General features: G+C 27.4%; 48 protein-coding genes, 2 non-coding genes and 1 pseudogene across 65 annotated transcripts; 24 read left to right on the forward strand and 27 right to left on the reverse strand.

The window, feature by feature from the left end:
* The first annotated feature begins 639 nt into the window (after positions 1-639).
* LOC128962344 (uncharacterized) lies at positions 640-2,738 on the forward strand. The gene is made up of 3 exons (XM_054308719.1): positions 640-940; positions 2,107-2,265; positions 2,323-2,738. Exons 1-3 carry the CDS (start codon positions 880-882, stop codon positions 2,556-2,558), a joined length of 456 nt encoding a protein of 151 aa, XP_054164694.1. The 5' UTR covers positions 640-879; the 3' UTR covers positions 2,559-2,738.
* A 2,157-nt stretch (positions 2,739-4,895) lies between these two features.
* LOC128962190 (ankyrin repeat domain-containing protein SOWAHA-like) lies at positions 4,896-8,359 on the forward strand. Its single transcript, XM_054308543.1, has 8 exons — positions 4,896-5,373; positions 5,457-5,518; positions 5,587-6,105; positions 6,754-7,309; positions 7,368-7,487; positions 7,859-7,906; positions 7,974-8,110; positions 8,178-8,359. The coding sequence occupies exons 1-8, from the start codon at positions 5,247-5,249 to the stop codon at positions 8,283-8,285; spliced, it is 1,677 nt and encodes a 558-aa protein (XP_054164518.1). The 5' UTR covers positions 4,896-5,246; the 3' UTR covers positions 8,286-8,359.
* Positions 8,360-11,837: 3,478 nt separating this feature from the next.
* LOC128962657 (guanine nucleotide-binding protein G(s) subunit alpha) lies at positions 11,838-18,256 on the reverse strand. The gene is made up of 10 exons (XM_054309053.1): positions 17,865-18,256; positions 17,559-17,631; positions 15,852-15,906; positions 15,652-15,771; positions 14,334-14,431; positions 14,139-14,267; positions 13,875-14,054; positions 13,057-13,187; positions 12,923-12,990; positions 11,838-12,854 (listed from the first exon to the last, which is right to left on the reverse strand). Exons 1-10 carry the CDS (start codon positions 18,004-18,006, stop codon positions 12,708-12,710), a joined length of 1,143 nt encoding a protein of 380 aa, XP_054165028.1. The 5' UTR covers positions 18,007-18,256; the 3' UTR covers positions 11,838-12,707.
* A 2,863-nt stretch (positions 18,257-21,119) lies between these two features.
* Positions 21,120-22,375, forward strand: LOC128962681 (neuralized-like protein 2). The gene is made up of 2 exons (XM_054309077.1): positions 21,120-22,096; positions 22,206-22,375. Exons 1-2 carry the CDS (start codon positions 21,196-21,198, stop codon positions 22,373-22,375), a joined length of 1,071 nt encoding a protein of 356 aa, XP_054165052.1. The 5' UTR covers positions 21,120-21,195.
* On the reverse strand, positions 22,265-27,311 carry LOC128962678 (splicing factor 3B subunit 3-like). 2 transcript variants are annotated; one of them, XM_054309074.1, is made up of 7 exons: positions 27,151-27,311; positions 26,508-26,848; positions 26,207-26,300; positions 24,671-26,139; positions 22,768-24,492; positions 22,623-22,710; positions 22,265-22,330 (listed from the first exon to the last, which is right to left on the reverse strand). In XM_054309074.1, exons 2-6 carry the CDS (start codon positions 26,808-26,810, stop codon positions 22,666-22,668), a joined length of 3,636 nt encoding a protein of 1,211 aa, XP_054165049.1. In that variant the 5' UTR covers positions 26,811-26,848; positions 27,151-27,311; the 3' UTR covers positions 22,265-22,330; positions 22,623-22,665. The 2 variants fall into 2 exon arrangements, with proteins under 2 accessions (XP_054165049.1, XP_054165050.1); XM_054309075.1 differs by lacking the exons at positions 26,508-26,848; positions 27,151-27,311 and having other exon boundaries at positions 24,671-26,061; positions 26,121-26,139; positions 26,207-26,252.
* Positions 26,942-27,015, reverse strand: LOC128963030 (small nucleolar RNA SNORD61). The gene has a single exon (XR_008484652.1). It is a non-coding gene; the product is annotated as a small nucleolar RNA SNORD61 (small nucleolar RNA).
* LOC128962680 (conserved oligomeric Golgi complex subunit 4-like) lies at positions 27,306-29,866 on the forward strand. The gene is made up of 2 exons (XM_054309076.1): positions 27,306-29,475; positions 29,556-29,866. The coding sequence occupies exons 1-2, from the start codon at positions 27,433-27,435 to the stop codon at positions 29,829-29,831; spliced, it is 2,319 nt and encodes a 772-aa protein (XP_054165051.1). The 5' UTR covers positions 27,306-27,432; the 3' UTR covers positions 29,832-29,866.
* Positions 29,867-29,979: 113 nt separating this feature from the next.
* LOC128962496 (UPF0598 protein CG30010-like) lies at positions 29,980-31,640 on the reverse strand. Its single transcript, XM_054308870.1, has 3 exons — positions 31,427-31,640; positions 30,660-30,819; positions 29,980-30,317 (listed from the first exon to the last, which is right to left on the reverse strand). Exons 1-3 carry the CDS (start codon positions 31,586-31,588, stop codon positions 29,980-29,982), a joined length of 660 nt encoding a protein of 219 aa, XP_054164845.1. The 5' UTR covers positions 31,589-31,640.
* A 1,759-nt stretch (positions 31,641-33,399) lies between these two features.
* Positions 33,400-44,744, forward strand: LOC128963000 (katanin p80 WD40 repeat-containing subunit B1-like). 2 transcript variants are annotated; one of them, XM_054309457.1, is made up of 13 exons: positions 33,400-33,924; positions 36,100-36,217; positions 36,285-36,427; positions 36,500-36,583; positions 36,667-36,915; positions 36,990-37,198; positions 37,352-37,411; positions 38,127-38,248; positions 38,389-38,457; positions 38,533-39,439; positions 39,508-39,582; positions 42,657-42,773; positions 44,447-44,744. In XM_054309457.1, the coding sequence occupies exons 1-13, from the start codon at positions 33,781-33,783 to the stop codon at positions 44,577-44,579; spliced, it is 2,430 nt and encodes an 809-aa protein (XP_054165432.1). In that variant the 5' UTR covers positions 33,400-33,780; the 3' UTR covers positions 44,580-44,744. The 2 variants fall into 2 exon arrangements, with proteins under 2 accessions (XP_054165432.1, XP_054165433.1); XM_054309458.1 differs by lacking the exon at positions 38,389-38,457.
* Positions 44,745-57,581: 12,837 nt separating this feature from the next.
* Positions 57,582-65,038, forward strand: LOC128962112 (protein big brother-like). The gene is made up of 5 exons (XM_054308453.1): positions 57,582-57,740; positions 57,810-57,896; positions 58,877-58,972; positions 61,777-62,013; positions 64,933-65,038. The coding sequence occupies exons 1-5, from the start codon at positions 57,606-57,608 to the stop codon at positions 64,990-64,992; spliced, it is 615 nt and encodes a 204-aa protein (XP_054164428.1). The 5' UTR covers positions 57,582-57,605; the 3' UTR covers positions 64,993-65,038.
* A 10,336-nt stretch (positions 65,039-75,374) lies between these two features.
* LOC128962109 (AKT-interacting protein homolog B-like) lies at positions 75,375-76,449 on the reverse strand. Its single transcript, XM_054308450.1, has 4 exons — positions 76,312-76,449; positions 76,171-76,235; positions 76,007-76,107; positions 75,375-75,940 (listed from the first exon to the last, which is right to left on the reverse strand). The coding sequence occupies exons 1-4, from the start codon at positions 76,431-76,433 to the stop codon at positions 75,473-75,475; spliced, it is 756 nt and encodes a 251-aa protein (XP_054164425.1). The 5' UTR covers positions 76,434-76,449; the 3' UTR covers positions 75,375-75,472.
* Positions 76,450-76,963: 514 nt separating this feature from the next.
* Positions 76,964-77,733, forward strand: LOC128962497 (E3 ubiquitin-protein ligase rnf146-like). The gene is made up of 2 exons (XM_054308871.1): positions 76,964-77,482; positions 77,558-77,733. The coding sequence occupies exons 1-2, from the start codon at positions 76,972-76,974 to the stop codon at positions 77,731-77,733; spliced, it is 687 nt and encodes a 228-aa protein (XP_054164846.1). The 5' UTR covers positions 76,964-76,971.
* A 220-nt stretch (positions 77,734-77,953) lies between these two features.
* Positions 77,954-81,677, reverse strand: LOC128962097 (E3 ubiquitin-protein ligase MARCHF6-like). 2 transcript variants are annotated; one of them, XM_054308434.1, is made up of 10 exons: positions 81,403-81,677; positions 81,145-81,241; positions 80,997-81,070; positions 80,775-80,918; positions 80,347-80,702; positions 80,182-80,289; positions 79,389-80,113; positions 78,601-79,316; positions 78,499-78,539; positions 77,954-78,359 (listed from the first exon to the last, which is right to left on the reverse strand). In XM_054308434.1, the coding sequence occupies exons 1-10, from the start codon at positions 81,422-81,424 to the stop codon at positions 78,012-78,014; spliced, it is 2,631 nt and encodes an 876-aa protein (XP_054164409.1). In that variant the 5' UTR covers positions 81,425-81,677; the 3' UTR covers positions 77,954-78,011. The 2 variants fall into 2 exon arrangements, with proteins under 2 accessions (XP_054164409.1, XP_054164408.1); XM_054308433.1 differs by having other exon boundaries at positions 77,955-78,359; positions 80,182-80,702; positions 81,403-81,676.
* Positions 81,678-82,332: 655 nt separating this feature from the next.
* LOC128962098 (nuclear pore complex protein Nup93-like) lies at positions 82,333-85,449 on the reverse strand. Its single transcript, XM_054308436.1, has 5 exons — positions 83,144-85,449; positions 82,944-83,061; positions 82,712-82,866; positions 82,578-82,641; positions 82,333-82,512 (listed from the first exon to the last, which is right to left on the reverse strand). Exons 1-5 carry the CDS (start codon positions 85,327-85,329, stop codon positions 82,393-82,395), a joined length of 2,643 nt encoding a protein of 880 aa, XP_054164411.1. The 5' UTR covers positions 85,330-85,449; the 3' UTR covers positions 82,333-82,392.
* Positions 85,450-85,674: 225 nt separating this feature from the next.
* LOC128962103 (SHC SH2 domain-binding protein 1-like) lies at positions 85,675-87,636 on the forward strand. The gene is made up of 2 exons (XM_054308442.1): positions 85,675-86,834; positions 86,891-87,636. Exons 1-2 carry the CDS (start codon positions 85,863-85,865, stop codon positions 87,515-87,517), a joined length of 1,599 nt encoding a protein of 532 aa, XP_054164417.1. The 5' UTR covers positions 85,675-85,862; the 3' UTR covers positions 87,518-87,636.
* Positions 87,637-87,771: 135 nt separating this feature from the next.
* LOC128962106 (synaptic vesicle membrane protein VAT-1 homolog-like) lies at positions 87,772-91,614 on the reverse strand. Of its 2 annotated transcripts, none has more exons than XM_054308446.1 (8): positions 91,249-91,614; positions 91,102-91,180; positions 90,358-90,485; positions 90,080-90,303; positions 89,868-90,007; positions 89,711-89,814; positions 89,448-89,503; positions 87,772-89,204 (listed from the first exon to the last, which is right to left on the reverse strand). In XM_054308446.1, exons 1-8 carry the CDS (start codon positions 91,397-91,399, stop codon positions 88,761-88,763), a joined length of 1,326 nt encoding a protein of 441 aa, XP_054164421.1. In that variant the 5' UTR covers positions 91,400-91,614; the 3' UTR covers positions 87,772-88,760. The 2 variants fall into 2 exon arrangements, with proteins under 2 accessions (XP_054164421.1, XP_054164420.1); XM_054308445.1 differs by lacking the exon at positions 89,448-89,503 and adding an exon at positions 89,546-89,601 and having other exon boundaries at positions 87,775-89,204; positions 91,249-91,590.
* Positions 91,615-91,800: 186 nt separating this feature from the next.
* LOC128962107 (protein FRA10AC1 homolog) lies at positions 91,801-92,947 on the forward strand. Its single transcript, XM_054308448.1, has one exon. The coding sequence runs from the start codon at positions 91,998-92,000 to the stop codon at positions 92,904-92,906; it is 909 nt and encodes a 302-aa protein (XP_054164423.1). The 5' UTR covers positions 91,801-91,997; the 3' UTR covers positions 92,907-92,947.
* Positions 92,948-94,563: 1,616 nt separating this feature from the next.
* LOC128962102 (uncharacterized) lies at positions 94,564-98,028 on the reverse strand. The gene is made up of 5 exons (XM_054308441.1): positions 97,973-98,028; positions 97,408-97,808; positions 95,418-96,229; positions 95,191-95,360; positions 94,564-95,119 (listed from the first exon to the last, which is right to left on the reverse strand). The coding sequence occupies exons 2-5, from the start codon at positions 97,734-97,736 to the stop codon at positions 94,694-94,696; spliced, it is 1,737 nt and encodes a 578-aa protein (XP_054164416.1). The 5' UTR covers positions 97,737-97,808; positions 97,973-98,028; the 3' UTR covers positions 94,564-94,693.
* Positions 98,029-100,390: 2,362 nt separating this feature from the next.
* On the reverse strand, positions 100,391-105,261 carry LOC128962113 (bifunctional arginine demethylase and lysyl-hydroxylase JMJD6-like; the record flags this gene model as incomplete). Its single annotated transcript, XM_054308454.1, has 5 exons — positions 100,391-100,476; positions 101,247-101,376; positions 102,188-102,323; positions 103,763-104,008; positions 105,044-105,261. Coding segments are annotated over 5 exons (816 nt in total), but the record flags the coding sequence as incomplete, so codon positions are not given.
* On the forward strand, positions 103,984-115,330 carry LOC128962095 (CD109 antigen-like). 4 transcript variants are annotated; one of them, XM_054308430.1, is made up of 12 exons: positions 103,984-103,998; positions 104,769-104,807; positions 107,873-108,124; positions 108,231-108,666; positions 108,739-110,200; positions 112,021-112,092; positions 112,250-112,400; positions 112,584-113,285; positions 113,351-114,484; positions 114,550-114,712; positions 114,780-114,923; positions 115,007-115,330. In XM_054308430.1, the coding sequence occupies exons 3-12, from the start codon at positions 108,048-108,050 to the stop codon at positions 115,205-115,207; spliced, it is 4,542 nt and encodes a 1,513-aa protein (XP_054164405.1). In that variant the 5' UTR covers positions 103,984-103,998; positions 104,769-104,807; positions 107,873-108,047; the 3' UTR covers positions 115,208-115,330. The 4 variants fall into 4 exon arrangements, with proteins under 4 accessions (XP_054164405.1, XP_054164404.1, XP_054164406.1 ...); XM_054308429.1 differs by lacking the exon at positions 103,984-103,998 and having other exon boundaries at positions 104,582-104,807; XM_054308431.1 differs by lacking the exons at positions 103,984-103,998; positions 104,769-104,807; positions 112,021-112,092; positions 112,250-112,400 and adding an exon at positions 110,871-111,057 and having other exon boundaries at positions 107,705-108,124.
* A 325-nt stretch (positions 115,331-115,655) lies between these two features.
* LOC128962100 (low-density lipoprotein receptor-related protein 12-like) lies at positions 115,656-119,534 on the forward strand. The gene is made up of 4 exons (XM_054308439.1): positions 115,656-115,975; positions 116,031-116,340; positions 116,408-117,361; positions 118,573-119,534. The coding sequence occupies exons 1-4, from the start codon at positions 115,870-115,872 to the stop codon at positions 119,384-119,386; spliced, it is 2,184 nt and encodes a 727-aa protein (XP_054164414.1). The 5' UTR covers positions 115,656-115,869; the 3' UTR covers positions 119,387-119,534.
* A 249-nt stretch (positions 119,535-119,783) lies between these two features.
* Positions 119,784-121,037, reverse strand: LOC128962110 (dual specificity protein phosphatase 3-like). Its single transcript, XM_054308451.1, has 2 exons — positions 120,565-121,037; positions 119,784-120,218 (listed from the first exon to the last, which is right to left on the reverse strand). Exons 1-2 carry the CDS (start codon positions 120,810-120,812, stop codon positions 119,804-119,806), a joined length of 663 nt encoding a protein of 220 aa, XP_054164426.1. The 5' UTR covers positions 120,813-121,037; the 3' UTR covers positions 119,784-119,803.
* Positions 121,038-122,308: 1,271 nt separating this feature from the next.
* On the forward strand, positions 122,309-124,244 carry LOC128962105 (phosphatidylinositol glycan anchor biosynthesis class U protein-like). Its single transcript, XM_054308444.1, has 6 exons — positions 122,309-122,704; positions 122,772-123,468; positions 123,526-123,669; positions 123,742-123,866; positions 123,930-124,072; positions 124,131-124,244. The coding sequence occupies exons 1-6, from the start codon at positions 122,569-122,571 to the stop codon at positions 124,242-124,244; spliced, it is 1,359 nt and encodes a 452-aa protein (XP_054164419.1). The 5' UTR covers positions 122,309-122,568.
* LOC128962099 (ribosome biogenesis protein bop1-A-like) lies at positions 124,215-127,233 on the reverse strand. Of its 2 annotated transcripts, XM_054308438.1 has the most exons (6): positions 127,168-127,233; positions 126,616-126,859; positions 126,335-126,550; positions 124,921-126,276; positions 124,686-124,863; positions 124,215-124,628 (listed from the first exon to the last, which is right to left on the reverse strand). In XM_054308438.1, the coding sequence occupies exons 2-6, from the start codon at positions 126,847-126,849 to the stop codon at positions 124,282-124,284; spliced, it is 2,331 nt and encodes a 776-aa protein (XP_054164413.1). In that variant the 5' UTR covers positions 126,850-126,859; positions 127,168-127,233; the 3' UTR covers positions 124,215-124,281. The 2 variants fall into 2 exon arrangements, with proteins under 2 accessions (XP_054164413.1, XP_054164412.1); XM_054308437.1 differs by lacking the exon at positions 127,168-127,233 and having other exon boundaries at positions 126,616-127,010.
* A 635-nt stretch (positions 127,234-127,868) lies between these two features.
* On the forward strand, positions 127,869-129,385 carry LOC128962108 (docking protein 6-like). Its single transcript, XM_054308449.1, has 3 exons — positions 127,869-128,670; positions 128,748-129,017; positions 129,088-129,385. The coding sequence occupies exons 1-3, from the start codon at positions 128,382-128,384 to the stop codon at positions 129,312-129,314; spliced, it is 786 nt and encodes a 261-aa protein (XP_054164424.1). The 5' UTR covers positions 127,869-128,381; the 3' UTR covers positions 129,315-129,385.
* A 727-nt stretch (positions 129,386-130,112) lies between these two features.
* On the reverse strand, positions 130,113-132,676 carry LOC128962111 (E3 ubiquitin-protein ligase znrf2-like). Its single transcript, XM_054308452.1, has 4 exons — positions 131,863-132,676; positions 130,429-130,524; positions 130,258-130,363; positions 130,113-130,198 (listed from the first exon to the last, which is right to left on the reverse strand). Exons 1-4 carry the CDS (start codon positions 132,242-132,244, stop codon positions 130,141-130,143), a joined length of 642 nt encoding a protein of 213 aa, XP_054164427.1. The 5' UTR covers positions 132,245-132,676; the 3' UTR covers positions 130,113-130,140.
* Positions 132,677-134,617: 1,941 nt separating this feature from the next.
* LOC128962101 (kelch-like protein 13) lies at positions 134,618-137,706 on the reverse strand. Its single transcript, XM_054308440.1, has 6 exons — positions 137,308-137,706; positions 137,164-137,237; positions 136,478-137,089; positions 135,727-135,831; positions 135,603-135,630; positions 134,618-135,538 (listed from the first exon to the last, which is right to left on the reverse strand). Exons 1-6 carry the CDS (start codon positions 137,514-137,516, stop codon positions 134,707-134,709), a joined length of 1,860 nt encoding a protein of 619 aa, XP_054164415.1. The 5' UTR covers positions 137,517-137,706; the 3' UTR covers positions 134,618-134,706.
* Positions 137,707-138,431: 725 nt separating this feature from the next.
* Positions 138,432-143,655, forward strand: LOC128962094 (protein ELYS-like). Its single transcript, XM_054308428.1, has 6 exons — positions 138,432-138,697; positions 138,758-142,067; positions 142,137-142,903; positions 142,984-143,148; positions 143,213-143,471; positions 143,540-143,655. The coding sequence occupies exons 1-6, from the start codon at positions 138,559-138,561 to the stop codon at positions 143,616-143,618; spliced, it is 4,719 nt and encodes a 1,572-aa protein (XP_054164403.1). The 5' UTR covers positions 138,432-138,558; the 3' UTR covers positions 143,619-143,655.
* A 2,507-nt stretch (positions 143,656-146,162) lies between these two features.
* Positions 146,163-148,758, forward strand: LOC128962425 (uncharacterized). Of its 2 annotated transcripts, none has more exons than XM_054308800.1 (6): positions 146,163-146,465; positions 146,523-146,720; positions 146,800-146,844; positions 147,272-147,394; positions 147,477-147,629; positions 148,524-148,758. In XM_054308800.1, exons 2-6 carry the CDS (start codon positions 146,556-146,558, stop codon positions 148,638-148,640), a joined length of 603 nt encoding a protein of 200 aa, XP_054164775.1. In that variant the 5' UTR covers positions 146,163-146,465; positions 146,523-146,555; the 3' UTR covers positions 148,641-148,758. The 2 variants fall into 2 exon arrangements, with proteins under 2 accessions (XP_054164775.1, XP_054164774.1); XM_054308799.1 differs by having other exon boundaries at positions 146,543-146,720.
* A 4,854-nt stretch (positions 148,759-153,612) lies between these two features.
* On the reverse strand, positions 153,613-154,872 carry LOC128962065 (probable methyltransferase-like protein 15 homolog). The gene has a single exon (XM_054308393.1). It carries the CDS (start codon positions 154,822-154,824, stop codon positions 153,613-153,615), a length of 1,212 nt encoding a protein of 403 aa, XP_054164368.1. The 5' UTR covers positions 154,825-154,872.
* On the forward strand, positions 154,853-155,922 carry LOC128962066 (iron-sulfur protein NUBPL-like; the record flags this gene model as incomplete). The annotated part of the gene is made up of 4 exons (XM_054308394.1): positions 154,853-154,951; positions 155,017-155,148; positions 155,209-155,299; positions 155,366-155,922. Coding segments are annotated over exons 1-4 (828 nt in total), but the record flags the coding sequence as incomplete, so codon positions are not given.
* Positions 155,923-156,613: 691 nt separating this feature from the next.
* Positions 156,614-159,230, reverse strand: LOC128962179 (putative uncharacterized protein DDB_G0277255). The gene is made up of 2 exons (XM_054308531.1): positions 158,964-159,230; positions 156,614-158,830 (listed from the first exon to the last, which is right to left on the reverse strand). The coding sequence occupies exon 2, from the start codon at positions 158,772-158,774 to the stop codon at positions 156,786-156,788; it is 1,989 nt and encodes a 662-aa protein (XP_054164506.1). The 5' UTR covers positions 158,775-158,830; positions 158,964-159,230; the 3' UTR covers positions 156,614-156,785.
* A 1,385-nt stretch (positions 159,231-160,615) lies between these two features.
* LOC128962208 (E3 ubiquitin-protein ligase MYLIP-like) lies at positions 160,616-168,118 on the forward strand. The gene is made up of 6 exons (XM_054308563.1): positions 160,616-161,139; positions 161,216-161,262; positions 162,331-162,524; positions 164,124-164,699; positions 167,238-167,703; positions 167,774-168,118. Exons 1-6 carry the CDS (start codon positions 161,085-161,087, stop codon positions 167,984-167,986), a joined length of 1,551 nt encoding a protein of 516 aa, XP_054164538.1. The 5' UTR covers positions 160,616-161,084; the 3' UTR covers positions 167,987-168,118.
* Positions 168,119-168,409: 291 nt separating this feature from the next.
* LOC128962664 (Y+L amino acid transporter 2-like) lies at positions 168,410-173,483 on the reverse strand. The gene is made up of 11 exons (XM_054309058.1): positions 172,775-173,483; positions 171,236-171,361; positions 170,473-170,581; positions 170,349-170,393; positions 170,151-170,274; positions 169,864-169,967; positions 169,735-169,800; positions 169,485-169,618; positions 169,254-169,403; positions 169,096-169,158; positions 168,410-168,578 (listed from the first exon to the last, which is right to left on the reverse strand). The coding sequence occupies exons 1-11, from the start codon at positions 173,250-173,252 to the stop codon at positions 168,511-168,513; spliced, it is 1,467 nt and encodes a 488-aa protein (XP_054165033.1). The 5' UTR covers positions 173,253-173,483; the 3' UTR covers positions 168,410-168,510.
* A 1,819-nt stretch (positions 173,484-175,302) lies between these two features.
* Positions 175,303-175,374, forward strand: Trnae-uuc (transfer RNA glutamic acid (anticodon UUC)). Its single transcript has one exon. It is a non-coding gene; the product is annotated as a tRNA-Glu (tRNA).
* Positions 175,375-175,595: 221 nt separating this feature from the next.
* Positions 175,596-176,715, reverse strand: LOC128962665 (cytochrome c oxidase subunit 4 isoform 1, mitochondrial-like). Its single transcript, XM_054309060.1, has 3 exons — positions 176,281-176,715; positions 176,084-176,215; positions 175,596-176,016 (listed from the first exon to the last, which is right to left on the reverse strand). The coding sequence occupies exons 1-3, from the start codon at positions 176,567-176,569 to the stop codon at positions 175,880-175,882; spliced, it is 558 nt and encodes a 185-aa protein (XP_054165035.1). The 5' UTR covers positions 176,570-176,715; the 3' UTR covers positions 175,596-175,879.
* A 28-nt stretch (positions 176,716-176,743) lies between these two features.
* LOC128962666 (protein SYS1 homolog) lies at positions 176,744-177,720 on the forward strand. The gene is made up of 4 exons (XM_054309061.1): positions 176,744-176,926; positions 177,058-177,221; positions 177,291-177,358; positions 177,432-177,720. The coding sequence occupies exons 1-4, from the start codon at positions 176,920-176,922 to the stop codon at positions 177,670-177,672; spliced, it is 480 nt and encodes a 159-aa protein (XP_054165036.1). The 5' UTR covers positions 176,744-176,919; the 3' UTR covers positions 177,673-177,720.
* A 733-nt stretch (positions 177,721-178,453) lies between these two features.
* LOC128962663 (trifunctional nucleotide phosphoesterase protein YfkN-like) lies at positions 178,454-181,525 on the reverse strand. Its single transcript, XM_054309057.1, has 6 exons — positions 181,063-181,525; positions 180,909-180,995; positions 180,707-180,846; positions 180,479-180,604; positions 179,228-180,397; positions 178,454-178,731 (listed from the first exon to the last, which is right to left on the reverse strand). Exons 1-6 carry the CDS (start codon positions 181,322-181,324, stop codon positions 178,624-178,626), a joined length of 1,893 nt encoding a protein of 630 aa, XP_054165032.1. The 5' UTR covers positions 181,325-181,525; the 3' UTR covers positions 178,454-178,623.
* A 4,907-nt stretch (positions 181,526-186,432) lies between these two features.
* Positions 186,433-187,189, reverse strand: LOC128962504 (uncharacterized). The gene is made up of 3 exons (XM_054308877.1): positions 187,044-187,189; positions 186,730-186,951; positions 186,433-186,629 (listed from the first exon to the last, which is right to left on the reverse strand). Exons 1-3 carry the CDS (start codon positions 187,159-187,161, stop codon positions 186,433-186,435), a joined length of 537 nt encoding a protein of 178 aa, XP_054164852.1. The 5' UTR covers positions 187,162-187,189.
* Positions 187,190-187,693: 504 nt separating this feature from the next.
* Positions 187,694-188,229, reverse strand: LOC128962505 (xaa-Pro dipeptidase-like). Its single transcript, XM_054308878.1, has 3 exons — positions 188,176-188,229; positions 187,887-188,052; positions 187,694-187,828 (listed from the first exon to the last, which is right to left on the reverse strand). Exons 1-3 carry the CDS (start codon positions 188,187-188,189, stop codon positions 187,694-187,696), a joined length of 315 nt encoding a protein of 104 aa, XP_054164853.1. The 5' UTR covers positions 188,190-188,229.
* Positions 188,230-188,814: 585 nt separating this feature from the next.
* Positions 188,815-190,825, reverse strand: LOC128962659 (xaa-Pro dipeptidase-like). Its single transcript, XM_054309054.1, has 5 exons — positions 190,663-190,825; positions 190,356-190,524; positions 190,080-190,286; positions 189,052-190,005; positions 188,815-188,985 (listed from the first exon to the last, which is right to left on the reverse strand). The coding sequence occupies exons 1-5, from the start codon at positions 190,674-190,676 to the stop codon at positions 188,839-188,841; spliced, it is 1,491 nt and encodes a 496-aa protein (XP_054165029.1). The 5' UTR covers positions 190,677-190,825; the 3' UTR covers positions 188,815-188,838.
* A 1,419-nt stretch (positions 190,826-192,244) lies between these two features.
* On the reverse strand, positions 192,245-194,150 carry LOC128962981 (dnaJ homolog subfamily A member 2-like). Its single transcript, XM_054309435.1, has 5 exons — positions 193,859-194,150; positions 193,716-193,781; positions 193,447-193,648; positions 193,257-193,386; positions 192,245-193,190 (listed from the first exon to the last, which is right to left on the reverse strand). Exons 1-5 carry the CDS (start codon positions 193,925-193,927, stop codon positions 192,386-192,388), a joined length of 1,272 nt encoding a protein of 423 aa, XP_054165410.1. The 5' UTR covers positions 193,928-194,150; the 3' UTR covers positions 192,245-192,385.
* Positions 194,151-196,901: 2,751 nt separating this feature from the next.
* On the forward strand, positions 196,902-205,487 carry LOC128962289 (zinc finger protein Xfin-like). Of its 2 annotated transcripts, none has more exons than XM_054308655.1 (9): positions 196,902-197,006; positions 198,497-198,762; positions 198,836-198,896; positions 198,975-200,279; positions 200,346-200,982; positions 201,210-202,827; positions 202,890-203,730; positions 203,793-203,889; positions 203,961-205,487. In XM_054308655.1, exons 2-9 carry the CDS (start codon positions 198,619-198,621, stop codon positions 205,408-205,410), a joined length of 6,153 nt encoding a protein of 2,050 aa, XP_054164630.1. In that variant the 5' UTR covers positions 196,902-197,006; positions 198,497-198,618; the 3' UTR covers positions 205,411-205,487. The 2 variants fall into 2 exon arrangements, with proteins under 2 accessions (XP_054164630.1, XP_054164631.1); XM_054308656.1 differs by lacking the exon at positions 196,902-197,006 and adding an exon at positions 198,397-198,437.
* A 909-nt stretch (positions 205,488-206,396) lies between these two features.
* LOC128962506 (queuosine salvage protein-like) lies at positions 206,397-207,873 on the forward strand. The gene is made up of 5 exons (XM_054308880.1): positions 206,397-206,510; positions 206,583-206,945; positions 207,205-207,328; positions 207,403-207,517; positions 207,585-207,873. Exons 1-5 carry the CDS (start codon positions 206,397-206,399, stop codon positions 207,871-207,873), a joined length of 1,005 nt encoding a protein of 334 aa, XP_054164855.1.
* A 407-nt stretch (positions 207,874-208,280) lies between these two features.
* Positions 208,281-211,042, reverse strand: LOC128962290 (heat shock factor protein-like). Of its 3 annotated transcripts, none has more exons than XM_054308658.1 (7): positions 210,826-211,042; positions 210,240-210,348; positions 210,038-210,162; positions 209,082-209,917; positions 208,865-209,015; positions 208,492-208,651; positions 208,281-208,424 (listed from the first exon to the last, which is right to left on the reverse strand). In XM_054308658.1, the coding sequence occupies exons 1-7, from the start codon at positions 210,925-210,927 to the stop codon at positions 208,318-208,320; spliced, it is 1,590 nt and encodes a 529-aa protein (XP_054164633.1). In that variant the 5' UTR covers positions 210,928-211,042; the 3' UTR covers positions 208,281-208,317. The 3 variants fall into 3 exon arrangements, with proteins under 3 accessions (XP_054164633.1, XP_054164634.1, XP_054164632.1); XM_054308659.1 differs by having other exon boundaries at positions 208,916-209,015; positions 210,023-210,162; XM_054308657.1 differs by having other exon boundaries at positions 210,023-210,162.
* A 3,881-nt stretch (positions 211,043-214,923) lies between these two features.
* LOC128962293 (NEDD8-activating enzyme E1 catalytic subunit-like) lies at positions 214,924-215,867 on the reverse strand (annotated as a pseudogene).
* A 5,848-nt stretch (positions 215,868-221,715) lies between these two features.
* Positions 221,716-223,016, forward strand: LOC128962508 (uncharacterized). Its single transcript, XM_054308882.1, has 2 exons — positions 221,716-221,769; positions 221,826-223,016. The coding sequence occupies exon 2, from the start codon at positions 222,012-222,014 to the stop codon at positions 223,014-223,016; it is 1,005 nt and encodes a 334-aa protein (XP_054164857.1). The 5' UTR covers positions 221,716-221,769; positions 221,826-222,011.
* Positions 223,017-223,791: 775 nt separating this feature from the next.
* Positions 223,792-225,796, reverse strand: LOC128962295 (proteolipid protein 2-like). 4 transcript variants are annotated; one of them, XM_054308666.1, is made up of 5 exons: positions 225,581-225,796; positions 225,179-225,329; positions 224,938-225,108; positions 224,727-224,816; positions 223,792-224,186 (listed from the first exon to the last, which is right to left on the reverse strand). In XM_054308666.1, the coding sequence occupies exons 2-5, from the start codon at positions 225,308-225,310 to the stop codon at positions 224,061-224,063; spliced, it is 519 nt and encodes a 172-aa protein (XP_054164641.1). In that variant the 5' UTR covers positions 225,311-225,329; positions 225,581-225,796; the 3' UTR covers positions 223,792-224,060. The 4 variants fall into 4 exon arrangements, with proteins under 4 accessions (XP_054164641.1, XP_054164637.1, XP_054164638.1 ...); XM_054308662.1 differs by having other exon boundaries at positions 225,179-225,336; XM_054308663.1 differs by lacking the exon at positions 225,581-225,796 and adding an exon at positions 225,423-225,507 and having other exon boundaries at positions 225,179-225,336.
* An 803-nt stretch (positions 225,797-226,599) lies between these two features.
* On the forward strand, positions 226,600-228,494 carry LOC128962509 (sodium-coupled neutral amino acid transporter 7-like). Its single transcript, XM_054308883.1, has 5 exons — positions 226,600-227,057; positions 227,147-227,345; positions 227,414-227,549; positions 227,625-227,775; positions 227,847-228,494. Exons 1-5 carry the CDS (start codon positions 226,782-226,784, stop codon positions 228,492-228,494), a joined length of 1,410 nt encoding a protein of 469 aa, XP_054164858.1. The 5' UTR covers positions 226,600-226,781.
* A 276-nt stretch (positions 228,495-228,770) lies between these two features.
* Positions 228,771-230,600, reverse strand: LOC128962291 (regulation of nuclear pre-mRNA domain-containing protein 1B-like). Its single transcript, XM_054308660.1, has 3 exons — positions 230,123-230,600; positions 229,910-230,039; positions 228,771-229,837 (listed from the first exon to the last, which is right to left on the reverse strand). Exons 1-3 carry the CDS (start codon positions 230,271-230,273, stop codon positions 228,817-228,819), a joined length of 1,302 nt encoding a protein of 433 aa, XP_054164635.1. The 5' UTR covers positions 230,274-230,600; the 3' UTR covers positions 228,771-228,816.
* A 34-nt stretch (positions 230,601-230,634) lies between these two features.
* Positions 230,635-231,826, forward strand: LOC128962294 (cleavage and polyadenylation specificity factor subunit 5-like). Its single transcript, XM_054308661.1, has 3 exons — positions 230,635-230,941; positions 231,011-231,275; positions 231,359-231,826. Exons 1-3 carry the CDS (start codon positions 230,814-230,816, stop codon positions 231,659-231,661), a joined length of 696 nt encoding a protein of 231 aa, XP_054164636.1. The 5' UTR covers positions 230,635-230,813; the 3' UTR covers positions 231,662-231,826.
* The last annotated feature ends 9,270 nt before the right edge of the window (positions 231,827-241,096 follow it).

Consider the following 241,096-nt stretch of genomic DNA (forward strand, 5'->3'; position numbering starts at 1 on the left):
TTTATAATTTGTATATTTAATTCAATAAAAATATTAATAACGATGCATTTTAATATTATTGTATACACTATAATCACAAAAAAAATATTTTTAAACTTTTTAGTTACACACAGATATTACTTTAACATACTGTATAAAACTATAAGATATTAAAGACAATATTTGTGGGTTATGTGAATATAAGACATACTATTTCATACATATTATGGAAAAGTTTAGTAATGATCTTCGATATAATGTATTTTAAAACAAAATTACTGTACAATATATATACAGTATATTTGGATAGATTTACGTTGAAATAAAAATTAAATACAGGTATTATTAATAATAATATATTAGTAAATTGTAGTGAATTGGGTCATCACTGAAACCCACAGTTGTGTGCAATACCTTATAGAGTGTATTAATACTGTATATAATGTCAATAAATAGTTTGCATAAAATCCAATACAATTGTCATATTATATAATATTAAATATATTTAATATATACTCTCTTATGGATAATAAGCTATGTTATAATAAAACGGTAAAAGTGATGAACATTTGTCAGAGAAAGTCATAGATATAAGGCATGCGTACAAACATAGTGTGTGTTCTCAATACTTCTCAATAAAATATACACTTTATTACTGTATATGACATCACATTGAGCTCAGTGTCACTAATGTATTGACTGTATGTTCAATGTATGCATTTGTCCGACATTGCAGTTAAGGCTAACCCATAGACCCATTGACTGCTATATTCACAACACAATAGACTCATTGGTTCTAAATTGCATTCAATTATATTAATCATATAATTACTAATTAATAGTTTTGATTAATAAAAAACGTTAATTGAAATTAGTTTTAATAACAAAACAGTGCAAACAATGTATACTACAAACAACATTGCATTGACTTTAATGGCACTATCAGTGTGTTTACCATTTGGTAAGTGTTTTTCATCCAATTGTCATCACATTTGATACAAACAATCACTAGTTATAGTTGTCCATCACTTTCATTACTTTTATATCATTCAAGTTATCTAACATTTTCAACAATAATTGATTTCAATATAACTTAACTATTACTTACTTATAATGCTTTTTTAAAATTCAAAGTTAGACTTAATTATTCAAACAATAATTACATTTTAAAACGAAAGATTTATTTATTAAATCTTTCATAAGTTATATTTAAATAAATATATTTTTAAATTTATACAATTTTATCAAATATTAAGATAAATTCAATGATATTTTATTTATATATTTATAATTTTTTTATATTGAATGAATAATTAATGAAAAGCACAAAAAATCAATAATTAATAGCAATTTGCATGAAATGACTGACAAAAACAGGTTTTGCCTTTCAATAGTTTAATCATTGAATTTAGTGTTTGATTACCAATGAATTCACACATAACTGGCTTTAAATAGCATTCATATTAATTATAATCAAAATTAAAGCCATAATAATTAACAATATGTTTATATTAAATCCAAAAATATTATAAGTGTTTCCATATTTGGTTTTTTTTGTAGTAATATTGTTAATGGAAATAATAAAAATATTTTCAAATTTTTAACCAATTATAATAATTTTAGATTTAAATTACAAATAAGTAATTTAAGATATAAGTTATAAATTTATAATACAAATTGATTTTTAAAATTTAACATTTAATAAAATAGAAAATTGTTTATTATAACTAAAATTGTGTAAATTGATAAGTTAGTCAAAATAATTATCTGATTTTAATGTTAATTTACTAACATATAATAGACTGAATACAGTATTTTAAAATTATTTTATTTGTATTCAATTCATGGTGTATTTTGTAAAAAAATATTTTTTTTCAAATAATTTAAAAGTAGTAATTTTATGATATTAAACTATTTTATTAAAGATTTATAATTTTTTAAGCAAATATCTTAACAGTAAAAAGCAATAAAATATTGCATTAAATTAGTTAATAAAAAACATTATTATAATTATTATGAGGAAATTTAATATTGCATTAGATTTGTGGCCAATATTTTTTGGTTACGACATATTATTACTAAATTTTTGATAAAATTTTCTAATGGAAAAAATAATGTGTTTAATAGCCTATTCATTAAACTGTTGGGATTGTAATTCCCTGATTAACGCCAATTGTAACGATCCATTCAAAGAGGATGACTTTGCAATGGCTGATTGCAATCAAAAATTTTTGCCCCATTTTCCTAATCAACCGGGAACTATATGCAGAAAAATTGTTCAAAAAGGTATTATTATTATTAAATAAAATTAAAAGTTAATAAAATTATTGATTGATAATATAGTGAATGATGAATACCGTACAATCCGTGGCTGTGGATATCTCAATGATTTGGGTCAAGAGATCAAACCGGGAACAGTATTGCCCAATGATTGTATCAAAAGAGCCGGTACTTTCTCGGTGTTAGTTCAGTACTGTTCCTGTAATGGCAAAGATGGATGTAATCACTCGACTCACCTAATTGTCAGCTCTATTACTCTCATAATACCAATTGCTTTAATATTATCTTATATATTATAAGATTATGTTTTTTCAAATTTACCGGTTTTTCTTTACATTCCAATTAGTTTTTTTAATTGCATTTATTTTCAGATATTATATTCTCTAAAAAATATGTTTTCCGGCAAATTTCGACCCAAAAGTATGAAATTTATTTTAAAAATTTCTTATGTTTTCACCAAATCCTACAATAAGAGCACATAATGTGATAAAATGCTTAAAATTTCATACGGCATTTGTATCATTTATTTATCCATAAATGATAGTGTGATTATTTTAAATAACTCATTGAATGCTCACAACTATAAAATTATTATTAATTTGATTATTTTTTTTATTATGACTTTGTTGATTTTTATATTTTGAGTTTATTTTTTTATTTTGTTATAAATATTGATAATATATAAGTAATAAGTATTGAATATATAAATGTACGTTTTTGTCACCAATTTAACAAATATTGATTTTGTTAGACTTCTAGTCCAATGTGCTAATAATAGGTATAAAAAGTTTGAGTACATTTTTGTGGCAAAACTTCCAAATATTATATATTTAGATAGCATTTAACTCACTAAATAACATCAATTTAAAGTATTATTTTAGAAATTATACATTGAGATTAATATGGTTTTGTATAATATTTACTAAATAATAATTAATTATATATAATTTTCAGACAATTTTAATTTCATAAACAAATAAACATATAAATTGGCCACAAATTGTTTTATGCAGCAAACCATGTGAAAACAATATAATTTGAAGGCCACTCAACGTTTAGGTATGGGATATGAAAAAGTGTTTAAATAATATTAATACAAATTATTTATAGACTAAATATATTCGTCCAATCATTATATTTCTAATAATATAATAATAATAGTTGTCTGAATATATATATATATATTTTCAAATGACTTGTAAAAAAATTATTGTAAAATTTCAAGTGCAAACATATTGTCCCTTATTTTGTAAAAGTATACTACTATCAAATAATTTATCATAGTTTAGCTAATAAAAAATAATTTTAAACACAAATGAAAACTATGTTTTGAGAATCTATTTTAAAAAAGAGGGCTGTTTTGCATTTAAAATTATAAATACATCAAATAAATTATATCCATATACACCATTAATTATTTAGTATTCAATATAACAATATATATATTTAGTAAAAACTATTTATTTCAAATGTCTTCTTTACAATACATTAGAACTTTTATGATTGTATCACTTATACACGTATTTTAACATTTAAACCAAACGTTTGAATCATATTTTTTTCTTCAATAATAATAATTGTAGTCATTTTGCAAATAAACATCAAATAAAATGTATTTTTTATTTTTGAGTTTATTTAAACATTATGCTTATTTTAATTGATTATAAAATTAATAAATAAAATTATTTAATTTCTTATCTGCTTACTGCTTATTAAAATATCAAAATATTAAAATTAAGTAGAAATACCACAGTTTAGATGGTAATAGTTAATTATAATAATTCTACTATTATAACAAAACTTATTTTTAACTAACTTTATTTAAATTAAAATATCGTATTTTTATATTTATTTTGAATTTTTTAGATAATTATTTGTAGTTTTCAATAATATTTGAAGTTTTTTTTCATTTATCTCAAGTTAATGCTACTGTATATCGTCGAAAGGTTTGTTAAGTTAATATTAAATGTCTTTACAGTTACTTATTTCATATAATAAAAAACAAAAATGTTAACTGAATTTAAATAAATCGCCCCATAATTAATCATATGGTTAATCTTTGATAAATTTTGTGATAATATTCATAATAATGATTAATATAAGAAATTATAAAAGTTGACTCAAATATGTTTTATTTTTTATTTTTAACGTAAAAGTTAGCGCATTATTTTTTAAAATTTATGTAAACTAAAATATTTCAAACTTATAATTTCATATTTTTAAAACAATTTCTATTGTATTGTATTATTTAAAAAATACGTTGTTTTAATGATAAAGATCCATTAATTAAAAATATATTACATTTATAGCTTAACTGTACAATACAATAATAAATGTAATAAATTTCCGAAAATAAATTATTTTTTAAAAAGTTTTGAAAAAATTATTAATAATCTCTAAACTAAATAATTTATAATAATATAAACATTATTACTCTTAATTGGATGGCTTTTGGGATTTGAAATATACAAACATTTATTATAATAATAGCAAAATATTTACAATAATTATTAGTTTAGTTGAAAATACTGTATTGTTTTACTAAACAAACTATTTGGTGATTGATTCATACAAATTGTTTCAATGATATAAACAGGTATTTGGATTGAAATTATGATAAAATCACATACAGTTGTGTAGAGTTATAGCGCCCACTGTTAGCACTGTTGGCAATGAATGGCAAATGTGTGACAATTGAGTCAAACGGTTGTCAAACACTTGTATTAATATTAATGAAAACAATTGATTGAATCAAATGTTTTGATTGTTTGTATTGATTATCAATTGTTTACTATATTTCAGTGATGTTTGTATTGTTCTGTCATTTAATGATTCAATTGATAACTTAAGTCAATATCATATTAACTAATTGTTGACCACCGATGACGACAACTCATCATTAATTGATTAGACAAACATCACAACACTTCCATTGAAACTCGTATTTGGGATCAAATTAATGAGTGATTCAATTGTCACCAAACATAATGAGTCTCGACTTAGGCTTTACTTTGGATGACATTAAGTATTATCTTCTATCCAATGATGGCGTCGTTGAGTACCACGAGTTAGTCAAAGCTTTCAGACATCATCTGTCCAAACAAAATACACAAAGTAATTGATTTAACCATTGATTGACCAGAAATAACAAAAACATATGACTATTATATTAATCGGTAATTGTTTTTGCATTGCAGTTGAGGCCCGAAAAGCGTTTGCAGATTATGTCAATCAGTTGGCCGTCGTATCGAACAAACAGGTATTTCCATCACTTTTGGCATTTAATTGACAAAACTATTTGAATTACAATCAAAACTTGATTTACAGGACAACAAGTATTTAGTATTGAGACCACAGTTTAGAAATAATTTACAAGAAAATGTTTACCAATCGAGGATATCTTCACAGTCACCACAAACACAATTACAACCACTATCACAAACACACCCACTATCACATCCACAACCATTATTACATCAACAGCAACCAACTCTTCAACGACATGAATCAATTAACAGTATTGGTCTTCCGGTTTCTATGAGAGAACCACCAATTGGTATACCAGTAGTTGAGAGCCGACGGCCACAGCCGCCTAAGCAACTAAACATTCCACAAAAGATGCCATTAATGGTCACTCAGCCGAAAGCAAGAGTTGACCAAACTATGAATAACCGTCCAATTGTTACTGCTGTCCGTCAAATGAGTTTTAGTTATCCGAGTGATAGTTGCGAAACACCGCCACAGCCTCCGCCCCGCAGACGCAACAGTGCTGCGAGTAGTGGTAAGGCTAAGACACCAATTGAAGAACGACTCAAACATTTTGATGACGAAAGAAATGGTGATAAGGTTTGCTTTTTTTGTCATATCATTACAATTAGCACATAATTATGTCATTACTTTAGTCCCACTTTTTATTATTATTAATATAATATATTATTATTTATAACAAAACATGATATCACAGCTAAAATATGTGTCAATTAATTTGAATGTGAGATACAGTTACAGTTAATGCATATATAGTTTAATTACTGAGAGGACCGACCAATTTTGGTGACAGTGAAGGCTAATTGTGTTGTTATTAATGAGTTGTTTTTCACTATTTTGCCTCTCATTCAATATGCTCTCAAGTGTTACGACAATCAAATAACATCTGTTTTCAAAAACAATTGGCATTTAATTAAATAAAAAAGTGTTATTTAAATGCAAACTATAATTGAAACCTAATTTAATGACTTTCTAGTAGTTGTAAAATCTCCACCCATTGTGTATTTTGAATCAAATTTATAGTGAGTTACAATACAATTCATACATACAATCATAGGATCTCATTATAAAATCATAACTTTCACTGTTTATTGTATTTGTCATTCACAGTGAATATAAACTGATTTCCTTCCCGTTTATATAGTGTTTTGTATATATAATTATTGCATAAAGTGTTTAAATTAATGTAGATTTCCTCTAAGCGCTGTCTATTTCTATTGTATTTAGTATTTAGGAGAGACCACCGCTGACTCTCCCTCCCATCAAATAGAGAAGCTAAAAGAGATCCATGAGCTATCCATTCAAACACCCGGTCGGGTCAAAGAGCGCGCCCAAAAAATTGACAAAATGGCATCACTTACTGAATTAAAACCTCCAATGCCAGTCCAACCCAATATTAACAACAATGTCGCCAACACAAGACCAAAGTCTCGCACCGGAACTGCTAAAAGTGATAAAGACAGCGAAGAGACTGATTCGGGTTCAATGCAAACGTTAGATCCGTTGCGCAAGAAATGGATTATTTCTGCCTCTAATTGTGATTACAATTCACTTGTTTTGTGTCTTAAAGAAGAGCCAAAACTCAGTGGTTATAGAGATTTTACAAATGGTTACACAGCCTTACACTGGGCCTCAAAGTTCGCCAAACCTGATATCGTTAAACTCATTGCTGGCTCTTATGGTGTCAATCCTAACATGAAGTCTCACGGAGGCTATACTCCACTTCATTTGGCAGCTATTAATCAAAACGAAGATATTATGGAACTTCTCATCAAAACTTATAGTATATTATAATTTGTGACAAATCTTAAAATCTTATAATTAATTTACTGATACAATAGATGCCGATTCCTCTATACGTGATAACAGCGGCAAACGTCCCGCACAGTACTTGAAGCATAAAAAGACGAGTAATACCAATGGTGTTGGGAAGCCATCAAACGGAGTGATAACCAGTCAACGTAAGACTGATCTCAATAATGGAAGAAATACTTTCTCTCAAATATTATTAACCACTGATTCTTGTGATTTCAATAACTTTGGGCCAAATCTAAGGCAAAAGGTTTCTCATCACTCAATGATTTTAAAAACTAAAAACAAACGCAAACAAAAAATTGGTCTCTTATTTAATGAACACTAAATTTCCAAACATTCCGTACTTATAACACTCCTTACAAAACATTTGACTATATTTATTGTATATATTTATATATTTGTTAACTTTTCTAAATCACTAATAAATTAATTTAATTTAATGCAAATTTTGATTTATGTTTAATTATATTTTAATTTATTTTGATTTTATTTGGTTTAATTTTATTTGTAAATATAGCGAATAATTTTGGCCCAAACCTAACCGCTATTCCCAAATCCATAGCAGGTTGTGATGCGTTTGATTTATTTTTTTATTAATCAAATAAATTGTTATTAAATGTTGTTATTTATAGCCCGAATTGCATCCGAGTCTTCGTCATCAACAACTAATTTTATACGAATCGGGAGTTTGAAAGCGGCCTCAAAAGTCAAGAAAATTACGGGAATCGGTCCTAAAAGTTGGGGATCTGTTGAAAGCATACCCGAAAATGTAAGTTTAGTTAATATTACTAAATAATAACTTTTACTTATATATTATTCAAATCATTTTTTCACAGAATAATGTAAACAAAAAATCAAAGAGAAATAAGAAAAACTCTAAAAGATTGTCAACACCTGAACGTCATAAGGACTCCGACTCTGACAGCACTTATGGATTTCAATGACCGCCCTTTTGTTGTCTTATTTATTACATTTAGTGTTAATTTGTTAAGTATTTTAATGAATTGGATCTTCAATAGAATGATACATTTTTTAATAATAAATTTTATAATATAATTATTTGAATTTTTTAAAGTATTTATCATTCAATTGAATATTCAATGAAACGCACAAAAGACTGATTAATGTATTTTCAAATTACGTTAAATGAATGTGTAATTTCTGTTATTTGTGTCAATTTCTCATATTTTAAATGCAATATTTCATCGAAATATAAATTATTTTGTATAAAGTTTTTATTTATGATCTCTTTTAAAAAGTTATATTTTATATATGTTTTATTTGATACTAATTATATTTTAATGTTTTTAAGTTTTTATTTAAATACTGTATAAAACAGTGCACTGAAAGATTTGAAACAATCATTCCTTTATATGCAATATTCAAATGTTTTATACTGTATTTTGAAACTAGTATTTTGTTGAAACTATTTTTAAATAAATATTTACTTTATATTAAATATTACTTATTTAATGTTATTTAATTTTAAATAATAATATTTAAACAAACTCAATAAATATTGATAAAAATTCACTAATATTGTATTTGATTGATTAATTAAATATTTATGATTCTAGCAAAATGTTTAATAAAATATTAAATTCTCGAAATATTTTTTTTAATAATTTTGATTTAGTTTTTTATAATTATTATATTTTTGCAAATATTGTAATAATACACTTAAAATGCAGACTGCAATCCAATAAATATATTCTATTAATTAAAAATCTAATTTCAAATTAATCAACCAATTGATTGATTGCATCAATAAGTTATTTAATGATATTTTGATATTAAACGTAAATAAATTATAAATATATGACAATACTGTGAATAATACTAAATATATATTACTGTAATAATTTATGATAAATCGTAGATATTATATAATAAAATTATTGTAATTATTAAATTGAAAAATTATTTGAATTAACCATTTGTAGCAATCTGTAAATGTCTAGCAAAATAAACATTACAATGTGATAATATCATTGTCAATGTTATTGAATTATTTTCAAGTATTCATAAGTATCAGACATATCCAATAATATTAGACTCAAATATTTTATTACTTTTTTATATTTTTAAAAATATAGTTTTTTATAAAACAAATAAAATTTTAATGAAATATTTTCATATAGAATCAAAGTCTGTCACAATATACAGTATATACAGTATATTATAATTTTTATATAAATATATTTTTAATGGTATTTATAGTAATACTTCAATATTTGTGAGACGTTTTGAGTGTTTGTTACTATTTTTCTATAAGATTTCATTTATTCAATGCTTAGTTTAAAATCGATTCTCTATTTTTAGCTCACAATACTATATACATATTATATATACCGTATTTAATATATAAATAAATTACTGTATATAATATGTAACGAAATATTCGTATAAATATATGATACGGTGTTAGACAGCAATATTCAAAATCCATTCACAAAAATAAATGCTAAATAAGTGTTTCAAAAATCATTAAATACTTGTTATATAATTTAATTTTCTTACTTACATTTTATATGATAATAAGTTTATACCAATACTTATTACAGTAAATTATATATTATTATTAATATTTATATTTAAAAAATCCCAAAAAAGTATTGATCATTTCATTTAATTTTAATTCATTCAAAAACAGATTCAAATAAATATTAATATAATTATAACGTTTATAAAATCAATAATTCTATAAATATATTTTTTAAATTAAAAACTATTTTGTTTATTATAATTATAAATTATAGACTTAAAAATTAAATAATTTATAACAAATTATATTTCATTAAATAATTACTGTTTTAAAAATAATATTTTTTGATTTAACAAAAACAAGTTAAATAAATAAAATATTTTTTAATGAATTAATATACTGTAAAATCTAACAATTTATAAAAACTTAAAACATCAAAATTAATAATAATAAATGTTTAATTATTTTTACTTAAAAAGACTCAAATTTAAAACAAATAATTTGATTAACTAATTATTTATCGTTTTTTAAAAACTACTTATATTTTTAATATATAAATTTTTTAGTCAAATATCAACATTCAATTAAAACCTATTTGTATAATATATTTATAATAATATGTGTATATCGAGTGTTTGACCAGAAATGTATTCAAAATAATGGTTCAAATATGAGATATAATAACATATGAAAAAATTCGCACAAAACAATTGCTGAAATTATTAAAACATAATTAATTTTAACTAATTATTACAATTATTACAATTTATTTAATGGATAGTCGGTCTGTTGCATTGATTTTCTTGTCTTACATTTATTTATCAATTTTATACATATATTTTTTATTTAATTAAAAAACATTAAATGATTTTAACATAAACACAATTTAAATCAATTGGTTTTTTCGGTAATGACTTCTATTCAAGTTTATAATTAAATATATATTTATATTCAACACACAAAAAAATTTAAAAAAGCAAAAGTAGTAAATAAAAGTAAAAATAATTTATAATATTTTAAACAATAACTCGAAGACAATAATCATTGGGAAGAATAAGCTTAACTTGACTTCAAAATGATTTTCGTTTTTAATTGAATTATTTCACTGCTTTAACGACAAGATCGGCGTCCAAACGGTTTAACCGATAGTTTTTTGACTGGTTTTTGGGTTTAGCTCTGGTTTTTAATTTAGTTGAGAGAAGTGGTGATTAAGTTAATTTTGTAGTACAATAATCAATGTTTGTACTGAACTGTTAAACAAATTTTGTTGATTTTTGAGTCCATGTTTTAGTTGAAAAAAATTACATAAAGTAATAAAAATTAAAATAATAGCTGTTTGATTATTATTATTATTATTAACAGAATTTAATTCGTTATTTATACAAAACAACAGCAGATAAATTATAACACTTTGAATTAACTGCAAAATTAAATTATCAGATATTAATAGCTAGAAAAAAAACGAACCAAATATAATATAAAAACATTTTTAAGTCATTGTTTTTTGTCAATATTTTTAATGTAAAAAATTACGGATTAAAAAACATTAAAACATTATTAGACTTGTTTTTATTGAGATTTGGATTATCGGTAATAACAACTGTTAATTGATGAATGATTGAGATATAAATGAAATAAATGAAAAATAACTGCCATTTAACCAATTATTTGTGTAATCACTTATTAACTAATATATATAATATAATATAATTCATATATAAATCACAACAAATAATTGTAGCAAAACATATTTTAGTAATTTATAATTACTAATCATTATATAATTGTTTTGTATATTAAATAATTTTATTACTCGTTTTCTTGAGTCGAACTCATTTAGTCAATGAATCGGTTATTCATTTTTAATAAAATTAAAGAATATTCTTGAAGTCTGTAATTTTGTAATCAATTTTTTTAAAAATAAGTAATTTTTAAAAATATGAGTTTTTGGGTTATCTATTGTATGTACTAATCATTTATAAAATACAAATATTTATTATTATTATTATTACTATAGGGCTTTGTTATTATTATTATTATTGTTATTAATAACAAATTCAAATATTAAAGGGTTGACTAAACAACAATTTGAAAAATGAGTTTACAAACAATCAAATTAAAATCAATTGGATGTGCGCTTTCATCAAATTCGACACAAAAATGCTGTTATTTTTTTAAACAAATATTTACTTCAAATCTTTGTTTTGTTTTCATAATTCAAAATCATTTCTTATATCTTCATATAAATTCAATTATGAGCACGACTTACAAGAATTTTTTTTGCTTAAAACAATTATATATCATATCATTAAAATGGGTTGCATTTGATTAATGGACTCAAAATTCTTGATTATAGGCAGAGAGTGGTTGGCAGACGATGGCTGAAGAGATGATGACTGACAATGATTCACATGACAGTTGATGACACTCATGATTTAGATGATTCTGATGCATGTCTTACATGTATTGGTGGTGTGTATGTGACCTCCGATGACCTGCAATTTGATGCGTCAAAAGATGTGATGAATTCAGTGATTGAAGTCTTTTTTGTTTGAATAATATATATTATCAACAAATAGTCAATTTTTCTAAAAAAGTCATCTCTTGAGGCATCTATTTAGTTGTATATTCATGTCATTAATTTGCTGTTGTTTTGGCTCTAATGCTAGTCTTCAGAGTTAACATTTCGGTATAATAACCAAAAGCTGAGGATTAAACTCAAGACAAACCCCAAACCGTTGCGTTTCTTGTCTTTAAACAGTTATTGTAATAATTGTTAAATTGAGAGTCATTTTGCAGATGCAATGTTTGGGTGAGAAAATAAATTGATTGAAACACTAATTAAAAACCTAATTGTGTTAACGTCTGGTTTGCACCGGAATCACAATAACTCGTATTGTCTTAAATGCATTCTTTGAATAATATCTCGACAGTCGTTAAACACTCGTCTGATATTTTCTGTGTCGACCGCACACGTGAAGTGAGGATAACAATAGTGTTTGCCGTCACCACTGGCTGTACTGATGCGCTAAATAATACAATAATGCAATACATTGTTAATTGCAATCAATCGACCAATTAATATCAAAGTCATACCAGGAACTCATCTCTAATAAAATACTTGGCTTTAACAAAGTCTGGATCCTCTCCCGGATCAAAGACAGCTGTAATAAATGATAATTAGATATCAATACATAATTGTTATGCAATAATGATTGTTGTGTCCATACCATCGGGTGGTGTCTGGTAGTGAGCGAATTCACAAAAATAGTCCTCTATTTTAGACTTTCCTGCCTTTACTTTTTCGGCTAATAAGTCTTGTTTATTGAGAAATAAAATAACTGATATCGTCCTTAACCACCTGTCATGTCATCAATAAATAAATTATCAATTAATCATTGAATTTCAATTTATTTTCATTAAAATATGTATTAATATGCAATCAAAAAAAGTGCATTGAATATTAAATTTAAGTCTAAAGTAGTGCAAAAAATGTTTGGCACCACACCTTTAATGATAGTCTCAATTAAACTGTTTTATTTCAATATTTACATAAATGCTCAACAAATTAATCTAAATCTTATTCAAAATAATGCAAACACCAAATTATAAATATTATTGATAGTATTCAATAGTATTATAACAACAATCAAATTATTACTCTATTTTTAAACATATGTTTTATAAATAAAATTCCTAAATTTGATATTATATGATATGTTATGATTATAATTTATTTTAATGCATAATTATATCACAACTAAGTTATCTTATTTATAGACCAATTACTTGTGTTTAATCGGGTTATTATGTAACTCTATAATTCACATTAAATGTTATAATTATGTTGTTAAATATTCATATAAATTTATCTTTATTTTACAAGATTAACTAATGATAAGTTTGCCAAAAAAATAACTGATCATAGATACTGTATATTCAGTATATAATAATTTTTTTTAAATAAAATTAATTGATTTGATAAAATAAGGAATGAAGTTAATTAAAATTTAATTATAAAAAATAATAATTAATAAAAAACAGTTACCTATTATTCCATATACTTTTAAAGAGATCGAGTGATTCCCGCAATCGGTTTTGATTGGGGTCTTCCCTGAGCACCATATTATAGCTGCTACAGGCGGTCACAAATATAATGGCAGTCACATCATTGAAACATTGGATCCATTTTCGTCGCTCATCACGTTGTCCACCGACATCAAACATACTATCCATTTAATAAAACATTAGTATAACAATTAAAAATTTTTAAAAAATTACAATTAATAGATGCAAACAAATGTATACTAACTGGAAGTTGACTTTTTCCACTTGAAATTTGGTTTCAAATATTCCTGAGGTTAAGACACGACATCTCAAGATATCCTGTTCTGAAGGCGTATAGTCAGCCATTTTGACGATATGGACCCGATCTAAAAAACTGGTTTATCGTTTAAAATTAATTTAATAAATGATTGTAACAAATGATTGTTTTAAAATTGCTTACTATTTGGCGCAATCTATTAGCTGATACTCATTGGATCTCTCAAATGCCAGTAAAACCCCCCTATCCTTCCAAAGCACTTCCGTGTGTTCGTAAAATTCCTTAAGAAAGACAACACATAAATATATCAAAAATAAAATGTATTATTTATTTAATCTTAAAATTTTTATTAAATATATACATAAAACAATGTATTAAATTTTAATTCATTAATGAATTTATTGATTCTCTAAATGTTGTGCCAAAAATGTCTGATTCTATGCTATTCTTAAATTGATTTATGAATGCAATAGTTTTGTGAACATTTATAAGCACTGGTAGGTAAGTTTGGGCTGAGCGCCAGTTCCACTGCTACTGACGACCCAAAACTTGCTTAATAGATGAAACAAAAAAAGTTTTAAAATCAAAATATAGAAACAAAAAATAATCAGTACTTAAAAATAAACTCTAAACTAATTATAAATATACTATATATATATATATAATTATTATAACTAAAATTGCAATGAATATGAAAAACGTGAAAATGAATCAAAACAAACAATAAGTACAAACTGTAATAAACTTTTTAAAACTCTATTATTGCATATATTTAACAAAACATGTAAACATAAATCAATTAATATATTAATTAAATTGAATTGAATAGTAAATGTTTTTTTTTGTCTAATGTTATTAACTTAGTTTTTTGTTTGGTTTATCAGTAGTGCTAATTTATTAATTTATTTATAGAGTAAACAAATGTTTGCAAAAATAAAAACGTTTACGAGTTTAAAGATATCTATCAATCAATTCAATGCCACATTTCATTGCAATAAATTTAATATTAAAAAAATTATTCCTATAATTTATATAAAATTTATAATCTTTGATATCGTGATCAACGTTTAAAAAATACTTTAATACATCCAATTTTCGTATACGTTATATTTATAAGCCATAAAATACCTTTAAAATTAAGTTACTCTTCAAAAAAAATGTATAAAATGCTAATATAAATATTTATATAGTTTTTGAAGGTAATAGAGAGTGAGTTGAGATCATATTAAATAGAAATCAATTTATAATTTATTAATTTATTTATGACAACAAACCGCAAACCGTGAAGGAATTATATTTAATGTTTGAATAAATTTTTTATACTCTTATAGTTGTTATGAGTTTTATTTAATGAGACTTAAAATTAAAAATAATGAACAACTGAATGGCATTTAAATGCAAGAATAGTAAATGAAATTAAAAATAGAAAATATGATATATCAGTAAAAGATAATTATATGATATAACAATAAATATTAAAATAAAACATAAGATAACATACGGTCGGGTAATCAAAATCAGGATTACTGGCCACGTCTTGAATGTAATCTACTCTCCACTGGTTGTCGGGGTTTTCCAATTGAACCGGAGGTACCAAAGTGCTCATTGCACCCGTTATTGTCTATATTTTTTAATTTATAATAATATACATACAGTATGTTGGGCTCAGTTAGTATAAGTGATAACAATACAAATTCATACCAGAATTGCATCCCTAATATTTTTCTTGATGTCCTCAATCTTTTGTCTCTTTTCGCTGTTTCAATATATTAATAATAATATATTTATATTATAGTAAAGTATTATTGTTATTATTATCATAATAAATATATTACTTTTAAGTGTTTATTATCTATAAATTCTATTTATATATAATAGCTATATATAATTGTAGGTTAATAAATAGATAAATAAACATAATAAAATTTAAAAAATAATAAATAATAATTGTATAAACTAAGCGTAAATGTTATTGTATATTACTGTATATAAAATAAATGTTATAAAAAGTATACATATTTACAGTTGTATCGGTTAAAGTCAAATAAATCACTCAATTTTTATGAGCCATATCTGAATGCTATGTAATTAAGAGTAAATTCGATAAAACAATACAAATAATCCCTTTTATCTAAACATTTGATCTAACGTTAAGCTAATTTTACTATTGAATTGAATTAATACAAAGTTCAAGCCTTAGATATAGTTTATATGTTAAGTCGAGTTTTAACGAAAATTTTTAACAGTATATATAAGAATCCGGTTATTAGTTATCAAAATAAATATTTATTAAAATGCTATGAAATATATAATAAATTATCTAAAAGTTTATGCCGTTGTCGTCTCAAGAATTTATATGTAAATCTCTAAACAAACATTTACTGTAAATGATAATCAAATAATTGTATTACAAACTAACTGATAGAGTACTGTATAACTAACTAGCTCTAGATAAACAACAAATTTAACAATTCACTAAAATTAACCACTTATATATTATTATTATATAAATAATAATTTTAACTTTAATTATTGTATCAAATCAATGATTTTAATAGGTTTTACTTTGTTATAAAAAGTATTAATTATGTTTCAAGTAAATTATATTTGCTTTTTAAATGATATACTTTTATGTGTAACTAAAAAGAGTTATGAATAATGGGATAATAACTTATATTATATTATAAATATTTATAATAATTATACAAAAAGTACTGTATATTTATGAACTTTAAGTAAAGTTCTCTCTCTCTCTCTCTCTCTCTCTCTCTCAATATTTCTAAGATTATGACCGACTTTTATGGTTGAAAATTATGGACTGCATTTAGTTCTCAAATTTTATATTATATGTAACAACAAAAAAATCACTACTTTTTATGCTAACACTTCAAAAATAGAGTCAAAATGAGTTTCAAATTAAATAAATAATTAATTATAGAGAAAACTGCGCTGTAATAAGTCAGTCATTTGGCTTATCATATGCTATAAAACACTTTATATACAATTTATATATTATATACTGTACTATGTGTTAGATATATACGGTATATAATATATATATATTTATTTATATAGAAATATACGGTTTATACTGGCAATTACCTTAAATAATTTATATTTAACATATATATTACACTAATTTCAATACAATTAACTTATTTTAGTCATTGCATAATATACAGCAGTAAATTGAAAAATATGATATTAATTTAATTAACGGTAGGTAAACCAACCAACTTATTACAAATATGATTAACTAATTTTGAGATTTATTAATTAATAAAAATAATAATAATAAGTCAAGAAATAGATAGATATTGTGAGATAAATAAAATTTTATAAAAAGACTAAATAAATAAATAAAAAGTTAATATTTAATTTTAAAAAATTATAGTTTGATTGACTTACTCTTCACTAAATCCATTGACGTGTAAAATCCTCATTTGTTTGACAATCGTACTCTTCCCGGACTCACCCGCACCTGATTTGGTCATAAATTTACACATTATTACTAAATAAATACATTATTTAACCAAAAAAATGTATAAAAAATAAAACAATTTTTTTTAAAAAAAAGTGATTAAATCAGTGACAAAATAAGACAAAAATGTCAACGTCTTAAATAAAAAAACTAATAATTAATGACATTAAAAATGAGTGGTTATATTAATGGCATTAATTATTTGTGTTGTTTGTGTCGGCAAAGACACCCACCGAGCAGTAGTAGTCGATGAGTGGCTCTATATATTTGTTTGTCTTTCTGGATCTGCTTTTCGATGCGTTTATTGGCTTCTTTGCGTTTCTTGTCCTCCTCTGCATCGTTCTTAGAGTTGGATCCGCCGAAACATCCCATCATTACATTCGCCAATAGAGATGGTCTGCGGTTCGCTTCACTCTCTTCTGATTCCAGCTTTGATTTGACTGATGTCTCAATTCTTTCCACTTTTGATTACTTTTGATTAAATTACTATTACTATTGATTTACACAACACTTTATTATTATTATTATTTATTACTTATTATTATTTTTGTAATAATTATTTAACTATTTTTTTTATTTATTATAAGAGATAAAAATATGTTAAATAAAACACAAAGTAATTAAAAGAGTTGATTATTTAAAAAAAATCAATAATTAATTGCAATAATAATCATATAAATAATAATTTTAATAATAATGTATTGAAAATCATTTGCCAATTGAATCAATATTTATATTTAAATAATAATAATAACAACAAATGGTTGTATCAATTGAACAATTTGGTGATCAAGTGGTGACATAAAAATTGATTAATTTGATGAATTGGTGATGAAATACATAAAGGAGACAATCGGTACACATGTATTGAGACAGTTAGTGGTGATGTCTTGTATTAACTGATTGATCATCAAAATCAAAACATGTGTCTCACAGTCGGTGCCAATCAGATCAAGTGCTGGTGCTGTCGTTGATGGTATGCGATGCTCACTATCTGTGATGCAGTTGATCTTAAGTGATCATCAGTGTTGTCCATGTCATAGGCATTGCATGTGTGGATCAATTGATGCATAATTGTTGGCCACAAACAGCTTATGGCAATCAATTTAGTGAACATCTCTTTGACGAGATGTGCATCACTGCAGTGTTTGGTGTCTTGCGATGCATACTATCATCAAAACTATCAATTCATACAAATGATGTCAAAGTGTTGATTGAGTCACTTGTTTTGGATCAGTCAGTGGTCCACAGAATCATAACACACATCCAAACCAATGGCACCAATGGTTCGCCATTACTAACACTCATACCTACAGTCAATACATTGACTCCAATGTATGTCCAATATATCCAATACATACACACATACAACACATACAACACATACTCAACAGTACTTTATATTATTCAATACAATATCACTCTCTCTCTCTCTTTCTCTCTCTCTCTCTCTCTCTCTCTCTCTCACACACATAACACACACATATTCACTGCTTATCCAATACATGATTACATAGACTACTGTATCTCTCACACACTCTGTCACTCCTCACCCACGCATCACAACGACATCTATCAACACAACTGCATCACCACTACTACATCACTTACATCACCATCACTTCAGTCAATACTGTGCTCTAGAGATGACTGTCCATATGAATAGCCGATGGCATCACCTTATCATACATTCATATAAATATAATGACAAACTTATTATTATAGACTACTATATTACGAATAGACATTTTTCAATTAAATTACATTAATTTTGTTAACTAAAAAAATAAACTATTTATTAGAAATATTAGATATTTAGTTATGATATATTATATTAAATTTTAAAAATCAAATACACTTTTTTGTTATTGAAATTTTGTTATTATTATATTTACCATATTATCCATAAATTATATTTATATATAAAAATAGATATTTAAGTTTTTCAATAATAAATAAAAAAGAAATTCTCAATTCAATTGATTATATATTTAGTCATTCAATTTGTAGATATATCGCCATATATTGGTTTGCATTTAATTTTAATACTGTATATTATATATACATTAATATACTGTATGTATACCTATTTATTATAGGTATTTATTTGAAAATATAAATTAGATATTCATTGCATGAATTTTGATGCACAATTGAAATTGCAATTGCAATGACAATTTCAATTTTACATTTTCATTTGCATATTTCAATTTTAAATAATTTTGCATTTTTACTATTATTTTATTTTATTTTATTATAATATGTATTTAATATAAGACAAAATATTCTTCTAAGAAATGTTAGTTTATTTTAGTACTTTATAATTATTATTTTTTATATTGTATATAACAGATAAAATTTTATATTTGTTTTAAGTATAATTGTTTTGATAAAAGTGCAACTGATATTAAGTACAATGTTATTAAATTATAATTTTTTCATTATTTTATATCATTTGTAAATTTGTATTATTAACTATACAAAATTGTTTATAGCTTTATTTGTTATAAAACAATTATTAATTTAAAACTCATAAAAGTCAATTACAAAATATTAAAATAATTTAGAATTTTAAAATATTATTAAACAAATTTAAAGTCGATAATAATAAATAGTTTTATGGTTTTATTAATTTTAATAAAAACAATTAAAAAGACATTTTTTGTCTAAATGTAAATATATGTAATTTTTGATTAATAAAAAAATAGTTTTAATACTTTAATAGTGACAAAATAATTATAACTTTAACATAAATTATTGAATAAATACTACACTTATGTTTACTAAATGATATACTATAGTTAACAATTGTGAACAGTATTTAATTGACCGAACGGTAAATTTTGCAGATATTATCCCGGGATTGGGTCAGTTATACGGGTCATATAAAACAAATAAATTATATATTAATAATTTAAAAATCATATAACGTGTAAATTGCTTAAACTATTTAATTATTAGACATATTTTATTCTTATTACAGTATTATTACTACATAATGTAATAATCTATAAAAATTTTAATCAAAATGAATAAACAATGAGATAACATAATATAAATAATTATAAATGATTTTTATTATATCTCTATATTACTGACTGTAAACTTATAAGAAATTTACTATTTTCATAAAAATGATATATTAGTGTATAAAAATATTCTGTAATATATTAATAAACAAAAAAAATAATATTAATATAAAGTTTGTGTATGTGTTGTAAAAGTGTAGACATTTATAATTTATTAAATATTAAATTTTAAAAATATTGTTCACATATTGAACAAAACTATTGCAATTATTTTGCAAATAATAATATTATATTAGTTAGAGTACAGAAAAAAAACAATAAAAAGTTTACATTCAATAAGTTGTCTGTCAATGGACTTTAAGTAACGCTATTTATGATAGCATTAACTGAATGAGTGATTGTTTACTATTAATATTACATTAATATTCATATTATTATATAATTTGATTGTTTGTTAAATACAATAGTATTTAGTGTCAGTGTTATAGTGACGGACAATCAGATGTGAGTGTTGTTGTTGTTGTTGTTGTGTGTGATGTCTATGTCTTTGCCATTGACTCGGTTCCACTCATATCACGGGCAGAACATAATCTTATTGGACGACTCAGTCGTGGCCTACCGTAAGGCCAGTTTCGCTCACGGAATTGCTTTCAGCGAAAAGCCATTACTTCCCAATGAGATCTTCTTGATTGAGATCGAGAGGAATGAGAGTGGATGGTCGGGACACATGCGGTTAGGTCTAACCCAATTGGATCCGTCGTCACACTTTCAACTTCCGCAATACGCGTTGCCTGATCTCCAAAATCACGGCCACTCGTGGGTCTTCGCCATTCCTAATAACTCGGAGATTACCGACACTATGAGTGATCATCGGATTGAGTACAATGAGACAGATGACACACAACAGACAAATCATAATCACCGAAATGGCCAAAGAAGACAAAGACATCGTAGCACACAAAGACGCAGACATTCAGAGACATCAATCTTAGGAAATGGCGAACAAATCCGTACGAGTCGTGGCATTATTCCTCGATATCTGTTACGACCGGCCATCAGAAGTAATATGACAACAGATAGTATGGATGAATCACCATTTGAGCGATCATTTGTCAATCAAGCAAATGGTGACCAATTTGTTTACGACTCACTGATGCCCTCGACATCAACTATTTCTCCCAGTAATTCTCAGTCAAGTCTTGTCAATCATATATACTATCACAACGTCAACGGCGAAGACTCGAGCAGTTTAGACACCAACTCTAGTGACGACTCGACAGCCAATATGGCATACCTGCCAACCGATGTCGGCAGTAAAGTGGGTGTCATGTATGCCGTGACCGGTGATCGGGCGGAAATGCATTTCATTTTTAATGGTGAAGATCACGGTATTTATGCCAAAGATATACCATATAGAAAGGGTCCACTGTTTGCAGGTTTATATTTTTATATTACTTTTGATTTTATTTACATATGATTTGTTTCGTTTATAAAAAAATTATACAAATTTTAAAAATGATTAATAAATATATTTCAATGAATTAGTTGTAGACATATACGGAACGACAAAACAGGTGCGAATCGTTCAGCTGTACGGCATATCGTCATTGAAGAGCGCCTGTCGTAATGCAATACTGGCCACAATCCGGTCACCAAAAGTTATTCCTTTCCTACCGTTGCCAACAAAATTAAAAAATTACTTAATGTATCAATAAATCAGTCATTAATTGTAGATTTATTTATTGATATCAAATTAAAAGTCAAATCAAGGTTTAGCTTTGATTAAAAATATATATATATATAGGAACGGAAAATATATGACAAATACTGTATATATATATATATATTTTGTTACAATGTTTTTGTTTAACAAATTCTAAATTATTATTTATTAACCTTTTATTATGTGATCGACAGTAAAGCTAATTCATTTATAAATTTAAAGTTATAAAAAATACTTACATTTTTGTACATTAATGTGTTATATAATCAATAAACATATGAATTAAAAGGCGTATTGAGTTCTAATGTCCTCTAATTTCTTTGATACCTAAAAACGGACATTTGATTAGTTTGTATAAAAAATATATCAATATATGAACCAAACCTCAGCTGGAATTCTATCCATATCTTCGGCAATACTCTTTTGTTTCGGTGCATCGATTGAATTAAATTGTTCGCAGAGATCGCCATCGATGACATTTTTGACCGGATAATAGTATGATCTGAATGAGAGGTGATCCCTTCCACATAACGGTCCGTTTTCAGAGCGCATATGCATTTCTAAATGTGTGAAAAAATCATGATCTTCGTGTGATGTAAACGGCACTAAAACACCAATAGTGCCCGAAATAGTAGTATAAATCAGCGCTTCCGATAAGCCCGGAATCAGAGTTGCCCTTTGCATCGATAAAATTATTTCTCCGACATGAAAGTTACACAATATATCAGCCTTTTGGGAGGCACCTCCTAACCATCCTCTGTCCCATAATGACTTGACACCAGTTGGATCTTCATCCACCTCATCGTTAATACCTTGCGGTAAACGTATGACTACAACATTGCCAAACTTATCGGCACCGGCGAGTGTGTCGTAGTCTAATACACACATAGATGTAACCCAACGAGGAATCGAGTCATCAGCGAAAACAATTAATTGATTTTCGGATCGTTTATATCTTACAAAATAATAGCTTTCCTGTACGTCTCCAACATATAAACGACTTCCCATCGCACTGATAACAACAATCATATTATTTATAGTCTTATTCTCACATTTTCTCAATAATTTCTTTTTTCCCAAATCATAGATTCTCAACAATTTTCCCACTCCTATGACAACTCTTCCTTGAAAAGGGCAGATAGCATGTGGTACGTCTTCAACAGGTGTTATGTGAGCCAATTCAAGACGTTTACCTTCATCTACGAGCCTATAGGTATGAATAGTACCTCCATTACATTCACGAGGATTTAAATGAAGATCTTTGGCGACACCGACTAATATGAATGGCACGTCTCCCTGTCCAATGAATCGACACAATGCAATGCTAAAAGCGGCTTCATTTTGTTCCAACTCTATTTTATGAAGTGTTTGTCCACTAATGGGATCAAGTATTCGTATAATAGACGCCCAATGTCCCAGACCAGGCTTCGGGGCTCCGAACATACTTTCTGGTAGATCTTCACTGAGAAAAGCAGCTGCCATTTCAGCCGCCTGTTCCTGTTCATCATCACCTGCCGCTTCTACCATTTCCTCTGCCATCTCTTGTTTTCGGATTCGTTTATTTTTCTGTGAATAAGCGTTGTGTTCAGTTTCAATGATTATCAAATAACCGCTTTCAGGATGTATTGCAAATTTTCTAGGAGTGTATTCAAGAGGAATGGTTTGTTGATTGAAAACTGCTCCCAACTTCTCGAGCGCCAAAATTCTCAATGTATTACCTGAGATGGCAACTATGCCTTCAGGACATTGTTCTGATGAGAAACCAGAAGCGTATTCCAACATTTCATAAGACAATGGCGTTAAATGGAATCGATTTTGATGGTAATAACAGAGCCACGAACGACTCGACATTGCCAGAAGTGCTTCACTTCCTTGCATTTGTACCCGAAATAGTTTGATTGGTCGCGTTCCCAGATATCGAGTTCGGGTATCAGATAAGTCTCCCGTAACCTCATCGAGAACTGTCCTCAAATGCACACCATTTTGAAGACCAACATTAAGATACAGACGGCCTGTTGCTTTGCCATCAGTTTTAGCTCCCATTTCGACAATACATAATGACTCAGGAGTTGCGGGTAATGCTTGCATTGATAAAGGAGACAAACATTCCTATAAAAATTATTATTTAAATTATCTGTATTAGCAATAAATAATAATAAATAAATAAAAATAAAATTTTAAAAAATCAGACAAAAAAATAAGTTCAGCATTAATTCAGTTGAAACACGGTTAAAGTCATCATAAGTTAAATTTTTAAAAATGGTAAACATTTTACTGTAAAACTTACCGTTGGATCTAATGATATAATTCTGACTGTATTATCCGACAAACCAACCGCCAAAAATCTGGATCTCTGTTCTCCAGACGGAACTTCACCCAAAGCCATACAAATGACATCACAATTCATGTCTTTTCTATCGGTATATTCATTCAATTGTCCGCTAATATCCATTTCAAAGTAGACAATTTCACCGCCAGTTAAAGCAATGACAACTTGTCTATGATTTATCGCACATCTCGTGATATGCTTTTTGCCGGGAGTTCGCCATTCATTGACTCTCTTATCAGCTCTAATGTGACGAATGCCGTCGGGATATATCTGGACGAGTGCGTCGTCACCGATCTGTGCGCACGAAAGCGTTGGTGTAGTTCCTAAAAATCCTGAATCTGTTATTTCTTCAACAGTTTCTCCAATTGACAGCACAAGTGTTGCATTAATAAATGAGACGACAATATAAGAATCAAAGTCATCGTCGGCTCGCTTTTTGACTGTCCAGACAGCGTTCGGAATACCGGGTAGTTCTGAAACAGCCATTTCTGACACTTCCAATCCGTGTCTCAATACCCGTAATGTCGATCTCGGACCTCTACCACAAGCAGCTAAAACTTGAGGAGTGTCTTCATTGGCCACATCAGCAATCTGACAGTGCATTATTGGTGACAAAGATTCTGTTTCGTCGACTAATACTAAATTTTTTAGCGGACGGGGAGAAAAAAAGAATGTCTCGCCTTCACCTAAAGGCATAGAACTACTGAACTCTGGTTCGTCGTCATCATCACCTAAATGTGCGATTTGGTAGAGATAATGATTGCCAAACTCTGAACCAACAAAAAGAAATCCAGTCTTTAATACACAAAGACTGGCAGAAACAGGAACGGTATCAAAGTATTTAAGTTTAATTTCAGTCACCATATCTTCATCGGTTTCGAGTGTTATTTTGAAAACATCTCCCTGTTCTGTCTGAACCAAAAAGAAAAACATTGACTTAGTCTTGTGAGTGGCAGAGCAGACAAATATCATTCCCCTTTCGGGATCATCTAAATCGTTACGACGACGAGGTATAGGACATCTTATATCCGGTTGATCTCCAAAATTCTTATACGTCACGTAATTCTCGGAACAGATAAGAACGCCAGACGGACCTTCAGTACCTCCGGGAACTGTAATTAGAAAGTTTGCGTGTTCTTCAAGAGGTTCACTGTATTTACGAACCACATGATTGAGACCCAAATCCAACTCATAGAAAGTTAACGTCTGTTGCGTCAGTTGTGCCGCTTCGCCGGTAGGATCGCTATCTGCTTCTTCGTAATCCATCTCAAGACAGGCAAACATAGGGTTCTCAAAGCCCACATCAATGCCAACCGAATGAAAAACAAATGTATTTGATTTGTGTGCCTCTAGTGGTGAGGATATAGTCAGTCGTGCGCTGGCGTCTCGATTAAGAATATATACTAACTTTTGCTTCTCTACGGAACCTATAGTTTAAGACAATAAATCCGTCATTAATAAACTCAAACTTAAATATAATTAAAAAAAACTTACTAATCATAACAGCCCTTCCTTTTGGATCAGTAGCCAAGTATTGTCCGGGAACTATACGTCGACAACCACTCTTACCAAACGTTTCCTGATGGACCTGTTTATCATCAATGATATATATAATACATAAAAATTAATATATAATTTATCGGTAATATAAATAAACCTAAATATCACTATAACTTCATATCATTAAATCAGATAAATTGAGGTAAAGAAAGTGTTGTCCTCACTGTCATTCAGTGGACAGACGAGTTTATCATCATTTTCTGAAGTTAACAACTTAACAATATCTTATACACACCTTATCGAAGACATTTTTATTTGGCAAATACTCCAAAATAACAATACGTCCTGAATCTGATCCAATTACAAGATAATCTTTGGAGCCACCGGTCAAACGAAAGGCAAGCATTGATCGGATTATACCAAACACTTCAACCGACAATAAGATGTGAATTTTGCCGGTATTGACATCGGGTCGGATCAGTTCCAACACCTTTCCTCTGGCGACAGCTATTTCCTGTTGTTTAGTTCCGGCAAAACTTCCGTGAACTGCACAGACAATGCCTGACGACCGCTGAAGTGTTAGATTATATAAATACATATTTTTTAGTCAATTAGACTAAAGTCCGACAATTAGATCTGTTTGAAGATATCATAAAATATCATTAGATTTCAAGACAATGCAATCTCTTTATTCAATTAATGTATTAATTGTTGTTTAATTGGTTTAACACAATCAGTACTTCTTAGAGGACATTCATTCATCAATAAATCAACTTATGATGAGAACAAATAATCATCACTTTGTGATCAAATCATGTCTTTAATATACATTCAAATCAATTACCAAATGGCGACCAAAAGCCGCCAATCAATCAATGGTTTAGTAATTTAAAGACAAATTAATTAAAATATTTACTACAAGACAATAATACGCTTACCATTTGATTTTAGTCACCAATTGGTGATTATATTATTAACTTAATGATCAAAATTGAAGACATAAGTGAAAGATAATGAAGAGATTGAGTACTAAAAAGCAAAGACAGGACACGACATGTGCTTTACTTTGACTTCACTTTCATATCTAAAGTCAGTCTATTGTAGTGATTGTAGAGATGGGTCTCAACACTAATCACGTCATATATTATGTGGTCATTGATGAAGACGTGTATCAAATAAATATATCATATGTTTGTTTGGGTATCACTTGACTGTCATAAATGGATCAATTGGTTGATATCCGCACTCTGTCCACACTCGACGATGTCATCAAAGCATACGACCGATTGTGTGCTGAAGAGACTGATGTCAATAAACAGATCAATGATTTGCTGTCAGACGACAAACAGTTGGAGTCATCGATGGCTCGACTTCGCAAAGATATGCCAAATATGTCTTTGATTGAGAGCGACGCCAAACAGTTGTCATCACTCATACAATTTACGTCATCGTTGGCCGATAGTGTCTCGTATAAAGTGCGACGACTGGATTTGGCCAAAACACGAGTGACTCAATGTCTTCAGCGCATTGAAGACATATTGGATCTTAAGTTTTGTACGGATGGCATACAGAAAGCTTTGTCCACCGAAAACTACGAACAGGCGGCCGCACACATACATCGGTTCTTGTCTATGGATGAATCGATTCTTAGAAAGTCTGCCGAAACTCAAGAACTGTCCGCAAGTTCGCTGACTAACAATGAAATGAATGCCTCTTCAATGGATGAAGCATTTCAACGATTACATGAAGCAGAGGTCAAACTGAAGAATATTGTGATGAAGAGGTTTGACGAAGCCGTTAGTGATGATGACGTGGCTTCAGTCGAGCGCTTCTTTAAAATATTTCCACTTTTGAATCAACACTCTGAAGGTCTTAAAAAGTTTTCCAACTATTTGTGTACTAAAGTCAATGAAAAATGTCTGAACAAAAACAATTCAAATCAATCTTCAGCCACACATTCAGACAAATTAACGCAATTATATGAATGCATTGCTAAGACTATAGACATTCACCAACCGCTGGTTGAGACCTATTACGGACCGGGAAAGTTGGTCACAGTTGTAGATATCTTACAAAAAGAATGCGATCGCGTCAGCAAAAGAATTATTGATGATTTTAAGGTTAAGAAAAATTTACCACAAGTTATCACTTTAGTGACCAAATCATTGAAAGCCAGTTCTAGTTATCAAACGTCAACTAAAGTGGATCCCAGAGATTTGGATCAACTGTTGTCTGATATTATAATACTTAATAATAGAAGCGAAATGTATTTGCGATTTATAACAAAGCGGTCCAAAAGTGATATTGAAGTAGCTTTTCCTGAGACAAGTGTCAAACCTGATGACCAAAATGAAAGGCGGGAACGACTTCAGCAAATGGATTCAATCTTAAGAAACTGTGATTTAAGTCATTCAATACATGAATTGAATGGTATTTATGTTTTGATAGAAGAATATTTCATTAGAGAGTCGACTCTTAAAGCTATTCAATTGGATTGCGTGGAAACGTCCGGTGCTCTCACTTCTAGTATGTTAGACGATGTCTTCTTTATTATCAAGAAGTGTATTAAGAGAGCTCTATCGGGTGGAAGTGTTGATGTTGTTTGTGCTGTTATTAACCATTCTGTTTCAATATTGGAAACATCTTTTTGCGATTCTATGAATGAGAGGTTAAGGTATGGATACCCGAGCACTATATCTGGTGCCGCAGCAGCACTTGACTTGAGTCAGGCCTATAATGCACTTCAGGCCGGAAGATATCTACAAACGTCCAGTGATGTGGAGAACGCAAAGACATTGTTCTTGAGCTCATTAAATAATTTGGACACCGCTTGTGAATACGTCAAAACACTTAAGACTACGATTTCAGAAGACGTCAAGAAATCGACAATCGCTGAGAAACATCAAAACGAAAAGCTTGAGAGCTGTTTATCAGATATGGTAGCTCTAAGCGGACGATTCAATTCAATTATAACATCCGGTTTGGGACAACTGTGTTCATCAGTGTTGAAACCAAGAATTAAGATATGGATCGACGCTTTCATCTCTTATAATCATATTCTCAGTGAAGAAGAGTTGATTGGTTTTGAGACAACAGATGGTTTGCGACCTTTTATGCAAACATTTATTATAAGTCTCAACACTTTTGTTAAATCATTTAAAGATAGTTTGACTCAAAACAATAGCGACACTCTTCTCAGTCTTTTCTCTACAGAATTGATTCAAAGATTGAGTGATGCGGTTCTCAAATGTTCTTATAATAAGGTATTTACAAATGAAAAATCATTAATTATATTACTATCAATAAATTGTTTACTTAATACTGATAATTGATTTGTTAACAGTTGGGAGGCTTTCAATTTGATCGTGAATTGCGGGCAATAATAAACTATTTGACCGGTGCCACCACGTGGTCAATACGCGATAAATTTTCAAAACTTAAACACATTTCTATAATTTTAAATTTGGAAAATGTCGAAGAAATCAATGAATATTTAAATCCGAGTTCAAGTGATTCTGGTTTATCAACTCCTTGGAGGTTAACTCCAAACGAAGTCAAACAAGCGCTTAGATTAAGACATGACTTTAATTCATTAGATATTAAAAAGTTAAACCTATAAACAACTTATTTTTGAATTTATATATATATAAATTACATAATATTATATTATAATTATAAAAGTTATTAATATAAAAACGATGATTTATCAAATTATAACGATATTATACAAATAAAAGTATAATATTTATGAGTATTGTTGTATCATATTATTTAAATTTAGATTTTAATTCATTGGTTAACTCATATGTCTTTTCCTTCCATACGAAATGTGTCGGAGATTTGCTATTATCATTGAATTGGAAATGTTTGCTAATTCCAAGAGCAAGAGCTGACCTAATCAGACCAATTCCTCCTAATTTATCCATTGATTTGTGATATATGCGACCTTCAGTTTCATTCACATCAATACCAAAATCGATTTTCATGTAAAGAGTTTGTGGTTCAAAGGGAACCGTTAAGAGGTCATCGGTATAACCATAAGATAAAACATCGATGTCATCCTTTGTAATTATATGCGTAAAAACTATTGGCAAATCATCGCAACCTATATTAAATTAAATAGTGATTACAAACAAAAAATACATATATTTTATTATTAGTAACAAATAATATAATATTTTAGTAATTTCATTGATTTTTATTTGGGTTCACGTGTTGGTTTCATTTAAAATAGTATAGTAATATAAACTACTATTGTATGTATTGTTATATTATTAAAAAAAATTATATCATTTTAGACAAAAACAGGACATCAAATCAATATAAAAAAATGTAACTCAAGTTAAACCTTTAGATATTATATCTTTAGTTTTTGAAAGCTTAATGACACAAAAACATTAAAATACAGTTAATCTATAAATATTTAGTAAAAAATTAAAATCCATACGAATATAATTGGTTTCTCTGCCGCACAACGAGACATAAGGAAAGTCATGTTCATACTGTCCCGTCTTATTGATGGCTATCCTCTTAAAGAAAAATTGCAAAAATTGTTTGTCTTTGAAACAAGACGTGAAGTTTTTCATACGAGAGTCGTCTAAAAACAGCTTTTAATGAGAAAAAATTATATAATTTTTTATGTTTAATGGGTATACAATTGAAATAATAATTTTTATATAAAAAAAGATCATTAACTATTTTTATTAGACAAATAAAAGTATATTAGAAAAATTCCTCTAAAAATAATATATTTAAAAAATTTTAATAAAAAACAATATAAGAAATAATTTAAAAGATTTGGTTCAAACACTCATATTTAGCACAAAATAGTATAACATCTTTCATATGATTCGATTCAATGATTTTAACATTCAATTCAATTCAATATCAATAATAATAGCTCTTTAAGATTATCATTATTGTTATTATTATAACTTATATTATAAGATATTTTAAATTCAATATAATTTATCAATAAAATTGATTTGAAAAAATTATATAGTTATAAAGCTATTTTTACTTTAAAATTAGGCAAATAAAAATAAGATAAATTTTATATATTACTATATATATAAATGAAATATAAGGAATAGTAAATATGTATAAATATGCTAATAATAATAATATATTTAAATATTATTATAAAATTATAAAATTGTAATATAATTGGTGTATATATTTATATCCAATAAATAATATAATTAACTTCAATACCATTCCGTTGTGATCAATATAATAGAAGTATTGTCTCGTTTTGTTGAACTCCTGTCCCTGAATATAGTCGACTCCACATGACTTACAGGCAATACTTAATAATTGATTTAATGATAACTTTCTTTGAATCAACAAATTTCCCAAATTTGATACCAATTTCATTGTTTGTTTAGTTTTTTCAGTCAATTAAAATTTATATTTAAACTAAAAATTTACAAATATTTGCAATAAAAACACTTTATTTTCTCTATCACTAACTTTAGGTCAATAATATGAAAATAATTATTTTAAATGTCTAGTAATGTAAGTTTTAGGGCTAATAACAAGTTGTAAAAAATGTGTAAATTTTTTTGTGGTGTATTTCAAATTAAAATAAATTATAATTTCACATAAATTAAACTTCAATGTTATACCAATAAAAAAAACTTTAATGTATACTAATAATAATAATAATAATAATAATAATAATAATACACTATTATTACTATTAGTTATTGTGTTTTTTATAATTCAAATTATTCACAGATAATTTAAATCAAGTGTATCGTTGAAATCAATTTATGAAAATATCTCACAAAACAATTTTAAAGTGAAAATAAGTGAAATAAAAAAATAAGTTTAGTTTTGTTCTCAATATACAGTATTTGATAAAATTATTTACAGTTTCACTGTTATTATGGTTTATAATGATTGCAATGAATTAACAATTAAAACAAAAGTAGTGAACAAATGATAGTTAATTGGAGTGAAAACAAGTGATTATATTATATGAAAAATCAATTACATATACATTAAGTGAAAGACAGTTAACACTGTTTACTAATTGTTGTCAAATGTGTTGTCATTTCAATATTCAAAACATACAAAGTATTGCACTTTAATATTGTTATACAGTTTCTCATTACTGTATAATATAACCAAAACTTTAAGTCAACACAAGTCATGCAAATCAGCTGTTATTATGCAATCAGTCTATGATGTGATTGACATAAACTATGTCTATTACAATGCAATCTAATGGTCAATACATTTACAGTACTGTACAGTAGGGCTGTTAGATTCCGGCAAAATATATAAATGAACATTGATTTATTATATACAGTATTAAATAATATTATGCATACAAAATTTTATATATATACAAAAAATAATTATTACATTATTTATTATTATTATTATACAGTGTACAGTAGTATACAAATGTACTGTAAATTTATATATGTAGACAAACATATTAATAACTTTATGTCAAACAAAATCATAATAACATATCGGTTGACAAATATGAATGAATTTATTATTAGAAATAAAACAAATAAGAATTAGATTACATATTTTTGTTTGTTTTCAAAAGTTTAAAAAAGATTTCTATATGACATAAAATTTTAATAATTTATACAATTTTAATAACAAATAATTCAAATAATTACAAAAGCCCCAAAATTATAACATTAAATAATATAAATTTATAAATGTATATAATATGAATATATTAGTAAAAATTGATGGTCAATGACAATACCAATGAGTCATTGATTTAGTAGGGGATTAACTTTTGTAACTTAATTGACAACTTGTGGTAAATGTTTTTTTTTGTTTAAAATCAAAGATAAGATGTTTTTTAAAGATTGTTGTCAACTACTGCACAACTATTACCAAACTTTATATATTAATACAATATATGTTTATTAATATATATTAACAATTAGAAATAAATTGATATCAATTAGTTTGAATGATTTGACAGTATTTATAAAAATTGTTTTATTAGATGAATAAAACTGTATGCCATTAATGGATAGTATGGTATGTTTTGTGGATTATCTGGTTGTTTGGTATATCTAATAAAATATACAAACTTTTCAAAGTTAAACAAAGTTTTGACATCATTTATGTTTCGACCCACGACTACAATACTGTATAATAATTTATGTTTAGTTTAATAAAGTATTGTATAATAATTTGATAGTTAAGGTACAGGTATTAGAAATAGTCAGGTATTGCAGTGCATAGACTCTATGACTTAGACTATAATAATGTTATAGCAATGACTATGTGGTCATACAGTATATGTTATCATAGTTACTATAAACTCAAAATCAATCAGTTGTAAGCCAGCAATGGTTTGATGACATTGTTGTTCAACGAAACTAAACTAAAAAAACAATTGTCATTTCAAACCACTAAACAATCAATAATTGATTAATTCATTTAACTATTAAATTTTCATACATAATGTGAATATGATATTTAAAAAAGTGTCAAATGTGCTAAAAAATTAAATGATATATAAAATGTTTAAATAATTATTTGAAACAATAATAATAAATAATTGTAACAACAAATAGAGTTGAATGAATAAAGTGGAAGAGTTTGTGGCCCACGGGGCGAGTGTCGGGTGTCTGGCATTGGGACAAAAGTCGGGTCGGGTTATGGTTACGGGTGGTCACGACAAAAAGGTCAACCTATGGGCTATTGGCAAACATAACTGTATTATGGTTTGTATAAAATTTATATCCATTGTCTTATTGTTCACTACAGTATATACTGTATATATATACACACAGTTAGTTAGTTAGTAGTTATACATTGATAATAACTTTTCAATAACAAGTTATTTAGCATTTATTTTTTGTTTAAATCATGTTGTAGTTTATAATAATAATATTAAATGATCAAGTTAATAAATTCCCATAATTTACCTATTATAACATGACTAGTTTGTAGTTATTTTTAGTTTTGTTGTTGTTATTTATTATTAACATTCAATATTAGTATATTATTATTATTATATTAATGATTAGCCCATTAATCGTGAATTTGAAACAACTGTTTATTATTTATAAAGTTATTGTAATTTTTGGGTCAATCATTTATATTTGATATAATCTTTAATAAAATATGCGATATTACTTATATATGATGCATATAAGTGTATGTCTAATGAGGCCGATATCCATACATGGATTACAAGTGCAATGTATATAATGTGAAAGCAACTACAATAAGCTATGCTGTCATTGATTTTTTTGTTGTATCTAAAGTATTAACCTTTAATATCAGCCCACAATCATATTGTAATGAAATTCATAGTCCCTGTCCTTCATGTAATGTTTTTGAAGCGTTGGTTACATAATGCAAATGTGTTTCTCGTTTTAGCACATATTTAATGATTTTTAGTTTTAGTTATAGTAGTGTTAAGTGATTGACAGAAAAAGCGATTGAATTTAAGATTTATTTTTTTGTTAAAATTATGGTTTTTTAAGAGAGACATAAAAATATGATTAAATTTTCGCTTCAATTGATAGGTAATACTTGATTTTCCTCGTCAACGCTCACGAATCACATTAATATCATTGACTTTTATTTATAAATATATGATATTATTTAATTCAGTATTCAATGAGTTTTAAATTGATGTTATAATGTCAGTATAATATCAGAAAAGTATATACAGTATTATCAGTTATATAGAAATAAATATATATTTATTGATAATGTAATTGTTTGGATATTTATATAGAAAAGTAGTTATTCCGGGATCTATGGGTCAAACAGTCATTTCAATATTTATTTGTATATCATTATACTGTTAAATACTGACAGCACTTTACCAGTACTTTAGACCTAACCTATAGGTCGATGACTTTTAATTTCTCTTTTATTGATTTTATATAACTATAGCCATAAAGATTGCTACACACGTTATCGTTATAAAAGCTTATATATTGTCATTGCGTTTGAAAAGCATAAAAACAATATAAATTTATCGCTGATTAATGTTCACACCACATGTTTCATTACATTTAGATAATATAAATTATATTTGTTATATTTTAATTCCTTATTTATATATATATATCTGAAATAATATTATAGGAAATGATGTTTAATTTTTCTTATTATTTATCTCTCTTGAAACGCAATGCAATACTTAATAGTCTATTAATTTTATTCTCACGACTAATATAAGCAAATGTATAGATAATAAATATAAGTTAATACTGTATGCATAATATATTGCATAAATGTAAATAAAGATCATCTTATTATAAGTAATTATGTATATAAGCAAAACATAAAAAATAGTGTAACACAATCTAAAACATTAATTATAGCATAATTTCAAATGTAATGTGTGTTTGTTGTGTATCAAGCATCAAATGTAAATAATTTTCATTAAAACCTCTAAAATAATAATAATATAATAATTTCCTAAACATTATTATTATTAAAAAATGTTTTCTGGTCTTAATTAACACAAATACACTGTTTTTTTTTTTTTTTTTGTAAAATTGAGTACAAATAAAAACATACACTTTTTAGGCATTTTTAATGAATATTACAGAGTTATCTATTGAATAACTGGTTTTACAACAATCAAACTGCTCATAGATTTTGCTAAAAATAATTTACTCCTTTTATTATAAAATATAAATAATTAATATATGATAATCTATTTATAAGATTTTTTTGTATTTTGATTGTTTATCTTTTTTTTTATTTATTCTTTGAATTAACTTATTTTAGTAGTTTTCAAATGAATCATAATTTAAAAATAGCATTTAATTTTTAAATGATATAACTTAAAGTCAATTATGTAAATGAAATAATAAGATTATAAATGACATGATATGATGAAATGATATGATAATGTATGCACTGGTATGTAGAGCTTGACCGGTCACACAACAGCCGTCGAATGCGCCAAATTCAGCCAAAATGAAGACCTGGTTTGTGCCGGATCTGCTTCGGGAGCACTCAAAGTATGGGACTTAGAAGCGGCCAAATGTATGAATAAAAATTGATATAATTATTACAAACGCTATAATTAATTATTTTGAACTTAACTGACCAGTGCTCAGGACATTAACTGGACATAAGACAAACATCCGATGTCTTGATTTTCATCCATACGGCGATTTTGTTGCTTCCGGATCTTTTGACACTAATATTAAGTTATGGGATATACGGAAAAAGGGTTGTATGTATACCTATAAGGTATGCCATTTAAATGATTGCTCATTGATATATATGTCAAATTTTAATTGATATAATTATATTAATTTGTAGGGTCACTCTAAGGATGTTCATTGCCTTAAGTTTAGTCCCGATGGTCGATGGTTAGCATCGGGTGGTGATGAAGGTTCAGTCAAGGTTAGCACCAAAATGGGTTATTTTTATAAATTTCTTAACTCTATGTTAATTGGTTTGTTTTGTTGTTTTCTTGTATATTAAAGTTATGGGATTTACCAGCCGGCAAAATGCTAGCAGAGCTCAAGGAACATACCAGTGCCGTAACTGATGTAGCTTTTCACCCAAATGAATTTTTGTTGGCCAGTTCAAGTGCCGACGGGACAGTCAAGTTTTGGGATTTGGAGAGCTTTCAACAGGTGTCGAGTACAGTGAATAACTCCGGACCCATCAGACAAATCATCTTTCATTCCGACGGAAAAGCCATTTTCAGTGCTGCCAGAGATGTGCTAAAAGTCAGTATCCATTGTTTATTGAAATGTCTTATCTCATTGTAATTGGCATTTGTTATGATGTATTGTTTGCTCAGGTATACGGTTGGGAACCGGCGCGAACTTTTGACACAGTATTCATGGGTTGGGGAAAAATTAGCGACATTTCCGTTTGTGACAATCAATTGATTGCCGGCGGCTTTTCGCTGACCAATGTCTCAATATATGTGGTAGACTTGAAAAAAGTGAAACCGTTTGGAAATGCCATTCATTCCAAACAAATGTATTCACGAGAAAGTGTTTCCAGGTTTGTCTGTTTCAACCGATTTTTATATTTGTTTTATTTTCTAACAATTTATTGCTATTAATGATTATTTAATTTGTTTGTTATGCTTTTATTTGACATTAGTTGTAAAAATAGTGTTTATTTTTATGTTTACTGTTTGTTAACCCCATGCAGACAAAGCACACGGAGGAACTTTGTTTTGGGCCAAACCAGTGCCTCTCATTTACAGCTCGAGTATGTCTTATATAGTTTTATAATTTAAATAATAATAAGTGTTTGTATTTTTTTGTTTCATTTAATTTTCTGTATTGTATTAACCGATTCCCCTCTATTTACTTATTTTAAAAACAAACCAACAATAGTTTTACACAAAATAATAAATTGAGGCCAAGTTTCATAAATTTTATTTATTATATAATAATAATAAATTTATATTTTTCCATTAATTTTATGTAAAATATGATACTTTATTTTAGTATGTTTTAGTTTATTATATTAATATTTATATAACAGACTGTAAAACAAAACAAAAATCAAATAACTTGAAAATTTAAATGAGGAATATTTTTATATATTTATAGTAATTTATTTATATACTATCGTATACTGCATATACTGTATTATAATTAACATTTTAATACATGTATAAATACATTTACCGTAAAATAATATTTATATATATATAAACTGATAAAACTAAGAAATAATAGAAAGAAATAAAATTTTGTTTTGTTTTTTATTTATTATATTTTCATATATTTTACTTTAAATTAAAAAAGAGTTTCTTTTATAATATGCTAAATCGTGTGATAAAACTTTGCTCTCATTTTTTTCGTACTTATTGTTAAAATTTTAATTAACAGATTTTTAACTTTTTAATTTCATTATTTAAGTTAATGAATAGATAGTGTTGTAAAATAAAATGTTATTAATTTTGTGTAAATATTAGGTCACTTGAGTCGAACCGCAGCGATGAAGCCGAGACGGGAACGTCGGATGGGGACGAGTCGTCACTCGCAGAGATCATGAGTTTAGGAGATTATAAAGAGATATTTAAATCAAGACGAGAGCGTACGTCTATTTTAATTATTTAATCGCATTTAATTTGCTTTTTTAAAATTAAAAATTCATTATTTCATTTTAATTGCACTCAATTATATTTTTTTTGTTTATCTTTTTAAATGCTTGTTTTAAATTGAACTGATAAACAGTATGCCGAACCCCTCCCACAATGTTTAAACATATATCACAGGATTTTTATCCCGCCCTCATAGACAAGGGTAGGATTTATTATGCAATGCAAACTACAAGATCTTAGTTATAATATTAACGATATTTATATATATTTATTATAGATTTTCAACGAAAACACAGCGATCCTAATCTAACAATAAGCAGTTTATCTCCATTTGGGACCCAATTGTCAAAACCGTTGAGTCGCTCAACACAACCGTTAGTCAGCAACGGCCGATCTTTAACCGAATTAGCATTCATTCCAACGGTTGCTCCAGAAATGGCCACAAATACACTTAAGTCAACGTTTCGAGATACTCTTCCGTCGATTCCTCATCAGTTGCAACCATTACGAGTGACACCCACTCAAAACAACTTGAATAACTTCGTAAAGTCGACATCTGCCACATCATTGAATCATTTATCTTATAACCCAATTATTTACCCGATTAACAACACTAATAATAATATTAATAATAACAATTCATTTAATGCCAATCATAACAATCATCGTATCACAAATCTGGTACATCCGCGACCATCAGAAACAGTGTCCATTGTTCGACCAGTTATTAATGATAATTGTAAGCCTAATCATACACCGATAATCACTCCAATAGTATCACCGATTGCTAATACAAATGGAGTGCATAACCAGCAAAAGGCAGCCATCGTTTTTCCTGAAACACGATCTCCTCCGTCACCATTGGATGCTCCGGTAGAAATGATACCCGAAACTCGCGATCATCCAGCTGGTCTTGATTTGGATGAGTTTCTACCAAAGCATCTTCAAGACACTATGCGGTTAGGTATTCAACCGCAACCTGAGATGACTGAGCCGGAGGCGATGTCGGCTATAAGAAGAGGACATAAGTCAATAGTCACTGTATTATCTCATCGACGCAAGAACTTGTGTATAATACTAGCCATGTGGTCGGCCAAGAATTCCCTCAATGCCTTAGAACAAGCCATTCATATGGAGGATCAGTCTGTGATAGTCGATATACTCAATGTCATCATTTTGAAACCGTTAGATATTTTATTAGATTTGATTACCGGTACCACTAATTTCAATATTAATAAAAATTGTTTTACAGAGCCGTTTGGACACTAGACATGTGTCAGATATTATTGCCTTGTATTCAGGATTTGCTTCAAAGCAAATATGAAAGGTTTGTTTTAATAACTTTAAATTGTAATAAGTATTTAATTGATAATATGGTAATTGTTTTAAAAATAAATAATAAATTTAATAATAAATTAACAAATTTAAAACTTTTAGTGGCATTTGTATTACAATGGCATCCAATAGATGTCTCTTATGAGTACTTATTTGAAAATACTGTATATTAAATAATAAACTGATATTTATTATAAAGAGAAAAGTTTTTTAAAACTAGATTATCGTAATTGCCATCAATTATCAAAACATTTTTCATTCACATATTCATTGTTACTTTAAATATAAAGTAATTAATGACATTGTTTTTTATTTTAAAAAAGATCTCACAATTTAAATAATTGTCATTAATTATTAAAATATAGCGGAATTGCATAATCATTGCTCACATGGCTTACATAAAATAATTCTTTATATTTTTAAAATTATTTATTTCGCAATTATTATTATTGTTATATTTTTAGGTCTATTACAAAAAAAACCTACATTTATCAAAAATATTTAAAAGTGTTTTGTACAGTATAGACTATGAAAAATATAATATAGTTAGATTAGTAGTTATATTGATAATTTGTTAAACTAAAATCCAATTAGTATATTTTAGTTAGTAATATATTATAGCAATTTTAAAATTACTTGTTGATTTTTTAAAAACTTTTATTTAGATTATAGGCATAATATATAATTTTTTTTGCATATAAAAAATTATAGATATGTTTATTGAAGCGAAATGAATATGCTATTTGAAACTGTGTGTGTATTACTGTGTAATATGTAGTATTGCTTATATAAATGTTAGATTGAGATCTTTTACCTGTCTGTTTAAACTATATCAATCTCCTCCCAGACTATAAAAGCATAAATAAAATGATAATATAAATATAACAATAATATTTTGAGTACAATATCGATAATAAATGGGCAAAAATAGGAGAGAAATGGTGTGACTTATATATAGATATAGAGAGCTATCGCGACTCCAGTCATAGTATTTTCCGTTCAATTATATGCTGTGTAATAGACCTCCCAGTTATGTATTGAATGAGATGTAGTGAACCATAACAAAGAGCTCACTGGCAATGGGCTAACTATAGTCAGCAACAAAATAATGTTAAAACTATCCATAAATCTTCACCATTTGATAGTTAAATAGTCTCTCGCATCTGATTTTTGGCACTCAGTTTTGCATAAGTTTTCAAAAGGTATGAAAAAAACTTTTGGCGAAACTCTGTGTAACACAACTATACGTTTCTCACGCATATTGGGTCCAAACAATGGCCAAACATGTCTTTGCTTATGTAGTTCAATGTTGGTGTGCATACGGGCGCAAACAGTACATACATATTACATCAATATTCTTAAAAATAGCTGAATTCTTATGAATTTTTACCACTAGTTTAGCATTTTTGTTCATATATATGATATCTTATATTTTGATCATCAAAATATAGCCCAAACTAATGTTGAATGCATTTGTTTTTTCTTAAGTGTTGTATATATGTGTGTTGTGTGTGTGTATGTATGTATGAGCCGTTCATATTTAATGCCAGGTTAGGGCCTGTGGATGGGTATGTGATGGTAGAGCACTTAGATTAAGAAAATTGCGGCAATTATTTGAAACAAATTATGGGTTGAGGCAAACGGTAATAAATCAGTCGACAGTATCTCTTGCGGGTGTGTTATGTATGCATACATTCATATGTATGTATACAACAAAATATGTATTGCTTTTAATTTGTTGTTTGATATCATATATAATAAATGACAACAATTTATCAATAGTATTAGTTTTGTTTGTTATCATTTATTGTTGAATGCCATACATTAACTCATGAATGGGTTGTAAGGGTTTAACAAACTTTGATAAACTTAATATTAAACTTATTTGTGGTTTCATTAAATTACATTAAATTCCTTGATTCTCATCTCTCAATCCATTAAATCATTGTTTTATTAAATGGTTTTTATTTTAAATTGTTGTTAAAACTTATTTTTCTTTTCAGATATAAGTTATTATTTGAAGCAATAATTTTGGGAATAATTTTATAGCCCGACTATTAATAGTGTGTATACACTGCTATTAATATAATAGTATTATATAATATTTGAATGGCTGTTCCCAGTAATGTTAGGTTCCATATAATTACCGGCACTTAGAGTTGCAATGCCTGATGACAGTCGAGTCCTTATTATATAAATATGTAGTGAATATGAACGCCATATGGAATTTAATAGAGAGTCGACTATCGACTTCAACTCCCGGTGCACTCAATACTCTCTCAGTTCTCTCCTCAGCCCTAATATGAGTGTCTGTACGGCATTTGATATGCGAGACACTCGCACTTTTGCCTCACATTTGATTTTATAAACTAATAATAGTGCAAAACGTTTTTTATCGCAAAATTAGGGATTTTTAAAAAAAAAGTTTTGAACAATAATGCAAACAATTATTATTAGTGCAAAACATTTAGCTATCAAATGATAAATAGATCTCATAGTAGGCGGTCTTAAGACAATCGCCGCTCAAATATTTCCGGAGGTATTGAAACACTTGTTCACTAAAACAACATTTTCATTCACTCCACCCCTCATTTGACTAAACTTAATGATAATTTAAGTCTCACTTATGATGTAACGTTTAAAAGTTAAGATTATTTAAGAGATATACAATTAAAATAATTCATTATATTTTATAATATTATAGCCTTTCAATATCAGTCACTATTAGAGTATGTTTCACTAGATATACAGTATATCAATATAAATTTACAGTATATTTAATATATAATATTTCTATACAATATTTTGTTGTTGTTAAAAGTTTTATTTTAAAAGTAAATTTATATATTTATATACAATAATATATGTATATACTATGTTCTACTGGTTGCCAATTTGGTTATCCACTACATATGCCACTAAAAGTTATGCCTAACAGTGTTTAAAAGTTAGTAAATTGTTGGTTCAAATAAGCCCTTAAGTTTGATAATAGCTGTAAATATATTGTATGTGTTTATAATAAATAATTATTGTTTGTCTCAAACTATAAAATGATTGTTTTTATAGTTATATGTCTGTGGGATGCGCTGCCCTTAAATTAATACTAAAACAATTTGCGCCGACTATCAAAACCAACATAACAGCGCCGCCAGGAATTGGTGTCGATATATCCAGAGAGGAGAGGTATTTCTTATATTAATCTTTATTTTATGAGTTATATCAAAACAAATGTCTTTTTAACATTTGATTGCAATATTTAATGAGTTTTAATTCAAACATTAGTGGTCTTTGTTGAGCTATTAGCAGACATTTATAGCCACTTAAGCTACCTGTGCTCATAATAAGTGTTCAACTGTTCCTCGTTTAGTGTTTTGATAGATATTCACAAAACTCGTTATGAATCACATACTTAATAACTGATAGTAGTTTCCAATTACATGAAACTTATTATTAAATAAAATGAATTTCAATTATTATTAGTATTTTTTATATTATTATTGCTTTAGCTTCTGATGCCTTTTCAGATGATGTTGTGATCAAAATCTTTTTAAATATATTCACTTAGTGTTTACCACAAGATTTATACCAATAAATTAAGGGTTTAAGACATATAACATAACCATTTGAATTAAGAATAGTATGTCTTATGCTTAAAGAATCGTGTTTTTTGCTTATCTTTTATTTATGGGACTAAATGTAGAAAACCGGCAGTCAGTCAAAAGGGTGCAAACACTCTAACCATAACTTTAATATATAATCATATATTTTATTGCAAATTCCTCACAAAGTCATTCAAGTGATTCATAACATTTTAATTTCTATCCATACTTTAGCTTTCAATTCAACTAATATTTTATTTTTCTTTATAAATATGTTTATTACCCGCTATTGTATATTCTCGTCTCATAGGTTAGTGTTCAACAGTTTTTATTATTATATTTAAACACAATTTATAGTTTGCTATCTTTTAATCGTTGAACTTCACTATAATATCAGTTATTGTAAGCAAAATAAGTGTTTCCTTAGATTGACATATAAATCATATTTCTTTGATTACTATTTATTGTCTAAAACTATATATTTTGTCTGTTTGACTGTTGACCACAATGTTTAATCTTAACCACTAATTAGTTTGTAAATTGTAATTATTATCAGTTAGACAAACACTTTGGCGCCAAATCATTGCTTTTATATTATTGTTATGATGTCTGCAAATGGAAAGTGATTTTCTTTTAGACATAACTTGAATCAAACAAATAGATAATTGCTTTAATGACTGTTTTTCAATAATATTAACCCTTAACTGCATATTGTTTTCAACCGTTAATGACATATAAAAATAAATTTTAGAAATTATGTTTTAGTTTTATACGCAAACATATGATAACATTAAAAAATGTTATTTATCATTTAATTCACTGCCAATTGTTAACAACAATTCAGTTTATTTTACTAATATTTAAAAAAAAAAGTTTTTTTGTGGTTTTTAAGCTTAACTATGTTAGGAATGCTATGAAAATGTGATCAAAACTTCTATTTTCAAATAACTAACGATTTTTGGATAACAAATAGTTTTTCTTTTATTGTTTGCTGAAAAAAATAGTCAAAACATTTTTGTTCACTAAATTCACTTTCATTTTATATTTTGTTTGTATTTTATTTATATACTGAAATAGAGGTGACAGTTATGGGCCACACGTGCATAACTGTGCGACAAATATTTCATTTTTAAGATAATTATTAATATAAGAAATTTTATAGTTGTTGTCCAAAAATATTTTTATAACAATATTGATACTAATATTATTATTTATGACATTTTTTGTCTGTATTTTTTCTTTTAAAAACATTTTTAGGTACAATAAATGTATGAGTTGTTACAATCACTTGTTATCGGTGCGGGCATTCATATTGAAGCGTCAGACACTGCAGGGGAAGTTGGGTCGATGTTTTAGGGAACTACATATTCTTATGCAAAATCTTGAATAACATCATTTATCGACCGATTTCTATGACTGTTATGGAAAAATTATGATTAAAACATTTTTATAAATATTATTAGTGATAATTATAATCAAACATTTAATGATAAAATATGATGCGCTCTATAGGTTTATATTTATATCCGTCCGTATCGTAAAATATTATTAATGAATAATTAATACTTACTTCCAATGGATTATGCATTGAATGTGGATATATAGTGCTTGTGATAATTGCACAACAATTTACAATTTGATAAAATTGTGAAAATTTGTAATTAATTGTCAAGTACTTAATGGCCTTTTACTGCCATTTAGTGCCATTTATTGCCATTAATATATAGTGATCATTGGTTTTTCATACAATTATATGTTTTAAACATTCATTTAATCTAATCATTAGAATTATATTTTACTAATTTATGAATTCATAATTATTTTTATTTTAATATACTATTTTATGTTTTAGGACTAAACTATTTTATGAAAATAAATACAATGTATAATTGAGTCATTTGTATAATGTATTTCAATATATATATATCATTTTGTTACATAATTTTATTGATCTTATAAAACGATGGATTTTAATTAATTTAACATTTAAATAATTTAATATGAAATATATAAATTATAATTGTTATATCTAAAATAATAAAGTGAATTTAAGTGAATACCAGTATCAAAACCAAAGTACATATGAAATAATTAATTGTTCATTAATTACTGAATTTAAAAATTTATACGAATTTATAAATATTTATATACATTACTGAATTATTATTATTATTATTATTATTATATAAAATGAATAAATATATGAGATTTTAATGTAATGTTAATAAATTATGTAAGAAAATGATATTAATAATTATATTTGTTTATTAGTGATTATATCTAACTAATATTATAATAATATATTATTTTAAACTTTATTTATTAACTATTAAAATGAAATTTATTTCTGTTTTATAAATGATATACAATAATACTTTTATGATCTATTAAATTTATATATTTTCAATTAAACGTGTTTTATTTATGTTTAATAATAAAAGAATATTGATTATATTGATATAGAAAATCTCATAAATTAATGAAATAAAATATTTATAAATAAGAAAAATAAAAAAAAATATGAGTAAACAAAATGAAAAAAGTCATAAAATAAACCCATTTTTATATTTTATTTATTACAGCTTTAATAGAGTACATTGTATTTTATATTGTTAGCAATTAGTTGTATACAAAATCACATCAATTTTATGATAATATGATAAAGCATTTATAATTAATCAAATTTTTTAGTTTTGCACCAAATAAGAGATTTCATAAATCAATAATATATTTGAGTTCAAAACAGTAGTTTGTAATCAGCTTTAAGGAAAGGCAACGTTAATGTTAATTGATTTTAATCTTTAATGTAATCAATACATAACATTATAAAAGTGATAATTTTTGTTGTTATTTATATTAGTTGTTATGAATGTATAGATATATAGATATGACTACACCTGGCATTAGTCGAAAGCAACAACAGGTTAGTTGACTGTTAAAGGATGCCATTCATTATATTTGGTAACAATAGTCTGAAAGGTAATCATTTATCGGATTATTTGCTAATAATGAGCAACTATTTAGCCTAACTTATAGCTGAATTTGTTAGTGAAAGTAACAATTGGATTATTGCTTGAAATACAGTAACTATTATTTAATGATAAAGCACTCGATAATCGTGTAGCCATTGAATTGATGGTAATGTCAGGTAATGTAAGCAAATATTTGTACCCAATGTGTCACAAACCCATAGATACTCATTGATAGCAATTGTCACGCCTTCCCAAACAGTACCACAAACACTACATTCGGGTCCCATAATAAATAGCAATCCCTGTGTAACAAACCCTTACCTGAGTTTAAGGTGACCTCTCACTCACTAACTTATAGCCACCTGTTATGCCATTTGTATGACTTCAGTATAGTATAACTATTGCATACATTGAGTCCATAAGTGTTTATTGAGACGTTAAATGCTGTGACAAATTGCTTGCAAATGTATGTCCCGATAACGAGATCCCTGACTCAAGACCTGACACTCATACCTAACTGAACCAACATTTTCTATAATATAAGTCATATCAATCTTATAATATATTAGATATCCATCTACTGTTTATTCACAACTTTTATATATTATTTATATTTCTTTTATTATATTATATTATATTTATATTTTCTTTTTATATATAATCAACGAATTGTTGTCATAAAAATTCTTTAAATATTTATGAGTTGAGAGACAAGACATTCAACAGAATATTGGCATAAAATTTGTTTATATTTAGTGTATCAATAAATATATAGTGTATATAACATTAAATTAAAAAAGAAAATTTTCAAACACTCTCTTTCTTTTCTTTTTCACTTATTTTAAGCATATATTGCGAAGAGTATTATAAAATAAAAAACAAGTTGTAACCAATTACGAGGGACAGGACTTACACATAACTACCTGAGCGTCTCAATACTATTAGGAAAATAGTATATAATTCACATATAATTTCTGTGATTTTCTATAATTTACAAATTATGAACACATGATATATACATTTGTAACGTATTTATTATTTACAGTAAAAGCGGGTCTAAGTTATGATCAATGATTGCTATGATTTCAATGACCAGAAGCTCATGATAGCTGCTGAGCCTTAATTTAGGAAAAAACTACATATGCTATATATATAAGGGAATGACAGATAAATTACTTGTTTATACAATAATTTTATTTTATTATATTTTGCTTTTACAATAAAATAAAATAAAGATATAAAATTTTATTTAAAAAATAAAATCTAAAAGTGTGTGTAAGCTTTAATATGATATGGGAATCAAAGAAACGGCAAAAATTGCCGCCAATTTCATAGCAAACGCTCAATCTATGATTTAATTTGCAATTTGATTGAGTCGTCAAAAGTCAATCACAAGACATATAACATCATATGATTCAACGTTTTTATATATATATATTTTTTTGTATTATTATTATTTCAATTTTGTTTTGCTTTTCATAATGCAAATAATTGAGTGAAGCAACACATCTCAATCTATTATGTATAATAACAAACATACAAATTATAAAGTTGTGTCTCCATTCATGGGAATACTCCTAATTATGTTAAATAGTTTTTCAATTCAAATATTTTTTTCTTTAGACTACCAGTGCTATAGTTTTGTAAAGTTATATATACTGTATATAAATGTAGAGCAAAATGAAAAAAGTAAATTTCATATTAAATTTATTCCGAAACACGACTGAATAAACACAATATATTATGTTTTATATTATGTTTATATATTTCCATTGATTTCAAACTTTTCTCTCACAATGTATTGTTAACTTGTTTTTACTAATATTTCAAATAAATTAGTAAAATGGCAAATATATATACAGTATATATCGTGTATATATATAGAGCCGACACGTGTCCACAGACCCGCAGTTGTCTATTATTATACAATATTTGCTGACTGAAGAAATAAATTTCAAATATCTATATATTAATTGTCATTACTTTACAATAGTTATTCAATAGATATTAACAATCTTTATTTTTTTTGCAAAGTATTTTAACTAAATAATGATAATAATAAATCCAATAATGTATTACTTGATGTATCAATAATGGTTAAGAAACATCCCTTAAATACTAAAAAACATTTTAAAATATTTATATCAATATATAAATTAAAAAAATTACATATTTTTCACACAAACTCTTATAGATTTATTATATCCATAAGAGTTTATGCGAAGAAAATATAATTTCAAATTGAAATCTTTCACTAAGTGTTGGTCTTTTACAGCCATTTGAGTGAACAAAACATGCATTTAGTAGTTATTGGTAGTCATTGTTTGGCCATTCAATCCTGTTTTGAGTGTTATTTGAAACCAAACTCTGTTTTCAATAGTTTAATGCTTTGGATCCGATATATAATAAAGATATACCGGCTCTCACTTGTATGGCTTTGAGTGCCATTTGAGACCAAATAGTGAATCCTTGAAGTTTTAAAAGATTTCAATTACTATTATACACTATTCATTGTTCATCAAATCAGTTGTCAATTAATTCATAAATCCATAACATTTTTTATATAATAAAAAATATTAGTAATATTCTAACGTTTATAAACTGTATGTCAACAGTATTTTGTATATCATATAATAAATGCGATAAAAGTTGTTATTTAACGTTTAAATTCAATTTATTACAGTAATGACAACTCGGTTGACAACATTTATTGCTTTAGTTAGACAACAAAAATCAGTTTTAAAACCAATTTAAAGTATAAAAATAATATTTAGGATTTGTTTGGCAACAAAGTTTTCAAAAACATTATTCATACATACATATCATCAAATATATGTATGTTTTTCAATATCAAACATAAATTTATATACTGTATACCATGATTTCATATCATAGTTTCAATAGCAAAACATGCAAATGTATTGAATATAAGAATTTGGTAAAACAAATGCTTTTTGAAACGATTAAAATCTTTATAGCCATTAGTCTGTTATATTCACATCCTTTCCATACCAGTGCTCGACATTAGGATCTAAATAAAAATCTGAAGAGATATTTGCAAGTTTTCCTAAACTTGAGATCCGATACTTTTATTGCTTTGACTCAAATACAGTATTTCTATTCACTAAATAGTTTTCACTGTTTAGCAAAAAAAAGATTTTCACTGCTTTTAAACCAAACACTTGTTTTTATAGATTACCAGAAAATGATTTCCAAGGAGTAGGAGTACTGTTAGTATAATTCTAGACCTGACTTAGTTTGCTGTTACTTAAATCTACCGTTTTATGTGTGGTGTGTCCAACAAACTGAACAATTTGCTAATTTTAAAATAGCTAACACACGGCTATTATATTATATGACTGTCCCTTTTTTTTTTGACAAACTCTTAATAAAACAACAACAATAACAACACACTATATATATTATCGTTGTATAGTTAGTTGACTTTAAACTTCACAATAATTTTAATAGGTTTGCCATTAGTTTATTTTATTAAAAACAAAATTAATTTAATAATACGGTTTAAACACAAAATTATTTTATTTTTGTATTTTTCAGAAATTATAAATACATGAAAACAAAAGATGATTTTTTATGAAAACATAAAAAACTTGATTTGTTTATAACACTAATTAAATTTTGCTTATTTTGAAATATTTTCTCAAAATCTAAATCATTATAAATGTGAATAAATTAATAAAAGTTATAATTAAGACTATTTTAATGATATAATAATTGATTAGATTATCTAATAATTATCACAAATGTCCTATTATTTCAAAATGTGCCGAATATACGGTATAAAACAAAACACAAATATTTTACAGCTTCTGGTTATCCAAAAACTTGAGTTTTTAATGCAAAAAAACGCTAATTAATTATTGATTTGCTAAAAAATTTGTATAAAATTTGAATTATCATTTATTTTGCTGTGCCTTTCTTTTTATAATTTGGGATTAAATCTTATTATGATTTTATATCGATTATTAATTTTGAAAATGTGTTTTAATATCGCCGATGTTATTCAAGCATCACAGTAAACATTGAACACAAAATTTGATTTATGAAATAAATATTGAATATAATAATCAATTTTGAAACCCAAAAATAAAACTTTAGTAAACCTCTAAAAATGTTTTTAAAACATACCAAAGAAGGGCTGATAAATGTTTGGATATTTGAAGTGAAGTCTGAATTTTAAAATGTTTTCAGAGTATACTAAAAAAATCATAATTTATTAGATGTTATGAAAATTTTTGTTAAACTCTAAGCATATTCTTTATTGAATATACCGTACAATATATGTATATATATATTACTATTATACCGTATAGTGTATATGCAATATATATGCTGCAAATCCTTATGGCTTTTTACAATAAATCGGATTAACTATTGGATTCAAAAACTAAATCTATAACTATATGAGAGAAATATAATGCAAAATATATATGAATTGAAATTTTTTTCAATTCTCTACACTCTATTGGTTGACAACAAAAAAGAGAGTCACAAACGGATTCGTTATTATTATTATTATGATATTATTATCCGATTTGAATGGCAAACAATTGAATAACAAAACAAATGATAGAAATCAAGTAAATCTGTTTTTGGTAATAATTTTTTTTGCTTTAATCATAACTTTGTGTACTTTACGCTTGTTTGCATATTTTCTTATATATTTTATTTATTGTTCAATTTTGTTGCTTATATTATATCAAATTTAACTGTTGATAATGTGATTATATAATAAATATTTTTATGTTTTTACTTTTTTTTATTTGCAAGTACTTTAATAAATAGTATTATAACTGTATACTGTATTAGTGTAATATACAGTATTTATTTTAAATGTTTAATTTGTTGTCAACACAGCTCTCAAGTGCTTATGTATTATGATTATGATTATAGTAAATATGAGATGAGTTTATATTTGAAGTGCAATATATTGAGCTAACAAAAAGGCGGAAAATTTCGATATTCATCTAATAATAGTCTCAAATAAACTGCTTTTACATCAAATTCAGTGAACATTACAACAAATGGCATATAAACTCATTGTTGTGACTGTGAAATGACAGTCACTTCAAGAAGTTTTTAAAAGGATATGCTTTATATTTGAGAACTCTTGTCGTCATTACATCAAACAATTTTCAAGTATTCATGTCTATAGACTATAGAAATAGTAAAAAAAATTTAGCAAATATAGGGAGGGATAGGGAGACTAAGTGAGAACACAGGGAAGAGAGAGAGAGAGAGAGAGAGAGAGAGAGGTTGGGGTCGAGGGGTCAATGACAAAAACCCCCCAATAAAAAGATATGAAAAATTTGCTATATATAAGTGAATAATAATATCATATAACGAAATAGCATATAATCTGCATAAAATATATTGTGAAATCAATGCAATGGCATAATTAATTGATCCACCGGTGCTATCCAATGATAATAAGACATAGCGCCTGTCGTTAGGTCACTGACAGCAAACTAATTATACTACTATACTATATGTTGATTACGTTTATCAATATAGTCAACAATATTTTGTATATTTGTATAGACTTTACTATTTTAAAAAATGAGGTCCAAAAACATGTGAATATTAACTGCAGGCTTCACAGCAGTCAAGCCATTATATCTACTGTTTGAGTCCTATTGTTGAATATTCAAATTAATGATGTGATTCGCGTTTGTATTTAAATGATAACAATTGTACTGTCAGTGTATTTGGTGTGACGCGTGTCTTAATCATTATATCATATTTTATTTTCATTTCAGATATCATTACATTGTAGGCCTACTTTTATTTTCATACTTGATTTATATTTATATTTTACTTCATTAGATACAATACAATAATAATGCAAAAGAATATATAAATAAATCCTAATTTAAATTTTATTCATTTGAATTCACACACATACACACACACACACACACACACACACACACACATATATATATATATATACATAATCACTTATTTACTTACAGATTCGTAACTATAAATGTATTAAACAAAAAGATATTAAAATAAAAACTGATAATTTTGTTAAAATATCGGTTTAAGTAAATTATATATTATATAAAAATAAGCAATGGTTTAACCTAAAAGTAAACGCATAAGTGCTCAACAAATGTTAATTTGAAGCCACAATAGCAGTGATGAGACACTTATTAGGCGGTGATTTGCAAGAGTGAGTCAAACAATTAGACCATTATCTCTACCTCTGACCGGATGTCTTGATAGATAAAGTTTGTTAGATTCACAACATATATATATATAACATACAGTATATATGAGTGCTGTGTGTATTGAAAGTCGGAACCAGTGCTCCATTACCTGTATGTTTGACTCACACGGGAATGAGAGCCTCATATTTAAGGTGAACCACAACATTATGTTTCAAATTAATTAACACTTTCTCTCATTTGCATTCACTTTATTATTAAACTTAATAATTATAATAATTTTAATTCCAGTTTATTATCTCTTGTATTATATGAACTCAAAGTTTCATCAGAAAAGAAAAGAAAAAATCATTTGTTTTGTGAATTAATTTTGGTTTTGTGGCAAAAAACCAAAAAATGAGAGAAAAAGCTTCTCATATATTATAGTTGTGTCTTAAATATGTAGTGAATCTGAATTTTATTAAATATTTATATTTAAAACATTTAAAACTGATTATTATTCTTGAGATGAGATGTTTGGCCCCAAAAAAATTCAGAGCCAAAGTTGGGCTCACATTAAGGCGTTGTTCTAATGATTCCTACGCTAATTAGCGGCTCTTGAGTCTGATCTGCGGTCACTTTGTTTTATTATCACAAAAACAATAACATGAGGTATGGCTTCAGATTAAGGCATGACAACCCACACCAGTCATTGCTTTATTGATAGCTTTAACATTTGACTCAACATTTTTAAACATATACTAAATATTCAGTTTATACAATATATTACAGTATATACATTCCATGTGTGTGTTTGTGTTTGTATATACAAGATATGTATACATTTGGGATGACCTACCCTATGGTCTGACCGTAGATTCAGACGCGTGCCCTTTAGGTCTTCCACAAGCCATCAATGGGTCGATTGAGTCCATTAGAGCTCAACCAAACCAAACTCTTTTAGCGCCCATTTCTTTAAAAGAGGCATTCAGTCACTGGCCTTCAAATCCTTACATCAAATAAATCATTTGAGACTTGACTTAAACTTTAAAGGCATATAATTTTCAGTTTCAAAGATCTGTTTATTTTCTCAAATGTGAGTAAAATGTTTCAAAATAACTTTTAAAATCATTTTAAACATTTCAATGCATTTTGTTTTTTTTAAAAGGGGTTTCTTGTAATTTGAATATCTTTTGCGGTCACAAGTGTTAAACCCAATCATTGAAATGACTAACTTTAAGGAATAAACAGTTTTTAACAAAAGTATATATTTATTGTATTTTTTCTATACATTGTACCCAATATTATATTATTTGGCAAATAATTATATAGAGATTCTGTGTATTATTTTTTGAGACATTAATCTTATCTCCAGATCTTTTCCAATATTATTTTTTGTTGTCTGCTTAAGAAATATTCTCCAATTATATGAACATAAATGAAGAATAAATGTCACTAAAAACCGTACGAATCAGTGATTTTTGGCGTAAATATATAAAAATATATATAATATTATTGTATATACAGTACAGTATAGTTGCAAACCATAGAACTTGAATAGTCTTTAAGCGGAACCTAATTCAAAATAAACATTAATTACTATATATTGTATTGTCTTGTTTTTTAACTACAATACTGTATTACTGTATATCACTTATTGTTATTGTCTATACGGGTATTTGACTTTTACTTTGGAAACATTTACTAAATAATTGAATAAAACCGTTCAATTGTTAACTATAACTAAACAAAAAATACAATAAACATCTTTATTTATGTCACAATTTTTTTTTGTTGATATACTCTCTTAACTAAATAATTGTTTAAAATATTTCATCGAAGTTTAATTGTAATATTTTTTTAAATATTGCCTAAAAGTGCTTATTTTGAAATATCAGATAAATTTTGCATTAATTTAATAATATCTAAAAAATATATAGATGAAAAGCTTTCAGTGAAATGAAAAATATTGGTACAAAACATATATAATGAGATTGCATTGCATTTAATGGCCATAAACAGCATTCTTGTTGAGTAGAGTAGTGGATCAGCTAATGAATCATCTCTTTGCTCTCTCTCCCTCTCTCTCTCTCTCTCTCTCTCTCTCTTCCTTCTCCTCCATCCTTTGCCAAATCCTCTGAACTCTTGTCTCTGATTCGATGTCGAGTCGGGTGACTAAGGCTTGCGGTTTTCACTGCCAGTGCTTCACACGAGGACAACAATACAACAAAATGGTTGGCTTTTTATTTAAGAGATATTTGCTATTTTCAATAATAATACTTTTTTGTCGTTTTAGCTGATTTTCCAACAAAAAGGCCAAAAAATATACAATAAGAGTCAAAATATTGATTGATATGTTGATAATGTCCGTCAAAACGGTTGCCTTTTTTTGACTCTCGAGTCAAAAACAAAATGACATTTTAAGCAAAAGAAAAATAAAAACATTTTTCGACTCAAAAAAATTCAAATCAATAAAATGGGAATCAAATAAAGCAATTGCTATATTGTATATGCATTGTAACATTGAAATAGGGAAACACTTTCTGACACTACTCTCACACTTGTATTTATTTTTGGGCATAACTTAAAAAAAAAGATGTGACAATGAGTTTACAAAAATGTTTGAAATATGATTGAAGCAAAAGTGAGAAAACTTAACAGTTAAATAAGTTACGAGTAATCGGAGTAATACTTATAATACTATATATATATATATATACAGTATATATTTAACGAAATGAATACATATATGTATTGTGAATATATATATATATATCGTATATGAAGTGATGCATCCAAATAGAGATCAAAACATATGTGCTTTTGAAGCATAAAAGCATTTTCAATGCAATAGTTTTTGAATGTATGCACACAACCTATTGCAGTGTTGGCAGACATTGCATTCAATTCAATAATATAATAATCTCTCTCTCTTTCTTTCTTTCTCTCTCTCTCTCTCTTCTCTTTTTCATTGATTTATATATTATTTCTATCCTTCAATCTATCCATCTTTTTGTGAACAGTATGATAACAAAAAGTAGTTGTGTATTGTGTTATACGAAGCGTGCAAAAGGGGAGGTATAGTGACAAAGGAAGACTTGGACATGCCTTGGACTCGATTAGAGTTACCATTTTGTATGACAATCCGCTACTCAATACTACTGTTTAGACACACAGTTACAGCTCTATTAGTGCTCTAAAAACTATTTTCTGACTTTAAATCAGTGAAAAATTGGTTGCAAACAGACATTTGAAAAGTGTCTAAATTTGGACATAAATAGAGAGGACAGGAGTGAGACACGCGACCATTACTTTTGACACTGGCCTACAATTATTGCATATCTAATCAAACAAAACACTTACATAATAGTCTATAATAAAAGTGAAAACTCCAATTTGCACCCAATTATAAAGTTTTTTCCCATCACTTTTCAATCAATAGCTTTTCAATATACTCGATGTGTGTCTAACACTTCAATACTAATAAACTAATACTCATTCATTTACATTTCAAATAATACATTAATCTTTAAATTATTAGTTTATATTAAATCAGATTAAATCCTAAGCCACCAATTTATGTAATAATTATTATATTTATAAATTTTAACATACATATAAATTTATATTACAATTATAATTCAACAAAAAATTGATGTCATTATCAAACAGATATTTTAAAAACAAATATCTAATTGACATTAATTTGTTTTCAAACTAATAATTTAAATCTTAGATAATATATTATATGTTTATAAATTATCGCAAACATTAAGATTAAAATTTATTTTTAAAAATATATTATTTCACAATTGAACATTCAGTATATAATAACATAGTTATTATATAAGTGTGTGAATAATGTTTATATTGTGTATCATTTTAAAATACATGAAGTTTAACTTCATTATAGCATTTAGTTTAATATATAGTAAAAATGATTTAATATAAAATAATATATAATAATCATAATAACTATAAATATAGTGTTTGGTGTGCTATTGCAGACCACAAATCATTGGTATAGTTGTAGAGTGAGATGTTTCTCTCTCACCATTATATTCATTATATATTAAGTAATATTATTTAATAATAATATAATTTAATTTTAAGAGACACTGAGTTTTGAGAAAAACAGGTGTATATTATGTATATAAGTATATAACATATGGTTAGTATATAAATGTATATGTTTTAAGAGTCGGTGAATATATATTATTATACATACATATCATAGCAATCACAGAGTGCTTGAGGCAAATGCTCGAGAATTAGTGACTACACTCTCTCACAGTGTATTTAAGTGCAAACTGTTGTCAATGTTGTCAAACGTACACATTATCACAAAACTACTCTTTTAAAGCTTATGTTTAAAAAACTTTTAGTTCTTCACTTAACTATCAAACTGTATGTATCTCTTGCTATGTATAAGCTCTAGAAGATTGGTTGTGTGTGTGTGGATGTGTATGGTTGTATGTATGTGTATGTCTATGTATGTATGTATGTATGTATGTATGTGTGTGTGTGTGTGTGTGTGTGTGTGTGTGTGTGTGTGTGTGTGTGTGTGTGTGTGTGTGTGTGTGTGTGTGTATGTTGTTGGTGCAAACAAATCTCTTGTCAAACAAGAGGTAATCAATTGTGAGGCAAACACTGCAGACACTAAACATTGGGAGCAAATACTGGTGTAAGGCTTAGATAGTATATCTCAAGTATCAATAAATACAAGCATTTCATAAGATTGCAATCCATATCAAAATATTTGCGACCGCATGCGCTTCGTTACCATTGATAGCAAACCAGGAGCGCCACATGACCGCCCCATTTCCCCCTAAGGTCCAATCCGCACAACCAATATATGGGTTATAGTGGGTTTGGGGTAATCCTGTTCCGCGAAGTGGTAACTGCTGATGAAGTGGTGGTCCAATGGGAAGCCAGACTAAGAGCTTGCACTTTGGTGGCGGTGGCAATAGTGGCAACTTTTTGCGGCCGAGCGGCTCACCTCCAAACTCATACATTTCAAACACTGACAGACACTTTGCCTCCTTTTGTCACAACATAAGACATTACACATCCATAAGCTTTTCAATTGAGTGATGTGTCGGTATTGACTACAGTACTAACAATTGTGTGAATATATTTGTGTAAATATAAGTCATTATATAAAAAAGTGATGCATTTCTGAGTGAATCCGTGTTCAACATTATATAGACTACTATTGATTTAATACCTAAATCATTGTGAATCTTATGATAATTATTATCCTCGATAACAATGTTACCATTTGAAACGCCAACAATATTTGAACAATTGCCCAGGTTTATTTTTAAAATGCCTCGAGTGGTTACCGATCAAAAATCTAAGTTTGAATCCGACGAACTATTTAGGAGACTCTCACGCGAGGCTGAGGTATGCCTACAACTGATTATTCTGCAAACACACAGTTTCACCATTAACTCCATGTTTCTATTGATTTAGGTTCGATATATTGGTTATCGGGACCGACCACTAGAGGAACGGCAGATAAGATTCCAAAACGGTTGCCGAGAAGGACATACAGAAGCGGTATGTGTTGTGTCAATCATGAGACACTTGTTTTGTGTTTTCACTCATAGAATCGGAATTTGTTTGAATATTAAACATTTATTTGTATTACAAAACAAATGTAGTGTTTATTGAGGAAGAAGGCAGACATTCAACAACAAAAAAAGCAAAAATTAAAACACATAACTGTGCGATATGTGAGAGCCTCTATTAGCACACATATATTTTGTATACAATTATTTGTTTGGCTTAATTTAATGTGGTATTTTGCCGGTAATGATAGTTATGGTTTGACTCATATAAATAGTTGTAATAAGTGAGGGCAAGCCCTAACAGAAAGTGGTGTATCATATTTTAATCATAATTGCAATGTTTGCCACAACATCTACTATAGTCCAGTGTGTTTTGTGAGTAGAAAATTGTTGTAAAAAATGTTTTGCTTTTTTACTGTTTTATTATTATTATCTGCTTTTGTTTTTAAAAATGCACTGTTTTTAAGTGTTGCTAATAAGTAGAGTATTTCCTTTCCATACCCATTCCCCCCTTTTCCTACCGTCCCTCTCATAAGTAATCTGTGGCCAAAAAAAGAAATTAAATCCAAAAAACGCATAACTCGTTAGTATATAATCTAAGGCGCGTGGGTTAGGGTTGTGTTAGGGTTAGGCCACAATTATATCGGTCTCTCTCTCACTACTATATCAATACTTGAAAACAAAGCCCACTTGACTTATTGCCGGCTCGTTGAACAACACTGTCTGTGTGCCAAACACTACCTGTGCTGTTGTGATGATAGATCATATGAATACCTTTTTGCCGGCCCTAACCATTGGGGGCTATAAGTGCTATGAATAGAGTGCATCATTCATATGATTAGTGTTAGCGAAAGGGCAGACAAAATAGTCATAAATAATATCTTTCTCTTTACTAGTATTTAGTGCTTAGCCTTAAATGTTTTGTTTAATTTGTTTTTATTTTCATTATTTCTGTACTCATATTTGCAGGCCTTTATAGCGACGGGCACTAACTTACAACTTATGTTTAGTCCCTGTGCTAATGGCTATAGCGATGGATGTGATTTCGATAAAGAACAGGGAAAGGTAAGACATAACTAATACTAATCCATTACTATTACAATTACTGTACAGTTATCACATATTCATACTGTTCAACATAACTATACAATTACTACAGTATATTACTATTACTATAGTTGTTATAAATATAAATACTATTCTATAATTTTTATCCAAATTTTACTCCACTAATCAATTATAATGTTTACTGCAATTACATGTTTTTATTATTGTTTTTATATATAAATTATTGAAAGCATACTATGAATTGTTAGTTTTTATTGAAATATGCAAACCATTAGTTTTAAATGCCTGTCCTGTCATATAATATATATATATATATATATATATATATACAGTATTTGACCCTTTGGTTTGAAAGCACTGAAATCAGTTAAATCATTCAAATAACATGCAAATCATAATTGACTGTCAATTAACGTTTAGTCGCTTTAAGTATTTGTCATCACAATTTGAAGGATGAGTTTAAACAATATTTTGCTTTAACTATAAGTGCTATAACTCCTACACAACACATGCCAATACACTGGCATTTATGGCATTCCTCCGGCACTGTCCACCAGTTCCAATAAGCAAGGTGCCGCCATTCAAATAGCATCTGGCATGTAATGGCTATAGCTATGGCGGCTTACACTTTATTGGACTGACATTAGTACCAACAGTGCCGCAGAAACTAGTAGTAAATGCTTGAGTGAATCGTTGTAGTGATGCTTTTCTAGTGATTCCCAATTTCTCTTTAGCTACTATTCCTGTAATCCCCGGGTGCTGTTGTCATGACAATGAAGTGGTAGTATATCCTTCTTGGAGTGGTATGAGTGGTAATATCCGCGGAGCTCTTCTCCACAATGCGGCAAATGGCAAAGCCTTATGCGGTACTCATACAACATATACAGTATATCGACAAATATATATTATATATAATACTGTAATATATAGTAAATGAATGATACGATAGTATATTACAATATATAGACGTGATTTGCAAACCAATCATTGTCTCCTTTTTCTTAACTTTAATTATTATATAACATTGCATTTATAGCGACTTTTAGATTTTAATATATTTATTGCACACAACAATAGGTTTGTCTTATAATTAGGTATTTCTGTTTCGTTTCACTTAACGATGCCATCAATGCATCACTGATTGACTTAATATAGACAACACGCGACACAAAACACATATTTATAAATAAATGTGTTTTTCGTCAACAAAATGAACAATAATTTTTCGGCACAACTGAAGACTAATAATGCTTTTGTGATCGCAAACAAAGAAATACTATTTCTTGAGACAAACTTCTTATTTAATACCATTTTGTGGTTTTATTGTTTCATTCAAATAAATCATTTGTTTGTCAATTGATATCAATTTTAAATAATGAAACGTTTAAACGCTTAGTTATTATACATCAAAATTTATTTATACATTCATTCATTCATTTATTTATTTGATTCTTTGAATATGTTAAGAATATTTCCATAAAAACTTTTAACACAATTAAACTATATTTAAATACTGTGAAATTAAGTGTATTAAATACAAAATACTATTATTTATTTAGTAACAATGTTTATCAATATCCATAATATTTATTTATTTGAATGCTTTAATACGATAACAAAATTCAAGTAATAACAGGATCCAAGTCAGTCATTATTTTGAGACAATAGTTACAAATTTTTAAAAGATTTTGTGGTAATGAGTGTAAACCTTATGGTGTGAGTGACTGTCAATGAAATGGTTGAGAAGTCTTTGGCATTAAAATCGTAGTCTCATTACGTTTAGGAAATAATTTACAAAAATTATCGACTGAACGACAAAAATGACATTTTATGAGAGGAGTTATTATTATTATTAGTAACTCTAAAAACTATTTACTATATTGAAAGTGAATGCAAACTATTATATACTCTGTAATCATAAGGTTTATAACGAGTGAAACGTAAAAAAAATAATATAAGTTAAACAAAATGCTAGACTTGAGATGGCCTCAGATAATGATGAGATCATAGGCCATATCCGTAGCACTAAATTGACATCCGATTCAATGATATATTTATTTAGGTTTTTATCAAAACTAATTCCGTTTAATTTTTTAACTTATTTTTTTTGAATAACACTTGAGTATTGAAAAACATTTTTATGAAAAACATTATTTTTCTTCTTAAGATAACAATTTTGTAAATTACATCATTACATGTTATAAATACCATTTATATGTAGACTTTTGAGTTTATTGATTGTCTGTCGCATTCACTGCACATAAATTTTATGCGAATACTAGTGAAACAAATGTTATATATCTACTCTAAATTTTTGTCAAAAGAAATTTAAATGCATAGTGTAGTGATTATATCAAAAAATTAAGCATTTGATTACTAAATTTTTTTATGTATTCAAAAATATTTTCAACAATTGTATATTAAATAAATCTATAATTGCTTGAGTGTATACAAAAAAACAAATATGATAATGTTGAACTTCATACAGTATTATATATAATACTGTATATAGACTTCAGAATACATATACAATAAAACATGTTTTCTATCACTTAATGTAACTTTTATTTGACATTCGCATTATTATACTGTATATAAGATTACTCTAATCAACAACAAAAATAATTTTGTTTAGTGTATGTGTAATTTAGTGAATGCAATTTTGTTATATTTGCAATATTATTGATTTATGTTTGTATAAAACATTAATAAGAAAATCTGTAATTGTAATGAAATGTTACAAAAATTTATTGCATTTGACTAAAAAAATATTAAATAATTGATTTAATTGTCAAATGAAGGTTCATATAAAGTCATGTATGATAATGAACGGCGTATGTGTCAGATGGAGGGGTTGGATAGATCTGGAAAGACTTGATGGCGTTGCTTGTCTTGAATACGATGAAGAGAGGGGTGCTTTAGAAGACGCCATATTAAGAGATCAAATGGATAGATACAACTCGCGGATGAGGGAACTGGAGGAAAGACAACGCATTTTCAAAGCAGCTCAAGAAAGACAGGCAGAAGCCGAAGCAGAGGTCAGTTCATAGTTGACATTATAGACAGTTTGAATATTGTATACAATTTACTGATTATATATTATATTATATATACTGTATATAATATATAAGTGAATGACAATCAATACAAACTGTGAAAAAGTGTGTGACATTCAAACTATTGAAATAATGGGCTCTATCTTAAAATCAGACCAGCATCAGACTCCCGACTTATAATGTTTTGTGAATAACTATTAAACTATATTTTTAATTAAAAAATGACCAATGGCAAAGTTATAGATAATTTTAGACTGGATATATTTATAATTAATTATTTTTTATTTACTATTATGATTGGCCAGATAATTGCATCAGACCTCTTTTAACAGGTCTGATGCAATTATCTGGCCAATCATAAGAGTAAATAAAAAATAATTAATTATAAATATATCCAGTCTAAAATTATCTATAACTTTGCCATTGGTCATTTTTATATTAAAAATATAGTTTAATAGATATTCACAAAACATTATGAGTCGGGAGTCTGATGCGGTCTGATTGTAAGATATAGCCAAATAATGATTAGATTAGATGTTTAGATGGGGTTTATATGTTAAGAATAACTTAATAGAAAAGACAAAAATTGATTGCAAATATAATTACATTGAAAGTCATTTCAATGTATTGTCCATATGGTTGCAGCTGTAGTACTCATAGTAGTAGACATTTATATAGTAATAATAATAATAATAATAATAATAATAATAATAATAATAGAGATATATTTTGTAGTTTGTTTCAAAAAAAAACTTGTCAATGCCTTCAATGTGTACCAACACACGCGACAAAACTTAGGCCAAAAGCCTAATCATTACTTTTTAGTAAAAACATAGACACCGTTTTCCAGCTGTGATGCCAGTGCTGTACTGCCGGTGTTATGCTGTCAGTGCTGTACTGTGTTTAGTGTCGGCTCAAGCTTTTTGAGTGAACAGATACTATGTTGGCGTGCGAACCGACCCAACACTTATGTAATGTTACTTATCAATGATATATACAGTGCTAACATATGATAGCACTTGTCATACACCTGACGCTTCATCTCTACCGGCACTCCAACACTAACTTCAATACTAGAAAACCGTTTGCTTTTCGTGGGAAAAGAAAGCAATACTTATATTGTGATTACGCTTTGAATCATAAAAACGCAAACATATAGTCATAATTGTATTTTTCAATTGTTATGATATTATATTTTTTGTATTACATATTATTCGCGTTCACTCACATATATACATACACAACAAAAACTTATGTTTTTCATATGTTTCAACATTTTGTGCCGAATTAGTGATATTTTGTGGATTCACTCAAAATATTAAGACTAAGCCTCAACTCAATCAATTGATTTTAAGTAGAGTAGACTATATAATACACAGTATATTGTATTGAATTTTGAAAATAAAGTAATTTTGAGTAAATGACACACCAATACACGCACACAGACATCACAATTGCTTTTTCACTCAATTTTCCCACAATTTTTATTAAATCTAATAAAATATAACTTAAATTTTTATGTTTTTAGCAAATATTTTCAATGTTTGAACACAATTCATGAGTTAATATTATTACACTAAATACCAAATATAATGCCAAATAACAGAGTAATTATAATAGAATTTACTATTATTTGTCCCCAAAAAGTATTACTGTTTTCAGTGATTTTATACAATATATGGAAAAATATATGTTATTCCGTATCCATCCCACGCATCGATACTTTTTGCTCAAAAAGTTGGGATTTATCATAAAAATTCAAAATCCATGTTCTCTATAGATTTCTCTATTAGGTTTTCAGCGAGTTTTTCATTTTATTTGACTTACAATACGGTAGTGTTAGTAATACTCGTCAAAAATGGTTGAGAGGTTAGAGAGGAGAGAGAGAGAAAAGAGGAGGGAATGAGAGGAGGATTTGATGGAAATGTTAAGCAAAATGAGCGGCGATTTTGCAAAAAAAACTAAGTGTTATACACTGAGAGGGAAACTATTGATTGTAACGGCATAAACATAGTATCGATATAGTGATTATATTAACAGTGAAAGGGGAGAACCATTGATGGTGTCTATTGGGGTACAATATGGTGTAAATCCAGTATTTTTCACATTTATCGGCACACGTCAACTGCTGGTCGCCCAGTGGACGGCCGTACTGATGACACGCGACCCGACAACAGTGTCTTATTGTTGTCCATCATTTTAGGACTTATTAGTTTGTTATGTGATATAATTACGGGGTTTAGCATAACATTGTCAGTGTTATCCCTAACGTTAGTTCAAACACAATATCTAATTGTAGGATAAAAATGTTATTCAAATATAGCGTTGTTAACGACAATTAAAAAATACTAAAAGCGTTTTGATGGCTGAGTAATAATCAAAAGATTAAAAAACATTTTTAACGTCTAATCCAATCTCAGTTTTTTTCAGAGCACTAAACCATTAATAGCTTATAAATCTAAAATCTAAATGTCAGTCAAAATAATAAATGTATTACAAAATGTTTGTTATATCTTATAATTATGGAGTGCTTAACAACTTTTTAAACAGATTTGATTCACTTATTATTGAATGCATTGACAAATTGTTTTTTTTGCAACAAATTTTAATTTATAATGTATTTTAACGAAACATTCTATAACTATTATATTGATTACAGTTTGAAATTAATAGATCTCTATACTTGTCATTATATATATATATATATATATATATAAATACTATAATATTATACATTAGTAATGTCATAAGTCATACTTACATTTATAGATAAATTTTCAAAATAAACAACTTTAAATAGTTTGATAAAAAATTATACAGTAGTTTGTCAAAAAATAATTAATCTGATAATGTAATTATATTGAAATTAATTATATTTTTATTATTTATTATAATTTTTAGTTACGGAAGAAACATCACACAGAGTTAAGTCCTGAAAGGGCCGGTTCTGCCAGTAATTGACAACTATTATCAACATTTATATCATATATAAAATCAATTATAATAATATTTGATGAAAAAGATTCACAAAATCGGTGATTACGTGACATATATTATATTTATATAATATATATGACAAGTAATTCGGCAATTAATAGACGAGTGACCGGTGCTAACCATAAATCTGTATTTGAAGGCCAAACCTGTCGACGACAGCTAATATAAGGGATAATGAATCGCAATATTATTTTTTTAAAACATTATTTTATTGTATAAGATATGATTTATATTCAAATTACACTGAAATGAAATTGTTAAATGAAATATATGTAATGATAAAAAACTGTATAATAGTTAAACACATTGACTCGTGATTGTATAAATTATTATGTGATATCTTTTTATTAATGGAAACGTTTATTTGATTCATATTTAACGAAAATGAGATTTTAAAAAACGTTTTTTAGCACAAAATACGAGATATATTTCAGGTACTCAAAGACAACTAAAACATTGTTATCAAATCATTGATATCATTGAGATCTCAAATGAGTTCCTATTTAAACATTTGAAAAGTCTTTTTTAGATGCGATTCATTTATCACTGATTTTTCAGACTTTTGTTTATATATATATAATGATAGTTTCACAAAAATGAGACTTAAATATATCTTGATATGTATATTATAAAATAATGTATAATAAATATATTATAAATATTTAAATATATATATATAAATAATAAATATAAAAAATAAAATAAAATTATTCATAAGATTATAAGTGATTTCTAGTATTATTAAATTTTATTCTGAAATATAAATTTGAGATATACAATGTATAATATTTCTGAATATAATATATTGTATATATAATTTAATAATTATTATATTATTATAAAGTTATAAAGTTATATAGTAATTTTATAATTTAATCAAAAAATAAAACTAACAAAATTTTAATCAAATCATTAAACGAAAAACTATATAATTATTTTTATAAAGATTTAAGTACTAATAAATTTTTATTAACACTTAATTTTTGTAAAATATTTATTCTCCCCTTTACTGATTTGATTTAAATGTTGTTTTATTTTTGATTAAATTATAAAATAATGTATTAAGAAATTAATATATTATATAAATGTAACAAAAATATTTAAATAACAAAATTTAAAAAACAATTTTTATGTTTATTTAAAATATTTGGAATATTTGTTATATTTCAGTGAATCGATAGTTGTGTTGTTTTGTGAATAAATTTCAGCTGTTATTCATATGTCTTATAATAGTGAAAAACCGGGGGCACAGAGAGGCATAACATTGTTTGTCACCCATATATGCAAATTAAGGTTTAGGGGCTCATCCTATTGTGTGTTAGAAATATAAACCTTTCAACTTATTGACCAAAAAAGATATTCACTTCCAACTGATTTGAATGCAAAACTGCAGGTGAAGTGCAATACCAATGAATCCAATGATGAATTCAACGTTTAGGAAATAGTTTTTAAATAAGAGGGTCTTTATCGATGAAAAATGAGTTCAAATTGTCATTAAATATGAAAAACTGTCTGAAATACAGACATACAGTATCTCAATCTGTTTAAGTGTGAAATCAAGCGACAGTCAAATCTTTGTTAAAAAATTTTACTAAAAAATAAAAGGATTCCCACAAAGTCTAGGTTTAAAACAACAAAAAATAGTATAAAAATATAAGGAGAAACCCATAGGAAATCTTTATAACAAACGTTAAGTATATATATATATATATATATATGACAACGACTACCCAAAAAAAAGGTCGTTTCAATTCAATATAATAGTGTGAATGGTATTTATAGCCTATGTATTGTACTTACAATGATTGTAATCTATTGAATTGATGATATCGTATATAGTCTAAGAAATATCTAATTCAATAGTTATGCAAAATATTCGCCAATAAATTATTTCATATAAAATTTATGCCGATTTGAGTTCAAATAAGTTTTTGTTGTAATTTTTCAATAAAAATAGTTTGAATATAAGGGTTAAAATGAAATATACTGTATGTGAGCATTGAATCGTATATATAGTCTGAATAAAGCACGTGTGGTATCACTCAACCATAAGGATGTCGTCCAATATTTTTCAATGATTGCATAATTTCTACAAACTATTTGTTAGCTTTTAATACACGACACACTTTGCTTTTCACTATTCCTTATAAAACATGTTTATTATAGAGATTTTCAAACCAATTATAAATGTATTAAAAGATTATTAAATTTGTTCGGCTTATTATCAAATAATCTATTCATAGCTTTGTTAATAATAAATATAAATTTTAGGGGGAAAATCAGTAAAATAATTTATAATTATTTTTATAACTTAATAATAATTTTTGTTGACACTTTATTTTTATGTTTACTTATCTTTCAATGTAATACTAATTACTTATATTTTAAGTGTCTTAAAACATAAACAGTATTTTTAGTTGTTTTATGTATTTCTTTAGAAATCTAATAAAAATTTATATTTTCACAAATGTTACATAACTACTACACATACAGTAAATATAATCGGTTTAATGTTTTAATCACTTTTCGGTTCTCAAGTCAAAACAATTTCATTAACTTTATTAATAAATTTTTATTACAACTTAAGCAACTCTTCCTGTTTTTGCTTAACTAATACTTGTTTTATTAAAGATAACCGTTTTGTATATTCAAACATATTATTTGAAATATTTATTTTTATAGAAAATAGTAACTCCCGATTCAATTTGTGAGATAGTAAATGTCAAAAAAAATTGTATAAGTATTTTTGGTTTTCTAGTTTAATAGCTGAAACCATTTGCAATAAATTGTAAAAATAAATCTATTGAACAACAAAAATATTTATAGCATTGAACTACAGTTTATTTTATTCACATTTGCTTTTATTTGGTTTTTTGTGAAATTGAAGTAAAAGTCACTTTCTTTCACTAGAAGTAAATAAATATAACTTTTGGTTATCTCTTATCACTGATAAAATCTCTTTGAATATATCAATGCCTTCAATATGTGTGTTCAACAAAGTTATTGCTTTTTCTTGACTTATCGTTTGAATTTTCACTATTTATAAATATATAGCATACGAGTGCTGTTAAAACTGTTTTGTTTGGCCATACATTTGGTCAAAAAAGCAATAGAAGCGCTGGTTTAGTAGTGACTACGGAATAGGTGCCGGTGTGGTGTTGTGTGACAATTAGTCCCCTCGCAATTCACGCCAAACTGGATCGCACGTGCATTTAAAGACCTCCTGCCGTGTATTTTGTGAGCGCCTAAAAAGTGATGCCTATCCTCCTCACAATGCTCTCTCTCTCTCTCTCTCTCTCTTTAGTTAGTGAATACTATACAAGAAACTCATCCGTAAAAGCATTATCGCCACTGTATTCGTCTTAACCATTGATGCAAATGTTTGCAAATATAATTCAATTATTAAACAAAACATAATGAATATATATATATAGTGACTAAACATTTCATTTCATTGAACACTATTATGTAATATACAGTAAAGTAAAAGCAAAAAGATTTATGAAATCAAAATATATATATTATTAGTGTTTATGTTGAGTAGAGTTTTTGTTAAATATATTAAAAAACTCGTTGATTATATAGTTTCCCTTAAGGGCAACACAATTAATGTAGTGTTCAATATTAGCCGATGATGTGATGCCTGTCGGTGCCAATCAACAAGTTTAAGCTTTTTAGTCAATCCAAACATCTGCACATCCAATAGCTAAACTCAGTGCTCTATTAACTAATAATACATTATATAATATATATAATGTATATCTATCTTATAATATATTATTTAAAATCATTATATTGAATATGCATTTGTGATAATCAGTGGCTTTAACTTTTTTTGGACGACTTATTTATATGATATTTGCACAGCATATGTGTCACTAGCATTGACTGACTGACTGTGCTCTCCTAACTAATCAATAGGCATATTAGGCAATAGCAGGTGGACTCTCAAATAATCAATAGTGTGTTATATAGTATTATCCAACTATTTGCACACATATTGTCAATGTTTAGCCACTGTTTTGCAGTCAATATATGCAAAGTGTATGACTTTGTTTATTTTGTCGACTATTTAAAGTCAAATTGTTTGCTTTTATGACATATATTCAATGGTTAGCTCTATGTTTGTATGTATATGTGTTTTCAGACATTAGCCTTTATTATTGTAAACCATTGTTAAAAAGTGTAAAAGATTTACACCATTAAAATATCTTGAGTTTCAAGAGCTTGCAAAACATACACAGGAAATGGAAATAAGAGTTATTATTATTATTATTATATATGTTTGCACTATAAGTAACAGTCCTTTCACTGAAGTTTGCCTTTACGTCTAAATACCCGTAAAACACAATAAAAAAGTTGTAAAGAATTGTATTGTCGAGAGAATTGAAGACATACTGTATATGAATAATAATAATAATAATAATAATATAAATACAGACATAAAGAATATGTGGGAAAATATTTGCACCAATTTTTTTATAACACATATTGTTTGATGTGTTGTAAGAAAAAGTCTTAGTGATTATGGACTTCCAATAATCACTATTCATATACAATATTCATATTATATGGTATGATATACTGAATAATTGTTATAAAACTCCCTTCAGTTAAGTCCAAACATGTAAACAAAATATGAATAATAATATGAATAAAATATAGAGGATTAGCAAATATTGTAACAGTTATTATAATATTTATGCGACTATTACTGTAGTTATTGGTGTTATCATATTATAACAAGCGATGGGCGAGTGAGTGCTCTTCAACTACTGTAAAAGTTTTACCGATATTTAATATACAGTCGATTGCATCTGATATTAAAGAGTCGGATATATATCGCTATGATATGGATCACGACATCGAAAGTGATTGTGATTTCGCGTGTATTCTCTATTTAGTCTATTATTCAGACAAATATTATGACTCCCAATGACCTCATCGGACGCTAATTTATGGCCCTTTGATAGCTCTGTCAAACTATATGTACTGTATAACTGAAATAAATGCTAATGTATTTAATATATATAAATGAAACTACTTTTCCCGTTTGGACCAACCGTTCAAATGGTTCTCATGTTTTAATATACAAATGCATAATAATATTATTGTAGAATATGGTTATGTTTGGGTAAGTTTTGGTCCATTACTTTGGTAAGCATTGACTCTATTAGTAATTGCCATAAGAATTGAGTACTAAAATAACATTTTCAAAGTCTTATTACAATTTCCATGAATGAAGAGGTGAACCGTATGTCTAGTGAGAGGACAGGCATACCTGTCAGTTCATTCATTGTAGTAAAACGTGAAACCGTTTTTTTTTCAGTGAGCCCTCACTCACTCAATGTTTGTATATTCAAAGTGATGGCTATTTTGGCCAAATATTTCTTCATTTCCCACCCAAAGAAGTCGTATCCATCAATACCTCCTGGAGTTGACCCCTGGCGTTGAAAGTGCATGAAGTGGTAAACGTAACGCCCAAACACACCAACAGCTGCTTTCATCTCATGACAAGAGGGGGTCATAAAAGCACAATAGGGTTAAAATATCGATACCTTTTGGACAATAGGTTTTGGCGAGAAAATAACGATAATAGCGATAGCCTTACAAACTATTGTATTAATTCTCCTCCAATGACTTGAAATAAGTCATTATATTTATTGTGATTTTCTCATCAAAAATATAAATATTATTCTAGTATTGAATTGAAAAATAAAGTCAGAAAGTCGTAAATACACTGAAAGTGATTTTCTGTGACAAATAAAACCAAAAATAAGTTAAACATTTTAATCACTTTTTATAGAGATTTTTTGGTCAATTTTGTTGTTCACCGCTAAGTGATTACCGGTAATGAACACTACAATCATTGGGACGTTTTTTAGTCAACAAATACCGGATGACTGCTAAGGAATTCACGATTTCTCATAACAGATAAAGTATTTGTTTGGTATAATAAGGAACTGTATGACTGTATTGCATGTAATGCCGTATCAAATTGTCTTGTTTTGCATTCACCGTATTTACCGATGGGTACAGTTGTCTGGCTTTCGATCATTAGATGATAGAAATGATTATTACTTTTAACAAATAGTGTTCAGACAAGTGGTCTTTAGGAGCATCAGTCAAGTCCTTAACAACTGGAAAAGCCGTTCAAATTATGCCATAAAATCCGATTAAGAGACAAACCTTTTCATCAAATAAGGGAATGGAGAAAATGGAGTGAAGGCAGTGAAGGCACTGGTATTACTAGTGAAAGGCATGTTATGAATAGAAATTATGAATTGCCATAAAGCATAGTCCTATATGACTGTATCACTGCAAAAGCGATTGTTCCGGATTAAAAAACACCACTGTTTCACAATGAGACCCCCATTCGCACTATATTTTACTATATTTTTATGTATAGCTTGAAGGGAATGGTAAGCATTAGGAAAGCCTATGAATGGTAGCATCAGTTTAAATAAACGATAGTTGCAGTTGAGCCAAATCTGCTCAGTTCTCAACCCGACTGTCCATTATCTCTGTTTCTCAGTGATTGTCCTCAGCACCGGTCTATTCCTAACAGTATATATACTGTATATATATATATATAAATATACTACTTTTCAGTAAATCTATGGATAAACTTTCTATTCATAGCCTATTATATGTGTATATAACTTATGAGTGAATGTTAGTGAATGGCATCAATTTATCTCAAGATTATCGCAAGTGATAATCATTAAACAAATCTCACGTTTATTTTTAACGCTTTAAATCGATTGATAGCTTAAGAGCTGATGCGCTAAAAAACTTTTTTTTTTGCAAACCTTACGATTGCCGACTGCCGTCACTAATAGTGTACTATTATTTCCGATACAGACATACCATTCAAAATATATGGATAACAATTGCAAGAATTAGTGAGACATTTGTTGTAAACAACTAAACGGTTATTCTAGTCATAAATGTTTGGCATATGTAGTATATATCATATAAATACCCGTTGATATTAATCAATGTTTTTAATATATTTATTATTTGTCAAACTTTAGCAATCGTTGAATTAAATTTCCCATACTAATTTATTTATTAAATACAGTTTATATAGTTGCTAAATAAATAATAATAATAATAAAATATACTGTAAATTTATATAATACAATGTACTGTATATACAATAATATACTGTACATTATGTATGCTAAAAAATAAAATAATAAATAGAGTTCAACCCTTAATGTTAAATTCAATGATATTAAGTTAGTTTATTAGTATATTATATACACTAACATCATTGCACTAATGATCATAAAATACATACACAAAAAAATAATATCAAATTAATAGAATTATAATATTAGTTTTATTTCAGTAATTATATGTTTTATGAGATAGCAATTCAAATGTTTGCTAAATTTCCCGTATATAACAATTGTAATAATAAATATAATTTTTTTAAATTCATAACAAATGTTATAACAAACAATAGTGTTGAATAATTGTTGTGATTTTTATTATAGTAAATATTTTAACAAACAAACAAAAATCCACTTTACAACGGTGTTGTATTTCAGTTAAATTATCATTACTATCATTAAATGTATTTATTCATTATATTTCTGAAATGTATTTACATAAATATATTATGCATAGTATATACTCGTAAAGTATATCAATAACAAAATAAATAGCGTTAATCCAGTTATGTAAATGCAAATTGTATGACAAACATATATTAGCAATAATTTCATTAAACACGCTTCACATGATATAAAAGATGCCAAAAAAAATTTTAGTAATTTTTTTGTCAAATAAATAGCTTCAATGCAATCGACTGGTGAGTACTGATGTTAGAGTACAAGTGATAGGAATCGGTTCGTTAGTTAACCGATGCTAACTGTTTGCCAATCGATGCCTTAATTGGCAAAAATATTATTTTAATAAAAATAATATTAAAACTATCTAACCATTAGTATTGTTGTCTAATAGTAGTGTAATAATTATGATTATATTAATAGTTTGTGTTTTGTAATCACATCTACATATCCGGCAGCTGTCAGTCAGACTAACAGTGTATGTCATTTTGAATATTTTATTTTTATTAAACATTTTTATTTTGTTGTTATACAGTATAGTCTTTTCAAGTCATAATCTTTGCTGAAGTGACCCAAACCTTATGAGTTGATCCTTAAAGTAGTCATTAGAGCCGTAAAGTCCATGAGAGGTCCCAACTTTCAAGTGTCGCATATCTTTACCGCTTATATAACATAAAAAAGTAAAAGCTTTTGAGTTAGAAATACAATGAGATTTGTTGTGCAAAACTCACATAAAAACATCATTCATAGGGTGTCTGCAAACAAATATTGAGATCTCAGTTGAAAAAATATGACAAATACTTGACCCATAAGTTATAGCACTATAATTATATGCAAGTCGTTGGCGGATAAGAAAGTGATTGAATTGTCAAAAACAGGGACCCAATCACCCAATCACCCCATCGACCCATTCTTAAGGATACCATATATTGCTGTCAAATACTTATTATTCAATTGTAGAGAAAGTGACGAAAGGAAAGACATTATTAGTATTTTTTATTATTTGTCATCAAAAATATGAATTGAGTTAACATTTTCTATAAGTTGTGTTTTGTTGTATAAGAAAATATAGATATTTTTTATAATAATACTTATTAAACATAAAAGTTTGCACAACAATTGCAATTCAGATTACATGTGAATTGAAAAGGATTTAAATTATTTAATATTCAATTCATATTCAATGTAATTCAATAAATATATTTTTTATTGAATTTTAATATTTTATCAATAATGTACAGTACTGTAAATTTACAATATATAGTACTAATTTGACTAAAATTTATTTTCAATTATTTCATAAATCTATAGTTTAGTTTATTTTATTTTTCTAAAACATGTTCCTATTGCGACACAAATATTGGTACATATATTAAAACTAAAAATCATTAGTAATAATTTTAATTTTTTATATGAAATTATTTATATACAATAACATAATTTTGTTGTTTAATAAAAGCGCTAGTTTTATATAATTTTTAAAATTGTATTTTATTAAAAAATTGTGTTAACAAAATTATGTAAACAAGATAGTCTATGCAAAATGCTAATAACGTGAAATAAATATATTAAATTTTATTCATATGATAAATTATATTATTTTAGTTAAATAATATTGACAAATCTATTAGTAAACTAAATTAAATAATTAAATTAATTAAATTAAAGTTAACTATTTAATAGGTTTATATATTTCAATGCTAATATATGCAAATATACTGTATAGTCTCTAATATTTAATTTGCCTGAATATATTTATTTAAACACTATGTGATTATATTAACATATTTAATCCAATATTTTAGATATTTGATATAACTTATTAGAAAATAAATTTTATTAAATTATATTAGTTTCGTTTACTATTTACTAATTGTTATGCAATATAAATATTAGTACTATACAACAAAATGTAGATAAATAAACAAAACATATAAATTATTAAGTTTATTGAATTTAATAAATTCTAATGTTTTTTTTTAAATTTTATTTTATAAATAATCCATCGGTATAACAAAAAAACATTATTTATTATAAACGAAAAAATGATTTAATGTAATACAGTAAAAATGTAAAAATAATTTAATTAATTTTAAAAAATAAAAGAATTTTTGTTTACAAAAGATATTTTGTATAAATTTTTAAAAATTGCATAAAGAATTAATATTAATTAAATATTTAAATTTTGTATACTTTACATTTTGTTTATATATATTTTTATATCTTACATATGATATTAATGTCAAAATTCTGTAAATTAAAAAAAAATAATTTTTGTTAATTTTGATTGATATCGCCATTAACTTTAATTACTAAATTATGTACACTATATACTAAAATTATGTAACTTTTAATATATTAATGTATAACAACAAACATTATTAATATAATAATGTAATAATGTATTAATAATATACAACAAACAAAATATAGCATTTAAATGTATCGAAGCAATTATAAGCTTATAAATACTGTATATACTGTAATTTTTATATGTTGATCATATTGTGTTAATCTTGATAAACTTAATTGATTATTAATTAATATTTACAAATTGTAATATTGAATACTAATCATTAGTTGTTTAGATATAATTTATATCATATAAAATACTTTTATTTTTAATATTTTAAAAATTGAGTTATATTTACAAATATCACTAATTTACTTTTTTCAATAAATACTTTATTTAATTAATAAATATATTGCAATAAAACAAAAACATAATTTTCTGTATTATTTTTTTTTAAATATCTAATAGTTTTTAATACAAATGATAATACTAAATATTAAAATATATAGTGTATATAAATGAGTAAATAAATAGTTAGCCACCCATTTAAACGTTGAGCTTTGATAGCATATTAATAATCTCTTTGAACCCACGATAGGCCGGTAACGGACGGGTGTGTCGGGTCTGCGATTAGATTTTCTTCGATCACATCAATACCTGACAACAATTTTTTGTGCAACTCTTGATGAATATCATCATTAAATGGACCGAAAATGATTGCATTCGTGTCATTTGTATTGCATTTATTTATCAATTCATTTGACTCGTGTATGGTTTGAGTAACTTTTATATGAAATTCTTTGTTATCTTTTTTATACAAATCGATGGCCTTTTTGTTAAACAAATCACTACTACTTAATGTGTTGTCTTCAAGACTTTGCATGAAATCCATTGAAATAAATACTTGTTTTGCGTAATCAATGATTTGCCAAATGTTGTTCACCGATGACTTCCAATCAGTGAACTTAAGACTTGTATTCAATTCACCACTTATTGCATCGATTAATGGATGAAATGGTATCGTCTCGAAGATTATCTTCTATTTATATTTTAATAAAAACATTCATTAATTAATATGTATTTAATTTCTAAGTCATAATCGGACCGGTATTTGGCAGTTGGGGTATGTGTTAGGGATGACTACTTCAAATCGCAAGACTAATCCCCGATATATGCCTTTGTGGACAAACATCACACCAAACCATACTTTATAAACAAATGTAAAATAATTATTCATTACTTAATCAACATCTTAACGGTTAGACTTACCAAATGGTGAAGAGTTGGCCGGAACTAAATAGATGTGTGAAATGTTTTGCTTTCGGTATAATAAACTAAATGAGAAACAAATGGTTAAGTAATGTCTTAAATGATGATAATTATTGAAAAAATCAATCAATTAAGACATACAACTCTCGCATTAATTCGTATTCAATGAAGACATCGCTATAAATATCAAGGATATGATTGTCGTTGTTGTGACTCAAATGGTTAATGTCTTGACTAAAGTGATTGTTTACTGTGTCGTCCATTTTTGTCTTCAGCGGTGATGTCCTATAATATTATCAAACGGCCACTCAATGGTTGTGTCAATCAAATGGCTTTGAAAACTGCAATCAATTAATCATTAAATGTATGTTTTGTTTACACATTTGTGTTGACATTCAATGCAATGATTGTGTTGTTGTCTATGCATTGCATTCACTCAACTGTTGACTCAATGCTTACAAAACATAAACATTAATACGTTTTAAAAGTCATTCAAAAACAACAAACGTTTAGTTGTTTTGATAGTCAATTGTAGCGCCGATTGTGACCAACATTTGGTTGGCCATCACTTGTTGTTTCAATTGATCTGATAATCCAATTATAGTGATCAACACACAAGTTATCACTAGAGGTAAATGTAAGACGTCTTTGATGCCAATCATTGGACAGAAAAGACTTTTTAAAGCGTTGACAACAAAATAAAACAAGAGATTGTTTTGATGACCAAAAATGACCGATCATTTGGTCACTAATTTGACGAATAGTGTCACCAAAGCTTAATATAGAGACTCGTCTTAAATAATGACATCTGAATCGCCGTCTGAAGTGATTGATTGCGCCATTTGTTTGGATGTGTGTCTCAATGGTGTCCGTCTCGACTGTAATCATATTTTTTGCTATTTGTGTGTCAAAGGATCGGCACAACAGTCCAATAACAGGTGTCCAGTGTGTCGACGACCTATAGATTTGGACTTCTTCGAGAATCCCACTCTAATTGGTTCGGTTGTGTGGAAGAATGTGGTCAATGATAGTGATCTTCAGTGGCAATATGAGGGTCGCAACGGTTGGTGGCTCTATGACGAGCGCACACAGACTGACATCGAAAAAGCTTTCGCCGCCAACCAGTCTTCAGTTGATGTATTAATTACTGGATTTGTTTATGTGATAGACTTTGAGGCAATGGTTCAGTACAGACGTAATAATCCGATTCGCACGCGAAGAATTAGAAGACAAGCGCTCGACCCGAAAGACACCAAAGGAGTGGCCGGACTTCGCACTCAGTTTAATCCAATTGAAGACAACACCACTCAAAGTAATAGTGGATTTAGATTTTGAAGTAATAATTGTTATTATAATATCAATGTTTTTTATCATTACCGGTAATTAGATACAAACGAAACCCATTGTCACTCTGAATCACGATCTGAAGAGACAATAGTTGCGGACAATTCAGTTGCGAACACAACAGTCACCGATGTTATGGACGACGATATAATAAATCTGGAGCGAAGACTCAATGCACTTCTTGCCATTGATGACAACGTTAAGGAGACATATCTCTGAATTTGTTTTTAAGATTTATTTGTAATTTTTTTTATTAACAAATATATATTTATTTAAATTTTTAAATGTTCACCAAATTTTACTGTATATACAAATTATATATATAAATGGTAACCATATTTACTGTTTTTAATTATTACTGGTAATATAAATTGTTTACCTCTTAAATAAACAACACTTGATTTGTTTGTTTTTTTATAATTAAATAGTTATATATAAATTTCTTATTAAAACAATAACTGAAATTAAAATCTACAATAAATTAATGAAAAAAACAATTAGTTGTGTGGAGTATTGTTTGGCCTATATTTGTGGGAATTTGGTTCATAATTGACTAATCGACGGCCAACTAAATACTTGTCATTCTTGATGTGCTCATATAATCGGTAAAACTTATGTATTTGCCAATGAATTAAATATATGATACATGTGCTCAATAGCAGCAATGGGTGGATCCGACGATTCATTATATTCTGCATTTCAAACGTTACTCCAAACATTGGAAGAATACTATTTACTGTAATGTATGGCAGCGCCAGAATGAGCACCAGTGCCACGATTACAGGCATTGCCAGTCTCATCATTATTAGTCGCAAATTTATATGAGCCAGTCCTCCGTGATATATCTATGCATTAGAAAAACATTATATGATATGATTATAGTTATATAATTCATTGCTATTTAATGCTAAATAAAATTATTAATTATTGTGTGTCCACTAAATCTGTAATCATAAGCAGTAATAAGTTATGTATAAAACAAACCTCTTCCAGTACTTCCCGTAGTCTCCATTCACCCATCATTGCTATAATAAAAAGTGAATCAAATTAAGTGATCACTATATAATCTGAAGTATAACAACAAACCAATTCCACAGATGACTTTCGTGTGAAGAACGCCAAAAGCCCAGTCCTGCCATAAATAGAAGATCGGTGTCTGATTGAGAGGAACGCGAAGTGGGATAATAATGACGACATCAAACAGTAGACCAATTAGTAGTGGTATTAAACCCAACAAAATAAAGGCAGCAATTAATGCCTTCAGTGTTATTGCAACCCATTCTTTGATTTTTCTCAGTATTGCAGACCATCCGCGAGGAATCCAAGAACAAAGAAGTGTTGTTACTCTGGTAGCCACGAGTCCCACATATAGACCACAAGCGGCGGTATTGAGTTCATGAACTTTGATGCTTCCCATCCAAAGTCCAATAAGACGACGGCCAACAATAACGGGAACAGTTAATACAAAAAGACCGCCCAATAAAAGTGATATTGAAGTTAATAATAGTAATAATAAAATCCGAAGTGAGAAGAAATCCGGTCGAATAAAACCCATTCGAACAAAATCGTTGCGATTCTGACCATTCAGTTGAAGGTTTTCATCATTTTCTTCATTCTGTTCTTCATTTGGCTGAATGTCACCCAAAAGATACGATCGAATATCCAATAAATATGAGACGACTAAACACCAGCCACGGACCAACATTTTGAGCCATTGTCTCAGATGACCGTGGTCTAACAGTGCAGGTAATACCAATTGGAGTAATAGAAACTCTAATGATAGTTCACTGACTGGAGATTCACTAAATTATATTTTTAAAAAAACAAATTAATAATTAATTCAATTACCGGTAATTCAATTGATTACAACTTACTTTGAAAGCACAACATTATAGGGCAGAAAATCTGGAATAAGTTTTTGAACGACACAAACGGGAAACCATATCATTAGTAAAACAGTTGTGCCAAATATGACCAAAGAAGCTAAAAAACGTCTGATGTGACCAATGATAGGTAAATGTATCATCTCTTGGATGGGATTAAAATCTGGATCATTAAGGTTTTGCAAAAACCATAAAACTCCCGGTCGTAACACTTCTCGAAGCAATAGTATAAAGGAGGCGAAGTAGAAAACATAAACCATTCCAACCAACCAATGAATAAACATTGACGTTCCCGGAGCTATACGGAAGCTGGTAATCCTGTTCTGAATAGTGGCGTCCAGCATAGGCAGAGAGCATATATCCAGCCACCAGCCGCACACCAACGGGAAAACGCCGATTTCAAGCACTGACAGTAACGACACTTTCACTACAACATAACATAACCCTAAAAATCGTTCGGTGCGTCTGAAGCGCGTAATCGATGCAAACGCGTGAAAAGTGACTAGAATTATGCCGACCGCTAAATATCCGGTTAAAGTCGTAACAAAACCATCGAAATGTGTCGTAGATATGACTGTATCGAAGTTGAGTTTTGTTATAATAAAGTTGCCGATATGGTACGGACAAAATGCAAATATTACTATAAATAGGGTGTTCAGTGATATCACCCAAAATACGTGCTCCAAAAATACTAGCGAACCATCCAATCCTAAAATCTTTAAAAATATAAATAATTTTTAATTTTAAAAAATTCATTTATATTTACGAATAATGTTTAACTAACCCTTTCCCAAGTGAGCTCTTCAGCCGCACGATCCCATTCAACACCTGGATTCCAGTCTTGAGCGGCACCGTTAGCCACAGCATTAACCGCATTGTGATTGTCAATGACCTGTAATTCATTTTGATTGTTCTCGACTATATCGACAACGTTAGGATTAGCACCTACTTCAGCATCTCCTCCATCAATGTTGTCTTCTTCATCATTTTCATCGCCAATTCCTTCATCATTATTATCATTATTTTGTTCATTATTGTTATCGTTGTTATCATTTTGTTGGTCTCTGTCTTGAATGTGCGGAACAGCATTTTGAATGTTAAGTTGTTGTTCGAGCCAATCGGGACCACCACCTCTTAAAATCTGCTCTCTCAGCCAAATCAGACTAATAAAGGCACTCAAAGTACACGTAACAACACAACAGCCATAAAAGCCGTCGGATATTAAGTTCTCAGTACTGAACATATCTAACGGCAATGTCAGGACTGAATTCATTGTATTACTAAATAATGATCGATATATTCTGTCTGTAAATCATTTGAAAAAAACAAAAAAAAATATATAATGTTTTGTTTGTTAAGATCAGTCAAATATCATACAAGCAGTTAACGGTACGATCCCGAGCCACGCGACCGCAACCAGTGTGTAGTGCAGCCAATAGCGGACAGCTGTTCCTAAAGAGCCGAACAAACCACTAATGATATCACGTATTGGCAGCCTTTTAGGCATATCTGGCGAGTAAACTGTCAAATAATATATATATAAATATATTTATTGTTAATTGTGGTCACAATATATGTATGAAAACAAATGATAATTACTTGGAATGAAAGAGAATCGATGGTTACATAACTCACAAAACTCTTTCTCACTATATTTCAACCATTGGACTAAACTGTCAGACAATTAATAATCATTTATATCATTAATAATCTCATTGTCATCACTACTATATCATCACAAACATACCAATCTTGATGTATAAATTTGATACTTCCCGTACAAATGCATGGATGAAACAGTGGTTTGTCTGGAAGTGCTTCCGATCGACAAACACGACATATGTCTGCAAATATCAAACAACAAACAACTATTATTTACGACAAAACAAACTTCACATAATTAAAACATTTTAATACTAATATATATCAAATTATGGATCAATTGTTAATATAAATTGTTGACATTAAAGACAAGAAGTGGTAAATCAATTTCAAACGTCTTTACCTGATTGACTGTTGTCATCCATTTTGACGGCAAATCAATTAATGGATAAAAAAGATTTTAAATTAGTTGTAAATCAAACTTAGAGTCCAAACATAACATTAATAATAATAAATGATTAATAATATTAATATATAATAATCAATATATAATGTAATGTAAATCACGAAACAATTGGTCACTAAATGTATGGATATTTTGTGTAATGTTTATAATGTCGACTAATATTCAACAGTCAATAGAAGCAGTGATTATGCAATCAATGACTGCAATAATAATATTATAATAATAATAATAATACAGTAAATGATTTTCATTTTAAACGACTGTAACTAATGTTTGTTACAAAAAGCATTCACTGCTTTAACTGTACGATAGACTCAATGTTTGGGTTTAATATTTGTTATGTTTATATACAGTGTATTATTACAGTCACTGGTATTTCAGTACAAAAGAGTACAACCATTTAAATGTCATTTCAATCTATCGGTAGAGTTGTTGTTACACACATTCATTCATATATTTTATTTATTGTATTAGTTATACAAACTTTAATCAATTGTTTTTATAAATCAAACATAAGGTTTAATATTATAATAATATTAAAAGACATTATTAGGACACACATTATGTGTATGTTTTACTTCAATTTTTATGTCCTATTTTTTCCTCAAAATATCAAATCTATATAACTTTTTATTTAAAATAATACGACTTTTTATTCATGTCTTTTTCAGTGTTATAACTTATAACATGTATTTATTTTCTTAATAAGTTTGAAGCAAATATTTTTCAATTTATATAAGAAAATACTTATAACATATAAGTAATAATACAGTCGTTACTGTATTTTTACATAAATTAACAATAATATGCTGATAATTACCGTAAATTAAAAAATCAATTATTAATATATTATTACAAATTATTATAAATTTAATATAATTAATAAACAGATGATTAGAGTAACCATTTATAATGATAAACAAATGATTAGTTCATTAAGACTTCGAGCTGAACGAGTCGTGCATTGGAGTCGCCGGGCATTCGGTAGGGAATCATTCCCGCGTAGGTTATCAATGCTCTGGCCTTTTGGCGAATTTCGGTGCATAACTTTCATTAAATTATTTATAAATTAAATTATTCACAATTATGTTATAATTTATATAATTACAAACCTGTTCTTTGTTATCGATTTCACCTATTATTCCAAATCTATTGACAGTTCGTGGCGTTGAAGATCTTAATTAATGTATAAATTAATTTTAAAACTCTAAAAACTATTTACCGGTAAATAAATTTGTAAACTCACTTTAATTCCTTGTATTTCGGATACAATATATTCATTGTGGCCAACAAAATGTCGGCAATATTTCTGCGAACTTCTTCAGAATATCTACTGAATTGATTGACTTTCATTTCAATGTCCGAACTTTCAAATGGAAGTATTTTTAGCTTAATTATAGTCTGTAATGTTTAAGACATAAAATCGTTTAAAAATAGTAAATAAAATTATCGTTAATTTCTATTATCAATTGTCTTACATCGAGTGCATCATTATATTGCTGATTGTGATAGTAATCAAAGAATGTCATTAAATCAATCAAAAGATAAAAAGTTTGCGCCACTTCTGGTGAGGCGTTGTTTTCTTTACTACAATATCTGTTAACAAATATTTTCAGATAAATTGTTGAAAATATTAGCAAATTATTTTCTATTACTTATAATTTAATAAATAACTAACCTTTCGGCCAATTTTAAAGCCAATGTCTCTAAACGAGTCCTCTTAGAATCAACTACTTTGCGTTCAGCTATCAAAGGACTGAGCAATTTGTTCAAAAGCTGAAGAACTTTATTATGTTTGCCGTTTAAATCATATAGTTTGACAGCGTCTTCAAAAGCGCCTTCATTTTCCAAATCAATGGCCACCTTATCTATGATAGCGTTGACATCATTATTGAATTTAGCAATAGTTCCGGTTATACGACAGCCATCATCACTAATATATCCCAGAAGTGTGTCATAATTTTTAGTTTCCCTCACGAGCTTAGAGACAGTTGTCGTAAATAAGTTGTCTCCTGAAGTTGTTTTAATATTTCGCAATAAATAAAAGTAATAAATGGCTTCAATAGCATTGTTTGCCTCAAATTTTCGAGTATATATTGATATGAGTTTTGCGAAATTAAGTCTTTGGACGCTTAGAGGATCGTTTGCGTGCTTTGAAATAATGGGTACTTTAAGGTGAAGGTGTGGTACTATCAATAGATGCAATTCATTCAAAGCTATGGCTATATGAATGGCATGACTTCTATAAGTATCGATTCTGAAGAGAAATTCAATGGCGGCTTCAAATTGATTGGTAAGAAATAATGCTTTAAAATACATAAAAGGTTGGTCTTTGGCGTTGAAATACATTTCTCCATATTCTTCACTAATCTGTTGCTTAAGCTTATTAAAAGTCAATTTGTCGGATGTAATCAATGGTGAAGAAGTATTTGATAGAATTGAGTGTTCACTGGAATCAGAATCTTTGTCATGAATCTGAATTTGACTCAATCTAAGCCATAAGTAGTCATCGACTTTATCTAATACTTCTGATGGAAACTCAGATATTCCACACGAGCCTAGCATTGCAAACACAGTCTTCTTGTACACGTCTGTACTCAAGCGAATAGTCTTCTTATACAACAACTTGATTTGATTTTCCGATTTCTGACTCAATCGTTTGTCTTCGCTTTGCTTATATTCTCGTAATACAGATATAAAATCATTGATTATCCAAACGGGTCCCTTAATTGCCACTTCAATTGCTGCATCAATAGAACCAGCTCTAAGACAGTACCAAATAAAACACCAAATTGGTATTCCATCTACTAATCCATCTTCATATGTGTTAGATATATGTGTCGTACCAAACGATACATTAAGTGACGAATTGGTCAGATATGGTGTTTTGATAATTAAATAATCTTTAATCAGTTTATACAACATAGAAGCGCTTAAAGAAGTCGACATAACAATCGTTGGATTGACAATAGATTGAATTGATTGAACAAATTTTTGCTGAAGAAATAGTTTTGATTGTCTTATTAAAAATGCATTCACTTTAGGATCACATCTATTTACAAGTGGTTCACAATCTGCGGCAACAGGTATATCACTGGATATCAAAGTGGATACCATTTCCCACAAATCAATGATTAGTGATTCGCCGATTGTTTCTTTGGCCACCTTTTCTAAGAAAGTATTGGCGAGATTAGAGCGAATGCTTCCAAAAATAGTTTTGTCCACATATTTGATCACTTCTTTGGCAAAAGCAATTTCTGTGCCATTCATTGATGTGATGGTCGACGTGTCGATCAGTGTTGGCTCAAAATAAAGACGAGTTCTATGTGTTGGTGTCGATGATATTGTCTGAGAGCGAATGCTAGTGATATCAAAACTGGAACTAAAGTCAGTGATGTCCTCTTCAGGACCAACCAAAGCGTTCAAAATCTTGTGCTTCTCTTCTTCCCACTCCCTCTGAAGTGATTCCATATACAGTTTGTCTGCCTTTTCGATGGTTGACTTACGGATGTCTTCAATAATCTTTATGATTGCATTCTCTCTTTCACTCTTCAAGAAACCCTTGATATCGGTTTCAGCGATCGCTTCAATTGGTGTCAACTTTTTCGATGCACTCAATGAATCCAATTGTTGACTAACCTTCTGTAAGTCATAACCTTTGGATCCCAAGAGTACCGAAGCTCTCACATCGTTGGTCTGTCGGGTGTCAGCAGTGCTGGTCCGCGACCACAACTGTTCGCCGGCGTCTAACAATTGCCGCAAATTCCTCTCAATTCTCGGCAATTCAGACTCGCCATCGATATCAGCTGTCAATTGCTCGGCTTTGTGCAAAAGGTCACCAAAATCCGTGTCCATTGACTCCATCGCTGGTCAACAAGTCATCCAAACGTTTACCTCAAGAGTCAAATCAATTTGTTTTTTAAAAATCAATTGAAAGCGTCTGACAATCAAAGCATGACTTGAATTCATATCTAAAGTGACATCAATTATGTCTTTTCAAAACCATTTCATTGAATTGATTTCAAGGTTTAATAATTGATTGATTTTGTCATTAATTATAATAAATTCAATACTAAATTGATTTAAAATATTTTAAATAAGTTTTATAATTGAAAACAGTGTTTGAAAGCAATTAAAAGTGAAATAATTGTCAATCAATGCAAACGTTACTAATTGTCAGTCATTTGTGGCGCAAATTCTTTGAGCGCTTTATTTGTGAATTAAATTCAAAAAAGACTTAAAAACAGTCAAAAAGTGTTTGAAAACAATCACTGAATTAACGCCCAAAACATCTGATTATTAGTTGATTTAATCGACAAATTTCTAGTGATTTCTGCATTTCTGACCAATTGTTTGATCACTACTTAACCTTTGGTCTTGTTTTGAATTCGGCAAAAATGGACGAAACGTTTGTGGCGTCCGAAGAGAGTCCTCAAGTCTATCGGATTCGTTTCAAACATTCTGAGTTAGAGATGTTTTTCAATGATTTGTTATCAAATGTAACCACCGATGAAGTAACCAAATGTCTCGTACAATACGTGACCTCATCTATAGACCCAATTGGTTGGCACGCAATCTGGAGAACAGTTCCTAATGAGTCCAACGGTCTGACGTCTGCATATGACTTTGAGGTAGAAGTGATGGACGTATTGCTTAACAGATTGGAAGCGATTGCTGTAGTCCTCAAGTTATTGAATCCAAAAGAGTCGGAACTAACTGTTGAACAGTTTGACGAAAAGGAGAAACTGTTGAAAGAAACCAAAATAGTTAACATTCCGTTGTCTGAGTTATATGTCATCAGTGATGGCGATGACTATAATCAATACCAGAGAACAGCCGTAGTCATCGAACAAATCCGTTATTTTTACGACTTTCTTTGGCGTCCTTGGGATGAGTTGACCAAAAGTGATGTTTCGGGTCAAGAGATTTTTGTCGACAGTAAACTTATGCCACGACTTGAACTTGCATTTGATATTAAAGACAAAAAGATTCCTCAATCGACTATAAATCGGATTAAAAGATTGATGACTGAGGCCTGGCGTATAAAAGACAAAATCGATTCACACAATTCATTCAAATCAATTGAGTCTATGGATGTCAGTATTGAAGATAACTCTGAGATTGATTACATCAATGAAGTAGATTTAGTGGAAGCAATTAGATTCAAACTTAGACTCGAAGATATTGAACGAGAAATGAAATTACTTGAAGACAAACATTTGAGATTAATAGCATCATCACTGAAGAAGAGCACTGATATTAATGGATTGGATGATGAAGTAATGGACGACAAACTGAATAAATTGCATATTATTGCCAAAACATTTACATTGAAGTCAATGAAAGAGATAATAGATTTACTCATAAATGTAAGTTTAGATGTAGTTATTGTGTTTTAATTATAATAAAAATGTTTTATTTTAAGGGAAACAACGATATGGATGTCTCGATTATGTCCCACACAAGTCTTTATTCAGCATTAAAATATGTCAAATCCGGTGATAAGATATTTATTACGACTGGAGTTTATTCGTGTCCATCATTGCCTTGGATTGAATCGGATATTGAAATTCATGGATTGGGTGCAAATGTTGATGAAATAGTGATTGAGGCCATGGATTCTGTTGGAGATATCTTTATAAATTGCAATTCAAACCGAATTTTATTTTCTGGACTTTCATTGAAATCAACTTCAGAACTTCAAAGTCTTCTAATGATTCACAAAGGATTTGTCATTTTGAATGATGTTGTTCTCGATGGTGATCACCAAACAAGAAATGCTTTGACTGTATTGTCTAAAGCAAAGGTTGAGTTAGAGAATTGTAAGATTATTAATGAGAAAGAAGAAGGTATTATCACCCGAAAGGGTAGTCTTATCTTTAACAGAGACATCGAGCAAAATCTCGACAAATCGCTAGAACACAAAACACTTAATTTACACCTCAATCTCAACACCGGTTCGCCATCTGCTCCATCACTACCATCTACGCCATCACTACCAACTACTCCATCAGCGCCATCGCCTCCTGATTTTGAAATTATTGATCCTTAAGTTTAGAGTTTATTACAATATTTTATCCGATATTTTAATTTCATTTAATATAAGCTCTAATTATTATATTTTTAAGTTATTTTATTGCATTTATTAATTGTAATTATTATTACTCAAAATTTGTTATAAACCATCACAAAAAGCATTTATATTTTATTTCAAATAAAATTTTATATTCAATGAGATACAGTAAATGTACATACTCAATTTTAGATTAAAACAATTTTTTGATAAAATTATATATTTATTATGATGTAGTTTTAATTTGATTACAAATCCATTTTAAGCACCATTTAATTTAAAAGTTCACGACTTTATAATCTTATTTAAGTTTCAAAATTGGTGACAAACTTCACAAATATTAGTATACAATAAACATAGAAATACAGAGAAAACTCAAGAATATACAGTATTTATAAATATATAAATTGTGTATATTTTATGAATAGAAACTAAATGTATATATATTTTTGTGTGTATAAGATCACAACAATTGCCGGCAAATATGTTAAAAAGACAATAATAAAAATACAAATATATAGACTTACAATAAAAAATAAATATTTATAGATATACAAAACATCTTATATGTAATAATAATAATATGTATTACATGATAAAACTTTATTTTTAAAAATGATTCAAAATTTGGTTTCTTTTCATTGATAGAAATTTAAATAAACTCAAGAAAAATATATACCGTATATGTAATGTTTAACAGAAAAATATGGGTTTCAGTTAAATTGAGTATATTATTAATGAATGATTATATAGACTAGAAATAGTGGTAATTGTTGTTTGTTTCGTTTTTTTAAGAATTAACAGACATTTAAAACATTTAAAAACATCAAATAAATAAAATTTGATCACAAATTGTTTGACAATCACTGAACAACAATTTGAACCGATTTTACATCAATTTTTACATTAATTTTATATGGAATGTTAATTTTAAGATTCAACCAATAATTCAATTACTATATCATATCATTTACAATATTTATATATGGGATGTAATATAGACGTAGAGGATTAGTATCTTTTTTGTAAATATTGTTCAATAGATTTCGTTAAGTTATATATTGTATATACTTGTAATATTAAAACCATTTTAAAACAATTTTAAATATATATTGGCATAAAAATCATTCAAATATTATGATAAAAATGAAAATAAACTCCAAATAATTGGCAGAATGACTGTTCCAACGCATAGATAAAAGAAACGGATATTAAAAATCATTTACTTAGAGTTATCCCCATTTTCTGGCGCCTTCTCAGTGCTGTCCGAGTTCTCCACTTTGTCTTTACTTTCTTTATTTTCTTTATCCTTTTCTTTGTCCTTATCTTTGGTTTCCTTTTCTTTAGCACTTCCTTTGCGTTTCTTTTCAATCACTTCTTCGGGAGGTCTAGGAATAGGTTCCTGAGACGGATCCAACACTACTTTACCAATGTTTTTGCGATCATGAAGTTTTTGCATGGCGTCGGCGATGTCCTCCAAAGCCCACGTAGAGTCAACTACTGGCTTGATTTGTCCCTCTGAATACAGTTTGTATACATTGTCAACAATGTCGCGCACGTATTCATCTCTTCCCTGTTGGTACAAGAGTTGACGCAAATTGAAACCAGCGATGGTCTTGTTTTCATCAAACAGTTTCATTGGACTAACTTTGTCCACTTGCCACCACTGTTTCAGATAACAATTAGTTTTAATGATTATTCATTATTTAAGAAATTATGTAAATTAACAAAAGTTTGTTAAGAGGTCATAAGTTATTTGCGTTATAATTACGGTAAATTGTGGTTAAATAAATAAAAGTAATTTAGTTATAGACAGCACCCGACACAACCTTTCAAAGCAATACTTGTTCACAGACAGTGAAGATAAGCGATAGACTAAACTAAAAACACTGATTGTGTCATAACTTACAAACTTTGCTAAACTAAATAAACTTTTGGTCTCTCCAGTCGTCAACTTAGAGGCGCCTAAAAACAAAACATAAGATATAAAAAAAATTATAAACTCACAGATTTTGCAAAACTAAAGAAGCTTTTGGTTTCTCCAGAAACAACACAAGACGTACCTATAATTTTATAATAATTAATTAGTATTTATTTACTCAATTATAAAGCTTATCATATGATAAAAAAAACATTTGTTTCATAAGTTGTCAAAAATATTACAGCGCATACCATATAAAATATATCTTCCCATTGGCTTCAACAGACTGTAACCTTTGTTTGCATCGTCACCACAGAGACAGTCTAAAACAAGATCAACACCGTCGGGAGCAACTCTACAGTTGACAATCATAAGTAAATTATATATATTTTAATTACTGTTAATTACTTTTTAATTTCCTGAATGTAATCATTGGTGTGATCGATAAGATGTGTAACATTTTGTATGGACTCATGTTTAGCTTTAGTGGCCGTTCCTATCAATGTTACGTTACCAACAGTTTTTGCCAATTGTGCCACTGCTTGACCCTTAAAAACACACAATTTGATGATAATTACAACACAATGATAATGACATCAAATTATAACTCTATAACTTACAACTCCGCCGCCAACTGAGTGAACGAGAACTGTTTGGTCACTCTTAAGATTGCCGACACCAAAGAGCAATGCATAGGCGACTACATAATTCATGGTCGTTGCCACGGCGTCCTGAAAACTCATTTTGGCCGGTATTTTGTATACATATTTGGTATTTATAGCCACCAATTCAGCCCAAGCCTTGGCCTCACTCAAAGCGGCCACGCGGTCACCCACTCGGAATCCTAACCAAACAATATTAAAATACCAACAAATAAAGACAATAATTGTTAACTAACCGGTCACTCCTTCGCCGACGGCCTCGATTTCTCCGGCGCACTCAAAGCCCATAATAAATGGGGCCTTAGTTTTGGGCGGATTATCGATGACTCCCTGTCTCAGCATTAGATCAGGAAAGTTAAGTCCACTGTTAACATAAAAATTACAATTATATAGATATGTATAAATATATGCCAAATATTTACCGGTAATAATCATAATTATTATTGTTATAATTATCGGTAATAGCAATAAATCACAATTAATAATTTCATACAAAAAAGATATCAAATAACTTAATGACTCAACAACTCATTTGTTTAATTGTAAAATAAAACAAAATAAATGCAAAAAATAGTTATTTTCGTTTAAATAAATATTTTAAATGAAAATAAATGATAACTATTGAAAACAACACCCATTTATTAGTAAACATCTGGAAAGTGAGGAATCGATTGAGTGATGCGGGTATCTGTCAGTGATGACCACAATCACGCCATCACATCCATCACTATTGATATCTCATATATTACTATCAATTTTATTGTAATATAATCCCTAATATTTAATTATATGATATTTAAGTCAGTTTTTAATGACAGCTATAAAACACATATAATGTCTATCTATTAGATAACTATAGGAAAAAATTATTTTATAATAAATATTTTGCTTAAAAAGTCAATAATTAATGAAAAAAGTTGATAAATAATTAACTAATCAATCGATGATAAGACCGGTTAGTTATATAAGACATGACATACCAAGCCTTCACTCTAATCAACACTTCTCCCTCTGAAAGTGTCGGTTCCGGGCGTTTCATAACTTTCACAGATTTCAGACCTGAAAGACACGAAAACAAAGATATGAAAGCATCGCAAACAAAGTGATAGTCAATTGATGACCAATACCTCCAAAGCCGGTCAACACAATAGCGCGCATCTCTTTGACAGGCGGTGTCTGTGTCTTGTCTTTCTCTTCTTCTCCGTTTTGATCACCATTTTTCTGATCTTTGGTCTCGACATCCTTTGGTGTTGTATCGTTGGTCGCCGTTTCAGACATTTTTGGCCACTCTTTGTGTCGATAAAGCGATTATCACTTAAATGGCAAACAATTGATTAGTTTGTGAAAAGCGTTTGAAATGTTCAGTCAATTCACTAAAAGCTAATTAAAGCCAACAGTTGTGGCAAACAGTCTAACACTGAGAGAGAACTGAGAGACTGAGTAATAGTTAGAGAGAGAGACACAGTGTGTGAGTCAGTGAGTGAATGAATGAGTGAATGAATGAATGAATCAGTGAATGACAAACACTTAGAGAGAAGTTTGAGAGCATTGAGACTATGAGTGAGTGAGAGAGCGATCACTGATTGGTTGACATTCAGAGTCCACCCAAACAACGATTCTATGGAAAAATGTATTAAATATATACTCTTTTGTCAATACATTCAATATATTCATGAATTGCTGGCATTTGTCTGCACTTTGAATGGCAAGAGTTGGCCAATAGTGTGACAACTAATGGTAGCGACATCTCAGATGACATACATTTACCATAAATATCATAATATCAACAATCACTGACTAATTGTGACCATCGATGACAACTATTATTACTCGTTAATTATCACTCATGTGATCCGTGACAACACACACACACAACATGAGTGCCGACTATGAATCCAACTTTGAAACCGAATCCGAATCGGAGGACAAACGCCAATCCAAAAGAAAGTCTTTGTGTGGAAAAGACTTGTCGTCTTCGAGTAAAAAACAAAAGGCGTCGAAGAATGAGTTCGTTGAAGAAACTGATAAATATGAGAGACAAATACGGAACCGATTGTATTCATTGAATGCCTATCAAAGACATGTACTGCTCGTCAATGAGTATATCCTTAACCATCCGGGAAGTACTTCAAAGTTTCAAAGAGACACTTCCAGAGATGTTACTGAATATGAAGTACTAAAAAACAATCACCGATTCATTTGGGATGAGACTAACGAAGATGAGCTGTCTTGGGGTCAAAGGTTGGCCAAAAAGTATTACAATTTGTTGTTCAAAGAGTATTGTATTTCCGACTTAAGTCGATATAAAGAAAATAAGTTTGGGATGAGATGGAGGACTGAAAAAGAGGTCATTGAAGGCAAAGGACAGTTCATTTGTGGTGCCAAAGGTTGCGACACTCGAGAAGAACTTAAGAGTTGGGAAGTGTTGTTCACATATCAAGAATTAGGAGAAAAGAAAAGCGCTTTAGTAAAGCTTAGGCTTTGCGAAGAGTGTTCAAACAAATTGAATTACAGACAAAAAAGAAAGGAAGCGAAGAAAAACAAGAAAAAACACAAAAAAGATTCAAAAGATAGAACTGATTCAGTAATCTCTGAACAAGAAAGACATAATCAACAATCAGAAGCTACCACTTCTCAAGAATTACAAACTGACACTTTAATTGATACAAATAAAGGCAATGACAACAACGTTAACGACATTTGGACAAAACCACAACCTATTGGTAATAGCGAGCCATCGATTGATGAAGAATTTGATAACTATTTAGAAGATTTACTTATATAATGTATTATTTTATTCAAATGTTTTTTTTTTAAATGAATTTATGGCAATTATAATTTAAAATAATATGTTAATTAAATACTATATATAAATTTATTCAAAAAACAATATATATTTATTATAATTGTTAAATATTTTACTGTATATACTGTATAAAAGTAAGTATGTTTTAATAACAATTGAAAATTTATAATCACTCTTTGAAATCATTTTTAGCAAAATAACAATAAAATGATAGTTTGAATTAAACAAATATGAATAATATGTTTATTTTAGTAAATTATACGCCTATTTGTCTGAAAAAATAAATCCATTTATTTGGCAAAAATAATAATAATTGTTTATTTAGGATTAGTTTTTCTACTTTTATACAATGACTGTGTTATCGTGCATTTTAACGCTTACTTAACATTAAATAGAGAATTGTTTATAAAATATTTATTTTATAAAAATCAATGTTAATATAAACACTGATTAGTAATTTAGCTCAAGATTGACGCCTACCTGTGTTTTTAGGTGTTTAACTGCTAAGTGGTTCCCATTAATAGGTATTCAAAATATTGTGCCAATTATTTATTAAAAAAACAAAAACAGTTTGAGTTATAGTAAATAACAAAACGCAATGAATTGTAAATGAGTTAAACGATTGCAATTTATATCTAAAAGTATTATAAGTTACTAGTTTTATATAATAAGTTTATATTTAAATATTTATAATATAAAAAAAATGTTTGCAAATGTTTTTTAAAAAAGATGAATCGTTAGCTATGATGAACTCATTTTCCAACTGGTTTTTTGGGACTAGTGGTGTAAAATAATTTCTTGGTTTATATAAGATCAAAACGTGACCACAAAAAAATTAGCAGACAAAACAGGACGGGATGGGATTAGACCGGTTATATTTTTTAACGGGACAAGATTTTTAAACAATTGTTATTATTCAAACACTATTTTGAACACATTTAATCGTAATTTAAGGAAATATTTCTAAAAAGTTATTTATATGTGCCTTGTATTAAATATTAAACTATTAAATGACAATTACTGTATTATTTTTTAATTTATTTGTAGTCAAATCAATTTATTAACACTAAGTTTGATAAAAATTTTAATATGAATAATATATTATTTGTGACTAAATTTTTATAAAATTCATAATTGGGTAGATTTTCAAATTACTAGTAATAAAAAATTAATTTAAAACTTTTTTTACTAACTAGAACTAGTATTTCATATATAATATTATATTATAAATCACTAAAATTAATATAAACCAAAATATGTTGTGACAACAGATTAATAATTAATAGCCTTTTATTTTATATTTAGATTAATTTAATAATATTTGACTATTAGTTAGTTTTATTTATTTATTGTTGCTATATATTAAAAAATAAAATTTGCATTTAATGGCATTTCTCCTCAAAATTTATATTTTAAATAATTTATTTTTTTAAATGAAAAACAAAACTTGTTGTTTGAATGTAGTGACTTAATGGCAACTTTAATAATAATTATATATTTATAATAATAATAATATTTATAATAATAATAATATTTGTAATAATAATTTTTTATATAATTTAATAACAAAACATTTGAGCAAAAAAAAAACACACAAATATAGTATAATTTAAATAAAGAGGAATATAATGCTCTTATAAATAACCAAATTGTTGTTTGTTATCAAATTTAAAAACCAAATGAAATGAGTATTTGAAATCTGATATTAAATAATGACATTTAGAAATGAATTTTCTTCTTTAGTGATGTCTATTCTTAAATGATGTCTATTTAGGCGCAAACTGAGGATTATTATAGTCGACAAAGACTCGAACCACTTCTCCTGAATATCGTCTCTGATGTGGCATAAAGTAAAAGTCTGGTTGAAGTTGTGGTGATAATGAGGGCTGATTGTAGTGACGATTATATATTTCTTTGCGGTCGTGAGTGGCATAAGCGCTCGGATAGTCATTAGGTCGGTGCGTACGAGACGGTTGTCTCTCTAGTGTTGCACTCATATATTTATGTGGCATTTTTTCGGCATTATTTTTATAATATTGTTTTTTACCATTGATTGTGTCATTTCTAGCACTGGTATTCAATGGTGCATCATTTTCATCAGATGCACCATAATTATCATAACCACTGTAACCATTACGAGCACTCATAGCTGCATAATCTTTCCATTGGGAATCCGGTGCTGTTTTCTGTTCCTATTTTTTTTAAACAATTAATTATTGAATAATGATTTCGACAATAATAACAATAAATTAAAATAAATTACATTTTTATTTTTCTCTTTACGAGCTCTACTATCCCTCCATAACATACAACAGGCTTGAATTATAACCAATACTATTAAAGCTGCGATACCAACAAATATGATAAACCATTTGAGTTGATCCTCATTAAATAAATTGAGTCCAAACAAGTCTTTTATGAAATTGCTTTCAACTAAAATATAAAAAAATTGAAATAAATTACAAATATATATATTTTTGAAGACTATACCTTCTTTTTTGTTATCTATTATCAAATAATTTGGATTAACTTTTAATTCGCCTAACAATTCATCGCTTAAAATACTATTTAATACATTTGTTAGTAAAACAGTTGTTTCTAAGTTTTGGTTGTTGTCATCACTTTGTTGAACATCCAATTCAAAGGTCGCCACCATATCGTTAGAGTCGGCCTCCAAATCAATGAGTTGTTTGACATTTAATTTACTCAACTCTCGAGGCTTTTTGGTTTGCATTTCATTTTGTAAGTGTTGCTGAATATTGGCAGACATTGTCTTATATGTCTCTGAATTTTTATTATTCATACTTTGTGTCCAAATTTCCGGTAATTTTATTGTTATTCTATAAGTTTTGTTGTTTTCTTTATCTTTAATGATTTCATTTGATGGTTGTGTTGACTTTATTTCAGGTGTTGTTTTAGGAACAGATTCATTGTTTACAACATTGACATTGTGGTCGGTGTCCTGTTTGGCCACTGGATTGGCAGTAGTTGTTGTAGTTGTCGGTGCTCTACAACTTTTTATACATATCCTTCTGTCTGATATTAAAGGAGTTGTTTCGTGTTTTCTGATTCTTTTATTAACGGCATTAAAAACCCCTCCCATCACTGGGAACACCAGATAAGGACAGTTGGTATCAGAAAACTGGAAGTCTCTATTGTCTCCAGTAAGTCTTTTCCTGAAGAATCTAAGTGTTGTGATCCCATTCTCACGCCAGGCCGACATATTGTACAGGTTTTGTGACTGATCTAATGGAGGCGCTTCATAGGCCCGAAGCCAACTGTCCATTAGAAAGAATCTTCCACTAAAAACATCAATAATATAATAAATTGTTTTTTAAATTAAATTTCTTATGAACTATTTTACTTAATAATAAAAATTAACATTTAATTCATTTTCTTGCTGTCATTAATTCAAGTATATATATAATATTAAAGAAATAATAGTAAGTTATAATCTAACAAATAATTTATATTATAAATTTTATACAATATTATTTAATATAGAAAATTATTAGATATCACATGTTATTTGGCATTTATAATAATTAATTTATAAATAAGAATATCAAATTTGAAAAGTATATGAAACTAAAATTTTTAAGTTTAAAATTAGGGCAATAGTTATGTTTTTAATGACACCAAAACTCAATTCATGTAAATTCGTGTCTTGACTTTGATTAACATTTAAAAATATTATTATTTATAGCACACCATAAATATTAGATTAGATATTTAGTGTATTGATCTAAAATTATAATCATAATTAATAATACTTACAATACAGTGACTTTCAAATTCAAAAAATAAAATTTTAGTTAATATAATCAAATGTAATCTATTGTTTTCTAAAAAATATTAAAATTAAATTTTTTAATAAATACATATCATTGAACTAAACTAGTAAATTGCTTATTGGAAAATAATCAATTGACATTAAAATATATAACTTATATATATATAAATGGCTATATGGTATAATTATATACAATATATATTTTCCTTTAATTGTGTTACTTCACCCAAATTTTATATTAACTTTATTAAAAATTCAATGCAAACTATTGATTTGTAAATTTCTGAGTTCACTATTAAAACTATAGTAATTGTGATAAACTTTATATTCATTTTAATATTTATTAAAAAAAACAATTTTATCTAAACTTTTTCCTTTTAGTTTTTCATTGAATAGAGTGTTGACTTAGTTTTTATAATTTTCAAATCACAAAGAGGATCATTATGTAACCAAAACTTTACAAATATTTCAATAATTATGTTAACACTTTAAAAGTGTAACTATTCTTTAATAACAATACATATAACCATAATTATGAGTTATTTAACATCTTATCTATTATTCATTAATGATCTCAAATTGTTTAATAATATAATGTAAAAGCATTTTTAATTGCATTTAAAATAATAGTCTAGAAAATAATAAAATAATGTTAAAAGTCTAAAAATAAATTGATAGAAATCAAACCTCTCTTCAACTAATCCGAGTACAGCATCGGTGTCAGGCATAGCCTGGTTATCCGAAAACCCAATACCCGTCCATTTATTCCTATTTTTGGTGCTAATGGTGAACATGATCTCATCGTTGTCATCCAAGTACTCCCAACTTGCTTTGTAATCACAGTTAAATGTATTGCAATTGTATGGGAACTTCCACTCGCCCTTACATAACGACTCTGTATCATACAGTGTGTCGGAGTTGGTCTCCAAATCGATTGTCGAGTCGGAGATGACTGGATGTGATGCGATGGTCAGCACAAGCAATGCCACCACTGGTAAAGCCATCACTTTTGTCATATTCAAAAAACATCAACACTTCATCACACAATTATTTATTCATTATTATTGTCGTTGTATTAAATATTTGGCCTTAAAATAGAAAATTAAAGCAAAACAAGGTTTAAACCAAATTTGATTTTTAATAGCAAATCAATAGTTATGAAAAAACTGTAAAACTGATCGCCATTATTACAAACTAATAATTATTTACTATTACAGATATATAAATATTCGGCAATTTTATTAATACTTACAATATGTTTGTTTGATACAAACTCTTTAATTGAATTCATTAATTATTTTAAGTTATTATTATTATTAAAATTAATAAACAAAATTAAAGTTAAAAACAATTATTAAATAATATAATAATCCATGTCTGGTTTATATGTATTTGAGATGTATATTATAATAAAAATATATTATATTAAAAGTCAGTCTATCATTACGTATTGCATTCCTATATAACGAGGACACTGTACTACCTGTGCTTCAACTGCCAGTGTCTTAACTGCCCCTCTGTTTGCAACTCAATAGAAAAGCCTTAAGGGCTTTACGTTTTCCATTTCGACAAAACCTGTTTTCACCGTTACTTAAGCCATAGTTAATCGAAAAAACATTACATATATCTACCAAACATAGCATACCTGAGCGCTCCACAGGTTGTCTCTCCCTTTACGCTACAACTGAGATATTCCATAATATACTAAACAACACTTTTTTTGTTTTAAGTATTGTGTAATACTATTATCATTATTTATATTAGTATTGTGTTAGACTTTTTTTTATGAATGAAGCTTTTGATTTCCGATTTATTTAATTTGTCGACTTTTTTGTGTCAAAATTTTTTTCATTTTCTTCAAAATTGTTATTATTTTTTAAAAAATATTTTGAATTCACATTTAATACACACCTTTTCCGTAATTATTATTAATACCAATTATCCATTTTGTCTCATCATTTATAAGTAACTTAATCTCAAAAGACTTATTTAAAGTGCAAATATTTAGCTATATATAAGAATCTAGTCTTTCCTGTATTTTGGCATTTTTTGATAGAAAAATCGAGTTTTATAAATAAATATCATTAAATAACTCGAATAAAAAAATCTGAAAAACAAGAAAATTGTAAAAACTAAATGAATAATCCTTAAATAAAACAGACTGTGATTTTTAAATTATAATTTGTTTGCATTTTTAATATAAACATAATAATTCAAATAAATTAGTCTTAATATATAATTACGTTTAGTTTATTAATAATACATTAATATTACATTATGTCATATTTCTAATAAATATTAAACATTAACTATGATTATACTATCTCAACAACAATTTATAAATCATTAAAAATTATATTGATTTAAATGCATATTCAAACTAAAATACATATAAAGATTACTTTAAGTTGTTATTACATATATTGTATTGTATTAATTTTTTTAAAAACTTTTTATCTTCTTTTAAATATTTATTTGATGTTATATTTAACTAATTTCCTTGATATAGTACTTGAAAAAAACAAATTAAATAAATTATGTATTTTATATTTTGATTATTAAAATAATAGTTTTAAAAATTTCAAGAAAAAAGTTTATTTGTAACTCACTTTTAAAGTGTAGTTATTAACGAAGTGAAGTGAATTGGGTGTGAATTTATAGCAAATGAAAACAATGTTATATAAATTAAGAAAAAGTGGCTAAAAATAAAAATTTTTGTACTAAATTTTATTATATTATTCATGTTTAGGGTTAAAAAATTTTATAATTGTGTTTATATATGTATTTGTAAATCTATTTTCTATAGAAAAATAAATAAATTGTTTGCAAATAATCTATTCTGTGCTAAAAATAAACTTAAGGCACACATCGTTTGCAATTAAAACACCAAAACATTAATATCCATATAAAGACAAACAAACAAAGTTAATAAAACCACACTTACAGTACGTTTATATATTGCCAATAATCTAAATGATAAAAATTTAATTAACTTTTGTTGTATTTAAATTGCTTAATATTATAATACAGTACAAACAAATTTTTACGTATGCTATAAATAAAACATTTTTCGTTTATTTTATTTTAAAAATATAGTTGAAGTAAGTAATACTCAAAACATATATTTATTAAATAAGAATTTATTTGTAAAATTATTATTCTTATACATAACAATACATAAATTTATAATAATAATAATAATACAGTAATATATAAATTTATATATTGTAGTGTAGTGTCTGTGCTATTTAATAAACAGCTACATAAACATTGTTGAACCGGGAAATCAAATATTAAAACCGATTATAAATGCTTTAGGAATTTCAATTGATAGTATTAACGGGGTATACAATAATATACATATTTGTATTTATTATTGTGTATAAAGTTGTTGTGAAATAAATAGTTATTATTTTACTATAAAATATTTTTAATATATGGTATTTCAGTTTATTATATTACTATTCATCTTTAATTATAAACAAATATACAGTAATTGTAAGTACAGTACATATTATAGTTGTTTTTTATTTTTATATTTCTAAAATTATAAATATATTATTCAAATATTTAAGTATATAATATTTTCAAAAGTATTTTTTTTAATTTTAAATTATGCTTTTAATGTATAGATATAAATCATATTATATGATATTATTATATTTATTTATTAGTCAAATTCAGATCCAATAGTAATACTGATGTCTTGACCTACAATTAATGTTTGATGATACCATTGATTTGTATCTAAAACAACTATAAAATGATATAAATAATTATTTTCATTTACATACTGTACTATTATTATACTAAATTTATTGTTATAAAAAAAATTTAATAAGTTGTATTATATTATATTCACGTTTTCTATTACTTTGTAAAATGTTTACTATAACTATTATTGCATCAATATTTTAAAAAATACAATTTAAGTATAAATAATATTAACATATTTTCATTTTTATGAAATAAAAAATATACTTAATCTTACTGTTGCCTACTGTTCAAAGTATGTAAATATTAATATATAATAAGTATTTTAATTATATTTGTATTCTTTGTAATAAAACTATTACTAATAATATTATTATTAATAAATAGGTCTTTCCTATGAAAAATCCAACGTTAAGTTTCAAAAGTTATCTTATAAATATTTTATATTAAATTTATAATGTAATCTAAAATATATTATTACATTATATATGAGAAATAATTTGATTCTTAATGTATTTGTTGACATCATTTTTTAGATAAAATTTAATACTATTTTATATTGTATTATACAGCTCTCTCTCTCTCTCTCTCTCTCTCTCTCTCTCTCTCTCTCTCTCTCTCTCTCTCTCTCTGTAGTTTATAATACTGCACTGTTTATCTATTGTATACTATTTAAACAATTTATTCAAACAGATAAATTTTAAAATGTCTCATAATGAGTATAATAATACATATACTGTATTTATTTATCCTTATTTTAAAAATACATTTATGAATTACAATTACAAACAAAGATTAGATTTAAAAATTACTGATTTCTCCTGAATTAACGATTACTTCAAGTACTTGACATATAGTATAACATTCAGGCGGTGGTTCCAGAATCCACTTCTTGGACCCCCTGACCTGAGACTGCCAGGAGGGGTGACCCACGTGGTCTATCTATTAGTTTTAATTTATTTTGTCAAATTTATAAATATTTCCCAATTTAAATATCTATTTTTAAGTTATAAATATATATATATATATTTACAATGTAAGTAAATATAAATTTAATAAATAGGAATTAGTTTATAATATTTAACAATATATTATCATAATTAAATCGAAATTTAGTCTAAAAAATAATTGTTAAAAATGATGATTAATAGAAATAAAATGATGATTATTTACAGTAAAATAATACTTTATGCTTATTAATTTATTAGTTATTTTTTAGTGGTTATAATCATTTTTATTAATTTACATTATTAAAATGCATAATAATACTATAAATATAATTATAATTTTGCAATAACCAAGCTATTTTATAATTATTTTTAATAATACTATAAATTCTATTCTAACAAGGATAAACTAAGATATATAAATATTTATAATTTAAATATATTTTATTTAACACTATATAAATATATTTTATAACTTAAGTTTTATATAATATAATAAATGATTGATTGACAAAAAAAACATTTTTTGATGAAATTAATTGATTCCATTGATTACCAAAAATGATTTCCTTTTTAAAAAATCCTTGAAACTCATCGACAATACTATAATATATTCTCAGAAATTGTTATTTAATGCATTCAATAATAGAAACCACAAAATATTTTTTTTAGTTAAAAACAAATAATAAATATTCAAATAACAATTTTTTATAATATATAATATAATAATGTAATATATTGTATAATATTATTTAGGATTTAAAATAATATAGTATTTTGATATTGATGTATAATCTGATACATACATGCATGTGTGCCCCATAATTAGGACTTCCCATGAATATCCAATCCATTTTAGTGCCCTCAGAGTCTTGTGGCATAAAATAAGGTCTCCGATAGTGTTGTCTCAATATATTAGATACCAATGGATCGCAATTACTCCTAAAGCATAATAAGATTGATTTACAATTAAGTTTCTATTAATTATTCAATAGTTAAATTAATTTATACTATAATATTATTTGTCAATATGTAAAAAATATATTTTTAAAATTAAATTTTTTTGATTTAATTTACATATAATTTAAATTTCATTAAATATTAAGTCAAATATATAGTATATAAAAATGTTAGCATTTTGTTAAAAAATAGTAATTAATTTTAAATACAGTTTATTAAACTTAAATATTATTAAAAAATATATTATAAGTGTTAGAGTAATTAAATCTATTGCCACCTGTGATATCCACAGTAGTTACCCTTTCATGAATCAAAACTTACAATTACAGTATTAATATTAAGTAATATTAAATTTACACTTTAAAGCAATTATTTAAAAAAAAACTATTATTAATTTATTAACATAATTATTAAAAATGTCGGATTAATTTTTAAAAAGAAATTCATTAAAACTATTTTTAAGTAACTTTTTTCATGAATACTTAAATGTTTTTCATCATTATCTTAAAATTAGATTAATTAAGATATTATATTATTATTTTATAACTTTTTGTATTTTATGGTAACAATATATTAATTATATATAATTTTAACTTTTCATTTTCTATTACAAGTTAGTTTTAAACATTGTTTTTTTCATTATTTTTTCGTAATTTTATAATTCATAATTATATAAATTATAATAAAACAATAAAAACTAATTATCTAACCATGAATTTCAAGTTTTGACATCCTTTTTAAATCATTGCTTCAATAATTAGTAAACTCTGGAATTTTTAATACTATTTTTTAAATTATTAATTTTAAAAATAACTGTTAATTAACATCCGTAATTAATGTTGATTATAAATTTTAGTAATTGTAAATTAGTATTAGTGTCACTAAATTATTTAAATTATATGCGCAAAAGTATCTCTTATTAAACATGGATAAAGTTTATAATTTTTATTTTATAGATTTAACAATAATTATTTTTACCTATTATTATAATTTATAATATATCTATTGATTCACTCGTTATCGCGGTTTTTCAGATTTGCTAAACAAACAAAGCTATTCAAAAAAATCATGTTTTCTAATAAATTAATACTTTGTTTTTGCTAACCAACACTTTGTGATCACAGCAACAAAAAAGTGATTCAAAATACACTGGAATTATAGATTGTAAGTTATTAAGCATATTATAAGCGGAAATTTATATTTGTATTAAATGAAAATAAAATAAATATAAACCATATTTATACTAGCAGTGTATTATACTGTATTGTACTGTATTTATAAACTTAATTGTGCATATACTATACAAATTAATAAATAATGTATATGTATATGAAAATAATAGCTTTAAGGTTAATAATGATTATGAGACATGTAGTTTATATAAATACGGTAGATGCTAAATATATATAGTTTGGTCTAACCATCCAATATACCAGGGTTCAGTGCCTGTTAATAACTGTGCCCTTTCAGTTCCCATATTAAGCACTTGTCTTAAACTTGTAAAATTAGTTTTATAGGGAAAAAATTGACAGTTTCTTTCATAGTTATCAAGTGCTGGACTGTCATCCGGATATATCTCTTTAAAATATTCAAACGAAAATATATGAGTTGCCGTCCAATTAGTCATTGCGTCCATTATTACGACCGGTACTCCACTGTAAGCATATCTAGAAATTACAATAAATACTATTAAATAGTTGATTATATATATTTTTAATCAATTGTTAATTGTTTATTAAATTATCAATCATAATAAAATTAATTATATTTATAGCATACGTGCTATTTTTTGAAAAAAACTTATTAATTAAATATTTATATAAAAATAACTTCAAAAATTTATGGATATTAAAATTTATTTAAGTAAACAAACAAATTGTCAGAATAATAAATTTTTAATAAAAATATTTTATTAGCAAATAAAAGTTGTATCACTGCTTTAAATTATGTTTTAACATATAAAAAACCTAAAAATTATTTAAGTTATTTAAATAATTAAATTAAAATATCATAAATAATACCAATTTTTCATATTTTATTTATTACAATTATAACCATTAAAACTATGATATTATAATATATTAAAAATAATTTATCAAACATATGATATTTACATTTGATTGCAATAATATATAGTAATGTTTAAAATTGGTTTTTAAATAATTAAAGATTAAACGCTAAGCGCAAGCGTTGCATATATTTGACAAAATAACATGTTTTTAGTGGTTTTAAATAAATATTGAATAGTGTTGTCATTTCAAAGTGTAATTAATTTCAATTGCTTTTAACTTATGTATTAGCAATACTTACTTTAGTTATATGTGTCAGTATGTAAATACTGTCTGCCAACTGACCAATTGATTATAATGTTTATATAAAATGAGTGGTAAATTAATTTTTTAAATGTATAATTTATTTTTATTATAGATTTCATAAAAATATTCTTTGATTTATTGGACATAAATTGTAAGTATTTAAACTTTTTTTATATTATAGTTTAAATGTGTTATTTAAATTAGCTAAAATAATTTTATAGATAACAATTCAATTAAAAAAACATTAATTGCATTAATAAATAAAAAAATATTTGTTTAAATGTAAGTTTAGTATTTTTTAATAAATAATAATTATATCATAAATTTATAAAATTATTATTTATTTATAACACAAATCTAATTAAAAAGTTATGCAAAAAAGATTACCTTTCAGTAAATTCTTGTTGAGTTATATTAAAAACTTTTGATATATTCTTAAGATTAGCGCAAATATTGCAATCAAATTGAGGCATAAATGCATTTTGTAGTCCACCCGGCATTGCAATCGTACAGTAGATACTCTTTGGGTCTGATATACTGTATAACCAAAACCATAATTTGGTAAATGTCTGGACTGTATAAATATTAGATAAATATGTTATAATAAATATAACAACTAATATTAATTTATAATTTATTTTATTAATAAATTTATTTTTATAATTTTGTCGATTTATATCATTATTTGGCGAAAAATTTATTATATTTTGTATCGAATCTAAATTAAGAATATCATTTGAATCTATATTTAATGAATCAATTGAATCAAAAATTTCTTGAAATTCACTTTTAATAACACTTTGTTTTTTATGTTTTTTATTTTTCAACATTTTTATTGAGTGATTTCTCACTTGATTGATAATACTAGTTTTTATATAAAATTATTGGAGACAACCTTTATTTAAGCATGCTCATTTTCAAAAGTAAACAATATTTTGTCTATGATATAGCAGTTTGAGACCCATTTGATTAGTATATGATATTTACATTCGGCTATTATTATAAGTTAAATATATTTATCACAAAACACCAGACCTGTGCAATGCCTTTATATATTATACTATAATATATACCACTATATAGTATATTAACTTAATATTATTATTCTTATAATATTATTATATAGTGTTGTTTTATTTTATTTAAAAAAGTAAGAAATCACTGAGAAATCTGGTTTATTATTATATATATTATATATACTGTTTATTTAAGTGTTGTGCAATGAATTTACACTAATATTATTTTATATAGTATTATGCATTATATTATAAACCCTATTGTTATAAATATTTACAATTTAAAAGCATGACTTCAATATAATGTATAATAATATATTGAATAAACACTATAATCATAATTTAAATTGTTATAATCGCTTTAATTTATTGTTACCTATATTTTCAATATATATAATTTTAAATAAATAAACTGAACAATAAATTTTAATTTCTTTTTCTAATATTATTTTATATTTTAGAGTTTACTGTTTTATTATTACATAATTTGTATAATACATAAAATTATAACAGCTTATTATCATATTTAGTTACATTTTGCTTAATTAATTAGTATCGTTTTTTATTTGAAACACACTGATATAAACTAAAACATTTTTTAAAATTACCGTTTAATTAAACTTTGAAATTTATTTCATGAGATGTTAATGAAAATATAAATATATTTGTTAGTGACACGGATGCGATCTATTTATTTATGATATTTATTTGTTAGCCTCCAAACATTTTTTCAATACACAAGTTCTCATTTATACATCTAATATGTTATATACAGTATATTTGGCACAAATAAATGCTGAATTGAGAGTCGGGAGAGCAGATAATAGGGACGGTTTGGGATAAAAACTTATTTAAATTTAAATTATTTTTATTATTATTATTTGCTTTTGTGTCGTTCATAACAATTCAATTAAATGTCTGTCTGTTTGAAGTCATGTCTCATATTTTACTTTATCTCTTCTCATGTTCTCAATATACTGTATATAATATATATAAATATAAATAAAATATCATTTAAAACCTAATATCAAGAATGTGTTGAGAAAACAATATACCGTTAAATTCTGTAAAATTGAGTGTAATTTTATTGTTTTTCAAAAAAAAAATTATTTTTACTCTATTATATAACTCTTTTGGTTTCACAACTTTAACAATTTTCATTATTGTTTTACTAGAAAAAATAGATAGGTTTGTTGAGAAAGGAAATATTTTTACAAAATTAATAATACAATTGAATGTTAAAAGTAATATTTTATTTTAATTAAAAACTTTATCAATTACATAAAATTTGATAATTTTTTCTATGTTTGATTGATTTGGAAGATTTTTATTTTTTAAATATAAATTAGAGTCAACTTTTGATATTAATTTCATAACATAAATATTTGTCTAACATTTACTTTAGTTTATTTAAAATAATTTAATTATAATAATTATAATATTGTATAAAATTGTTATTTTTCAAATTAAATTATATAAATAGAAATAAATAAATTAGGCGTTAGTTGATTGTTAAGTTGAAAGTCATTCAAACTAAAAGGTCAGAAAATATTGAATGTATTGTATGTTGAAATAGTTATGTATTTTTTTATTGAATTAGCAATTTGTTAATATGAAATGAAAATTTGATAATTACTTGATATCGACAAATACAGTATATAAGTAGTGTAGGCATCACCACAACTGGTTATTTGAGTGGTATTTAACACTTTAAATCTTAAAAATAATATTTTAAATTTAATATTTTTCAAAATATATATTTTTCACTCTACTATAGTATTTAGCTTAGAATTTAACTATTCATGCAATGAATGGTATGCTTAATATACAACTCCCACCAAAAAATAATAATAAACTTCTATATAAGTCTCAAACCTTGAAAGTGATTTCATAGCAAAGCGTAGGTAAAGACCCAAACGCCAGTGTCTATGAAACACATATAGTATTATATATATATATTATATATATATATATATATATAGTTGTCAAACAACTCTTGAGGTATAATACTCTTGAGTAATATTTTTTGAGATCAAGTCATACATATAACAGAATATATCAGTAAACACATAGATTTCCTGTTCAATGGATCGCCAGCTCTCTGCCACACAAACAAAATAAAATGAATGATAACTATTGATAATAATAATAATAAACAAATCAATGATAAAAAATTATGAGTTATATTTGTGTTTTACAGAAAATTGATAGTTTTGTTACAACAATTTGTTCAACAACTTTAAATATACCGGGAAGCGATTTAAACAGTGAAAAAAAATTTGCCTATCATTTTGATAGTCAACTAAATTTTATGTAAAGTGAAAAAACTTATGTAAAAACATATTTTATATGTGAAAAATATATATTATGTGATTATGTTTTGCAAACATTTAAAGCACTTTTCGCTAATTTTTGTCAAACTTTTGATATTTGCATTCATCACAAGTCATGTGTAAGTAATTTGTAATTTACTTTTTATTTTAATGATATTTTTTATATCTATTTTCACATTAAATGTGTGTTATATAAATATGTATAAAAAATTATTAATATTTTAGCAGTGAGGCGGCCACCTCAACCTATACAGTTGTAGCGCCAATTAAATTGAGGCCAAATGCCGATTATCACGTAAGTGTGTCAATCTATGACTCGCCCGCACCGGTCGAAGTGGACGTTACTGTGAGCGGTCCATCTGAAGGCGGTCTATTCAATAGCGCCAGTAAGACTGTTGTTGTCAATCCATCGGAAACACGTATATTAAATCTGGAAATCGGCGAGTGGTCTAAAGGCAACTATAAATTAATTGTCACCGGAAGGGGTGGTTTCCAGTTCAAGAATGAAACAAATCTCGAATACCAACAGAAAAGTATATCGGTTTTTATCCAAACAGATAAGGCTATCTATAAACCGGGACAATTGGTCCAATTCAGAGCTGTTGTAGTTAATCCCTTATTGAGACCTACAGTCACCGGATCTATTGATATTTATATAAAGGTTTGATTATATCTAACAAAATATTTTAATATAATTAAAAACTTTTAAAATAATTATTGTTTTGATAAAAAGGATGCAAAAGGAAACCGAATTAAACAATGGGAGAGAGTGTTCACATCAAGAGGTGTTGTGTCTCAAGAGCTTCAACTGTCGGATCAGCCAATACTCGGTGATTGGAGTATATTTGTCGAAATATTTGGTCAAAAATTTGAAAAATCGTTTACTGTAGCAGAATATGTGTTACCAACATTTGATGTCGAGGTCTTACTGCCCCCATATGCTACTTATAATCGGTCCGATGTCGTGGCCACTGTTAAGGCTATCTATACGTATGGAAAACCAGTTAAAGGAGAAGTGACTTTAACAGTACAGCCAAGAGTCAGATATAATATTTTGTCTGTGAGACCATTAGAACAGTTCCAGACTAAGACAACCATCGATGGAAGTGTTGACATACCCGTCAATATTGTTAGAGATTTAAATCTAAAGACAGATTTCTTTGAGCGGGAAATAGAGTTTTTTGCACTCGTGGAGGAAGGTTTGACGGGAAGAAAATATAATAAGTCTAATACTGTCAAAATTCATGATAAAGAGGTTAAAGTGGAACTCATAAAGACATCCAAAACATTTAAACCGGGACTCAAATATACGGCATTTTTGAAAGTGGCCTTTCAGGATGACAAACCTGTTGATGAAAATGGTCCTCCACTTAGACTTAGATACGGCTTCTCATACAATGATGAAGAGTGGAACAACACATTATTATTAACTCCTGTTAATGGAATTATTAATCTTGAAATATATCCGCCAAAAAATAAGGATATCTTAGTTATGGGTCTCAGAGCTGAATATAGAGGACAAACATATTATTTTGAAAGCATAGAGAGCGCACAGTCGCCTTCAAATAATTTTATTCAAATTATTAAAGTTGACAAAAATGATGCCAAAGTTGGAGAAGAGATCAGATTTATGGTTAACTCTACTGAACCTCTTAATAGAATTGTTTATGAAGTTATGGGAAGAGGAGATATAGTATTAGCCCGAAGTATTGATGTACCCAACAGTCCTTTCTTTGAGTTCAGTTTAATGGCCACTCAAAGAATGGCACCAAATGCTCGTATAGTTTGCTATTATGTCCGCAAAGATAATCAAGAAGTGGTGGCCGACGCTCTAAACTTTGATGTCGACGGAGTGTTTCAAACCCAAGTGACAATTAATACAAATGTCAAACAAACAAAACCGGGTGCTATGGTTAATGTGAGGGTCGATACCAAACCTAATGCATACGTTGGTGTCCTCGGTATTGATCAGAGCGTATTGTTACTGAAATCGGGTAATGATATAACACAACAGGATGTGATCAATGAGTTGCAAACATATGACACGGGAAAGACATCTAACAGACATTTCGCGCGATGGTATCGTAACAAGCGGTCACTTTGGTGGCCGGGATCTTCAACTACAGGGGAGATATTCGACGACTCGGGTGTTGTCATACTATCCAATGGACTCGTCCACAGGACTCTACAATTACGTAAGTGTTATATTCTGTAATATTAATATTTTATTTATTATTTATCTATTTAACGTTTGGCACGTAATATAACATTTAATAATTTTTTAAAAATTAATTTATTTAATACACAATCATAACGTTAAAATGATTGACATAATATCAATTAATTTATTTTATAATAACATAAAAAATTAGTATATTTTTTAATGTTTCTAATGAAGTGAAACAAAATGATTAAAACTTTTAGATTCCTAGAATTTATGATTTAAAAAATAAAAAATTATAGTCAAATATTACTTATAATACTTATAATACTTATAATACTTATAATACTTATAATACTTATAATACTTATAATACTTATAATACTTATAATACTTATAATACTTATAATACTTATATACAAATATAGCAAAATTCTAAACATTTACCGGTAATGCAATGATTCCATATTTAGTACATATAGTATATACAGTAGTAGTTAATCGCTTATCTGTTTAGCGCATAATTAACCATAAATGTCACATTAGTTTTTTAAAAATAAATTATAGTTTAAAACAAGGTCTTTAATATGATATTTGTATAGAAACATAATATAAATACTGTAAAAATACTAAAGTAAAATTTATCATTACTCATTAATTATAAAACAAATTATAACTTAACTTTACTAATAAAAAAATGATAGTTTGGTATAGAAGAAAAAGTATGCCATTATCAATGCCATTATCCGATGAAATTGATTCAAACAGAGATAGGTTTGTATCACAAATGAGTTCTTCGGATAATGATTTAATGGCCAAGTCTTCAGATATTAAAATTAATTTACGGAAACATTTTCCCGAAACATGGCTTTGGAATAACACTATTGTCGGGTAATTGGCTTTTGCTATACTCTATAATGAATCGCATGTCTCACACAAAGCAGATTAAGTTTACATTAAACTAACTTTTATTTTATTTATTTATAAAATAATATTATTTTATAATTTATTGGTAAATGGGTTTTTTGATTGAATTGGCGTGACTTAAATTTCCTGTAGATTTTTGAAAATTATCTATTTTTTATATTTAATATATTCTGCATCTATACATTTACTTTCAATTACATATTAAATTAAGTTTGCATTAACATTTTATCAGTGAATTTTAATACCGGTATAAAATAATGCATTATATTAAAAGTTATATTCAATGATTATTTAAATGTTTTTTAGTCATTTAAATGAATCGATTTGTTTTATTATTTGTTTTTAACAAAAAAAAATTAATGATATTTTTTGTTTATTTATATATCTTTAAGTGATTCCAAATAAATTTTAAATCTTTAAGACACAAAAAAAATTATTAAAAAAAATATTTGCCCCAAATGTCTGCTTTGCTTATATATAGTACATTACCGAATGCATGAAGTGCTCGACACGGATACCGATGCCGGTGTTGTGGACGAGGCCTCAGTGCCAATGGTCGCCAAATTTGGCTTAAATGACTTATCGACAAATAACAAGCAAACTAATGAAATAAACAAAATTAGAAAACATTTTCCTGAAACTTGGTTATGGAATTCAACCATAACTGGGTATGCATTGCATTGTAATATATTAATAGCTTTCAACTGACACTTGCATTTGCTTTACATCTAACCGTAACAATACTTGTTTGACCTGCAATTCTCTGCAAAGCAGTTACTAAATATAATTAATATGAGATTTAATAATTAATTGATTAACAAATTATATAATCAATTAATCACTTAATACAATAATCTGAATGAAAGTCTAGTAACAAATAAACAAACAAAAAATAGAAAAATATTTTGAATGTTTAAAATAATTTAGGAAACGGAAAAAGATTGTTTTACGGAGCAAATAGAGAAGGAGTCATTGTTATGAATGCTCCCCGTCCTCAGGGTATGTCCTTTCATATCTTTTATGTGTGTTTTATATACACAAATATAGATATTGTGTTATAATTGTTTTTTTAAAAATTATCAAAATAAAAGACAGAGTTAACATATATATATATATGACAACAATATGCTATATATAAATATATATATGTTTATAGTGTCGACCACTGATAATATAAGACTCGATGACTTTATTCTTGAGGAAAGACTACAACCGCCAGACTTTCATTTGTATAAAAAGCCAAAAACTCGAATAGTTTTACGAAAAGAGTTTCCCGAAACATGGCTTTGGACTAATCAAACAGCCGGGTATTTAAAACAAAAATTAGTCGACTGTTTGCATAACAATTATTATTTCATAAGATTTGTTAACTGCTTTGTATAGAAATGCGATTTCTTTTGATTTTACTTTTTTGATCTTATTTTTTCTAAATATTGTTTCTTTTAAAATTTTTTTACTACTTATAAATTATAAAATATAAATAAATATAGTTCCGATGGAAGTGCTATAATCACGAGTGCAATCCCAGACACCATAACCTCTTGGTTTATAAGTGCCTTTGCAATGGATCACGTGACAGGTTTGGGTATTGCATCCAACAGTGCAAAGGTTACCGTTTTTCGACCGTTTTTCGTAAAGTTGTCTCTTCCTTATTCAATCATAAGAGGCGAATCCATAGCACTTCAGGCCATAGTTTTTAATTATTTTAATAAACCAATTGAAGCAGAAGTCGTAATGGATAATCGTAACGACGACTTTATCTTTACAAATGCTGCAAATGATATCAATTTTGCTGAACCTAACAGTCAGTTACAGCGCAAGAAATATGTATCGATTGGAGCCAATGATGGAGTGGCCGTCACTTTCTTGATAACACCAAAAAAGACCGGTTATATTGATATCAAAGTGACGGCTACGGCACCTAATGCTGGAGATTCCATATTAAGAAAATTGTTGGTCAAACCTGAAGGTCAAACACAATACTTTAATAAAGCAATTCTTGTGGAACTCAAAGATCCAAACAGATCTCCTCAAGAAGTCAAAAGAAATATATCGATTGCGATCCCAAACAATGCAGTTCCTGATTCTCAAAGAGTAAGTATCTCAGGAATTGGAGATATTTTAGGTCCGACTGTCAATAATTTAGACGATTTGCTTCGTATGCCATACGGTTGTGGCGAACAAAATATGCTGTAAGTTATTAGTAATAATTGATATTAAACTTATAATATTTATATATATTTTTGTATTATATCAGTAATTTTGTTCCCAATATTGTTGTATTGGATTACTTGAGTCGAGCCAATCGTTTGACTCCAGCCATCAAATCTAAAGCCATCTCTAATATAGAAAGCGGTTATCAAAGGGAACTGACTTACAGACGAGATGACGGTTCGTTCAGTGCATTTGGAAACAGTGACAGAAGTGGCAGCACGTGGTTGACTGCATTTGTCATCAAATCATTCATTCAGGCAAAACCTTTGGTAGATATCGACCAGAAAGTGATCGACAAATCAATCGAATGGTTATTAAATAGACAGAAATCTGACGGCAGTTTCAGTGAACCGGGAGAAGTACACTATAAGCCAATGCAAGGCGGAGGTAGCACTGGATCGGCTCAGTTGGCCGCTTATGTATTGATTGCTATACTTCAGGATAAAAATTCTAAAAGAGAAAGAAAGGTTGAAATATCAAAAACTGAGAGTTTTATATGGAATGAGATGACAACCTCACGAAATCCATACAATTTAGCGATCATTACTTATGCCTTACATTTAGCTGACAGTCCATACCGTGAAAGTGCATTCAATCGTTTGATAGGTTTCGCCAAAAAGAGTACAGACTATATGTGGTGGGAGGAGGACAGGGAGGAAGCAACAAATCAAACGGACAAACAATCGGCACATTTTTTCTATCCGAGATCTAATGATATTGAGATGACATCCTATGCATTGTTGACTTTAGTGGCCAGAAGTGACTTAGAAAATGCCGTTCCAGTGCTTCGTTGGCTTATTTCCAAACAAAACTCAAACGGCGGCTTCTCTTCAACTCAGGACACAGTTATCGGCATTCAAGCGTTGGGAGGATTAGCACAAAGGATATCAACGACAACCGTCTCATTGAATGTTGATTTCAATTATAAAGCCGACGACAGAAGGGACACAAAAAATATGCGAATCGATAGCAATAATGCCATTATTTTACAGCGCATTGAACTTCCCGTTTCAACCAAATATGTTGAGGTCGAAGCTACGGGATTTGGTGCGGCCATTGTTCAGATCTCATGGCAATACAATTTAGCCGTTTCTGCTGAACAACCAGCATTCTTCTTGAATCCAATTATCGATAAGACATCGACTGATAATTACCTGCAATTAAGTGTTTGCACTCAGTTAGTGATCAATCAAAATGATTGTTAAACTTTAATTAATACTGTATTAATATTTTGATAATTAGTTACAAAGAGGGAAACACTACTAATATGGCAGTCATGGAAGTGGAACTGCCCTCAGGATATGTAGCCGATGTTGAAGCTCTGCCAAGTATTACACGGGATAAGCATATCAAGAGAATAGACACATCCAATGGTGACACTAATGTCATCATCTATTTTGATAGAGTTAGTCATTTGAATTAACAATAAATTAACAATAAATTAATTAATAATTTTATATATTTTTTGTTAGATATCAAGAGATGAGATATGTTTGACAGTTCCGGCCCATAGAACACATAGAGTGGCCAACAATAAGCCGGTGCCGGTCACTGTCTATGACTATTATAACAGACAGGAAACATCTCGTATTTTATATGAGCCTAAACTCGTAACCGTTAGTATAATATCTTATTTAATTTAAATTAATTATAATATAATTATATTTTATATTTTTTAATATTTTTAATTTGTAAATAGTTTTGTGACTTATGTCGGACAACAAGTGATGAGCCGTCGTGTCAAAGATGTTCACAAACCGATGATATCGACAATAATGAGATAACGGACGGAGAAAGTGGCAAATATAGGTCATCGGCCACAACAATGACGAGTGGGTGGCTGTCGTTGTCGTTGTTGTTGTTAGTGATAGTTAACCCAATTAAGCACTACTTGTACTAAATCTGGTCAATAATGGCTTTTCTGTCAATATTGTAATCTATCATTGATTTTAATCATACATTTTTTAATCTCATTTAATTCATTGTATCATAATTTTGATAATTTTTAATAAATTATATTTATCTCTCAACTTATGAAATATAAAATTTATTTATTTGAATTGTTAGTATATATATATATATACTGTATATAATGTGGTATTTCTTAGGACTAATTTGGACTAATTTGTATTAATTTGGATAATTTTATTAAAAATTGATGAAAGTATTTATTTTTAGTCACAATTTAATGTCAAACTTATAGTTTTAATTCAAACGCAATACTTATATGTATTATATTACTGAACATTGAGTGAAATATATGGCAAATATGTGTCACTTTAGTAGTCATACAAACAATGAATTGAATGCGTATTTGACGTCATTATTGTTGAACTACTTTTGGTGTAAACCATTGAAAATCAGCTGAAAAATGATTAAAAAATCAACAAATATGTCGTACTATTGACTGATAGTATAGTCGATAATAATTATTATGATTTAAACAGTGATTAAATGATTTAGTAATTGAATTATAAATATATTTAAAATGTTTGACTAATTTCTAATCAATTCAGACCATCGATTGACTTCATATTCAGACATCAATTAAGCGACAAATGAATGGATAAATCATTGGTTCAGTTGTTATTCAAATCAAACAATCATTCAAATAGTGGTTATTATTATTATTTGAATCAATTGTTTCAATCGTTGAACAAAACATTAGGTAATTGTTGTTATGTTTTAATGAAGACATGAACTATAAAATGTCTTAATTATAGTCACTTACGTATTGATTGCAATCGTAATCAAATCGGTTAACGCCAGCGATGATCATTCAAACACATTGAGGATATTGGATACGATATTGTCTGCTAAGGGATCCGTTAATAACCACACTATCACTGGTTTGGCCTTTGCGTCGATTGATTCAAAGCCAGTGCTCAAGAAAATACATTGCGAACCAATCGAGGAGTTGACTGGCATTCGGGGATCAATTGAAAGTCCAAATTATCCAAATCCTATTCACAATCAAACTTCATGTCAATGGGATATAAAGGCATTAAATCCCAATCATGTGATCACTATTAGGTACATCTTTGTTATCACATTTTAAAAATACATTACAGGTATTATAGTAATTGTCTTTTTGTGATAGCTTTGATGATTTGGATATTGAAGATAAACAGTGTCCACATAATAAAAATTCAAAGATATTGACAAACATTGAAGAAAATTGTTGTTTTTCTTGGATTAAGATATTTTCAGATTCAGACGTCGAGAGCAAATACTGCGGTCGGAGTGAAGACAATAATCTTATACTTAAACCATTTATATCGACATCAAGTCGTGTGTCTATTAAATATCACAAAACATCTCTTGTAGATAGTAGTCGTGGTTTTCATTTGTCATACATAACGGGTGCGCCTAAGTCTGCCAAATGTAGATCCGATGAATATCATTGTCTTAATGGCAAATGTATACCAAATAAATGGAAATGCAATCGAAGAGATGAATGTGGCGATGGTTCAGATGAAAGCAATTGTGATGACATTTGTTTGTCCGCCAATCAAATGAAATGTAATACTGATAGCAATCACGTGAGAGCAACTGTTGGCTGTTATACTTTTCCCACACAAAGATGTAATTCCGTGTTTGATTGTGACAATGGCGCCGACGAAAAGGGATGCGGCGGTTGTCCACAAGATATGTTTGTCTGCAAAACTGGTCAGATCTGCTACAGTGAAAGCAAAAGATGTGACGGAACTATTGATTGTATGGACTATTCTGATGAATTAAACTGTGGTATTTGTCCTCATAATAAGGTTCAATGTGGACCCAATGCATTGTCTCAATGTTACGATCCAATCACTCAACGGTGCAACCAATTACTTGACTGTCCTAACGGTGAGGACGAAATCGGCTGCTTTAGTAAATGTCACAATAAGATACTCTGTACTTCTGGAAATGGATGTTATTCAGCTGAAGAACGATGTAATGGAGTTCCTGAATGTAGTGACTATTCGGACGAAAAGAACTGTACTCTTGAGTTGTGTCGCGCAGAACGCGGAAACTTTCTGTGTGCCAACAGAAGATGTATTCGATCCGTTTGGTATGTATTTTACAATCATTTTATTTTTTTATTATAATAATTAGTCAAACATTCCTCACATAACATACACGAAAATTTACTAATTTAGTAAAAATTACTTTATTAACATTTTTAGTTGAATATACTGTATTACCTAACAAATTATACACAAAATTAATAAATTTTAAACAAAAAGCAAAAAAAATGTAAAATTTGTAATATTTTGATATTTTCTAGAAAAAAAGTGTCAAGGTATTTTGATATGAAATTAATCTATTATTATTTGTTATTTTATTAGGAATAATTATTCTATTTAGAATTTTTAATTATCATGCTTAGTTTTTGAGATATTAAAGATAAACATTTTTACCATTATATAATTTTTTCTTATAAAATTTTATTAATTATATTTATTACTAAATTTATATAATGGTAAAAATGTTTATCTTTAATATCTCAAAAACTAAGCATGATAATTAAAAATTCTAAATAGAATAATTATTCCTAATAAAATAACAAATAATAATAGATTAATTTCATATCAAAATACCTTGACACTTTTTTTCTAAAAAATATCAAAATATTACAAATTTTACATTTTTTTGCTTTTTGTTTAAAATTTATTAATTTTTTTTAAAAATTACCGAAACACGTGTCTAATGAATTTTCACCTAGTTTAAATTCACATTATCAGAATTTAGATATTTATTATAGTTTTAGAGATATGGCACCTACCGGTGCTTAGCTACATAAGCTTAAATCTATAAAAACTAACTATACTAAGTTATACGTCCCAGGATTCCATGTTTCTAATAAAATTTTTATTTATCTAGCTCAATTAGTTAAAGAGATATTAAGCAAAAACCAGTTCGCACCCTTATGTCACAGACTTTATTTTAAACGCTATCGTTCAGTAACTGAATATACTGTAGTATAATCTCTAGTAGTAGAAAGTATTTAATCTTTAGTAATCTATTAATATTTTGTTATAAAAATTGCAATTAAAAAAACTAACAATACATGTATATGCTGTTAATATCAATATATCAAATAACAATTTATAGTGCTTTATACAGTACATTATGCTATTGTCAAATTATTAAGATGAAACACATTTTCTAAGTTATATTACATTACAATAATTGTCCCAATTATGTGAAGTAATATTGTGTTATAAATAGTTAGTTAGTAACCAAATGGTAATTTTATATTTTTTAAATGATAACAATCAGGACCTGCGATCACTCGAATGATTGTTCCGATGGTACCGATGAAATCAATTGTCTCAAAAATAGTGTAATAACAGCTGCAATAATGGGATCATTAATATGTGGTTTGCTATTAGTCATAGCAATTTCATGCACGTGTAAACTGATTGCATTGAGACAAGTGGAAAGACATCATCACTCAAGTACTCATACCTCACCATCACATATATCATACAATTATGACAGAAGTTTTAATGTAAACGGTTTTACTGGTGATTCGGATACACCGTTGTTTCGTCTCGAACAGGGATTCTTTTTTCGTGAGCCACCACCCAGTTATGCCACTGCAGTGGGCGGCTATCCAACCGATAGAAACAACACATACATTGAACAGATTCGTCAAATTAGACGACAAAGAAGACTTAGACGAAACCGACGTCGACCTCCAACTCCACCACCGCTTGATTTTGTCGGCGAAGATAATGAACAGAATATAAGTCATTCGAGTTCTACAGCTATCACTTGTCCTCATTTGACTGTTTCTTCACAAACTAGTAATAGTAACACAAATCATAACGAAACTAACAATCAAATTCCAAATAATGATAGTTCCAGTAATAATAATAATAATCATAACAACAATAAGAAAAATACTGGATCTATTCAACAGAATAAAGATGAAGTGATAAGCGGTGGTCAGAGCCCAAACTCATCTACCGATTCATCCAATGAACAGCCATTAAGTCCGACGTTGTCTTCAAATTCAGTTAACATTGAATTGGAAAGCATTCCCTCATTATCTCAGAGCGACTGTGATTCTCAACCGCTTATTAGATAACTATAAGTTTACCATTAAATCAATGACTGTTTATAAATAACTTTTGAAAAAATATTTTATATGATTTAATTTCTTTTTTAAATACATTTATGCTTTATTATTGTATAAAAAGCTTTATTTTATTTGATATACTATACAAACTTTACTAACTATTGTATAAATATATATATAATCGTTATTATTATTATTATTTTGTTAAAAACCAAATCTCAATTTATTAATGAACAATGAATAATAAAATATTTCGTATAAACAAATGTGTGTCCTTTTGATATATATATTATCGCAGTTAATACTAATTAATAAATTTGTAACAAAATTATAATATAATTATTATTAGATAGTTATGCATATAATGTAATAATGAAATGAAGAAAATTGCATTATATGTGTTAATAAAATTAAATGAATTTTCTGTTAGTTTTTATATAATTTCGACTCCAATGCTAATAATTGTCTTAAAAATCCATCGTTTGGACGAATCTCACGATTCCTTTTGACAGTTCTTAGAGCTTCCTCTGCGTTCATATTCTTCTTAATCATAAGATATGAGAGGGCAATGGTTGCCGATCGGCTCAGTCCTACAAAACAGTGCACTATTACACGTCCTCCTTCTTTGAGAGCCTTATCGATAAAATTAGCGCATTCATGAAAATGGCCGGAAATTCGTGCGTGCGGTACATCCAACACATTGATGCCTATGTATTGTATACCAACGTCAGCATAGTATGCGCGACCCGTCGATACCATTGTAAAGCCCGTACCCTCAGCACAGTTGACAACATGTGTTACGCCAATCATTTTCAAGTAAGCCTTGTTTCTGACACTGGCTCTGAAATATTTTAATGTAAATATTTTACTATTAAGTATATAAGTACTGTACTGTACTTTCAGAAAATTGGTTTCAAATCAAATATTGTATAAAAATAACTGATGATGCAATTTAAAGTTAATAATAAACTAAAAAATATAAAGACAAAAAATCATTTTTAAAAATATTTTTTGAAAAACGCAAACTGGGAGTATCTAAATATAACTGTTTATATATTAATATACAAACAAATCTTTAAGATTTTACTCTAATTATAATTATTATTAGAATTTGACATAAAATGTATATTAAATTTTAATGAATTTAATTTTATATCATATACTATACTATGATTTATAATACATACTCATTACCGATGAATAAGTTAGGATAAACCTCATCACAATCGATGCCCGAGTAAAGCCTGTCATTGGTAAGTGGTATTTGCTTATCCAATGGATTTGTCATCAATTGATATCCGGGTAATTGTCTGTTACGATTGGTTTGTGTGTTGACAATAACCCGTTGCAATTGAACTATCTTTTCGTCAATAACTCCCGGATCCGAGTACCTGATGGCCATCGTTCGCTTGTAAGGTATCGGCACTCTCTTCATACCACAGATTCTTTCAGTTACACTGTTGTAACACTTGATTATACAATGTATTCAATGAATAAAACAAAACACTTGTAAATCACATAAAAATACAGAAACCTTGAGATTAAAACTTGAATGAATTGAATGAAATGTCTTGACGTTTACATGACTTAATCTTTACGTAATTATGATTTTACACAATAATGTTAACTAAATTTACTGTTGTGTTGAATTGTTACCAATTTTTATATTGTATGTCAATTATATAAGCACAAGCATAGCATAGCACTGGTAGGTATTTCATAGATTCTAGTATTCACTGCGCATCCTATACTTACCCCAAACACTAAACTGAAACCTTAACCTTCAAAATACTGTATTTAAACCTATAGTCAGATTCAACACACGATTCCTAACAAATTCGTGTGTTTTGTAATCATTTATAAACCATAATATTCTGTATAATAATTTTATGCCACGAATCCCACACATTATTTATATATCAATGCAATGTTTTTTTATTGTGTATTTTAATTTTTTAAAAACAATTTTCACTTTAAAACCAATTATATCTTATCTAAATATTTGCCGTCTTTTACTATACATTACAAATAATTTATATATTAATTATAATATTCACTATTGACATACCGTTACATTAATATAGTAGTAGTTTTCTATACTGTATTTTCAATATAATTATATGAATGCATTATGTACTGTATATACAATATTTAGTATTTTTTATTTGTTATGCTTCATATCAAATGAAATATTATTATTAAATTTATTTGTTATATAAGTTAGTACTATAGTATATATTTTCATTTATATGAAATTACAATGCATTATTAATGTTATAACAATATATAATTATTATGCGAATTGTTTACCATAAAATAGCAAATAAAGTCTATTTTGATATAAAAAAATATAAAAAAAAACAAAAATATTTGTTCAAAACAATTACATAATTAATAATGATTTAAATTATTTAAATAAACTGACAAAAACCTTATGAATTAAATTTCTGAAACATATTTTGTTAGTATTTTTATAAATTTAGTATTAAATTTAAATTTAATATTAATTGAAAATTATTATTTAATTATTATTATTATAAGATACATAATACTATATTTTATTAGTAATTAGTGTATTCGATACAAACAATACATGTTTAATAAATTTTAATAATATATTATAATTTATTAAATTAATAAAAAATTCTTAATATGTACATATGGTATATGATATTTAATTGTTAATATAATTTGTATAATAAAATAACTATATATAGAAATTGATTGATTGAAAAAATTGAAATTATAATATTTGAAATGATAAAAATAATTAATTCATAAATAACAATCAATTAGTGATTTCAATGTTAAATATTTATTTTCAGTTAATAATTGAAATGAAATGCATTTAAATGTATAGTTTTAGTATAAAATAAATTATTTAATTAAATGAATAAAAGTATTATAAAGTATTGTATTGAATGTGATATGAATGCAGTCAATGCATGCCATCCATTGTCTAACATATGAGTCAATAGTCGGCATTCAATGCATTGATTGAATGATTGAATGATTGAATGATTGGTCGCATGTTTTCTGTTGTCATTTCAGTCAATGAGTTGTTTGTCTTAAAAGTGTCACTCAATTGGTATGACTCGTGTCAACCAATTAATGATCAAATACTGCCATTTAATTGATTGATTGATTTGATTGACACATGTATTGTCCTATTGTGGGACCAAAAACAAAATATGAAGTGGTTTTTGAAGATCTCGTTATTTGTCACAATCGGTGTATTCTTGAGACTGAGTCTAATGATGAGTTCATACCAGAAGGAGATCGCAAATCGAGTCGAGATATCATCTCCGGTCACTTCTTGGCGAAGAGGTATTGCATGTCATAATTGTTGTAATCTTCAGTATATTATTAATGATTTTTAACGATATTTTGATAGCTGTGGAGGGCGTGACACTTGACTTGATGTCATTATCGCCATACAGTGGCCATACATTTCATGAATCACCAATTTTTCTTCATTTATACAAATATTTGATAACAAATGTTAACCAATTCATTGATAAAGTCTTTGTTTTAGTTGACATAATAACTGCTTTAATATTATCACTCGTTTGTTACAAACAATTGTCATATTCAGTGATTTTAGAAGAACAACGAATGACTAAAACTGTTAAGAAAGAAGACGTCAAAAGACTTGCTATCGATAAGAACCAAATAACAGATCTATCGATAAGAGTGGCCGTCATATATCTGTTATCTCCGTATTCATTGTTGTCATGTGTGGGCCAATCAACCAGTGTTTTCACCAACTTTTTGATGGCATCGACACTATTGACAACAACTCTTCAGATGCGTCTAATATCAATAGCATTGTTAGCCCTGTTGTCATTGCAGTCATTTTATCCAATAATGATGATCGTTGCCATTGCAATGATTATTGAACACAACCGGTGTCTAAATAATAAATCTAAAGACAATAATCCTCAAGAAGTTAATTATTGTTCTTCAAACGTCAAGCGATCGATAATATCGTCTATTTTATTATTTTTCATCTTTTTTGGTGCATTTATTCTGCTGTCGTATAGATTAATGGAAAACAATTTCCAATTCATTGAATCGACATTTGGTTTTCTGTATGTTTTTTGCATTTTAATGATTATTCTTATCTTATAATATAATGTATTCAACAGATGGACAGTACCAGACTTGACGCCAACAATAGGAATATTCTGGTATTTCTTCACAGAAATGTTTGATCATTTTCGCGACTTCTTTCTGTGGACCTTTCAGATCAATGCATTCATTTATGTCATACCACTAGCAATAACTTTGAGGTATAATAAAATAAATTGATATCACATATAATAAATACGATAATTATTTAAATATTACATATTTTTTTTAAGGAAAAATCCATATTTTTTGAGTTTTATATTATTGATATTATTATCATTATTCAAACCATACCCAACTGTATCGGACTTTGCCATTTATACGGCACTATTACCTCAATGGACTCATCTATTTTCACGTATGTACCAGTAATTTAAATAAAGTTGAATTAATAAATAATTTGGATATACATTAATTGCAGACATGAAACAGGGACTCATAATTACATGTATGTTCATATCGTGCAGTGTTTTGGCACCAATATTATGGCATTTATGGATTATTATGGGAACAGCAAATTCAAACTTTTATTTTGGTGTCACTTTAGCTTATAATACCGCTCAAGTAATTAATAATTGTAACATTATTTGACATAATTTAATAATCATTTTTTTATTTATAGATATTCCTTATAACTGATCTTTTATTTGCTTTCGTTAAACGAGAATATTATATAAAAAATGGGGTTAAAACAGAAACCGACGGCAAATTGTCGAGACTAGAGCTCGTATTTTAGATATTAAAGAAATCACTTAAATTATTTAATTAAAAAATTATGTAAATAATCTAACGGTTGAGTCAGCGCCAGCAGAAAATATCCACGGCTGCAGAGGATGGAAACAACATTGCGTAACACCTAAACCATCGTTAACGGTATGTCCTCGAAGCACTTTAACGGGAACTATCAATGGATTCTGTGTTAGATCATTATAAACCATTCCGTGCGACACAATAACTGTTCCATCATCTGATGCCGAAGCAAACAATGGATATCTTTCGTGATAACAAACACTTCTGATGGCTTTTTTATGATATCTCAGTGTTTTATAAGGTTTTGTCGATAAGTCCAAATCAAACCAACTCAACCTCAGATCATAACTGCCGACAATCACATTATCGCCTAAATTAATAATAAAAATTAGTTTAATTAAAAACTGGTTTTACTTTTAATGCAAACCTTGAGGATGTATTGCTATACTCGATATTTCATTACAATTAGGTAACAGCTTTTTAGTCATTTCTTGTTTGACTAAATTATAGACACGAATGGCTCTATTTGTGGCCACGAAAAAGTATGGACGCGAAGGATGAAACAGAACGCATTGTATAATACCTTTTGATTTCTTGAATGGCACCTGTATTTGAAATAAAAATCATTTGATTATTTTCATCAATTATATCCATTATCTTACTTGAGATTTGCGTTTTGACAAGTGGTGTATTACTACAGATTTGTTAGCACCGGTAGGCATGACTGCAGCCAAATAGTCACCGCCATAATGCCATACTATTTGTTTAATTTCAAATCTATGTTTAACAATCACACGAATACCATTCCTCCACTCATCGCTGGCACCGCTTTCCTCAATGAGTTGCCAGTCGACCACAGAATGATCAGTTGACTCGCCTTTGGAATTGTCATTAGTTTCATCTCTTTTGAATAACAAATCTGTTTCAATGATTATATCTTTTTCACCAACTCTTGGGTTTACTATAAACATATCTTTGCCAACAGCAACAGCACACAAGCACTTGGATCTGTCGGGACACCATTTAATGTCTGTAACACTACTCTTCATTTTAATTATTTTCATGGTTCTTGTGGTCAACACTTCCCATATTCTTATAGTGCAATCATCACTTCCAGTTGCAATAAATTGTCCGTTTGGTTCAATACTAACACAACGGACAACATCGGTATGTCCTCTATATATAAGCGATTGTATTGAAGGAAATGGTTGAAGATCTCGAGGTCGCGGAAGTTTTGGAATAAGATCTTCAGGATTAACGTTAGCTCTATCTTTGCGAGCCCGCGGACAAAGATAAAGATCAAGTAATCTTTCAAATCTTTCGTTTACGAATTTCGAATACGCGGGAACTCTTCGAAGTGATGAATATTTTTGAGGAATAAAATTAAGTTTACGTTCTTCAGGTTCTTGTTCTAACCATTTCTGTTCTTCCTCTTCATTAAACAAGTATTCTGGAGGAGGATTATAAGACTCTTCATGTCTGGGAGGTTGGAGTTTGGGCGCCGGTATGTAACGTTCGTATCGTTTATTTCTCTCAGTGTTTGGTTTTTCCCATAAATCGTAACTGAAAACAAACGGTCCATCCTTTGGTTTAATTGGTTTAGGTTTAAGTCGTCCGGCTTTGATAGCGGCCACCAATTTGCTTATCTTCCGCTTCTCAGACAACGAGGGAATAAAGCTGGCCTTAGTTTCGGGTCTGTTAGAGACCGGATGTATCGACTTTTCATACGTGAAAAAGTCGATAAATGGTTCGTAAGGATTGTAATTAGGATCAGGAAATTTGCCTTTTCTGACACGTCTTAATGTTTCGGCGTCATTATCGGTAAGAACAACATTCTGTCCGGTCATCCGATCCTTTACTGTTCGCCAATACAACGGATCTTCCATTTTGTTCAGAAACTCTTGCATTTCATCGACTTTTGGCGGTTTTATTATTTTATTTCCGTCCAAATTATAGCCGATGTGTTCAAAATCATTGTACCACTCGTAAGGAATATTTCCGATAGTATTTCTTAGATCCTGAAATCATAATTAAGTTATTCATTTGTAAAATTAGATAATTAAACAACTGATAGACCTCTTCATCCGATGAATCGATAGCATATTCATCAACTTTGGCCACATTTTTGCTCTTCTTCTTTGCTTTTAATATATTTTCCACTTTTTCAATCTCATTGCTATCACTCAATAGATTCCTATGATTCTTGTTTTCATCTTTTGTCTCAATCAATTCGAGTTCATTGTCTGAATCTAATGAGTTATCTTCATCTTCACTGAGTTCTTGTAGAGAAATCTAATTAAGAAAATTAAATAATTATTAAAATATTAAGATAATTAAGATGTCATAAGATAACTAACTGTATCATTGAGTTTGATTGTGTCTTCTTCATCGTCAGCATCACTACTTGTGTCCACACTATTGTCGTCGCTTACCTCCTCGTCATCTGATTCTTCCACTTCTTCATCAGATTCTTCATCGTACAGATCATCTGAATCATCGGATCCGTCGTTGATATCAAAAGAAACATTGGCTTTGCGTTTGCCGTCATTTCCCGAGTTTTTAGTAAAACTTTTCTTTGATTTGCGAGTCATTTGTTTAACACTTAATTACAAACAATTTAAAAGTCAATTAAATTAAAGTCAATCACAAAAAGTATTAATAAAAATCATTGAAACTGTAAAACACGTGAAACTCAAAGCACTGTAAACACTAAACACATTGAAAGCAATGTTTGATTCATTGCTGACATCTGTGGCATAACTTATAGACAAAAGTTTAAAATGCAAACCATTTGGCATTCAATTAAAGGACTGATACCTGTCTGTACTGTAAAGCTACCTGTGCTCAGCCAACTGACTGAGCCCTGTGAACACAGAGAGTCAGGTATTACTACTACTACTACTACTTACAGGTGCTTTGTCTACGGTTGGACTCATTTTCTCAGTCAATATCAGGTCTATGTTTAAAATGCATTCACAAACAAATATAATGACAACAAAAACATCGTTAAGTTTTTTGTTATTTGAAAATCACTTTCTTTTTGCAGAATAGAAACAATCATTAGATATAAACACAAAAAAAAAAAAGTTTTTATTAACTAAAAGAAAAATAATTTATTTAATTTGATTTTAGTTCTCCGGAAAAAACAAACAAAAAATTAATGCAAAATAATTTTGATATAAATTGAATATTTTTAAAGACAAATGTGTTTTTTAATTTAGATTTAATTAGATATTAGCTCTCAAAGAATGCAAGGATTGTTGTCTCCCTTTCCTCCCATTTGTCTGTTAAGACCACTATTTCCTTCAAAATATTTAAATTACATTAAGAGAAGTTCAGAGAAGAAAATGTTTTTTTTTGAAGTCATAAAAAGTTTTTCTTATTAATAGATAATAATGGTATCAAATAATAGCTCTAAACAGTTGTGTATTGAATATACATATATATAATAGACATGAAGTGATTGCATGCCTGCAGTGATATCGCAAACTGGATGTCAATAAGTGATGGCAAAGGAGAGGAAGCGATCATTAGTTGAGTGATAATAATAATTGAATTGCAATGCAATGCAAACACATATCAATTGATGTCTTCGCGCACTCTCTCAGTCCACACCACGAGTGGAGAGTCAGTGGTTTGGACTTCAGTCGTCCCAAAACTACTAACACTTGTAAGCCCTGAGCCCTGAGGGCATCGTTTTGCTTGAAAAACACATCCAAATAATAGCTTACGTATAGCTATGCCATAGTATGCCATACTATGCCCTACCAGTGCTCCGCTATATTGAGCGCCTCTTAGACTATGTATTAGTGAGTGCTTTGAGTCAATAAAATGGCAAACATTGACATCACTGGCGTCTAAAAGATCACTCATTTCTGTACAAAAACATTGCATCCAATTGTCCGAAATGTCCGAATCATATGACTGACCATTACATGCGGTCAATGTGTATGTGATTGATGCGACCATTTCACTCGTGACTACTCACTGACCACTCAAGAGGTGTGTCCAGAAATGTGTTAGTGTTTGTGTCATTTGTTTGGTGTTGTGTCCACTCGTGTCTCGAGACCAGTGGACAAAAGTCTCGCTATTAAAGGACTTTACAATAGTGTTTGTCAATGCAATGGCCACCGATGTGAATGACATTATAAAACAGGGATATCTTCGCGTCAAAAGTAAATCAATAAATGTTTGGCAAAAGAGATGGCTTGTGTTAAGACGGGCCTCGAGTAAGGGTCCGATTCGGTTGGATAAGTATTTGGATGAAAAAAGTGCTCGAAGTGGTGGTCACCACAAGACATGTTTGCTCACAAATGTACAGTCAATCTCACGACTGACTAATACGTGCCGAAAACATGGCTTTGCCATCAACTTTCACGACGGCAATCAAAAATGGTTTGCATGTGATTCAGGTATTGAATTAAGACATTTTTGATAATAACATTCAAACATATCATCTGTTAATTATTTATATTTTAAATGCTAACAGACTTGGAAGCAGACACATGGGTTAAACTATCAATACAAGAGTGCCTTTTATTGCCACCAGGACTGGCCACTGGAGAGCCCGATGTATTAAGGCCTGGTATACAAAAAGAACTTCAGGAACAGTTTCACGTCTATTTGATGCCAACCTCTAAGTTAGATGTTTTTGGTGAGTGTTTATTGCAAGTGACACACGAGAACATCTACTTGTGGGACATCACTAATTCAAAGCTCAAATTAGTTGCCTGGCCTTTGACGGCACTCCGTAGATACGGTATATCTAGTTTACCATTTAATTGTGAATATTTTGAGCACATTTACTAAACACTTGATCCATTTAATAGGTTCCGATTTAACAAAGTTTACGTTTGAAGCGGGCAGACATTGTCCTACGGGTGAAGGAATGTTTGTTTTCCATACACTGGAGGGCGAAAAGATTTACCGAAAGGTACATCAGGCGACACTTGCCATCGCCGAAGCACATCATAAAATGAAAAAACTTCCATCAATTGGCACCAATGAAGTGCCACAAACTGAAAGCAGATTACGATTTACAGCAAATTTAGTTTAATTTATATAATAAATGTCATCATTTCAACCAAAATGCTTCTCATAATATCATCCAATAGTTTCATAAACTCATAAATCACTATTTCATTAAAAAAAACGATTTCATCTTTAAATTCATCTCATTTTCATCTTTTTTATAAATATTTACAATTATTGTTATAATTATAGTTATGTTTTAAACTATTGAACGGTTTTTAAAAATGGCAATAATGGGATACACATTATTGGCGTAAATTGGGATCAAAAAAAATAAAATAGACATTTATAAAAAAATAAGCCAAATGTTGTGCTCAGTTTTATGAACACTGTTTACATTTTTATGACAAATTATTATTATTATAAATTTTGTTATAAAAACATTTTTATATACATATTGTAATCAAATGACAAGTTTAATAAAAAAATATACTCTTTCTACAAATAATATAAAAATTTTATTTATTTGTGGTTTGCTTTTGAATATCCTTTTTAACAGCAATATTAGAATCATTAGAAATGGCATATTATTTGCAAAAATAATCTTAATTATAGACAATGTACTCATATTAGTTGATGTTATCATTAATTTCAATGATCTCAAGATTGCATTAGCGTTTGATTATTTGTTGAATTATTTTTTCATTTTAAACTACTTTTTTAAAAAGTCAGAAATCACTTATTAATTCATTTATAGATGAAAACAGTTCGTAATATTTTAAAAAACATATAATAATATAAATTACATAAACATTTGTGAATAATAAAAACAATTATTTGTTAATCTATATGAATAAACAAAAATAGACATTCATATATATATATATATATATATTTCTATACATTTTAGGTCAGTCTTGTGGGTGCTCCGGACACGAACGGTTGACTTCAAACCAGGCATCGATACATCTATTATTATAATTAAAGACAAAATATTTTAAATCAATTTATTTATAATTACAACAAACCTCTTATGGTATATACAAAGACATGGAAGCCTTGCAATAATGTTTCCTTTATTGAGTTCTTCTAAACATATGACACACTCTCCCTTATCTTCAGTCAACATATCCTCTGAATAATTCATCAAAAATAATATCAATTTATAATCAAATGATTGATTGATTTCTAATTAATACCATTATAATTGATTCGAGGTTTTGTAAGACACATAACCAGATGACACTCGACATCATCAGGTAAAACAAATTTTGAACAAACGGGACATTTGATTCCTAGTGTTATATAAATTAAATTATATTATTAGATAAATACTATGATATATACTGTATTTATATTAATTGAATCTTTATTAAAATATTTTAATTATTTTGGTTTATTTATTAGATTACAAATATAACTAATTCATATTATTTTAATAATATATAAAACACTTGAATTAAAGTGTTTTATACTATTAAAATTATGTTAAATTATATGGTAAAGTTACTATAATGCAAATTAGGTAATTGGTAAAAATAAGTCAATATAACTGTTTTTATTTGAATATATTAAGAGTTATACAATGATATAAAATATATGAATGTTTATACATAAAAACAGATTGTTTTGTCTGATATTTTATTACACAGATTCTGGCAATACATAGAAATAAAATTAAAATAAATGTAAACGACTTGTAGTGAAATACATTAACATTTTGTACAAAACGATTCACTATAACTGCAATACTTTTATTACATAATAAAAAAAATATAAGACATGGTCTCAATAAAAGCCTATACTAAATAAATTTGATATAAATTTATAAAACTAAATGACATCTAAAATAATCAATACATTAAGCAGAATAAGTTATAGTTATAATAAATTTTATTATTTCTGATCATTTTAACAGCACTTAACTTTAAATAATAAGTTCTTTCATCAAAAATAATTATTTAAATGCTATTAAATATTTCAATCAAACACAATATGAAAGCTATCATTCAATATTAGCAATTAAAAAATATAACTTTAAAAAAGATTTATTAATTTCACTCAAAATTCAAGGTTTGTTAAACAAGACTTTCATTTAATTTAATCATTTATTTCAATATAATTTCAACTTTTATATTATATAATAAAATTAGATTTGTTTCGCTTTTCTTTTAATTAACAAACTCATTAAATTTGAGGAAAACTTTAAAATTATATATTTTTAATCATTTGTTTGATAAATTAGGAAAATTATTAATATTAAATATGATAAAATTATCACTACTGTAGAAAAAATCAACTAAAAATTAATATTGTATTTAATTTAATTTTAATCAATACAACTAACTGCTAATAATATTGAGTTGCAAATCAAATAATATAATTTATATATTAAATAATTACAAATTAAAATTAGACAAATCTTTTTATAAATAAAAATTATCGTCATTTGTATGCAATTAAACATTATTTAATGTTTTAACAAAACTCTATCTCAAATCTAATCACTTAAATAATAAAAACATATTTTAAAACTATTTACTATTATCTGTCAAATGTATTTAAATTACAATAAGTTTTTAGTTGCTTGAAGTGATAACTCATTAGTGATAATAATAATTGATAAGACATACCATTGAATGAAATCAATTGAACGGGTAGTGAATGGGCAGAGAAGACCCGTCCGAAAGAGAGGTCTTCGTTATGTAAGTCATCTTCAGGAGAGATGGAGAGACCGAAACTTGAATGCATTTGTGGCACATGTATTGCACTGCCATTGCTTTGAGATGCGTTCAAAACACTGGACAAACTGCGAGCCCGTTGTCGCCAATCACTGGATGTCTGTATATCACTGTTTGCATTGCTATGACTGGTCGATGGCGTCACTCTTGTGCTATTTGACCGACCATTGGTGGCCACTGCGTGGTTGTGATGGCCAGCATTGGACGAACCGTTACTTTGAAGCACATGAGAGGGACTGGCATTTGTGGTGGTAGTGCTCTGTTTGGCACCCATTTGGTCACCGAGTGGTCCACTCGACTATACACTACTTGTCACGAAGTGGTCACCGAGTGATCACTTAATAATTAAATGACAATCAATTGATAACTAAACAAACAAATGGTGGCAAATATATTGACTAAACATCTCTCTGTTATTTGACGACAGTTTGAATGACAGACTAACGGATGACAACAATTGAGTGACAAATAAAATCATTTTCAATAATAGGTATAAAAGTGATGGCAATTCATATCAAACCAAACAATCATTTGTTTATATCAACACATTTTCAGCCATTTTTCACACAAAACTTGTAGTCAATTGAAGAGTCGATTCATTCATTCACTCAATGCTTAACTCTATATCAGTGACGACTCCTACTGTTGTCTCACTTCTAATAAATAGCAATAAATACATACAAACAACACATGACTTGCAATACAGTCCATGCAATACATAGACGACAAGCAATACATTCAATACAAATACAGTCAATACAGTCAATACAGTCGCAGCTAAATAGCAATACAATTGAAAATTGATAGTCATATGTAGTAAACATACATTTTCAGCATTTGACAAAAATGTTGTCATTTAATTATATTACATTATATCCTACAGTATTATTACAGTATTAATTTAACTTTGGTTTTTATTTCACTCAAATGAGCATTTGTTGAATATATATGACTATATAATACAGTATTAGATTATTTGTTGAATAGTCTAATATTTTTGTTATTTTCTACTTTTTATTCATACACTTATTGCATAATTTGATTAAATAACTTAATTACCTAAAATAGACTTATTTTATATTTATTTAAAGATTACACACCTATTTGTTATATGTTTATTGATTTATGTTTTTAATATATTTAATGAATGTCTATAAATAATTTATTTCTGACAATAACTTTAACACAAATGTCCTCATTATATATGAATTCTGGATATCATATGATTGATGTTTCAGATATTCATTCAATTTCCACATTTTCATTACCAAATCATAACATTATTTTTTAGCACAAATTATATTTTAAATATAATTTATTTGTGTTATAAAAGTAGCTAATGGTTTAAAAAATTATTATTTCCTCTGTAAATATTATTATATTTACACAAAAAACAGATTTTAGTTTAATAAAAATTATCAATTATAATGATACTTACTGAAAATGTTTATCTTAATAAAAAGCAAATATTTGATACAAGTTATACTGTATGATAATATAATGAAAATTTTTAAAAAATTATTGTTAAAGTTATTGTATTTTAAGTTTATAACTCAATTTTTAAAAATAAGTTTTAAATTATGTAATAAATATTTACAATTTACTTATTATAAAAAGTTATATTAAAATTATTTTAATTAATTTTGTTTTTATTAATAGTTATATTAAGTCACGATATCATAATACTAATTAAATAGAAATTTGCCAATAATACTGAATTAATAAAAATTTTAATTAATTAAAAATAAAAATCATTTATATTTCTAGGAAAACAAAATAAACCGTATGATCTACAGTATTAGATTTGTTGTTGAATTTATAAATTATAATATATGATAAAACATAGTTCATAAAAGTTAATAGTTTTTTTGCTAAAAACATTAGAAACTATATAATAGCCAAATATAAGTTTATAACATATATACTATACGTTGTACTATACAAGTTGTATAATACAACTTGTATAGTACAGTACAGTACGATATTTTGATCGATATATTATTAATACTATAAACTACTGTATTATTGAAAATAAGTTCAATTAACGGTACTTTTTCCACGCTTTTCCAGTATTGACAATACTCTATATAATATGTTTGCACTTCATGTTTAAATTTATAGTATACTTAATAACAGTACAATAAAATACAGTACATATAATTTAATTGAAATTCTGTGCAATATTTTGAAATACACTATTAATACCAAATAAAAAATAAGAAATAAATTTCCACAAATTTTTATAAAAATAGAAATTCTTGTAAAAAATTATTTAGAGCTTATTTCGTTATTTAATTAAAACTTAATTTAAAATCAATTTATAAAAGTATATTTTATTCTTTAGTTTTAAGTATTCATATAAATAAGAAAAGCAACAATAATTTAATTTTTATATACAATTTAAAAATTATAAAAATATCTACTGTATAATAATGGTATTTTTAAAATATACAAAATATCTAAAATATACTATAAAAATTATTGCATTAAAATTATTAAAAATAAATCATAATTTAATGTAATTTACAATTATTTGTGTATTATATACAATGACAATACAGTAATTTATTTTGGGTCCCTAAATATATGCAATATACTATATATATATATATATATATATATATATATATATATATTAAAAACAGCGTAAATTATCGGTAAAATAAATTATAAATGATGTCAATAAAAGTAAATACCGGTATATTAAATGTTTGGCAAATAAGATGTCATGTATTATTACATTTGATGAGATGTAACAACTAAGTCGTCTCGATATTTCGGTACAAACAGTGTACAGCATTGATGTTCCCAAATATCTTGAGGATAATCATCGAGTGAGTGGTTCCACATATGACTAACTAAATCAAATGACTCGATAAGACCCGAAGTTCTGTCAAATGTGTTGTCGCTATGAAAGCCTCCAATTATATATACAATTGAGCCTTTATTTACAATACCCGCATAATATCTAGGGGTCGGGATATCAGCGATTACACTCCACGAATCATTTAATATGTCATAACAATCAATAGTATTGGCCAAAACCCTTAAGCCAGTAATGGGTGCTTCAAACCAACCACCAAATACATAGATCTTATTATTAAAGACAATCATTGTATGATCTGCTCGTTCGCATAGCATTGGACTCATATTGGAGTCATACTCGTCAGTGATTGTGTTATATCTAATTAAATCTTTGAGTACAATATCTTGATCGAGACCTCCAGAAATGTAAATATAATGATTATAAGCAACGGCTGAATGTTGCGATCGATATGGCACTGGAAGACTAGCCATTGGACCCCAATCGTTGGTTTCTGGAAAATAAATTTCTCCCGAAATATATAAATCGTCGTCAATGTCCGGAAATTCGGTATCGGATGCGCCTCCTATTGCATACAAATAATTAGCAACAGCTGTTAGTGTGAAACGACATCTCTCTTTATGCATCGGCGCTATTGTTGACCACGGATTCCCTGAATTATTGCATAAAGGATTGTATTTAAAACCAAACGGATGAACATTCTCTTCAAGACTTTGCACTGAATTAAAACATCCGCCGACAACACTGTTCGTCATTTTTAATGATTATTAATAATCGTTTTTAATTAACATTATATTACAGTACTTACTATAATTGATTCCTATGAATGGTCATACCTATCATAAACATAAGCAAACATTGAGTTTATTAACTAATTTGAAAAAATAAATAAAAATAATAGATATATATATATATATAGATGTATAACAAACCGAAATTGCATTGTTCAACGTGTGGAATACGCGACAAATATTTCCATTTTTTCTCACTTTCCAAATAATATGTAATATCATTAGTAACACCATTATCACTAAAACCTATTAACAAAATAATTAAATAACAATTACTAATACTATATTTAGTAATAATTGATAATATTGTTATTTACTACTCTATTAAATAACTTGAATTCATTTATACCTTACGGTAATTGATTTTTGCATACAGTATACGGTATTTGTTATGTTGTTATTAATTTGTAATAAAACGCTATAATTAGACTATAAGTTTGCTTTCATTAATTTAATGTTATTAATTTGTTTAATTAATCTGTAAACATACCGTATATTATAATTGAATAATCAATATTAACAAAATACTAATCAGGATATTGAAATAATTAAGAATCAGTTTATTACTGTAAACTAGAATTAATTATCAATAATTTACTAATTTAAAACATTTCAAAATTATGTTTATTTATTAGATATACCAGTATATTAATATAACTACAAATTTATTTAAACTAATTATATGCAAAAATAAATAAAAGTTAATGTAATATTCAAATAATTTCCGTAATTTAAAAGTCAAATTAATCAGTTGAAAGTGTGTGATAATTGCAGGTAATTAAAAAATATATTACTTAATTAAAGATTTATGAATTATAATCTTTAAAATTAAATTTTAAAAACAGATAAAGTGGATACAAATTAAATAAAAATAAAACAATCAATGACTTACCGCCCACTTTAATGACCGCTAATTCCATTCCTCGACTATTAATTAAAACATTGGATTCATCGGGAGATTTGTACTCAATTTGTGAGAAAATCTTTCGATATATGAAACGATGACAACCTATAGATGTCGATAATATTTTCTCCAATCGGTTCCAATGTTGAGTTAACTCTTCTTTCGTAATCTCTTTATAGTTGATAAATGGCAACAATTGAGATAAACATTGGACTCTTTGGCTAACATCGAGTTCAACCCATTTCATGACAATTGACAAAATATCACTCTCTGAACAGTCGACCGGATAATCGCAGTCAAGAATTCGTGTCAACTGTTGGAAAGTGAGTCGATCTAATTCATTGGTCTGCGAGAAGACCATCAAATTTGAACAAATAAAGTAATAGACTTTTTTGTTGAGTTGCCATAAGGAATAGGTATCAGCTATTGTGGCCAAATCTACACAATTGTCAACCACTATCTGTTCCTCTAAGTAATCACTACACGCTTGAACCACGTCTTGCATTTGAACGTGAGATGCGGTGGACAACACTTCTTGAATATTAGACAAATTCAATGCTAATCTGGAAGTGTAGGCAAACTCAAGAATATGGTGAAGACCTACACAAACAAACTTAAGTTAATTTACAAATACTTCAAACGTAAATGACAGACAACAACAACAAGTATAAGACCTTCACTCGTGACACCATTTAAGACAATCTCCTTTTGTTTTCTTTCCATAAAAACAGGATCAGTAAACATGGCTCTAATGAATCAATTAAATAAGTTTCAATTGATAACCATCGATGAGAATAATCTAATAGCAAAAACAATACCTAAAATAGTCAGAACAGGCCGACAGTACCACCCGATGGGCTTCATATCGGTGACCATTAGGTCCTCCAGCAATCAGAGTCACATCAAACAGCTGTCCATTAGATCTCAAATCGTTGAGACCATTGAGCAGAAGTGACAGATGTTGTGGTGATTCGAAGTTGACGGAAGTGGCGGCCGATGGACACCGACCACCACTTATTCGGCGCATATTTTCTGCTCAGGACGTGGACAGCAATCAGTGATAATTGAATGTATGGTTTGTTGACTCAAACAATACAATCTCTTGACATAAACCTGTTTTCAAGTCTTAAGTCATACAATGTCTTACAACATATGATTCAATGGCTTTATTAGACTTTCAATGCTATCTATTGGTTATATTAATATATTTCTAGTTTTTTATATAATATTAAATTTTATTATACTTTAGTTTATATAAAAATTTAGTTTTAAAATAAACAAAAATTTCATCTATTTTTGTGGTCTACGGTATACTATAGTATACTCTATACGGATATACTGTACTACTAATGGATAACTATTTTATATAAACATATTTTGAGAGATCGGCGATAATATACTGTATATAAATATATTTAATTTTATTCACAAATCACTGTTTTTTTTTTTGTTAAAATTTCTTATCGGAATTTTTTATTTATGAAATAAACTAATTTTAAATAAATAATTGGGAATTTAAATTAATTTAAAAATAACATTAAATTTTTTTACCTTATTATCTAATTTAGATCTATATACAGTATTCTACCGGTTAGTACTGTACTTGGGATGGGATGTGATGTGATAGACCATCTGATAATATAGGTATCATAAAGTAGACACTTTTTTGACATTATGTAATGGGACTATAATAACTGTTTTTCTATATATCGTATATATAATATGATATTATACTAGTATTATATAGTATATTATTGTTGATATGATTAAAATAAATTTGGGTTAATTTAGGTTTTTTTAATTGACTAAAATAGAGAAATTGAAAGTTTATTAAATTTTAACATTTAATTTAATAGAGTATTAATAAATCAATAATAAGTTGTATTGCATTTGTATTGCATTATTACTATAGAATCTATTGTATAGATTGTAACTCATATAATGGTAACGTAATCATTGAATGACTTCAAAAAAAGTGTGATTTTTTTAGCGACAAAATTAATGGTTTGAATGTTGTGTTTGCCATCACTTAACACATCCATTGATTGTATTGATTGGCCATTCATTTGATGGCAACGTCACGGGAATTGTTGGCCAATTCGGTCACTCAGGTCTTGCCACTGGTTTCGGCCAAATTGTTTGCATCGGAGGCTACTTCTGTTGACACTTCTTTGTGTCCAATTCGGTGTCGGTTCGCATCTAATGCCGGTTTGTCTTAATTAAGATTTATTGCCATTTAGTTGATAATCTCATTTGTCTTTTGTTTAGTCGGTCAGTGTTTATGGACAATCAGAGGCTCACAACTTGACATTATATCGGTAGACGTGAAGAATGTGTCGACACAAAGACAATTGGGATCCTTTGATTTCGGACACATTTTCGGAGACAATGCCATAAAAATTGTAAATGTTGTCCAACTGATGGACGCTTTTGATGGTTCGGCAAAAAATAAATATCTTTATACGTTTGCCGTCGCTTTGCGGCGAAGTTCCGGTACATGTCTTATCTGTCTCGTCGACGCACGACTTAGTCTTGTAATGAAGACAATCGACACACAGTTTAAGATAACGAGTTTAGAGCTAATAATGAACTCAAGATTAATCTCAGGAAATAATTGGCCACTGATTGATGAATTACTACACATGAATGGTATTATAGCCATCGGTACGGAAGGAGGAATCGTCTTTCTTTTAGATCTTTTTTTGGATTATATTACACCATTAAATGAGACATTGATTCCAAAGAAAATATCATTTATTGTTTGCAATTCATCGCATATGAATCTGAAGAACAAACGAAAGACAGCTTCACTTCATGACCAACACTTATGTCTTCCACTAAATGGTGATTCACTATTGAAGAATCGTTTTATCTATAAGGCCGATGACGGCACTGTTCTTTCGCCATTTCCTAAGGAACAGGTATATGTCAGTGCTCTTCATTATATACCACAAACAGGATTTCTTTGTGTTGGCTATAACTTCGGTGGTTTTCAATTCTACAATATGAACACATTTAAACTGGAGTGCAGTTGTGGACTGGAGTACGGCTTACCGCCAGTAATCAGATTTGCATTTCAAGACCCGGAAAACGATCCGAAAAACTATTCGTATGTTTGGGTTATCAGAGGCCAAGAAATTGAGGAATTGAATGAAATACAAAATACTATTTCAAATGCTATTATGTATTCAATTTCGTTTGAAAAGAAGGATTGGATTCCTGATTACGGTATACTTTACTCCGGATTTCAGGGCTGTTCGTGTCGTTTTGAATATATATTGAGTTCAAACCCACACTCTTCAGAAATCAACGTATTAAGCAATAGTCGTCTTATCGATTGCTATACTATTCCGTTAGGAAATCAATTAACAAATAAATCGTCGGACGACGAATCGGCTAATATAGATCTCAGCCTTTTGTTTATCTCTTGGGAAGCATTGTCTGACTTATCAAATGAAACCTATTCTTCAACATATTTTGCTATTTTTGATTTAAATCAATGGTATCGCTCGCAAATGCCAACAGATATCAAGATAGCAGATGACAAACAATTTTGTCCATTTTTAGGTGTCTTTTCATTGGAAAACATTGCAAACACTATGTCTCCCGACGCTATTGTCTCAGTTCAGTTAAATCGCGAAACAATCAGCAAATATCGTTCCCAAGCATTTCAAGACGACATCCATTATTATCCATCTTCGCTATCATTTGAAGTGACTGTACTATCCGAGTCACAGATATGTGGCGCATCATATTTAGGACTTCCTAAATTTTGTTTAGCTCAACTGGTTAAAGATGGACCTAAAATTCTAATTGATCCAAAAGAATATGCCATTACTTGTGTCAGATCTGGTTTGTTATCGTTGGACATCTATCATCAATCACTATCTACTTTGCAATTACGACATATTATCTTAAATATTGCTCTTGAAAACGATTGCTTACCATTTCTTATACAAGTAGTTAAAGAATGGTCATCCGGTGATCTTAAACACTGTGGATGTGATTCAAAGTGTTTATTAGACTGGATTTGGTCGAGAGTGGCATTAATTAAGAATGAAATCGATTCCATAACACATCCATTGTTTGATTTTTCCGGACAATTGTTAGATAATTACAACTCTGCACAGCTTTATGCCTATGAAAGTGATCTCAAATCATTGAATATTATGTTAAAACATTTGCAAACATCGGTTGCGATGACAAACCAATTGAATCTTCAAGAGTTAACGTTAAGACAAGAAGTCACTCAATTGATAACTCTTTATTTGCGAACACTTCTATGGTTTTATGAAATTAATTTATTGCCCGAACATTCTGAAGAAGATGTTTTCGGTGAACAAGAGGTCGCTTATCCGTACACTGACTTTAAGAACTATTATATTGATCGACGAACAGAACTCCATAATATAAATCCTGATATTATTCAACCAACAGATTTGCTCCTAATTGATGGTATGGTTGAGTCTCTAAATCCTGAGTTATCTGAACTCTGGATCAAAGGAGGTGGCGATGGTTTATACCCACCGCCTAACCTGCACTCACTATTGGGTGTATTTCTCTTGGAATCGGCGACTTTGGCTCAAAAACAAGCGCTTATGTTATATATGTTATTAGATTTGGCTGAATATTTGAATGACCGCCAGAGCGATGTCGCCGAAAAGATTAGACAATATCCACAGGTGTTTGCACTCAAGTCAAGCCTTATTAAGTCTATTCAAGCCTTTTGGGGTTTGGATCACAAACTCTTTGATTTTTCTCTTCAGTTCCTATTAGATCCTGTCGTCAAACCATTATTTTTGGGAAACAAAACAAATGAAATATTTGTGTTCAACGATTTACAGCAGAGAATAGTTCAGTCATTTGTTTATCAAAATGAGGTGAAGTGCGCTCTAATCTATAGTCAAAATTGTGGTCAGTTTGCTTTGGATACACCCGTTCGCGAAAAACTTCACTTAAATATGCTTTTACTTAATAATCAAATTTGTAATGCAATTCAATATCAAAGACTTTGTCGAAATGAGACGAATGCCACCGAACTTCTCATTCATTTATTTGATTTGTGTGAGAGAATGGGTGTCATCGAAGAAATATTTAAAATACCATTAGATATGTTTGAAGAAGAAGTGTTTACCAACTATTTGGTGACATCTGATTTGCCGAATGCCAAACAAAAGCTTGTTTTGTATTTAATTGCAAACAATAAGATTATTGATGCGGCGAATGTCTTAAACGAATTTGAAGATGAGTTGACTAATATTGCCGATGAAGACTTGGTTGAGAAGACAAATCAATTGATTATATTAATTAAAGCCTATTTAGCAGCACTTCCGCAATCATTTACCAAATTGGCTAAAGAGATTGCTATCTTTGAGGAGAGTAAACAGAAACAAACCGGTAAAATAACCGTTTCCAACACATTACCCATTCAAGTGAAACCTAAACCCATTGCAATGGATTGGATGGCGCCGTCAACAGCTATTGAGAATATAATGGAAGAAATTGCTGATATCTGGAAGAAGGAGAAAAAAAACAATTTACAAGTGTCTACCCCTCCTGTCGTCAAAAGTGGCAAAAAGTAAGATTTATATTTAATTTATATGTATTTATTCATTTATTTATTATTATCTATTTTGTTGTTTATTAGATCTTCAAAAATACTGATTTCCCAAAACTCACCATTTCTTCGGACGCCTACAGTTGACAGAAGTGCAAAGAAAGTCAAACAATCGGCCAAAACAGTATATCCGACGCCTAAACTCATTGATTTCGAGAGTAAAAGTGTGACAAAACACAAGATTATTACTTCAACACATCAAACAAGAAGTGCCAAAAAAGAAACTCAAAAGAAACATCAAAACGATTTGCTTATATTGTTAGAGACGCCTCAAATCAAACATAAATCTATATCTAATAAAAGTAATGCCAAAAATATAACCATTACCTCAACAACGGATTATTTTACTCCCCAATCAATATTGAAAGCAAATAATCTAAAACTAATGATGAAACGATCTTTGAGTCCATTACTTATGTCTCCATCTGTTTCGGCCAAAGGTTCTCCAAATAAGACAATAGAGTCGACTCAAGTTCAACATAGACTTCGGTTTTCTATTCCTGATAACGAAAATTCATTTACTGAAGAGTCAAGAGCTGAAAATCCACGTTTGGCTTCAATTAAAGACACACTTATGCTTATGTCATTGAAAAATACCTCACAACCTATTATGGAAACTGAAATGGAAGATATGGATCAAAGTATCGGACCTTTAATTGATTTCGACAAAACTACAAGTGAAGAAGGATTTAAGATTCAAGAAATGATTTTAGATGAACCCCATGAAGATGTTAAGTCTGGTTTCGTTTTTTCTCCGCCACAGACTCGACTTTCTTCGGCTCGAAAGAAACAGCAAAGTATTGACTAAATTGATTTCATTATTAATAAAAAATTATTTTTACCAATTTATTTGATTTAATTGTTATATTACCGGTAGATCTTGAAGTAGATGAAGAATTGCATATAGAAAGGACAGATGATATTCCGATTACATCTCAATTTACTTTCTCTCAAATAGAAGAACAAAAGACACCGAAACAAAAATCCAATAGAAAATCAAGACCTAAGAAGAATAATAAAGATATTAAAGAAACAATTATTGGTTTGTTTTATTGACAATCAAAATAGTTTATAACATCTAAATAATGCAAATTTTCTAATTATAGAATCAACTCAACAACAACAACAACAACAATTCGTTACTGAAGAGGTGGAAACATCGTCACTAATCCTCGTTTCAGAAGAGATAAAATCATCGACACAGCCATTAACTGCCGAACCAACATCTCGTAGTCGTTCCCCAACTCCCGCCTCTCGCGCTGATGACTCTGACTCCAAAAAGAGTGACGTATCGCACGTGTCTTCGAGTAAAACGTCGACCTCTGGTCGCGATAGATCGTCGCGATCGAAGACTCCGACAAAAAAGTAATAAATATTTACTTTAATTAATTTTATTAACAGTAAAATGATATTTCATTTTTTTGTCAAAACAGATCTACTAAGAAATCAACCGAAACTCCAACCCATACAATGAAACTGAGAGGAAGTACTACCAAATCAAAGAAGGAGTAAAACAGATGATAATTACAAATTATGTCATGTTTTTAGACAATAATATCTTAATTATTATCAAAATAAGTTTATTTTAATTATTTTTAATACAAATAAATATTAGTTAAAAACCATAAGTATTTCTGTTATTAATGTGTGTGTGTGTGAGTGAGTGAGTGAGTGAGAGAGAGCTTCTACTGAATCAATGAAATACTGTAGGTTTCAATTGATAACTATCGGTAAGAATAAGCTAATAACAAAAACAATACCTATAGATACCAACCTATGGACAACTATACCACACAATGTTTCACAAGTTGTCACAGCATATGATTCAATAAAATTAAAAGTTTATATAAAAGATTTATTTGAAATCTACAATTAATTTACAACTATTTTTGTGGTCAATACTGACACTACAGTACTAATACAGTATATAACTACTGTAGTGTATAGTACTGTATATTGAATATACACATTGACTACTTATTGCTCTCATTTACTACTCATTCATAATTATAGGTAATTTGACAAATTGTTTATAATATTTTTAATATTGTATATTAATAATAATAATAATACTTTTGAATATATTATACAATATTATAAGTATTATATAATAAATAATTTGTCAATTTAAATATATTTTTGAATGGATTACTAAAGCTTAATATTATTATAGATTTTATAGCCGTTTTTTGTCGCTGTTATGCATATTATTTAGAGATCAATCAAATTGTCGACAAAACTAATAAAAGAAATAATTTTATTTAATTAAATTTGTTTATTAATTTATTTTTTAAAAATAAATAATTATAATTTAAGTTTTATATTAATTATAGTAATAATTTATATTGTACTTATTTATATAATTTCATCATAAACTTATAAATTAGCAATATTATTTAATATAATAATATATACTTTTTTTAACTCATCGTAACGATTAAATATTGTTTATCTACTTATATATTTACTGTCTTCAACATAAGCATACAAATATCAGTATAAAAAATAACATAAAATAAAATTAAATATATTTATGTAAAATTATAATATATATTAAAATATTAATTTCCAAAATTTGCTTAACCGCCCCTGCTACTTTAGTTTTGATGCAAATTGTTTTTAAAAACTAATTTAAACACTCTTTTGGTTTTGTTAACAAAATAATATCAGGTTAAATCAATATTTAAACATTATTTATAATATCGCACAACTTTATTACTTTTTGAGCAATTATTTTTTATTTTTATGCTAAAAAAGTAAAATTAGTTTGTGACTTATAAGTTATTACAACAATTTTTTTAAATGTTAAATGTACAGTATATACAATGTACCATATATGTATATATATATACTGTAATTTGTATAATAGTGTATATAATTTATTAACACTTATTTTTTTAAAGTAAATACTGTATTAACAATATTAATAATTTTATAGGTAGAGAAAAATTATAAATAATAAAAAATTCTAGTATTTATAATACATTTGTAGATTAGTTTGTTTTAAACTAATTCAATCTAAATGATCTATGCATTAGTTATTGTAACGCTTTATGATTTTTAATCGTTATTTTTAAACATTTACTACAATATTATAAAAATTTTTGTTATTTTTATTTTTCCAAATATGGCACAAATTAAAAAATATACTGTAAAATCAATTACTTTATTAATTAACTAAATTAGCTAATTTTATAAAAATTATTGTTGATAAAAGAATTTTTATAAATTTGTTAACACTTTTTAATGTTATATAACAAAAATCATAAAATATGTCACAAATAACTTATGTAAAAAAATAAAATATGTGATGAAATGTTTAAAAAGTTATTTGATAGAAAATAACACTTCAATTACTGTACTTTAAGTACTTTAAATTCATTGCCTATTAACTCCTACACAACCGTATCTCTAATTAAATCATATTTGATCTCAATGTCTATATACTTATTAGTCATTTAATTTAATATTTTAAACATTTATTTATATATAATAATTAAAATTGTTTACAGTTTTTTATAAATAATATAAATTAAAAAAATTATTTCCAATTTATAATAAAATATATTGTTTAAACGATTTAATATCAATACTATAAATGTAAATAAAATTATTTCAAATATTATAAAATATAAAAATTTATGTATATTTTCAAGTTATGTATATTATTTAATGAAAACTATAAACTTCTGGGTAATAAATATAGTACATATAAATATAACATTAAATTAAATATGAATTTATGAAATACTAAATATATCACATAAAACTACAACTCAGAAAATAATTTAGTTTTTAAAACAATAGTAACAATTGATATAATGGTTGACTATTTTATTATGTAAACTATAATTTATATTATGAGACATCAAAAATATTTGATGACTTGAAAGTATTCAAAACAAAACATTACCTCAAATATATCGACAAAAAAGTGTTTACTAATGTAGTAAATGTAACGATTGGCCAAAAATGCATAGGAGTTGACGCGATAGCACTTCTTTGAATATAATTTTTTGTTTTGTTTATTGTAATCAAATCCCAATGTATAAGTCATATACAGTACAGTATACCTGTATTATTATATTAGCATTTAGTTTAGCACTAAATTATTCTGTACTACATTGCAATCAATGTATAACACAATAATTGTTTATAAGTTATGAATTATTATACAGTTATTCCTATAGTAAGAGTGTGTGAGAGAACTGGTTATTAAACAATAGCCTTGAATTCAATTTGAATTTATGTCTCAAATTGACTTCATTTTCTTAAGCCATACAAGGAATTGACGATAAAATCGGACAATTATTTTTACAAAATATTTTTTAATTTAATTGTAAAAAATATACAGAATAAGTACTTAAACAATATATATTATTATTAATCAATTAATTAATTCAATCTATTGATAAGTGATTTGATAATAATATTAGACAAATTGTGAATATGCCGGCAGAAGTGGTGTCAACTCACGTGCAAAAGAGTCCTCCAAACTATTCGGGATCTTTTGCTATCAAAACCAAAGTCGAATCCGTTCCCATCGGTGAAGAGCTTAGACTTAATCTTTCATACTTTACAACAATTCCCGGTATCTTAAAATTGGTTCAATTGGTACGATCACTATATTCTTGATGTCAATTGTTATATTGACTTTATGTGATAATTCAATAATTTTCAATTCAAACATTAGGTCATTGCTATTGTATGTATGGCATGTATATCACCACCACTTGCTGTAAGCATTTTATATTAATTAATTATTAATTATTATTATATGTGGATTATATAATTATTTATTCATTTTAATGATTACAATATTTAATTACTTGATTTGTTTTATCAAAAAACAAAAACTATTAAATAATAAACAATAATTATTAATATAATATACTGTAAAGCAAATTATTAACAATAGTATTAACATTAGTATTTACTTTAAGTTATCTAACTTAATAGTTATTTACTAAAATGAATATTAAAATTATAACGTGATTTATAATTATATTAAATTATTATATTTAAAAAAATATTTTTAAATATACTAAAAATTAGTTATATATAATAATATTATAAATTTATAATAATATATATAATAAAATAAATAATTGTGTGTAACTAACATAATAATAATATAACTAATATATAAAATATTTATAAACCAGTGGTTCGCGCGATTGTTTACTGCAGTGGTTTCCCTATCATTTGCCTTAACATTGATCCTATGTTTTTGTTATTTGGTTACTCTTAAAAATATTGTTTTCCCAAAATTTGATTGGATTTTTGCTGTAAGTATTAATGAAATAACGTTTAATATCTATTACTAGCAAATGACAAACAAATTAAATTTTTTATTGCAATTCATTTTAGGAGTTAATATATTCAGCAATCGTCACAATTTCATTATTTATAACATCTATTATTCACTTATCAATGACCGCTAGAGCTGACTATCGTTACGCACTCACACATTATAGCAGTTATTTAGGCACAAGTTTTTTCGGTACATATATTGCTGCCGGGGTATGTATTATGTGTTTTTAAAAATATATAAAACACAGTATATAATACTATATAATCTATTAATTAATGACAATTGTGTACAACAATTAACATAAATATTTGTACAATAATAACATCTGAATATTAATAATTAATAGAGTATATGCTATTGAATAATATTTATTACTGTATTTTTTCTAATCATTGAATATTAATATTTTTCTATAAAAAAGTAATATTTAGATAAATTAATAATTATTTACCTAAACTGAAAAAATAATTATACCAAAAATACTAAAATTTTAACATAGATTTAGTTTTACGTAAAACTAACTATGCAACATTAAAATAATGTATCATTAATATTTAATAAACATTCAAAAAAAAATGAGATCATTTTGAGGATAAAATTATGATTAAAGATATAAATGAGCCAAAAATTGTTATTAAAAGTTTGAAACAAATATAATAAATGATAGATATTAAAAATAACTTTATATCATAAAAAATGTTAAAAAGAAAATATTTTATTATTAATTTTTTGATAGATATTTTTAAATTTTATTAAATTAAATTATTAATAATAGTAGAATATATTTACTTTTTTTTAATTTTCATATACAATTACAAATATTTTCATATTATAAGTATAGACACTCACTGTACATGAAATATGAATACAAATTATACAATAATCAAAAACAAGTCAATAATTTATTGCTTAGCTGTCATACATATCATACATTATGAAATGATGTGGAAATATAAGCTTTTATTAGTGTTTATGATATAAAATATTTCCATAAAAAAATTCAATGTAATTTCCAGATCCTTTATGTAAACAATTTATGCTTTTGTTATATACGATTACAAAAAAGATAAAATAAAATACTAAATATTAAAATAACTAAACAGGTGTTTGGTTTACTCAACTTTTTTGCTTACGGCGCGGGAACGGCATTCCTGTTTCTCGAATGGAAAGGTGATAGAAATGGCAATACTGTGAGTCCAGCGACAAATGGTCGGTCATAAAAGCGCCGGTAGTATTAAAAAAATAGTTATGATTGTCATTATTCTGTAACTCTCTAACACAATATTTACTGTAATATTAAACATTAACACAATTTTATGTTCATTAATGTTAATTATGTCATAATACCATTAAGTTTATTATAAATTTATTATATGTATAAATCAATTTTAATATAAACATTTAAAAAATTAATTTATGTTAATCAATAAATTTTGTAATTTGGATGTTTATCCTAATTTTAGTTTATATAAACAATTAATTGTTTTTGTTAATATTATAAATAATATACTGTAGTAAATAAATAAATATTAAATTAAAAAATACAATATGTGATCAAATATTTTTTAATTTATGATAAAAATATTTAAATTCTCAAAACTAGTAATAATAATGGGAATTAATTAATGTACAATTTAAATTATTTAAGCTGTAAATTTTTTTTTGATAATTGAATAAAAATAAACCAAATTGCTGAATCACATAAAAATTAATATATAAATTATCTTAATAATGTTAAAATTATAAACAATAAAGTTTTATAAAAGGAAAAACATTGTTCATCTTATTAAAGTTACAGACATATAATTATAACAAGGATTTATAAAGTGATTTATCATTCAACTAAAAACAGTAAAATAATTAACTCAAAATCTATTATTAATATTTCTTCTGCAATTATTTTGATTTGCAAATTGTAAAAATTAAAATCTTAATTTTAGATTGCAATTTAATCAAGGAAAATTTTGTGAAATTTTTATATTATGTATAAATGCTATAAATTGTCATATTCTAGAATATTTATCTTAAAAATGTGTTTTTTAAATGCAAAAGTTAAAAATTAAAATTTTTTACAATAATTATTATGTTTGCTTGTATTTATGGTTTTAGTATTATAAAAACTAAATAAAACATTTTAATATAAATAATGTAGTTATTAACAGAAATCTCTCTTTTAAAGCAATCAGTCATGTATTTGGCAATTCTACTTATTTAGTTTGTTTTAGAAAACAATTTTTAAATGGTTTCAAATCTTTAATAAATAATTTATTTTAAAATAATGGTAAAATCTGATATTAATATTAAATATTTATACGATACTACTTTAATTATAAAACATGTTAATTTGATAAATTTTTAAATATCTTGACACCGTTTTTAAAAAAAATAAAATTTGATATATAAGTAAAATGTAATTTGAAATCCATATTGCGTTAACAATAATTTAGATTAATTTTAATTATAATTATCATAAGAATGAAATTTACTAAAGTAATACACAAAATTTCATAAATTTTTAATTAAATACAGGGTTTCACCATTCTATTTCAATGTAGTTCAAAAGTTTGTTAGATATTGCACTAAAGCAAGAGAATTGAAATAAATAAGTTTACTTTTGAAATAGCTGTGTTCACAATGAAATAGATACGTTCACTATTGAAATATATTTGTTCAGAGTGAAATAAATATGTTTACTTGTGAAATAGTTTTGAACTACATTGAAATAGAATGGTGAAACCCTGTATTATAAAAATTGAAATTTCAATGACTAGTCCTCTTTTATGGATTATAATTATAAATCTGGCAATCATAGAATAATCAAATTCAAGATTTAAGTTTAAGAGATATTGAATAATTGTATCGATAATAATAGTTAAATATTTTCTAAGGTAATTTGTTTTTACAATACTAAAAATTTTTTGACAAGTATTTTATATCAATATATCAATAAAATACAAATTTTCAATTTCTCTAAATTCTATTTAATTATTACAAAAAAATAGTTCTAAAAAATTATAAAAATAGAAATAAAATGAGACATAATATATGGCTAAAAGTCAGAGATATCTAGATTTTATAGGTAAACCATTAAAAAATCTCAATAAAGATGAGCTTTAATTGAATATATATTCGAATAATAAATTAATAAAATTGATTTTTAAAAGCAATACTTAATTTAAATTTAGTTTATTATATCCAGAATAAATAAATTATGCAAAACATAATATAATATACAGTAGTGATAACTAACTATATAATTCACATCAGATAAGCTGAGCGAAGCGAAGCGGGATACACAGAGGTCGACCGAAGGTCGACCGACGCGTATCCCAGTAAAATATGTGTCGTAATTACCTGCAAGGGGTCCGAGATTTTGATGTAGACGAGGTTTCTCTACGGGATCGTTTAGAGGATGAAAAATGATGAAAAAAATCCGCTGTTGAAAAATTGCTCATTAACGAAGAAAGTGGTCAAAATGGCGGAAAACTAAAATTTTTTTTTAAAATCATAACTTTTTAGCGGTGATAGATAAAAATATGGTTTCTTTTCTATAATATTTGTATCGATACATATTATAATATATATTAATAACAATTTTCTAACCTATCAGGAAATTAGGTAAATACTCGAAAAAGTTACATTTTCAAAAACTTAAAAATTGAAAATTGGCCATAACTCAGTAAAAAAATATACTTATATTGTTCTATTTACCTGAGCCCATAGTAGACATTAATTGGGATTTTTAGAGACCATTTTCAGATTTTTATCGCTACCTGGTGATTTTTGGGAAAAAGTTAAATTTGAAAATTTAGATTCCCGACATCTCGGGAATGTTATGACCGATCGATATGGGACTTTTAATAAAAAATCAAACAATTAAAGTCAATTAATATTCATGTCCAAATGACTTGATCACGTGACCAAAAGTGACCAAATTTCGGTACCCGAAGATAAAAAATTTTATACCGAAAGTGGTCAGTAATAAAAATCTAGAAAAATAATATTTGAATAGAAGACATAATTTGCTACAAATTTGCAATTAACAAAATTCGGCTAAGTTGTCATCTTCGGGTATTATGGCAATCTTTCAAAAAAATGTACAGTACATGAAATTTAACACCAGTATAACATACATGTAAATGTAAGTAAGTAACGGTAAATCGGTAAGTTGTGGCCACAATGTTATGACCTATCTAGTCAGTACCGCATACCTATATGCTATTTTCTCCCGAAGTTTGGTCCCGATCGGTGACCATCTTCGGGTTCAAATACCCGAAAAACCTATATTTCCTATACATTAAAAACACATACAATACAATGCATTGTTGTAATCACGGGACGGGCCATATTGACCCGAAAACATCAATATAGACAATAATGTCCAACAGACAACTTGTTCGCCATCCAAATACTGTCCATAATATTTTGGTACGGATGTTGTCCAATGTCCGTAACCCGAGTTATACTGACTTGCCGAGATATACCGTCCCGACGATTCGATGGCTGGCCAAGTGTTTTGAGTGTCTGATTAGGTGGCTAACCAATAGCCAATCATACACTTCCAATCTTGACTGCGGGCGGTTAACCTGTACCGAGTTATCGGCAATTTTTGTTTTCGGCGGCGGCAATACCTATGATTTACTAGATGATGGCCTTTGCGGCCCAGGTAGTGACCACAGTGTCGTGACATATCTGGTCAGTACCGCACACCTATTTGATACCTCATATTTAAAATTTATTCCAATCGATGATCATTTTCTGGTCAAAATTACCGATATACCGTTTCTCCTATACATACTAGAAAATACTGTATTAATATTACTAAACTGGTCAGTTTGACCCGAAGACATGATTGTAGACAATTATGTCCAATAGACAACTTCTTGGCCATCCGAATACGAACAATAATTTGGTGATCTTATTGTTGTCCGATGTCCGCTTCCCGAGTTATAACGGCCCGAAGGTAAATCTTCGGGAGCTTCTGGCCGGTAAACGGGTCCAAGGCCTGACTTTATTTTTCAATATAAGGATCATATATGGATGGCCAACAATGTGATAGTGTCAAATTTGCCCGCCGGTCAAACGTTGGTCACTTATCGGGAATTAAACATGTCATATTTTTTCAGGTACAGGTTTATTTTAATTTTTATAAAAAAATATGGCAAGAAATTCGAGTTCCATTATTTTTATAATTTAATCATATACTACATAACTTAACAGTCATTTTGACTTAAAAATAATTTCAATCATTAATAATAAAATAATAATAAAATAAATATAAAATATATTTTATTTTTAATTTTTATGTATTAATATGGCAAGAAATTTGAGTACTTTTATTTTTGAACAAAAATTAAATAATTAATGGTATTTATGACATTTATGGTTAAAAACAATTTTAAATATTAATAAAATTTTTATATAAAATGATTTAATTTAAAATTTTAGTTTTTATAAAAAAATCTTTGCAAGAAATTAGAGTTCCGTAATTTTTAAAAAGGAAATAAATATAATATAGTTTTATTGTTATTATGGATATTTTACAATTTTACTCAATTATAATTAACATTAAAAAAATGGCAATTATATATATATAATTTTTGTATTTTATATAAATTTCTAGCAAGAATTCCTGTAGCGAACTAATGCTCACTAACATCAACAACAACAACATAGCAGATTATTTGATTGATTGAGCTGGTCAAACTGTTTGCCGCCACTGATTTCATAACAATAATGGCGACGACAATAGTAGTATTGAATTACGTATTCTGTAATAATAAGTGAGTCAGTTTGATACAATATCAAAGTAGTAAAGCTCAGCTTATCTGATGTCACACGGTACACTGGTTAACAATAAGAGTAAACATAATTATTTAATTGTATCAATTTTAATTATGTATTAATAAATAATTTTGTTTAAATTTAGATATAATTGCATGCAATCAGATAAGTCTGTAACTAATAAATTTGTTTTCATAAATTTCTTATATTCATATCTAAAACTAATAGTCAGAAAACCTTATTTTCTAAAGTTAGTGATTATTATGTAAATTATATATAACTACAGTATATAACTATAATAATATAATTAAATCAATAGTATTATACTAATTAATTTTAGTCATTTTTGGTTATATTAATAAAATGTAATATTTATTTCTAACATATAAATGAATTCAATGACAAAATCTATGATATTTTAACAGCTAATCTCAATTTAGCGGATCTGCTTCTTGGATTGGCTACCACTTCATCTTCATTGGGAGTAATAACGCGTTTATTAATTTGTTTCCAACTTTTTTGCAAAACTTCATCCAATTGTTGTTCGTTATGAACGACTAAATGATTGAAATGTTTTACATCAAACTTTGGATTTACTTCAGTGCCAATCAAATGTTTCTTAACTATCTTATCTTCTAATGAATGAAACGATAAGACGGCAATAATGCCGCCATCAATGTCTTCATAATTATTGTCTTCAGTGTCACGTTTTTTGAAATTTAAATTCAGTGTTGGTTTCAAATAAGTGATCACTTTTTGTAAAACATAATTCAATTCATTGATCTCATTGTTCACAAATATTCTTAACGCTTGAAACACTTTGGTTGCCGAATGTTGAGTCCTTCCGAGCGAATCAAATGACTGATAGTTTGCTGTAATGTTTGCAATCAGTTGTGCCAACTCTGTGGTCGACGACAAACGTCTCATCAAAAATCGCGAGTCGACTATAGTTTGAGCTATTTTTACAGCATATCTCTCTTCGCCATAAATTTTAAATATTTTTGCCAAATGTTCGGCACTTAAAGTGTTGACCACATCGGCAGCTGTTGGCATCATTTCAAATCTCTTGCCATCCATTCTCATATCGAGTGGTCCATCGGTTGACAGCGCGAAACCACGTCTGGGATCATCAAATTGCATGGAAGAGGCGCCCAAATCCATGATTACACCGTCGACTGAATCGGGTTCAACATCATTGGTGGCCATTAGATTCGGTAATTCACTAAATCTGCCCAAAAGTGGTATCACTTGTTGTCCATTAGCCGCAATCAATTCATTTTTCGCTAATACGACAGCTCTTTGGTAAGCAATAGGATCCCTATCCATAGCCAACACTTTAATCTTCTTATTGGTGGCCAATAAGTATTTTGTGTGTCCACCCGAACCAAACGTCATATCAATATAAGTTTGTCCATCTTTTACCCGAAAGGCATCCACTATTTTCCGACACATGACTGGCCGGTGACCTAATGTGACACCGCTTTTAGTATTGATTTCTTGGGTCGCATTGCACTCAATTGCTGTCAAATATCTATAAAATGTCTTAAAATGGTTATAATTAACGCCATAATTATTGATCCAATGCTTTGAACATAAAATATGTGACACTTTTGCCGGCATTTCATCACATGTTTGGTGTTTCACAACAAACAACACATGACTTGTGTTTCATTGAAATGTAAACAAAATATTTTTAAAAATGTTTTGTCAAAGAATTGTTAAGTTGAAGACATCACCACAACATTTGGTACCATTTTTTTACCACAAATATACTGAATAACTGATGAAGAGATATATGTTTTATTATAATAGTTGAGACAAATGAGTACAAAGTTAGGTATCGCTGGCGTCAAGAATGTGGTCCTCATCTCATCGGCCAAAGGAGGCGTCGGTAAGAGTGCGACAACTGTTGCATTGGGAACAGCTCTCAAACATATTGATCCGGTATATGACACACACATTAATAGCTTTAAAAGTGATTTATGAATTGAATTATTTTCACAGAGTCTTCAAATTGGTATTCTTGACGCCGATGTATTTGGTCCGTCCATTCCAAGAATGATGGCTTTGAAAGGACAACCAGAGGTCACTAAACGTATGGTTATATTGGTTTCAATTATTTCTTACATTTCGTTTACTGAATTTTGTGGTTATGTTTTAGAAAAATTGATGAAACCATTGACTAATTTTGGTATTAAATGTATTTCAATGGGTTTTCTTGTTGAAGAAGAGTCAGCAATGGTTTGGAGGGGTCTAATGGTTATGTCTGCCATTCAGAAACTTTTGTTTGGTGTTCAATGGGGACCATTAGACTATCTTTTAATAGACATGCCTCCCGGCACGGGTGACACACAACTATCAATAGCGCAAAGTATACCTATAAATGGCGCTATAGTTGTGACCACACCTCAAGACATTGCACTTATGGACGCCCGAAGAGGTGTAACAATGTTTACTAAAACAAATGTTCCCGTTTTGGGTATTATCCAAAATATGAGTGTATTTGTATGTGAAAATTGTGGACATGAATCTCATATATTTGGAGACAATGGCGCTAAGAGTTTAGCCAATGAGTTAAATGTTGAACTTTTAGGTGATATTCCTCTGGATGTGAATATTAGAAAGTGTTGTGATAGCGGACAACCATTTGTTTTAATGTATCCAAAGAGTAAGTGCACTGAAGTTTATTTACAATTAGGTCATAAAATTATTAATAAATTAGAGAAAAATTTAAATAAAAGTGATTTTAAAAATCTTTAAATTAAAAATTGTTTTTAAAAAATGTTTGACAATAACTTAATTAATTGATTCAATTATATCATTTTGTGTGACTGTTTAAGTTAATTATGTTTATATTCTTATTATAAAAAAACTTTTGTTTAACTTTAAAGATAATAAAACTTATGTTAAAGATTTGTCAGATACTTACTATCATTTTCCGGTAATTTATTATTTAATAATAAATAAAAGGTAAACAACTTTAATAAATTTGGAAAACAAATCTTTATTACTTTGAAATATTTAAAAAGAAAATCAATTAATCAAAATGCATAATATTATCATAAAATTATTAAATTACAAACAAATAATGATTTTATAATACATTTACAACAAAATATAATATAATTGCTAAAAATATAGTTATAATAAACAGTACTATTAATATATAGTATAATTTAATAAGTAAATTATATTTTAAACATTAAATGAGATTTTTTATTAGATTTTGTTTTCTTATTAGACTTTCTTTACAATAAAATATAATTATAGTCAAAATTATTTAATAAATTCAACTGAATTTGAGATAAATTGAAAATAAAAGCCTTACTTATTTAGGAAAGGAAAGGCACATAATTATAAAATTTGCACAAAAAAAGTATTTAACAAATATTAATAAAAGTTTTGACCGAATAATTCAATCGATATCTATCACAGACAATAAAATATTAATAAAGCCATCGATTTTCTAATTATCTCCCAATAAATTCATTGTTTCGTTTAAATTATATATTCAATCAAATATAACAAAACATTTAGTTAAAAAATCTATATCGAAATGCATCGATAAAAACAAATGCCATTTATATATAAGTCGGTGAATCGGCCAGAGATGTGTCACAAGCTCTGCAAAAATGTTCATTTTTATCGTTAACTAATGTACAGCGCGAACACTCGCGACCACCGCTGATGAGTGGCTGGGCTTCAGCACCAACTTTGCGACTTCTGTGACACATTTCACACACTTCTTTCAAATCGGCGTTAAAATATGTACACGAAGTACACGACCAACCTTTCAATAGTTTACTACTATCTTTCGATTGCTTTTTCTGATTATCACATTTGACTTCATCTGAACGTGTTTTACCATTTATATCATTATTAGCTGAAGAGTTAACAGATGATGTCAGATGTGAACTATTGGTTAACGAAACTGTTTGTAAACTCGTTTGCTTTTTATCGTTTGAATTACTCGTAAATTTAAATGTATTTGAATTCGGTTTAACGCTATTAACAATTTTACTCAAACTCTTGCTGTCAATTAATTTCTTTTTTTCCAATGAATTTTGATTGCCATTACTTTCATTATTTGAAGACATATTTTTATCCGATTGTTTCGAGTTTGTCGTTGATTTCAATTCAGACAAAACTTGTGCTTCAAGTGAAACAAACGGATCTAAATTATCATAATAACTGCCTCTTTTGTTTGTCTTATCATTGCTATTATTATTATTATTATTATTATTATTAGTAGTAGTAGTAGTAGTAGTAGTACTCTGAGAGCTATCTTTTTTGGTTAATTGAAGACTCTTTGTTTTTGCCGAAAGACTATCGGTTTCAGACATCGATTTCTTATTATTAAAACTTAATTTATTCAATGAATTCTCCAAATCATTATTAGTAGTAAGCATTGGTATCTCTGCCTGAATAGCTTTGCTGACCGATTGATTTTTTGGCGCATTTAACTGACTATTAGTTGGATAGGTAGCAAACAGTGGGGGTGGGCTTATATAAGTCATATGTGGTGATGGAAAGGATGAGCATTTTGTTGAATGCATTGGACTGTTGTGTGGCAAACAATATTGACACGAAGGACTCGGCGAATACGAGTGCGGACTTATGATCGGATAATTTAATAAATCAAATGAATCGGTGGTGTCTTCGAAATCATTATAAGAATTGTCAATAAGATTATGGTCTAAATATTTGCCACGAGTTGATTGTTTTAAATGGTTAATGTTATTGTCATCAATCAGACAAAATCCATTTGACATAATTCTGTCGTCACTATTGATCAGTCTTTTAGTGCCATTGGAAGCGATATTATTGTCGTAATCAATAAGTTTTGCCGTTCTTTTCATTTCACAAATTAATTTAATGGCATCCGATTGGCCACAAATATATTCAACTCTAATGGCATATATCTCTTTCCAACTCACGTTTAAATATCCTTTGGATTTTAGTGACTCTCGGATCTGAATCATGATCTGGAGCTCAACAAAAGCAACCAAACACTCGAGTGATACTCTGGAGACGCGGTCGGGATCTATAGGAGGCACCAACTGGTAAATGCTGGTCGAGTGGTTCTCCACAAAACCCATCAAAAATAATATTTTTTGAGCGCCTATAATATGCTTATCTATAATATGTCTATAAAAGCCACTGTAAGGACATATTGAGTGGTACTCCGACCTCCACGGAAGGGTTATCAGGTTTGTCGCGTACTTCTCGAGCGCCTCAAAAGCGTTGCTCGCCTTATATGGACTAAAGTCCGCATTTTCAGTGATACTGGCGTTCAAACAGTTATACACTTCAGGGAAACTAAATTTATGACTGTTTGGCACAAGAGATAAGTACTCAGCGATCAAACACTCAATTTTGGTCCGCATTTCCAGCTTTGCTGGCGTTTCTTCGCGATTCAGATAAGACAAGTGATTCTCATGGATTCGTACCCGAAGTTCATCGCATCGACTGTAAGATTGACTCAATGGCACCGTTGAACACATCTGTGACGGCAAACCAAACGTCAGATCAGTTATCAATGGCATTGAAGTGACACTTCTGGCACTCATTATTAACAGTCTTGTAGTGGTTTCGTTGTTATATTTATTTGTCTTTCAAATAAAACCTAAAAACCAATTATTATCACCAATTAGTGTCTCATTTATTTCAATGTTAATTAAATAATAATAATAATAATAAAATTAAAGAAGTAGTTCTTCAATAGTAAGACATTTGTTGACATTGCGGTCGAGACTCACCTTTTAATGACATTTAAATGGTCTGTCATTTCATGTCATTGTTTATCATAAATAAAAATCAATTCAAATAACTGTAAAAAATAAATGATTGTTTCGATCGTTTGATAAAACAATTGACAAAAACAAGTGTTTATTATTATTATCAACAATAGTGTCGACACAAGTATATCAATGATTGCAATAACAATAACAGCGAAGCCTTTAATTGACCCAAATTTGGATTATTTTGCCATTTATTACACCATTAGTTGACAAAACACTCACATAAATAATGTTATCACTCATTGAAAACAATGTATACAACAAAACAAATGTATTGCATATTAATATTAATATAATGTTTCATTCATTCAACACATAATAATAGCCCCCATATGAGGGAAATTTTCTATATACTGTACAGTACTTTAATACAGTAATTAGTTTTTATTTAATATACCCATTCATTTAGTAAATAATTAATATTTATATTATCACTAATTAATATATTAATTATCTTATATTTAGTACATTACACTGATATAAAGCCATAAAACCTATAAAAAATAATATCAATAATAAATAATAATATACTGAATAATGAAAAATAATCTTTTATTATGAATCATACTTTTTTTTTAATTGCATTAATAATTGTAATTTCATTACAATGACAACATTATCACGTTGTTATTTTGTTAACATGAATATTTTATTTAATTAAAAGTTGCATGTTAATTTTTAAAAATGTATTTTATTATAATAAATTAAAAGAAAAATTATATTTTTTATGGAAATTCACCGGAATTAGAAAAAAACAAAATAGAAAATATTTATTAGATTTTTGTTAACTCAATATAATAGTAAAAATATGATATATAAAGTATATATATAGTGAAACTTAATGATAATTTTTATTGAATCGGTTCAAGTAGTGCTTTATTAACTAATCAACAATGATTTTACAAAATATCTAATATACTGTACTGTATATAAATTTTATTATATTACAGGTAAATGTATTGTAAATTATAGTATTTGTATTTAATGTTGCGTTTACTTTAGTAATATAATATCACTAACTGACACAAAACTATTCCAGTATTTTATAAAAAATATAGTATTATATAATATAATTATTCAAAAAAAATGTTTTTCAATACTTTTGCCAATTTTTACAAATACTTTACATTTAACAAAAAAAAATAGTTATATTGATGTTATCATAAATTATAGCTCAAATTAATAATAAACTTAATACAATTTTCATAAATGATTTTTTTTATTATATATATTGTAGTAAAAATTTTAATCAAACAAATATCCTAATAATATTAAAATACTAATGAATACCAAAATAAATAGGTTTTATCGCAATTTAATATTTAAATCAATGAAATTGTAATAAATATTTTTAATATGAAAACATAAAAATTTATTTCAATTGAAGTTTTCTAAACAAATGCTATTAATATGCAATGTATTTGAAGTGATTGTACAGTATATTACTTTATGTTTGTATTGGCATAACTACAATATTATTAGTTTATTGTAAGCATTTAAATGTGTAAAGTTTGCAAACAATGTAAAGCCATATGCGATGTTTGGTTCACTCATTCAGTGTAAGTACAGTACTGTATGACAGTGTATGTGTAGTACTGTATTGTATTAATACAGTCTCTATGTGTGTATTGTATGTATTGGGCGGCGCATAGAGTCTATGCCATAGACTGTCAGTCATATATAGGGTTGCATTGAGAGTGTGTTTACGGCATTACAGCTGACGTTGTGTTGAATGAATGCATTAGTGTTTGTGTTTGTGTTGTGTTATTGTTGTTGTGCTCTTGTATTGACAATATTCACAGTTTTGTCGTCTAATATATCGCTTATAGTATTGAATACTAAATACTACTGAAGATAGTCAAGACATTCAACCATTAAAGACACTCTTTGTTTATGATATCAGCGATGATATGAAACTATCACTCATTGATTTGCTGACAATATATTATCGTTATCTTAAGTTAATGAGTTAAATGTCTTTGATTTACTGTTTAAGTGGTAACACATATAAAGACAGTCAATGTATAACTCTTTGCTTTCTTCAGCGACTAAGTTGTTGTTGAGTGCATTGAGTGGTCAATGAGCTCATCCGCGATGCTATGCCTTATCCGGTGTCCAAACCATGTTGTATTGGGTATGATATCAATTGAATTTAACCGATGATTGCAATTAAACTATTGATGTCTAATATATCTGTAAAAATATTACAGAAGTGGAGTGCGATCACAAAGCCAGAGGACAGGAGTGTATCGATAAGGTATCACTTTTACCAATACTTTCTATATATTGTCGATCTAACAGTCCTTTTAAATAACAATTAAATCATTTATTATAATAATATCTAAAATTATTTCACATCTCGATATTTATCTAATTTTAATGACATTTGTCTATAATATTATTTCTATTTTTTAAAATATTGATAATAAATGAAACTAAGAAATTGACAATTAATGAAATAATTGTTTATTAATCATAAAGTTATTTGTGAAATATCTAATATAGCAAAATTATTTTATAAATCATATGATTTACTATATTATAATAACATATTTTATCCAATCAATTGATAATATACAATACATGCAATGACTATTATAATTTTTATAATCTTTATTTTATAAAATAACTTCTTTTTTTATTAACTTTGTTTACAAATGGTTTATTATTTATAGTGATTTTACCGTATGGTTATTAATACTATTACTATTACTAGTACACTACAGTATTATGCATTGCATAAAGTATATAACTATGAAAAGCTTAAATAAAGCAAATATAAATATTAATATTTTTTAAAAACCTGAAAATTACAATTGAAAGCAAATAGTTTTGAATGAATTTGAAATTTATTAAATGACACAAATATCTAACCAATAATTGAAGTCATCTAAACAAAAGTGAATTTTATTTGACACTTTCATATAATAATAATAATAATAATATTTTTATTATTGTTTAGTATCCAATTCTGACGAATGGGATGTTTAATGTTTATGAAATAAAATTTTTGTTTAAATTTTTTATATCTTATTTCCTGTTAATTTATTGTATAATAAGATTTAGGCTATTTTTAGATTTATAAAAATAATGAATTATTGTATTTATATATACAATAATTAAGCTAACAATTAAATGTTGAGAGAAGAGTCAAATGTATGACATATTTGTTCCAGTTTTTGACAATTTTAACAAATTTATTAACTTTTCCTTTAACAACATTTAATGGTATAATACAAATGTTTAAATTGAAATGTAAATACTTGAATAGCAAATTGTGAAGTTGTCTAATATTGTGGTATTATATGTTTTGTGTTATATAAAGGTGTGCCAAATGTTAGGCATCATTGAAGTCGATTACTTTGGCTTACAATATATGGGACAGAGGGGCGAAATGTTGTGGATTAATATGAGAAACCAAATTAAACAACAAATGACTGGAACTACACCTCCTCTGAGACTTCAGCTTAAAGTCAAGTTCTTTGTTCCGCCACATCTGCTCCTCCAAGATATGACACGGTATGACATTACTATTAATCTTAACACTAATATAAATGTTTATAATAATTGTCATTTAAATCAAATCAATTATAATACTCGTATAAATCATATAAATAGTGGTATATCATGTCAAGGACTATCAAAATAAATGCAATACAGTTTAGTAATATCTTACTAAACTTTTATTAAACTTATATATGATATGATATTTAATGTATTGCAATAATAAATGACAGTTCATTTATGGGATAAGTCAATATACTTGTTGTCTAATACTTCCCATTTTAAGGACACAATAAATATAATATTAATATCACAAATACAGTAAAATACGATAATATTTGAATACTTGAGGTCATATTTTAGTAAACTTTCACTGAAAAAATAGATTTACCCATTATATGCACAATAATTCACATTACTTTTCCCATAATAATACAGTATTTTTAATAATATGCTCTAAATATAATTAGATTTTTTTGTGTTCATAATTGTCCTAAATATTAAATGAGTATCAAAAACATATAATATGGAGTTTTGAATTTTATTTTAACTTTAATTATAATTTCAATTGATTTATTTATTTTGCAATGTTTGCGAAATACATGACCATAATTTATAAATTATGTCAAAGTATTGCTTGTATGAAATTGTTTAACCGCTATATAATGCTTACAAATTTAACATTTTATTAAGAATATGTTTAAACTTAAATAATTAACTTTATATAATAAATATTGATTTTAATATTGATATTATTATTATCATTTTTTAGAATATTTATGATTGTTATTTCAAGTGAAAAATTGTTAACATATAATCTAAATTAAATTGTTTATCTAATTATACTGTAATTAATATTCAAAATAACTAATATATTTATTGATTCATTTTGGACACACTTTATTTTCCAATTTATTATTTACATGTATTAAATGCCTCTTTTAATAACAAGTTGTCCTAGTTAACATTATATATAATTTTGATAAGCATTGTCACCAATTGTGAAAAATTACAATTAATGTGTTGATGTTTTACGTGACTTAATAATTATAATGAATTGATCACTAATCCTAATATTGAATGTATTTTCCTTATTGTGAGACAAAAAGCTAACGGTTTGCATAATATTTAGATAAATAAACAACTTTTAATCTGATTTACAATATATTTGATTCTCATTTATGACATAAGTTTGCAATAGTATGATATTAGTTCAAAAAATCAAAACTTGTTTAAAATATTGTTTTTGGTTTATTATTAATGATTTTGGCCTTTGTTTTTGATTTAAATTGACCTTCTTTTGCATATTATATATATATATATTTTATATTAAGAAAACAATTTTTGTTTTTTTAATATATACAATACATATAAATTTATATGTGGTATTTGATTACAATTTTTCAAAACAGATTTTTTAAAATAGCTATTCAAACATATGACGCGAATTTTTAAATTTTGATTTGACTTAAAATCAATAAAGTATTTATTGGAAAACATTTTAATTAAATTTATTGTAAACAACATATATAACATTAAAATAAATTATTTATGAAATCTTTATGAATCATTGAATTGAAATTAATTACAAAATTATTGTTGATTTCAAAATAGACACCAATTTTTTATAAGTATTCTTCAAGATTTACAAGAGGGTCGGCTTCGTGTTACTGATAAACAATTAGTTACAAGACTTGTGGCACTTATAGCTCAGGCAGAGATAGGAGATTCAGAATCTGAAGTATCTTCAGCTCTGCTATTATATCGAAAATGGATTCCTTTGTCGACACTCGAAGAAATGTTTTGCAGTTCACCGACAATGCAGAGGAAAGGCAAACGAAGGAAACACAACTCTGGTTCTTCGGGCAACGATCTGACCATTGATACGGAGGACTCTCTTAGCGATATTGAGTCAAACAGCTCAACCACCGACTCATTTAATAATATATTCAATAACACAGAACTTTCATCATTAACTAAATGTATTTTACAATATCATCAGAAACTACTGTTAACTAAACCAATGCACGCAAAGTATCTTTTTCTACAAGAAGTGACAAATCTTGACGATATCGGTGTCGAGTATTTTCATGTAAAGCTTAATAACAATACTGAAGATCCCTACAGAATAGGTGTCGGTCCTAAAGGAGTAATCATTATTTGTGAGCAAACAAATGAAGTCAAATACAAGTAAGTCTATTAGTTATACCAATCAATTATTTAACATTTTATTCATATTTATTTATAAACTTATATTACACGTGTTATCTGAGTGATACTCAAGTGATTGTTAATTTTTTATCATTATATCATTTATACTTTAACTATAAGTTAAAATTTATACAGGGTAGTAACAGCTTAGCTTATTTAAAATTGTTGTTAAAAAAGTTGTTTAATGACTTTTATAAACTCATAATAGTTTAGCAGTGCTTAATTAATGACAATAAGTTAAATTATTACATTTAAAATGTATGATATTATCAATTTATTCATATTTTTACAATGTTTTAAAAAGGAAAGCATGTCAATTAAAAAATTATCAATTTTATAAAAAATAAATGATTATCATTATTGTGGTTATCATTAATTATATAATGATTATTCAAAAGACATTTGATTAATGAACTAATTGATTAAAAAATTTAGTTATCATACAATTGAAATTTTTTCTAAACTTTATATACTGTAGATATAGTGAAAGTATGTTATCTAATGGAGTTTGAATTGCATTGAATCAATTGAAGGCTCACTATTTATTGAATGTTTTATTTGAAATGATATAATAATTAGATAAAAAAATGATAACTTATATAATCAGTTATAATAAAATACTTTTAAAACAAGCTTTCAATTCATAAAATGTATCATTTGAATGACATTTTTGTTAATTTTTCAAATATAATAAAAAATACAAATAAAGAGTTTGTTTATTCACATTTCTAAAATAAAACTAAAAAAGTGGTGCAATTTTTATATTATCAAAAATCCTTGTATTATATTAAATAAATGCCCGAAACTAATGACAAAATTGAAGTTGAAATCAAAACTTTTTGATTGAATATATCAAACAAAGAAGTGTGACCTTCAATAAAAAATTATCATTTGTATCTAAATATAAATTTAGTCGTCTATTAATTTTGTTAAATACTATACATTTCATCTCAATTAATAATACATCAATAATTTATTATTTATTGTAATCAATTTATATAATATACTTTACAATATCCATGTTAAACATATACATTAATATAATTTATAAAAATTAAATTATTTAATTAAATTTTTATAGTTATCTATACTGAAACACACGATTTTTGTATTTATTATTTTTTTTGTTATTCTCAAAATTTTAAGCATAAAGTTATTTTTAGTCTTGCAAATTGCAATTGAATCTCATTATCTCATTAAAAATATATTTAATTTTAATTGTTTTGTTTTTATAGGATTTGAATTAATAAACATATGTAAAATTAGTTGTTTAGCAAATAACAATGTTAAAAATCCATTTTCACAAATTACTGTATTTTTTTGTCGTGCATATAATATATAAAGTAAATTGTGATAATACAAGGATAGGGTGTATTCAAACATTATTGTTGGGATTTGTTATTTCAATTTATGTGGTTTTTTTATTTAATTTTCTAAATAAAATAATTTAGGAAAATTTAGGTATTTTTATTATACATAAAAATTGTTCATTAAATGCTAATTTGTCAAATTATTTGAATATGTTAATATAAAGGATATTTTTTGTTTTATTTTACTACCATTTATTTAAAGTTTACCTTTACAAAAATAATTTTATTTATTTAAAATAATGAATATTTATTATCATCAATAAATCTTATTTGTAATTTTTTATTTATTATTCTTTTACTATAATTTTTTAGTTTTAGACATTAGTTTAGATGATTTATAAAAATGCATTTATAAAATATCTTGAAATAGTATTAAAAATTGAGATAATATATTATTTGGTATCAATATTATCTGAATATTAATAAATTAAATAAATATAAATTTAAATCTTATTAATTTATATGCATTGATATATTTAAGAAATGTATTGAAATAGTTTTTTCAAAAACTTTGAAATTATTTTAGTTTTTGCTAAAAGGCATCCGTTAATCGACAAAAGCTTTTAAATGATTGAAATATTGATAATAAAGCAAATCTTTAAATGAATACAATTTTTTCAATAAAGTATTCATTACTTTAAAGTTTGAACCTCAAGGTCTGTAAATACCTTTGTTTGTCATTAATCTTAAACTTACTATAAAGTTATGGATAGTATCTAAAAATTATGACTAACAGGTCTTCCACAGCGTTTGACAACAATATTAATGTGTTATTTGTTTTATACATTCAAACGATGTCCTTGTTTTTCGACAATAATTATTATTAGTTTTTAATTATAATTTTATTTATATTTTTTCACAAATCATAGTTTACAAATAACTTAAAATGAAATTAATTTTAACAAAAAATAAATAAATAAATAAATATTTATTTATTCATTTATTTATGCATATTTTGATAATGTTTGCAATAATATTTGTCATGCATTTCTACAATTATCAATTTATTTTTAACAAACAAACATTTTTTTCTTTTATCTACAGTATATCAATTGCGGTTAATATTTAATTAAGATATTTTTTAATAATTAGTTATAAATGTTATTTTAATTGAAACTAATAGATAATATTATATATTGTATTATAGTATTCAATATTCATGTATACATATGGCCACTCATTCCGGTCGTTGTTTTTTCTTGACTCACATCGAGACCAACGGTGAGAGTCAAGCACTGGGATTCAAACTGGAGAGCGCACTGACAGCTAATGCCATTTACCGCGCCGTCACTGAAAAGCACGCGTTTTATAGCTGTGAAACCGTACGCAACACAGTGGCCACTCAGTTCATACGTGACCTCAAGGGTACCTTTTTTTCCTTATTCAACGAAAATACAACTTCGGGCAAGAATTATGTGTTTGACATCAGAAGAACGTGTCGTGAAGTCTATGACCACACGAGACGAGAACTCTATCAACTCGAAGCTATCACTAAATGCAACGACTTGTCTCAGTTATCACCACAATCTGCTGCACCACTTAACGATCTCTGTCTTGATTTTGAACCACTTGTGCCCAACACTTCCAGTCTCTGCAAGAAATCCGAGTGCAAAGTATGACAGTCATAGAAAAAAAATAATTTATTTGATTATTTGATTAAAATTAAAATTATCTTATATTTAGAATATTAAGGAGCGTTTAGAGGCATTACAAGACTCGATGTTATGTCGGATATGCTTTGACAGTGAAGTCTGCACTGCCTTTAATTGCGGACACGTTGTCTGCTGTGACATCTGTGCCCCGCTTTGTGATCGATGTCCTCTTTGTCGAGGACTAGTAAGCAGTGTTCAGAAAATATATTTACCTCTCAGTAGGACTGGTTTACAGAAAATGTGACACAATATGTTGATATTATAAAACAAAAGTTACTATTTTTTATATCAAACAATTGTTTAACCAATTTTTGATCTCATTGTTCATTAAACTGACAATTTATTATCATTGTATCAATTTTTGATTCATTATTTATACAGAAATACAATTATTACAAAATACATATATTAAATAAATATTTGTTTTTATTTCGTCAATTGTAATAATTATATTGTAATATATGTATTTATCGACATTTGATTTATATTTTAATGATTACATAATTTTTAAAAATAGACAAATATTCAATGTATATATAAAAATATGTTTACATTACATTATTTTATAAGAAATTGCAATTTATATCAACATTTTTTAAATAGAGAATTATTAAAACAAATTATCAAAATCTTAAAAAATATATAAATCGAAAAAGTGTTACATTTAAAAACCGGGTAAAACTTATCAAAATTTATTTAAAACAAAAATTGTTATTTATATAAACAAAACACAATTAAAAATTGTTAACAAAAATAATGGATATATTGTTATAATTGTTGTTCCTCTTCAATAGCAACCACTTGTAGTAACTTTTGAAGAGAACTCCGAATAGAGTCTAAAATTACCAAAAAATACAGTATAGTTATTATATATAATTTATATATATATATAAATTGTTATATTGTTAATCATTATATAAATTATTGCATTTATCAACAATTATTAAATTAGTCAAACTGTAAATTATAATTTTGAACGATAATATTATAAATTTTATAATTTGTTTTAATCATTATTTTTATTTAAGTAAAATAAATGAGAATGTTACTTAAAATATTTTTTAATTATTCTATATAAACTACAAAAATATTACCGTTACCGTTAAATTGTGTTTTATTTCCCATATGGAAATGTCAAAGTCATGGGAAATAATGCGAGTTTTCTCCCATATGAAAAATATAGTTTTCTTACTTTGTATAATAATTTAGTGCTTAATTATTACCAGGGGTGGTAAAAAATGCGAGTTTTTTACTATATGGAAATGTTATTTTTCATTTTTTTGAATTCCATATGGGAAATAAAACACGATTTTACCGTAATTATAAAAATAAAATTATAATAGAAATACTTACTAAATTTATTAAGTTTATTATTGCATGTATTTTGAAGATAATAAAACGGAATGCCAGCAATTACTATAAATCAATTTTATATCATATTTAATAACTTGTTTATATAGTTATATAATTTTTGTTTTATAAATTAATGTTTAAAATATTAAAACACAAACCAATTGATCCACCAATGACTGCATTAATTGGTTCCGATATGACAGCCATAGCTGTTAGTCCAACACATGATAGCGTGAATATAATGGACAAAATTAATGGAAGTTTTATGGGTCGATACAACTCGGGTCGCGTAAAACGTAGTCTAATACCTGTTTATATTATCATATAATTTATTAATTTATTAAAAAAACTAATTTTCTATTACTATATAAAATCAATGACTCGCATACCGGCAGCCACTGCCACTCCTGTGACAAACCAATTGGTGAAACTAAAGTAATTAATGAGTTGGTATATATCAGACGTTACTAACATTAGTAACGATAAAATACATGATATTATTAGTGATGGCGTTGGAGTTGATCTGTAATATATAAATACAGTATATATTTTTGTATAAATATCATTAAGTTGTCATTAATTTTATATTAAAATTTTTATGATTGTAATTAATATTCAATAAAATATTCAATAAAATACCTATTAATGTGAATCATCCCAAAAATACTGGGCAAATGTTTTTGTTGTGCGCCCACACAAAACAGTCTTAATTGTTAATTAAATAAATTTAATTATTAATCAATTTGTATTTAAAAATATGTTAATTACCTAGCTGATGTAAATATAATGCCATTAACGCTACCAAATGTAGATAATGCAACCGCTATTGGCATCAATGGTGCGATAACTCCCAAAACTTTTTTGGCAAAAACCTAAATATAAAACAATAATCAAATAAAACATTGTATTGAATGTGAGAATAATTTGTAAAAAAATAATTATAAAAGTAAAAGATAAGAATCTTTCATTATTTTCATTACATAAGTAAGACGTGTTATAAAGTAAATGAAACTAATATTGAAATAATGATAACAAAAATAATGAGATATGAATACCATTGCTATGGCGGGAGAGTATAGCACTTCCGTAGGCGTAAGGATCACAAAGTAGGAGATGTTTGTCAATACATAGACCAAAGTGGAGATGAAAATACCGATGAGTGCAGCGCGAGGAAGGTTTCTAAGCAATACATTCAACAATTGGTTTTTCAATCAATATCTTATTATTTCTAAGAATATTCTGTTATTCATTACTTGTATGGATTCTTAAGCTCTTCGGTTACAAAATTCAAAAAATTCCTAAATAATTGAATATATATTAAATGTTATGCAATGAAATGTTATAGAGATTATATAATAAATGACATTAATGTCATACCATCCTCCAAAGGCAAACAATCCTGAATAAAATGCTGAAGAATAACTTTGATGACATGTTTTGTGAGATTTTGGATCCAATGAAGTTGACGTTATGTTCTTGTAATCGCCTTTCGTTTATATATAAAAAATCAATAAACTATTATTACTGAAAACTTATTTGAATATTTTCATCATTTATTTGATATACAGTATTGTACTGTATATCATATGAAAGTTAACACTTTTATCACAAAACTAAGAAATCGTTTAAGAGCTCAGGTTTTTATGAGATAAGAGTGTCATAACATTTCATTTGAAAGTCAAATTCACTTTCAATTGACAATCATATGTTTATTATGCTATCGTTTAATATAATTGATTACTTATATCATATAGATATTGTTATATTTAAATAGCTGTAAATCATATTACTTATATTCAAATAGTTATATAAAAAACTTTGCATACATTTACATTATTTAATACAGTATATAAATTTATAGTAATATTAATATTTATGATTTCATAGTGTAAATTACAATTTTTTAATTATTTTAAATATAATAGTTTCGAGAAACAATGGTTTGAAAATTAATTATTTTTATATTGAAGCATTCAAATTAAATTTGTTAAAGTAGAATAACATAATAGATAATTTTTAAAAATTATTTATTTAAATTAATAGTATTTTCTCAAAAGATTGTATTTTAAAATTTTTTTATAAGCTTAACATTTGAAATACACTAATGAATTGTCGATTTTGATAAAATTATTAGAAATACCTTGAATTAAGAAATAAAATCCGGTGACTATAATGATTATGAGTGCCAATAGTTTTGAAATTGTGAAAATGTTTTGTACTTTTAGAGCCCATTTAACATTTGAACAGTTGATATATGTCAAAAAACCTATAAAAATTATATTTAATTTATATTACATATATTTACAGTTAAAATTATATGATTTAATAATAGTTACAAAAATTTCAACTTAAAATTGTGTTAAAATTTATTTTTATTATTTAGTTCTAAAATTGTGTAACTTTCTAGAAAATATTTCATTAAAAGCTTATTTTTATTGTTTCAAATATATTTTTTTATTTAACTACTATTTTTAATAGCTATAATAAAAAAATATTTTAATTAAAACATTAATCAAATATTGATATTACTTTATACTAATCACTATGAGTTGATTTTTTTCACTTATTTTTGTATTAAATGTTTATTCTATATAATACTTATTGATTGGTAATTAAAAAATGGCAGCAAATATAATATTTTTATCTAAATTTAAAACTGTTTTGTTTACATTAAAATTAAGGAAATCAAAGAAATTCATTATATCTGTATATTTTGAAACCTAAAAAAAGTGTAAAAACATTAATATTTTTAAAAAACTATAAAAATACCATTTAAAGTCATAAAATTTTAAAAATAAATTTATATTTGTGTATTATACTGTATAAAAGTGTATATGTATATGTACTGTATGTAATTATCATTAAATCTCAATTAATTCAGTAAAACTAGTAAAAAAAATAATATTACTTAAAATATTCAATAAACACATTAAATAATTGAATAATTTTGTTATATTATTTGCTTATTTATATTTAAAAAAAACACATTTGCTTAATTAGTTTGCGATATAAATGATAAATTAAGGTTAAATTGTCGTATGTTTAGTTTATTTATATGAATAATCATTATTAAGCATATATTCAAATCAAATAATTATAATTATAATAAAAATTAGTTTTAATTATATATATATATATATATACGTGTATATAAAAATTATAACTTAACTTACACAGTATATATTATAACAAGCTAAATAACTATTATAAATTTTAATTAAATAATTACTTTATAAAGACATGTTAAGTGTGCAAATTAAATAAATTATTAAATTTATCTAAACTTTTAAATGATTCATAAAAATTAATTTTATGACATAAAACACTTGCGATGGCTTTACTGTATATTAAATTTATTTAATCTTAACTTAAATATATATTTTTAAAAAGCAATAAAAAAAATAAAAACAAGATATGATAGATATGGTTATATGAGTTAAGGAAAGGGCCCAAAATGTGACAAAGTTTATTAAATTAAATAAATTAATACAGTCTTGAACTGTAATACGTTTTATGATTTCATAAGCAATAGTTAGAAAACATGTAAAATAAATGCATATAAATACTTAATAATAAATGTAATTAATATAATATAATGATAGACAAGTGGTATTAAAAAGCAGTCAATTATGATGTACTATAAGTGCAGTGCTTTTTGACAAATTGAATGAATACTTACAGAGAGCTAAAGCAGCGAATGCTTTGATGGCATTCTGTGGCGGATCACATCCCGTGTCAAACAGTGGTCCCAATATATAATTGGCAAATGTAAGCGCCATTATTGTCTGAGTGGTCGGTCGTATCATCAAAATTGAAACCCATAGATACAGGTAAGCTAATAGAGAACCGAACCCCTCATAGATGTAAGCGTAATCACCACCCGATCGTGTAATGGTTGTCCCAATTTCGGCATAACATAGTGAGCCCAACATCGAAAATAAGCCGCAGAGACCCCATATGACCAAAGAGATGGTAATTGAACAGTTAGAGTATTCATAGACACCTTTGGGACTGACAAATATACCGGAGCCGATGATTATACCCACCACTATAGCTATGGCAGGAATTAGTGTAATTTGGCGCTTGAATTGAACTCTATCTTCACTTTCATCTGAGTTGTCATTTGTTTCAATAATCTCTCCTTTGGTGTCACTCATCGCTCAAGAATTTCATAATTAGTATTATCAGAAAAATTATTAATTTATTTTTTAAACGGCTTTAAAATAAGCTTTAAAAAAATATTTACACTAAAAACAAAATAATGTAAAGTTTTAGTTAATATTTTTTATCAAAAAAATATTTATAATCTAAAGCATAATATCATTAAGTAAACACATGAGGCATGAGTTCTTCATTGAATACACTTTACAACAGCACTCATACATACATACAGTACAGACAATCAGTTATACAGTGAACCACACCATCGGAAGCGCTCACATGAATCATATGCTCACAGAATTGTGTAAATAATTCATAAGTTATGCCTCAAAGGAGTGGTAATACCAATACAACCGACTTGACTACCACTGTATGTGACTGTATATGAATTACAAAGGATGTCAATCGTATCGTTGCATCATTTGGTGTGCCTTTTGGTGTATTTCCAAGAATAAGTCACTCTCTCTCTCTCTCTCTCTCTCTCTCTCTCTCTCTCTCTCTCTCTCACACACACACACACACACACACACACACAATATTATATATGTAATGATATAATGTGTATAAAATATCTATGAATATATACCATGTGTGTAGTACTGGTGCTCCTCAGCGCTGGTGTATTAGTGTGGGCTAACACAACACAACACAACTAAATTACTACTCAATTGAGGCACTCATATAAAAGCTAAGCGTTGATAAAGTGTTTAAATTAAATAATAAATTATTCAAAAAATATATTACTTTATTTGTTTTTCTCCAAAATAAAAAGTTTATTTAACAAAATATTTGAAAAATAATAAATGATTTTCAAAATGATTTCATATATTCTGTAACCTTATATGATATAAATTCTTATATTTCAAATCACATGATTCACACTTTTGTCAACTCTTTTTTGGTTAAAAACATAATATGCTTACAGTTTAGTAATAAATATCCGTATATTTTAACGATTGTTAAAAAATGGTGTCAATGTTATAGACATGAAATGTTTTCAAACATGAATTGACAATATTTTATAATATTTTAAAAATAATTATATATAAATATATATTAGTATACAATGTATTATGTAATAACTTGTTGATTTAAAAAATTTAATTTTATATTATTATACTATACGTATATATCGTGTATATATATATATATTGATAAATGGAAAAATTAGTATTAAATCATAATTTATAATGGATAATGAAAATTACAACAATGATTGCATAATAAACAATAATTTTTACATTATATTAATTGTGATATATTGTAATAAAACCACAATATTTTTATTTATTGTTTACAATATTCTTTATATATTTGCTGTAAAAACTGCTATAATAACTACAGTATAACAAATATATAAAATTGATTTAGTAAATCACATGATATATATATACAGTATGTGTGATAACAGTAAACAACAAACAGAATCGTATAATAATATTCAAACTCATATTAATAACACGTTTATTATGTTTACTACAACTATCTTGTGATCACAATATTATACAATTGTGTCAAATTGAGACATAGATATATAAGTAAACATTAAATAAGCTATAGATAAATTGACTAGATGAAATATTTGAATTAAAAAAATTAGATAGCTTACTTAATGTTAACATATTCACTATTTAGTCAATTCATCACAATTGTACCGTTTGTATCACAATTTGTGATTAGTAATGTTTTTCAGTTAAACCACAGTTTAATATAGTATAGTATAGTACAGTAAATATAATATATACGCGATTCCTGAACTCTCTTATAGTTAAAGTATAGTTTATGTTATAATCGATAGAAAAAAACAAGAATTTGATTGTTTTGCACAAAATTAGAGATTAAATCAAACATTTACTTTATGAGGCATTGAATTGAAGCGATAAAAGCATAGCAAACAAACACATTATATATATATATATATATATATATATATTAAAAACATTTATGTTATTAATTACTAATAATTAATCAACAAATTCTGCGCTTATATTATGAAAAGTTAATATAACTATTACTATATAAAATAGCTAAATGTTGAATATGCAATCCGATGTGGTCTAGTGGCTAGGATATCTGGCTTTCACCCAGAAGGCCCGGGTTCGATTCCCGGCATCGGAGCATTATTTTTTACTTTCTCTACCTTAATATTTCTAGTTTATTCAATTAATGATCTAAATATTAGCACAAATTATAACAATTACAATGAAAATAATAGAAAACAACTTTAAATAAAATTCATAATTGTTTTTTTAATAATAATAATCACATAACAAATAAACTGTAATATTATTGACATTTAATGGCAGTTACAATGCGTACATTAATCTGTTATCTTATCATTTATTTTATCAATATTTATAATAATATCCTTTTTTTAAGTGAAGTTTTTGTTTTATAATATATAGCTTTTGTTTGAATAACTACTCAATAATTATTATTATACTAATAATCATAAAATAACAATATATTTAGTGTAATATATATTTATATAATAATATAATTAAGAAACAAAAAAAAATCTACAGAAAAATAAAAAGACAAACAATTAATTTGAATATCAATTGAATTATTATCTAATTTGCTTTAAAAGGGTTGCATAAAGAGTGTCCCAAAAAACAAATGACTAATCCTTCCATCGGTTGTTTTCATAATCATATTTAGATGAAATGCCTTCAATGGGGTTAATCCTCCACATAATCATCCAATCTCTTTGCTTTTTACGCCATTCAAGTGATGTCGACTCTGGCATCGGAGCGTACACTGTATGAGACAATCAAACAGTCGATCGTATCAAACATTAGGGACTAATCTTTTTCTAAATAATTACCAAATTTCTTGAGCAACACATAGAGCCAGAAGGCAGAGGCAATGATGGCCAACACGCCTGCGGTAATTGACTTCCATTCGCCGGTCGGCGCTCTCATCTCGGCATAAGTCCGACAAAAGCTGTGTCGATATACTGGACAATCAAATCAATAGTTTTAGTTTAAATTAAAGTAAATTCTTTAGTCAAATAAAACAAACATTTTTTCTTGTCATCAGTGGTTAACTGTTTCCAGTCTCCCTTTTCCTTTTCAATCAATTTCTGGAGATCAGTGTCGGCCTCTCTGAACCTAATGGCAGGCATTGGTATGTCGGGTGAGTCGAAGTACGCGTATTCGCCGTTAAGACCAAAACCGACGACTTCTCGTTTGCCAATCTTTGCTCTTCCGAAGTATGAATTGGAGGCAATTATCTGCAACTGATTTCTCACCAAAAGAGCTGATTTAAAGCCTTTCGGCAATTGAAGCATCAGTTGTGAGCTCATTATCATCGACTAAATAGTCAGTCAATGGACCTAATTATGTGACTTTCAAAGTAAACACAAAGTTGTCGACCAAATGACTGACAATATGGACGATCAATACAACAATGTCTTCATTCAAGACTTACAAACACGACATCTATTGTATGACTTAACTCAACACAAGACATACATTACGTCTTAAATTTACCACTTCTTCGCTAAGAATTTCAATAATTTTTAATAAATAGTTATTAGATTTGTTTTGTCATCAATTATCCACTCTTTGTTTGATCCAATCTATTGGTGATCTACTCATAAATATTTCAAATTAACAATAACTGCAGAAAATGAAGACTTTTTGATTGATAACTCAAGACATGAATGGTATGAGTCATTTGATATGACGTCACACGAGATGTGTTTATGTCTGAGAAATGTTTAAATCACTTCTTGTAATCATTGATTTATCTGTCACTACATTATTATACATTAAATTGGATCAATTGATTGGCCAGCAATGAGTGGTCACTTTCGGTACACACAATGGGATCCGCAGCTCATTATATCGCAAATCATTACAATTCAGTCATTGTTTTACACTTCTTTGGGAGTCTTGATATACGTTAGCGATTGTCTTACGGGACACTCACCACAACTGAGCCATATCTTCAACTATCAGGTCTGTCTAAGACTGTGTCCATTAATTCAACTGATTTTAATGATAATTAATTTGACAAATGGTTGACAGGAACTGACCTTCAAGTCAGGACACGGAAGACTCATAATATTATCGTATTTAGTGAACGCGCTGTTCGGGTAAGTGTTGGACACAAATGTCGGACAACAAAGTGTTGGTCTAAGTGTATGTCTTTATTTCTTGATGTATCAGTGCTCTGGTGTTATGGCATTTGGTTCAGAGGGCCAAACCGTGTCTCGATTTTTCAGTTACCACTCATTTAATTCATTTACTCATTTGCTGGACATTTAATGGTCACTTCCCGTCGTCGATGTGGTGGTGGGTCCTCAACATCATGTGTGTCACAATTACCTGTGTTTGTGGTGAGTATTTGTGTCTAAAGACTGAACTCAAGTCCATTCCTCTTACGCTCTCTCAAAAGGCTGACGTTTAGCCACTATTTTAGACGTTTTAGTCAATTGTTTTAATTAATTATAATTTTTGTAAATAACTATTATATATACACATTATATTTGTTTTGATAATATTTATTAAAATTAGATTCAATCATAAAATAACAATTTCTATAATGATATAGTGTTTGACATTATTTTTAAGATTTTTATTTAGATATTTTGTTAAAATATTTTTTTTGTTTTATTTGAACTGTTTTTAAACAATACAATGAATTGACTAGAAATATGAGACTTTCAAATGATTGGCACAAAAAAATTAAAAATTACTATTTATTATTAATATTTATTTCATATCAATCAAAATAAATTTATAATTTGCTGAGCTTTTTGTTTGTTTGTTAATATAACTTTCGGTGTATATATTACTTTAAAGTTTTAGATTAAATCAAACATTTATATTTAAATATTTGTTTCATTGTCTTTAAAATTGTGGATAAAAGCTATTTTTTATATCGAAAAAAGTTATTTCTAAGTTTAGGTTATATTTATGATCACAATTATTGTGGAAATAATATTCATTTCCATCGACTTTAATATTTTTGGTCGGATTTTCAATTGAGACCTAAACAACCTTTTATTGCTTTTTTAGGTTTTGATACATACAATACATTTTGTTTATTAAATTTTGTTAATATTTAGTATCATTTTTTAAAATATATCCGTAGAATAAAGTACAAAATATTATCGATAATTTGTACATTATTTTTGACTACTATATAACTTTTTTTTATCAAATAATTTTTTATATCAAATGGTATCATAAGATTTACTTTAATTTATTAGCCTAATTGACTTTTAGGACTTATTTTGACTTAAACTTTCAAAACTTAATGAAATCTTTAATTTTGTCACTTTTCTTAACTACCGATAATTAAGTGGAATAAGTATTAATAATATTTGTTTAATGATTAAGAATGAAATGGTTATCTCTAATCACAAGCAGACTCTTCGACTTCATTGTCCTCTTCAGGAATGGGATCCTCTAATATGTTAGAACTAATGAATTCCTGTTTCTCTTTTTCGAGTCGTTGCAAAATCTGTATGTTTTGTCAGTTTATAAGGCATTTAACTTAATTATAGTTACAAAACATGAATATCAAATCAGGTGTGACTTGCAATTGATAAAAATTTAACTTAAATGTGTGCATAATTTCCAAATATATCCACAACAACAACAAAAAATTAATGCTTTCAAATTAAAATAATAATATTGATTATTGCATACAAAATTAAGAGTAAAATAGTGATTTCAATCATCAATAATTATAATCTATAACAAATAATATTTAAAAAATAAAACAAAACAGTATATATATATATATATATATTGTGAAAATTATAACAAATAACATATTAAAACCAGATCTAAATTAATATTAAAAAGCTAAAACAATTTTTTATAAATATAATTGCAATCGGGTAATTAAAAACAATATTGAAATTAAAACAATAATAATAATAATAACACAATTTGTGGGAAAAGGCAGTGATATCACAATATTTTTGAGATAATATTAGGGATTCTTAGTTTACCTCTTCGGTCAATATGATGATCCGTCCCTCGACTTTGGGTTCAAGTTTGCAGTACTCGTACTCAATGTTCTCAAAAGATGGACATCGAGTAAGAGTAGATCTTCTGCCATCCAAACTCATCACTTTTTTAAGTTGACCCCTGAGTTGGGTGTTGTCATGTCGTGTCTCGTGAAAGCTCTGTGTCATTGAGTTTAAGTCAAGACTTCCGATGTCATGCATTTTGACAACAGATGTGCGTCGAGAGAGGCAAACCAGACTCTGTCTGTGATTGGTTTTACGTGTATTTCCCGTCAATATTTTGATTGATTCGAAATGATTTTGTACAGATGTGACCATTTCTGGACACTCGTCTTCCTTCTGTAATACTTGACATTCTTTGAGGATATCGTAGCCATCTTTTCCTTGAGCCAAATATCCTTTAGTAACGAGTCTATACTTTTGATTTAAATCTAGATATTCATCGCCAATCTTCATATATTTGGCATTAATACGACTTCCAGGAGGTTTGGATGGATTGAAAGCAAACTTAATTCCAGCCACTTGTGGGAAACGACCCTCAAGTCTGGGCCATTGAGACACACCATTCTCTAATGCTTTCCATATTTGATGTCCCGTTGCATTTAATACAATTAACGGGTCCATCATTGGCATAATTGTGACTAAATCTCTTAGTAGAAATGGTCCTTTGCTATGAATTTGATCACTTCTAAGAGTTCCAGAGTTAAGAATAGCCAGATCTGAATGAGTTGACGCCAGCATAATATCTGCCACTAAATTGCCTAAATTGGTTTCTTTAGTTCGGATCGATGCAAACCTTCCGTCCAAATCACAGCTAATGTGACCCAAAACAGAGTCCATTTTGCCTTCAATTATATCCGAATACTTTTCTAATTCTGCTTTCAATGACTTTTCTTCTTCAAAATCATATGAATTAACATTAATTTCTTTGATCGATATGTCAAAAGATTGTCCTTTGAATGTGATATCAATTCGACTAAATTGCCTAAAATCAGTGCCACTTTTGATAATATACTTTCCATTAACTAATTTAACCTCATAGTCGTGATCGTGTCCACCAAGAATTAGATCAATTTCGTCAACATTTTCAGCGAGTCGACAGTCATTTGGGAAACGCATGTGAGTTAAAGCGATCACAAAATCTACGTTTTCCTATAAATTATTATTATTTAAATTTTAAATATCGTCAAAATTAAAGATAAAAAATATCAAAATAAAGACAATTTTTCTAACTTTTTCTTTAAGAAGTTTAGCCAATTTCCTGCCCTCTGTAACAAAATCAATATAAGTAACATCTTCGAGAGCAAGTGTGGCCAATGTTGCCAACCATTCCTCTTCAATCAAACCAATTATTCCAAACTTTGATAAATTGTTTAAAATTAAAATAATTAATATTATATACAATTATATAAAGATTTATTGAAATTATTAAAAAAAAATAAAATAAATTTAAATAATTACTTTTATGTCAGATTTGTCGATAATGTGCCAAATCTTGCCGTCACCTAATGGGCGGTTAGTTTCATTATCGAAGACATTACTCATAAGCCATGGAAATGATGTCTGTTTTACAAATGATAAGAGATTATCGACACCAAAGTCTGTACAGAAAAAATAACAGTTATTTTCCATTAAAAGTCAAATGAATGGTTAAAATGCATACCAAACTCGTGATTGCCATAAATGGCACAATCGATGTCTAATGCTTTAACAACGGGAATCATTTGCTCTCCTTTGGCAAAAGTGCTCACTATTTGGTTACAAAAATTTGTTTTTTAGCTATCATTAAAAGATCTTCAAAAGTGATAAACACTTACTAATCGATGGCGCGATTATGTCTCCACTGAACAGAACCAATGGATTGAGATCTTTGAAAGTGTTGAACGCAGTGACCATTCGGGCCGCACCTCCTGATGGCTCTTCATTTCGCGGCTCAACGTTATAGCAATCGTTGAAATGAAGAATTGTCATAACCTTTGGTTCGGATGAAGACATTTTGCTGCAGTCATTCATATTGTTATTGTTATTATTATTACTTTCATAGCAATTATCATCAAACGTATTATCAATTGCTGGCATTGTTTGGTCAAAAAAATGACTTAAATATCTTTAATGTATCAAAAATGTATCATAAGATCCAATGATTAGATGAGAGACGCGTTTGTCATTTCATGTGAAGGTCTTCTGCTGTCAAACACTACTAACACAACACTCAATGCATTAGACATAACATAACATAACATAACATCTCTTTATATACACTCATAATATCTCTGTTTCAAAATTCATGCATTCATTCATTCATTCATTGCTTAACCAATTGATTCACTCATTGTATTCACAAAAATATCAATATATATATTGTATATAAATATAATATACAATATGTATCGCTAGACTTATAGACTATTTTAATATTTTATATAAAATATAAATAAATAAAATTATTTTATTTATTTCAATAAATAGATAGTTTTTGCTTCATTGCTTCAAAATTAAATAATATATACAAATGTATATATTTAATCCCAGAGTTAATTAAGGGGGTAGGGGGAGGGTCAAACCAAATGACCCCTCTAAAAACGTGATTTTGTGATTAGCCCCCCCTGACTTTTTTGACCAAATTGAAAAAATTTTGAACAATTGAGAAATGACCCCCCTAGTTTTTAAGCGATAATTTTTTCAAATTATAAAAATTTTAATTGATAATGTTTTATTAAATGTTATTATGTTGTGTGATAACTTATATGAATGTAATTATTGATTAAAAATAAATAACATTACGTTAAAATTAATCTAAATATAACATTATTTTAATTAAATTATTTAACTAAAAAATTAAAAATTAACTATTTGTTGAAAAGACAGTAATCATATTACAATTTAAATAGAATTTTTACATAAATAAAATTATTAAAACAATATATACTGTTTATAATAAAGTTTTTATTAATAATTTTTCTCTTTACTCTTAATTTTGATTTTTGAAAAAATTGTTGTTTAAAAATGAAATAAAAATCTACCCTCACCCTAGACTCTCCCCAAGATTATTTGTTGAGAATTTTGTAAGTTAACCCCCTCCTAAACCCCCGCTAAAATCCAAAACATTGCTTAACCTTGATTTAATACAAACAGTATGTTTTACTACAGTATTATAAATTAAGTAATAAAATAATAATAATAATAATAATAATAGTGACTTAATTGAGTGAATAATTATAATACAGTGTTTAACGGCATTTACTACTAGAAAACTGTTGAAAACAATAATTATTAATTTAATTCAAAAACATAAAAAACAAAATTTTGAAAAGTGTTTTATTTATTTTTTCAAAGATCGCTTAATTGTAAAAAAATAAATATAAATAAAACAAATTCTTGAGATTCTTAACATGTCTTTAAAGCAAAACATTTGATAATATATTTCAAAAATAAAATTTCAAAAATATTATGACATTTTCTTATATAATGATTATTATTTTAGTAAAGTATTAATATTGCATTTAGTAAATAATTAAATTATATTTACCAAATGTATTGCCGCTATAATTGGGCGACAATTGACGTAAATCCTGATAATACTATACTTTATTGTATAATATTATATATAGTTTCAGAAAATAATAATTTTTAGTATAAAATCAGAATTACATTGAATTTTGTTTTTTATTAATAAAATTGTAAAAACATTATAATTAAATACAATAAAATAGATTGTACGCCTTTGTCAATATATTAATAATAGTGTATATTTTATATAAATTTTTAATGCAATAAAACTTAATGTATTTTTAAGAAAAAATACATTTGTCTAAAATTAGCTTATATATAAAATGTCTTTAAATATATAAAATTAGAAATAAAATATATATATTTAATATAAAAAAATAATTTTGCTTTTATGGTTATAAATATCAATGTAGAAAATAAATTTCTTGTAAACAAAAAAATTATTATTTATTAAGCTTATAAAATATCAATAAACATATAAATTTATAGATAGATAAATGTAGTAATAGTAATAATATCAATCTGTAAAAATATGTTTTTGCAAATAATAAATATATACAGAATATTAGAAAAATGATACATGTATAAATTATATAGTTTACTAAAAATATAAATTTATATATAAAATATGAAAATGATATAACATATTTGTACATGTTTATACTTTTAATTAATATTTATTTAATATTGAAGGTCACATATAGCGTAAATTTGTCAGATAATAGGCAATATCTAATAATAAAAATAATTATAATTATAATTAACATTAACTAAAAAACAGACAAGTTTTCAAATTAAAACTATCATTGATTTTTTATAAATAATTTTAATTGCTATTATTAAAAATCAATTTTGAAAATAAAATTAAAATAATAGCCCGCGTATATAATCTAAATTAAGCTAAAAATTTTATAAAGTTTAAACTAAACAATTAGTTGTATTAAAAAATAATAATAATTAACATGTAATTGCTATACACTATATCATATACAGTATAATAATTGATTGCCTTGATTGTGTGAAACAAATTATTATGTTTGCTTAAAAATAATACATGTGTTATTTATTTATTATGATATATTAAATATACACAAACAGTGATAAAATAAAAAATAATAAAAACAATAATAAACTTATCATAAATATTAAAGCGATTACACAATCAAACTATTACTTGTTTGGCATAACTTGTGGAAAGCAATACAAACAAACAAACATTGGTTTCAATGAATTGATGTACTAATCAATGCATTCAATGTATTCAATGACTGCTTTTTGCATATAATTTTGAATTGTTTGCAAACGTTTGCACTTTTAAATGCCTTAAAGTCTAACTCCTGTACTATACTATAGTTTAGTACTGTATAACTAAAGACCTGTTTTTAGACTCAAAACATAACAAAACCTCAATGTTTTGATCACTGCTTTGCTCTATAAATACAATTGAAAATACATTAAAAACGTTTGACGTGTTTTTGATCCCCTAATGCTATAAACAGTACAATGTATTCATCAAAACAATGTCGTAATCTATGAATCAATGATAAGACCATAACATAAACAAAGTGTATGTGTTGTCAGTGTATATGTTGTATATGTTATGTGTTTTGTGTTATTGTTTAACCTCTACTACAGTATAGAGTCTATAGTATAGACTATAGTAGTGTTGTGTATAAACAGTGTGTAACACACAGTGTGTGTAACAGTAAGTCAAACACAAACAACACAAACACCTATTGTTTTGGTTTAGTTTTTTTTCATTGATTTGTGTCGACGTATACCTCACAGTGTGTTGTTTGCCATTCAATGACTGCGGCTATCGGTTATTGTGTCCAATAATTGATTGTCACTTTGGGATCAATTTATGGTCATATAGTCAGTGATATTATTGTAATAATTGACTCATTGTTTCATTAATTAATTAATACATTAATTAAGTCATTGATTGAGTCAACGATTTTTTGGTTGTGTTTTGTAAACAACTCATTGAAAAACAAGTTATAATTGATTTTATTTATTAATAATAATAATAACAACAAAATAAGTTATTTATTGAATTTTTGTTGTTTTCGCCACTTATTTGTCATTAAGTTTTGTTTAATATAAAGTGAATTAATTACATTATAATTGATTAATAATAGTTAATATTGATTGATATGCCCGTCAAACGTATGCCCAACCAATGGTTTAATAAAACAAACATTGACCACAAATCAGACAATGAGTCGATCGGTGGCGAAGATAATAGTTATAAGTCGGCATTGAATGAGTCGGTTGTCGACGATTTGGTCTCAACGCTGACCAATAAGTTGTGCCTTAAGACTAATCATCGTTTGTGTCGTTTATCTCGTCTGAGTCCATACCAGACACACAATTCATCGACACTTAGGTCTCAGTCAAACAACAGTTGTTATTGTTATAAATGCAAGTATTTAGTGGACACCAATGCAAAGGCCGGCCTTAAGAGGTCGTCATCTTTGGGTGCTATGAGTGAAACCTATGAACTCATGAATTTGTTAAAAGAGGGATCTCTTATTAAAGAAGCGGTTAAACGGATCCAATACAAGAGCCGCGAATCGTTGGCCAACAATAAAAACGCTCATAATTTTTATGGCGAAGATCTGAGTGATGAAGACTTGGATCAAAATGAAAACCGTTTCAATCTATTGAACGCTTAACTGTTATTATTATTACTATTATTACTACTATTATTTAAATTATATTTATTTCATCGATATATACATGAGTTATCATTTAATGAATCATTTTTGTCTTCACACCACTATTTGTGTCCTTTTGTTTCTTTGTATATCTTTTTAACCACAAATTTGTTGTTTATTTTTCATTATATACCATATATACAATCGTATATTTATATAAACAGCAATTCATTATCAGAAACTATTTAAAATATATGGTAAACGCAAAAATATATGAACTAATTAATAATTTTTAAATGATGTGTTCACATATAATAAATGTACAAATCTTCTACTATTTCATATTACTATTGATATATACAATATATAAATATATAGTACTATCTTAGGATTAATTAATTTTTAAATGAATTATTTTGAATTTAAATGTTATGATAAATTAAATATATACATAACTTACTTTAAACACTTAATTATTATAAGTTATTTGTAATTTTTTGAAAAAACAATTTTAATTTTTTTTTTTGAATAAAAATGATATTTAATAAACATTTTGTAAGTCAATAAAAATATTATTTATTAAAAATTTACATAAATACAAAACAAGTATAAAAATAATTATCTCAATAAACACTTGTTTTTACTCTTACGTAAAAATGTGTGCTAAAAAAATATAAACAACTTTACTGTAGAGAGTAATGTAATAGTCTATACAATAAATTATTAATTTGTTGAAAAAATATATAATAAAAATAGATAAATATAGATAAAAAAAATATATAAATCATTTTAATAATAAAAATATTCCTATTAATAATTAGGAAAAATGTTGTAAATAATAATATTTACTAAAATTTTAAATATTAAATGTGTTTTTTCTAAATATTGTATATAAATGACATGCATTTTAATGTAAGATATATTATTGTCATTTGATTGGACATTACATATAATGATGATTTTATGTCTTATATGTATACATACATGTGTACTGTATATATATATATATATATATTTCTAACCATTTCTCTGACATGTTTTCTTAGGATTTGACTTTTCATTGTTAGACTTGTTTTGTTTGTTTGCCAGAGAGTCGTTTTGCTGAACACTTTTAATGATTAAGACATAAATAATTACTAGTATTGTGGATATAATGACAAACAAGAATAGACTGGTTTGAAATATAACGTCTTCAATGAATTTATCGTTTGTCACTATTTAAAAAAAATTATTTGCAAAAAATTACCATGCTAATAGTTTGGAAATTATTTATTTATTTATTATTTTTTTTTATCTCTTTTAGATAATGCTTACTCAATAGTCTATATATGAAATATAAGATAATTGCTGCCACAATAAAAATAATATTTAGTACTCCTTTAATCAAAAAACTTAGTGATTTGTTTTCTATTGGATTGAAGTATGAAATAGATTTTACTATTAAATGAGGAATACATATGAATGCAAATATGAAAACATAATCTCTTTGACTGAACAGAATTTTGGCGACTATTCCTATAATTAAATACTTGACCGCTAATTAATAGAGATATAAGTTAATATAAAAAATTATAATAATTTTTGTTATATGATATAAACATTATAAAAACATTAGATAATTTTTATACCAATATTAAATGTAAATGTTATGATATAGTTGGCAACAAAATCAAGTCTATTACGATATGTATCGTTATTATTGCTTATATTTGCTCCTTCCATGTCTTTTGTCTTACTTTTTGTCATTTTGTTTGATTAGCAAATTGATATCACATCTATTATAATATTTAAAATTATTTGTTGTTAAATAACGTGATTATTTATTAATTGCTTAAATACTTATTAAATACAATTTATGTACAATATATCAATTTAATTATATTTACACATTTTATATTAATATACTGCCTATTTATTCAGGTATTTTATATTAAATGATTGTACAAATTAAAAAAAATATATTTATCATTAATTATTCAAAAATAACAAAATCTATTATAATTATATAATTATTTATAGCTAAAAAATATTTCTCTTTAACTAATGAAAATAGTAATAAAGTATTTGATTTTCTAAAATTCTGTAGAGTCGCTAATTATAATTAACGTAAAAGATTTATTTTAACATTATTTTCATCTATTTTTTAAATCATATAAATAATTATAATTAGATTATATTTGTATATTAAGTTTGCAAAAAACCATACATTTGATACATAATGCACTTCATCCACACCATAAATATCACGAATCTCTTGAAGAGTCAATAGATTTCCCATTCAAATGGCATACGATTCGGGAAGATTAGGTGTAAACAAATAAGAGCGACCAGTATTGACATCAATAGCACTGTAAAAGTCAGGTTCGCGGACACCAAATGTCCAGTGAAAGTATGACTCCTGACGAAAGAGGGGCTATAAAACAAAAAGTTATTTAATATAACAACAAAACAATTAATTTATAGTACATTACCTCTATATCAGTACAATACATATTTTTAGTCTCTCCTCCCTGTAATACAATCAATACATTTGATCCCAAGTTTTTTTTCAATCGGTCGACGAGTCGCTGACGATTGAGACGATGGAGAGATGAATCAATACTTAGTGTATGACAACCCATTTGAAAGACACCTTTCCTAATATACATAATATTATCAAATAAATTAAATATTATTGATTTCAAATTGAAATTTTCAATATAAATTCTAATCATTTATTTTAAATTAAGTTTTTTAATATTTAATAATAAATATTTTTACTTCTGTTGAGCCATATTTTAGCCAATATATTGAATTATTTATTATTTTAAAAACAGTAGTAAAATAACTATTATTTTTCAAATATAACTAAATAAAAGATACGAATTATAGCAAAAAAATTACATTTAGCTGAAGTGTTGTCATATTATTGAAATTAAACTTCAGAAGAGAAATACTTTACTACTAATTAATGGAAAAATGATAATTTTTGTTATATTGTTATTGTTATACAAAAATAAAATGTAAATGTTATGATATAATTGGCAATAAAATTAAGTTTATTATTAAGATAGTCATTGTTATCATTGCTTATATTTATTCTTCTTCCATATCTTTTTAATGACTTTAATTAGCAAATTATTTGTCATTTATTGTTAAAAATTATTTATTCTTACAAAATGTAATTATTGATAAAATATTAAATCCATTTACATATATTTCATTAAAATCTTGTGTATTTATTAATTTAGTAATTTAATAAATGATTGTACAAGTAATAAAAAGTACATAATTAGCATTAATTATTAAAAAATTACAAAATTTAGCATAAATTTATAATTATTTATAGTTAAAAAATATTGCTTTAAATTATTGAGAATTATAATAAAATATTTAAATCACAAATGTATTATAGAGTCGCTTATTATAATTAACGTAAAAGATTTATTTTAACATTTTTTGTTGAGGAAACTTGACATCAAGTTTGCGTCCCTCAGCCATCAATGCCTCGATTTCATCGACAGTTCGGGGAACGTCAGTCAATAACTCCATACCAGTGCTTGTAATCACAATATCATCTTCAATTCGCACCTAAATTCATTAAAGTTGTGGTTAAAGTAAAGTTAATCAAATTAAACCATTATTTAAATGACTTACTCCACCAAAATTTCTGAATCTATTGATAACATCCCACACAATAAACTTTGACAGATTTGAATCATCTTTAGCTCTCTTAAGCTGTGCTTCAATGAAATAAATTCCCGGTTCTATAGTTAATACCATACCTTCTTCTAGAGTCCTACAAGTTCTTAAACTGCTGAGACCCTGTTCTTTAGGACGTTGAGGACAATCCTCTAGATAGCCACCGACGTCATGTACATCAATTCCCATAAGATGTCCCAATCCGTGTGGCATAAATATATAACCCAAACGAGCGGACATCATATCATTGATGTCACCCTTTAGTAATCCGTGTCTAATAAGTTCTTGTAGTTGAGTTTGTTCTGCAAGCAAATGCATGTCACGCCACGAAATTCCAGGTTTTACTGCTGCCATAACAGCTCTGTTAGCTTTCAGAACTGCTTCGTAAATAATCTTTTGATCGGAAGTAAACTTTCCGTTAGCGGGAAACGAACAGGTAATGTCCGATGAATAACAATAGTATTCACATCCCATATCAAAGAGACACATATCACCGTCATTGATAACCTTATCATTGGGAGCACCGGCGTGTCCATAATGAAGGGTCGCTCCATTATCGCCCGAACCGCATATACATGTATAAGACATATGACGTGCACCGCCGTTATAATATGAATAGTGTTTAAATATAGACTCCAATTGGTATTCAGTCATTCCGGATCTGATATTTTTCATAACCTCTTTGTGAGCCTCACTACTGATACGATTAGTATATCTAAGAACTTGCAGTTCAGCGCTTGTCTTAATAAGACGACATTCAGTGATCTCATTGTAAAGAATTTTATTATTGACTTTGAATTTTCCGATTCCATCAAAAACTGCTTCTCTAGTCGTTAATCCCGAATCACTATTTAGTCCTTCGAGTGTCAATAGAAGTTCAGGTTTGAGACCTGTAATCACATTTGCAATCTATTTTTAAAAAGATATAAATAATTATAATTAGATTATATTTGTATATTAAGTTTGGAAAAAACAGATCATACATCTGATACATAATGCACTTCATCCACACCATAAATATCGCGGATCTCTTGAAGAGTCAATAGTTTTCCCATCCAAATGGCATACGATTCGGGAAGCTTAGGTGTAAACAAATAAGAGCGACCAGTATTGACATCAATAGCACCGTAAAAGTCAGGTTCGCGGACACCAAATGTCCAGTGAAAGTATGACTCCTGACGAAAGATGGGCTATAAGACAATAAACTGGTTTAATATTGGCTTCAATAACAAACTAACAACTAATTGATAGCACATTACCTCTATATCAGTACAATACATATTTTTAGTCTCTCCTCCCTGTAATACAATCAACACATTTGATCCCAAGTTTTTTGGTTTCAATCGGTTGACGAGTCGCTGACGATTGAGACGATGGAGAGATGAATCAATACTTAGAGTATGACAACCCATTTGAAAGACACCTTTCCTAATATACAATTAATATATATAATTTATAAAATCATATTTTAATTCAATAAAAATTAAATTAATTAATAATTATTTTGATTAAATTTGTTCATAAGTTTTTTAAAATGTTATACAGTATTAATAAATAAATGCTTACTCTTGTTGAGCCATTTTTTGGTTAATTATTAAAACAATAAAATTATTTTAAAAGCACTAATAAACTGACGATCTTTTCAAAAGACAACTCAATAAATGATATGAATTATGGCAAAGAAGTGACATTTAGTTCAAGTGTTGATATATTGTTGATATTGAGGTTTAGATTAGAAATTATTGAATGATAAGTACAATACAACACATATGAATACATAACTGACAGCCAATCGCTAGTGACTTGACTTTACATTTCAAACATTATATTGAATAATAAGTTTCAAATTCTGTTATTCTGTACATCACTTAAAATCTATACATTGTTTTAATAAATATTATATTAATGTTGTTTTTGTTATATTAAAAATAATATTAATTATAATTACATGTAACTAGTTTAGTAATTAGTTAATAAATTATTTTTAAAATTGCAATTTTGTAATGATTTAACAAATGTTAAGTACAGTACAGTACAATGTGAAGCAACTTTTGAAACCATCGAAATTTTTTATTGTATTTAATACCAATACATGATTACAGTAATTAATATCCAGTAATAGTGATTATTGCGGTATTATAGTTATCTTTATTATATTATTTATTTATTGTGTTTTTATTATAATGTTATCATTAATAATATTTATAATAACTGCTCATTTACTTCAAAATTAAATACAATATACAATTAACATTAGATTAATAATTATACTGTTGTATATTTTACAATAATTATTATTGTCATTTTATTGAAATGACCGTTTCCATTGTTTATTTTATTTATCAGTTGTATAAATATTAATAGATATTATATATCATTGATTTATATAATTTAATAATTAGCAAAAATAATTTGCTTTTCTAAATGAAAATACTGTATAACATAATACTCATTATTGTTTTTTAAATCCAAAATTATTTATCAAATATAATTAACAATACAAAAAATAATAATAAGAATATTATACAATAATATTTGAAATTATTATTATAATGAAAAAATTATAAAAATTAAACATTATGATCAATTTACAGACACTTGAGATAATTAATATTATATCTATAAATTGGAAATAATTTATATAAACTTAAAAAAATTAAATATCAGTATTTCTTTTAACAACTGTCTTATTATACAGTATTCATACAATAATAATTATTAGAAACATTGAAAATATTTAATAAAATTAATTAAAATACAGTTTTGTTCAATTATTTTATAAACTTAGAAATAGTATTATTGTACTGTAGTACTAGTAGTTATTAATGATCATAATAAAATTTTATTTTACTCATTTACATATCAATATTAATTAGAAACTTAAAATAAAAACGTAATTATTTTTTATTAATTATTAAATAATAAATTTAATTTTAATATTAATTTGGAAAAAATAGTTAAAATGAAATGAAATATACATAAAATTGTTACTGAATATTTTTATAAAATGTAACATAAAATGCTTAACTTTCATGTAATTACAGTAAACATTAATTGTATACAAAGTTTAAATAGAAATACTATAGAAATGTTTTGATAAAGTCTAATATGAGGAATGCTTTTCATTCAAAAACTGTTTAATTGTGTGTAAAATATTTATTATTAATTCTGTTATAAAGATATATAATATATATATAAATTTATATTTTTTAAAAACAAAATTATTTTAAATTAAAACTAAATACTAATTATAATAATATTGAAAAACCAATTCACTTCTACTTCACAACTAATGAGTGGCACATTTGATGCCACCCTGACCTCCGCGTCCGTCTTCATCATCGCTATCGTATGCTTCACCTCTACCTGCGCTACCATTACTTCGTTCATTGGATGGGTCGTAGTCGTGAAGGTCGACCTCTTCAGTGTGTTCATCATTTAAGTCAATATCCATCGGTTCATTCCTTTGCGGAACAATTTTTTCAAATTCTTTAAGTTTGTCTTCATCTATAAAATGATTTTTCGGAAACTCTATATTGAATTTAATATAAAGATTTCCCTTTTCAAATGGGTTCCGATAGATAGGCATTCCTTCGCCACGAATGCCTTTTACAGATCCGGGTATTAACACTTCTCCGGGTTTGCTTCGGATAATAATATTTCTTCCGTCTAAATGCTTTAAGACATAAACAAATCCACACAAGGCTTCGGTCAAAGAGATGGTTAGCGGAAGAAATAGATCATTTCCATTGCGTTGAAACTTGTCGTTTGGTTTCTGCTGAAGTATAATAATCACATCTCCGGTCTCTACATCTGGTTGTTGATCGCCTTCTCCTCTAAACGTAATCTTCTGTTCGTTTTGCATACCTTTATCAACATTTACTTCCAAAATCTTTGTCTCATTAGTAACTCGTTTGCCACTACAGGTACGGCACCGGTCTTTCTCATTGATAACCTCTCCCTGAGCACCACAATCATCACACGGTCGCTGTATTTGTTGAAGCATTCCGGGTCCTAATTGTCGTAAATGTACTTTCATGCCCTGACCCTTACACCCGGCACAGGGAACTCGAGATCCAGGTTTGCCTCCGACTCTATTCAATCATTAAAAAAATAACATTTATTTCTATACATAACATACAATACAACACAAGACATACCCATTACAAGCTTTGCAGAGAACGTTACGACTTAATTGAAGTTTTGAAACCTTTCCGTTATAAAGATCTTCGAGCGTTACTTTCAATGGATGTACTGTATCTTCACCACGTCGTTGACGTCGACGACCGCCTAATAACAGTATACATCAGTTATACTTTTGAAAAAAAATCAATTTTGTCATTTAATTACCCATTCCTGAGAAACCAGGAAATCCCCCCAAACCACCAAACAGTCCGCCGCCTCCGCCTCCGCCAAACATTTGTGATAAAAGATCTTCGGCACCAAAATCACTGCCGCCTCCCTCCTGAAGACCCTTTAAACCGTATCGATCGTAGATCTCTCTCTTCTTCTGATCGGATAATACCTCATAAGCGTATGAAATCTCTTTGAACTGATTTTGACAAAAGACAATATCAATGTGTGTAACAAAAAGCATACCAACTATTTCCTGGTCATACCTTTTCGGCTTCATTTTGATCTTGATTTTTGTCGGGATGATATGTTTTGGCCAGTTTTCGGTATTGCTATACAAACAAACAAAAATCAGTTATTATTCGCTAATTTCTGTACAATCAATGCAATCAATGCAATCAATGGTAACCTTTTTAATCTCATTAACCGATGCACTCTTACTGACGCCTAATAAGTCGTATAATTTGTTGTCAGCCATCAGTGGTTTCGGTGATAATAATCAATTAATTTGATAACAAAATCAATTGAAATGAGTGGACACTTTCAATACAGACCTAAATGAGACAACACTTTCACTTAAATTATAACGCAATCAATGTTTCAATCAATTGAGTCATTCATTCATTCATTGATTCAATAATGCATTCAATGTTTCTCACAAAACATGTATTCAATTGAATAGTGCTTTTAAAGTGCATAATGTCTGCCAAATGCAGTACTAATGACACCTATTGACCAAACATTTACTTTTTAATTATATTTAATATTATACCGTATTTTTTGCGATAATTTGGCGCACAATTTGATTGTCGGCTTTAAAAAGTTAGGATAACTTTATAATCGACTAATCAATTAAAAAATAAACTCAAATTCAAGTTTTTAAACTTATATATACTGTATATAAATATAATGTATTATTATATGAATGTGTAAATTGTTTGCATGAGATTTTCTATTATTATAACTTTCAATTTGATTATCACATGTTTAGTGATATCAGTCGAGACTGATTACAAAATTGATTAAAAAATATATATAATTTATATTTTATAAATATCTATAAATTATAATATTGATATTATATTTATATGTCAAAAATATTGATAAATAAATATTTTGCAATTTTCACAAATCAATATATTTTTTATTGACTTCAATTAAATATCTATAAACTAAGTAATAAAAAAATGTTACAACAAATCAAAAGTGTAAGACTTAGTGATTCAATGATATATTGATTATCTGTTTGGTATCTCATATATCAAAAGCGTGTCGTCGATCAATAAATACTCATTGATGTCACCAAATGTCTTATACAAACCAAAGTGTTACCAATAAAAGCATTATTCCTATTATTTTCAAATGAATACCTGAAAAAATACCTGAAAATTCTATAATCATTTTTAGGCTAAAAATATTAAGTAATAATTTTCAACACATTATATAAAAATTATAGCATAAAATTAAAGTTTTATTATATTTTCATTGAATAAAATTTATTATTACATAAATAATTTAAGTGTGAAATTTATTAAATAGAAATACTGTATTTCCTCTAAAGAGTTAACAATTAAACTATATCTTATAATTTGTCTGTGAATTTAATTTTTAAATTATTTTTTATTAATTGTAATTTAAAAATGGGGAAAATAATGAGGTTATTCAGTAACTCTAAGACTAACCATATTATATGGTGGCCATAAACTATGGTCCATATATGTATTTCTAGTAATTGGCATAAAATATCAAACAATAGTTTTATACAATTGGCTAATTGAGTGTAAATCGATGATAACATTAATGATATAATAAAATAATGTAAATAAATTGAATAAATTCAGCGTAAAAATAATGACATACAAAACAATATCAACTATAGATATAATAAGATAGTTTATGATATATACTGTATATAATGTATGTATTATTAAATTATAAGTTATATGATATTTAGTGTATGCAATACATTATAAGCTGAGACCAGTAATATTGAGAACAGGTAGTATAATAAAGATTGAATTTTATTGAGAAATATTTACAAATATACAGTTAATGCATTAGTATTGAAAGTATTGGTAAAATTCATGGGAAGTAATGAGAGTTGAGCTGAAAAGCAAGCGATTCATTGAAACCAATGTGTTATCAAATGTGTTAGCAATGGTTGAAATGTTGGCTATGATTGAGATATGTTTGCCATTTGTGCCATTTGTTTGCCATTGAGTACTCTTCTGGAGAGTTGTCTCTCTCTCTCTCTCTCTAACTCTCAGTCATGTATGCCATGTATAGGTAGAGCCAAACAGGATAGGCATAGGAGACAAGTAATGTAGGAATCGATGATTTCCACTCCGAGTGGAGTCGTTGTGGACGTCACCCAAAAGCTGATACACTGCACACCACTGACGAGTTGGCAGTCGTTTCAGTCAACAACAGACCTACTATACTGTGCACGCCTTGCACTTTGCCGTTGCAATGGCAGCACAGCCAACACTATCACTACCAAAGACCATACTTTCTTAGCACACATAAGCCATAGCATAGATACCAAACACGACAAACCTTTTATATCTATATATCTAATAAACATAAGAATTGTGAGGAATTGCTAACTAGTAATTCATAAGTCATATATCCATACAATTGATGTCATATATTCATCACATGAATCATATATAATAAGATAATAGTAAAAAGGTTATCATTTCACATGTGATATCATTATTGACACCCAAATACCAGTGCTTATGTCAAACATTCATCAAATAACCGGTTAATTACAATTGCAACCAAACTAATGATTCAATAAAAAATATAAACTTTTTTTGACAATTATTGGAGAGTGGGTTAAAAAGTTTAGTCAAACAGTTATAATAGTTTTGATTTTATAGATAAGTTATGAAATAGTGGTCCTAATGTTAGTAACGATGGTTTATCGCAATGATATGTAAGTGGTATGTATTGATATATATAGTAGTTGTATGATATGGTATGGGATGTAAGCCATTGTCGACCCCAATCTCTTGGTTGGTAAGTCTGCAATATAGTGGTGTAGTCGTCATCGAGTGAGTGGTGATAATAGCTATTTCTGCTGTTATACACTAGTGATCAGTTAGAGAGCATATCGTCAGAAGTGCCTTCAATGGTGTACAGCCTAAGGACCTCCTCCTTCCTCAATATACCTCAATAGTGAAGCTAAAGGTCTTTTAGTGAGAGACGATAGACGTGTTTGTGTACAGCAATGACTGTGTCTTTCAAAGGCATTGCAATCAATGCTGTGATCTGAGGCACAGTCAGACTCGTACTAACTCACAGCCAACTGAGCCATTGTATGGCATACTGTGAGCTCATGCCATACACGACACGACACACACCACAGCCATACCAACCATACCAGCCATACAAGTGATACAACAGTCACTACCATTACTACCAATAGTGAGACAGTGAAGAGCACACCACTCAATACCACTGGACTATCACTACAACGCATCAAACACTTGAACGGAAGCCATCATTGTCTTGAATTCGCCATTTAATACAACACATCCACACTTTGATCCGTAAGTAAACTTTGATTTTTGGACACTCTTTACAATTATTATTATTATTATATTATAATTGTTATATCATATCATGTGTTGCAATATTGTTGTCCCATATATTGTATTCAATAATATTAATGCTATTTATGTTACAAACTATACAAACATTGATTTACTTTACGATTGAATACAACTATTACTAACACTTGAAGTCTATATAATATAGTATTGAATATCAAACTAATTATATTTAATTCAATCATTACTTAATTATGTTTTATATGATACTATGTTTTGCTTGCATTGAATTGATATATAATTAAACTATATTTTATAAAATATTTTTTTAATCAATTTAGTAATACCTAATGAAAACATATTTTTAATTAACTAATATGTAAAACGTTGTCATTATTAGTGATTAGTTATAGTTATTTAATAGTCTATAGGAAAATAAATGATGAAATTAATGTAAATTTAATATCAAACTAATTGAAAACAATTTAAAGGATAAAATATGAGGCGTTTATGACATTGTTATGCAATAAATGGTTGTATTGTTTGATAATAAGTTAGTTTTTAGTATTTTTTCCAAAGTTGTGATCAATTTAATGATATTAAGTATAAGAGTAGTCTTGTGGTAAACAAAAGTATTGGTCGGTATCGTTGGCGACCAAATCCGCGGAGCGTATGCAACGTGAAGAGTGAAAAGATATCTTGAGATCGGTTTAGTCAGCATTTGTTAGCATTGAGTGCTTATCGCGAAAAGACAGACTCAGATCCAATGATCCAAAGATAGCAATGAGTTGTCTATAGGTTTGCCTATTGTTGTGTTTGGTCACAACCTGTTTGCCTGTACTGACTGTAAAATATGAACTCCGTTTTAAGCCATTTTATGGTTGTATCTCTAGTGGTGATGATGTCCTTGGTTTGGCCTCTTTGACTCCTTTGCTGATGAGTTGCAGCACTGGAAGCGCAACTCAATGTATGGCAATGTATGGCATTTGTCTCGTCAGTGGAGAGCACTTAATGATAGGCAGACTAACAGTTAAGACGACGACGACATACCAGTTATCTCTTAGTCTAACCCTTAGCTCAATCACTCTAATGACAGCACTGTTTGGTCAAAAAGCCTACCATTGCGTTGCCATTGATTGTCATTAAAGTTTATCAATGAATTACAAGCAATGGGTGTTCACTTAATAGCATATCTATTAGTTAGTTGTCATCAAATCCTATATTTTAATTAACGACAACTTTAATTGGCTTTAGTTTTATACTAAAAACAAAAAATCTATTTTAATGATAAATGTATTGATTTGATGCACGAGTTTTGACTGATTGCTAGAAAACCATACAAATTATCATTTAATTAGTAATAATTTGTTTGAAAGCACGAGATCTGTGATTGTGTGACAAAAACATTATTTGATTAGAATTGATGGCAATGTATGTGTCTATTGTTATTTGATTTTGTTTTTAATCTCATTTTTGTGATTTTGTTTCAGATTTGGTTAAAACAAATTGATTTCATTTATATATTATATATAAATGAGTGGACAGAAAAAGATTTTGATTTAACCTGAATTTTGATTGATTAAGTCAAACATCTATAGCATGATTTAGAGGAATGGCACGAACACCACCCGTTAAGATGTCATATCCTTGTAGTGAATGCTCTTTTGAAGCCCAGAGCGCCCGACAATTATCCCGACATAAAGCCGTTACTCACGTGGAGAACGCCTTAAAGTGTGTTCTCTGTCCTTTCGTTACGGTTTGTCTCTCATCTCAACATTCATTTCATACCATTGTCTTAATTAACTTATTTTCATTCATTTTCCAAATAGGCTTATCAGACAAATCTTTTAAGACATCGTCGAGAAGTGCATGGAATCTGTGGATCAAAAGGTATTTATAAAATAAAGTTTTTTAGACTAAAAATTATTTACCGGTAATAAAAACTAATTAATTATTTGCTTTTTAAAGGCAATAAAAGTTGCAAATTTTGTGGCTTTCTTTCTGAAGATAACGAAACATTAATTCGTCATCAGTTGGAAGTGCACAGAGATATACTAAAGTCAGCACAAGTAAAGTTTGCTAAAGAACTGGTTTCAGCCGGTGGTGAAGACAATTCTGGTGTTACCGGATATGCCTCCAAATATGAACAGAACTACGATTTGAATGAAAGCAGACAGAGAGCCAATAGAAGTCATGTGGAAGAGGTATACAATCCAAATGACACTCAAGAAGATGATGAGGAAGACGACGATAAAAACTTTTGGAAAGAAAGCTTTATGGACGACACACCAAATTTTTATATGAATTTAGCTCTTCAGACTAATGCAAGAGATCAATCAGAGACTAACAGTTGGTACGTCTCATCCGGGCAACAATCGCCCGCTTCACACGAGAATTCAATTGCCGACAGCCAAATATCTTCGACTGGAAACACACCAAAGTCATCAAAAAGCAGAAAGATGCCGATTCCGGCCAGTGCTCAAAGTAATGATGACCTGCCGGCTACTCGTATTAGACGTCAGTATACCTGCAATGACTGTGGTTTTCGGACAATAAATCCGCGTGAATTTCTTTACCACCGCCGCGATGAACACGGACAGAGACTAAAGATTGTTGAGTGTCCTTATTGTGTATACGCGTGTCAATACGTACAGAAATTACAAAGACATCTACTTTTGGTTCACAAATTAGAGACATCAATGACTCCTCCGCCTGAGTTGTCAACAACTTCTAGCAAATCAAATAAATCAAAACCAGTTTCACAACAAAATAAAGCGCAATCTGTCAATCAATCCGAAAGTCCAGAAGTCTTGAATACCGACTCAGAGAGTCCTCCACAACAGCAAAATATTGTGCCTAAGATCAGAGTTAAATTGCCCACTTTGACTACACCAGCAATGGTGACCACTTCCCAAGTTAAGCAACCTGTTCCGGGACAAGGACTGCCAAAAATGAAATATATGTCACAAAAATCTAATGAACAGAAACGTAAATTAGCTTTTCAGAGACAATTAACAAATCAAAAGCGTATGAATGATAAATCGGGAATGTTTACCAAAAAGTATCACAAATGCCAAACATGTGGTTATATGACTAATGTTCAGTACCTCTTCAAGAAGCACATGAAATATCATTCGGCGCCTAAAATCAAGTGTGAAATGTGTGACTTTGAGAGTCCCTATTCCTGGAATGTGGACAGACATGTAAAGAGTCATTACTCTAATGGACTCTTCAAGTGCACGAAATGCAGTTTTGCATGCGATAAGAAACAGGGTATTCATACAATACTTCAATATTCATATACTCTTTAAGTTTAATATATTTATTCATTTTTTATAGCCTTAACCGTTCACATGACTCAGCATCACAGGGATAAAGCAAATGAACAACAAATACAACAAGCATTAGATGCAAACCAAACGGATCCTAATATTCAAAATAATGAGGTTATGAATGACAGTGTTAGTGGAGATATAGATAGAGATGGCGAATCATTGGCTCATTTATTTACTCAAAGTCTTGAAGAGGGTCCACATTCTTCGTCAGACATGACAAATCGTCCATCGAATTCATTTAATCAGCAAATGTTGAAAACAGGATCTCTTAAGAAATGTAAATATTGTAATTTTCAAGCGGATTCATTCGCTAAACTACAAAAACATGAGATCACACAACATCCGGAAAAGAAATTTCAGTGTCCTTTCTGTGAAATCAAATTTGAGAACTTGGTTTGGCTTCAAAGACATCTCAATCAAATGCATCGCGAGAACAATCAAGCAAACAGTATTGTCAATGTGTTGGAACAGTTGAATCCGAAACGCAAACGAAATAATAAGTCTAATATGCCCTCCACTTCAACACCAGTTTCACAGAATTCTAGTAATCCAATGATTGACAACTTCTTAGGCAAACAACAGGGAATGAAAAGAAAACATTCTTCATTAGACAAGTCTTCTACTCAATGCCAAGTCTGCGGGTATGAGTCTGCCATTCAATATTGCTATTTGTTTGACGTTATTATTATTACTGTATAATTAATTAATTTATAATAATTAAAATTAATTAGTTTTAAAGTGATGTCATAATAAATCTAATATACGATATTTATTACTATTTATTATCTAATTTGATCTTTTAATTTAACATATTTTTATTATTAACGGTAGTTTTAATATTATTTTTTAAATTTTTTATTTTTATTAGATATCAAACTCGTTGGATATCAGAGCTTGAGAAACATATGAGAGTTCATACAAAAGAGAGACCCTTTTCATGTCCTTACTGTTCATTCAAAAGCAAGTGGAAGGGAGACCTGAACCGACATATCCAGAAATATCACAGTCAGCTACCTTTACCTGATTTAAATGCAATGGACCGACAAAGTCAACCAAACGAATCGGACAGTACTATGTCTATTGACTTTCAACAACAAATGACTATCGACTATGAAAATGATGCCTCAATTCTTTCCGGAGAACAGGACTATGAAGATTATAATGAAGATTTAGAAGACATCAAAATGGATGAACAGCCACTTCCAGATGATTACGAAGAACGGCCACTTGTTTTTGATGATTTATCTGATGGCGATGAAGATGAAACCGAAAACAAAAATGATATGAATGACATGTCGACGGCTGAATTGGTTAGTGTTGATATGGTTGAAGATGACAACGAAAATGAATTACAGATTGACTTTGAAGAAGGCGATGGCACCAACACTGCTGATAATATGAACGGCAATGAAACGGGCGAAGTAACCAAATCGGGAAAAGTTAAAATGTATCGGTGCTCATACTGTGACTTCACATGTAGTACTGCCAGTCGATTTCACGTGCATTTTGTACAGCATCTCAATACTAAACCATTTCAATGTTCAGTTTGTGGTCATCGGTCTAATTGGGAATGGGATGTAACGAAACACATTAAAATGAAATCTCAAAGAGACACCAAACATGAAAGTGCAAAAGCAATGCTTGTCCACGAATCGGGAAAACGAGACTATTCTAAGTATAATAAATATGTGGTTTGGGTCAACCAGAAGGAGGTTATGGCCAACAGCAACAACAATACTAAAATTGATTTCAGAGCTAAAAGAGCGCGTTTGGAGCAAAATGAAGGAATTGAATTCGATGAAAATGAATTCAATCAAACAAATGAAGTGGATTTCGATGACAACGATAGCACTTATAATTGTGGTGATCCCGAAAGTATTGTCATTACACCAGACATTTGTTTTGAAGTTCAGGGCGAAGAGGATGCGGCCAACACTAACGTTGAATACAATCAGGGCTTTAATCCGGCCTTTCAGCCCAATGTTCCTTACAATTCAAACACTAATACCTCAGTCTCTGATGATTCAAAACTTCTTCAATGTTCTTATTGTGATTTTAAACATAAAGAGAGTAAAGTAATGGTTAGTCATTTGAGTAATCACGCGGGTATGAAACCATATCGATGCCGACGGTGTGGATTTGATTCAAACTGGAGAGAAGTGGTGGTTAGACATTGTGTTTCCAAACATCAGAGCACTTCTGAAGATGTCGAACAAAGATTCCGATGTACTGTTAATAAGACAATGTGTAAAATAATTGATGACAATATTGCACCTAAAGTGGTGAGTACATCATCAGCACATCTTCCCAGTGCTGTTCAGGCCTTTCAAGAATCTCATCAAAGTGTACGCATCAGTGGATTCAAAGGAAGCTTTGTTTGTGATTTGTGTCCATTTAGAGCCGAGAAAGCTTTTCATATGGATTTCCACGTCAAACGTCATCAGCCATCGAGTGGTCCTTTCAAATGTCCGCACTGTCCTTATTGGGTAAATTTAATAAAACAAAATACAAAATGAATCTAATTTTTATCATTTGTCTAAACGTTTAGGTAAACGCAAAGAAGTCATTAGTAAAACACATGCTTTTACACTCTGAAGACAATATGAATTCAGTCGATCGAAATAGTGTTAACAATACAAATGATGGCATGGAATTCATGAGTACTGATAATAGTCAAGTAGGCGATGAAAGTGAACACGAATTGACTATCAATGAAGGCCGAGATATGGTTAACCAGTATTATCAACAAAATATGAATTTCCCAGTTAGTAGACAATCGGCGAGTGTTAGCAAAAATCGATGCGACAAATGTCCGTTTATTGCGGGCACCAAAACACAACTTTTATATCACAAACAGTTCCATCGGCCGAACAGAAATGCCACTTATTCTTGTAGTTTATGCACTTATTCAGTCAGTTATCTGCATCTATTGAACCAACATATGAAAGTCCATTACCAGAATCCTGCGAATATGCAATCGCCTATCAATTATTACGAATTACCTCAAGAAGATGAACAAGAAATGGAAGACTCGGATGATAGGGACGAATCTGACATTCCGTTTACTTGGGTTCAGATCGGAAACAATAAACGGAAACTATTTCAGTGTCGCTTCTGTTCTACCACTTCTAAGAGAAGAACCTATATCTATGTTCACGAAAAACTTCACTCAAACAACACTAATGAGGCCTTCAGATGTTCACAGTGTGTGTTCGAAACTCGCGATTCAAATGACTTTTTGTCACATCTTAGTGATCATAAAATTGACTCCAATAATGAAAATATAAAAAAATCAAATGAGACCAACTTTACGACGCCATCCGTCTCTGTCATTGATGTCGATAACATAAGACAAGGAAGCAGAAGAATGTTTTCGTATGTTTGTCGCGGTATGTAATGTAAAATGTGAAAATTTATGCTTAAATTAATTGATTTTTAAATGACCAAACAGACTGTCCGGCCGCCTTTAAAAGTCCCGGAGATTTGAAAATTCATTCGGCATTTCACGGTAATGAACACCCCCACCACTGCCCGTATTGTAATTATAAGTAAGTTATTTATATATAATATATTTTATTGATAATATTTTACTAATAAATAAATGATTTGTTTTATTCAGAGCAAAGAATAAGCCACAACTTTGTAAACATTTGTACGTTCACACCGCTGAATACATAACCAAAAGAGCCAACTGTTATCCCGACGGAACTAAACTATTGATTGGAGACGCCGTCGATCAGATGAAACGCGATCTCAAGTGTCCTAATGATAACTCGCAGGCATTCCAATCGCCAAACGGCACCAATTCGTTGCTCAAGAAGACCGACTCTCAATCATCTCTTAAGGCCGACGATTCTACAACTCCTATAATACCGAAGGATATTGATTCCGACAGATTCCCGAAACGAGCGGCACTTTTCCAGAGCAACGGACAAAACCCAACACAACAAATGATTTTATTGGAAATGAATGAATCGAAAGCTTATTTTGAGAAATTGAGAACTGGAAATAAACAACGATTTAGTTACCGGTGCTCTCACTGTCCGGCAATATTCAATAATGTCAATACATTGACATTTCACGTGTCACTGCATGGAAGTGATGCGCCAAACAAATGCAAACATTGCAGTTATAGCACAATCTCTGCTCAAAGTCTTTTGGTTCACAAACAGTTACATAATTCTCATTCATTTAATTCAGTTTCAAATCCGCAATCCCTTTATAACCATCGCTGCGATCGATGTCCGGCCACTTTCTCAAAGAAGACACGTTTGGAGAAGCATTTGACACTTCATGGACTCGACGCCAAATGGAAGTGCGATCAATGCGATTATGCCGTACATTACGCGGCAACACTTGTTAAACATAGAGCTTGTCATCAATTAAGTCCTGATTTCAAGACACTTGATAGTGAAGATAATCAGTTAGAAGTAACTGAATTGGAACAGTTGGCCAAAAATAAAGAAACTAATAATACAGAAACGACATCTGCAACAGTCAATGATAACATGGATAATAAAGACAAACAAAATGATGAACAAAAAGATGGCGAAAAACTGGACGATAAAATTATGTATTGTTGTGATCGGTGTCCATATGTTAATAGTCGTAAAGACGCCGTTCAAAGTCACCTCAAACGACACGATCAGCAAATACGTAACGTTCGCGACGGCAAACAATGTCCTTATTGTGATTACACGTGTCTTCAGTCGTCATATCTTAGAGATCACATTCAATGGCATTTTGAACCAATTCATGACCGGAAACCCATACTATTTACTTACTTCAATGATATGGAAATCTGGAAATTGGAAACTCTTGAAACCGAACACTTGGAACTAAATGAAGATATAAATGAAATAAATGGAAAGTCAAATGAGAACGAAGATGAAGCCAAACAATTGTTCTTTAAAGATCTTGGGATCAATTATGAAATTCAACAACGATTTGAGCCATTAGAAGATGACCACGACTTGTATGAACTCTACGAAGGAGTCGAAAGTGTCTGTTCCGACAGTGAAGATGAAGAAGACATACCACCTGTTAATGAGTCGATTAGTGCGCTATAAAACAATTCATTTGATTTTTTTAAATTTAATAAATTAGTTATATATTTATAAAATTGTAATTAAGATAATTATAGTTATGACGTATAGTTATAATAATAATTGTTATTTTGATATAGTAGTGATATAACAATTCATACAATTTATTTAAAAAAAAGCAAAATCACATTTATTTATATTTCAGACAATTGTTACACATATTATTCATTATTTTTGTGTAGGCTTTTGATATGAAAAAAAAAGATTATATGAAACACACATTTATTATTATTATGAATACTTTATTTCTCTAATAAAACAAATTATAATCATATTTATTATCTAAAAGTTCCTCAATTTTAAAATCATTGATAAAATTGACAGTATTATACAGTATATTATATTATTGATATCATAAATATATATTTTGCATTATAAAAAAATGTTTATTAAACACACACTAGTCTGCATTTATTATGAATAATAATTTTTGAAAATATTGATTACACTATTATAGTTTTGGGTAATTTTACAATTTTTATTAATTAATAAATCTAAATTTTATATAAATTCAATTTATTATTTTCACAAAAAATATTAGTGATTATCTTTTATCATTTGGTATTTAAATATTATTGATTATTTAATCAACAATTTTTATTTTGCTTATTAAAAGTTTGACAAAAAAAATTGGTGAATGAAATACAGTAAGTATTGAGTGCTTTTGAACCGATAATAAGTTTAATGTTTGCGATAAAATGGTATTAAATTACTAAATAATTTGTTGAAAGTATTTTTGTTGATCACAATTAAAAAAAATAAATATATAATTATCACTGAAAACAGTACTGCAATCTCTCATCTGAACCATTAATACCAATGAATTTCAATGAATTTATTTGATGACAACATTTGAGTAAAAATTTATTTTTAATATATTATATAAATTTAAGTTAAATAAAACTTGTATTAAATAAATATAATATTAAAAAATTAATTGAAGACAAACAATGAGTGAAAACAATTCATATTTTATTGATCCGTTGAGTTCATCAGAAATTGTGGTCAATTTAGCCACAAATGTTGTCATCAAAGACGATGGCATTCAACTTATGGCACAAAAGGCAATCCAATAGTACTTACTATACATTAATATAAGTAAATGTTTTAATTTGTATTATAAATCCATTTATTAGTTAAAAGATGACATCGAAAGTAATAAATATTCAACACATGTCTGGAAAGAGCATGTCTTACACCCGAAAGTGGCCGACAAATCAACAATTGATTGGATCTTTGTTGTCGATTCACTCAATTTCTCATTTTGGCCGAACCCGAGACATGAGTATACCATCGAAGGTCAGGTCGGATATTGGGCTCTCTGTGCGGCCATTAATAGGGCTTTGGATAAAGGAATTGCTATAACGGATCCAAAATATTATTCACAAATAAGTGAAGAAGATTTCAAACAAATCTTTGCCACCGATAATGGATTTGAAATACCATTACTTAAGGAAAGATTACAAGTTTTACGGGAATCCGGAAGAGTTCTCATTGAGGTTTCAATTGATTTATTTTTTATTTACAATTTGTCAATCATTTAATTTGATTAACTATTTGTAAAATATGAAATCATATGCAAAATATGTTAAATCAATTTTGTAATGAATTGCTTTTATTAGTTATTTGAAGTTTTTAAAATTTGATTTTTATTTTTTTAGTTTTTGCTTTGATTTTAAATTATAATTACTAGATTTAATTCATTAATTTATTATCTGTTAGATTATAAATATTTTTCAAATAATTTTATTTTAATAGAAATTTGGTGGAAGTTTTGTCAATTGTATAGAAATATGTGATTCAAAAGCAACAAATCTATTGAAACTAATTGTTAATAATTTTGAATCATTTCGGGATCAAACTCTATATAAGGGATATAAAGGTTTTTAAAAGTTAATTTAAAAATATTCTTATTATTGATTAATTAATAACAATTATTATTATTACAATCGATAGTATCATTTTACAAAAGGGCACAAATACTTATATCAGACATTTGGGCTGCTTTTGAGGGACAAGGCTTCGGACACTTTTATGATATCAATGATTTAACAATGTTTGCCGATTACAGGTAATGTTTGATAAAAAACATTTTTTTATTGTAACTAAAATTACTGTAATTTTTCAACAATTATTAGAATACCTCAAGTGTTGGCACATTTCAATGTTATCGAGTATTCGCAACAATTGCGAGATTTGCTTAAAGATGAAAATCATTTGTTAAAGAGTGGTAATGAATATGAAGTGGAAATAAGGGCCGCATCTGTAGTGGCCGTCCATCGCATACAACAGAAAATCAGGGATTTGGACAACACTTCCATTAATTCAATTATTATTGACTTCTATTTATGGGATTACAGGCGAAACAATGCCAAACAAATAGATGAGTCGACACCATTTCATAGGGTTAGACATATCTATTATTAGATTTTAAAAAGTTAACACAAAATTGTTTGAATATTAATCTTTATTTTTTTTAAATAACTTTTACGGTAATGAAAAATATCATAAGTGTTACTATTATTAAAACATTAATATTTGTGTCAATAACCAAATAATAGCGGATTTATAAGTGAATAAATGTTACAATTTTACCGCAATTACACATTCTTTACACTTTTTTTGCCAATGACTTCATATCGTGAGTTAGGACGCAATCCTTTTATGTTAATATATACTGTATATATCGTTATATCATATTTGTTAAAATATATATCTTTTTACCATTAAGTAAGATATTTGATGTCATCAAAATAGATAAATATTGTTTTATATATTTTTAAAAATTATATAAACTTATTTATATTTATATATATATTTTGACGAAAACTAAGATGATTTAAAAATCTAAACATTTGATAAATTCTATAATTATGACAATATCTGGTCGTCTTTGAGTTTATCATTTTGAACTTGACTTTCAGTTACGATATTATTGAGGTCCAGCTCAGGTAGTAAAGAGTCATCTAATAATGTATCTAATTTTAAATATATTATACATATGTTAGTAAACAAAAAATGATAATCTGTAAGGAAAGGGCTTACCTTGTGATACCTCATTACCGGTTGTCAGCTCTAAGTCATCGAATATAGAATTAGCATTTGGATTGAATTGTATGACTTCATTGCCAATAATAGCATTGTTTGGATAATTTGTTACCATTGAGTAAATGCTTGAATTGTTATCGTCTTCCATATTGAAAAGCTGTGATAATTATAAAAAACAAACAAAATATTATTATTGCCATAAAATTACTACTTTTGCGGCAATTCTCTGACAAATTCGACATCAAATTAATTTTTTTGAATTTTATATAAATCCTAATTTTTAAACAAAAAAGTGCATTAAAATTCAAAACAATAATTATAAACAAATAAAATTTGTACAGAGAGTCAAACCGTTAACCCTATTTCACACCTGTTTTAGCCAATAATTGTCATTCAAGCCTATGCCTGGATCAGGCCTTACCCCCATAAGAGTCGATGGATCGATATTAATACCAGAGCTGAGCTGATCCTGAAGCCAATCCAATTCAGCATCAATGCCATCGATGTGATCGTTGATAACGCTATTTGATTAACCAAAAATAATTTATAACAAACAATATACTGTATATTAAATGCAATTAACAAACCCTTGTGATATAGGAGTAATCATTTGGTCGTTATTTTGTTTGGAAAGAACTAAATCTTTCACTTCATTAGGTTGTACTTCATTTGGTTGAGTCTGTCCTTCATTTCCATCATTTTTATTTACCAAAGGTGTTGCTGGAGGCGTATTCAATGAGCTCTTTAAAAGACTGTCGACATCGGTGTTGTCGCCCATAATAGACAACTGCGATACCGGACATTCGGCTACTAAACCCAATTCTTTAATGCTCTCCTGTAACGGATCTAATATATCAAGAGATGGATCCGATTTTGATGAGTGACCTAAAGTATCATTTTGTAACTTCGTAGTGACCACTGGTAGCACTAATTGTTGTGTTTGTGGTATTTCATTCAAATTAACACTTTTATTAACATTAGATGCATTAATATGAATGGAATCGTCAATATAGTCATCAGTTATATCATGAATAATGGGTCCATTAGATGGAGAATCAGTTGAACCAAAAGTAGAGGTAAAGTCATTTAAATCACTTCTTTTAATTAACTTATTTCTTAACAATTGTCTATTTTCATCCGTGTCGTCAATCATGAGTTGTGGCTTACGCTTAATATTCAAAAGACCACGATTTTGAACCAAAGACACCAAAAATTGTATAAGTTTTTCCACCACTTGTTGTTGTTTGTGATGTTTTTGTCGCAAAATAGCGATTTCCCTCCAAAGAGCCTCATTCTCTCTCTGCATATTAGTCAACAAGACGTCCATATTTCCTTGTTTTCCTTTAATAGACTCCATGTCCTGAAGCATCTCATTAACGTCATCTGGTTTTGCAGAGGAATCACCACTTTTACTGATCGGTGTCTGCAATCAATTAAAACAATCAATTATTTGTGCCTTTCATACTGCTTATCGATTTAAAAACTGTCAAATAATTAATAGAAAGCAAAATAATTGAAATATGAATACAGCTTTGATGGGAACCTTGCGTTTAATAAATTCCAGTTCCCGTTCCTTGTCTTTTGAGAAGAAATGGTGAAAAAACTCGATGTCATCTCTTTCAGTTCGAAGACCACTGTTCTCTATGTTTGACACTTTGCGAAAGCCATCTAATAAGACAATTAAAATATAAAGTTTACGATAAGTATACTTAAAAAATGATAAAACTTAAGATAAAAATACTGACACATATTCAGTTGTCTTATAAATGATGCCATATTTGAGTGCTTGAAGTAGAGTGGGAGCAGCTCTTTGGCAAACTTTGACTGATCATGGATTATAAAACTACGGCCGTTCTGTACAATCAATAAATAAATAATACTTATTATAGATAATAACCACAAATGCATTATCACTACAATTGATCACATCATGAATTGGCATAAATATCATAAGTGTTTGACAAGAGGTCCGCCATAGCATTGTTGAGAATCGACATTCAGTACAATTCAATTGTAAATCAATATATTGTCATAATATCTATTCAATTATAGATTTCAATCTTTGTCTTTATGTCAACTGATAACCACTTCTTGTATTATAATTCAAATCAATATCTCATAAGAGAGTTGTTGTCATTATTTCATTGTTTTGTCTTTCGATTCATTAGATCTATAGGTCTATCGTTTGGTTAGATTTAAAGGCATTTTGAGTTAATCTTTATTTTGTTTAAATCATAAATCAGTTGACAATTACATCAAATACTTTGTCAGACCTCTTGTACGACAATTCAATCAATCAATCAATTAATCAATCAATCAATGCATACAAACCTGACTCCATTGGATCAGATGATTATATGTTACGTCTTCAACGATTCGCCATAATTTGGTGATAAATGCCGGAACATTAGCATTGGTGTCCATTGTTAGCATTGTTAGACAAAATGGGATCAATTGAATCAATTGAAAGACATTACTATTTATATAATATTCAATTGATTTGATGTCACACTCGATATGTCTCTCAAATACACAATACGTTTCATTCAATAATACTATTATTATATTAATATTATTAATAATATTCATTCAATTGATATAACAATTAATTACGTCATTCATTGATCACTAACTAAAACGTGACATTCATTGTTGTAATATTAGTCACGTGTTTGTTATCTTACAGTAAAAATAAAAATCGTAAAGCTTTGCCGACTAAAATACACTAGAGGTCCTCATTTTAGTACTAGAGATTTAATACATAAAAATATGTTTCCCGTTAACAATGTATTGGTTGTATTGATTGCATCAAATGTCAAAACATGTGTTGTTTGTATTGTTATTATAGACAGTATTAAGTTTTAAAATCGAAACACATTAATAGGTATTATCTCATAAAAAAAGTCAAACTAAGAATGTCTTCAATTTTACTGTAATTCTTAAATAATTGTGTTTCAGTCGAGTTATGTACGGATAATAGTCCGCTATTTGACCGATTTTGTCACCGATTTGGCCAACAGTTGCTGTAATGATATAAAGTAATTTTCAAAACAATTAAATTAATGTAAGTATTGTTTTGTCATTAAATTCATAATTGATTTACATTTTATATAAACATTTTATTTCTGATAGTTTTAATCATTGAATGAAATAAATAAATAAAAATCAAGAGATTATTTAAGACATAAAATGAAAGATAACTGAAGACAATGACCACAACTACAACAACAATGATAACACCGAAGGACTCGTTTGATCGTTTTAGCGATTATTTGTGTCAACTATTGCTTCAATATCTGCCAATCGATGACAGACTAAGACTACATTCGGTGTCCAAACAGTGGCAGTCATTGATATTCAATACACAAACACATCTGGTATTTGATGGAAATCTATTTAAACGAATGTCTTTAGAGACAAAAAAGTTAAAATTTATTGAAACAATTGTCAAAAAGTCATCAAAAATCACTTCAGTCACTATAAGTGATGTCAATTCATTGGATCGTTTACTGGATCTACTCATCAAACACTGCAACCAATTGAGACACATATCACTGAAACGAAACAACACTTATGATTGGCTAGTCGTAGAGCCAATATTTGATCAGTTTATTGACCGATTTGGCCAACAGTTGCAGACATTTAAGTTCGACGGCAGTGATCAGCAATTCAGACGACAACTACTGTACAAACTATGCGACCAACGCTTGTCTCACTTGAAAACAGTGGATATCACATCAGCTATCAATTTGATTGACTTATTTACCGACAGTCACTTCAAGGGCTATCGCTTACCTAATGGTTTGCAATCGTTTGCCGTACAACTGGTCGACCAACAATCACAGGAGTTGTTCACTAAATTTGCCGATACTTACAACAAACAAATGCTATCGCTGGACATATCGGTGGAAACAAATATTATGCTTATGACATTGATTACCGGATTTGAACAAATGAAACAATTAAAACAATTAACTATTGTTTTAAAAGATAATTTTGAATTTGATTTTATTAGTACTCTGTTGGCCACAATTGGACGCAACTGTCTCCAACTGAAAGCATTTAATTATTCACTAAATTCAAGAATAGAAACAATTAATCAAATGGTTGTCGCAATCAATGAACATATGTCACCACAATTAAGACGATTATCAATGGATTGTTATCCCAAATATGATGAAAACTTAGTACTGACCAGTGGTTTGATTGATAGATTTCACGGATTGACACATTTGACACTCGAATTTCATGACTGTCGTATAATCGATGACCAGTTTTTTCGTGACATTCACTGTAATCTTCCGAAATTACAGTATTTGCATATCGGCGAGACATCAATCACTGAAATGTCGATTGAATCTATTGGACAATTGGCAAACCTGACTGATCTCTATCTACAAAACGATGCAAACAAACTGACAACAAGTGAATCATTTATTTCCAAACATTTACTAATCGGTACTAAAGTCAAACACTTATATATTGCGCATATAAGTTTGTGTCCACAATCAGACAATATTTCATCGACGCCAACAATAATAACAACACCGACAGTACCGAAAACAAAACCAATTGATATCCGATTAAAAAATTTAATCATTAATTATTGTAAAAAAGAAAATGAAAAACAAAATGGGAAGAAAAAGACGACAGAAGAGATTAGTGCCAAATTTGGTATCAGTATAAAAAGCTTGTATAACATCAAGAAAATGGGTGCAGTTGAAGCTAAGCGGGCACCTGGAAAAAAAGCTAAATATACGTTCTGTGATGACGATTATGAGGTAATTGACAATATTATTTGTGATTTGATTACCAATCGTAACCAATTTGTGACATTTACTGATGTACACAATGAAGTTAATAATGATGAAAACTGTCAATTAACTTTCAAAAATTGTAGCTATAAAACGTTTTGTAAGTTAATGCATAAAATGAAATACACAAAAAAATACACAATTAAATTAATTCGTGAGGAGTTAATTGAAACTCCTCGTATTCAGAATTTGTGTAAAAAATTTTTGTGTGACAAGCTTCAAATAGCCAAAACTATTGTCATTGAAGGCGGAACACCAGTGTTTATATACATTGATGAGTGTTGTGTTGACAGAAATCATGTCATGAGAAAAACATTAGTACCGATAAACAATAATATTAAGCTTAAAACAAACAAAAGTGCCGGTAAAGGTGGTAGATTTACAGTAATTCATGCCGGCGGTGAAGAAGGTTTTGTAAAGAATGCTGAATGCATTATTTATAAAAGTGAAGTAAATGCCGAAATGTTTGAGAATTGGCTAGAAAACCAATTAATGCCAAACTTATTAGTGAATTCTATAGTCATCTTTGATAACGCACCGATTCATAGCCGACAAACAAATAAAATGCCTACTCAGGCTTCGAAAAAAGATGTTATTAAACAATGGTTGCTTGAAAATGACATCGAATTTAGTGATGATTTAAATAAAAAAGAGTTATTAGCAATCGTTAAACAGAATAAAAAGCCCCCACAATATATTGTTGATGACATTATTCGAAAATTTAAGTGTTTCCCATTACGATTACCTCCATATATGTGTGATTTAAATCCTATTGAAGAAATTTGGAACACTTGGAAGCAAAGAGTCGGCAAATTTAATGTCAGAAATAGTCAAGAAGAGTTTGCTCGACATTTAAGCAACTCATTCACGTATATTACTCCTACTGTCTGGGGTAATACTGTAAGAAATATGATATCAAAAGTAGAATCTCCATTATATAAGAAGTTTAATATCTTTTCTATTCCTAATTCTGATCACAATTATTTATAATTGTTACAATAAATTTTTGCCCACAATACTTAACCCGTACCCTTAAGATATATAATATATAATTACTTAAAATATTGTAATCAAATCTAGTCGTCTTTCATAAGTCTTAAGAAACTCAATACAAAACAAAATACAATTCATTACCTCTTAATATTGTACAGTATTATTAAATGGTTGTAATAATATTCATTGTTAAACACATAAACAAGCGATTCATTTGTCATTGAAATCATACAAATGATTGCATTTTACGGCCAATTATATAAATGTCAAGTAATTTAATTTTTTGATTTTATTCTGTGATAAAACTAATCATTTTAATATTGAATATATATAATATATAATTATAATATAATTTTATTTTAAAAAATTATATAAAAATTAGTCATTAAACTACTCATTTATTTTATATAATCAATAAATAGTCAAAAAATGATTGTGTGATAATTTAATGTTTTTAATAGATTTAACATATATTAATAAAAATAAATATTATTGAATTATTAATACTGTATTTATTTTTATAATTTTGCTATTAATATGTAAATAGAAAGTAATGATGTAATTGATAATTCTCTTTGTCGTCAAAAATAAAATTATTTTAATTTAATAAAATTAATTTAATGTTAAACTCTTGAGCCCTTTCTAGTGATTTATCAAAGATCTACTGCAAATGATTTGGTTCGTCTCCATCGATGGCCACTCAACCACCAAATGTTTGTTCATTTGAACAAAACAATACTTTCATGTATTTAATACAGTGTTCTGGAAGTCTTGGTGTGTGAGCTATAGTACAGAGCGGGTAATTGACTTGCGGTGGAAACAAATTTAATGTGCATTCAATACAAGGTGTGCCATAACCGGGAAGAATAACTAGTATTGCCTTTGAAGCCATCAGTGCCACCATCGATGAGTATAACAGTGGTCTCAACGTCGCCGGTTTCTTCATTAAATTGAATCAAACTATAGACCATAGAATTAATCCATCGGCGGGCGACTATAGAGTCCAATCCAAAGACAATCACTTGAAATTGACGATAAAAGTCTTCATCGAAGTCTTGTATTTGTTTGTAATGTGTAATGATATTACAGGCACTGATGCGCTCCATAATAGCTTTGGCAGCCACTAAGGCTTTCTGTTAACAGATATCTTTGGTACGGAACAGGAACTGTCGGTTCAGATTAGAGAGATCTATGGTTTTTATGTCTATGACATGGATATTCTTGAATCCCATGAGTGCCAAGTCTTTCAACAGTTCACACCCGGGACCGCCGGCGCCGCTGACCAGTACTCTCACTTATCTGACCATTTCAAGCACTTGAGGTGAGGCCACAAACCTGTCGACAACAAACGGTCCCATTCTTTCGATTACTTTGCTTACGTGTGACCATCGCTTCGGTGGTTCAACAAAGGCTGACATCACTTATTGGGAACCGATTCACACTATTATTGCCAAACAGTGTAAATAAACACAATAAATATAATACTGTTTATAATAACAATACAAACAATACATGTATTGATATGTTTTAACTGTTAATGCAATCAATACAACCAATACATTGTTAACGGGAAACATATTTTTATGTATTAAATCTCTAGTACTAAAATGAGGACCTCTAGTGTATTTTAGTCGGCAAAGCTTTACGATTTTTATTTACAATACAATACAGTTATAACTTATAACTTATAAGTACTTTATATTATATTACATAACATTATTATTATCAAAATTATATAAGCAATCAAATTATATAATAAAATTACAGTTTTTTTTAATAGTCATCACAATTGAGATCTTTATTATTATTATTAATTTGGATTAAAATATAACAATTATTTTTAATATTAATATTTTTTATTCAATACAATTTTATCGCAATGTTATATAAGAAATTAGATAAAATTTAAACTTTATAATTAGTTTTTAAATAAAAAAAAATATGAGTAAAAAATAATACATTATAATAGATTGTCCCAGTTCAGTTTGCAAACAAAAATTTTCTGCTCTGTCAAGTGCTGATCATGATAATGATAATGATAATGATAATGATCATGGTCAATTTATTGTCAATAATCCATGTTAAATCAATTAACACATATAGGAATATCAAAATATATGATATACTACTACCTGTTTATTGTACTGTAATTTATTTATTGTGCAAAAAACACATTCTTTTAGAATTATTAGGACTTAAAAAAGTATCAAATTTAGGAAATAGGAAACAAATTGGACTTTCAATTAATATTATATAATAATAATTAATCTTTAATTGTAATAATAACACAACAATTTTAATAATAAATTATTTTACAATAAATTTAGGGTTATATTAATAAAAATAATTTATTTCATCGACAGTTCTAGAGTTTAAAACTTCAGGTCATTCATGTCTTAGTTTTTCATTTGGGTTTTCATTTGGTTTTTCATTTGGTTTTTCATTTGTGTTTTCATTTGGTTTTTCATTTTGGTTTTCATTTTGATTTTCATTTGGTTTTTCATTTGGTTTTTCATTTTGGTTTTCATTTTGGTTTTCATATAAATTTTCATTTTGTTTAAAATAGTCTTCAAGCTCTTTACCAAAGAGTGGGTTCCTATGGTGTGGAACACTCATAGCTTCTAAATCTGATTAAATAAAAAATATATAATTACCGATAATAATCAAACGCTAAGAGTAAATATATTATTAGTAAAGTATATTAATAAAAAAAATTAATTTTATATAAAAGATTACTAACGCTCCCGAATGGCATCGGCTTCGTCATAGTGTCTTCTATGCCGATCGTGATGTTGTCTATGAAATCCATGACCATGTGATCCATGACCTGGAAAACCTTGTCCAGGAAATCCATGACCATGTGATCCATGACCTGGAAAACCTTGTCCAGGAAATCCATGACCCGGTAAACCTTGACCACGAAATCCATGTCCAGGTATAGCACCGGGACTATACATTCCCATATGATTCATATTAAAAGAATTATTATTAGAATCTGAAAACTTATGACTATTAGAGAAAAAATAGACCGCCGATGGAATCATAAGCATTATAAAAAAAATTTTTGTTTTATCCTGAAATGTCATCTCTGACTGTGGATCAGTGTCTTCACCAGAATGTTTGGTTAACAGAGAAGTACCACCTTTTGCCAGTTGTTGCAGAATATCCTGATTATTGCCTAAGTTTATGACATGACTTTTGGTGGTTGTCTTAATTGGTTTACTCATTGTTATTGTAAATCCTTTGCTTTTTCTGACTGCTGAAGAAGTGCTGTGAAGTGCCGAAAGAGTGGACAAACCATTGAGTCGATGTCTGACACTTACAGCTGCGCCCACTTTACGTCTTTTAATAGTGTTTTCGTGTTTTGTCAATTTGGATCTGTTTGAAAGCATTTGTTCAATAATGAGTTAACTTTTTATTTTATTTTAATAGCATATATTATTATCAGTAAAGCACTGAAATTATTTAATTTATGAAATAAATAAAAAATAGATTTAAATGATATATGATGTGAGCTTATCAGTGCTAAACCATTGCCAATGAGTTCAACTCACGCAACAAGTCTAACAAAATGATATTATTTTTAAAGACAAACCTCAACTAAACACTCAATCTTTCACACAATTGTCTGTAGAGTTGGCGCAAGAGATATATAATAACAAATATTACAAAATTAAAATAAAACTATAGTAGAGTAGAGTAACTAACATTAATAAATCTTACTGTAATTTGCTGTTAAATAATTAGTCTTTTACATAATTGTCATATTATAAATTATTTTTTATATACTGTAGTAAAATCTTAACAATTAATTCAATATAACAATTAATAATATATAAAAATTATATATTTTTTGTTAAAAACTATTTTCAATATTTAAGTTAATATAAGAGCGAATAAATATATCGGTCTATTAGTGACTCTACTCTATGTTTTTTTTATAGATTACTCTTTCCGATTGTTTATTGAATATTTTAATAGTTACTCTAGTTTTATATTAGTATATATTATAAATAATAATTTATTGTATAAAAATAAATTTCCACGGAAACCAAAATTGTTTTTTTCTAATATAAACAGTGATTTCAAAGTTTTTACAACAATTTACTTCAAAATTCAATGTAACTTTCTGTTCGCAATCATAATCTCTCTCTCTCTCTCTCTCTCTCTCTCTCTCTCTCTTCACACTTGTTTTTCAGCCATTTTTGATTGTTTGATCAATTTTTTATGAAACAATTATATTAAAATATTTAGATATATTTAATAAAATTTCACTGAGAGTCTTTAAAATCAATATGCTTAACATACAAATATTAATACATTACATAAAGATTCTGTAATATAGATATACAGTATATATATAAATAAATAGAAATTGACAAATAAAAAATAATTGATTTTTTACTATTAATATATTTTTATGAATACATTAAAAAAACAATATTGGAAATTATATATAAAAATTATCACTTTAGCAATACATATTTGTAAAACTAATTATACAATTTGTAATAAATATTTTTTTACATAAATCTCATATAATCAAAACATATAAATGAAAATACATTGCGTGCCAACCAAAAGACTAAATAATTTAATCTACAAAAATAAAGTTTCATATTATTTATCGATTTTTCCTCAAAAACAATATAAATATTATTTTTTGAAACCCAAATAACGGCCCAAAATTTTCTCTCATTATTATATTATATTCAGTGGTTTGTGTATTATGTGAATCATAATGAAAGTCTATTTATAATTTATAAGAATTTGTATCATTACTACAATATGAGGTATTGCTTACAAAAATAAAACTGTTTTGAACAAAACACTAACAATAATAGTCAATAAGTTATGTATATAAAAGATAACACAATGCTTTACTGACTGTAATTATAGTTGTAAAACATTAAATAGAGCACAGATTACAAGTGATGCACTCAACTGGTCATCACATATACCACTAATAAATCTGTAATAGCAATCTTATCAAAACTTATCAATTTTTAATAATTAATTTGCTTTTTATAAATGATATATATTTATATGTATTTAATGTAGTATTTTTTAATATTATATCATATGAGATCATACATTGACAAACAAGCTTGCCTTCAATTTAAAAAATAAATTTACTTATTTATTAACTTTGAAGAAAAAGCAACAAAAACTATAAATTATTGATCATTATTGCAAATAATAAGCGCTTTGTAGTAATGTATTCAATAATTTTACAATAAAAACATTTTAGACAAAAATTATTAATAGACTTTTCGATACTATTTTAAGTAAAATAATATTATTATCAATTTATATACACTTTACTTATTTATCAATATTCCATTGAATTGCATGAATTGCATTGAAAATACATCATAAATTTAATTATACAATTATTGTAAAAACGAATTAACTTGTCTACATGTCTAACAAATTGTTATGATATTATAATATCGTTGCAAAAAACAATTGATTTACAATCTAAGATATATTTGTACAGTTATTATAGCATAAATATACAGTAGTATGTTATAAGTATAGCACATGTGGATTAAATACTATATAATAAAATAAACAATTACCGTATTTGATAAATATCTAAATCATAAACATATAAAATAAATACTGATATTATTGTATAATTACAGTACAGAACTTTTCAAATTGCTATTATTATAATACTGTATATAACTAAAGTAAATGTTTGACATTAAATTTCATAATAATTATGATGAAAAAAGCAATACAAAATAGTATTAATTAAATTTATCTTACATTTTAAATTATAGTCATTAATTTGCATTATATATATATATATATACATATAAATTAAGACACCATATCGATGTTATTTAAACATTTGGATCACTTGATAATATTTATTACTAAAAGTCATTGACTGTCAGTCATTTGAGATTTTGTAGGCGAGAAAGACATGATATTTGATATTATGTTTCAAATATATTGAGGTAAATAAGTTTTAAATGTTCTTTAATTGTCACACAAATAATATTATTTAACGTAAATAATCACAAAACCAATAATTAAAGTTAATATAATGTTATTTTAATTATAACTTAACTTTTGACAGATAATATACTGTAATAACATTTCCAAAAGTTAAATGTTTAATATAATTGGCCGTTGAGTTTAAACACATTTATGGTCATAATATTGATTACAGAATAATGTTATATAACTTAATATATAAAATATCTAGTATTTGACTTAAATATTGATTTTCCATTTAAATCTTTTCAACAAAAATACAACTAATCTTCCGATATATTACATAAAATATAACATAATTTTGCAATACTGTACATGAATTTTCAAATAAAACTTTAATTATTGAATATAAATATAACTTTCAATTTATTAATATATTCACAAAACATCTTATTTGAATATATCACTATTAAAATAAAACCAGTTATTTGTTTAGCAAAAAAATAAACTTGAATTTTAACTGCAGTTTTGTAAATGCAATATTGCTTATTATTTTACTAATGAAATCTTCAAACAAATTAACTTGTATTAAGTAGTGTTTTTAAAAATTATATATTTAAATTGAAAATTGATATCTATTAAAAACATATAATGTGGATTAAATTGACAAACTATTCAAGTAATTATAAATATATCATTAAATATTTTATAGTGTAATCACATAGTTTTTCACAGAAAAACTATTTTACATATAATTGCTATTAAAAATTGGTTTCTATGTTAATAATGTTATGGATAATTTTATATAACATTATATTTTTATTGTATATTAGATATTAAATCATAAATATAAAATAAACTCAAAACAAAAATAATCGGTTATTCATCAGTTAAATTAAGTTATACTGTATCTGCTATTAAATTTTATGACAAAAATTGCATTTTTTATATTAAATATATTCAAAACAGTACGATGAATATAATAAAATAATTTAAATGTCTATTTCGTGTTATAATAAACTTTATAAAAAATTGTTTCATCATTATATGTTGTTTTTAATATAATTTCTAATTTTAATAAAACAATTTATAATTTATTATTAGTATTAGTATAAAATCTACTAAATTTAATAAAACTAATGCTCTAGCATAATTTTATAATATACATACTTATACAGTATGAATATAACTTATATGAATATGAACTTATACGTATATAAATCCGTATAAATACGTATGTAATACATAGTACTGTATGTATATATAACTAAATAATAATAAAATAAATCATGTAATTTTGTCATTTGTTTAATAAAATAATAATAATAAATAAAGTTTATTATTTACATTGTATTACATATTGAAAACAACAAGATTTGATGGTTGGGCTCAATCACAGCAATAGTTTTTTATATATGTTTGTATTGATAGGTCTTTCCTCTAATAGCTATATCTCCGGATGTTTTCTTCATGTTATCATCCGGTGAATAGATATCACAAAACGACTGGATTTTTATTGGTATACAAACAAAATGACATTTTTATATAAAATAATAATAATATTTAATTGTTAAGCATTTTAACAACAAAACAGGATTAAAGTGGAATTCAATTGAAACATTCAGTTTGACATTAATATTGAAAGTTATATTGTAATCGATATATGCTGTCAATTGTTAGTATAGTTATGTTTATAATTAAAGTGTCATTACTTTCAACAACAGAAAAGTTTGCCAATTATTAGCATCGGATTAGTTGATAATGTCTTTTCTGGAGAGAACTCAATCGCAAAGTAGTTATAGAGAGCCAACAATTAAGCAAAAAGTGGTTCAAACCAGAAGCTGTCCGTCCGGTCGCACACGATCTTTAAGAAGTCAATCATCCATTAGATCCAATGGTTCAACTAATATACCAAAGCTTCCAACAAGTCTGCAACACCAATACAGTATCACTGAAAGGACCAATTGTTCAGTAAAAGAGATGGAAATGAATGCAATGGAAAGTTTGACCTCCAGTTCCCTATTTCATGGCTTTATTTTGATCTCAATAATGTTGAGTTCGTTGTTAGCTTTTGTTTGTTCAAAGATGAAGCGTCCGTGCGATCCATCAGATGACATGACATTTGATTTAACAGCTAATCCTCACAATTGTCTAATGTCTGTACTTTTATATTACTCTGTAATTACAATCATCTCGTGTTTGGTTTCATTCATTATATATTTTCTTCATTTGATCGGTCAATGCGACGCCCAATGGATTGTTAACAAAAGGTTTTCAATTGAAGTACTAATCATATCATTAATTGTAATCATGTTATTCACTGCCAATATATTGATGATAATGAAGACAAAAGTTTTGAAAAGTACTGTCGGAATATTCAGTATTATTTGTTCTTCACTATCGATAATAGGTTATACCATTAGGATTACAAAACTTGTCAATGAAAACAAACAATTGTCTAAAAGATGTTCACAAAATACATCCCAATCTAATGACAATATTATAATCAATGAAACAACACTCACCTCAATGAGAGACAAATTGAAAAATAAATTAAATGTTGATTCGTCTAAAACTTGGGAATTAGGAAATGGTGTCCAAGACTTAAGTACTCTAAGTCGTCAAAAGCCAGGATCAGCTCTCAGAGTTGTCAGTTATGTCAAGAGAAAACAATCATTAGATAGTAATACAAGAAGTATATCACAAAACAATAACACTTCCATTAACTTTGATGCCGATATTGAAGACGATGTTTTCATTAATTAAATATAAATATTTAATACTATCCATAATATAATTATTTAGTTAATATTATAAAATAATTATACTGTACTATATTTACAATTTTAAGCTAACATAATCTGAATTATTCAAACAATTTATTAATTTATACTCTAATAACGTTAATACTAAAAAAACAATACTCTTATAAAATGCAAATTTTAGTTATTTTCTATAAATATTTTTTAAGTCGGCAAATGAGTACAATTTTTTTATCTTTTAATACTAACAAATGTATATTTCTTGATATAAAACAATCTTATGTAAATAAATTTTCATATTTTAACATTAAAAATTATATCTTATTAATTTTTTTATTGATACAGTTAAAGATATTTATTGTACAAATAATATAACGTATTATACTGTATAAAAATGTATATAAAAAATGAAGTGATGAAATGATAGATAAATTTATTTTCAACTAATATTGATTTAATGATATATATGTATATATTAAATATAAAATAATTAGCAGCAAATTCACCAAAATTATATTATCTGTAAAAATATTATACAGTATATTCACTGTAAATCATATCAATAAATATTTAATTTAATTTAGTTGCTTCATAATTGCACTTAATTTAAGGCACAATAGTGTCATTTAATAAACATTTTTTTATATAAATATTAGAATAGTGTAAATATACATAAAAATAATATTAAGTCTTAATTTGTAAAAATGCAAAAATAACCAAGGACATAATAATTATTTATAATTGTTACAAATGTACAGTTCATGTATAATATATTAATCATTTGTTAAACTTATGTATATTTCTATTGATTATTAAACTTAAGCTTATCTTCAGTAGTGTAATAAAATTTTTAAATTATAAAAGATATACAGTATTTAAATGGACTCAAATTTAAATTACGGTAAGTGCACATTAACTGTTTGGCTTATAAATGTTAACAATAATATCATTTTATAAAATACTTGATATATAGTTAACTAATAATATGAATTCAAAAATTTACGAGAGATTGACTTTGATTTGTATAGAATATATGATTTGATGTAAATTAGGCGTTGTTTTGCCCAATTGTAGTCCGTTCCCGATCTCCCTGTGCTATTTCACCGGCACTATAACCTTGATATTTAATGAAAGCGTCGTAACCATAAATTGCAAAAGCAATGAAACCAAATACCTAAACATTATTTTAAATTGTTATTATTATTATTTAAAAAACATTTTACTTGTCTAATGCAATATACAGATAAAATATTCTCTAAAACAGATTTTTAAGTTTGAATAGATTTCCTAAATAATAAACTATAATAATTACTGTAAATAAAAAAATATTTAATTATTATTTCATAATAATTGTTAGTAATAATGGTTATACTGTGTGATTATATGATAATATTTAACATACAAAAAATAATGAAATCATACGATAATTAACAATTACCCTAAAATTACAGTATTAGTGTTAAATTAACCATAACTTAACCTACAATATCATCTTTATAGTAAACTTAGGGAAACCATATTTCAATAAAGATAATATACTGTAGTAATTACTATATGAATAATATGATATATTATTAAATAAATTATTAGATTTAAATATAGTGTAGTTAATAAAAATTACAAAGTTTAAGGTAATAAAAAAAGTCAAAATAAACTAATTAAAAAAATTAATTAACTGTTAAATATTGCTATTAATTATTGACAATTGACTCACTCCTGCAGCTGAATGAACGCCGCCATCAATTAGCATAAGAAGTGATGATAAGAAGTAAAATGCGGTCCAAATGAGACAAAATGCAAACTCCTATTAAAAAAAATATAATTTTTATTTGGTTTTAATTAAATGATGTAAATTTTATTATAGTTATTATATTATAAATAAAGTATAATAATTGTATATAAATTAGTATTAGTCGATGACATACCCCCAGAAGCCACGGCAATGACTGCAGTTTCTCGACCACATGTAAGCAATAAAGTGCTAACAGTATTAAAGTCAACCAAAAGGCCATCATTGAGGTAAAGCTGAAGAAACCGACTCTTCCTGAGGATGAACTACCGAACTGTGCGATTATAAATGCTATTAAATCGATGATCTGTTTTATGATATAAATTAAATAATAATTATTAGATGACATCCAACACACAAAACCAAACATCACTAACAATAGCCGATGCCTTCAACAGTCCGGGAATTGTCTGTATGTAAGACTTGTCAAACCATATTAATGGCGTTACTTTGGTTGTGGTGGACGTCGTGTGAGATGTCGGGAAACCTCCGGAACCTATGTTTGACATTCTGATGGCTGATGACTGACTAAAAACTTAATATAAATGACTTCAAATTAGTGATAATTTTTGGTAAATATTGTCAATTAATTTGTTATAAAAACTACAGTAAGTATAGCACCGATCAAACAGTTGGCAAAACAGTGATTGCAGTTATGTTTCACACATAATATATTTGCAATGAATTTGTTAATCAAATTACTTGAAAACAATTTCAAACAAATGATACCTAAATTTAATTATTATATATATATTTAATAATGAGTTCACAATTCATACCGGATATAAAAATGTTATGAGTTTTCAATGAAATTTAAGTCAAAAACAAAACAAAAGAGTCTTATTATTATTATTTAAAAAATGTTTTGATAGCACTGTTAGATTGTTTGGTGAATAGACTGTGTGCTACGTAAGCCTTTACAAACACAGGGGTAGTATGACTACAGGCAATGGATTTTTAAAAAATAAATAAATAATAAGTTATACAACAGTTTGAATGATACTGTACGCCAGCACTCGTAAACTTTTTGTAAACACAGTGTAAACAATACATATACAGTATATATAGCTTAACCATAGCATATACACAATACAGTAATGAATGTCAAATAAAAACATTTAACTTATTTTTATGACTTTTGTTGCACTTATTATTAATTTATTATTATTATTATTATTCACTATTTTTTTAATCAATTTAACAATCAATTCAATCGTTGTTTGTTTATAATTATACAGTATATAATAAATTGTTTGATATTTGAAATGTTTATTTAATAAATGATATAATGTTGAAAAAATAGAAAGTGCCTTTGTCAACCAAATGTCCTACATTATCACCTTGCTAATTTACATTTGATATTTTTCATCTAGGTAACAAATAAAAGTATTACGATAATCTATTTTTATTTAATTTGCAATATTTGTTGATTGATTATACTATAACTTAGAATAATGCAATTTTCATAAAATTATTAAATTAGCATGCTAAATTTATAAATAGTATCAATAAGCATGTTTAAAAATGACACTATATATTTAAATATATAATTTATTTTTTTTGAATCTATAAAGTAATTTATCTGAATATAATTGATTTAAACAATAGATTGTCTAAATCTTAAAAAAATATTTAACACTAGAGTATCTGCAAAATGTAATTAAAGTGAATGCAAACTATTTATAAGGAAAATAATTGAATTGAGTATATTTGCCAATATTTATGATAAGATAACAATTGGTAAACCATTAGATTTGAAGATTAAGGACATACAGTACACATGAGAGACAACTCTTATAGACTAACAGATGTTTATATGCTTTACTATGGTTTGACAGATAGAAAGCGAGAGTTCAAGAATCCCGACATTGAAATAACTAATCACTTGTCATATGATTTATTAATTTATTGAAAGGTTTTACACATTATTTTAATTGAAAGTCAAGTGCAATGCTGTCAAGATTTTAATAAAACACTCAAATGCTTAATAATATGGTCGACGAATCTCTTGTGCCGATCCTATCGGTCGGCAATGAGTATGAGACTCCTTCCGTATCGACCAGACTTTCGGCAACTATTAATAGTAATGACTTGAATGATACCCAAAGTGGTGGTCAATCATCTGTAAGAACAACAACAACCTGTTTGGCCGCTATATTCCTTACGGTCAACGCAACCCTTGGCGCCGGACTACTCAATATTCCGCACGCTTTTAACGATTCCGGAGGAATATTGTGTTCACTTGTTATTCAAACAGTAAATTGATTTAAAAAATACAAAAATAATATTAAATTAATAACAAAATGACTCAATTATTAACTAATTATTAATATTTAATATTTTAGATTTTTCTTATATTCATAATCGGATCGTTAATATTGCTGTCGCATTGCGCCGACATATCACAGGCCACATCATTACAAGACATTGTTTTAGCATTTTGTGGTTATAAATGCCAACAGTTTTGTTCAATTATAATAATACTCTATTCATACGGTGCTTGCATTACGTTTGTCATTATAATTGGTGATCAATTTGATAGAAGTGAGAAATTATAATTACCGGTAATTTATTATAAATGTATATTAATCGTAATAATCTTTTATTTATAGTTTTTCTCTCACTATATGGTATTAATTTTACTAATCATTGGTATTTGAATCGCAACTTTACAATGAGTATTACGTGTGTCTTATTCATAATACCATTAAGTTTTTCAAAACAGATCTCATTTCTCAAGAACGCCAGGTCTGACCATTTAATTCATTAATTATTATTAATATAAATATTTATTATTAAACTAACTTTTTCTTATTTCAATAGCCTTTTAGGCTTTAGCACAACATTTTACTTAATATTTTTAGTGATTTACCAATATTTGAAAAGTGATGATCAAATGGTTTGGGTCAAGACTCGACCCAATACATGGACTGAAATATTTTATATAACACCAGTTCTCAGCTTCTCATATCAGGTTAGGTTGAATGAACTCAAAAAATCATTTAAAATTGATAAGTGTATTAAATAACAATTTTTAAATACCAGTGCCAATTAAGTTGGGTTCCAACTTATGCCGGAATGAAACACAGAGTTGGTTCAGTTAAGGTGATCCTAACTATTATCGCATCCCTCGTCATCTGTTATGTCTCATACACGTTGACCGCTATATTCGGTTTGTTGACCTTTGGATCAGATTATATCGAGAATGACCTGATGTCCAACTATGATGCCAACAATTGGATAGTTTTAATTGCAATCTTAACATTGATTGCTAAGACAATAACAGTTTATCCGTTATTATTATTTTGCGGAAGAGTTGCTGTCGAAGATTTCATTCAAATGATAAGCCAAAGAATCAATCGGACTGCGACTTTGTGTACCAATTGGTCACACTTTGAACCCTATCGACGATCTATTATAGTGTTGACATGGATTATGTCAACAATAGTGATGGCCATCAATGTGCCGAACATAACGATTGCAATTCAATTTTTAGGATCTTTTGCCACAATCTTTGTGTTCATATTTCCTGCAATTTGTTTTTTGAAAGCCGTTCTCATTAAAGATAAATATCTTTATTTAATTAAAGATAAATTTTATGCATTTATTGCATCGATTTATATTATTATCGGTGTCTTTATATTAGGACTTACAGTAACCGCAACTATCGATAAATATTTATTGAAATTATAATTTTTTTTATAAATTATATGAAAATTTTTTAAACAATAAAATTTGTTTCTCGCATAATAATTATACTAATCATGATATTAAAATACTAATGAAAACACAAAAGAGTACAAATATTTTTTTTATAAACAAATGTATAATTTGCTAAATAATAATAATAATTCTTTGATACATCATTTAAATTAGTATTAATATTATATAATATTAATAAATTTGTTAAAACGTATACTTTAATTATATTGTAATTATAATAATAAACTAATGTCAATCATAAAATATATTTACTGTATAATTTGTTTTTAAATGATAATTGTTGTTTTAGCTACTAACTGGTATTACTGCCGGGTGTCCCGAAATCAATGGGCGATGCATTGCTTTCATTAGGCGATACGGATGAGCTAACAGAGCCGGCAGTGTTGACTCCCATCATGTTATCACGTGCAACATTAAAGAGATCGCACGCTGAGGGAAGTGGTGCCAAACCAGTCACTGATGGCAATCGACTCAAATCAGGCAAATTCTGGAGATGAGACTTTAGCTCATTCCTCACGTGAATAACTTTCCGGAGTTTGTCTTTGAATTCGTTGAGCTTTTGTTCAGTTAATGACAGCGCATACCTTTGATTTTGTGTGTAATTCTTTAATAATAATGATATTTGTTTTCTATCTTCCAGTTCCTGTGCCAACCGTGCGTTATAGTCAGCCAATAGAACCCGGGCCTCATCGACCAGTTTGGTCAGTCGTTCGGCAGACAATTTATCACGAATTTTCTCTAATAAAGTCGCGTCAAAAACTTCGGTCGGAAGACTTGCAATCTTTTGTCGGACACCGGCATCAGCTGAGGCAGAATTTTCCAACTGCTGTAAGGCTTTAATAAGTGCTTCCGGGTCAACAATTGGTCCACTACTGAGAACTGGTTCATCATTTTTTGTCGACGACTTCATCAAAGTCTCAAATGTTACCACTTTTTTCTTAAAGGAAACCGAGTTTTTTGAATCATTTGTTGCCTTCTTTTTCGCGGCGTTCGTGTCTTTTGAATCATTTGAACGCTTTTTGGATTCTTTTTCCCCCTTTTCGTGTTTGTTATTCTTAGAGCTCTTGTGGTTCTCTTTCTTACGCTCTTCCGATCGTTTTTGTGTCATTTTTGTGTCCACTTTATTATCCAAAGAGGTTTTTGTGTCATTTGTCTTATTAGTGTTATTAACATCTTTATCATTTATCTGTTGATTCTTCCTGAGAGTGAGGGCAGACTTAAATGAGATGATGTCATTCGCATCATAGATAGTCCTCTGTTCCCAAATGGTTAATATCCTGTCGAGTGAAGACAAGGTCTTGTCGTCTGAATCTCTGATTTTTCAACAAATTTTTTTAGTAAAATTAATTACAGTATTATTTATATAAATATAATTGATGTCATACTTAGCCACGGATTCAAAGGCCAATTTGAGAACAACTCCAAATTCTTTTGAAAATTCGGGACCTTTTTTACGGCTATTCTGAATGACATCGTTTGCCAAATACATGAATGTCAGTCTTCGCGACGCTTTAGCTATCGATACAAATCAACAGTTGATTCAGTCATCAAAACGTATCAACAAATATCAACATTAGTATCAATGAATGCAAACAAACCCTTCTTAAGTTCAGAAAACCACGTCTGAACAATGGCCTTATGATGTTTGCGGTGATGGATCAGCCAAAGTGATAACGTTTGAATTGATTGCTGAGAGTTATTCAAATCAGACAACTTCTTCTCCAACGTTTGTGAGGCAAAACCAGACATTGTCACTGAATGAACACAAACAATACAATGATATTATCAACAGAAGAGTGATATCGACAACAATAATGGCCACCAATTGGTCACAAAAGTCACTTCAACACCGATTTGAGGGACAAATCATAGTTCACTTGAATGACACTTCATATGACTGTTTGTCGGGTGATATTTGGATGAAAATTGGATCAAAATGTTTGTGCAGATGATGACAGATGTATGCGTGAAGACAATTAAGTGTCACATCAGTGGTCACAACAAATCCGTCACTTGTTTTCAATCAACAAAAATAATATAAACATTAAAAACCATTTTATTTGTTGTTTTGTTTGTATTTTGCATTCAATAGTAATTGAAACACATATTAAATGATACGTTATTTATGTGAAAGCAATAGAAAAGCATTGAAAATGTGCTCAAAAAGTGTCAAACAATGCATTGAAAAGCAATGTATTTGTTATACATTTGAAACAATAATTGTTTGTTTGTTTTTGCCGGCAATTGTCTCGCAATCAATTGATCCGACTCTTGTCCGCCACAAACACAATGTCTGTACCGCAGCGCAACTCGTCGACCACCGGTTGGCCAAAAGGTCAAACACCGACACAGTATTCGGGAAAGTATTTGACGTCAAACAGCATTCTGTCGGTAACCGTCAACCGTACCATCAATTTGTAAGTTGTTTTGGTCATCACAGCTGATCCAATGAATTCATATTACATGAATTATTATCTATTGAATAGGTATCCGTTGACAAACTACACGTTCGGTACTAAGGATGCCCTCTTCGAGAAGGACCCATCAGTTCCGGCAAGATTTCAGCGAATGAGAGATGAGTTTGAAAAGATTGGCCAAAGAAGAAGTGTTGAGGGCGTCCTCTTAGTCCACGAACACAAACTGCCACACGTTCTGCTTCTTCAGTTGGGCACGACTTTCTTCAAACTTCCCGGCGGTGAACTCAATGCCGGAGAAGACGAATTGGATGGACTTAAGAGACTATTGAGCGAAGTTTGTTTGACTTTTGTTTTGTTTTAATTTATTGCAACTAATTTGTTGATTATAGTTATACTGATATATGATTTATTGATTAGACTTTGGGTCGTCAGGACGGTGTGGCACAGGAATGGGACATTGAAGACACAGTTGGCAACTGGTGGCGACCCAACTTTGAACCGCCACAATACCCGTATATACCGCCGCATATAACTAAACCTAAAGAACATAAACGACTATTTCTGGTTCAGTTACCAGAGAAGGCACTGTTTGCGGTGCCCAAGAACTACAAACTGGTGGCCGCACCACTCTTTGAGCTCTACGATAACGCTCAGGGATACGGACCAATCATTTCGAGTTTACCACAAACTCTCAGTCGTTTTAATTTCATTTATATGTGATGTGATTGATTGGCAACCAATAACAATAACATTTCAATCATCAATCATTAGCCATTAATTTTACATTTAATAAATTTAATTGATTGTCAATAAATTGTACTTTTTTGTTCAAATGATATTTATTAATTTGTAATTTATATAAATTGTATAATTTAATATATTTTAGTATTATCAAAATGCCGCTCTTTTGTTTCACAAAATCATTAATTTATGACATTTTTTCAAATATATATTTTTGATTTATTTAGGATTATATTTTGTACAGAATCTCATTTATAAATAAATTACATAATAATATGAGAAATTTCTAATTTGGATGAATACATCATTAAATTATTTTGAGATTATGACAAAATGTTAAAATATATTATTACTAAAAAATATTATTAAGATGTAAATATAGTGTGAATTTGTATAATTTTAATTTTATTATTATTATTTTGTTTATAATTATATATATATATATATATATATAAAACAATTAGCACATATTTTTTATACGATTTAAGCATTTAATTTGTTGTAATACATTGTAAATGTTATTACAATAAGTTTATAAAAATCATGTCACTCAATTTTTTAATATTGTATTATATAAATTGGATACTGAGAATTTTATGGAAAATAATAGATAATGAAAAAAATTACAATAAAATAATTTCAAAATAATACATTATTTCAAAATACGAATAGTTATTATTATAAAAATGATAATAACTGTAGAACTGATGATATATTGAATTGGTTTACCAGAAATATTTGATATTTGATTTTAAGAGACAAATCTTAATCAATGACTCGAAAATATATAGTTTGACTCCAATTCTCTGTTGGTCTCACAGAATATTCTTCTTGAGTAAACACGAATGAACTCAAACTTCTTTTGGTTTTTGTGTTTTTCAAACCCAACTAAACTTTTTTTTATAGCGAATGAATTTATATGAAGAATCAATTGTTAAATCAATCAAACAATTCCGCTCTTTTGAATCCATGATATGTATGTGCAATGACTGCGGCACACAATTGAGTCATCTTATCCTTAAAAAAAAGAAAAACAATATTTTTGCCACAAATATAAAGAAATATTTAATCATTTTTAATAAAACATCAAAAATCTCTTTTTGAGTGCAACTTGCAATTTATATGTCTTCTTGAATTAAAATGTTATAATTAAATTTGTCTCAAATAAATATTGTTGGTTTTGCTTTAATTTTATTTATTTCTGTCCTATTGTAAAAAATAAAATATAATTATTTAATAAAAATATATTTTCTGAAAATACTCATTTAGCAAATTACAATTCTTAATAAATTATATGTTATTTATAATAATAAATACATGAGAACTAAATATAATATCATATATATATTTTAAAAAATATATTTAATATAATATACAATATTTTGTGTAATACAATGTATATACACAATACAAATGATTGAACGCCTTATTTAGGACTGTATTATTGGGGATAAGTTAGTGAATCTATTGAAACGGGATATAAAAGTGATGCTCTCATAGACTCATCAATTATAAAAAGAGATGCCATCAATTGAAAGCCTTTCAAAAATAAGTGAAGTCTATCAGTAATCCTAAAGTTAATCTCCATCTAAAGCCTGAATTTTACTCAATTTATTTTTATCTTTTATTTTGCACCAAAATTTTAATCAACTCATAAATTATTTCATAATCCTTTAATGCTTAATGCAAAAAAATTATATATGCTTAAATTGAAAACAAATTAAATTTAAATATTATATTTGTTATTTGAAGAAAAATATACCGGAATATATAATTTGAATATTTTGATTTTTAAAAAAAATGATTTTACTCAAATAATTTATGTCATTTTTTATTAATATTATTTAGTTGACTCTGTTAATTTTTGTATATACAATATTAATTAAATTGTTATAAAAGAAAAAAGCAAAAATAATAAAAACAAAATCCAAGTTTTATACCAAAAAATGTTTTAATCAAATTGTTGATTCAAAATAACTAATTGCTAACATTAAAAATTTGTTATTTGGATAATATTTTAGCATAACATTAATAAGTCATAAATGTTGTAATGTTAACATTTTAAAAATTTGTAATTTTGTTTAAATCTTGATTTACATTTTACTTATTTTTCAAACATGTGTTTGAATTGTGTGTAGAGAATGGTTGTATTGACTGAAAAATTAAATGTATTGACACAATTGAGTAAAATGTTGGCAATACATACATACAATGCAAACATTTAAGTAAATACAGACATATTATGAGTTCCCATTGGGGTTGACGAGGGGTCAGTCAATGGTAATAAAGTAAAGCCAATTAAAATTCATGCGTCTGTCAACTCATTTTGGATGAAATTATATTATAATATAATATGAGAACAACAGTTGTTAGCATTCATCAGTTGTTATTGTAAATATACAGTAGTTTTATGAATAGCACAAAAAACAATTAAATTATGAAAAAATGCATAAAAATATTTTCTATGTTTTAGAGAAACAGTGAATATTATGTATTATAAGTTAGTTTAATAGAGTAAGTGTTTGCCTTATAGAGTGTTTTTGGTAAGCAATGTATGAAAAGTAGTGATAGTGTTACTCAATGCTCCACAATATTCCTCAGTGTATTATATATTAGTAGACATTTGTTTAGCGACTATAGTATTGCACATCCAATCCATGGGTACTGTAGTTGATTGTGATGTTCTCCATAGCCATCACTCAATGAACAAACTGACAGGTGTTAAGCAGTCCTCAACTCTCTTGTTTGCTGTTATTTGAGTTCAAGAGAAGCATCATATGTGCTATCCATCCAACCATCCCATCCATCCGTAGAGAAAGAGAGAGAGAGAGAGAAAGAGAGAGAGAGAGAGAGTATTGGGGCTATATTTATCTTCAAATACAATATTGAATGTGTGTTTCGCTTTTGGCTCGATTTGTATTAAATAAAGTGGTCGCTGCCCTACCAGTGCCATAAACAGAGAACCTATCGACGCCTAACATTAAAATATGTTTCCATTGCTTTAATATATTGCTGTATATAATAGCGTCATATCGGCCGTCGCTCACAATTTACATATTGAAATTGTTTTGCCATTATATACGGCATATATATATATATATATTATGTACTACTAAAGCGATGCCTAAAATATTTGATATATTATATATTTTGCAAACTTATTATACGATACTCTTGTTTAGTCGTTTACATATATTTAAGAGCAACTGTTACTTTTTCAGATGAGTTTCCTCATCATGTGTTGAATCACTTGCTAATGCTTTTTATACATAAAAAAAAATTCGTCAAATTTTGACGTTTAATCTAAAATTTTATAACAAAATTTATAAATAAATATATACAGTATGATACAAATAATTTATAATATAAAATTATATTTAATATATTATATACTTATTAAAAAATCATTGTTATTATAAACTATTTGTTGCTCACTTTTACTTTTGTTTGATTTGAGTTTTTAAAAAATTAACACTAATCGACACAAATTTCAAATATATAAGTAAAACGTTATCCAATATCTAAAAATCTATATCTAATCTAAGGTTATATTAATCTTTATATATTATATGTGAACAATGAGTCAAATAATATAAATGCATTTATTTATAGTGTTTTTCAAAACAATGGCTTTTATACCGAAATGTGTTTTATTTAAGACCAACACTAAAGAAAAGCATACAAAGAGATGCAATTTTAAGCGTTATATGTGTGCACTGGTATTGGGCGGTCATATCTCATGGAGCAAAGTAATGGCTAAAATCCATCATTGCTTTCATGAAAGTTGAGACAGGAGTGAGAGAAAGACAGACACATAGAGTACAGTCATAGTGAATGGATAGAGAGAGAGAGAGAGAGAGAGAGAGAGAGAGAGAGAGAGAGAGAGAGAGAGAGAGAGAGAGAGTACAGGCAGACACGTGTTACTTCCCATTCCTTTATATTAGACTCGAGGCGTATACTTTGGCACAACTCCTCGTCAATACCAGAACTTTGCCTTTTTTATTATCTCTCTCTCTCTCTCTCTCTCTCTCTCTCTCTCTCTCTCTCTCTCTTTAGTTGTCTAGTGATTTAGTCCACATAGCATCTCACGAACAGCACATGTAGTCTGAAATTGTGTGACCAATAATTATAAGATAAAAGTGTTGAAAGCAAATGCACTGTCAATGCATTAGTGTTTGGAAAAAAGTAATGACTGAGAGAGACATTGGTCTCACTCTATGTATTGTACAGTGAAATCACATCAGCTTTTGTCACATGTGTTGTGCAACTGTTTCGTGAAATACATTTAATTTATATAATATATATCTATAATAATATCATATACTGTATATAAGATATATATGAAAATATTAAATAAGATATTTCTGATATTTTATATATAATATCATATGTTGAGAGTTAACTTTTCATATACAGTATAATTATAAACATTTTATATACATTAATACTTAAAACAATAACAAAGATTGAGTCTAACAGTTAATAAATGAAAAAACATATGAATAGAGATTTAGTTGAACTAAAATTTTGTGCACAAAATTCATGACATAAATTGTGTGTTAAGCCGTTTGATTAATCAAATATTTTAGGCACTCATTGTATTACCCTTTATGTGAGCACTTAATTAGACTTTTAGTCATTAATTTCATAAACTTTTCTATTAAATGATTTTTAAAGATATTAATTTTATTAATAACTTTTATTTTTATTTCATATTTTTTGATATTATAATAATTATAGTGAATTTATTAAAAATGATTTAGACTCGTAATTTACTCAATGATTACATTAAAAATTAATGCGAAAATTGTATTCAACAAAGTAAATCAGTTTATATTACAATACAGTCTATGCGTTCAAAATTATATATTAAACACTAAAGTATAAGTTTGCATTTTATAATTATAATAATACAGTACATTACTTAACATATTGCTAGCAAATCAATACATTATTATTATTATGATAAATGTATAACTCAACAATTTTTTAAAAATATATAACTTGTTCTCTTTATATTTTTTTATATAAAATATTTTAAAAATAAATTTATTGATTATAAAATTAATTTTTTTATATGAAATTATACTTTAGATAACATTAATAATAATAGGATAAGTGTTTTGGACGGACTGCTAAAGAAAAAGAGACAAAACAAATGAATGCATTTTTGGCGTCACATCGTATCCATAGACCGTTCATTACAATAATAGTTTTGCTATTTTTCTATTTCATTCACTTTCTCTACTCTTTTGTATTATTATGTGATTTATTTTCCTCGTTTGCAATCAATCTGTTGTAAAGAAATAATCTAATTATAATGCAATGCATCCCCACTATGAAAGATACGAGAGTTAGTAATGAACCTGTTTTTAGTTATAGTTGTTGTTGTGTTTTGCCTACTAGTTGTTACTAAAGAGAGAAAAAGAGAGCAAAGAGAAAGAAAGAAAGAGAGAGAGAGAGAGAGAGATTATAATAAAATTCATTTACTTATACAATACTTCCTGTGCTGTTATGTTGTAAATTGAATTTGTAGTTAAGTTTTAATTCATAAAATTATAATGTGATTCATACGACCCATTTTCTTTCAGTTTCACTAAATTTCAACAATTAATCACTCCTTTTAAAAGCACTAAATATTTTCCAGCCGTTGCTTCAAAATGCAAAAGTTATAAAAAGATAGTCATTTGAGACACAATTTGTATGATTATTGTTAACTTTCTATATTTTTATTATACTCTAAATCTTATTATATTCATATGTTAGATACAGTATATGAATATAACAACAAAGTATATACAGTATATGTTTCACAATATAAGTGTAATTAATAATCTTTAGCACAATTTAAATGCTTATATTGTTTTGATTATCAATTTATTTAATAGACTAATGTTATTTTAAGTTTTATTAGTTAAAATAAAAATGATTAACTAAATATTTTGATACATAACAATAAATTACAAATTTAACTAAGATACTTAAATTGATTTTTTTGTTTATTTTTAATACAATTTAAATATTTTTCATTAGTATTATAATTGAAGTTTAATTTACTTTGTACTCATAAAAAATTACTAACACGTAACCAAAACAATTTGGATAATTTTTTCAAAAAATATATACTGTATTATTATATTACTTTAATTATTTTATTTATGTAAGTCATGAGATTATAATAGCATTAAAATTATTAATTAAAAAATACTTGAAATATCAATACTATTATTTAAATATTTAATTAGTTATATTTAATTACTTTGAAAACGATTTTAATAAAATTAAAAGCATATAATATTAAAAACATTATTGTAAACTTGTATTTATCATTATTTTAAATTATGAAATTAGACTATTATTTTATATCTATATTAATAAAATAGATTAAATATTGATCTAGATTCAATTAATTAATTAATTATATTATATTAAAATTTTAAAAGTTAATAACTAAAAATTTAATTAACATTTTGTGTAATTTTCTAAATTTATCCCAACTTTGATTCTTATTTAAAAATTTTAGTGAAATCTTCATCACTAGTTAAAGATATACAACAAATAACATTTATTTATTTTGTTGTTGTTTTTTCTTTTATTCAATAGTCTTTTTACAACATAAAAAATAATATTTTAGTTTTAAAACCATTAATGTTAGTAATTTTGTTTATATAGTTAAAAATAATTTGTTTTAAAAATCAAAAACAAAAGTACACATAAAGTAATAAAGTTTTGATCTTAAAGAGTGTTTGTCTTATGATATGTGTTTAGTGTTGTAAATCTGTCGCCAATTCTTAAAATAAATTATATTATTGTTTTAAACATTTTATTTCAAAGTTGTTTTTTGGCAAATAAATGGCAACTGTTAGTATCGTTAGTGGTTTTACTCATTCGTCAATCGACTCCTAAATTACAGTCCAAATACTTAACGGCTTATCAAACTACTGTTCCCATCATCTGCTGGTCCATCTCATTGACTTTCATTATGCCTTTCCATCACTTAATGTTCATTATATTCTTGTGTTTTATTTTAAATGTTGTGATGTTGTGCTCCGTTTCCGTAACGACTCAACAGTCCATTCAAATGGTCTCCTTTTCTTAACGATTGTCTTGATTTAAGTCGACAATACATTAAATACCAAACTTTTTCTCTTTCCTTCCTCTCTCTCTCTCTCTCTCTCTCTCTCTCTCTTTCTTTCTTTCTTCCTTTCTTTCTATTTTAATTCAATTTTTAAAAACAAAATTTAACTTACAATAGTTGTTGTCATTTAAAAATATTGAATGGATTTATTGAAATTAATGCAAAATTGTTTTTATTTAGACTTTGTATTGAATCACATCAAAAGTTTGAAGACTATTATGTAGTGTACAGTAATGTCAAATCACTGAAAGCAATCACTGGAAATATAAAGATTATAAGCAAACAATGGATAATAAGATAAAGAATTAAATGACTTTAAAACAGTATTATAGTATACATTAAATATTAGTATAATTCAGTGAAAGCGGTTTTGAATCATTAGTCTCTTTAATGGCTCGTGAGATGACTTTGAAAAAAACAATAAAAGCATAAAAATGATGAGATAGTTGTCATTAAATGATGGTCTCAATCAACATAATATGTCTCACATTGATTCACATTCATTGCCCTACTTGTAGACCGGTTTTCATAATTCCTAATGTTTTGTTATATTCATATCTTATTGTTTTTTCAATTCTTAAGATATTGAAATAAATATATATTATACTCACCCACTCACTCACTTTTATTTAACAGATATATATATATATATATATCGATTAAATGAGAGTAAGTGGGTGAGAGAGAATATTTAAATTAATTAACTTTCATAATAGATCTGATTTATATACATTTGATTTGTATACAGTAAAATAAAAATAAAGTAATATTAACTAAAGATTGTTTTTGGCTTTTAGCCTAACTATATCTTATATATAATTTGTATCAATACTAATGTTTAAATAGCCTAATATTGTATTATTGGTGTTAAACTATACAAATGTATAACCAAAATAGTGAGATAACAGAGTATTTTGAGTGTTCATGTAAGCCAAGCAACATGTGATTGAATCCCTCGAGCCTTCAATAAGTTAGTACACATGCAATGTATAGCAATAAAAAGCCATTAAGGCTTGAATTGAACTTCATTTTGACGAATGAGTCCATGTATTTGAGTTCAAAGCCTCTCGTGAATCGAGTGATCGATTTTCTCGGTCCCAAACCGGTCATCTGACCCGAGGGTCTAATGCTGAACAGTTAGCTATCATACCATTTTTGTATAACATTTTACATTTTCATACTAATATGTGTTAGACTACATATTTACTTTAATATCATATACAATATATATATTTATGGCATATCGTAAGCCATTATGATCTCTCCTCCACTTTCTTCAATAATTTGCTTAAAGCCTTATCACAATTTGCAGTTAACTTACTGTAACTACAAGTGTGGCAACACTTATATAATACATAGCATTCAAAAACAGTAATGGCTTTAGTTTGATATTCAAAATATCATTTTTATGCTTTCATTAATTTTATGAAAGTCATATATCATGAAAATCGATTTTTATATCTATATATAAAATATAGAAATATAATATAGAAAATCTATTTTAAAATCAATATTTTATAAATAATCTATTTTATAAAAAATTCTAAAAGATAAAATACTTTTTGTGTTTATTTTTAATAAATTTCAGTTTGAATATTATTTTTATATTTTAACAATATGTTATATTTAATAAATTTAATAAACAATTTAATACTACTATATAAATAACAATTATTAAATATGCTAAAAATGATACAATAAATATAATTTTATAATTTTACAAAACAGTGTAACTTATGAATGATAGACTCAAACTGCTTTACTCTAAAAATTTAAATTATAATATATTGTTATTTAAAAATCAAACATTTAAATATATGTAATTTATAACAAATTTTTAACAATTCAAAAATTTTATATTAAAAAACAATTATATAGAATGCTTTAATTTTATAATATACATGACATCTATCTAAAATCTAATATATAATTTATTTCATCTAAATATTTTTTAATTGTTTTATTAATTTTACAGCACTTTAACACTAATAGTAATATAGAAATAACAATTTAATATTTTTGTAAGCTATTAAAAATTAGTTGTATTGTATATGTTTATTAAATTCAAAATTGAGCACAGATTTTATGTTAAATTAAATAAAAACATATTAAAAATAGCTTTATATATTACAATTTAAAATTAAGATTTTATTAAATTCAAATTAAAGTAATTAGAAAATTAGAAAAAAATAAAGTAATTTTAAAACAGCTTAAATGACAAAGTTTAGTAAAAGTAATATATCGATTTATTATTTTCTAATTTTATTGTATAAAAA

The sequence above is a fragment of the Oppia nitens genome, unplaced genomic scaffold, assembly GCF_028296485.1.
Source record: "Oppia nitens isolate AA-2021 unplaced genomic scaffold, nextdenovo-longstitch-racon4-pilon3 scaffold6_pilon_pilon_pilon, whole genome shotgun sequence".
NCBI classification, from domain to species: Eukaryota; Metazoa; Arthropoda; class Arachnida; order Sarcoptiformes; family Oppiidae; genus Oppia; species Oppia nitens.

Bases quoted from the DNA above. Each gene is read 5' to 3' on its own strand.
- LOC128962065 (XM_054308393.1), bottom strand. From the start codon at position 154,824: ATGCCGGCAAAAGTGTCACATATTTTATGTTCAAAGCATTGGATCAAT.
- LOC128962179 (XM_054308531.1), bottom strand. From the start codon at position 158,774: ATGAGTGCCAGAAGTGTCACTTCAATGCCATTGATAACTGATCTGACG.
- LOC128962107 (XM_054308448.1), top strand. From the start codon at position 91,998: ATGAGTGCCGACTATGAATCCAACTTTGAAACCGAATCCGAATCGGAG.
- LOC128962100 (XM_054308439.1), top strand. From the start codon at position 115,870: ATGGATAAATCATTGGTTCAGTTGTTATTCAAATCAAACAATCATTCA. The intron at 115,976-116,030 runs GTAATTGTTGTT...TCTTAATTATAG, and splicing joins ATCGTTGAACAAAACATTAG to TCACTTACGTATTGATTGCA. The intron at 116,341-116,407 runs GTACATCTTTGT...TTTTTGTGATAG, and splicing joins AATCATGTGATCACTATTAG to CTTTGATGATTTGGATATTG.
- LOC128962504 (XM_054308877.1), bottom strand. From the start codon at position 187,161: ATGACAAAAAGTAAGACAAAAGACATGGAAGGAGCAAATATAAGCAAT. The intron at 186,952-187,043 runs GTATAAAAATTA...TCTATTAATTAG, and splicing joins AACATTTACATTTAATATTG to CGGTCAAGTATTTAATTATA. The intron at 186,630-186,729 runs GTAAGCATTATC...TTTTTTAAATAG, and splicing joins TTTCATATATAGACTATTGA to TGACAAACGATAAATTCATT.
- LOC128962111 (XM_054308452.1), bottom strand. From the start codon at position 132,244: ATGGGTGCCAAACAGAGCACTACCACCACAAATGCCAGTCCCTCTCAT. The intron at 130,525-131,862 runs GTATGTCTTATC...ATATAACACTAG, and splicing joins TCAATTGATTTCATTCAATG to GAATCAAATGTCCCGTTTGT. The intron at 130,199-130,257 runs GTTTGTTGTAAT...TTATAATAATAG, and splicing joins CTTTGTATATACCATAAGAG to ATGTATCGATGCCTGGTTTG.
- LOC128962108 (XM_054308449.1), top strand. From the start codon at position 128,382: ATGGCCACCGATGTGAATGACATTATAAAACAGGGATATCTTCGCGTC. The intron at 128,671-128,747 runs GTATTGAATTAA...AAATGCTAACAG, and splicing joins ATGGTTTGCATGTGATTCAG to ACTTGGAAGCAGACACATGG. The intron at 129,018-129,087 runs GTATATCTAGTT...TCCATTTAATAG, and splicing joins GACGGCACTCCGTAGATACG to GTTCCGATTTAACAAAGTTT.
- LOC128962680 (XM_054309076.1), top strand. From the start codon at position 27,433: ATGGATCAATTGGTTGATATCCGCACTCTGTCCACACTCGACGATGTC. The intron at 29,476-29,555 runs GTATTTACAAAT...ATTTGTTAACAG, and splicing joins TCAAATGTTCTTATAATAAG to TTGGGAGGCTTTCAATTTGA.
- LOC128962290 (XM_054308657.1), bottom strand. From the start codon at position 210,927: ATGCTAACAATGGACACCAATGCTAATGTTCCGGCATTTATCACCAAA. The intron at 210,349-210,825 runs GTTTGTATGCAT...TTGATTGTACAG, and splicing joins ATCTGATCCAATGGAGTCAG to AACGGCCGTAGTTTTATAAT. The intron at 208,652-208,864 runs GTGTGAAATAGG...TAATTATCACAG, and splicing joins ACAATTATTGGCTAAAACAG to CTTTTCAATATGGAAGACGA.
- LOC128962097 (XM_054308433.1), bottom strand. From the start codon at position 81,424: ATGGATGACAACAGTCAATCAG. The intron at 78,540-78,600 runs GTTTGTTGTTAT...TTTTTATTATAG, and splicing joins GAAAGTCATCTGTGGAATTG to CAATGATGGGTGAATGGAGA. The intron at 78,360-78,498 runs GTTTGTTTTATA...TCTAATGCATAG, and splicing joins TACGGGAAGTACTGGAAGAG to ATATATCACGGAGGACTGGC.
- LOC128962659 (XM_054309054.1), bottom strand. The intron at 190,287-190,355 runs GTAATGTGCTAT...ATTGTCTTATAG, and splicing joins TGTATTGTACTGATATAGAG to CCCATCTTTCGTCAGGAGTC. The intron at 188,986-189,051 runs GTAAGTCATTTA...TAATGAATTTAG, and splicing joins GATTCAGAAATTTTGGTGGA to GTGCGAATTGAAGATGATAT.
- LOC128962509 (XM_054308883.1), top strand. From the start codon at position 226,782: ATGCTTAATAATATGGTCGACGAATCTCTTGTGCCGATCCTATCGGTC. The intron at 227,058-227,146 runs GTAAATTGATTT...TTAATATTTTAG, and splicing joins GTTCACTTGTTATTCAAACA to ATTTTTCTTATATTCATAAT. The intron at 227,550-227,624 runs GTCTGACCATTT...TTATTTCAATAG, and splicing joins TCATTTCTCAAGAACGCCAG to CCTTTTAGGCTTTAGCACAA.
- LOC128962190 (XM_054308543.1), top strand. From the start codon at position 5,247: ATGAGTCTCGACTTAGGCTTTACTTTGGATGACATTAAGTATTATCTT. The intron at 7,310-7,367 runs GTATATTATAAT...CTGATACAATAG, and splicing joins ACTTCTCATCAAAACTTATA to ATGCCGATTCCTCTATACGT. The intron at 7,488-7,858 runs GTAAGACTGATC...TTGTAAATATAG, and splicing joins CGGAGTGATAACCAGTCAAC to CGAATAATTTTGGCCCAAAC.
- LOC128962678 (XM_054309074.1), bottom strand. From the start codon at position 26,810: ATGTATTTATATAATCTAACACTTCAGCGGTCGTCAGGCATTGTCTGT. The intron at 24,493-24,670 runs GTAAGTTTTACA...TAATTTTTATAG, and splicing joins TTATATCATTAGATCCAACG to GAATGTTTGTCTCCTTTATC. The intron at 22,711-22,767 runs GTTTGGTTCATA...GTCCGTTTTTAG, and splicing joins TGGATAGAATTCCAGCTGAG to GTATCAAAGAAATTAGAGGA.
- LOC128962508 (XM_054308882.1), top strand. From the start codon at position 222,012: ATGTCTTTTCTGGAGAGAACTCAATCGCAAAGTAGTTATAGAGAGCCA.
- LOC128962294 (XM_054308661.1), top strand. From the start codon at position 230,814: ATGTCTGTACCGCAGCGCAACTCGTCGACCACCGGTTGGCCAAAAGGT. The intron at 230,942-231,010 runs GTAAGTTGTTTT...TCTATTGAATAG, and splicing joins GTCAACCGTACCATCAATTT to GTATCCGTTGACAAACTACA. The intron at 231,276-231,358 runs GTTTGTTTGACT...TTTATTGATTAG, and splicing joins TTAAGAGACTATTGAGCGAA to ACTTTGGGTCGTCAGGACGG.
- LOC128962657 (XM_054309053.1), bottom strand. From the start codon at position 18,006: ATGATGGGATGTTTCGGCGGATCCAACTCTAAGAACGATGCAGAGGAG. The intron at 14,432-15,651 runs GTATGTTATCTT...GTCTTTCTTAAG, and splicing joins CTGATTTTGATTACCCGACC to GAATTTTACGAACACACGGA. The intron at 14,268-14,333 runs GTAAGCAATTTT...ACGATAAACCAG, and splicing joins CTAATAGATTGCGCCAAATA to TTTTTTAGATCGGGTCCATA.
- LOC128962102 (XM_054308441.1), bottom strand. From the start codon at position 97,736: ATGACAAAAGTGATGGCTTTACCAGTGGTGGCATTGCTTGTGCTGACC. The intron at 95,361-95,417 runs GTATAGTCTTCA...TTTATATTTTAG, and splicing joins AATAGATAACAAAAAAGAAG to TTGAAAGCAATTTCATAAAA. The intron at 95,120-95,190 runs GTAATTTATTTT...TAAAAAAAATAG, and splicing joins GTAAAGAGAAAAATAAAAAT to GAACAGAAAACAGCACCGGA.
- LOC128963000 (XM_054309457.1), top strand. From the start codon at position 33,781: ATGAATAAAGTGGAAGAGTTTGTGGCCCACGGGGCGAGTGTCGGGTGT. The intron at 36,584-36,666 runs GTTAGCACCAAA...TGTATATTAAAG, and splicing joins GTGATGAAGGTTCAGTCAAG to TTATGGGATTTACCAGCCGG. The intron at 39,440-39,507 runs GTTAGATATTTT...ATTGTTTTACAG, and splicing joins AATGTCATCATTTTGAAACC to AGCCGTTTGGACACTAGACA.
- LOC128962344 (XM_054308719.1), top strand. From the start codon at position 880: ATGTATACTACAAACAACATTGCATTGACTTTAATGGCACTATCAGTG. The intron at 941-2,106 runs GTAAGTGTTTTT...TGTGTTTAATAG, and splicing joins ATCAGTGTGTTTACCATTTG to CCTATTCATTAAACTGTTGG. The intron at 2,266-2,322 runs GTATTATTATTA...TTGATAATATAG, and splicing joins CAGAAAAATTGTTCAAAAAG to TGAATGATGAATACCGTACA.
- LOC128962665 (XM_054309060.1), bottom strand. From the start codon at position 176,569: ATGATAATGAGCTCACAACTGATGCTTCAATTGCCGAAAGGCTTTAAA. The intron at 176,216-176,280 runs GTTTGTTTTATT...TTGATTGTCCAG, and splicing joins CACTGATGACAAGAAAAAAT to TATATCGACACAGCTTTTGT. The intron at 176,017-176,083 runs GTAATTATTTAG...TGTCTCATACAG, and splicing joins TGTGTTGCTCAAGAAATTTG to TGTACGCTCCGATGCCAGAG.
- LOC128962098 (XM_054308436.1), bottom strand. From the start codon at position 85,329: ATGGAGTCAATGGACACGGATTTTGGTGACCTTTTGCACAAAGCCGAG. The intron at 82,867-82,943 runs GTAAGACAATTG...TAAACATTACAG, and splicing joins AATATAATGATGCACTCGAT to ACTATAATTAAGCTAAAAAT. The intron at 82,642-82,711 runs GTGAGTTTACAA...ACATTAATTAAG, and splicing joins CCGAAATACAAGGAATTAAA to ATCTTCAACGCCACGAACTG.
- LOC128962110 (XM_054308451.1), bottom strand. From the start codon at position 120,812: ATGAAGAGAGTGCCGATACCTTACAAGCGAACGATGGCCATCAGGTAC. The intron at 120,219-120,564 runs GTATGTATTATA...AAAATATTTCAG, and splicing joins AACTTATTCATCGGTAATGA to AGCCAGTGTCAGAAACAAGG.
- LOC128962505 (XM_054308878.1), bottom strand. The intron at 187,829-187,886 runs GTAATGTACTAT...TTTGTTTTATAG, and splicing joins TGTATTGTACTGATATAGAG to CCCCTCTTTCGTCAGGAGTC.
- LOC128962681 (XM_054309077.1), top strand. From the start codon at position 21,196: ATGTCTATGTCTTTGCCATTGACTCGGTTCCACTCATATCACGGGCAG. The intron at 22,097-22,205 runs GTTTATATTTTT...TCAATGAATTAG, and splicing joins AAAGGGTCCACTGTTTGCAG to TTGTAGACATATACGGAACG.
- LOC128962109 (XM_054308450.1), bottom strand. From the start codon at position 76,433: ATGGACGACACAGTAAACAATCACTTTAGTCAAGACATTAACCATTTG. The intron at 76,108-76,170 runs GTAAGTCTAACC...TTGTTTATAAAG, and splicing joins GGCCAACTCTTCACCATTTG to TATGGTTTGGTGTGATGTTT. The intron at 75,941-76,006 runs GTCCGATTATGA...AAATATAAATAG, and splicing joins ACCCCAACTGCCAAATACCG to AAGATAATCTTCGAGACGAT.
- LOC128962295 (XM_054308666.1), bottom strand. From the start codon at position 225,310: ATGTCAAACATAGGTTCCGGAGGTTTCCCGACATCTCACACGACGTCC. The intron at 224,817-224,937 runs GTATGTCATCGA...TTTTTTTAATAG, and splicing joins CATTGCCGTGGCTTCTGGGG to GAGTTTGCATTTTGTCTCAT. The intron at 224,187-224,726 runs GTGAGTCAATTG...AATAATGTTTAG, and splicing joins GCGTTCATTCAGCTGCAGGA to GTATTTGGTTTCATTGCTTT.
- LOC128962289 (XM_054308655.1), top strand. From the start codon at position 198,619: ATGGCACGAACACCACCCGTTAAGATGTCATATCCTTGTAGTGAATGC. The intron at 198,897-198,974 runs GTATTTATAAAA...TGCTTTTTAAAG, and splicing joins TGGAATCTGTGGATCAAAAG to GCAATAAAAGTTGCAAATTT. The intron at 203,731-203,792 runs GTATGTAATGTA...ATGACCAAACAG, and splicing joins GTTTTCGTATGTTTGTCGCG to ACTGTCCGGCCGCCTTTAAA.
- LOC128962099 (XM_054308438.1), bottom strand. From the start codon at position 126,849: ATGACTCGCAAATCAAAGAAAAGTTTTACTAAAAACTCGGGAAATGAC. The intron at 126,551-126,615 runs GTTAGTTATCTT...TTTCTTAATTAG, and splicing joins CAATCAAACTCAATGATACA to ATTTCTCTACAAGAACTCAG. The intron at 124,864-124,920 runs GTAAGATAATGG...TTTCAAATACAG, and splicing joins TGTCAAAACGCAAATCTCAA to GTGCCATTCAAGAAATCAAA.
- LOC128962425 (XM_054308800.1), top strand. From the start codon at position 146,556: ATGCCGGCAGAAGTGGTGTCAACTCACGTGCAAAAGAGTCCTCCAAAC. The intron at 146,845-147,271 runs GTAAGCATTTTA...TTTATAAACCAG, and splicing joins GTATATCACCACCACTTGCT to TGGTTCGCGCGATTGTTTAC. The intron at 147,395-147,476 runs GTAAGTATTAAT...AATTCATTTTAG, and splicing joins AATTTGATTGGATTTTTGCT to GAGTTAATATATTCAGCAAT.
- LOC128962208 (XM_054308563.1), top strand. From the start codon at position 161,085: ATGAGCTCATCCGCGATGCTATGCCTTATCCGGTGTCCAAACCATGTT. The intron at 161,140-161,215 runs GTATGATATCAA...AAAATATTACAG, and splicing joins TCCAAACCATGTTGTATTGG to AAGTGGAGTGCGATCACAAA. The intron at 161,263-162,330 runs GTATCACTTTTA...TGTTATATAAAG, and splicing joins GACAGGAGTGTATCGATAAG to GTGTGCCAAATGTTAGGCAT.
- LOC128962666 (XM_054309061.1), top strand. The intron at 177,222-177,290 runs GTCTGTCTAAGA...AATGGTTGACAG, and splicing joins GCCATATCTTCAACTATCAG to GAACTGACCTTCAAGTCAGG. The intron at 177,359-177,431 runs GTAAGTGTTGGA...TTGATGTATCAG, and splicing joins TTAGTGAACGCGCTGTTCGG to TGCTCTGGTGTTATGGCATT.
- LOC128962105 (XM_054308444.1), top strand. From the start codon at position 122,569: ATGAAGTGGTTTTTGAAGATCTCGTTATTTGTCACAATCGGTGTATTC. The intron at 122,705-122,771 runs GTATTGCATGTC...ATATTTTGATAG, and splicing joins GGTCACTTCTTGGCGAAGAG to CTGTGGAGGGCGTGACACTT. The intron at 123,670-123,741 runs GTATAATAAAAT...ATTTTTTTTAAG, and splicing joins CCACTAGCAATAACTTTGAG to GAAAAATCCATATTTTTTGA.
- LOC128962103 (XM_054308442.1), top strand. From the start codon at position 85,863: ATGGACGAAACGTTTGTGGCGTCCGAAGAGAGTCCTCAAGTCTATCGG. The intron at 86,835-86,890 runs GTAAGTTTAGAT...TTTTATTTTAAG, and splicing joins TAATAGATTTACTCATAAAT to GGAAACAACGATATGGATGT.
- LOC128962496 (XM_054308870.1), bottom strand. From the start codon at position 31,588: ATGAAATTGGTATCAAATTTGGGAAATTTGTTGATTCAAAGAAAGTTA. The intron at 30,820-31,426 runs GTATTGAAGTTA...TCTCATTAAAAG, and splicing joins ATATTGATCACAACGGAATG to CTGTTTTTAGACGACTCTCG. The intron at 30,318-30,659 runs GTATGGATTTTA...AATTTAATATAG, and splicing joins CAGAGAAACCAATTATATTC to GTTGCGATGATTTGCCAATA.
- LOC128962664 (XM_054309058.1), bottom strand. From the start codon at position 173,252: ATGAGTGACACCAAAGGAGAGATTATTGAAACAAATGACAACTCAGAT. The intron at 170,582-171,235 runs GTATTTCTAATA...TATAAACGAAAG, and splicing joins ATTTTATTTCTTAATTCAAG to GCGATTACAAGAACATAACG. The intron at 170,275-170,348 runs GTAATGAATAAC...TGTATTGCTTAG, and splicing joins GAGCTTAAGAATCCATACAA to AAACCTTCCTCGCGCTGCAC.
- LOC128962506 (XM_054308880.1), top strand. From the start codon at position 206,397: ATGAGTGAAAACAATTCATATTTTATTGATCCGTTGAGTTCATCAGAA. The intron at 206,946-207,204 runs GTTTCAATTGAT...TTATTTTAATAG, and splicing joins CCGGAAGAGTTCTCATTGAG to AAATTTGGTGGAAGTTTTGT. The intron at 207,329-207,402 runs GTTTTTAAAAGT...TACAATCGATAG, and splicing joins TCTATATAAGGGATATAAAG to TATCATTTTACAAAAGGGCA.
- LOC128962094 (XM_054308428.1), top strand. From the start codon at position 138,559: ATGGCAACGTCACGGGAATTGTTGGCCAATTCGGTCACTCAGGTCTTG. The intron at 138,698-138,757 runs GTTTGTCTTAAT...TCTTTTGTTTAG, and splicing joins TCGGTTCGCATCTAATGCCG to TCGGTCAGTGTTTATGGACA. The intron at 143,472-143,539 runs GTAATAAATATT...TTGTCAAAACAG, and splicing joins TCGAAGACTCCGACAAAAAA to ATCTACTAAGAAATCAACCG.
- LOC128962981 (XM_054309435.1), bottom strand. From the start codon at position 193,927: ATGGCTGACAACAAATTATACGACTTATTAGGCGTCAGTAAGAGTGCA. The intron at 193,782-193,858 runs GTTACCATTGAT...TTGTTTGTATAG, and splicing joins CGGTTAATGAGATTAAAAAG to CAATACCGAAAACTGGCCAA. The intron at 193,649-193,715 runs GTATGACCAGGA...TGTCAAAATCAG, and splicing joins ATCAAAATGAAGCCGAAAAG to TTCAAAGAGATTTCATACGC.
- LOC128962291 (XM_054308660.1), bottom strand. From the start codon at position 230,273: ATGTCTGGTTTTGCCTCACAAACGTTGGAGAAGAAGTTGTCTGATTTG. The intron at 230,040-230,122 runs GTTTGTTTGCAT...TTGTATCGATAG, and splicing joins GTTTTCTGAACTTAAGAAGG to CTAAAGCGTCGCGAAGACTG. The intron at 229,838-229,909 runs GTATGACATCAA...TTGAAAAATCAG, and splicing joins GCCTTTGAATCCGTGGCTAA to AGATTCAGACGACAAGACCT.
- LOC128962663 (XM_054309057.1), bottom strand. From the start codon at position 181,324: ATGCCAGCAATTGATAATACGTTTGATGATAATTGCTATGAAAGTAAT. The intron at 180,847-180,908 runs GTATGCATTTTA...TTTTCTGTACAG, and splicing joins TTATGGCAATCACGAGTTTG to ACTTTGGTGTCGATAATCTC. The intron at 180,605-180,706 runs GTAATTATTTAA...AATTTATCAAAG, and splicing joins TCGACAAATCTGACATAAAA to TTTGGAATAATTGGTTTGAT.
- LOC128962106 (XM_054308446.1), bottom strand. From the start codon at position 91,399: ATGTCTGAAACGGCGACCAACGATACAACACCAAAGGATGTCGAGACC. The intron at 89,815-89,867 runs GTAATTAACAGT...TGTCAACTGTAG, and splicing joins TACATTCAGGAAATTAAAAA to AGTTGCTCCCGACGGTGTTG. The intron at 89,205-89,447 runs GTAAGTTATGAC...TATCTGAAACAG, and splicing joins TATTTAGTTTAGCAAAGTTT to TGGTGGCAAGTGGACAAAGT.
- LOC128962101 (XM_054308440.1), bottom strand. From the start codon at position 137,516: ATGCGCCGAATAAGTGGTGGTCGGTGTCCATCGGCCGCCACTTCCGTC. The intron at 137,238-137,307 runs GTATTGTTTTTG...TTGATTCATTAG, and splicing joins GCCTGTTCTGACTATTTTAG to AGCCATGTTTACTGATCCTG. The intron at 137,090-137,163 runs GTCTTATACTTG...TTGTTTGTGTAG, and splicing joins AAATGGTGTCACGAGTGAAG to GTCTTCACCATATTCTTGAG.
- LOC128962112 (XM_054308453.1), top strand. From the start codon at position 57,606: ATGTTACCATTTGAAACGCCAACAATATTTGAACAATTGCCCAGGTTT. The intron at 57,741-57,809 runs GTATGCCTACAA...CTATTGATTTAG, and splicing joins GACTCTCACGCGAGGCTGAG to GTTCGATATATTGGTTATCG. The intron at 58,973-61,776 runs GTAAGACATAAC...TGTCAAATGAAG, and splicing joins TCGATAAAGAACAGGGAAAG to GTTCATATAAAGTCATGTAT.
- LOC128962095 (XM_054308430.1), top strand. From the start codon at position 108,048: ATGTTTTGCAAACATTTAAAGCACTTTTCGCTAATTTTTGTCAAACTT. The intron at 108,125-108,230 runs GTAAGTAATTTG...TTAATATTTTAG, and splicing joins GCATTCATCACAAGTCATGT to CAGTGAGGCGGCCACCTCAA. The intron at 114,924-115,006 runs GTTAGTATAATA...ATTTGTAAATAG, and splicing joins ATGAGCCTAAACTCGTAACC to TTTTGTGACTTATGTCGGAC.
- LOC128962497 (XM_054308871.1), top strand. From the start codon at position 76,972: ATGACATCTGAATCGCCGTCTGAAGTGATTGATTGCGCCATTTGTTTG. The intron at 77,483-77,557 runs GTAATAGTGGAT...ACCGGTAATTAG, and splicing joins TGAAGACAACACCACTCAAA to ATACAAACGAAACCCATTGT.